Below are 288,358 nucleotides of genomic sequence, written 5' to 3' on the forward strand. Positions count from 1 at the left end.
AGCTCAACGCTGCTGCGACCAACGTTACTTGTACGCATCTATTGTGCATAAGCTTATATAAAGCTTAGAGGGTGGTGAAAGTGTGTGCGCAAGATAAGTGCCAAGCACACAAATACAACGTCATAATCATACAATGTCGGAAATACTGGTAAGATCATGAATCATACGATATTAGAGTAAGCGAAAATACTGATAAGTCCACGAGTCAAATAATATCAGAGTACGCAATACAGATCAGCTATACAAATGAGGAGTTATAAAGAGCCAAATATCAGATGCCGAGGATGTAATCTAATATATAATTTCCGATGCGTTCACGAATACCGTCAGCCGTATCTAGACCATATAAATGCAAAAACACAGTAACCCAAAATGTCATATGCCGCGGATGTAATGCAATATGCGGTGCGAATAGAATGACCATGTTGGAGTGTGAAGTCGGAATGATAGTACATAGTATCGCAGGCTATGGGGTCCATCACAAGGGACTTCTATCTAAGCCAGTCACATACCTAATTTGGATAGTCAGACTCAATGTGGTAAACTCCTAATCTCAGGTTAGTCGCATGCCCCAAACGAAATCCTGGCCATTGCGAAGGTACACATAATAAATAGTTACGTACTACTAGCCCGAGTGGATAGTGAATGAATAAATGAATGAGTATGTAACTCATACTCAATAAGTCCACATATCAGTACTGTTCATCTCTTGGATCATCACTGGGGTCTATTACACTCTATGCCAGCTTGCCGCCCCTATCCGAGCACACAACTGGGTAAGTGAAAGAGACCTCACTATCCACCTGCCAATATCGGGCCCGACTCGTCGATAGTGGACCCATTCCTCAAGCTGGTCAGACTCAACCTAGATATTGCCCCCTCACTCAGGCGGGTAAGGTCACACCACCTCCCAACCGACCACAACACAGTGGAAGACGCGACCTACTGGTATACGACCCTCATGCACTCATATACATCCACTCTGTCTTAACGTTAGGGTGTCCTCTGGTACCAAGAGGGTTTAGGGATTAGGGTCATCTATGGCGGTCCGATGTTAATAACATATTTCTGGTGTCCCATTTGACCATCCGTGATATACTTGTAGAGGCTACGACCCTGATATCGCTAGGGCGTACAGTAATCACAGCACATAATGCAAGATGCATGAGTCGTATAATCCAGTCATGCATCAATCCTGCGCATGTCGTGCGCTCATGTGAGATAACCTTCGCCTATCTGGGAGTCTCATATCAACCTGCCCAATGACATATGCAATGGTCAATCACGTCTCATAACAAACATGCAGATGATGCGTATGAGCATGTATTATGATGCTATACTGTCACATACTCATATTTGGTATCGAATGATATACTTGTAATCGGTATCGATAACCAGCACTGATAATTGACCTTGACAATGTGGACATTTAACCAACATTGTCCCCAAGGAATGGCCCACATAGAGCCTAACATATAGTGGACCCATGATCTCACATAAGGGCCAAATATATAACACCATGGGCCTCACTCAAGAACTTAATACATATCACAATGGGCCTTTCACATGGGCCTAACATACATCATAATGGGCTCCATCGCCTGACCCTCAAATGCATCACAATGAGCCTCATCACATAGGCCTTATATATATCACATTGGGCCTTAAACACGGGCTGAATACACATCACAACGGGCCTCAAATATGGGCCGCATTTACATCACATTGGGTCTTAAACACGGGCTGAACGCACATCACAATGGGCCTCAAATACGGGCCGTATATACATCACATTGGGCCTCGTTAATCAGCCTTGATATCCAGCCTCGACAATTGGCCTCGACAATTAGAATCAGCCTTGATAATTGACCTCGATAATTGGCCTATACAATCGGCCTCAACAATCGGAATCAGCCTTGACAATCGCCCTCAACAATCAGAATCGAAATCGACCTCAACAATCAGCCTCGACAATCGGCCTCAATACTCGACCTTGACAATCAGAATCGGAATCGAAATTGAAATCGGCTTCGACAATCGGAATCGGCCTTAATAATCAAAATTGGCCTCGATAATCGGCCTTGACAATCGGAATCGACACTGACAATTAGAATCAGTATTGACAATTGACCTCAATAATTGGAATCAGTGAGAATAGGCCTAACAAGGCCTAAGGAAAGGTCACAATGTGGACATCCAGCCATCATTGCCCATCAATGTAGACATTCAACCAACATCGCTCCCAAGCAGTGGCCCACATAGAGCCAAACATAAAGTGGGCTCATGGCCTCACACAAAGGTGTAATATACATCACAATGGACCTCATACAAGGGCTACATACACAACAGGTGGGCCCTGCACATGGGCCTTAGATACATCGCACGGGCCACAACCCTTGGGCCTAATGCACATCATAATGGGCCTCATTAAATGGGTTACAAAAATATCACAATGGCCACGCCATATGGGCCGGAATACATCTCATTGGGCCTTACCAAATGGGCTGAAAATACATCTCATTGGGCCTTACCAAATGGGCCGCACCAATGGCCTCTTATACATCAAGTGAACTGCATCATGAGCCACACTAATGGGCCTCATAGATGGGCTGCAAATACATCACAAAGGGCCTCTCATATGGGCCCAACATACATTACATCAAGATGGGGCCCACACTTCAATTAGAGGTCATTTTAGAGCATTTCCAAAAATGCTTCCCATCGAAAGATCACCTGGACTATGCCACAAATAAAAGTGGACATAATGATTTTCACCATTTAAATTTATGGGGCTCACCATTTTATTTTCCGTCCAACTTAATCATAAGGTCACAAAGACCTGGATTAAGGGGAAAAATAAATTTCATATTGATCCAAACTTCCGTGACCCCCAAAAGGGTTTCAATGGTGGACATTCACTCTACACTGTTTTCTGCGGTGTGGTCCACCTCATCATCAAATCTACTTCATTTTTAGTCTCAAGCTTTAAAATGAGCTTGCCAAAAAGGATGGATGGTTTGGATGGAACACATCCATCAGGGGTGGGGTCCACGTACGTGGCCCACCAGATATTTGAATCTGCCCCATTTGTCCAGCAAGTGGGTCCCACATGGGGCCCACCACCTACATATACGTATATATATGCATATATATAATATAATATAATGTATTATATTATTATTTTGTTATTATATATATATATATATATATATATATATATATATATGAAAATCAACCAGCATCCAGATAGATGGACCGCTGGATAAAATACAAACATTGGTGTGGCCTACCATCCAAGCAATGGACGGTGAGGATCCACACGCACTTCATGGTGGGCTACATCTGCACGGACAGTTTCGATATAATGCATACCTCGTGATCAGCCCACCATCCATAGGTCTGGACGGTGTGGATTATAGACACATACATCACGTTGGAGCCCACTTCACCGTCCAGACATCTCTGGACATGGGAACTTAGAATGCATGCATCAAGGTGGGTCCCACAATCGGACGGTGTGGATAAAACTCATCATGGTGGGCCACACACACAAACACATGTCCAGTGGGCCACACACCTCATCATCATCATCACCATACAAAAAGGGAAAAGAGAGAGAGAGAGAAAGGAGAGATCGGATGGTGATGGAGGGACCCTGCCATTATGACCCCCTCTTTGATACAATGTATACATCAAGTGGGTCCCACAACAAGTGGGCCCTCTAATCATCAAAATCATACAAAAATCACCCACCTTTAATCATAGACTTTACCTTCCATCAACGCATTCTAGAGCTCCAATGGATGAGATTCAATGGTCGAGATTGGTTTTGGAGGGTAAGGATGAGAGATAGGAAGGTGGGCCACACTAGCTTCTCTATGGAAGCCATAGATGTTGGGTGCTTGGGTTGTTTGAGAAAATGAGAGAGAGAGAGAGAGAGAGAGAGAGAGAGAGAGAGAGAGAGGGATGGGTGAGTGATGGGTTGTGATGGGTGAGAGATGGGTGATGGGTGATAGATGTGTACTTGGTTGTAGAAGAGAGTTGACTTTTGGAGGAGGGGGGTGGTTGTACTTGGGGATAGGTGTTGTACTTGACATTTGATTGATGGATTGATGTGATGTATCGTAGAGATTCACTCGGTATTTGTAATGCACGACATTTTTCTCGAACTGAACGCGGGCCCACATCTCCTAGCTCAGGTATCGCCTTGGCGCGTAATACACGGCGTTGGAACCGCGGTGATAGTGTGGTCGCAAGGGTACAAGTTTTGAGTCTAGTCGACTCAGATATATGGGACACGACTTAGGATCGGGTGTAAATACCGATAACAGATCGCGGTTTACCAGATTCGACCGGGAGGACCGCGGGGCATAAGGAACAGTATGGGCTAGGATACGGTTCTCACAACCACACTTACTCCACTCCCAAAATTACTACGCTTGTAATTTTGGCTTTCACTATAATAAGGTTTTCACAGGTTCACCTTAATAACCTAATAAAGTTCCCTGTGATTTTCGTGGGCTATCAAAATAAAAACCACTTTTGTAATTTTTACAGGCTATCATAAATAAAAACACCACTGAGATTTTCACAGGCATCTTTGTTGAGGGTCAAATATTGCATATTATCCCCCAATTATATCTTAGTTTTATGAACATGATACTGCTTAATATCCTATTTTACTCATGTTTATATTGCAAGGTGAATTTAAGAGCTTGGATTGGAAAAGGTGCTAAAAGCATAAATTTGATGCTCAAAGATCACCAAGGCAAGGGATAGATCTTAGGAGACCGAGATTGAAGAATTCACATGCCAAAGATCCAAGGAAACCAAGTGAAGAAGGAAGAGAATCGAAGACTTGAAGTGAAGAAAAGGAATCTTGAAAATTGTCCTGAATGCAGATTTCGGGACCAGAAAAGTCTAATTCTGGAAAACTGCCAAAATCACCTTCGATCATATCGAAGGTACTTAGCTGCATTGAAAATCATATTGAAAGTACTTAGATGTATCGAAGGTGGAATAAAAAATTGCAGGATTTTAAAGCCAAACTCGCTAGATAGTTCCAGACCAGTTTCGATGATATCGAAAGACCTTCGATGCATTGAAGCTTATATCGAAGATCGTATTGAAAGACCTTCAAGGCAACGAAGCTGTTATGCTGATTTTATACGGACTGTGTAAATTTGAGGCAGTTTTTAGATTCTTCCAAGTCGGTGCGAAAGGAGGTGTTGCTCAACTATAAATAAGAGTCCCCAAGGCATCCCTAGGTATCATCTAGGCTTTGGAGGAGCAAAGAAAAAAATTGGAGAGCTGTCGCCAAGCGTTTTTCTTCCTTCCTTTCTTAGTTTTCATATTTTCTTCTTCTAGGGTTTTAGATCCAATCATGTCTATGGTTGGCTAAACCTCTTAGCTAGGGCGAAGAGGTGAAGTTTGTAGCGTGATGGGATGTTTTATTGCTTTGATTCATGTTTATGTTGAACTTACCTTTTTTCTAGTTTGATATTTAAGGAATACTTTCAGTTTTTAATGATTTATTGTGACTTAAGTTACAGTAGATCTGCAATAGCTTTAAGTATCTTCTTTTCCTATTTTGAGATTATGGGATTGGTAAATCCTGTTGTTTGTCATCGTCTCATGGGCATGGTTTGGTGATGGAATCCCTACCAATTATCATAATTCTCCTCTTTTGAGAATTAGGTCAAAAGAAGTTAAGATTTGATCTTAATTGCTATATCTTCCAATTAGAGAGGATAGGACTCCAATTCCAATTGTGATACTTGAATCAAGTAAGGAATCACCCTGATTGCTATAAGTGGATCCTTGGAAACCCTAGTTCCCACCTTTGAATTCTTAAGTTTCTAACTAAACACTTCACAATTACTTCCTTTTTATTTCTAATTTAAATTTAGATCTTCTTCTAGTTTTGATTCTAGTTACTTTTAAAATATATACGAGATTAGTCCCTGTGGATTCGACCTCGGTCTTATTGAGATTATTACTACATCGTGACCCTACACTTAGGGTTGTGAACAAGTTTTTGGCACTATTGCCGAAGACTAACGGTTACATTTTTCTAAATTTAATTTGCGCTATTGACGTATGCATTATATATCCACGCTATCCAGCTAGTGGGCCCACGGCCTGGACGGTCAACACCATCCAACGCACTTGGGCCCATGATGCTGTAGCAAAAAATAAAAGAAAAAAATATATTAAAATAATATATATGTGGTGGGCCACACGTGGGACTCACCTAATATGGAAGTTGTTGTAAGTGCTATGGTTTCTTACTCCTTCGATTGTCAAATTTTGTAGTGCCAAAACCACAATCTGTGTCTTGTGTAGCCCATTGATATATCTATTCAAGGCAATGAATTACATGTACAAGGACAATGCTTCAAGTCAAGAATAAAGATCTACTTCAAGAAATGTAAGATCAAGTACATTGTTTACTACTTTAAACTTCAAAGTTCAATGTTTTAAAGCAACATCGAAAGACAAGTGAACTGTTCATACTCAAGACTCAAGGTGAAGTACAACTCATGTACTACAAATTCAAGCTTTAAAAGATCTCAAGTTCAAGCTTCATTATGTATCGAGATCTCAAGCTTCATGAACTTCAAAGATCGTCTATCATCTGAAGAAAAGAAGGTTCAATGTTCATACATCATGTCCAAGATATGAAAGACCATAGATTGACCTTAGGGTAGGTCATTTTGAATAAATAATTTAAATTAAATCATTTTATAAGTGTTTGGTCTATTCTTCAACTAGTCCTGGACTCTGTTCTACTAGTCCGAGCATTGGCTTGACTAGTCCAAGAAATTCCAAGACAAGTCCTAAGTTTGTTACAAATTTTCAGAATTTTTTGTTAAGCCACGACCAGTCCTGGAGATTGCTCGACCGGTCGTGTGAATAGTGCTCGACTCGTTCACGACCAGTCCTGCAGCTACGACTCAAACTCCAACAATTGTTTCTAGTTTCACACGACCAGTCGTGGACAGGTCACGACTAGTCGTGGAGGTCCCTCGACCAGTCTTGGATGGCCTAGGACCAGTCGTGGAATGCTTTATCCGATCGCACTCAAAATTTCAAAAATCCGTCGGTCCTATGACCAATCGTGGTGTACACCGGACCAGTCGTGAACGTAGTTTCTTCACCTATAAATAGACGACGAATTTCAGAATTTTTCATTCAATACAAGTATAATCAAGACATCATTCTGAGAGATAAGATAGTCATTTATTTAAGCTATATTGTGCTCATTTAATATTCTCTTTTAGTAGCTTTGTTTGTATTTGATTTTGAATTTCTACATTCCAATTATATTTGAAAGAGGAATTGAAGTATTCCCATTTCTTGGAATCAAAATCAAATTAAGCTAGCCCAAGGTGCTTTAACTCTAAAATCAGTTTAGAACCTAGAACCATTTCATAAGTGAGTGTGGACATTGAACTTCTATATTCGAACTACTACTCTGATTTGGTTCTTCCGGGCTACAACAAGGAGAATATCCAAGTATTTTATAGTTTTTATAAATTCCTTTGTTTCGGTTTTCGAGATTGTGCTAGCAAAATCTCTATTTTTGGTTTGTCTGAGGTGATCTAGAAAACTCAAAGTGTGGGGTTTTTTGAATTGTGTAAGCCCACTTGAAATACACAATTGTGAGGGTTTTAGGTGAACCTGGAAAAACCTATTTTCATAGTGAACACTAATATCCATTATGTGAGGTTATTAGGAGTGGAGTAGCTATGTGGCTATTGTTTAACAGTTGGTGTACACACAGGCGAACTACTATAATTCTTTGTGTTTTATGGATGAGTGGTTTATTTTCTATATCTTTTATCATTCAAGATTGTGGGATGTATTTATGAATGTGAATATTATAATCTTTTACATTTCAAGCATTGTGGGGAATGTTATAATAGCTTAGATTTCCTTTCTTGCTATTTCCTTTTTATTCCTCTGTCTCAAGTTTGAGTTTTTGATACACAGACCATTCTAGGAATTAGGTTGTCCTACCATAAACCTTTGATTTTTGGTGTAAGGTTGTCCTTAGAATAACATTTATATCAATCTCTCAATACTCATACATTTGAGGTTGTAATTACATTTCCGTATAGTGGATTGTTTATAGTGCTATCTTTCCATTAATTGTTTTATTCCGCTATTATTATTTTAATTTGGCATAGTCCTATTCACCCTGTCACGCCCCAAACCCAGAAATAGGATTCACAGGAATCTCGATCGCTGAATCTGGTGCCGACAGCCTCCGTAGTACTCCATTCTCGGTTCCTAGCGTCTATATGCTAGATTCCAATTCTGAGATCCTATAAGGAGTATTTATTTTTTCATTTAACTCATAATAAGCATAACTACAAGATTACCCAATTCACAAAGGCAACATCATCATCACATATCCACTAATATAATCATTTCAGTACAATGCTAAAAGGAAATATATAAATCGAAAATCAAGCTCCAGAAGACCATTGTACGCTCCAAGCTCAACACTGCTGCAATCTAACATCACCTGCACGCATCTATCGTGCACAAGCTTATAGAAAGCTTAGAGGGTGGTGTAAGTATGTGCACAAGGTAAGTGCCAAGTATTCAATATAATGTCATAGTCATATAATACCGAAAATACTGGTAATCCATAAATCATACAATGTTGGAATAAGCAGAAATACCGACAAGATCATGAATTATCGGAGTAAGCAAAAATACTGACAAGATCAGGAATTATCAGAGTAAACAGAAATACCGACAAGATCACAAATCATAAGATAATAGAGTAAGCGGAAATACTGACAAGTCCATAGGTCATACAATATTAGAATACGCAATACGAATCAACTATGCAAATGAGGAGTCATAGAGCGCTAAATATCAGATGTAGAGGATGCAATGTAATATACATTCCTGATGAGTAACACAAATAACATTAGTCGTACCTAGACCATATAAATGTAGAAACACAATAACCCAAATTACCATATGCTGCAGATATAATGCAATATGCGGTGCGAATGGAGTAACCATGCTAGAGTGTGAAGTCGGGATGATAGTACGTAGTATTGCAGGCTATGGGGCCCATCACAAGGGACTTCTATCTAAACTAGTCCCATACTTAATTCGGATAGTCAGTCTCAATGTGGTAAACTCTTAATCTCAGGTTAGTCGCGCGCCCCAACCGAAATCCTGGCCATTTCGAATGTACACGTAACAAATAGTATCACACCACCAGCACAAGTGGATAGTGAATGAATGAATAAATGAGTATACAACTCCTGCTTAATAAGTCCACGTATCAGTACAGTTCATCTTTGGGATCATCACCAGGGTTTAGTACACTCCAAATGACACTACCGCTCTCCCAGCTACACAGTCCAAGTGAGCGTAAGAAACCTCACTATTCGCCTGGCCAATAGTCTGCCAATAGCTATTCGGCATGTCGATAGTGGACCCATTCACAAGCTGGTTAAACTCAGCCAAGCAATGCCCCCTACTCTTAGGCGGGTAAGGCCACACTCCCTCCCAACCGACCATGACACAGTGGGAGACGCGACCTCCTGATATTCGACACTCAAGCGCTCATTTATCCACTCGGTCTCGACGTTGGGGCGTCTTCTGGTACCAAGAGGGTTTAGGGATTTTCACCCAGGGCCATTTATGGCAGCCCGATGCTAGAACAAATTTTCAGTTTCCCGTCTGCCCATCCACAATATGCCTATAGAGGCTACGGCCCTGATGTCGCTAGGGCATACGGTAATCATAATGCAAGATGCATGTGTTATATAATCCAGTCATGAATCAATCCTGCGCATATCGTGCGCTCATGTGAGATAACCTCCGCCTATCAAGGAGTCTCATAACAACACGCTCAATGACATATGCAATGATCAACCACATCTCATAACAAACATGCAGATGATACGTATGGGCATGTATCATGATGCTATGCTGTCACATACTCATAATCGGTATCAATAACCGACATCGACAATCGACCTCGATAATGTGGACATTTAACCAACATTGCCCCCGAGGAATGACCCTCATAGAGCCAAATATATAGTAGACTCATGGCCTCACACAAGGACCTAATATACAACACCATGAGCCTTACTCAAGGGCCACATATACACAACAGGTGGGCCCTGCCCATGGGCTTCAAATTCATGACATGTGGGCCCTACACATGGGTCATGAATACATCAAATGCGTCATGCATCATGGGCCTAATACATATGACAGTGGCCTTGCCTATAGGCCACGAATACACCACAATGGGCCTTGCCCATGGGAGATGAATACATTACAGTAGACCTCAACTACGGTTCGCATATGCATCATATAGGTCTCGACAATTGGAATCGACACTCAGAATCGGCCTCGACAATCGGAGTTGGCCTATATAATCGACCTCGACAATCGGAATCGGCTTCGATACTCGGCCAGCACAATCAGGACTGATCGATAATCAGAATCGGCAAATCGGTCACGACAATCGGATCAATCGATAATCAGAATTGGCAAATCGGTCACGACAATCGGATCGATCGATAATCAGAATTGGCAAATTGGTCACGATAATTAGAATCGGCAAATCAGTCACGACAATCGGATCGATCGATAATCAGAATCGGCAAATCGGTCACGACAATCGGATCGATCGATAATCAGAATCGGCAAATCGGTCACGACAATTGGATCGATCGATAATTAGAATCGGCAAATCGGTCACGACAATCGGATCGATTGATAATCAGAATCGACAAATCGGTCACGACAATCGGGATCGATCGATAATCAGAATCGGCAAATCAGTCACAACAATTGGAATCAATCAATAATCGGCCTCGATGATTGGAATCGGCAACCTGCATTAATGAGATGGCCTAACAAGGCCTAAGGGAAAGTCATAATGTGGACATTTAACCAACATTGCTCCCAAGGAGTGGCCCACATAAACATTATTACATATATCATGGCAAAATCACATATCTCAACGGGCCTTGATTATATAATAAGTGGGCCCTGCACCTGGGCCTCAAATACATCACATTGGCCCCAACCTATGGGCCTAATGCACATCATAATGGGCCTCATTAAATGGGCTACAAAAACATTACAATGGCCATGCCATATGGGCCAGAAATACTTCTCATTAGGCCTTACTAAATGGGCTGAAAATATGTCACAATGGGCTACGTCATATGAGACGAAAATACATCTCAATGGGCCTCATCATATGGGCCATAAACACACTACTATGGCCTTGCCCATGGGTCTCGAATACATCACAATGGGCCACAACCCATGGGCTTCGATTACACAATAGGTAGGCCCTACACATGGGCCTAATATACATCACAGGTGGGCCCTGTACATGGGCCTCATACACATCAAATGGGCTGCATCAATGGGCCGCACTAATGGGCCTCAAGTGGGCTTGGATCACACCAAAACTCATTTCAATGGTTGTAGGTGTAACATGTATATCACTGTACACTATCATTTCATGGGGCACATGGCCCACTAATGATGATTAACACTGTCCAAACATTGTTCAGCACCGTCTAGCACAATCTGGACGATGTGGATGTATAATACATTCATCAAAGGTGGGCCCTAAATAGCACCATCCAGGAATGGACGGTTCAAATATACAACTCTTCAAGGTGGACCCCAACAAAATAGATGGACAACATGGCTGTACAATACATGCATCCAAGGTGGTTGGACAGTTTGGATTAACACTTACCGCATGATTGGGCCCACACAGCTGCTGTCCAAGCAAATGAGCGGTTTGGATTAACACATACAATCATACGGGACCCACAGAACTTGCTGACATCGATGCAGCAACTGCTGCTGCTGATGTGGCTTACTGGCCCACTGTCTAGATGATGGACAGTGTGGCAATTGAATACAAAAAAATATCAAGGTGGACCTCACCTTATTTGAAAAAAAAGGACGGACGACGTGAGTTTGCACATCAATCAAGGTGGAGGCCACACGTGGACGGTGTGGATCACAATGCAACACTGTCTGCCCCACATAGCCGTTAGATGGATGGCATGGAATAACACATCCATCATCAGGGCCCAGCGTCCCTGGACGGTGTGGAATACAAAACATACATCACATTAGGTCCACGCAGCACCTTCCAGAGATGGACAGTGCGGGTACAGAATACATATATCAAGGTGGACCCCACCCCTCACACGTACAACATGTGTGGGGTGGGTCCCATGCCCTGTCTAAAACAGGTGGATGGCATGGACGTGCAGATATATCACGGTAGGTCCCACAACACTGTCCAAAGATCTCTGGACGGTGGTTTATAGAATACACTCATCAAGGTGGGTCCCACCACCTGCACATGTGACACGTGCAGGGTTGGCCGCACATGGATGAACGGTTTTGATATAACAAGTACCTCATGATCAGAACCACTGATCTTGCTGATGTAAAATACAGCAGTTAGATGGCTGGTGTACACCATGCCATCCAACGTCCAAGTAGGTGGGTCCCATGTGGGGCCCACCATAACATTAATTTTCCATCCAAACTATTTATAACGTTACAAAGACTTGCATAAAGAGGAAAAATAAATTTCATATCGATCCAAAACTTCTGTGCCCAAAAATAGAGGTTTCAATGGTAGACTTTTAATCCCCTGCTGGTAAGTGGTGTGGACCACTTGAATGCCATGAATGGCTGATTTTTGGGGTGACCCGCTGATTAAAGGGAACCCATCAAATGCACAGAGTAGATTTTCAACATACATCATGGTGGGGCCTGTGGGGGCCCACCGTCCCTGTCTACCTCCAGTAGCAGCAGGACGCTGACAGCAAGTGGCGTCCAACCTCTCTTGCTTTTTTTTTTATTTTTTCGTTTTTCAGAGGTTTTTCTAGGTGGGGCCTGCATCGGGAGGATCCACTCCACCCATTGCATTCCATAGCTCAAGACCAACCAAACAAGCCCAATATTGAAGGTGTTTCGGTGCATAGAAACGTCAGAGTGGGTCCTAACAGCCTTTAACAGTCATATCACTGTTTTCTATGGTATGGCCCACTTAAGTATCGGATTGGCCTCATTTTTTGGATCAATGCTTAAAATGAGCTGGGGAGCGGAATGGACGGCGTGGATCAGATTTATACATCAAGGTGGGGCCTGCATGAGTGGTCCTTGAGTCAAGCCAATTTATTTTTGTGTTGGTAACTCACCGGTACACTAACTGTCAATTCACACTTCTATGCATAACAATGTCTAGCGTCCAGGGACGCTGGACGGTTTGCATACAACACAATTTCAAGGTGGGCCTTGCTCAGGTGGGCCACCAAATGCACGGATAGTGTGGATAAGACATACACCAAGGTGGGGTTCATCTGAGTGGGCCACACATTACACAAAAATGAAAGAGAGAGAGAAGCACCCACCGTTAGATCTTCCCTTCTTCCGCCAATGCATGCTAGAACCCCAATGGACAGACTTTAATGGTTGAGATGGATCATGGATGGTGAAGATGAGAGTTAGGAAGGTGGGCCACACTAGCTTCTCCCCTTGGAAGCCATGGACGTGGGTTGCTTGGAGAGAGATAGAGTTTGAAGAATGAGAGAGAGATGAGAGAGAGAGGTGTAAGAGAAGTGATGGGAGAGAGGATGGTGAGGTGATGGGAAAGTGGACTTTTGAAATTGCTTTTGTACTTAGGAATGGGGAGAGTAATGGGTTGAGTGATGGGTGTACTTTTGACAAGTGAGATGATTGATGTGATGGATTCTCTCGGGATTTGCAACGCTCGGCGTTTTCCTCGAACTGAACGCGGGCCCACATCTCCTGGCCAGGGTACCGCATCGACGTGCAAGACGTGGCATCGGAACCGCGGTGACGACGCAGTCGCACTGGTAAAAGTCTCGGGTTTAGCTGACTCAGATATACAGGACACATCTCAAGGTCACGTGCAAACGCTAATAACAGATCGCGGGTCACCGGAATTCGACCGGGATGACCGCGGAAGCCTACGGAACAGTACGGGCTAGGATACGTGTCTTACAAATCTCCCCACCAAATAAAAATTTCATCCTCAAAATTTACAGAACAGACAAGGGAAGAGAAAACATCATCAAGTATATATGTGAAGGCACAATCAATTTGCAAAGGGATAAAGATAGCGGTCTCTAATCTCAATCTCGCACCCCTAAGACGCATCATTGACCTTATGGTGACCCTACTAATCTCCGGATTATGCAGTCTCACAATCTCAACGGTAGGGGGCTATGTCAGAAAATCTCTAAGTTATTCGAACTTGGGGACCTAACCATTCTAAGTTTTCAACAATCATACAGTGCAGGGCAGCTATCAGCAGATATGTGATGTTTTCTTTAGGTATTCCTAAGTTATGCTCTGATACCAACTTTTGTCACGCCCCAAATCCGAAAATCGGATTCACAGAAATCCCGATCCTTGAATCCGGTGCCGACAGCCTCTATAGTACCTAATTCTCGGTTCATAGTATCCATATGCTCAAATCCAATTCTGGGATCCTACAAGGAGGATTTTTTTTATTTTTTACATTTAACTCATAATAAGCATAACCACAAGATTACCCAATTTACAAAGGCAACATCATCATCACATATCCACTAATATAATCATTTCAGTACAATGCTAAAAAGGAAATACATAAATCGAAAATCAAGCTCCAGAAGACCACTGTACGCTCCAAGCTCAACACTGCTGCAACCTAACATCACCTGCACACTATCATGCATAAGCTTATAGAAAGCTTAGAGGGTGGTGTAAGTGTGTGCACAAGGTAAGTGCCAAGTATTCAATACAATGCCATAGTCATACAATACTGAAAATACTGGTAATCCATAAATCGTACAATGTTGAAATAAGCAGAAATACTGACAAGATCATGAATTATCAGAGTAAGCAGAAATACTAATAAGATCAGGAATTATCAGAGTAAACAGAAATACTGACAAGATCACAAATCATAAGATAACAGAGTAAGCAGAAATACTGACAAGTCCATAAGTCATACAATATTAGAATACGCAATACGAATCAACTATGCAAATGAGGAGTCATAGAGTGCCAAATATCAGATGCAAAGGATGCAATGTAATATACATACCTGATGAATAACACAAATAGCATCAGCCGTACCTAGACCATATAAATGTAGAAACACAATAACCCAAATTGCCATATGCCGTAGATATAATGCAATATGCGGTGTGAATGGAGTGACCATGTTAGAGTGTGAAGTCGGGATGATAGTACGTAGTATCGCAAGCTATGGAGCCCATCGCAAGGGACTTCTATCCAAACTAGTCCCATACTTAATTTGGATAGTCAGTCTCAATGTGGTAAACTCCTGATCTCAGGTTAGTCGCGCGCCCCAACCAAAATCCTGGCCATTGCGAATGTACACGTAACAAATAGTTGTGCACCACCAGCCCGAGTGGATAGTGAATGAATGAATGAATGAATGAGTAAGCAACTCCTGCTCAATAAGTCCACGTATCAGTACAGTTCATCTTTGGGATCATCACTAGGGTTTAGTACACTCTAAATGGCACCGCCGCTCTCCCAGCCGCACAGTCCAAGTGAGCGTAAGAAACCTCACTATCCGCCTGGCTAATAGTTTGCCAATACCTATTCGGCACGTCGATAGTGGACCCATTCACGAGCTGGTCAAACTCAGCCTAGCAATGCCCCCTGCTCTCAGGCAGGTAAGGCTACACCCCCTCCCAACCGACCATGACACAGTGGGAGACGCGGCCTCCTAGTATTTGGCACTCGGGCGCTCATTTATCCACTTGGTCTCAACGTTGGGGCATCCTCTGGTACCAAGAGAGTTTAAGAATTTTCACCCAGTGCCATCTATGGCAGCCCGATACTAGAATAAATTTCCGGTGTCCCATCTGGCCATCCACGATATGCTTGTGGAGGCTACGGCCCTGATGTCGCTAGGGCGTACAGTAATCATAATGCAAGATGCATGAGTCATACAATCTAGTCATGTATCAATCCTGCGCATACCGTGTGCTCATGTGAGATAACCTCCGCCTATCAGGGAGTCTCATAACAACACGCTTAATGACATATGCAATGATCAACCACATCTCATAACAAACATGCAGATGATACGTATGGGCATGTATCATGATGCTATGCTGTCATATGCTCATAATCAGTATCAATAACCGGCATCGACAATCGACCTCGACAATGTGGACATTTAACCAACATTGCCCTCGAGGAATGACCCTCATAGAGCCTAATATATAGTAGACTCATGGCCTCACACAAGGACCTAATATACAATGGGCCTTACTCAAGGGCCACATATACACAATAGGTGGGCCCTATTCATGGGCTTCAAATACATGACATGTGGGCCCTACACATGGGTCACGAATACATCAAATGCGTCATGCATCATGGCCTAATACATATCACAATGGCCTTGCCCATAGGCCACGAATACACTACAATGGGCCTTGCCCATGGCCATGAATACGTCACAGTAGGCCTCAACTACGGTTTGCATATACATCATATAGGTCTCGACAATCAGAATCGATACTCGGAATCGGCCTCGACAATCGGAGTCGGCCTATACAATCAACCTCGACAATCGGAATCGGCTTCGATACTCGGCCTCGACAATCAGGATTGATCGATAATCAGAATCGGTAAATCGGTCACGACAATCGGATTAATTGATAATCAGAATCGGCAAATCGGTTACGACAATCGGATCGATCGATAATCAAAATCGACAAATCAGTCACGACAATCGGATCAATCGATAATCAGAATTGGTAAATCAGTCACGACAATCGGGATCTATCAATAATCTGAGTCGGCAAGTCGGTTATGACAATCAGATCCGGTTATGACAATCAGATCGATCGATAATCAAACTCGGCAAATCGGTCACGACAATTGGATCGATCGATAATCAGAATCGGCAAATCGGCCACGACAATCGGGATCGATCGATAATCAGAGTCGGTAAATCAGTAACGACAATCAGAATTGATCAATAATCAGCCTCGATGATTGGAATCGGTAACCGACATTAATGAGATGGCTTAACAAGGCCTAAGGGAAAGTCATAATGTGGACATTTAACCGACAATGCTCCCATGGAGTGGCCCACATAAACATCATTTCATACATCATGGAAAAATCACATATCTCAACAGGCCTAGAATATATAATAGGTGAGCCCTACCCCTGGGCCTCAAATACATCACATTGGCCCCAACCCATGGGCCTAATGCACATCATAATGGGCCTCATTAAATGGGCTACAAAAACATCACAATGGCCATGCCATATGGGCCAGAAATACATCTCATTAGGCCTTACCAAATGGGCCGAAAATACGTCACAATGGGCTACGTCATATGAGACGAAAATACATCTCAATGGGCCTCATCATATAGGCCATAAACACACTACTATGGCCTTGCCCATGGGTCTCGAATACATCACAATGGACCACAACCCATGGGCTTCGATTACACAATAGGTAGACCCTACACATGGGCCTAATATACATCACAGGTAGGCCCTGTACATGGGCCTCATACACATCAAATGGGCTGCATCAATGGGCCGCACTAATGGGCCTCAAGTGGTCTTGGATCACACCAAAACTCATTTCAATGGTTGTAGGTGTAACATGTATATCACTGTACACTATCATTTCATGGGGCACATGGCCCACTAATGATGATTAGCACTGTCCAAACATTGTTCAGCACCGTCTAGCACAATCTGGACGATGTGGATGTATAATACATTCATCAAAGGTGGGCCCTAAATAGCACCATCCAGGAATGGACGGTTCAAATATACAACTCTTCAAGGTGGACCCCAACAAAATAGATGGACAACATGGCTGTACAATACATGCATCCAAGGTGGTTGGACGGTTTGGATTAACACTTACCATATGATTGGGCACACATAGCTGCTGTCCAAGTAGATGGGCGGTTTGGATTAACACATACAATCATACGGGACCCACAAAACTTGCTGACGTCGATGCAGCAACTGCTGCTGCTGATGTGGCTTGCTAGCCCACTGTCTAGATGATGGACGGTGCGACAATAGAATACAAAAAAATCAAGGTGGACCACACCTTATTTGAAAAAAAGGACGGACGACGTGAGTTTGCACATCAATCAAGGTGGAGGCCACACGTGGACGGTGTGGATCACAAATGTAACACTGTCCGCCCCATATAACTGTTAGATGGATGGCATGGAATAACACATCCATCATCAGGGCCCAGCGTCCCTGGATGGTGGAATATAAAACATACATCACATTGGGTCCGCGCAGCACCTTCCAGAGATGGACGATGCGGGTACAGAATACATATATCAAGGTGGACCCCACCCCTCACACGTACAGCATGTGTGGGGTGGGTCCCATGCCCTGTCCAAAACAGGTGGACGGCATGGACGTGCAGATATATTACGGTAGGTCCTATAGAACCGTCCAGAGATCTCTGGACGGTGGTTTATAGAATACACTCATTAAGGTGGGTCCCACCACCTGCGCATGTGACACGTGCAGGGTTGACCGCACATGGATGGATGGTTTTGATATAACAAGTACCTCATGATCAGAACCACTGATCTTGCTGATGTAAAATACAACAGTTAGATGGCTGGTGTACACCATGCCATCCAATGTCCAAGTAGGTGGGTCCCATGTGGGGCTCACCATATCGTTAATTTTCCATCCAAACTGTTTATAAGGTTACAAAGACCTGCATAAAGAGGAAAAATAAATTTCATATCGATCCAAAACTTCTGTGACCCAAAAACAAAGTTTCAATGGTAGACGTTCAATCCCCTGCTGGTAAGTGGTGTGGACCACTTGAATGCTATGAACGGCTGATTTTGGGGTGACCCACTGATTAAAGGGAACCCATCAAATGCATGGAGTAGATTTTCAACATACATCATGGTGGGGCCCACCGTCCCCGTCTACCTCTAGGAGCAGCAGGACGCTGACAGCAAGTGGCGTCCAGCCTCTCTTGCTTATTTTTAAAAAATTTTTTTTTGAAGGTTTTTCCTAGGTGGGGCCCGCATCGGGAGGATCCACTCCACCCATTGCATTCCATGGCTTAAGACCGACCAAACAAGCCCAATATTCAAGGTGTTTCGGTGCATAGAAACATCAGAGTGGGTCCTAATAGCCTTTAACAGTCATATCGCTGTTTTCTATGGTATGGCAGACTTGAGTATCGGATTGGCCTCATTTTTAGGATCAACGCCTAAAATGAGCTGGGGAACGGAATGGACGACATGGATCAGATTTATACATTAAGGTGGGGCCTGCATGAGTGGTCCTTGAGTTAAGCCAATTTATTTTTGTATTGGTAGCTCACCAGTACACTAACTGTCAGTTCACACTTCTATGCATAACAACGTCCAGCATCCAGGGACGTTGGACGGTTTGCATACAACACAATTTCAAGGTGGGCCTTGCTCAGGTGGGCCACCAAATGCACGGATAGTGTGGATAAGACATACACCAAGGTGGGGTCCATCTGAGTGGGCTAAACATTACACAAAAATGAAAGAGAGAGAGAGAAGCACCCACCGTTAGATCTTCCCTTCTTCCGCCAATGCATGTTAGAACCCCAATGGACGGACTTCGATAGTTGAGATGGATCATGGATGGTGGAGATGAGAGTTAGGAAGGTGGGCCACACTAGCTTCTCCCCTTGGAAGCCATGGACGTGGGTTGCTTGGAGAGAGATGGAGTTTGAAAAATGAGAGAGAGAGAGAGGTGTAAGAGAAGTGATGGGAGAGAGGATGGTGAGGTGATGGGAAAGTCAACTTTTGAGATTGCTTTTGTACTTAGGAATGGGGAGAGTAATGGGTTGAGTGATGGGTGTACTTTTGACAAGTGAGATGATTGATGTGATGGATTCTCTCGGGATTTGCAACTCGTGGCGTTTTCCTCGAACTGAACGCGGGCCCACATCTCCTGGCTAGGGTACCGCATCAGCGTGCAAGACGCGGCATCAGAACCGCGGTGACGACACAGTCGCACTGTTACAAGTCTCGGGTCTAGTCGACTCAGATATATGGGACACATCTTAGGGTCGTGCACAAACACCGATAACCGATCGCGGGTCACCGAAATTCTACCGGGATGACCGCAGAAGCCTACAGAACAGTACGAGCTAGGATACAAGTCTTACACACCCCCTCTAGGACATATAGCTTCGCCTTTTCAAGTGGTATCAAAGCCTTATAGCTTGTTTTAATTGTTATTTCTTTTGGATTAATTTTCCGAGTTAATCGATCTGAGCTATTTATAAGATGTCAAATTTTGATAGTCTATTAGTCACTAGGCCTCCACCATTTGATGGCTCCAATTATGCCTATTGGAAAGCTAGAATAAGGATTTTCTTAAAATCCATGGATGAGAGCGTATAGCTAGTCACAGTGACTGAATAGACCCCTCCTACCACTGAAGTAACTGGTATCGATGAGTCCAAATCTATGAGAGTAACACCTTATTTTTCTTGGACCACTCTTCAGAAAAGTGAGTGCAGTGCTAATACAAAAGCACTAAATGCAATCACTTGCGCACTTTCACCAGATGAATTCAAAAGAATTATATCCTGTGATTCTGCAAAGCAAGCCTGGGATATTTTAGAAATGACACATGAGGGAACATCAATTGTCAAGAAATCTAAAGTCCAAATCTTCACAACCAAATTTGAGAAAATACATATGGAAGAAAATGAAATGTTCATGGAATTCTATACAAGATTAAATGACATTGTGAACTTTATGTGGGTCTTGGTGATAAAATCCCAGAAAGTAAAGTGTGTGCAAAGATACTATGCTCACTACCTGAATGGTTCAACTCAAAGGTGACCGCGATCCAGGAACTTCGTGATACAGACAATATGAGGGTAGAAGAACTAGTTGGTTCTTTACAGACTTTTGAGTTAACTTTTAAAGCTCTTAAAGGAAAATCAATTGCCCTTAAATCTTCTAAATGTTTTTTTTAAGAAAATTGTAGTAATTCTGATTTAGAAAATTTCGAAGATGATATGACCCTTTTAGCTAAAAAGTTTTATAAAATTTTCAAAAGTAAAAAGAGAGTTGATTTTCAAAAATCAAATGATAAGAATAGATCTAATTCTAAAACTCAAAAATTTTTAAAAGACCGTCAATGTTATAACTGCCATGAATATGGGCATTTAGCAAACAAGTGTCCTAAAAAGGACAAACCTAAAAAGAAAGGAATGTTGGCTACTTGGGATGAATCTTCTGGCTCTGAAGCTTCTTCTGAATCAGAAGATTATGAAACCGAGTCGGGTAATGAAGTCAAAGACCTTATGACTCTAGCTAAGTTCACTTTTTCAGATTATGATGATTCAACTAGCGAAGAAAATCTGAATAGTGATCATGAAAATGAAGATGATCTTCAAGATGCTCATAATGCATTTTATAAGGAAGGTTATAAAATTGTTGTTAAATTAAAATTTTAGAAAGAAAAGTTTTTGAAACTTAAAGAAAATTTTGATTCTCTTGTTTTAGAAAAATCCCACATTTCAGATTGTTTTGAAAAATCTAAATGCAATTTAGATTTCAAAACTTCCCTTATTGAAAATCTTAAATCTGAAAATGAAAAACTTAAACTTGAAGTCTCTTCACTTTTGAGTTTAAAGGATACATGGAGGTATGCCCAAGGTGATCTAAAGTTAGAAAAGCTTTTGTTTAGATCAATAAAATGTGGCGACCGATTCGGTTTAGGCTACGACAAAAATATTCCTCCTAAACAGAAGAATACTTCTCCTAAGTTTGTGAAAGGAGAGTCTTCAAACTCAAAAAGGAATAGTTTAAATCAAAATTTTTCTAAAAATGCTAAAACTTTTCAATCTTTAAAACCTAAATACAACCATATCAACTATAAAAATCAGAACCGAAATCTTTTAGCTAAGAAAATAGTTGATTTACTTAAGGAGCTCCTAAAATCTAACTCAGTAGGTCATTCTTACAACAACTATAAACAAAAGAAGACCAACTATACTCCTAAACCCAAAACTGTAATGAAATAGGTTCCTAAGGTTACTTGCTTGGTTGCCTACACGACTTTCAAAGCATCAAGCTATTCAAAGTGGTACCTAGACAGTGGATGCTCCAGGCACATGACTGGTGACAAAGGTCTGTTCACTACTCTTAAAGACATGACTGATGGATCAGTCACATTTGGTGATGGTAGCAACTGCAGGATTATTGGCCAAGGTACAGTTCAACTTTCTAACCTCCCTCTATTTGAGAATGTCTTATATGTAGAAGGTTTAAAACATAACTTATTAAGCATTTCTCAAATATGCGATAAAAATCATAGCATAAAATTTTCTAATATAGGGTGTGAAATTTTAAATAAAAATGGTTCTGTAATATTAACTGGTTGCAGAACTTCTGAAAACTGCTACATTGTGAGTGACTCTAGCTCGTCTAATCAATCGTGTTACATGGTCCATACCAATGAGACTGTGTTATGGCATAAACACCTTGGACATGTACACTACCGCAATTTGTATAGATTGAGCAAAGGAGAACTGGTAAGAGGTCTACCTAAATTACAAAAAGTAGATAAAATATGTGGCGAATACCAGATTGGCAGGCAAACTAAGAGTGCTCACAAAAAGATAGACTCCAATGCCACATCCAAACCACTCGAACTTCTCCACATGGATCTTATAGGTCCAACCAGGACGGAGAGTCGAGGTGGCAAAAAATATATACTGGTAATCGTGGATGATTTTACCAGATTCACTTGGGTAGCCTTCTTAAGGGATAAATCAGAAACCCTTGATGAAGTAAAAAGGATTCTCAAACGGATCTAAACGGAAAAAGGTTCTCAAGTCTGTAAGATCCGTAGTGATCATGGATCAGAATTTGAGAATAGCAGTTTTGAGAAATTCTGTAGCAATTAGGGAATATCACATGAATTCTCTACGCCCAAAACACCACAACAAAATGGTACTTACCTTGCGCACACACTTACACCACCCTCTAAGCTTTCTACAAGCTTATGCATGATAGATGCGTGCAGGTGGCGTTAGGTCATAACAGCATTGAGCTTGGAGCTTGTAGCTGTCTTCTGGAGCTTTGATTATCAATGTATATATTTCCCTTTCAGCACTGTATTAAATTGTTTATATTAGTGGATATGTGATGATGATTTTGCCTTTGTGATTTGTGTAAACTTGTGGTTATGCTTCTTGCGACATAAATGTACATTGGAAAATCCTCCTTGTATGATCCCAGGATTGGAATCTGGCGTATGGGCACTAGGAGCCAAGAATAGGGTACTATAGAGGCTGTCGACATTGGATTTGGCAATCAAAAATTTTGTGAGCCCAATTTCTGAGTTTGGGGTGTGACATATAGTGCTCCACCAGTTAAAAAGTCCTACGGTGATCATAGGCGATAGAATAATTACACTCCACAGATTAAGAAAATAGTACGTGTTTATTAGAGTGAGAACGATTATCACCCATCAGGCAATAAGAAAACATTCAATGATTATATTATGGGTGATAATGTGCACCAACAACCATCAAACTTTTTAGCCTATGACCCGTATGACTATGATCAGTGGAAACATCAACATTTGAGAGATGAACCAATAATCGATCATAGTGACTATTCTCTTGGATCTCCTACCTTTAAAATTCAAACGAAAATAATTCAAGAGAATTCACTTCAGAATTCCATACAAAATTTAGAGCTCATCCAGCAAAACACACTCTAAGCATTACAAGAACTTATAAAAGATATGCAAAAGATAGGTTCATGTGTGGAACATACTGAAATTGAGAATGAAGAGTTGGATTTTATTAATGAGCATACTTTTCAATTTTTCGAAGAGTTAATCTTGATGATTGTCCAAAGGGATGATCAGGAGACATGGGTATCTTTCAAAAATAATGATACTGATACACTTCACCCACATGACACACTTGGCTTCAATGAGGAAGACAATGCTAGTTTATTCAAGCCTCAACCCAACCTAGAAATAAAATGTGAGGAAAGCGATCTCATCCCACTTATGTATTGCACTAAATTGGAAAATGATGAGGAATGGGATGACATTCATGAGTTTATAGCCCAAATTTCCCTGGAATCGATCTCAAGTTTGGTCCAGGTCAATGATCAAGAGGTATAGGAAGTTGTCGACCATAATGATCTACTCCACCCATTTGACATGACTGATTTAAATGTGGAGGATGAGCCCCTTTCAATTGACCCTTCCAACTCTTGTGAGGCATATTTAGACCACTCCCCTTATTTAAATTATAATATGGTTAGGGAGATGGATGACTTGCTTGATAGGACTCTGGAATTTGAAACCACCCAGTGGAGGCAACCATCTGAGTTGTCAACCGTTGATGATACAATGCCTTTACTGAGTAGTACTAATGAATAGAGTCTTCACATCAATTCTTCATCTATTGATCCTCAATTTACCTATGCAGGGTAAGACAAGATATATTCGATGATGATTTATTCTCACCAAGATGAAGAGTAAGAGATCATGCTTCCATCAACTTCCAGAGACGATGAAATCCTTGGGTAGATCATCATAGACTTCAATGCGGAGACTGAGTCCCTTTCAACTGAATTTCTCAACTCTCTTAAAGAATGCTTGGTACACTTTATAGATTCAAATGATCCTATGATACAAGACATAATGGATGCCTTGCAAAACAATATCTCGGTAGTTGTTACTGACTAAGAGAACCCTTATTTTGAAGCCCCTCCTTCCATAGATCTTGAAAATTTATCATCAAAGGAGGGAGAGCTGAAAATTGAATTGAAGTCTGAAACTTTAAAATGTGTTGAGACTACACTACCTACTGAGAATTTTTCTGAATTTCATATATTTGTAGTCTCTGATTCACCATGTTAAGCTAACATTGAAACTTTTTTTGTCATAGGTGAATCATATAGACTTTGGACACCTCAGGGGATTAAAAAGAAACCTTATGCTGAGGTCCATAAATTTCTTTGGAAATTCATGCTCTAGGGCATCTGAGCCTATTGTAAAATGGGCTTTTGGATGATCTTGTTAAGAAACCTACTGAGGAATTTATCAAGATACTGGCCAGAGGAGGAACCTTGTGTAAGTGCTATGGTTGAAAGCCTCTTTATGTTGTCAAATTTGTGGTGCCAAAAACACTGCTTGTACTTTGTGAAATTATATAAATGCAAATGTTCGAGATACAGTATGGATGAAGCGAGTCTCAGTATATGGATGTTGACTACATTAGTGAAGCACAATGCTCAACTCAAGATATGTCAAGCCACGACATTGTTTCGCAAGATCGACTTCGAAAGACAAGACATGTTTACAAGTCAAGACTCGAGAATGTTCAATTGAATTTACAAGTTACAAGTCAAGATTTAAGATTGTGTAATTAAAGCTTTTAAGCAAAAGTTACATCAAGATTTCAAGTTTCACTTTCTTTAAAGGTTACATATCTTAAGGGTTCAATGTCCTTCACTATTAAGGCATGTTTGACCTTAGGTTGACCTTTAGAGTAGGTCATTTCGGATACATAATGCAAATGTTTTATATTTGAGAATTTGGTCTGCTCTAAGACTAGTCCTGGATCTTTCTCGACTAGTCCTAGCACTACTTCGACCTGTCTAAGATTTTCCTGGACCAGTCGTAAGTTTGTTGAAAAAATTTGAAATTCTTTATTAAGCTTCAACTAGTCCTGGGGTCTGTTCGACCAGTCGTATGAACAGTGTCGACTGTTCCTTCGACCAGTCGTGAACCTACGACTCAAACTACAACAATGTATCGACTAGTCGTGATCAACCTAAGACCAGTCGAAGGTGTCCTTCGACCAGTCGTAGACTACCTATGACCAGTCGTGAAACTGCCTTATTTTATCACGCTCAAATTTTCAAATATCCATTGTTCTAAGACCAGTCGTAGCAATCTCTAGACCAGTCAAAGATGCGATTTGCTCACCTATAAATAGAGCACGAATCTCTGAATATTGAATATATTTGAAGTAATTGTAATCCGGCCTTCTGAGAGATAAGTCTGTGCTCCATTTTAAGCTAAGTGTGCATATTTAATATTTTCTTTCTTTAGCTTTTTAAATTGATTTTGTTTCTTGTATTCCAATCTAATCTGAAAAGATGAAGTGTTATTTTTCTTTTTCTGGAATCAAAATCAATTAAAGCTAGCCCATTTTGGTTTAATTTAAAATCTATTAGAACCTAGAACCATTATAAAGTGAGTATTGGACATTGAACTTTGACATTCGAACCTCTACTCAGACTTGGTTCTTCCAGGCTGCTACAAAGGAGAAATCCAGGTATTTTACATTATTGTAATTTACATTATGTTTTCGATTTTTTTTTAGATTAAGCCAGAAAAATTTCATTGTGTTTGGTTATCTGAGGAGAGCCAGAAAACTCAGAAAGTGTGGGTTTTTGGATTGTGTAAGCCCAAGTTAAAAAGACACAATTTTGAAGGTTTTAGGTGAACATGTGAAACCTATTTTGATAGTGAACGCTAATATCCCCTGTGTGAGGATATTAGGTGTGGAGTAGCATTCTGTGTGGCTGTTGTTTAACAGTTGGTGAACACACAGGTGAACTACTATAACTCCTTGTGTATTGTAGTTTGAATGTTTGCTTAATTTCCTATCTTTTATCATTCAAGTTGTGGAATGTATGTGTGGATGTGAATGTTGTAATATTTACATTTCAAGCACAGTGGGGAATGTTGTAATAATTTAGATTTAAATTCTTACAAATTTTTAATTATTTGCTATTTATTTATTCCTCTTTAGTTTGAGTTTTTGATACAAAGAACGTTCTAGAAATAAGGTTGTCCTACCATAAACCCTTGGTTTTTATGGTGTAAGGTTGTCCTTAGAACTGCATTTGTTTCAATCTCTCAATACTTGATTATTGAGGCTGCTTTTCATTTTAAGCATTGTGAATTGATTTATTTTATTTGGTTATCATTTTTCCACTGTTATAGTCTAAATTTGGCACAATCCTATTCACCCCCCTCTAAGACATATAGCTTGGCCATTTCAAGTGGTATTAAAGCTTAATAGCTCTTTTTAATTCTTTATTCTTGGATTCATTTCCTGAGCTAACGATCTAAGCTATATATATAAAATGTTAAATTTTGATAGTCTTTAAGTCACTAGGCCTCCACCATTTGATGGCTCCAACTATGTTTATTGGAAAGCCAAGATGAGGATTTTCCTTAAATCAATGGATGAGAGTGTGTGGCAAGCTACCGTGACTGAATGGAACCCACCTACCACTAAAGTGATTGAGATTGATGGCTTAAAATCAATGAGAGTAACACCGTATTTCTCATGGACCACTCTTTAGAAAAATGAGAGTAGTGCTAATGCAAAAGCACTAAATGCAATCACTTGCGCACTATCACCGGATGAGTTCAAAAGAATTTATCCTATGATACTACAAAGCAAGCTTGGGATATTTTAGAAATGACACACGAGTGTACTTTAATTGTCAAGAAATTTAAAGTCCAACTCCTCACAACCAAGTTTGAAGAAATTCATATGGAGGAAAATGAAATGTTTATGGACTTTTATACAAGATTAAATGATATTGTAAACTCTATGTGGGGTTTTGGCGATAAAATCCTAGAAAGTAAAGTGTGTGCAAAGATACTATGCTCACTTCCTGAACAGTTCAACTCTAAGGTAACCGCGATTTAGGAACTTCATGATACGGACAATATGAGGGTAGAAGAACTAGTTGGGTCTTTACAAACCTATGAATTAAATTTTAAAGCTCCTAAAGGCAAATCTATCGCTCTTAAATCTTCTAAATGTATTACTCAAGAAAATTCTAATTTAGAAAATTCTGAAGATGATATGACACTTTTAGCAAAAAAGTTTTACAAGATCTTCAAAAGTAAAAAGAGAGTTGATTTTCAAAAATCAAATGATAAGAAACGACTTAAATCTAAATAAAAAACTTGAAAATCTTTGAAAGATAGTCAATTTACAACTGCCAAGAATATGGGCATTTAGCAAACAAATGTCCTAAAAAGGAAAAACCCAAAAAGAAGGGAATGTTGGCTACTTGGGATGAATCTTCTGATTCTGAAGCCTCTTCTGAATCGGGCAATGAAGTTAAAGCTCTTATGACTCTAGCCAAGTTCACTTTTTCAGATCATGATGATTCAACTAGTGAAGAAAATCTGAATAGTGAACATGAAAATGAAGAAGATCTTCAAGATGCTTACAATGCCCTATACAAGGAGAGTTGTAAAATTGCTGTAAAACTAAAAATTCAAAAAGAAAAGTTTTTAGAACTTAAAAAATTTTTTGAGTCTCTTGTTTTAGAAAAATCCCATATTTCAGAGTGTTTTGAAAAGATTAAATGCGATTTAGAATTCAAAACCTCCCTGATTAATAATCTGAAATCTGAAAATGAGAAAGTTAAAAATGAATTATCTTCTCTTCTGAGTTTGAAGAATACATGGAGGTATGCTCAATGTGATCTGAAGTTAGAAAAACTTCTATCCGGATCTAGAAAATATGGTGACAGATGTGGGTTGGGCTATGATAAGAATATACCTTCTAAATAAAAGAATACTCCTAAGTTTGTAACAGAGAAACCTCAAACTCAAAAGGGAAAAGTACTAATCAAAGTTTTTCTAAAAATGTTAAATCTTTTCAAAAATCTAAAAGCAACTATGTTAACTATAAAAATCAGAACCGAAATCCTTTAGCTGAAAAGATAGTTAATTTACTTAAGGAGCTCTTAAAATCTAACTCAGTGGGTCATTAGAAATACAAGAAGACCAACTATACTTCTAAACCCAAAATAGTTATGAAATGGGTTCCTAAGGTTACTTGCTTGGTTGCCCACACTGCTTTCAAAGCTACAAGTCATTCGAAGTGGTACCTTGATAGTGGATGCTCCAGGCATATGACAGGCGACAAGGCTCTATTCACCGATCTTAAAGATATGACTGATGGATCAGTCACATTTGGTGATGGTAACAACTGTAAGATTATTGGTCAAGGTATGGTTCAACTCTATAACCTCCCCTTATTTAAAAATATTTTATATGTTGAAGGACTAAAACACAACCTGTTAAGCATATCTCAAATATGTGATAACAATCATAGAGTGAAATTTTCTAATAAAGGTTGTGAAATTTTAAACAAAAAGGTTTCTGTAATATTAACTGGTCGCAGGACTTCTGAAAACTGCTATATTGTAAGCGATGGTATCTCATCTAAACAATTGTGTTACATGGTCCATACTGATGAGACTGAATTATGGCATAAACGCCTTGGACATGTACACTATCATAATTTATACAGATTGAGTAAAAGAGAACTAATAAGAGGTCTACCAAAATTACAAAAAGTAGACAAAATATGTGGTGAATGCCAGTATGGCAAGCAAACAAGGAGCTCTCACAAAAAGGTGAACTCCAATGCCATATCAAGACCACTCGAGCTTCTCCATATAGACCTTATACGACCTACCAAGAAGGAGAGTCGAGGAGGCAAAAAATACATACTGGTAATTGTGGATGATTTTACTAGATTCACTTGGGTAGCCTTCTTAAGAGATAAATCAGAAACCCTTGATGAAGTAAAAAAGATTCTCAAACGGATCTAAACTGAAAAAGACTCTCAAGTCTGTAAGATCCATAGTGATCATGGATTTGAGTTCGAGAATTGCAGTTTTGAGAAATTCTGTAATGATCAGGGAATATTGCATGAATTCTTTGCGCCCAAAACACTACAACAAAGTGGAATTGTGGAAAGGAAAAATAAAGTGCTTCAAGAAATGGGAAACGTAATGTTGAATAGTATGAAGCTCCCTAGAAATCTTTGGGCTGAAGCCATAAATACTGCATGCTATATTATGAACCGAGTTTATACATGTAAGTCTGATAATAAACCTACTTATGAACTTTGGTTTGATAAAAAGTCTACTGTTAAATACTTTCGAATTTTTGGCAGCAAGTGCTATATTTTATGTGACCGTGAAAATTTGGAAAATTTGATATAAAGAGTGATGAAGGTATCTTCTTAGGATACTCTTTAAATAGTCGGGCATATCGTGTTCTGAACAACAGGACTGGTGTGATTCAAGAGTCCATCAATGTAGTCATTGATGATCACTTGAATACACTGCCCCAAGTTCAGATAAGGATGAAGTTCTTTTAATTGACAAACTAGATACTTCATTAAATCAAGTTAATTCTGAACTAAGGACTGTCAAAGATCATCCAACCAATCAGATACTTGGAAACCCTCTCACTGGTGTGCGCACTCGTAGACAGTTAGAAGACATGTAACTACGTGTGTTTTACATCCCAGATTGAACCGATAAATGTAAAAGAAGCGCTTTCTGATGAAAATTGGATAGTAGCTATGTAGGAAGAACTTAATCAATTTATTTGAAATGATATCTGGTATCTTGTTCCTAGACCTAAAGATAAACATATTATTGGAACAAAGCAGATTTTCAAAAATAAGTCTAATGAACTTGGTAATATTATTCGAAATAAGGTAAGACTGGTTGTTCAAGGGTACACTCAAATAGAAGGCATTGATTATGATGAAACCTTTGCCCCAGTTGCTCGCATTGAATCAATAAGACTTTTTATATCTATTGCATGCTTTAAAAAATTAAAAATTTATCAAATGGATGTAAAGAGTGCCTTTTTGAATGACGATTTACATGAAGAAGTATATGTTGAACAACCTACAGGGTTTGAAGACCCTAAGCTTAATGGTCATGTATACTATCTTAAAAAGGCTCTATATGGTAAAAAATAAGCTCCCAGGGCAAGGTACGAAAAATTGACCAAGTTTTTACTAAGTCATAATTTTCAAATGGGGAGTGTCGATAAGACGCTCTTTGTTAAGAAACATAACGATGATATCTTAATGGTTCAAATCTATGTTGATGATATTATTTATGGATCAACATGTACTAACATGACTGTTGAGTTTGCAAATTTAATGAAATGTAAATTTGAAATGAGCATGGTTGGGGAATTAAATTATTTCATAGGATCGCAAGTAAAACAACAATCTGATGGTATTTTTATTTCTCAAACCAAGTATGCCTTGAACCTGATTAAAAGGTTCGGATTTGAAAATGGTAAGAATTTTGATACTCCTATGAGTACAACTTTGAAACTCTCAAAAGATTCTGCAGGTAAAAATGTGGATCCGAAATCATATCAGAGAATGATTGGTTGTTTACTGTATTTAACTGCTAGTAGACCTGATATCGCTCTAAGTGTTGGTATTTGTGCTAGATATCAGTCTGATCCTAAAGAATCACACTTGATTGCTGTCAAGTGAATTATGAGATATCTCGAGACTAGTGTTCAATTAGCTGGGTACTCGGCTGCTGACTGGGCTGGTATTCTTGATGATAGAAAATCAACCAGTAATGGTTGCTTTTATATCAAAAATTGTTTAGTTTCTTGGTTTAGCAAAAAACAAAGTTCTATATCACTTTCAACTGCTGAATCTGAATATATCGCAGTTGGTAATGCATGTACGCAGCTTGTTTGGATGAAACGTATGCTAAGTGATTATGGAATTAAACGGGATTCTATGTTATTATATTGTGATAATTATAGTGCCATAAATATTTAAAAAAATCTAATTCAGCATTCTCGTACCAAGCACATTGACATTAGATTTCATTATATTTATGAATTAGTAGAAGAAAAGGTTATATCTTTGGAATATATCCCTACCGAGAATCAACGTGCTGACATTTTCACTAAGCCGCTTGACAAAAGTAGCTTTAACAAATTGAAATTTGATCTTGGTATGTGCATTTTAAAATAATTATTTATGCCTATTTGTATCATATTGTATATATTTCGTTTAGATTTCAAATTTTGTAAAATATGCTGAAAATCAGATTTTTCATGGTACTTGACTAGTCGAGGATTTCCTCGACCTGTCGTGACACGACTGATCGAAGAAAGCCCACGACCGGTCGTAAATCACGCTGTTTGACTTAAATTGGAGAAAAATTCATTTCTTCCTTATTTCAACTTCCTTCTCCAACAAGCCGTCGCTCGACTAGTCGAACTCACCTTCTAAATCCGTCGAGGTTAGTATTCCATTTGCTTATTTCTTATGGATTTGTGCCAAGTTTGCTTCTATCTCTTACTTGAAGTTGTCTATTTCTAATTTTGTTGAGATTTAGGGTTTTTCTTCACCCAAATCTGATTTGAGAAAATCCATTTCTCAATCCATTGTAACATTTTGTTTCCTTCATATCTTTGTTGCATATGGCATCTAGAGGTAGAAAGACAACATCATGTAGTCCATCTTCTTCCAAATCTACTCCTATTACCAAGCGTCATCTTCAGTTCTACGAAGAAGATCCATCTTATGTACAGGACATTAGATTGAGGAATGTTATTGTAGAACGTCCTATTTCTGTAGATCATGTTGCACCATATGATATCCTTCTTATTCTTCAAACTGTAGGTTGGGATAACTTATTGCTTTGGGGTGGGCCAGCATACCAGTCCATTGCCTAGTCCATGTTCGCTTGCATAAGTGAGTTTTCATTGGAAAATTTAACTTTTAAAATAGCCACAAGAGAAGGACCATTTGACATTGATCATCATTTGATTTCATCTCTTATGGAAATTCCTGTGAATGATGAGGGCATTCCCATCCATATCTTATATGAAAAACCCTCAGAAACTAAAAAACGTATGCTCACAAGAGCCTTATGCAATTTGGACGTACATTGGACGCATAAAGGGAATGCGCTCCCCTCAAAGTTTTTGTTACCCAAATACAGAGTTCTTCACAAAATCTTTGTATCTAACTTGTATCCTCGATCGGGTAATAAATCTGAATTGTTGTCCTTCATGGTTCGTGTTCTTCATTCTGTTGCTAGAGGTGTTCATATTTGTTTACCATCCTTGATTTGTCACTCCATTATTCAGTTTCGACTCCATCCAGGTCACAGTGACATCCCTTTTGCTTATTTGATGACTGTGTTGGCTACACATATGTTGGTCGACATGCCTGTTGGAGAGGCCCTGATCCATCATCTGATATTTAACAATGCTAACCTTAATAAGAAGAAGCTGGATTTGCTTCCTGGCCAAGGTGATGGTAATGGTGGTGCTGAAGCTGGAAATGAGGAGGATGATGGTGATCTTCCTCATGATGAAATAAACATGGATGATATTTTTGAAGAACTTGAATTTGATTCTGCTAATGATCTAGATTATGAGCCTTCTGAGTTTGATGCGCGTTTACGTGCATTGGAGGAGAAGGTTGAGAATATGCATGCTTTTAATGTCACGCAGTTCAAATATATGCACAAATATCTTAGGCATTTGAACAAGGGCATGCATCAACTTGATCCTTCCATCCTCGCTCCTTCATCTAGCTCATATTAGTTCTTTTTATTCTACTGGACTGTAATAACATTATTACTCTTCTGCTCTCTCTGTTTGTGAGATTGTTACTGCTTTTGACTTATCTCTGTTTATGGATTTTTTTTAAACTCTCTCTTTCATTTTATCTCCTCCGCCATTTGATCATTGCTTCCTTTGTCCTATTGTGACAAAAAGGGGGAGAATGGATGTCTAATGGATATCTATGGTATTGGATTTATGTGATGTACGTTACTCAAGGGGAGTATGTGCAGGTATGTGCAGAGGTGGACTATATATTGAATTGATTATGAATGTGGGCCAGTTAATAATAACTGGTGCATGACGCTTTAACCATATATTTTGCTTTATGTAATATATCTTGAAAGTATGTTTTGTCACTAATTTGACAAAGGGGGAGATTGTAAGTGCTATGGTTGAAAGCCCCTTTATGTTGTCAAATTTGTGGTGCTAAAAACACTGCTTGTACTATATAAAATTACATAAATGTAAATGTTCGAGACATAGTATGGATGAAGCATGTATGGATGAAGCGAGTCTCAGTGTATGGATGTTGACTATATTAGTAAAGCACAATGCTCAACTCAAGATATGTCAAGCCACGACATTGTCTTGCAAGATCGACTTCGAAAGACAAGCCATGTTTACAAGTCAAGACTCGAGAATGTTCAACTGAATTTACAAGTTATAAGTCAAGATTCAAGATTGGTTAATTGAAGCTTTTAAGGAAAAGCTACATCAAGATTTCAAGCTTCACTTTCTTTAAAGGTTACATATCTTAAGGGTTCAATGTCCTTCACTATTAAGGTATGTTTGACCTTAGGTTGACCTTTAGAGTAGGTCATTTCGGATACATAATGCAAACATTTTATATTTGGGAATCTGATATGCTCTAAGACTAGTCCTGGATCTTTCTCGACTAGTCCTCGCACTGCTTCGACTTGTCTAAGATTTTTCTGGACCAGTCGTAAGTTTGTTGTAAAAATTCAGAATTCTTTGTTAAGCTTTGACCAGTCCTGGGGTCTGTTCGACCAGTCGTATGAACAGTGTCGACTGTTCCTTCAACCAGTCATGAACCTACGACTCAAACTACAACGATGTATTTTGCTTGGCTTTGACTAGTCATGATCAACCTAAGACCAGTCGAAGGTGTCCTTCAACCAGTCGTAGACTACCTGCGACCAGTCGTGAAACTGCCTTATCTTATCGCGCTCAAATTTTCAAATATCCGTTGGTTGTAAGACCAGTCGTAGCAATCTCTGGACTAGTTGAAGATACGATTTGTTCACCTATAAATAGAGCATGAATCTCTGAATATTGAATATATCTGAAGTAATTGTAATCCGGCCTTCTGAGAGATAAGTCTGTGCTCCATTTTAAGCTAAGTGTGCATATTTAATATTTTCTTTCTTTAGCTTTTTAAATTGATTTTGTTTCTTGTATTCCAATCTGATCTGAAAAGATGAAGTGTTATTTTCCTTTTTCTAGAATCAAAATCAATTAAAGCTAGCCCATTTTGGTTTAATTTAAAATCTATTAGAACCAAGAACCATTATAAAGTGAGTATTGGACATTGAACTTTGACATTCGAACCTCTACTCCGACTTGGTTCTTCCAGGCCGCTACAAAGGAGAAATCTAGGTATTTTACATTATTGTAATTTACATTCTGTTTTCGGTTTCTTTTGAGATTAAGCCAGAAAAATCTCATTGTGTTTGGTTATTTGAGGAGAGCCAGAAAACTCAGAAAGTGTGGGTTTTTGGATTGTGTAAGCCCAAGTTAAAAAGACACAATTGTGAAGGTTTTAGGTGAACCTGTGAAACTTATTTTGATCATGAACGCTAATATCCCCTGTGTGAGGATATTAGGAGTGGAGTAGCATTCTGTGTGGCTATTGTTTAACAGTTGGTGAACACACAGGCGAACCACTATAATTCCTTGTGTATTGTAGTTTGAATGTTTGCTTAATTTCCTATCTTTTATCATTCAAGTTGTGGAATGTATGTGTGGATGTGAATGTTGTAATATTTACATTTCAAGCACAGTGGGGAATGTTGTAATAATTTTGATTTAAATTCTTACAAATTTTTAATTCTTTGCTATTTATTTATTCCTCTTTAGTTTAAATTTTTAATACAAAGAACGTTCTAGAAATAAGGTTGTCCTACTATAAACCCTTGGTTTTTATGGTGTAAGGTTATTCTTAGAACTGCATTTGTTTCAATCTCTCAATACTTGATTATTGAGGCTGCTTTTCATTTTAAGCATTGTGGATTGATTTATTTTATTTGGTTATCATTTTTCCGTTGTTATAGTCTAAATTTGGCATAGTCCTATTCACCCCCCCCCTCTTGGATATATAGCTTGTCCTTTTCACCTTGCTGCATGACTGAGTAGCTTTCCCTTGCTTTCCTAGTTTAGGTTTATTACTTTCATATGATTTAGGACTAGGATAGTTTGCTTTTAATTGTTTTGTTTTTGTGTTAATCCATCTTCACACTAAGATCATTGGAAAAGCCTCAAAATTCATTCTTTAGGTATTATCTTTTCATCACTTCCCTTTCCTTTTCAATGCCTTTTTTGCATTACATGCTTATTTCTTTTATATTGAGAACAATGTAGATTTTATGTTGGGGATGAGAGATTAGGTAAACTAATCAGTGTTTTTTTAGTTTTGAGTAAATTTTTTAAAATTTTCAATGTTTCAAGTTGAAATCTGTTTGGGAAGCGATGAATTGTGTAATTAAGAATGCTTTGAGTATGATAAGACAAAGATTGAATTTTGGATTGTTTAAGTTAGATCAACTAAGTAATCTATCACCTAAGTTGTAACGTCTCGGAAAAATCCTTACAAAGACCCGAGTACCACCTCAGGTAGAAATCGCTAAGGATCAAATAATGTAGAAATTAGACGAAAATTAATTAAGTACTAAACTGAATTTATTAGTAGATTAGCTTGAACTACTTTCTATATGAACTGCAAGACCCAAAACTAGTATAATCGCTAACTCTACACTACCTAAAAACCTAGGATCAATCTCAAAACCCAGTTGCTCTTGGGAGCATCTTGAAACTCCATATCGGACCAGGACCGCGCATTGAAAGTCCAATTACTGCGAAACTATATGGTTATGGCTACCTTACTGGGCTCAACTACTATCTCAGGAATCAAGTCCAAATAGTATCCAAAAACACACAACTTGAGCCTGGAGCGAAGTGTGTGAGATACACGAATATCTTTAGAAAATAGACTCAAACTTAAGTAAATTGGGCCATTTGCTTGCAGGCTAAATTTAAGGTTTCAGACCATCAGATTCTGACCCAACTACACCCTTGGATCAGAGAAATTTTCCAACACATGTCAGTGTACTTGTGGCCCTGATCGAGTGTCAATGGCCGTTGAACTGAAACTGGTCCTCTATGGTCGATCCACAAATCCGATCGGATCGAAATCTTAACCTAAAATAGATCCATTGTCAGAGAACTTTCTCCGGACCATATGCAGGAAATGGACCTCCATATGAGCTCCGTTGGCCTAAAACAGATGACTTTTGACTATAACCTAAGTATACCATGGCCCTAGGGCCATTGACATCAGTTCTGGGCCTATATAAGGGCCTTAACCCACCCCTCTCGCATTCCATACGAATTTCCTCCAAACCCTAGGAGAGAGAAGAAAGAAAAGAAGAGAAAAGTGTGAGGAGAAGAGTGAATGTTAGGGAGATCGAGGCAGTGGTTCTCTCATACAACTACACGCCCTAGATCTCCTCTTTGCTATGCTACTCAACTCATTTTGACTATGATTTGGGTAAGGAATCCTAACCCTAATTTCATTTTAGGAATTTAAATAGAAGAATCTATGAAATAGCTAACCTATGTCAATATATAGGTACCCGTTATTCCATATTTGGGAACATAGGATTCAAACTGAGTTCGATACAAGTGTACCGACGAAAGGTGCAGACTATAAATGTTTAGGTTATGGTTTTCAAGGCTTTCAATGTCAATTAATGATTTATGATTTACTTGATTACTGTCACATGTATTTAGATACGGTGTTTCCTGTATATTACACACACACACACACACACACACACACACACACACACATATATATATATATATATATGAACTATGTTGAATATAATGAATTCCATGTATTTGTTGTAATGTTTGAGTGAATATGAAATCATGATTTGTGCTTGCCATGATTATTAATTGAGAATACATGATTATTGTATGGGTGACAACTCCTTGTGAAAGGATTTGTTATAATATATGTTATAACAAATTTATTACATGTATGTTGATATGTGTAGTCTAAATGTTTGATAAAATGCCTGAATGAGAAAATGCTTATTGAAATGTATTTACTGAGGGTGTTGAGATAGGATTCTCAATTACCTTATCTGTAGCTACAGTTTCCTTCATGTAACCTATCTGACTACTACGTGATTTATGGATGAAATGCCTATGTATGACAACATGTGTACTATATGTTTGTTAAAATGCTCAAATGAGATTTATATTTGAATTGGTTGTTACATGCTGTTTGACTATCACATATGAATGCCTATTGTGTTTGAGTATGATTGAGACTAATACGTAGTCCAGGCAATCAGTAACGGTATATGATCAGTGGCCGAACTAGTTTGCTACAATGGATACGTTCGATGAATCCGAGTCATACGTTGATTATCGACAGTAGTTAGGCCACGAGGAGTACGTATGCACTCCATGTTGATTAATGTAACGTGCACTCGTACTAGTCGAGCTTGTTAAGTAACCCGATTGACCTAATGTATGTTCACCATGTATGGACGCTACTGCTTGAATCTAAGGTACCACTTACCAGTGAACAGCCCACTTAACCTTGGTACCACGATTTGCTAAGACTCATGAGTTGGACATGGTGGTATGGGACACCGTGGTCGACCTGTCAGCCTATGCTGGGGTGACGAGCCTCCCCGTAGTGACCAATGAGCAACCCATACTCGTGAGCCGAATATGGTGGTATGGGACAATGTATTCGAGCTGTCGGCCTATACTAAGGTGACGAGCCTTTTCTGTAGTGACCTCGAGTATAAACTAGGCCTTCGACATGGTGACGAGCCTCTCATAGTGACCTGAACTTGCCTGTCCACTGTTTTTAAATCAGGGGTGATGTTGCCCTATAACTTGCCTATCGTATGTGATTAACTAGGATTGACAACCTTATATGGATCATCGTTTGGGTAAATGATACAAAGGGAGGTACCTTAGCTTCCCGAACCTGCTGTATGAATAAACCTAACTAAGTATTGGCTAACATGACCATGCACCGCATTACATGTGCTTTGGCGAGGAAGTGCACGTGTCCGGAGTGGTGCCTGCCGCGATCGTGAGATGATATCGCTGAGGGAGTGCAGGTGATGGCATGCATCATTACAGCTTATTATTCTTGTATTAATAAGAGTACTTAGGATATGAGTGTTGTACTGCTTTATCATTACTACTTGATTGAATTGATAACATGTTAACCTTTGTCTTATAGTACCATTGAGTTGATCACTCACTCCCACTCTGGGACAGTATTTTAAAACACCCACCAGGCTCTGTTGTAGCTACAGGTGATGACGATGCTTACGAGGCAGAGCCTGACTTTTATGATGACGAGGAGGAGTTCTTCAACATGTTACTCTCTGACGGGTCTATGTAGACCTGGAGTTGCATCGACGGGGTCACAGGGATACGAGTTAGATGCCATTATATTGTATCATTTTGTAAATTTTAGAACTATACATGTAATTATTCAACTTGGTAACATGTTCATACTCTGGGGACTTATAACCACTTATATGCTTTATATATTTATCACAGTCTTCCGTTTGCGTAATCTAATTGTCTTTGGAGTATGATATGCTGATTTAGTGTAATCCCACTCATGTTTAATGCACTAATATGGACAACATTTAATCATCATTATATATGTTGCATAAGTAATGCATTGGAACTCGGGAGTTGAGCTTCTGCTCGACCCTCGATTTTCAGGGCGTTACAAGTTGACATCAAAGCATGATTTGATTAAACTGGACCTGGGTTATGGACACACAATGCACACTGACGTACTTTGACTTAGGAGGGGGCAATAAAATGTAGAAATGAACGTAAGATTCCAAGTTTCATCGATAGGCAAAACTGACCATCGAAAATGACCCGTATGCATCTGTGATCATGTGAGATGATTCCAATTCCTTTCTAGACCGTCAATTGATGAGTTTAGATGATAATTCAGTATATTCCACACTCAAATGACCGAAAGGCATGAATATGCAAGAGATAGACACCAAAAACACCTCAAACAGACTTGGGGGCCCAAACGACACAAATCGGTGGGACCCAAGGTGGGCCATGAGCATTTCTGGCACACCGGGAGGGGGATGCCATCGGCCCTGGGGCGAACCATTGCCCACATGTCCAGTGGACCACGATGGCATTGCCCCTACCGTGAGGCCTCGCGGTCCACGCTCAGCGGGCCTATCTAGCCATAGCGGGCCAGGCGGGTCGATCAATATACACGCACGTGGGGCCCATGAAATCATGTGGGACCACTCTATATGTTCCCTTTTAGCTTCATTCTTCCATTTTCAAGTTTCCAAACCCCTCCAAGCTCTCAAAAATCTAATTTTTCACCTCAAATTCACCCCTTCATTCTCATATGTTCTTCTTCTTCTTCACTACATACCCACCTCCCATCATTTCTCTCAAATCCATCTTCTATTACCTTCAATATCCTTCCTTCCTTCTCATTTGAGTGCACAAACCCACCTTGTGTCTCATAAATCTCAAAATCTCCTAACCCATCTTATCTTGCAAATCTCACTCCACTCTCATGGCTCTTTTTGAGTTAGTGGCGGCCATATTTTCACTTTCCACACTTCTTTCCCTCATGGGAAAGAAGAGGGCTCTCATAGATGAAGCTGGGCCTAGCCGCCCAACCTGTCCAAGAAGGCAGAAATCGGGTGCCAAAGCAAGTTCAAGGGCCGCACGAGAGCTGAGGATGAAGTGGGATCTCGATCCCTTGATCCCTCTCAAAAGAGCTCTATCGGTAGATATGGGACATGACAGGTTTTAAGGCCATAGAATTATCTTTGAAGCACACATTGACGAGAGACCATTTAGGCTTTATCCGGTGATGGACCTTTTGTTGGACGCCGGGTGGGGTCCCATATTTGAGGGCAAGTCACTCGCAAATGAGAGCACTGTCCGAGATTTTTACGGCCACATAGGAGATCCCCTGCTGGAGCCTCTACAGTTCTCTATACCCATGGGAAGACGGGAAGCCATTGTCAATGTAGATTTGATAGCCTGAATCATGGGGATTCCGCGTGGAGAGGTACATGCTAGCGAGAGGAATCTCAGGAGTATACGGAAAAGAGATCGTCGTACGTGATTTCTTTGCGGCTGACTGATCTACTGGAATCGAGGCAACTGCCTCCCAGCAACCAAGATGACTCATGACTTCCGCCTACTCCACTACATATTCATATGCAATGTGTTTCCTAGGGGGAGCAATCACAGCGAATGCACGCGTTTGATGGTGGACTTCTTATATAGAGCTGGGCAAGGAGACAAGCTGTGTCTGCCTGCGTACATACTACTGCAGATAGTCCAAACCGCATGCTCTCTTAGGACAGACATTTCACTTCTGAGATAGTCCAAACTTATATGTAAGCTTGCTCATGAATTCGGCTACAGACTTAGCTCAGAAAATCTTGCGCCGATCCATTTCATTAATGACGCTACGCTTAACAACATGGGTATTAGGCCACGACAATGTCAAGCCCAACCCAATGAGAGTGAGGATGAGACGGGAAGTGAAGAGGAAGAAAGTGATGAAGAAGAGGATGAAAATGAAATAGAGGAAGGAAGCGAAGAAGAGGGAGAGCAGGAAGAGGAAGAGGAGGAGGCCCAAGACTCTGATGAGGGCTCTCCACCTGCTACACATGAGCGCCACCCTGATCGGGCTGCTTTAGAAGCCTATTGGCTCAAATTGAGGAGGGTCAAGCCGCCCTATGACAGGAAGTCAAAGAGACCCGGGCTGAACTTGAAGAGAATAAGGCCTTCATGAAATAAAAATTTAAGAAGTTGTCTCACACCTTGAAGGCTCTCCTGTGGTGTCTGCAGGATAAGGGTGCTCCTCCATCATCACCAGATTCAGACGACTAGTCCTATGGGTAGTCGTCATTGGGTCTTTTCTCTCTTTGTTTTCTTGCTTTCTACGTCATAACCTTGATAGGCTTAGTAGTATGGTAGAGTGGTTGGTATGTTGTAGTGTTCAAAAACCTTGTTTAGATTTAGCTCACATGCATCTTCTATCATGATCCATGTAAAACTACATCCCATGTATTATGCATGTATTATGACAATTTTAGTTTAATGAAATGCATGGAGCTCCTTTGTTATGAAATGTGTAGAATGCTTGAGAAACTAAGTGTTGTTATGCTGAATCTCACACACCTTTGCACCCTATGTTATATATAGGAAATGCCACCTAAGGCCACTCAGAGTACGACACGTCTTACACTTGGCGAATCAAGTGACGGGGCACCTCCCCTAAGCGATAGCTATACGGACCCCAGTTTGGGCCCGAATCATGAGACTGCCGGATTTTCAGCCGCCCACAGGCCCCACAAATGGGCTGACACCTTTTGCACCACTGGTTCCAGAGTAGAACTGTGTGTTTATCTCGATGCCACACGTGCCTCAGGCGGCTCCTCCTCCAGATAGGCTGGAGCAGATGATGCTCCTTATGCAGCAGCAGCAGCAGATTTGGACCACCATCGCTGGGGCCCTTGACCAGAACATGAATGTGGTTCTGCCTGCACCACTTGTGCACCATGCTGGAAACCAGAATGCTAGGGGCTTATTCGAGCGATTCCAGCACTTTTGACCTCCCACTTTGCGGGTACTCACAGACCCAAGGAGGTTGAATATTGGCTTGACCGCATGTCTAAGATGCTGAAGCCGCTGTAATGCACTGAGGCAGAACATGTTAAATTGGTCATGTATATGTTTGAGAAGGAAGCTAGTCTCTGGTGGGACAGCATCCTACGGACAATGGCTGTTGAGTATGTATGGATATGAGAAGCTTTTGAGGCCCGCTTCCATGAGAAGTACTTTCCCCTCACCTACCGTAACGAGAAGGAGAGTGACTTCCTTTATCTCTATTAGGAAGGAATGACTGTGGCTGAATATAAGAATTGATTCATGGAGCTGGCCAGATATGCACCCTTGATATTGGCAGACGAGCCGATGCGAATGCTGTGATTTTCTAAGGGTCTGCGACCTGAGATACCTACAAAGATGTGTTACGCTAGCATTCCTAATTATGCTGAGCTAGTGAACATGTCTCCACGAGCTAAGCAGGATGGGAACAGACTATCCCATTCACGCATACCCGTGGGTCTGAGGCTGACCAGATTTGTCGAGCAGATCGTTCCTTGGCAAGAGGCCACGTGTAGATTTGCCTCCCAGACTTACGGCTCTATCGGCTCAATTGAGGTGAGCAGACTTGTGGTGCACTTACTGTAAGAGGTCGGGCCACATCGACACTTACTGCTTCACCAAGATGAGGGACAATGGCTTTGCGCTTCCACAGAAGATCAACCGTCAGTTACCTCAGGCCATCTCAGCCTCACCTCTACGATCAGCACCACCTGCACCTCGATTTAGGCTGCCTCAATGGCCTATGACATCGCAGCCGAACCGTTCTCAACAGGTGTGAGTACATGCGCTTGTAGCTGAAGCGTCTGAGTCTGCAGCTACAGTGCCTCTAGCCTTCGAGGTCACTATCCACATTCAAGGTACACCCGTATTTCTGTTAGTGGACACTGGGTCCACTATTTCGATGATATTATGCTCTACGGTCAAGTGCTTAAGGTTGAATACAACCCCTATGGTTGGGGTGAGAGTTATCGTAGCAACAAAAACTTTTACAGATGCCACCAAGTTGTGTGAGGGTTACTTGATAGATTTAGGGAGCAGAACCATATGCATTGACCTGATTGTCACCACAATATACCATTATACATTATCCTCGGCATGGATTGACTTACTGAAATGAGGGCCGAGATCGACTACGAAACCCTACTGGTGACGGTACACGGGCCTGAAAATACAACCTTCACTTTCCCCGTTCAGGTCAGTTGCCCCTTTCAGGTTCTTTGTTATTCTGCCCTATTAAAAGATCATAATGGTCCGATACTTGGAAACACGCCCGTGGTTCAGGACTTCTGGGAAGTGTTTAAGATGATATCTGGATTACCTCCCCAGAGCGAGATCGACTTTACTATCGACCTTGTGCCTGGTGCGACGCCCATTTCCTTACCCACGTATCGCATGCCTCCATGTGAAATGGAGAAATTGAGGAGACAGATTGATGACCTGTTGGATTCAAGTTTCGTACGACCGAGTATATCTCTTTGGGGAACACCTATGTTAATCGTGAAGAAGAAGGATTGGTCACTGCGGTTGTGTATTGATTATCGTAGATTGAACCAAGTGACAGTGAAGAACAAATATCCTCTACCTAGGATAGATGATCTGTTTGATCAGTTGAAAGGGGCACAATATTTTTTAAAGATCGACTTACAGTCAAGGTATCGCCAGTTACGCGTCAGGGATGAGGATGTGTAGAAGATAACGTTCAGAACCAACTTTGGGCACTACGAGTTCCTTGTGATGTCTTTTGGACTCACAAACGCACCCGCCGTGTTCATGGATTTAATGAAACGGGTGTTTCGGCTGTATCTATACCAATTCATCATCGTATTTATAGATGACATACTGATATACTCTAAGAGTCGGGAAGATTACGAGGAGCACCTGCGAGCAGTCTTTGATACTCTCAGGAAGAACCAGTTGTTTGCTCAGTACAAGAAGTGTGACTTCTGGAAAGAAGAGGTCAAGTTCCCAGGACATGTGGTGTCTAAGGAAGAAATAGTGGTGGACCTTGCTAAGGTAGCTGCAGTTCAGGACTGGGAGCAGCCCAGTTCGGTTACTGAAGTGAAGAGTTTCCATGGCCTAGCAGGTTACTATTGTCGATTCATTAAAGATTTTTCCAAGATAGCCAGACTGTTGTATCAGCTCACTCAGAAGGATCTCAAGTTTGTTTGGAATGAGAAGGCAGAAGCGGCCTTTCAGGAACTGAAGGACAAGTTGACATCCGCACCCGTGCTAGTATTGCCAGAGCACGAGGTCAAATATACCATTTATACCAATGCCTCTCTTGTTGGTTTGGGTTGTGTTCTTATGCGGAAGGACAGAGTGATTGCCTACGCATCACGCTAGTTAAGAAAACACGAGGAAAACTACCCTGCACACGACCTAGATCTAGCGGCCATCATCTTTGCATTAAAGCTTTGGAGACATTACCTCTACGGAGAGGAGTTCGAGCTCTTTTGCAACCACAAGAGCCTCAGATACATATTCACGCAGAGAGACTTGAATATGAGGCAGCGACAATGGATGGAAACCTTGAAGGACTTCAAGTTCGAGGTCTCCTACCATCCTGGCAAGGCCAACCTTGTGGCAGACGCATTGAGCCACAAGAAGACGATAGTGTTTGTAGCTCCGCTGATGATAGAGGAATGGAACATGATCGAATTTGTGCGAGACTTTGAGCAGAAACTTGTGGTAGAGGAGCTGTTCGAGAGCATTGCACATATTCGTGTACAACCACTTATCGACGACCGAATCATAGTGGCTCAGGGGGAAGATGAATGGTTAGTAGAGTTGAGAAAGCGGGCCAGTGATGATGAAGACGCGGAATGGAGAGTTGGTTCAGATGGGGGTTTACGTTATCATGGCTGCCTATGTGTCCTAAATCTTCATGACTTGAGAAGGGAAGTTCTCGAAGCTGCTCACAATTTGAAGATGGCGATGCATCATGATAGTGAGAAGATGTATTGAGATATGAAGCGATCGTATTGGTGGGACAACGTGAAGGCCCACATTGCAGACTATGTAACCCATGGTCTCACATGCCAGCAGGTCAATGCTGAACATCGCCGACCTCCTAGATTACTTCAGCCCATGCCCATAGTTGAATGGAAATGGGATTTCATCTCTATGGATTTCATTTCAGGGTTACCGAAGACGTGGAAGAGACATGACTCCATTTGGGTGATTGTGGACCGATTGACGAAATCGGCTCATTTTCTCTCTATTAGAGTTTCAAACTCAGCAGATGATTTGGCCAAGTTGTACATCAAGGAGATAGTGCGTCTGCATGGAGTTCCTATGGAGATCGTGTCGGACCGAGACACACGATTCACATCTATCTTCTAGACTCGTATCCAGAAAGCAATGGGTGTGAAACTGAAGTTCAATACCGTGTTTCACCCACAGACTGACGGGTAGACGGAACGGGTAAATCAAGTGTTGGAAGACATGTTGCAGGCATGTGTACTTGATTTTAAAGATAGTTGGGATGACTATCTTCCCTATGCTGAGTTCGCTTACAACAACGGTTTTCAAGTGAGTATTGGCATGACTCCCTATGAGGCCTTGTATGGGCGCCCATGTCGAGCACCGCATTGCTGGGCAGAGGTTGGCGAGAAGAGTTTGATTGGCCCAGAGTTAGTGCAGGCGACCTCAAAGAAGATCGACATTATCAGGCGTCGACTTCTGGCAGCACAGAGCAGATAGAAGAGTTACGCCGTTACGAGGCGGTGATCACTAGAGTTTGAGATTGGGGACCATGTGGTCTTGAAGATTTCTCCAATGAAGGGAGTCCTCCGGTTTGGAAAGAAAGGGAAACTCACGCCATGATTCATTGGCCCATTGTAGATACTAGACCGAGTGGGTGTGGTAGCGTACTGCCTTACTTTGCCCACACCACTCGCAGGCGTGCACAACGTATTTCATATATCGATGTTGAAGAAATACATTCCTGACCCTTCCCACATTATCAAATGGGAGCAGGTACAGTTAAGTGAAGATGCTACTTATGTACCGCGACCGACGCGTATCCTAGACAGGAAGGAACAGGTGTTGCGTAATAAGGTTATCCAGCTTGTGAAAGTACCGTGGACGCATCACATTGAGGAAGAGGCTACTTGGGAAACAGAATCCAAGGTTCGTAAGAACTACCCTCAGGTTCTCGAGGAGTACGAAAAGGTACTAATTTCGAGGATGAAATTTTTCTTTAAGGGGGATAGATTGTAACGTCTCAAAAAAATCCGTACAAATACCCGACTACCACCTCAGGCAGAAATCGCTAAGGATCAAATTATGTAAAAATTAGACAAAAATTAAATAAGTACTAAACTGAATTAATTAGTAGATTAGCTTGAATCACTTTATATACGAACTGCAAGACCTAAAACTAGTAGAATCGCTAACTCTACATTACCTAAAAACCTAGGATCAATCTCAAAACCCAGTTGCTCTCGGGAGCATCTTGAAACTCCGTATTAGACCTGGACTGCGCATTGAAAGTCCGATTGCCGCTAAACTATATGGTTATGACCGCCTTACTGGGCTCGGCTACCATCTCGGGAGTCAAGTCCAAATAGTATCCAGAAATGCACAACTTGAGCCTGGAGCGAAGTGTGTGAGATACGCGAATATCTTTAGAAAATATACTCAAACTTAAGTGAATTGGGCTGCTTGCAGGCCAAATTTAAGGTTTTCGACCGTCAGATTCTGACCTAACTACATCCTTAGATCAGGAAAATTTTCCAACACATATCAGTGTACTTGTGGCCCTGATCGAGTGTCGATGGCCGTTAAACTGAAACTGGTCCTCCACAGTTAATCCACAAATCTGATCGGACCGAAATCTTAACATGATATAGATCCATTGTCAAGGAACTTTCTCCAGACTGTATGCAGGAAATGGACCTCCAAATAAGCTCCGTTGGCCCAAAACAGACGACTTTTGGCTATAACCTAGGTATACCATGGCCCTGGGGCCATTGACATCAGTTCTGGGCCTATATAAGAGCCTTAACCCACCCCTCCCTCATTCCATACGAATTTCCTCCAAACCCTAGGAGAGAGAAGAGAGAAAAGAAGAGAAAAGTGTGAGGAGAAGAGTGAAGGTTAGGGAGATCGAGGCGGTGGTTCTCTCATACTACTACACGCCCTAGATCGCCTCTTTGCTATGCTATTCAACTCGTTTCGACTATGATTTGGGTAAGGAATCCTAACCCTAATTTCGTTTTAGAAATCCAAATAGAAAAATCTATGAAATAACTAATCTATCTTAATGTATAGGTACCTGTTATTCCATATTTGGGAACATAGGATTCAAACTGAGTTCGATACAAGTGTACCGACAAAAGGTGCGGACTATAAACGTTTAGGTTATAGTTTTCAAGGCTTTCAATGTCAGTTAATAATTTATAACTAACTTGATTACTGTCACATGTATTTAGATGCAATGTTTCCCGTATATTACACATATATATGAACTATGTTGAATATAATGCATTCCATGTGTTTGTTCAAATGTTTGAGTGAATATGGAATCATGATTTGTGCTTGCCATGATTATTGATTGAGAATACATGATTGTTGTATGGGTGGTAATTCCTTGTAAAAGGATTTGCTATAATATATGTTATAACAAATTTATTACACGTATGTTGATATGTGTAGTCTAAGTGTTTGATAAAATGCCTGAATGAGAAAATGCTTGTTGAAATGTATTTAATGAGGGTGTTGAGATATAATTCTCAATTACCTTATCTATAGCTACAGTTTTGCTTCATGTAACCTATCTGACTACTACGTGATTTGTGGATGAAATGCCTATGTATGACAACATGTGTACTATGTGTTTGTTAAAATACTCAAATGAGATTTATATTTGAATTTATCACATATGAATGCCTATTGTGTTTGAGTATGATTGGGATTAATATGTAGTCCAGGCAATCAGTAACGGTTTACGATCAGTGTCCGAATTAGTTCGCCACAACGGATACGTTCGATGAATCCGAGTCGTACTATGATTATCGACAGTGGTTAGGCTACAATGAGTGCATATGTGCTCCATGTCAATTAATGCAACGTGAACTCGTACCAGTCGAGTTTGTCAAGTAACTCGATTGGCCTAATGTATGTTCATCATTTATGGACGCTACTGCTTGAATCTAAGGTACCACTTACCAGTGAAAAACCCGTTTAACCTTGGTACCATGATCCGCTAAGACTCATGAGCTAGGCACGGTGGTATGGGACACTGTGGTCGAGCTGTCAGCCTACGCTGGGGTGACGAGCCTCCCTGTAGTGACCAGTGAGCAACCCAAACTCATGAGCCAAATACGGTGGTATGGGACACTGTATTCGAGCTTTCGGCCTACACTAAGGTGACGAGCCTTTCCTATAGTGACCTCGAGTATAAACTAGGCCTACGCCGAGGTGACGAGCCTCTTGTAGAGACCTGAACTTGCCTGTCCACTGTTTTTAAATCAGGGGTGACGTTGCCCTATAACTTTCCTATCGTATGTGATTAACTAGGATTGACGACCCTATATGGATCATCGTTTGGATAAATGATATAAAGGGAGGTAGCCTGCTGTATGAATAAACCTAACTAAGTATTGGCTAACACGACCATGCACTGCATTGCATGTGCTTTAGCGAGGAAGTGCAGGTGTCCGGAGTGGTGCATACCGCGATCATCAGATGATGTCGCTGAGGGAGTGCAGGCGAGGGTATGCATCATTACAGGATATCATTCTTGCATTAATAAGAGTACTTAGGATATGAGTGTTGTACTCTTTATCATTACTGCTTGATTGAATTGATAACATGTTAACCTTTGTCTTATAGTACCACTGAGTTGATCACTCACTCCCACTCTGGGATGGTGTTTTAAAACACCAACTAGAATCTGTTGTAGCTACAGGTGATGGCGATGCTTATGAGGCAGAGCCTGACTTTTATGATGATGAGGAGGAGTTCTCCCACATGCAACTCTCTGGCGGGTCTATGTAGACCTAGAGTTGCGTCGACGGGGTCACAGGGATACAGATTAGATGCCATTACATTGTATAATTTTGTAAATTTTGGAACTATACATGTAATTATTCAACTTGGTAACATGTTCATACTCTGGGGACTTACAACCACTTATATGCTTTATATATTTATCACAGTCTTCCGCTTGCATAATCTAATAGTCTCTAGAGTATGATTTGCTGATTTAGTGTAATCCCACTCATGTTTAATGCACTAATATGGACAACATTTAATCATCATTATCTATGTTGCATAGTGATGCATTGGAATTCGGGAGTTGAGCTTCTGCTCGACCCCCAATTTTCGGGGCATTACATAAGTTCTTGCACTCAAGTGATTAAGAAGAAGTTTAAATATCATGTCAATCTAAATCACAAGACACATTCAATTTATTTTTTGTAAGACATACTAGAATTTCTGATTGTTAGTATGTGAATCATTGATAGGTGGTGAGAATCAAGTCTATTGAATTTTATCCACCTTAAAAGAAGAAAAGAACCAGTGGAAAAATAAGAGATCGATAAAAAGGTCATGTATGATGAAAAAAACTGCAAAAGACTGAAAAAGTTTGTAAAAATAAAGAATGAATAAAAATTGACCATCGATATAAAATCAAAAACTGGAAAAAGAAGGAGAATGGGATAAGTTCAAAATCAGTACTTAATTTTCAAACCAATCTTGAAGTGATGAGCATGGCTAGCTTGATGAGAAGATAGTATTTTTATAGGAAGTAAGATCATTTTCACTGAGCACACTGAAAAACATGATATATAGACTTATACTCCAATTTGAATGATAAATACTCTACTTGATAGATCCCTTATGTGATTCAACTCTGGGTTTTCAAAATCTCACTTTCATATCTTAATTCTACCCATTCATACTTGAGTGTACAAAAAATTATTTTCTTAAAGAGGTTTTGGACATTGAGCATTGAGGTTTATTTCACACATACTTTGCTCGGGACTAGCAAAATGCTAGTTGGGGATTGTGTTAAGGGTCAAATATTGCATATTATCCCCCATTTATATCTTGGTTTTATGAACATAATATTGCTTAATGTCCTACTTTACTCATGTTTGTGTTACAAGGCTAATTTAAGAGCTTGGATTGGAAAAGGTGCTAAAAGTATGAATTTGATGCTCAAAGATCACTAAGGTAGGATGAATCTTAAAAGACCAAGATTGAAGAATTCACATGCCAAATATCCAAGGAAACCAAGTGCTGAAGGAAGAGAATTGAAGACTTGAAGTGAAGAAAATGAATCTTGAAAATTATCCTGAAAATAGTTTCTAGGACCAGAAAAGTCTAATTCTGAAAAATTACCAAAATCACCTTTGATCATATCGAAGGTACTTAGAAGCATCAAAGATCATATCGAAGGTACTTAGATGTATCAAAAGTGAAATAAAAAATTATAGGATTTTAAAGCCAAACTCACTGGCCAGTTCTGGACCAGTTTTGATGATATCGAAAGACCTTCGATGCATCGAAGCTGTTATTCAGATTTTACACGGACTGTGTAAATTTGAGGCAGTTTCTAGATTCTTCCAAGTCAGTGCAAAATGAGGTGTTGCTCAACTATAAATAAGAGTCCCCAGGGCATCCCTGGGTATCATCTATGCTTTGGAGGAGTAAAGCAAAAGGGTGGAGAGCCATCGCCAAGTGTTTTTCTTCCTTTCTTTCTTAGTTTTCATATTTTCTTTTAGGGTTTTAGATCCAATCATGTCTATGGTTGGCTAAACCTCTTAGCTAGGGCTAAGAGGTGAAGCTTGTAGCGTGATAGGATGTTTTATTGCTTTGATTCATGTTTATGTTGAACTTACTTTGATTCTAGTTTGATATTTAAGGAATACTTTCAGTTTTTAATGATTTATTGTGACTTAAGTTACAGTAGATCTGCAATAGCTTTGAGTATCTTCTTTTTCTGTTTTGAGATTATGGGATTGGTAAATCCTGTTGTTTGTCATTGTCTCATGGGCATGATTTGGTGATGAAATCCCTGCCAATTATCATAATTCTCCTCTTTTGAGAATTAGGTTAAAGGAAGTTAAGATTTGATCTTAATTGCTATATCTTCCAATTAGATAGGATAGGACTCTAATTCCAATTGTGTTACTTGAATCAAGTAAGGAATCACCCTGATTGCCACAAGTGGGTCCTTGGAAACCCTAGTTCCCACCTTTGAATTCTTAAGTTTCTAATTAAACACTTTACAATTACTTCCTTTCTATTTCTAATTTAGATTTAGATCTTCTTCTGGTTTTGATTCTAGTTACTTTTAGAATACATACGAGATTAGTCCCGATGGATTTGACCACGGTCTTAATGAGATTATTACTACATCGCTATCCTACACTTGGGTTGTGAACAATCTCTAACAAACTTAAAATGAAATATAGTAAAATAATGCACTTATCTTCAAATGGAGATTCAAAAACGTGCCAGAAGCTTGTAGTAGAAGAACTTCTTTCTTAAATATAGATAGCGCAATGTTCAATCAGATAGAAAGAGTCTACGGTTCTATATATTTTATAAATGGAAAACCCAAATGCCGCTTGATTCAATTCTCTTAGATCTTAAAGAAGAGTATAAATTACTCTCTTAGAATAAGATTAAAAAGATTTTGAGATAAGGGAATTAAATAAGCTATAAATTAAATTATAAATACCACACAGATAGCTTACTGAGGACTTAAGCTTCTCTCTGTCTTGCATAAGGATTATAACAAAATTTCATTGTACTTTAGAACGAGGGAAAGCCTCAATTCATAGGCAAAGAGGTTGGAAATTCAGGTAGCCTAAGATTGTCTTCGGCTGGCTCGATTCCACCAGATTCATTCTAATAGCTATCGAATCGTGTGAGAGAAGATCTATTCAAAATTTGGCTAGCCCGAGGTCAAATTCGGGTGGCCGAATTCACCCATTGTCTAGCCGAATTTACCAATTGTCTAGCCGAATTTCCACAAAAATTAAAGATTTACATTGTTTGAATTTGACTCGAAATTTCTCGGGTTAGCTGAATTTCAAGCTTAGGTTAGCCGAACCAAAACTTAAGCTGGACGAATTTTCAACAGAATTTGTTATGGTCAAATTCCAAAGAAAAAACACTTATTAAAACCCAAGTTAATGAATTTTTGAAAGTACCTAAACCTAAGGTCTTTCTAGGGTTATATCACCTGTGTTTTAGCAAATATATGAGAGACATTGTTTTGAACATTGACTTGATCTTGTCTTAAATTCGGGCGTCAATTTTATGAGAAGATGTGCCGATGTTAAGTTGATCATCAAGCATATAAAGTAGTTGTGATTTCATATGACCTTGAAGTACTTTTGTCTTACGAAATTTTCCAATTTATGTGTGCTTAACATAACAATACTTACAATATACTCTACCAACTTTGTCCCTGTCTTCTCAAAAGTTAAGACATAGTCTTTTATACCTCAAATGTATCGAAGTAGGCATTTCACTGCTTCCTAATGTTACTTGTCGGGGTTTGTCATGTATCTGCTCATAACATTAACTGCTTGTGAAATATTTGATCTTGTGCAGACTATGGCATACGTTAAACTGCCAAAGGCATTCGAATAGGGTACATGAGACATATCCTGCTTTTTCTTATTTGTTTTGGGAAATTGTTATGAGGAAAGATTAAAATGAGCCATGTGGGAAACGCTCACTGGCTTTGCCTTGTCCATCCCGTACTTGATTAACACATTTTTAAGGTATTCTACCTATGATAACCAAAACTTGCTTCTCTTCCCATCTCTGAGAATATCTATACTGAGAACCCTCTTTGCAGTCCCCAGATCTTTCATCTCGAATATCCCTGATAACCGAGTCTTCAGTACATCAATATCAGACATGTCATGATTGACGATCAACATATCATCAACATATAGCATAAGGATGATGAACTTACCATCACTCAGTGCCTTGTAATAGATAAAGTGATCATATTCACTCCTAGTAAATTTATGACTCAACATGAAAGAATCAATTTTTTTATACCATTGGGTAGGCGACTGTTTCAGGCCATACAATGACCTCATTAACCTGCAAACCTTGTTCTCTGCCCCTTTAACTTTGTAGTCCTTTGGTTGCTTCATGTAGATCTACTCTTCCAACTCCCCATGCAGGAATGCAGTCTTTACATCCATCTGTTCTAACTCCAGATCGTATTAGGCAACCAGCGCTAATATGAATCTGATAGACATCAGCTTAACCACCGGCGTGAATATCTCTGTGAAGTCAATTCCTTCTCTCTGAGCATAACCCTTCGTTACCAACCTTGCTTTGTATCTATCATGTCCTTTTAAATAACTACTTGCATTCGATCGCTTTTTGACCCACTGGAAGCTCCACCAACTCCTATGTGTTATTCTTATGCAAGGAGTTCATCTCATCATCCATTGCCGCCTTTCACTTTTTTACATCTGTCTCATCAAGAATAGTAGACGGGTCCCCCTCTTCTGTAATGAGGGCATATGCGATATTAAAATCATTCATGTATCTTGCCGGTAACCTGTGATCTCGCGACAGATTTCTTCTCACAAGTGGCTGCTCCACCTGGTCCTGTACTTATGTTTGCGCATCCGTCTCCTGAGTAACATTTGTGTCAACCTGAACATCTATAATCAGTTTTTTCGGTTCCTCCTGCTCATTCTTACGGAATAGGGAGCCTTCATCAAATTTGACATCGAGACTAGTGATGACCTTGCGTGCGAATTTGTTGTACAACTTGTAGCCCTTTGCACCAACACCATAGCCAACAAATATGTACTTTTTAGCTCTTTGGTCAAACTTATCTCTCTCAGCTGACGGCACATGAGAGTAAGTCTCACAACCAAATATGCGCAAATATGATTAGTCAACTGTATGTCCACTCCATACTTCCTCTGGGATCTTACAATCAAATTGCCTTAGAAGGGGACAGGTTCACCAAATAACAAGCCGTGTGAATGGCCTTAGTCCATAGGTCATTACCCAATGCAGCTTTACTTAACATGCTTCGGACCTTCTCTAAGAGTGTCTGATTCATCCACTCAGCCACAATATTTTGTTCGGGTGTGTAGCGCATTGTGTTATGCCTAATGATCCATTCATCTTTGCAATATTCATTAAACTCAGTGGAAGTAAATTCAGCACCATTATCATCAGTCTTAAAACTTTTATTTTTCACTCTGACTGTTTTTCCACCATGGCCTTCCATTGTTTGAATTTGGTGAAAACTCTGGATTTATGTTTCATGAAATAAACCCAAACTTTCCGGGAGTAATCGTTAATGAATGTGACAAACTATGATAACCTTCTAATGGAAACCACGGGAGATGACCCCCATACGTCAAAGTACACATAATCAAACACTCCCTTATATATTTACCAGTTTTAAATCTTAGCCTAGATTGTTTACCATATATACAATGCTCATATATATTTAAATCAAAATTCTTAAAAACTAGAATAAAACAATGATAAGAAAGTACCTTCATGCCCCGCTCGCTCATGTGGCCTAGCCAAGCATGCCACATACATGCAGACATGAAGTCCGCAACAACCACTATCACTCTACCTATTGAAGTGCTCTCAATCAACCTGTAAAGGTTACCGTGCCTCTGCGCTCTCATAACCATGAGTGCCCCTTTCGATACTTTAAGAACACCATTAAAACCGGTGAACTTGCACCTTATTGTTTCTTCTTCATGTTAAGAACGTACCTAACCTCAGTCAAGGTACACTTCATCCCATCAAACATCTTGATGCACATCGTACCAACAGCCACAACGTTATAGGCATTGTCATTGCCCATAAACACCTATCCACAATCACACTCCTTATAACTAGTGAACCAACTTCGATGAGGAGTCATGTGATAGGATGCCCCTATTTCAAGGATCCACTTATCTCTACGATCATCGTACAAGTGTCCGATCATAGACAATGACAACACATCACCTTCACTTGTCTCCTTATTAGATGCAACAATGTTGGCTTCCCAGGAAGAAGCCTTAGAATTCTTTTTCTTTACTTTAGGATTTATACAATCCTTTATCATGTGCCCAACCATCCCACAGTTCCAGAACTTTAACTTGCCCTTGTCCTTGCCTTTGGATTTGGATCTCGACCGAGAAGATCTGGTATCTTGCTTGATATTCCTGCCTCTTGTAAGCAATGCATCAGAAGAAGCCCCAATGTTACCATTTTTCTTTCTCATGGCCTTTCCCTGAAGGGCTAAGATAATGGTGTCCACACTCAGTGACGTATTATCGTTACACAAAGCGTCCCTAAAAGACTCGTATGATGTCGGTAGAGAATTCAATAAAATACACGCCCGATCTTCATCTTTGATCACTTCTTCCATGTTTAACATCTTGCAAAAGACTTATTAAAATTACTTATGTGGGCCTCCACATCTCCACCATCTGCCATCTTGAAGTTGAACGACTATAACTTGAAGTGTAGGCGATTTTCCAGGGACTTTTTAGCATAAACGTCATCTAATTTCACCCACAACTCCGCTGCGGTTTTCTCCCTCATGATGTTGTAAAGAACCTCATCTGTTAGACACAATTGAATTGAGGATTTGGCTTTCTTATCTGGAGTCTTCCAATCACAATCATTCATAAACTTACGTCGCTCCTCAAGAGCCTCATCTAGCCCTTGCTTAGTTAATAGACTAATCATCTTAATCTTTCATAAATCAAAGTTACTTTTTCCCGAGTACTTCTCAATGTCATACTTTGGATTTCCTGCCATTGATACTTCTCCTTACATATTCAAGCCTGCGCCCCAATGTTAGCTTTGATACCACTTGTTGGGGGACCACAGAAGCATATAGAGTATAAATAAGAGGAGTAATCTAATCGCACAAACCAAGCACTACAAGAAAAACGGTGATTTAACGTGGAAAAACCCTTTCGAGAAAAAACCACAGCATAAAGCGACAGATGATCACTATAAAAGTAGAAATTAAAAAGAGAGAGAGAGAGCTTCCTTGATTCGAACAACTTCGAATCTAACCCTTCCTACACCCTTTAAAACCCTTGGACAAATTAGAAACCCTAGAAGTACATCCCAATCTCACTTACACCTATATATATAGCCTATAGAAGGATCTTAAGTAAAATTAGAAACAAATCCCGCAAAATTGCAATTCTGGGTAAAATTGTGCGGAAACTGTTGATGGCATCGAATAGTCTTCGATGCCATATGAGGCTAAAAGTTTATTTTTTGCCATCAACAGTTTATTTTTCGCCTTAGTCTCTAAGGAACTGAGGCTAAAAGTATACTTTTTAGCCTCAGTTGCATAGGAACTGAGGCAAAAAGTCTACTTTTTAGCCTTAGTTGCATAGGAACCGAGGCAAAAGGTCTACTTTTTAGCCTCATTTATATAGGAACTGAGGCCAAAAGTCTACTTTTTAGCCTCGGTTGCATAGGAATCGAGGCGAAAAGTCTACTTTTTAGCCTCAGTTGTATAGGAACCGATGCCAAAGTGTACTTTTTAGCCTCAGTTGTATAGGAACCGAGGACAAAAGTCTACTTTTTAGCCTCAGTTGCATAGGAACTAGGCCAAAAGTCTACCTTTTAGCCTCAGTTGCATAGGAACAGAGGCTAAAAGTTAGTTACATAGGAACAGAGGCCAAAAGTCTACCTTTTGGCCTCAGTTGCATAGGAATCGAGACTAAAAGTCTACTTTTTAGCCTCAGTTGCATACGAACTGAGGATAAAAGTCTACTATTTTGCTTCATTTTATAAGAAATAGAGGTTAAAAGTTCAATTTTTAGCCTCAGTTGCTTAGAAAGTGAAGCTATAAGTCAACTCTTTAGCCTTAGTTGCATAAAAACTGAGGCTAAAAGTTTACTATTTTACCTCTAACTGAAATTGCGGGGAGGACAGCTTTAGTTGAAGTAGAAATATGCCAATATGTCCTAGAGGGGGGTGAATAGGACTTTTTAAAGTTTTTATGATTTATTAAAAATCTTATTACACTAATCGTAACAGACGATACTTATCAGGATTACTCAAAAGTAACTCTACTGGCTTCTAAGCCCGGTAGAGGATCCAATCACAAATTATTTAAGAAATGAACAATATGCAAACTAATTTATGATGGATATGACTGTGTATGTGTGTGAGGTGTGATCTTAGATATGAAAGTATTAAAGTAAATCACACAATCAAAAGAATAACAATCTCAAACACAGTTATTTTTATAGTGGTTCGACTACTTGTCTACTCCACTCTCGGTAATCGCACTCAACCCTTGAGTGTACCGAATTTTACTAAGGAGGTTTCACAGCGGTTCACCTCAAACCTAAAGTTTTAAATCAAGTTCACTTTTAACCTTTACAACCTATACTAAGGCAGACTGTTTATGCTCCCTGAGCAAGGGTCAACATATAGCACCCAGGTTTTAGGCACACTAGCCAAGGATCCACACAAGGAACTCTGTTTATGCTCTCACGAGCAAGGGTCAACACATAGCACCCACTTTTAGGCACACTTGCCAAGGATCTTCCATAAGACCCTAACTGTTTATGCTCTCCATAGAGCAAGGGTCAACACAACGCACCCACCACGTACACTCCCGCCGGAAGCCTCTTATGAGGGCTTGCAAGGGTGAGAAACACCTTAAACCCAATCCTAAAAAGGAATGATCACAAGTGTCCTCAGACTCTATTAACTTACAAATAAGTGGATGAGTCCCATTCAGCACGTTGATGAAGTTCTCCTCCTTGTTGATGAAGAATCTTTGACTTCCTTAATCCACAACTTAGATGATGTACCAATACAAGGCTTCGGGTTGGGTCAAGGTTAAGACGGAATCCTACTTTATTAAATGTTTTCCTATAAGGAAGATAGAGTGATTCCGATTATGCATTTAAGGCATCCTAGCTTAATGATTTGCCATTAAGGTAGTAGCTGGAGGATCCTTGAATGTGGAAGTTCATTCCCCAATCCACTCTATTAAATATCAATGATGAGGGTAGATTGGAGGATGAACATCCCTAGGAGAAAGGGCTTTGGGTATATGATCTAAGGTAAAACACTCAAAAGCACTCTCTTCTTTCTCTCCCAGCAACAATAGACAAGCTCTCTTTATATAGGTCAAAGGTTTCAACGGATATAAAACGGTCACATTTATGACAGAGTTCGATATCATCGAGTAGGATCGATATCATTGAGCGTATACTCTCGATAGCATCGACGGTCCACTCGATGACATAAACTCAAATGTCATACGCTTTTGAAACCAATTACTAGCTGGTTGAGGGAATCAAAACACGTATCGATGTCATTGGATTTCGAACTTCGATTCCATCGATGCGAGGTTCGATTCCTCGACATTTGAAAATGAGAGAGACTTGCTTTGAAATATTTCAGGTTTACAAGAATGATTGAGGGACCTTCGAGATCATCGGAATTTGAATGTTGATGATATCGATAGCTGTGTCGAGGCATCGATAAATTCAAGGGATTTTCATTTAAGCTTGCTGGACAGTTTTTGTCCCTGTTCGATGCCATCGAAACGGTACCGATATCATCGATATTTGAATATCAATTCTATCGAGTGACCCTCAATCACAAATAAACAACCCTGAAATAATTGCTGGAAGACTAGGTGCCCATGACTGATAATATCAAGAGCCCTCCGATGTCATCGAGATTTGAACTTCGATGGTATTGAGAACGGCTTCGATATATCGATGCACATGTGCTTTTCTTAGGTAAAAACAGGGACGCCAAATATCTGTCTGTCGATATTATCAAGTCACCTTCGATGGACTTGAGATTCAAATATCGATGATATCGATAGGTATATCGATATATCGATAAATCCGCCTAGAGATATATGTGTGTGCTGGACATATTTTGTCCTCATTTCGATGATATGATTTAAGCATCGAGGTCATCGACAGTACAGGTTGATTCTATCAAGATGTGTATTGATAAAATTGATAAAACAAGAAAACTTAGAGAATTTTCTGATTTTGAAAATATTTTCTTAACTTAAAAACCCTATGATATTCTAGTTTGTTTTAAGGGTTTTATATACATGGTGTTTTAGGACATGGGATGTGAGGCTTAGATTTACCTGTGGCGAGCTTGCACACATCGGTTGAGACTGACGCTTTGATTTGATCTTCCTATGAGGCTCTGCAGTCTAACTGACTCAACACTCATGCTAATTGACAAACCGGGGCACTTTCAATCTCCCCCTTTGTCAATTACGTGAGAAAATACCAAAACACCCTAGACCTGCTTCTATACTGACATCCTAAATTGTGTGTACATGTTCTTTACACAATTATACAATACTAATAATGACATATACACAACACATCCAGAAGCTGCTCCCCCTAACTGCAAAACTCCCCCTTGCTTGGTGCAGCTGCTCCCCCTAACACCTGTAGCACCATTCAAGTAGATATATAATTTTCCATTGTGCTGGGTGTTTGAATCGTTCTCCCCCTTTTTGTCAGTCATTGACAAAGATATAATAGTTGATATTGACTAAAGTTTGAAGTATTTGGGACAACCACTCATCCAGTAAGAATACATACATAGAGTATTGATGTATAATGATTGAAACAGTTTAAGCAGATAACATTTCCAGAAACTACATAGCAGATTAGATAGAGCAGTTAGGATAATCATGAGAAGAACATCACATGCCTTCCATTTGTCAGAAACTGAATAAACCAGGGGACAGATGAGACATAATCATAGCAGTAAAAATATTGAATTATAACAGCCATATCCAAATATCCAAAACACATACTTCCATAGACAGCAGTAAATTAACAGTTATCCCAACAAAAATCACGAAGCCCATTTAAGGGCAGAAATATCCATCAGTATTTAGCCCAACCGTGGGCATATACCAAAAAACATCAGCCTATGCAAGTTAGAGAGCTATCACATACACCTATGAGAGCATAGAACATCCAAAAAGATACTAATGTTCATACGCTGAAATAGGAGTGAGGTGTGTGTGACAGCATTCAAGGACCAGCATTATGGAGCAAAGTAGGATGACGCCGTGTTGTCTCGACGGTAGGTCATCAGATCAACCAATTGTTGGACAGTTTGCTACATTCCTTGGACCAGCCGTTCCAAGACGGTGAGCCTCTCATGCACCGAGTGGACGTCCCTTTAAATTACCCCAATCCTGTCCAGCTTGAACTATTTGGCATACCCGGGCATTGACGTTGACGGTGCTGGATCCGGTCCAGGGAGTTCATCTCTGGCCATTTCAGTTCCTTCAGTGGGAGCGTCGCCTGCACCTCCTACTCCTTCTGCTTGAGTGCCTTCCTCAGACTGATCCTCAGGATATTTATGAAACTTCAAATCCATTCTTCGAATATTACTTTTGTTGAAGGTTTGGAGAAGAACTACAGGATCATTGGTAGTTGGAAAGGCAATGACATTGCATATTGTATGTATGATCCAGGGATATGGTAAGTAAACATCCCTAGCCGTATGAAAGGCATAAATCAACTGATGCATGATGAGGGTAGGTAGACAGATCTTGATTCCAGAGGCAATCGAGTAAATTATCAAAGTCATGAAGCCCTTGAGATCTGCCCTGTTGGAACTCCTAGAGTAGATATTTGAAGCAAGGATACCATGCAATACCCGATAGCGTGGTTCCATAAATGTGGCTTTTACGGCATTCCCTTGGTGCCATTGGACATCATGGTCATGACATAGGAATTTGGTAACCTTGGATCGAACCTCAATATTTTCCATGTCCATATCTGGGAGTCCTATAGGTGATAGAGTAAGATTGAAAATTCCTGCGATAGACTCAGGAGTGATTTGCAAATCATCACCATCGACAGTCACTGTGATGGACGGAGGGTCAGAAACTGGAGAGTGACAGGCGCCAAAGAAATTATATGTTCTTTCAAGATGGCACGACCTACTGAAATCAAGAATGGACAACCAATCTATGGCTACAAGAAGTGGTTCCATGTTATATGGAATTAAACAACTCCCATCGACTTTTCTTTCTTGAATAACCTTTCTTTTAGTGAACTTTTCAAAGACCAGATTTGCTTTTACTGTGAAGGTGCTGGTGCCTCAGACTGGGACCTACCATGTGATCTAGTGCGCTGCCTTGTAGGGGTCCCACGTTCCGGACCTCTTTCTTTTGCTTTAGAGGCAAGCACTTTTTGTCGAGAGGATTTTGAAGATTCCCCTTGTCTGGATGCTTTTCCTTTATTTTTTCCCATGTGGACAAAAAGATGGTTTGAAGGATTTGGGAAAGAGGACAAAAACCCAACAGAAATGGAAATAACAAAAAATGGACTTTGATGTATAAAAAGGTATTACCAGATTTGTTGAACAATTTGGGTAGTCCTTCAAGGGTCCGAGTGGTCCGGTCGAGTGAATCGAGCAGGGAAGAAGAACAGAAACCCTTGAAAAAAATCTTTTTCGTGCTCCACCAACTTATATCGGGCGGCACCTGTCGATATCATCGATCCTTGTTTCGATGATATCGAGAAACTCTTGATCGATTTTATCGAGCCTGTCTTCGATATCATCCTTACTCGTGTGCCTTTTCAAATTCTAAAGAGATATCGATGATATCGATTGTTTATCGACTTTATCAAAAATGCACATAACAGTCATATCGAAGTTGAGTATTTTCAATACTTAGAATTCAGACATCCTTTCATGTATACCTATAATGTATTTATGAATCAACAGTATACACGAAAAAATTATGTACAGATGTTGTACAAATAAAAAATTATAAACATTTCAAAATGTATCCAGATCTAGATGCATGATCTGGACTTGTCTTTTCACGTTTGATATTTTAGGGTATAGAGTTTAGACAATTCAAATTTTCTTTTACTATCCATTTTGAGACAAAATTCTTAACTATGGTAGATTTAATTTTCATGGTTATCTCGCCCACTTGATCCACTGATCCCTTCATCCTGTCTTTCATTTTGGGAGGTGATGGATGAGTGTTTCTCCAAGGTGGACTTTTGACATTCTGTATTTCTCTGGTTGGTTTGAATTTTCCAATATGATTTTGACCAGAGTTATTTGAAGTCCTTCTAGGTGTCAAGCATTCAAACTTATAATGACCCAAATCACCATATAAATGACAAACTGGAGTAGTTTTTATATTACTACCTGAAGCAGCCAAATTTTCAATTTTTAAGGCTACATTTCTAGTTCTTGTTTTAGTTTTATCATACCCTAGGCCACTCTTATCTCTTCCTTGTTTTCTCATCCCTAACAATTTTTTGAGTTTTTCACCACTCTGGGAGAATTTATAGTTTATTTCAGCAAATTTTTTGAATTTTTCTAAGTCAAACCGGAGTGTGTGATTCTTATTCTGGAGATGCCTATTTTCATCTTCTAATAATTCAATTTGTTTGATAAGCTTTGATAAGTCAGTTTTTAGGGATAGGTTGATTCTTTCCAACTTATCATTATTTGAATAATATTGCTATAGATAATTAAGTAGATGTGAATTGATTTCCAATGTTTTGTTAAGATCTTTTTCCAGCAGTTCCTTCTTGTTTTCAGTCATTCCAAGACTTTTAAGAATGTTGATGCTATGAATATAGAGTTGATTGTAAGTATCTTGTAGCTTGTTTTGTACTTCTTCTTCTTCCTTTTCAGTTTCCTCATTATCTGATGGAAATGATTCAGTGGCTTGCCATTCTTTTTCATTCTCAGATTCACTGGGAATGATTGGAGTAGTGGAGACCATAAGAATTTTCAAGGATTTCTGATCTCCATCACTCTCAGAGTCATTAGATTCTGAGTTTGACTCTTCTGTATCATCCCATGTGGCAACCATAGCCTTGCCCTTAGTTTTTCTGTTTGGGCATTCAGTAGATAGGTGTCCATACTTCTGACAGGCATAACATTGTGGTTCTTTGGTCTTTTTACTAAATTTGCCTGCAGAGGGTTTGTTGTCCACCTTTCTACCTTTGGAGGGACGACCATGATTCTTTTGAAAGAATTTCCTGAATCGTTGTGCCAGCAAAGCCACTTCCTTATCTTCATCATCTTTTTCACTTCCATTGTCCTCATTTGTTATTTTCTTTAAGGTTTTTAGGATAGTAGTTTTGGATTTTTGGGTTTGTTTGAAGTGTAGTTCAAAAGTTTATAGTGAACCTACCAGTTCTTCCACTTTCATTTCATCAATATTCCTATACTCTTCAATGGTTGTTACTTTGGGATTAAACCGTTCCGACAGTGATCTCAGTATTTTTCTACAGATTTTAGAAACCAGAAATTTTCTCCCAAACCACCCATGGAGTTGCAAATGATATTCAGCTTAGTAAAAAACTCCATAAAGGTCTCATGCTCTTCCATTCTAAGACTTTCAAACAGTGAAGTTAGGAGTTGCAGTTTAGATCTCTTCATAGTGCTTGTGCCTTCATGGGTTGTTTCCAATAGCTCACATGCTTCTTTGGATGTCCCATACATACTTATTTGATTGAATATATCTTGGGACACGGCATAGTAGATGACGTTCATAGCTTTAGCTTCAGCAGTCTGTTTTTCTTTATCGAACGTCGTCCACTTTTCTTTCAGTTTGGGTTTTGTGATGGTTATGCCACTGTCAAGTACAACTTGTTCAGATGGTGACACATATCCACTTTCAACTATATCCCAAACATCATGATCCAAAGATCTCAGAAAGTAGGGCATCCTACCCTTCCAGTATGCATAATTTGATCCATCAAACACTAGAGGTCTAGTGACCGATGAGCCCTCTCCTTTGGCCATATTCCCAACTTCAGTCAAGATCACTCTCTAGGCGGTGAAGCCCTTAAAGAGAGACCCACTTTCATACTGGCTTCCAAGCCCGGTAGAGGATCCAATCACAAATTATTTAAGAAATGAACAATATGCAAACTAATTTATGATGGATATGACTGTGTATGTGTGTGAGGTGTGATCTCATATATGAAAGTATTAAAGTAAATCACACAATCAAAAGAATAACAATCTCAAACACAGTCATTTTTATAGTGGTTCGACTACTTGTCTACTCCACTCCCGGTAATCGCACTCAACTCTTGAGTGTACCGGATTTCATTAAGGAGGTTTCACAGCGGTTCACCTCAAACCTAAAGTTTTAAATCAAGTTCACCTTTAACCTTTACAACCTATACTAAGGCAGACTGTTTATGCTCCCTGAGCAAGGGTCAACATATAGCACCCAGGTTTTAGGCACACTAGCCAAGGATCCACACAAGGAACTCTGTTTATGCTCTCACGAGCAAGGGTCAACACATAGCACCCACTTTTAGGCACACTCACCAAGGATCATCCACAAGACCCTAACTGTTTATGCTCTCCATAGAGCAAGGGTCAACACAACGCATCCATCACGTACACTCCCGCCGAAGGCCTCCTATGAGGGCTTGCAAGGGTGGGAAACACCTTAGACCCAATCATAAAAAGGAATGATCACAAGTGTCCTTTAGACTCTAATAACTTACAAATAAGTGGATGAGTCCCATTCAGTATGTTGACGAAGTTCTCCTCCTTGTTGATGAAGAATCTTCAACTTCCTTAATCTGTAACTCAGAGGATGTACAATACAAGGCTTCAGGTTGGGTCAAGGTTAAGACGGAATCCTACTCTATAAAATGTTTTCCTACAAGGAAGATAGAGTGATTCTGATTATGCATTCAAGGCATCCCAGCTTAATGATTTGCTATTAAGGTAGTAGCTGGAGGATCCTTGAATGTGGAAGTTCATTCCCCAATCCACTCTATTGAATATCAATGATGAGGGTGGATTGGAGGATGAACTTCCCTGAGAGAAAGGGATTTGGGTATATGATCTAAGGTAAAATACTCAAAAGCACTCTCTTCTTTCTCTCTTAGCAACAATAGACAAGCTCTCTTTATATCGGCAAAAGGTTTCAACGGATATAAAACGGTCACATTTATGACAGAGTTCGATATCATCGAGCGGGATCGATATCATCGAGCGTATACTCACGATAGCATCGACAGTTCGCTCGATGACACAGACTCAAATGTCATACGCTTTTGAAACCAATTGTCAGCTGGTCGAGGGAATCGAAACACGTTTCGATGTCATCGGATTTTGAACTCCGATTCCATTAATAGGAGGTTCGATTCCTCGACATTTGAAAATGAGAGAGACTTGCTTTGAAATATTTTAGGTTTACAAGAATGATCGAGGGACCTTCGAGATCATCGAAATTTGAATGTCAATGATATCGATAGCTGTGTCGAGGCATTGATAAATTTAAGGGATTTTCGTTTAAGCTTGCTGGACAGTTTCTGTCCCTGTTCGATGCCATCGAAACTGTACTGATATTATTGATATTTGAATATCAATTCTATTGAGTGACCCTCGATCACAGATAAACAACCCTGAAATAATTGCTGGAAGACTAGGAGCCCATGACCGATAATATCGAGAGCCCTCCCATGTCATCGAGATTTGAACTTCGATGGTATCGAGAACGGCTTCGATATATCGATGCACACGTGATTTTCTTAAGTAAAAACAGGGACGCCGGATATCTGTCTGTCGATATTATCGAGTAACCTTCGATGGACTCGAGATTCAAATATTGATGATATCGATAGGTATATCGATACATCGATAAATCCGTCCAGAGATATATGTGTTTGCTAGACATATTTTATCCTCATTTCGATGATATCATTTAAGCATCGAGGTCATCGACAACACAGGTCGATTCTATCGAGAAGTCTATCGATAAAATCGACAAAGGAAGAAAACTTAGAGAATTTTCTGATTTTGAAAAAGTTTTCTTAACTTAAAAACCCTATGATATTCTAGTTTGTTTTAAGGGTTTTATATACCTGGTGTTTTGAGACATGGGATGTGAGGCTTAGATTTACTTGTGGTGCACTTGGACACATCCAGTTGAGACTGACCCTTTGATTTGTTCTTCCTATGAGGCTCTGCAGTCAAACTGACTCAACACTCACGCTAATTGACAAACTAGGGCACTTTCACTAACGAGCTATAAGTCAACTTTTTAATCTCTGTTTCCTATGGTATGGTCCACTTGATTATTGGATCTACTTCATTTTTGGCATAATACGCTCCTATTTGGTATGTGTGCAATTTTTTAATGCATGCGTATCATGCACTATTGAAGTAAGAAATTCACTCCTGAAAGATTCTAGAAGGAATCATAAGATACCACACAAGATTGCTGGCCCATTTTGGATTGAGAATATCTCGTAAGTCACACTGATTGGATGATCTTAACCATCCGATGGGTGGTGATTAAAAGGATGGTTAGCGTTCTAAATTCAGTGGCCATTATCAGATAATAAAAATCTCCTATTAGTGTCATTTTTTAGCCTATGGACTTATGCTCCATCCCCCTGCAGCGAAACCCACAATATAACCGGTTTGGATCAATGAATGTGCATGTCATGTATACGGTGGATGGTTGATATTGTTTAGCCATGGATGCCAAACTCACTTTCACCTCATCTCTCTTTTTCGTCCACATGCATTAAATTCAGTTTGCTGACGAGTTGAAATTGGTGCATGTTAAGCCATTTTTTGATAATCCAAACCATTGATGTGATGGGCCTCACCATGGATGTATGTTGCCCCATAGATCTCCAGAATTTGAAGATCTTCTCTTTGGTATTGTTGCCCACGGAGACAAAGTGAAGAATAAAAACTGAACCAATGGTCTACATTCAATGTAGTTATTGAAGTACACGTATCAAAGGGTTATAAGATTTCAATATCAGGGATACATTTTCTAAGATGTTATTGATAGGACTTAATCTAGTACAAGAACATTTTCTTAATTGATCTATTTATGTATACATGTGCAACATTTTTGTACTTTAGCATGTATGCACATCTCCGGTAGATATTCATATTTATACATATCAAATCTTAGTTCTGTTAGAAAAAAATAGGCCAAAGAATATAACTTAGGTTTTAGCTTTTAGCTTAGGTTTGTTAATTATAGAAGGTACACATCTAGTAGATGTTTTCTCAAGATGAGCAGAAGTACACCATTTTTTCCATACTTACTAGTTCTTCTCTAGTATTTACAAATGAATTTCTTATTATAAAATAAATAAAAACCTTCGTTTGGTAGTATTTTAAATTCTATTATTTAATTTACATTTCTTCAGAACAACAACCCGTTTGGTAAAAGAGGTAACACCTCTAGTCGTGCTCCTTGAGTAGTAGCTCCTTTGGAGCCTGCTTTCACGTCGACCCAAGGGTCCTAGCGTGGAACTACCAGATCTACCTATTAAGTCTGAAAGAGAGACACATTCAACATGAGCCATTATCTAGTGTATGATGGTTTTATTTTCCTTCCGAATTGTCTTTGTGGTTTTATTTCATCAGAAACTTTGTGTGGTGTCAATTTTTCACAATGGTTTCATTGGCCGACTTTAGTTATCCATACACATCACTGAATTTTGTCATCTCTAGTGAAACTTTCATTTCACAAAAAAAAATAAAAATTGTTTGTGAAAGGGAATGATTGCCATAACTGCATTTCATTATAGAATAAAAGCTCTCTTTGTGCCATTTCTATTTTCCTCTTCCACTAGTCTAGTTGAAGGGATGTGTTGGTATCTCTAGAGGAGTCCTGAAGCCTTGGCGACCAATTTATACTAGAATATAAGATAGTAGTAGGACCAATGTTGAGTAGAGTAATAACCACAGTGGATTGGCATGAATTTTGGGCAGAGTATTGCATTGTTCAAAGTTGGATGCAAAATTCAAGGTAATGTGTTGAGCAATAATTTCTCCTTCAAATTTGGATTCCTTGTAAAGTTATATTGTTTTAAGAGTTCCCTTTGTTTCCTTGAACAATATAGGGTGAGCTTGGAATATGTTAAGGGCATGAAGGAATTCATTAAGCTTGCATTCAACAATGCTGCTAGAGAGGGGAAGATCCTATGTCTATGTGTAAAGTGCGTTAACCTCTCTTAATTTCATTTCAACATAATTTGAAGGTGGAGCATTCCAAACATCATTGATAGTTTGGTTTTGTAGTGTCTTAGGAAATTCATGGTCTGCATGGCCAAGGTGTTTCTGTTGATAATATTTCTGCGCATCTGTCACCCTGGGCGTCAACCTTGTTTGAATTTTTGCCACCCTTCATCAAGCAATAGGTTACACTAATCTTCCATATTAATGTCGATTGAGAGTAACGGTGATTACTTTCTTTTTCCTATTTTCTATTGATTTATTCTTAGATGTTAAAAGACACATGTCTTAAAAGAAAGTTTTTCATGATATAGTTACTCCTTCACCCTGAATAAGATGACTCTGCCCAGTTATCGCAGGTAAGAATACTTGATATTTATCAACCATGACCCAAGCCAATAGGCAATAACAAGTGTTTTAGCTTTTAGCTTAGGTTGTTTTAGCAATGATTTGTTTTGTAGTTCTTCTTTGTTTTTGCAATGGTATGCTGATTTCTCTTAAGTTGACATCTTGATGGTTTAAGTGTTTGGAACTATGGCTGGTGTTTTCTCTCGGGTTCTCATCATGTTTAGGAATTGGGCTCCTTGTGCTGGTCATGTTGGGGGTCTTACTATCCGTGGCTCCTTTGAAATTGCGGTAATGACAACTTTAGTTGAAGTGGGAATATGCCAATATGTCCTAGAGGGGGGTGAATAGGACTTTTTAATTTATTATTATTGTTATTTAAAATCCTATTAATCTTATCCTGCATAAATATGCATGCATCAAGATTACTTCAAAGTAACTCTAATGGCTTCCAATCCAAATAGAAGATCCAGTCATTAAACTATTTGAAGGATAAATAAGATACAAATCAGTTTATGATGGATGTGACTGTGTGTGGGATGTGATCTCAGATAATCAAATATGAAAACAGTTAGGGAAATCACATAAGCAATAGAAGACAATAGCAATCTCATACACAATCATTTTTATAGTGGTTCGACTACTTGTCTACTCCACTTCCGGCGGACGCACTTAACCCTTGCGTGTACCGGATCTCACTAAAGGAGGTTTCACAACAGTTTCAGCTCAAATCAGAGGTTTTAAATTAGGTTCACCTCTAAGCAGTACAACCTACACCTAGGCTGACACAGCGTGTCTACACAACACAGTTTATGCTCCCATGAGCAAGGGTCAACACACGGCACCTAACTTTTAGGCCACACAGGCCAAGGATCCACATAAGGAACCTCACCAGTTTATGCTCCCATGAGCAAGGGTCAACATAAAGCACCCAAGTTTTAGACCACACAAGTTAAGGACCTACACAAGGACCTAAGAGTTTATACTCTCCACAAGCAAGGGTCAACACAAAGCACCCCTACGTACACTCCCACCGGAGGCCTCCTATGAGGACTTGCAAGGGATGAGAAACACCTTAGACCCAATCCTATTGAAGGAATCATCACAAGGGTCCTTTGGACTCTTATAACTTACAGATAAGTAGATGAGTGCCATTCAGTGCGTTGATGAAGATCTCCTCCTTTAATGACGAAGAATCTTTAGCTCCCTTGAACCGCAACTCAGAAGATGTACCAATACATGATGACGGATTGGGTCAAGGTTATGATGGAATCCTACTCTATTAAATATTTTTCTATAAGGGAGATAGAGCGATTCTAATCATCTATGCATTCAAGGCATCCCAGCTTAATGATTTTCCATTAAGGTAGTAGCTGCAAGATCCTTGAATGCGGAAGTTCATTGCCCAATCCACTCTATTGAATGTCAATGATGAAGGTGGATTGGAGGATGAACTTCCATGAGAGAAAAGGCTTAGGGTATATGATTTAGGGTTAAACACACAAAAGCACTCTTTATTTTCTCTGCCAACAACCAAGGGCAAGCTCTCATTAAATAGGCAAAAGGTTCCAATGGATATAAAATGGTCACATTTATGACAGAGTTCGATATCATCGAGCAGGGTCGATATCATCGAGCGTATACTCTCGATAGCATCGACTGGCCGCTCGATGACATGAACTCAACTATCAAACGCTTTTGAAACTTTTTGCTAACTGGTCGAGGAAATCGAACATGCGTCGATGTCATCGGATTTTGAACTCTTATTTCATCGACACGAGGTTCGATTCCTCGACATTTGAAAATGTGTGAGCATTTGCCTTTGAAATATTTCAGGTATATGATATGATTGAGAATCACTCGATATCATTGGAAGTTGAATATTGATGATATCGAGGGCAGTGTCGATTCATTGATAATTCCAAGGAATTTTTCCTATAAGCTTGCAGGATAGTTTTTGTCTATTTTCGATGACATCGACCATGCTCGATATGATCGATATTTGAATATCAATTTTATCGAGTAACCTTCGATCAAAGAAAAACAACTTGAAAAACTTGCTGGATAGATATGTGTCCCAATCTGATATCATCGAAGGGCTTCCGATATCATCGAGATTTGAATTTTGAGGATATCGAGGAGCTATTCGATATATCGAGGATTACATGATTTGCCTTAGTAGTACTTTGGACATAACAGACCAAATGTTAATTTTATTGAGTCGGCTCAATGGACTCGAGATTCAAACTTCGATGATATCGATGAGTCCATCGATCCATCGATAATTCAGTCTAGATATCTTTGTGGTTGTTGGACATCTTAGGTCCTCATTTCGATAAGATCGAGTGAGCTTCGAGGACATCGACAACAGGGTTCGATTTCATCGAACCACTTGTCGATAAATCGACAAAGGTAGAAAACTTAAGAATTTTCCTAAAGTTTTGAAAAAGTTTTCTAACCAAAAACCTTAGGGTGTTCTATTCAATTTGAAGGGTTTTAATTACCTAGTGTTTTGGGACATGGGATTTGAGGCTAAGATTTACCTGTGGGGAGTTCGGGCACACATCCAGTTGAGGGAGACGCTTGATCAATCTTCCTATGGGGCTCCTTTGTCTAGCTAACTCAACACTCACACTAATTAACAAACCAGGGCACTTTCAATCTCCCCCTTTGTCAATTATGTGACAAAACACCAAAACACCCTAGAACAACGTCTAGAACAACACCCTAAATTGTGTGTACATGCAATTTACACAATTTTATAAAGCTAACTAGTTCATACACACAGATGACCCTATCATTCAGTAGCTGCTCCCCCTAACAGCAATCTCCCCCTTTCTTCTTGTAGCTGCTCCCCTAACACAGATACACACAATTTTCCTTCGAGGTGTGGATTTTTTCTCCCTCTTTTTGTCAGTCATTGGCAAAGGATAACATAACAGTTGATATTAACTGAAGTTAAAGCATATGGGAGAACCAAAAGTCAGATAGCATAGGTATAATAGATAGATGTAAAAGAATATTGCAGTACAGAAACCATGTATGCATATTAGATCAAGAGAGAGCTTGGGATTTTAACAGAGCCTATCAGCATGGATATAATGATCAAACAACACAATCTAAGCAACAAATATGGACATAGGTTATCCGAATATAATATGGTAGCAGATAGATAGATATATATAAGAATCACCACGCAACCATAATAAAAAAGATCCAAAACAAGAATTGCCCAAGCTTGGCAGACTTATACCAACCAAAAAACCAGCAAAACCAAATATCTAGCCCAACCATGGGCTTCTAAAATAAAAAATAACCAATCAGAAACCAAAATATGCCAGATTAGAGAAAAGTGATGGTATTGCAAAAAGTGATCACAGTGTCCATGCTCGGACACATCTATGTGCCGACGCCACTACCTTCTAGAGCGCACTGGATCCGCCAGTCATCAGCAATTCAAGAATCAGTTGAATAGAGTGCTGAAGAGCCTTTATCCTGTCCTCTAACCCCAACAATCGCCATTTGCAGTTGTGGAGCCGCTCATCAATTTCACCTAGGCCATTTAGCAGGTGACGTTCAAGTACATGACATTGGCAATTTGTGACTAACTCAGGACTGCGGAGGGGTGTCCGATTGGATCCCCAAGGAGTTTCTACATGAGGTGCTGGCTGCTTGCTCCAACAGGTGGAGGACTATCTGCATGAGAATAGGCTAAGACGTATACCTGTTGAACTGCATCATGGTCGAACCATACTTCAGGATATACTTTATCTGATGTTTCTAGTAGTCCTACCTAGTGTGCGAGTTTGTAGATGAGGGATGAAAATGGAAGTGTATCAATATGATCCCCCTTGACTATCTTAATCAGTTGCTCTAGTATAAGAGTTGGCAGATACACAGGAACCTCTTAATATACATCATACAAGACATTGAGTACAAAGGGATTCAGGCTGGTGTCTTTGACGTCACATGTGTACACATTTGTACTAAAGATATTATGGAGGATTTTGAACAGAGTTCCTAGATGTTTCACAGGAAGTATATTTTCATCAGTTCTAGGAATTGTAGCACCCTGGCACAGTGCTCGTGTGATTTCCCCCCACATTCCTAATTCATTTAGACTTCGAATAGTGACTGGGATCCGAGTCACGCCAATATCTAGGACACGTCCAAGAGCTATTGGAGTAATAAGTTTGGTCTGTTGCACAAATTCCAGACGAATACATGGCGGATGATCCTGAACAATGTGGCAGCAGTTTAGGAATTGCTGAATCATTTCATGTTGGTACGGTCCACCCATGTTAAGTATATTCTGCTAGCCAATAGTTTCTAATAAAAGATCTACCCCATAAGGCTCAATGGCATTGTTGAGAACAATACGATCTACGATTGTGACTTGTTCCCAAATCGATTGGTTTGGAGGTGATCTAACATTTTTCACTCTCTTGGCTTTGGAAGATTTTGAAGAAGATAGATCCTTACCTTTCCCTTTAACCATCTTTTTCTCTCTGCTTGATGTTTGGGAGGCAGCAAGGTGATAAAAGAAACTAGAGGAAATGAAGGTAGGTGTGAGTGCCTTTCTTATTTTCGTTTACCTTTTATAACAGGCTTGTCGATGTCATTGAAGTGGTTTTGATGATATCGAATCACATGCTCATAAATGCATTGAAGACCGTGTCGATGACTATTGGGAAAACCCAACAGTAGTTTGAAAGTTCCAACGGACACAAGCTTACTTTTCTGAGAGACGTTGATCACATTGATGGTGAACTTCGATATCTTCGATATTTGAATCTCGATGTTATCGAAGGCGATTGGATATCATCAAGTACATTAAGATTCAGTCCGACAATTGACATTGAAGATTTGAATCTTTTGTTTTTAATTTCTCAGTTGATAAGGATTTTCTTATGGAGATTATTTTAGCTCAGTCTATCATCAATTTGCACATATTCCGATTGATTTCTAAAGATCACTAAACCTGTTTGTATCAACAGGCTTAGTTAGGATATTAACAAGTTATTTTTCTGTAGACACATATTCTAATACAATAATCTTGTCTTCATCAAGATCTCGAATAAAATGATGACGGATGCCAATATGTTTGGTCCGAGAATGTTGAACAGGATTTTTGGAGATATTGATGGCTCTTGTGTTGTCACAGAAAAGACTCATTATGGGTTGCTCAATCCCATAATCCAATAGCATTTGTTTCATCCAAAGGAGTTGTGCACAACAACTACCTGCAGCCATATATTTGGCCTTGGCAGTGGACAGGGATATTGAATTTTGCTTCTTGCTCTGCCAGGAGACCAGACAATTTCCAATATAAAAACATCCTCCACTCATTGATTTTATATCATCTAAATTTCCAGCCCAATCTGCATCAAAATATTCAGCAATGGTGGTGGATGTTTCAAATGGATACCATAGAACGAAAGAGGTAGTTCCTGCTATGTATTTGATGATCCTTTTAACAGCCGTTAGGTGAGATTCCTTGGGATTTGCCTGATACCGAGCACATACTCCCACACTAAAAGATATATCTGGATGATTGGTTGTGAGATACAGTAGGCTTCCTATCATACTTTGATAGATATGTTGATCCACACTTTTGCCATTAATATCTTTGGAGAGTTTAAGTGTGGCGCTCATAAGAGTATGATAAGTACGACCAGATTCGAGCCCAAATCTTTTTACCAAGTCGTTAGCATATTTAGTTTGACATACGAAAATTCCATCATTTAGCTGCTTCACTTGTAAGCCTAAAAAGAAGTTCAATTTGCCGACCATACTCATTTCAAATTCTGATTTCATGAGATTGGCGAATTTGTATGCAGTATCTTCACATGTTGAACCAAAGACTATATCATCCACAGATCTGTGCAATGAACAATGAATCCTTTGCCTTTTGAGTGAATAGTGTTTCATCTACACTTTTCCTGCAAAATTTATGGTCTAAAAGAAATTTTGTCAATCGTTCATGCCAAGCACGTGGTGCTTGTTTGAGACCATAAAGTTCTTTGTTCAGACGATAAACATAATGAGGATACTTATGATCTGAAAATCCCTTAGGTTGTTCTACATAGACTTCTTCATCAAGATCCCCATTAAGAAATGCACTTTTTACATCCATTTGAAATAGTTTAAATTTCAATGCACATGCAACAGACATGAGTATTCTAATAGACTCAAGACAAGCTACAGGAGCAAATGTTTCATCAAAATCAATGCCTTCTATTTGTGAATACCCTTGAGCTACTAGCCTTGCTTTATTCCTGATCACATTATCAGATTCATCAGATTTGTTCTTGAAGACCCATTTGGTTCCAATGACATTTGTATTGAGTAGCCTAGAAGCCAATTGCCATACCTCGTTTCTCTGGAATTGTTGAAGTTCTTCCTGTATAACATTTATCTAGTGTTCATCTTGAAGAGCTTCCACAATATTCTTGGGTTCAATCTTTGAGGTAAAGAAGAAATGACTATAGATATTTTCTATCTAACGTCAAGTTCTTACACCATCATTAGGATCTCTAATGATTTGATCTCGAGGATGATCCTTAATAATGGGTATGTTGGATGACGGTTGTGGTTCATTAGATGATGGAGATTTGTTATCTGATTTATCCAGAATGCATGAATCTACATCATCTTCTAATTCATTCAAGGGGCAGACTTCTTCATGGGACTGATCATTAATCACCACATTGATTGATTCTTGAATAGTGAGGGTCCTTAGATTGTATACTCTATAGGCACGGCTATTCAAGGCATACCCCAGAAAGATACCATCATCACTTTTAGACTTAAATTTCCCTAGGTGATCTCTGTCTCTCAAGATATGACATTTACTTCCAAAAACATGAAAATATTTCACACTAGGTTATTTTCCATACCATAGTTTGTATGGAGTTTTGTTCAAACCTGCTCTAAGATAAACTTTATTAATGATGTAGCAGGTGGTGTTGACAGTGTCAGCCTAGAAAATTTTTGCCATATCTTTTCCATTTAGCATAACTGACCCCATTTCCTGCAGTACACGATTTTTCCTTTCAACAACTCCATTTTGCTGTGTGGTTTTTGGGGCTGAGAATTCATGACGGATTCCTTTCTCATCACGGTACCTTTCAAATTGCTCATTTTCAAATTCACCACCATGATCACTCTTGATGTAATTTATGCAGTATCCTTTTTCATTTTGGAGTCGTTTTGCCAAAATTGCAAATTCATCAAAGGCATCCGATTTCTCCCGAAGAAATGTGACCCAAGTAAATTTGGTGTAATCATCTACTACCACCAAGAAGTACCTTTTCTTGCCATGACTTTCCACTTTGGTTAGTCCAACTAGGTCCATATGTAACAGATCTAAAGGTTTTGTTGTTGCATTGGTGGTTGTCTTTTTGTAACTGACTTTTATCTGTTTTCCTTTAAGACAATCACCACATACAACTTTTTCTTCCTTTCTAATCCTGGGGAGTCCTCAAACCAAATTTTTTGAACTTAGCTTGGCTAAATTTCGGTAGTGAACATGTCCCAACCTTTGGTGCCATAATTTGGATTCACTTTTTACAGCCATATTACATTTTGTGGACAATACTCTTTCATTCGTACTTTCAATAACGTAATAGTTATCACTAGTGCATAAACCTTTTATGATAGATTTTCCTGTATGATCTAAGATCCTACACACATCCTTTGAGAAGGTCACCAAGTGTTCTTTGTCACAGATTTGGGAGATACTGAGGAGATTATGTTTCAGACCTTTTACACAGAGAACATGTTGGATTTTTAGAAGGCTTAGTACAGCTATCGTTCCTTGTCTAACAATTCTGGCAGAGCTACCCTCTCCAAATGTGACTGATCCATCATTAAAGTCTGAATACTCACAAAAATAAGTTTGATCACCAGTCATGTGTCTGGAGCATCCACTGTCAAGGTACCATTTTAAACTATTGCCAACTTTCAGAGTAGTATGGATTACTAGGCAATTGTTCTGATCTTTCACACCCTCTAATATACTTTTGGACATGGTTCTAGCTTCAGTAAAGATCACTCTCTAGGTGGTGAAGCCCTTAAGAGAGACCCGCTCTGATACCAATTGAAATTACGGTAATGATCGCTTTAGTTGAAGTGGGAATATGCCAATATGTCCTAGAGGGGGGTGAATAGGACTTTTTAATTTTTTATGATTATTTAAAATCCTATTAATCTTATCCTACGTAAATATGCATGCATCAAGATTACTTTAAAGTAACTCTAATGGCTTCCAAGCCAAATAGAGGATCCAGTCATAAAACTATTTGAAGGATAAATAAGATGCATATCAGTTTATGATGGATGTGACTGTGTGTGGGATGTGATCTCAGATAATCAAATATGAAAACATTTAGGGAAATGACATAAGCAATAGAAGACAATAGCAATCTCAAACACAGTTATTTTTATAGTGGTTCGATTACTTGTCTACTCCACTTTTGGTGGAAGCACTCAACCGTTGAGTGTACTGAATCTCACTAAAAGAGGTTTCACAGCAGGTTCACCTCAAACCAGAGGTTTTAAATCAGGTTCACCTCTAACTAGTACAACCTACACCTAGGTTGACATAGTGTGTCTACACAACACATTTATGCTCCCATGAGCAAGAGTCAACACTCAACACCCGACTTTTAGGCCATACAGGCCAAGGATCCACATAAGGAACCTCACCAATTTATACTCCCATAAGCAAGGGTCAACACAAAGCACCCAAGTTTTAGACCACACAGGTTAAGGAGCTATACAAGGACCTAAGAGTTTATGCTCTCCACAGAGCAAGGGTCAACACAAAGTACCCCTATGTACACTCCCACCAGAGGCCTCCTATGAGGACTTGCAAGGGGTGAAAAACACCTTAAACCCAATCCTATAGAAGGAATGATCATAAGGGTCCTCTGGACTCTAATGACTTACAGATAAGTAGATGAGCCCCATTCAGCGCGTTGATGAAGATCTCCTTCTTTGATGACGAAGAATCTTCAGCTCCCTTGAACCACAACTCAGAAGATGTACCAATACATGGTGACGGGTTGGGTCAAGGTTATGATAAAATCCTACTCTATTAAATATTTTCCTATAAGGGAGATAGAGCGATTCCAATCATCTATGCATTCAAGGCATCCCAACTTAATGATTTTCCATTAAGGTAGTAGCTGCAGGATCCTTGAATGCGGAAGTTCATTCTCCAATCCACTCTATTGAATGTCAACGATGAGGGTGGATTGGAGGATAAACTTCCATGAGTGAAAAGGCTTAGGGTATATGATCTAGGGTTAAACACACAAAAGCACTCTCTATTTGCTCTGCCAATAACCAAGGGTAGGCTTTTTGTAAGTACTATGGTCTCATGCTCCTTTGGTTGTCAAATTCTATTGTGCCAAAACCTCTATATGTGTCTTGTATAGTTTGTTGTTATATGAATGTTCAAGACACTGCATCAATGCTTCAATTCAAGTACGGTGATCTACTTCAAGAAATGCAAGGTCATGTACTTGGTCTTCTTCTGTAAGCTTCAATATTCAGAACTACATCGATAAGAAGAGTGCTTATTCAAGTCTAAATAAGATGTTCAACTCAAAATGAAGTACAACCTAAGAAGACAAATCCAAGCTTTAAAAGATCTCAAGATCACGCTACATCAAGTAAAGATCTCAAGCTTTATATGGTTCAAAGGTCAACCATCTTCTTGTTGAATGAAGTTTCAATGTTCATACTTCATGTCCCAGGTATGATAGACCGTAGTTTGACCTTAGAGTAGGCCATTTTGTATACATAATTCAAGTTGAATCTTTTTATATAATTTTGGTCTATTCTAAGACTAGTTCTGGACCTTGTTCGACTAGTCCTAGCACTAGTTCGACCAGTCCAAGAAATTCCATGACCAGTCCTAAGTTGTTGTAATTTTTCAGAATTTTTGGTTATGCTACGACCTATCCTGAGACCTGGTCGACCGGTTGTGTGAACAGTGCACGACTTGTCCCACGACCAGTCCTGGTTCTATGACTCGAACTGCAACAACCAATCCTGGTTTCCTACGACCAGTCCTAGGTCTGCTACGACCAGTCGTGGACATCCTAAGACTAGTCGTGGAACAATTTTTTCAGATAGCACTTAAAATTTCAAAATGCTGTTGGTTCTACGACTAGTCGAAGTGTTTTCAAGACCAGTCGTAGACGAGGTTTTTGCATTTATAAATAGAGCACGAATTTCAGAGAATGCTAACTCAATTCAAGAAAATTCAAGGCTTCACTCAGAGATAAGTTTGTGTTCATTTTAAGCTACTTTTTGCATATTTAATATTCTCTTTTTATTAGCTTATGCATTTGATTTTGTTTCTACATTCCAATCTGATTTGAAAGAGGAATTTCTGTATTCCGTCTTCTTAGAATCAAAATCAAATAAAGCTAAGCCCAACTGGTTTAATTTAAAATCAATTAGAATCTAGAACCATTTTAAAGTGAGTATTGGACATTGAACTTCTATATTCGAACTTCTACTCCGATTGGTTCTTTCGGGCTGCTTCAAAGAAAAGGAGAAATTCAGGTATTTTACATTATCGTAATTTACATTATTTTTGGTTTCTTTTGGGATTCGCCAAAAAAATCTCATTGTACTGGTTATCTGAGGAAAGTCAAAAAACTTAGAAAGAGGGATTTTTGAATTGTGTAAGCCCATTTAAAAGACACAATTGTGAAGGTTTTAGGTGAACTTGTGAAACCTATTTTGATAGTGAATGCCGATATTCCCTGTGTGAGGATATTAGGAGTGGAGTAGCTGTGTGGCAATTGATTAACAGTTAGTGTACACACAGGCGAACCACTATAATTTCTTGTGTCGTGTGATTTGAATGTTTGTTTAATTTCTATATCTTTTATCATTTAGATTTGAGGGATGTATGTGTGGATGTGAATGTTGTAATATTTACATTTCAAGCATTGTGGGAATGTTGTGATAGTTTAGAATTTATTTCTTGCTATTTCTTTTATTTCCTTTTCAGTTTGAGTTTTTGATACAAAGAACGTTGTAGAAATAAGGTTGTCTTGCCATAAACCCTTGGTTTTTATGGTGTAAGGTTGTCCTTAGAACAACATTTGTATCAACGTCTCAATACTTGATTATTAAGGCTGCTTTTTATTTCAGCATTGTGAATTGATTTCCTTTATTTGGCTATCATACTCTTTTACTCCATTGTTATTATTTTAACTTGGCATATACCATTTCAATTTAATATTCAGTTTTTACTAAGTCATAATTTTCAAATGAATTGAAATTTGATCTTGGTATGTGCAATTTAAATTGAATATTCTTGCATACTTGTATCATAGTGTATATATATATATATATTTGATAATTTAATGGCTTAAGTTTCAAATTTTTATGAAAAATGCTTATTTTTATCAGTACATGACCAGTCGTGTGACACGAGCGGTCGAGCACATCCACGACCCGTCGTAAAACTCAGTGGATCTTTTAAAATTGGAGAAAACCTTTTCTTCTTCATTTCCACTTTTCTCTCCAACAAGCTGACTCCCGGCCAGTCGTACGCACCTTCCTTGTTCTTCAAGGTTAGTGGGTTTTATGCATTTTTCTTATAGATTCTAGTTAATATTACTTCATTTTCACTCTTGGAGTAATCTATTTGATCTTTCATTGCAATTTTGGGGTTTTCTTTTGAAAAATCTGATCTATCAAAACCCCACTTCAAATCTTTTGTATCTATTTGTTTCTTTGAGCTTATATTACAAATGGATGCTAGGAGGAAAAAGAAAACTTCCCGTGGTCCATCATCTTCTAGATCAACTTCTATCAATCAACGCCATCTTCGGTCACCCGAAAATGATCCCTCCGATGTACGGGATTTGTGTTTGCGCAAAGTCATTGTTGAACGTCCTATTGATCTTAACCATATTGCTCATTTTGGTATCCTACCTCTACTCCAATCTGTAGGATGGGATAACATCTTACATTGGGGTGGGCCTGCATACCAATCTATTGCTCAATCCATGTTTGCATGAATTTCTTATTTTTCTAGTGAGAATTTATCATTTAAAATTGATGCTAGAGAAGGTCCATTTGATGAGATCGTCATCTAATTGCTGGCCTTATGGACATTCCTGTTAATGATGAGGGTATTCTCATTCATACTTTAATTGAAAAACCCTTAGAATCAGAAAAGCGCATGCTCACTATAGAACTGTGTAATATGGATGTGCAATGGACTCATAAAGAGAAGGCACTCCCCTCAAAGTATTTATTACCCAGATAGAGGGTTCTTCACAGAATCTTTATTTCAAATCTGTACCCGCGTTCTGGTAACAAAATAGAACTAATTGCTTTTATGGTTCATGTTTTGCATTCTGTCATCTTTGGTGTAAACATCTGTCTGCCTTCTTTAAATTGTCATTCCATCATTCAGTTTCATCTCCATTTAGGTCATAGTGATATTCCATTTGCCTATCTTATGACTGTTTTAGCCACTCACATGCTCGCAACTATGCCTGTTGGAGAGGCACCTATCCATCATCTTATATTCAACAATATAAATATTAACAAGATGAAATTAGAATTGGCTCCTAGCCAAGTGGATGTTGGTGGTAGTGGTGTTGAAGCAGAGAATGAAGCAGAAGCTGGGAATCTTCCTCCTGACGATGTTGATATGGATGATTTTTTGATGAACTGGGATTAGACTCTGGAAATGATCCAGATTCTCAGCCTTCTGATGTTGATGAGAGGTTGAATTCTCTTAAGGAAGAGATAGCTCAATTACGTGTAACACAATCATCTCAATTTGCATATCTGCGTAAGTATATGAGGCGCATTATTAAGGGTTTACACAAAATTGATCCATCTATTCCTGCTCCCTCTTCTGGATCTGACTAAATGTTTTTCTCTGATGGTCTGTATTAACTTCAATACTACTTTGCTCTCTCTCAATTTGTAAGACTGTTTTTATCTATCTTTAGATTGAACTGGATTATGATATGTGGATTTTACTTGTGCTTATCATTTTCTCATATCTTGCCTAGTTATTTCATCTATTACTCTCTTATTTATTATTCTTGTCCATTTATTTTTCCTTTGTCATTTTGTGATAAAAAGGGGGAGAAGCTTTTAGTTTGATTGCTTATGGTTATGAAATGGAGATGGATATGGATTAGTAGCAGCATTAATAGATTTATAATTTTTTATGTATGCTACTCAGGGGGAGTAAGTATATAGGAGAGCCTCTAGATGAATGTTGTGTTAGTTTATGACAACTGGTGCATGATTCTTTAACTAGTCTGTAACTGGTTTTCTGCTATAACTAGTGCATGATTCTTTGTTAAGTATGTGTTGTGCTTCTCTTATTTTTATTTGAGTGTGTTTAGTCATAAATTTGAGAAAGGGGGAGATTGTAAGTGCTATGGTCTCATGCTCCTTTGGTTGTCAAATTCGGTTGTGCCAAAACCTCTATATGTGTCTTGTATAGTTTGTTGTTATATGAATGTTCAAGACACTGCATCAATGCTTCAAGTCAAGTACGGTGATCTACTTCAAGAAATGCAAGGTCATGTACTTGGTCCTCTTCTGTAAGCTTCAATATTCAGAACTACATTGATAAGAAGAGTGCTTGTTCAAGTCTAAAGAAGATGTTCAACTCAAAATAAAGTACAACCTAAGAAGGCAAATCCAAGCTTTCGAAGATCTTAAGATCACGCTACATCAAGTAAAGATCTCAAGCTTCATAAGGTTCAAAGGTCAACCATCTTCTGATTGAATGAAGTTTCAATGTTCATACTTCATGTCCCAGGTATGATAGACCTTAGTTTGACCTTAGGGTAGGCCATTTTATATACATAATTCAAGTTGAATCTTTTTATATAATTTTGGTCTGTTCTAAGACTAGTCCTGGACCTTGTTTGACTAGTCCTAGCACTAATTCGACCAGTCTAAGAAATTCCACGACTAGTCCTAAGTTGTTGTAGTTTTTCAGAATTTTTTGGTTATGCTACGACTTGTCCTGAGACCTGGTCGACCGGTCGTGTGAACAGTGCACGACTTGTCCCACGACCAGTCCTGGTTCTACAACTCGAACTACAACAACCAATCCTAGTTTCCTACGACCAGTCCTGGGTCTGCTACGACCAGTCGTGGATGGTCTAAGACCAGTCGTGGACATCCTAAGACTAGTCGTAGAACGGTTTTTTCAGATAGCGCTCAAAATTACAAAATGTCATTGGTTCTACGACTAGTCGAAGTGTTTTCAAGACCAGTCGTAGACGAGATTTTTGCATCTATAAATAGAGCACGAATTTCAAAGAATGATAACTCAATTCAATAAAATTCAAAGCTTCACTCAGAGATAAGTTTGTGTTCATTTTAAACTACTTTGTGCATATTTAATATTCTCTTTTTCTTAGCTTATGCATTTGATTTTGTTTCTACATTCCAATCTGATTTGAAAGAGGAATTTCTGTATTCCGTCTTCTTGGAATCAAAATCAAATAAAGCTAAGCCCAACTGGTTTAATTTAAAATCAATTACAACCTAGAACCATTTTAAAGTGAGTATTGGACATTGAACTTCTATATTCAAACTTTTATTCCGATTGGTTCTCCCGGGCTGCACAAAGAAAATGAGAAATCCAGGTATTTTACATTATCGTAATTTACATTATTTTTGGTTTCTTTTGGGATTCGCCAGAAAAATCTCATTGTACTGGTTATCTGAGGAAAGCCAGAAAACTCAGAAAGAGGGGTTTTTGAATTGTGTAAGCCCATTTAAAAGACACAATTGTGAAGGTTTTAGGTGAACATGTGAAACCTATTTTGCTAGTGAACGCTGATATCCCCTGTGTGAGGATATTAGAGTGGAGTAGTTGTGTGGCTATTATTTAACAGTTGGTGTACACATAGGTGAACCACTATAATTTCTTGTGTCATGTGATTTGAATGTTTGTTTAATTTCTATATCTTTTATCATTCAGATTTAGGGGATGTATGTGTGGATGTGAATGTTGTAATATTTACATTTCAAGCATTGTGGGAATGTTGTAATAGTTTAGAATTTATTTCTTGCAATTTCTTTTATTTCCTTTTCAGTTTGAGTTTTTGATACAAAGAACGTTCTAAAAATAAGGTTGCCTTGCCATAAACCCTTAGTTTTTATGGTGTAAGGTTGTCCTTAGAACAACATTTGTATTAACGTCTCAATACTTGATTATTAAAGCTGCCTTTTATTTCAGCATTGTGAATTGATTTCCTTTATTTGGCTATCATACTCTTTTACTCCACTGTTATTATTTTAACTTGACATACTCCTATTCACCCCTCCCCCCTCTAGGACATATAGCTAGGCCGTTTCACTCACATTAAATAGACAAAAGTTTCCAATGGATATAAAATGGTCACATTTATGACAGAGTTCGATATCATCGAGCGGGGTCGATAGCATCGACTGACCACTTGATGACACGAACTCAACTCTCAAACACTTTTGAAACTTTTTGTCAACTGGTCGAGGAAATCGAACGTGCGTCGATGTCATCAGATTTTGAACTCCGAATTCATCGACACGAGGTTTGATTCCTCGACATTTGAAAATGTGTGAGCATTTACCTTTGAAATATTTCAGGTATATGATATGATCGAGCATCACTCGATATCATCAGAATTTGAATATCGATGATATCGAGGGTAGTGTCAATTCATGGATAATTCCAAGGAATTTTTCCTATAAGCTTGCTGGACAGTTTTTGTCCACTTTGGATGACATTGACCATGCCTCATATGATCGATATTTGAATATCGATTTTTATCGAGTGACCTTCGAACTAAGAAAAACAACCTGAAAAACTTGCTGGATAGATATGTGTCCCAATCCGATATCATCGAAGTGCTTCTAATATCATCGAGATTTGAATTCCAAGGATATCGAGGAGTTATTCGATATATCGAGGATTACATGATTTGCCTTAGCAGTACTTTGGACACAACAGACTAGATGTCTATTTTATCGAGTTGGCTCGATGGACTCGAGGTTCAAACTTCGATAATATCGATGTGTCCATTGATCCATTGATAATTTAGTCCAGATTTCTTTGTGGTTGCTGGACATCTTAGGTCCTCATTTCGAGAAGATCGAGTGAGCTTCGAGGACATCGACAACAAGGTTCGATTTCATGGAACTACTTGTCGATAAATCGACAAAGGTAGAAAACTTAAGGATTTTCCTGAAGTTTTGAAAAAGTTTTCTAACAAAAAACCTTAGGGTGTTTTATTCAATTTGAAGGGTTTTAATTACCTAGTGTTTTGGGACATGGGATGTGAGCCTAAGATTTACCTGTGGCGAGTTTGGTCACACATCCAGTTGGGGCAGACGCTTGATCAATCTTCCTATGGGGCTCCTTTATCTAGCTGACTCAACACTCACGCTAATTGACAAACCAGGGCACTTTCATCCTTAATGCCTTCAATTGCTGACAAGAAGCCCAGTCCCAAAGCATAATTCAAAGTGGGAGCGACACCTAGTTATAAGGTTTGTACAAATATTGGTGCCAATACAAGTAGATGTACCATTTTCTAAGTCGTTGCTTTGTTAAGTAGCAATTTTAAAAAAATTAATTGAGAGCAACAATTTAGCAATTTGTAAGATAAATATTATCAAGAAATAGTTAATAACACAATAGGAAATTAACTCATTGATATTATTACTGACTCATATTTTCTTTTTTTACAAACATCATGTCAGACTTCTTTTTTACACTGTTCCAATTTTCTGTTTAATTTTTTATGTCCAGCGATACAGGTTCATCAACGAAAGAGTTCCAAATAGGCCGTCCTTGCACCCCAAATGAGAACCAAGGTGAAAGGCCTGAGATATATTTCACAAATATTCAGTATGTGATTTGCACTAATCATGGCCCACCAATTCGTATATGTAATGGTTGCCATATTTCATAAATAATTGTTGTTTTTTTTTTTTAATAATGTATTTTATAAGTAGGGACTAATTCTATTTGATTTCATCACAAATTCAAACATTAAAGAACTTGAGATGCAGATTGGTTTACCCACCAAAGTAAAACATGTGGCCCACATAGGGTGGGATGGCCCCTCTACAAATGCCCCAATTTGGGTAAGTTCTTAAGATTTTTATTCAAATGCATTAAGGCTTTTTGATGAAAAATGAATGCTTCTATGTGGCCCACTAGCAAGTTGTTTTCCTATTGTCTTCTATGAATAAAATGCACTTTTTGCTTAATTACTCACTTTTTTTAATAGAAATAAAGGGAGGTGTTGAACGGGGTTTCTGAATGTAATCCTTGTGGCTGTTGTGAACCGTTTGGGCTTTTAGTTCCAGGTTACTGAGAGAAAATGCAATGAAGTTTTTGATGGCTGACATGTACAGAAACCCTGCGCCTCTTCAATTTGATGACCCGGGCTCAGATGTCAAGTATGTCACCCTATGTGTTGAAGATCAGGACTGCCTAGGCCAGATAAAGAAGCTGCAGGAGTATTTCGAAAAGGTCCTTTATTGTTCTTATCGCTGTTGTTTAGTTACACGCATTGTTTTCTTAATTTTATTTCATTTGGATACAAAAGGGGGAAATAAAATCCCATAGCGGATGACAAGTGGCATGCCTAAATGCATGTGATTTGTGACAGTTATAATGTATCTCCTAAATGCATGTGAGTTGTGACAGTTATCTCAATGTCACAACAATCAAATCTGTAACTACATTGGAACTTTAGCAAACTAGAGTTTAAAGATGTTATTTTTCACTGCTATAATATTAGAATTGTGTGCACTATTGTAACGCCCTTGATTTTCAGGGGCCGAGTAGGAACTTGACTCCCGAATTCCTAGTGCCACGTATGCCCTAATGGGCTTCAGATTTCAATGCATTTGGGTTTATTTATAAGCAATGACGGGTTTAGCAAACCATAATCATGAGAATATCATAAAATGTAAATACGGGCCGCTAAATAGGTAAGATATCCGGAATACAACACCAAGAAAATCCAACCGGGAACTAGACCCACCCAGATAAATATCCCAAAATGACTAGGGCCCTTGCCCATGTCCCGCGACCATCCAACCATGAACTAGAAGAAACTACTGAAGTCTGGGATTGTGTCCGCTCCTCCTTGTGTCATCTGCACTGACATCATCTAGCGCGTCCCGCTCCAAGGTACCTGTATCAATACCGGATTCTGGTTGGTGTTTTAGAACACCGTCCCAAAGTGGGAGTGAGTAGCTAACTCAGTAGTACCATTAGCAATAGGCCACAAAAATTATCATGTATAGAGTACATTTAATGAACAACATACATCATAGAACCCTAAATACTATTGTTAATGCAAATGCATGGTTTAATGATATGATTCATGCCCCTCACCACAAACACTCCCTTAAGCGACGACATCTAATGGTCGCAATGATCAACACTCCCTCAATTGCGACTTTGACTACCTAATCGCCACAATAATAATGTAATGTCATGAAATATGTTAACCAGGTTGGTTAATTAGGTTCATTCGTCTAGCAGATTAGGGAAACTGGAATACCCTTAGTGGAGTTGTTGCCCTAATCCGATCGCATGGCTCAAGGGCCGTGGTCATATGACTCTTGCGATCCTTAGCCTTATATGGGGTAGTCAATCCCAGAAACCATAATCTCAGAAGAAAATAATTAGGACTTAAATGTCCAACTCGCCGTCACTATGGGGAGGACATCGCCCCAGCACTGGCCGACAACACGGGCATAGTGTCCCATTCCACCGTCCCCGGCTCACGAGTTTAAGTGCTCACTGGACACTACGGGGAGGCTCGTCACCCCAGTGCATGCTAAAAGTATAGGCATAATGTCCCATACCACCATCCCCGGCTCATGAGTCTTGTGAGTCGTAAATTATAGTTAATAGTAGGCGCAATGGTCTTAGGGTACTTCGGGTTCATACAGGCGTGATCAAACATGATTAACTTATAAGGTGTAAGTGATATGTTTTCTAGCTCCTATGATTGTCAAATTTTGTAGTGCCAAAACCTCTTGGAATCTATATCTTGTGTAGCTCATCTTCATGTTCAAGATCATGCAATTCTTGTACAAGTTCAAGATGTTCCAATTCAAGATTCAAGCATCACAAGTATAAGCGATATACAAGTTCAAGAACTATATCAACTGATAGATCAAGCTTTCAAGCTTCGACATATGTCAAGACAAAATGCTTTACTTTGGTACTTAAAGCTCAAGGTGAATTTCAACTCAAGTAATTCAAGTTCAAGCTTCAAAGTGTTTCAAATTCAAGATTCAAAGTGTTACAAGTTCAAGCTTCAACATATGTCAAGATATTAAGCTTCGTGAACTTCAAAGATCAACCATCAACCGAAACAAAAGATGTTTCAATTACACTTATAAGGTATGAATGACCCTAGATTGACCATAGGTTAGGTCATTTTGATTGCATACTTTAATTGGGTCACTATATAAGTGTATAAATTGTTTCTTGACTAGTCTTAGCTTATGTTCGACTAGTCCTAGTACTGGCTTGGCCAGTCTAAGAAAATCCCTGACCAATCCTAGGTTTATTACTAATTTTTAGAATTTTCTGTTATAGCTTCGACCAGTCCTGGAGACTGCTCAACCAGTCGATTCAACAGTGCTCGACCAGTTGAGCAGGCTTGACTCAAAGTCCAACAACCAAATTAGGTTCCACACGACCAGTCGTGGGCATGGCTCGACCGGTCGTGGAGGCCACTTGACAGGTCGTGCAGGCCATTCGACCAGTCGTGGAACGACCTTATCTTATCGCGCTCGAAATTTTAAAAATTTGTTGGTCATTCGACCAGTCGAGCTAACCTTTGGGCCAGTCGAGCGAACAGTTTCTATACTTATAAATAGAGCACGATTTTCAAAGTTTTATATTCAATTCACGCAAAATTAAGACACCACTCTGAGAGATAAGTTTGTGATATTCTTAAGCTATTTAGTGCTCATTTAATATTATCTTTAATGTAGCTTTCTGCATTTGATTTTGAGATTCTACATTTCAATCCTATTTTAAAAAAGGGATTTAAGGTTTCCCCTTTCTTGGAATCAAAATCAAATCAAGCTAGCCCAGGTGATTTAATTTAAAAATCATTTAGAACATAGAACCTTTTTCATAAGTGAGTGTGAACATTGAACATCTACGTTAAACTTCTACTCCGAATTGGTTCTACCGGGCTGCATCAAAGGAGAATATCTAGATAAGTATTTTACATTTCTGTAAATCTATTCTTTTAGTTTCTTTGAGATTGTGCCAGGAAAAATCTCTTTCTTTTTGGTTTGTCTGAGGTGATCTAGAAAACTCAGAGTGTGGGGTTTTTGAATTGTGTAATTCCACTTGAAAGACACAATTGTGAAGGTTTTAGGTGAACCTTGAAAAACCTATTTCATAGTGAACGCTAATATCCACTATGTGAGGATATTGGGAGTGGAGTAGTTGTGTGGCTGTTTTTCTAAATAGTTAGTGTACACACAAGCGAACCACTATAATTTCTGGTCTTGTAGAGAATGATTGATTGTGGCATTGTGTGAATGTTGTAATTTTCTTTTTAAGCATTTGTGGAGAATGTTGTAATCTCTTTTATGCAAGTGTGAGAATGCCGTAATAGCTTAGTTATTTTCTTTACTATTTTATTCTTTATTCCTCTGTATCAGTTTGGGATTTTGATACACAAACCATTCTAGAAATCAGGTTGTCCTACCATAAGCTATTGGTTTTTGGTGTAAGGTTGTCCTTAGAACAACATTTGTATCAACCTCTCAATACTTGCACATTTGAGGTTGTTATTCATTTCTACTTTGTAGGATTGTTTAAGTGTTATCTCTATTTATATTTGTTTAAATTCTGCATTTAATTTTTAATTTGGCATATTTCTATTTACCCCCCCTTTAAGACTCTTAGCTCGGCCTTTTCAAGTGGTATCAAAGCCTAATAGCTCGCTTTAATTATTTTTTGGATTAATTTCCTGAGCTAATCAATCTGAGCTTTTTGAGATGTCAAATTTTGATAGCTTTTCAGTCACTAGGCCTCCACCATTTGATGGCTTCAACTATGCCTATTGGAAAGCCAGAATGAGGATTTTCTTAAAATCCATGGATAAGAGTGTGTGTGGTAAGCCACAGTGACTAATTGGACCCCTGCTACCACTGAAGTGACTGGTACAGATGGATCTGTAACTGTAAAAGTTACACCTTATTTTACTTAGACCAATCTTCAGAAATGTGAGAGTAGTGTCAATGTAAAGGCTCTAAATGCTATTACTTGCACACTATCACCGGATGAATTCAAGAGAATTATATCCTGTGATACTACAAAGCAAGCCTGGGATGTTTTGGAAATGATACATGAGGGAACAACAATTGTCAAGAGATCTAAAGTCCAAATCTTTCATGGACTTCTATACAAGATTGAATGACATTGTCAACTCTATGTGGGGTCTTGGTGATAGAATCTCAGAAAGTAAAGTCTGTGCAAAGATACTACGCTCACTACCTAAACGGTTCAATTCAAAGGTGATTGCGATCCGGGAACTTCGGGATACGGATAATATGACGGTAGAAGAATTAGTTGGTTTCTTACAAACTTATAAGTCAAACTTTAAAGCTCCTAAAGGTAAATCCATCGCCCTTAAATCTTCTAAAAATATTTCTCAAGAAAATAGTAATAATTCTGATTTAGAAAATTCTGAAGATGATATGGCCCATCTAGCTAAAACGTTTTAGAAGATTTTCAAAAGTAAAAAGAGGGTTGATTTGTAAAAACCTAATAAAAAGAAAAAATCTAAATCTAAAACCTGAAAATCTTTAAAAGACAGTCAATGTTACAACTGCCATGAATATGGGCATCTAGTGAACAAATGTCCTAAAAAGGACAAACCTAAAAAGAAAGGTATGTTGGTTACTTAGGATGAATCTTCCTGCTTTGAAGCCTCTTCTGAGTCAGAAGATTCTAAAACCAAGTCAGGTAATGAAGTTATAGCCCTTATAACTCTAGCCAAGTTCACTTTTTCAGATAATGATGATTCAACCAGTGAAGAAAATTTGAATAGTGACCATGAAAATGAAGAAGATCTTCAAGATACTTATAATGCCCTATACAAGGAAAGTTGCAAAATTGCTGTAAAACTAAAACTTCAGAAAGAAAAGTTTTGAAAACTAAAAGAAAATTTTGATAATCTAGTCTTAGAAAAATCACATATTTTAGATTGTTTTGAAAAAACTAAGTGCGACATAGATTTCAAAACCTCCCAAGTTGAAAACTTAAAATCTGAAAATGAAAAGCTAAAAATTGAAGTCTCTTCACTTTTGAGTTTAAAAGACACATGGAGGTATGCCCAAGGTGATCCTAAGTTAGAAAAACTCTTATCCGGATCTAAAAAATGTGGCGATCAATCTGGATTGGGCTACGACAAAAGTATTCCTCCCAAACATAAGAATACTCCACTCAAATTTGTGAAAGGGGAGTCTTCTTACTCAAAAGGGAAAAGTCAGAATCAAAATTATTCTAAAAATGCTAAGACTTTTCAAAACTTAAAACCTAAAAGCAATCATATCAACTATAAAAATCAGAATAGTAATCCATTAGCTAAGAAAATTGTTGATTTACTTAAGGAGCTCTTAAAATCTAACTTAGTGGGTCGGTCTTATAACAACTACAAACATAAGAAGACCAACTATACTCCTAAACCCAAAACTGTAATGAAATGGGTCCCTAAGGTTACGTGTTTGGTTACCCACACCGCTTTCAAAGCTTTGAGCCATTCAAAGTGGTACCTAGACAGTGGTTGCTCCAGACACATGACAGGTGACAAAGTTCTGTTCACCAATCTTAAAGACATGACTAATGGTTCAGTCACATTCGGTGATGGTAGCAACTGCAAAATTATTGTCCAAGGTACGGTTCAACTCTTTAACCTCCCTTTATTTGAGAATGTTTTATATGTTGAAGGGTTAAAACATAATTTACTAAGCATCTCTTAAATATGCGATAATAATCATAGTGTAAAATTCACTAACCAAGGGTGTGAAATTTTAAATAAAAAAGGTTCTGTAATATTAACTGGTCACAGAACTTCTGAAAACTGCTACATTGTGAGTTATTCAAGCTCATCTAATCTATCATGTTACATGGTCCATACTAATGAAACTGAAATATGACATAAACACCTCAGACATGTACACTACCGCAACTTGTATAGATTGAGCAAAAGAGAGTTGGTAATAGGTCTACCTAAAATACATAAATTAGACAAAATATGTGGCGAATGCCAGATTGGTAAACAAACCAGGAGTACTCACAAAAAGGTGAACTCTAATGCCATATCTAAACCACTTGAACTTCTCCACATGGATCTCATGGACCAACTAGAACAGAGAGTCGAGGTGGCAAGAAGTATATTCTAGTAATTGTTGATGACTTTACTAGGTACACCTGGGTAGTCTTCTTGAGAGAGAAATCAGAAACTCTCGATGAAGTAAAAAGGGTACTTAAACGTATTCAAACGGAAAAAGAATCACAAGTATCTAAGATCCATAGTGATCATGGTTCAGAATTTGAAAATAGCAGTTTTGAGAAATTTTGTAATGATTAGGGAATATCACATGAATTTTTTGCGCCCAAAACACCACAATAAAATGGTGTAGTGGAAAGGAAAAATAGAGTGCTTCAAGAAATGACAAATGTTATGCTAAATAATATGAAGCTTCCTAAAAACCTTTAGGTCGAAGCTGTAAATACTACTTGTTATATAATTAACCGTGTTTATACTAGAAAATCAAATGGTAAAATGACTTATGAAATGTGGTTTGATAAGAAGCCTCCTGTCAAATACTTTCAAGTTTTCGACAGCAAGTGCTACATTTTACGTGACCGTAAAAATCTGGGTAAATTTGACACCAAAAGTGATGAAGGGATATTTTTAGGGTATGCTCTGAATAGTCAAGCGTATCAGGTTCTTAATAAGAGGACTGGTGTAATTCAAGAGTCCATTAATGTGGTTATAGACGATCACTTGAATACATCTGCTTCAAGTTCAGAAAATGATGAAGTTCTTTTAATTGATAAATCAGACTCTTCATCAAGTCAAAATAACACTGAACTGAGGATAGTTAAAGACCATCTATCTAATCAAATCCTTGGAAACCCTCTCACTGGTGTGCGCACTCGTAAACAACTTGAAGATATGTGTAACTACGTGTGCTTTACATCTCAGATAGAACTGGCTAACGTAAAAGAAGCTCTTACTGATGAAAACTGGATTGTAGCGATGCAAGAAGAGCTCAATCAATTTGTTAGAAATGATGTTTGGTATTTAGTTCCAAGACTGAAAGATAAACACATTATCAGAACAAAATGGATTTTCAAAAATAAGTGTGATGAACTTGGTAATATTATTAAAAAAAAGCTAGGCTGGTTGTACAAGGGTACACTCAAATTGAAGGCATCAATTATGATGAGACCTTTGTCCCAGTAGCTCGTCTTGAATCAATCAGACTATTTATATCCATTGCGTACTTTAGAAAGTTCAAAATATACTAAATGGATGTAAAGAGTGCATTCTTAAACGACGATTTACATGAAGAAGTCTATGTTGAACAACCAACGAGTTTTGAAGACCCTAAACATGCTAATCATGTCTACAGCCTAAAAAAGGCACTTTACGGTTTGAAACAAGCTCCTAGGGCATGGTATGAAATGTTGACTAAGTTTCTAATAAGTCATACCTTTATAATGGGAAGTGTTGATAAGACATTGTTTGCAAAGAAACTTAATGATCACATACTATTAGTGCAAATCTATGTTGATGATATTATCTATGGATCTACCTGTGCTAAATGACTATTGAGTTTGCAGATCTTATGAAGTCTAAATTTGAAATGAGCATGGTTGGAGAAGTAAACTATTTCCTAGGGTTGCATGTCAAACAGCTACCTGATGGTTTCTTTATTTCTCAAACCAAATATGCTCTGAACTTAGTTTAAAAGTTCAGATTTGAGAGTGGAAAAATTTTGATACTCCAATGAGTACTACTCTAAAACTCACTAAGGATTCAATAGGTAAGAGTGTGGATCCTAAGTTGTATCGCAGTATGATAGGTAGTTTGCTTTATTTAACTGTGAGCCAACTTGATATTGCATTTAGCATAGGAATTTGCATTAGATATCAATCTAACCCTAAAGAGTCACATCTAATTATTGTTAAGCAGATTACGCGATATGTCGCCAGTTCAGCTAATCTTAGTCTCTGGTATCCACATGATACTAGTGTGCAATTAGCTAGTTACACGAATGCTGAGTGGGCTAGTAATATTGATGATTGTAAATCAACCAGTGATGGTTGTTTTTATGTCAGGATCTGTTTGGTTTTGAGGCTAAGTAAGAAACAAAGTTTCGTATCTCTCTCAACAGCTGAGGCTTGAATATATTGCTGCTGGTAATGCATGTACTCAGCTTATATGGATGAAAAGAATGCTAAGCGATTACGGAATTGCGCAAGATACTGTGGTTTTATATTGTGATAATTCAAGCACAATTAATATCTCAAAAAATCTAATCTAGCATTCACGAACCAAGTATATTGACATTAGATATCACTATATTCCTGAATTAGTGGAAGACAAGACAATTTCTTTGGATTATATTCCGACCAAGACTCAACTTGCTGACATATTCACAAAATCGCTTGACAAAAGTAGGTTTGCTAAATTGAAATTTGATCTTGGTATGTGTAATATGAATTGATGTTTCATGTCTTTCTGTATCATAATGTATATATTAGTTATTTTGAATTTTTAAAATTCAAATTTTATGAAAATTTGCACATTTTGTGTTGTGCATGACCAGTCGAGTACATACTCGACTAGTTGTGGCACGACCGGTCAAGCATGTACCTGACCTGTCGTGAAACATGGGTTTGCCCTTTTATTTAGAGAAAAATCACTTTTTCTTCATTTGGGTCTTCTTCTCCAACGAGCCCTAAATCGACCAGTCGAACCCATCTTCGATTCCTCCATGGTTAGTGCGTTATTTTCAATTTTCTTGTAGATTCAAGTCCTTTACACTTCCTTTTCTTCATTTATGTTGTTTATTTCATGCTTTATGTTGTTTTTTGAGGTTATCTATCAAAAAATCTATTCTACTAGAAACCCATTTTACCTCTTTTAAAATCTTATTATTCTTGATTTCTTTATTGTAAATGGAGGGTAGAACCAAGAAGAAAGGATCTCGTGGTCCCTCTTCATCTTGTTCAGCTCCTATCACAGTGCGCTACCTTCGGTTACCCGAGGATGATCTCCATTATGTGTGGGATATTTGTTTACATAATGTGATATTAGAACGGCCTGTTAATGTTGATCATTTAGCTCTGTTTGATATCCTTTCCTCCTTCAGTCTGTAGGATGGGATAACATACTTCATTGGAGTGGGCCAGTTTGCCGCTACATTGCGCAGGCTATGTATGCATGCATTACTGATTTTTCTACTAAAAATCTAACATTTACTATTGTGACCAGAGAAGGTCCAATTGATGTGGATCATCATCTTATTTCTGGATTAATAGACCTTTCGGTTAATGATGAAGGTATTCACATTAGTTCTCTAGTGGTAAAAGCTTTTGAAACTGAGAAGCGAATGCTCACTAGGGATTTATGTAATATGGATGCGAAATGGATTACTAGGAATGCACTTGCTTCCAAGTTTATGTTACCCAGATACAAAATTCTTTATAGGATTTTCATTTCAAATGTCTATCCTCGATCTGGTAACAAAACCGAACTTATTACATTCATGGTTCGTATTTTTCATTCTATCATTTTTGGAATCTCTGTATGTCTTCCATCTCTGATTTGTCATTGCATGATTCAGTTCCGTCTCCACCCAGGTCACAGTGACATACTCTTTGCTTATCTTATGACCGTGTTAACCACCCATAGTTTAGTGGTTATGCCTGTTGGAGAAGCTCTCATTCAACATCTACCCTCCAACAACTCTAACATTAACAAGATGAATTTGAAGTTGGCCCCGGCCAAGTTGATGTGGGTGTTAGTGGAGCTTCTGCCGCGAATGAAGAGGAGGGTGATTTGCCTCCAGATGATATCAATACAGATGACCTTTTTGATGAAATTGAATCTGATTTTGTTGCTGATCCTGATTATCAGCCATCTGACTTTGATGTGCGTTTGCACTCACTTCAGGAGAAGGTTGAAAGTATGAATGTGTCCCATAAAATGCAATTTAAATATATGCGCAAGTATCTGAAGCGCGTTAACAAGGGACTTCATCAAATTAATCCTTCCACACTTGCTCCTTCATCGAGTTCAGATTAGTATTTGAATATGTGTTATGTAATATCTTTTGAACTATTTGAATTTCTCTTGTTTTATGTTCTTGGACATGCTTGCTTATGGACCTGATAATCTTGGTAATCTTATTCCTCATTACTCTTCTATTTACTTCCTTATTTATCTACTTCCATTATCATTTCTTGGTTCTTTCCTTTATCATATTATGACAAAAAGGGGAGAATTTTATCATGCTTGCGAAATATGGAATTGTGAATTGGTACTTTTTTTTACTGTATGATATTAAGGGGGAGTATTGTTGAGTATTAATGAGAGTATTAGTGCGTATTGATTTAATCAGGTTGTTGTAACTGGTGCATGATTCTTTAACCATGTTGTTGTAACCGGTGCATGATTCTTTGTTCTGCATATATGGTGCATGATTCTTTTTTGTGCGTGTTATGCTTATCTTATTTTAATGAAGTGTGTTTTGTCACAAATTTGACAAAGGGGGAGATTGTAAGTGATATGTTTTCTAGCTCCTATGATTGTCAAATTTTGTAGTGCCAAAACCTCTTGGAATCTGTATCTTGTGTAGCTCATCTTCATGTTCAAGATCATGCAATTCTTGTACAAGTTCAAGATATTCCAATTCAAGATTCAAGCATTACAAGTATAAGCGATATACAAGTTCAAGAACTATATCAACTGATAGATCAAGCTTTCAAGCTTCGACCTATGTCAAGACAAAATGCTTTACTTTGATATTTAAAGCTCAAGGTGAATTTCAACTCAAGTAATTCAAGTTCAAGCTTCAAAGTGTTTCAAATTCAAGATTCAAAGTGTTACAAGTTCAAGCTTCAACATACGTCAAGATATCAAGCTTTTTGAACTTCAAAGATCAACCATCAATCGAAACAAAAGATGTTTCAATAGCACTTATAAGGTATGAATGACCCTAGATTGACTATAGGTTAGGTCATTTTGATTGCATACTTTAATTGGGTCACTATATAAGTGAATAGACTGTTTCTTGACTAGTCTTAGCCTATGTTCAACTAATCCTAGTACTGGCTCGACTAGTCCAAGAAAATCCTCGACCAGTCCTAGGTTTGTTACTAATTTTTAGGATTTTCTGTTATAGCTTTGACTAGTCCTGGAGACTGCTCGACCAGTCGATTGAACAGTACTCGACCAGTCGAGCAGGCTCAACTCAAAGTCCAGCAACCAAATTAGGTTCCACACGACCAGTCGTGGGCATGGCTCGACCGGTCGTGGAGGCTACTCGACCGATCGTGCAGGCCATTCGACCAGTTGTGGAACGCCTTATCTTATCGCGCTCAAAATTTTAAAAATTTGTTGGTCCTTCGACCAGTCGAGCTAACCTCTGGGCCAGTTGAGCGAACAGTTTCTATACTTATAAATAGAGCACGATTTTCAGAGTTTTATATTCAATTCACGCAAAATTAAGACACCACTCTGAGAGATAAGTTTGTGATATTCTTAAGCTATTTAGTGCTCATTTAATATTATCTTTAATTTAGCTTTCTGCATTTGATTTTGAGATTCTACATTTCAATCCTATTTAAAAAAGGGATTTAAGGTTTCCCCTTTTGTCATGCCCCAAACTCGGAAACCGGGCACACAAAATTCTTGATCGCCGAATTCGGTGCTGACAGCCTTCGTAATATCCCATTCTCGGCTCCCAGCACCCATACACTAGGTTCCGATCTTGGGATTCTACAAGGGAGATTTCTAACATGATTTTGACTTGTAATGAGCATAACCATAAGCATAACCCATGAACAATAACCACAAGAACACCATCACAAAATCCACTATGATAAAAAAACTTTGAGTACAATGCGTATGAAGGAAAATACAAGATAATGATAATAACGAAAACTCTAGAAGCTCGATTGTACACTCTTACTGCAGCGAGGCTACGGCTGCATCCTGGTGTCACCTGCACGCATCAATCGTGCATAAGCTTATAGAAAGCTTAGAGGGTGGTGTAAGTATGTGCGTAATGTGAACGTGCTCAGAATGCAATGTCAAAGTAATGCGAAATCATGTTGATGGGTACATGAATGCAATCAGCCGTACTAAGGCTATGCGACGTAAGATATGAATACTATCGGCCATATCAAGACTATGCAATATGAGATGTAACTCAAGCATGCCAATCCTTATCCAAATCCACATATCAATGCAGCTCATCACTAGAGCATCAAATATCAGTATAATTCTCATTCTGGATAATCATCAGGGTTTATTACACTCCAAATGGCATTGCCCCTTTCCCTAGCCCGCGGCCCGAGTGAGAGTAAGAAACCTCACTATTCGCCTGGCCAATAGTCTGCCAATACCTATCCCGTATGTCAATAGCGGACCCATTCACGAGCTGGTTAAACTCAGCCTATTAATGCCCCCTATGCTTGGATGGGTAAGGCCACACCCTTTTCCAACCGACCATGACACAGTGGGAGACGCGGCCTCCTGGTATTTGCCCGTCGTGCGCTTATGTATCCACTCAGTCTCAATGTTGGAGTCATCCTCTGGTACCATCGAGTTTAGAAATTTTCACCCAGGGACATCTATAGTACCCCGATGCTAGAAATAGTATTTTCGGTATCCAATCTGGCCACCCACAATGTGTCTATGGAAGCCACAGTCCTGATGTTGCTACCGCACACAATAATCATAATCACACAAATGACAATGTGCATGAGTCACGCAGTCCAATCATGCATCAATCCTGCGCATACAGTGCGCTCATGTGGGGTGACTCAGCTTATCAGGGAGTCTCATAGACTGCTTGCACTATGGCATATGCAATGGCCAAGCACATCTCATAACAAACATGCAGATGATGCGTATGGGCATGTATCATGATGTTATGCTATCACAAACTCGTATTCGGCATCAATAGCTAGTATCGGCAATGGGCACGATAATCGACATTGATAATCAACCTCGACGGTCGATGATTATCAAGCAATATCAATGGGGCCCAAGCGTTTGGGTTAACCCACTAGAGAATGGTGAGGAAAGGCCTAACAAGGCCTATGGGAAGGTCATAATGTGGACATTCAACTATCATTGCCCATAAATGTGGACCTTTAACCAACATTGCTCCCAAGAAATGACGCTCATAAGGCCAATCGTATAATGGGCCCACGGCCTCATATAAGGGCCTAATATACATCATCATGGGCCTCGCTTAAGGGGCATATACGCATCACATTGGGCCTCACTCATGGGCCAATATATATATATATATATATATATATATATATATATATATATATATATATATATATATATATATATATATATATATATAACATCGGGCCGAATCAAATGGGCGAAATCAATGAGCCAGATCAAATGGGCCGAATCAATGAGCCGGATCAAATGGGCCGAATCAATGGGCCAAATCAAATGGGCCGAACCAAATGGACCAAATCAATGGGCCAAATCAAATGAGCCGAATCAAATGGGCTAAATCAATGGGCCGAATCAAATGGGCCGAATCAAATGGGCCAATTCAAATAGGCCAAATTAAATGGGCCGATTCTAAAACTATTCATCCATTGTTAGAAATCATTTTAAAGCATTTTCTAAACAAATGAATAATGTCAAAAGACCATCTGGACCATACCAAAAACCACAATGGTGATGAGGATTTCCACTGTAAAAATTTAAAGGGGGCCCACCATAGCGTTTATTTTCCATCCAGACTGTTCATAAGGTCACAAGGACTTGAACAGGGAGAGAAAAATAAATATTATATTGATTCAAAACTTCTGTAACCAAAGGGGTTTCAATGATAGACGTTCAGCACCACTGTTTTCTGCAGTGTGGTCCACTTGACAACTAGATCTGTCTCATTTCCAGTCTCAAGCTTGAGACGAGCTAGCCAAATGGATGGACGGCTGGATGTGGCACATCCATCATGCAGTGGGTCCCACATAATGGATGGTAGCCAAATGGATGGACGGCTGGATGTAGCACATCCATCATGGTGAGGACACTGATGGCACTGTCCATATGGACGGTGCAGATGTAGCGCGTCCAGCGATGGTGGGTCCCACTAGATAGATGGATGGCATGGATTATCCCCACGTACCAGCAGACCAACGGCTGGATGATGGGTGGGTCCCACGTGGTGGCCACCCTATTGCCCTCCCTCTCTCTATATATAATATATTATACTATATTATATTAATTATTATATTATTATATATATTTTTTGTTGTAAGCCAGTCATCCAGCGTCCTGGACAGATGGCTGGATGTAGGACCAAGGCATCAAGGGCCCACCGTCCTTATCATATGAACAGTGAGGGAAGATCACATGCCTCATGGTGGTGCCACGTGGGTGGGCCACCATTATTTGAATCAAGATGATATTCATGCTTTCCCTCTGTCCAAACCCAGTGTCTGGACGGTCTGGTTGACATAAACATCACGTGGGCCCCACATTTTCTCCAAGCAGATTTCTAGTTTTCCCTTTAACTGGCACCGTCCAGATCCACCATCCAGATCCATCTGGACAGTGCCGATTCACATGGGTCCCACGTGGGAATGGCTCACCATAATGTATTTTTATATATAATATATTATACAATATTATATATAATCTAAATATATATATATATATATATATATATATATATATATATATATATATATATATACACGTGTGTGTGTGTGTGAGAGTGAGGGCTACCAGCGTCCAGCCACCATCCAGCAAGTTGGACGGTGCTGGATGATGTACATACATCGGTGGTCCATGTGGTGTGGCCCTACCCATTAAAGATCAAGCTGAAATTTGCATTTTCCTACATCCGGGCCTGTCCAGACGGACGGGTAGCAATCCCATTCGCTGGACAATCCAGCAAGGTGGGCCCACTGCATGGATGTCATTGATATGATACATACTTCAAGATGGGTCATAAAATCAGGGAGAGAGAGAGAGAGAGAGAGAGAGAGAGAGAGAGAGAGAGAGAGACGGTGTGTAGGGAGGGACCCTACCACTATGGGCCCCTCAAGATTACAATACATATATCGAAATGGGTCCCAACACAAGTGGGTCCCCCTAATATAAAATCAATGGTGGATCACCCACCTATCGGCCTTCTTCCTTAGCTCCTTGGACTCGTATGCTCTGTGCCTTCAATTTTGATGGAGGTTAATGGATATTGGAAGGTTGAGATGAGATGAGAGGGTAGGAAAGTGGGTCACACATGTTTTTAGGAGAGAGAGCTTGGAGGTTGAAAGCTCTCATGGGAGTTGGGAGATTACTTGGAGAATGAGAGAGAAAGAGAGGTGATGGATTGATATAGGATGGGTGGAATGGGTGTTGCAAAGAAAGGGATGGAGAGTGTAAGTGTTATAGTTTATAGCCCTATTTGTTGTCAAATTTGTGGTGCCAAAGACACTGTTATGAACCTTGCATCTGTGAAGAACAATACTCTACTCAAGATCAACTTAGGTTGACAAGCACTGTTCACAAGTTAAGAATCTCAAGAAGCTTTCAAGTTCAATCTCAAGATCTCCAAAAGCTCTCAAGTTTAAACGACAGCAAGACTTCAAGCTCCATTACTTTCAAAGGACACTCGTCTCTAAAGTTTCAATGTCCTTACTTCACTTTTGACGTATGACTGACCTTAGGTTGACCTTTAGAGTAGGCCATTTTGGATACATAATTCATATGTTTTATATAAGTGAGTTTGGTCTGTTCTAAGACTAGTCTTGGACTTTGTTCGACTAGTCCTAGCACTGCTTCGACTTGTCTAAACATTTCCTGAATCAGTCGTAGGTTTGTTATAAAAATTGAAAAATTTCTGTTAGGCTTTGACTAGTCCTGGGGACTGTTCGACCAGTCGTAGGAACAGTGTCGACTGCATCTTCGACCAGTCGTAAACCTACGACTTAAAGAACAACTTTGAAATTCGGCCACCTACGACTAGTCGAAGGGATCCTACCACCAGTCGAAGGAGACCTACGACCAGTCGTGAAACTGCCAAATCTTATCATGCCCAAATTTTCAAATATCTATTGGTTCTACGACCAGTCGTAGAGGTCCTTAGACCATTCGAAGGCGTGATTTGCTCACCTATAAATAGAGCACGAATCTCAGAATAAATTAAGCAATTCAAGTTAATTTAATTCGGTCTTTTGAGAGATAAGTCGGTGCTCCATATAAGCTAAGTGTGCATATTTAATATTCTCTTTCTTTAGCTTTGTTAATTGATTTTGTTTCTTGCATTCCAATCTAATCTGAAAAGAGGAATTGTTGTTTTCCTTTTTCTGGAATCAAAATCAATTAGAGCTAGCCCTTTTGTTTTAATTTAAAATCTATTAGAACCTAGAACATTTATAAAGTGAGTATTGGACATTGAACTTTGACATTCAAATCTTTACTCCGACTTAGTTCTTCTGGGCTACTACAACGAAGGAGAAAATCAGGTATTTTACAATATGTGTAATTTACATTGTTTGGTTTTATTTGAAGTTAAGCCAAAAAAATCTCAAAGTTGTTGGTTATCTGAGGAGAGCCAGAAAACTCAGAAGTGAAGGTTTTTGAATTGTGTAAGCCCTTTGAAAAAGACACAATTGTGAAGGTTTTGGGTGAACCTGTGAAAACCTATTTGATAGTGAACGCTAATATCCCCTGTGTGAGGATATTAGGAGTGGAGTAGCATTCTATGTGGCTGTTATTTAACAGTTGGTGAACACACAGGCGAACCACTATAATTCTTTGTGTTGTGGATGTGTGATTTATATTTCCTATCTTTTATCATTCAGAATTGTGGAATGTATGTGTGGATGTGAATGTTGTAAAATTTACATTTCAAGCACAGTGGGGAATGTTGTAATAATTTAGATTTACATTTCAGCATTATATTTTTGCTATCTCTTTATTACGTTGTACTTTAGTTTCTCTATTTGTTCTAGAAATAAGGTTGTCCAACCATAAACTTTGGTTTTTAGTGTAAGGTTATCCTTAGAACAATTTTTGTTTCTATTTCTCTATTTTAGGTTGCTTTCCATTCCTATACTGTGATTGGTGTATAGTGCTATCTATTCTTTATTTCATATTCCGCAGTATTTAAATTTAATTTGGCATAGTCCTATTCACCCCCCTCTAGGACATATAGCTTGGCCATTTCAAGTGGTATCAGAGCCTAATAGCTCGCACTTATTGCTTTTTATTTGGATATAATTCCCGAATTAACGATCTAAGCTATATAAAAGATGTCAAATTTTGATAGCCTATCAGTCACTAGGCCTCCGCCCTTTGATGGCTCCAACTATGCCTATTAGAAAGCCAGGATGAGGATCTTCCTCAAATCCATGGATGAAAGTGTGTGGCTATCCACAGTGAATGAATAGACCCCTCCTACCACTGAAGTAATCGGGATTGATGGTTCAAAATCTATGAAAATTATACCGTATTTCTCTTGGACCACACTTCAGAAAACTGAGAGTAGTGCAAATGCTAAAGCACTAAATGCAATTACTTGTGCACTGTCACCGGATGAATTCAAAAGAATTATATCCTGTGATTCTGTAAAACATGATTGGGATATATTGGAAATGACACACGAGGGTACTTCAATTGTCAAGAAATCTAAGATACAAATCCTCACAACTAAATTTGAGGAAATACGTATGGAAGAAAATGAAATGTTTATGGACTTCTATACCAGATTAAATGACATTATAAACTCTATGTGGGGTCTAGGCGATAAAATTCCTGAAAGCAAGATATGTGCTAAAATACTACGCTCACTTCCTGAACGGTTCAATTCTAAAGTAACCGCAATCCAGGAACTTCGTGATACGGACAATATGATGGTTGAGGAATTAGTTGGCTCATTACAGACTTATGAGTTAACCTTTAAAGCTTCAAAAGGTAAATCTATTGCTTTAAAAACTTCTAAAAATGGTTTTCATGAAAATGATTTAAACTCTGATTTAGAAAACTCTGAGGATGATATGGCACTTTTGGCAAAGAGATTTTTAAAAATTTTTAAAAGTAAAAAGAGGGTTGATTTTTAAAAAGCATTTGATAAAAAGAAACCTAAACCTAAAACTAGAAAATCATTAAAAGACAGTCAATGTTACAATTACCATGACTATGGGCATTTGGCTAACAAATGTCCTAATAAGGGCAAGTCAAAAAAGAAAAGTATGATGGCTACTTGGGATGAGTCCTCTGATTCTGAAGTCTCTTCTGAATCAAAAGTTTTTGAAACTGAGTCAGGGTGTAATGTTAAGGCCCTTATGACTCTAGCTAAATTCACTTTTTCAGATAATGATGATTTAACTAATGAAGAAAATCTGAATAGTGAATATGAAAATGAAGATGATCTTCAAGATGCTTACAATGCCCTATATAAGGAAAGTTGTAAAATTGCTGTGAAATTAAAACTTTAAAAAGAGAAATTTTCTAAACTCAAAGAAATTTATGAATCTCTTGTTTTAGAAAAGTCCCATATTTCAGACTATTTTGAAAAGACAAAATGCAATTTAGATTTTAAAACCTCCCAGTTTGAAAATCTTAAATCTGAAAATGAACAACTAAAACACGAAGTCTCTTCTCTCTTGAGTTTAAAGGAAACCTGGAAATATGCCCAAGGTGATCCTAAATTAGAAAAACTCTTATCTGGATCGAGAAAATGTGGCGATCGATCTGGTCCGGGCTATGACAAGAGTGTTCCTCCTAAACCGAAGAATACTTCTCCCATGTTTGTAAAGGGAGAGATCTTAAACTCAAAAGGGAAAGATCAAATATTTTCTAAAAACTTTAAATCTTTTCAAAAACCTAAAAGACATATCAACTACAAAAAGCAAAACCAAAGTCCTTTGGTAGAAAAGATAGTTGATTTACTTAAGGAGCTTCTAAAGTCTAACTCACTAGGTCATACTTATAACTCTTACAATCGAAAGAAGACCTGTTATCCTCCTAAACCTAAAATGGTTATGAAATCGGTTCCAAAGGTCACTTGCTTGGTTGCCCACACTGCTTTCAAACCAATAAGCCATTCTAAGTGGTACCTAGATAGTAGATGCTCCAGGCATATGACAAGCAACAAGGCTTTATTCACTGATCTCAAAGACATGACTGACGATTCAGTCACATTTGGAGATGGCAGCAACTGCAAGATTATGGGCCAAGGTACAGTTCAACTCTATAACCTTCCTTTGATTAAAAATGTGTTGTATGTTGAAGGACTGAAACATAATCTTCTAATCATATCTTAGATTTGTGATAATAACCATAGTGTACAGTTTTCTAATCAAAGCTGTGAGATTCTAAACAACAAGGGTTTAGTAATACTAACTGGATGTAGAACGTCTGAAAACTACTATATTATTAGTGAATCCAGCTCATCTAATTAATCATGTTACATGGTCCAAACAGACGAGACTGATTTGTGGCACAAACGTGTTAGACATGTACACTACCAAAATTTATATAGATTGAGCAAATGGGAACTTATAAGAGGTCTACCCAAACTACAAAAATTAGATAAAATATGTGGTGAATGCCAGATTGGCAAACAAACAAGGAACTCACACAAAAAGGTGAATTCCAATACCACATCAAGACCACTCGAGCTTCTTCATATGGATCTAGTAGGACCTACCAGGATGGAAAGTCGAGGTGGCAAAAGATATATTTTGGTAATAGTAGATAACTTTACCAGATATACATGGGTTGTCTTCTTAAGGGACAAATCAGAAACCCTTGAAGAAGTAAAAAAGGTTCTCAAAAGTATTCAAACTGAAAAAGGTTCTCAAGTTAGTAAGATTCGTAGTGATCATGGATCTGAATTTGAGAATAGCGGTTTTGAGAAGTTCTGTAGCGACCAGGGAATATTACATGAATTCTCAGCACCCAAAACTCCACAACAAAATGGTATAGTTAAAAGAAAAAATAGAGTGCTTCAAGAAATGGCTAATGTCATGTTGAATAGTATGAAGCTCTTTAAGAATCTTTGGGCTGAAGCAGTCAATACAACCTGCTATATTATTAACCGGGTTTACACTAGTAAAGGTAATAATAAAACAGCTTACGAAATGTGGTTCGATAAAAAGCTTACTGTCAAATACTTTCGAGTTTTTGGCAGCAAGTGCTATATTTTACGAGATCGTGAACATTTGGGAAAGTTTGATACGAAGAGTGATGAAGGGATCTTTTTAGGATACTCTTTAAATAGTCGAGCTTATAGGGTTCTGAACAAAAAGACCGGTGTGATTCAAGAATCCATCAATGTGGTTATTGATGATCACTTAAACACACCAGTCTTAAATTCAGATAATGATGAAGTACTAGTAATTGATAAATCTGATATTTCATCTAATCAGATTGATTCTAAACTGAGGACTGTTAAAGATCATCCAACCACATAGATTCTTAGAAACCCTCTCACTGATGTTCGTACCCGTAGACAACTTGAGAATATATGCAATTACGTATGTTTTACATCCTAGATAGAACCATCTAACATAAAAGAAGCTCTTGCTAATGAAAACTGGATTGTTGCGATGCAAGAAGAACTTAACCAATTTGTGAGAAATGATGTTTGGCATCTCGTACCTAGACCTAAAGATAAACACATCATTGGAACCAAATGGATTTTCAAAAATAAGTCTGATGAACTTGGCAATATAATTAGAAATAAGGCTAAACTAGTGGTACAAGGTTACACTTAGATTGAAGGTATTGACTATGATGAAACCTTTGCACCAGTAGCACGTCTTGAATCAATCAGACTCTTTATATCCATTGCATATTTTAGAAAGTTTAAGATTTACCAAATGGATGTGAAAAGTGCAATTTTTAAATGGCGATCTGCATGAGGAAGTTTATGTTGAACAACCAATGGGTTTTACAGACCCCAAAAATACTGATCATGTTTATCGTCTTAAAAGGGCACTTTACGGTTTAAAACAAGCTTCTAGGGCATGGTACGAGAAACTAACAAAGTTTCTATTAAGCCATAATTTTCAAATGGGATGTGTTGATAAAACTCTATTTATTAAAAAACATATGGATCACATCTTATTAGTACAAATCTATGTTGATGATATCATTTATGGATCTACCTGTACTAACATGACTATTGAGTTTGCAGATTTGATGAAATCTCAGTTTGAAATGAGCTTAATTGGGGAATTGAATTATTTTCTCAGGTTACAAGTAAAATAAAAACCTGATGGAATGTTCATTTCTCAATCTAAATATGCTATGAACTTGATTAAGAGATTTGGATTTGAGAATGGTAAGAACTTTGATACTCCTATGAGTACAACCTTGAAACTCTCAAAAGATTCTGCAGGTAAAAATGTGGATTCGAAACTATATCGAAGTATGATTGGTAGTCTATTATATTTAACTGCTAGTAGACCCGATATCGCTCTAAGTGTTGGTATTTGCACTAGATATCAGTCTGAACCTAAAGAGTCACACTTCACTGCTGTCAATCGGATTATAAGATATGTCGCAAGTACTGTTAATCTCGGTCTCTGGTATCCACATGAGACTAGTGTTCAATTAGCTGGGTACTCGGATGCTGACTGGGCTGGTAATCTTGATGATCGAAAATCAACCAGTGGTGGTTGTTTTTATATTGGAAACTGTTTAGTTTCTTGGTTTAGCAAGAAACAAAGTTCTATAGCACTTTCAACAGCTGAAGCTGAATATATCGCAGCTGGCAATGCGTGTACACAACTTGTTTGGATGAAACGTATGCTAAGTGATTATGGAATTAAACAGGATTCTATGTTATTATATTGTTATAATTCTAGTGCTATAAATATTTCAAAAAATCCAATTCAGCATTCTCTTATTAAGCACATTGATATTAGATTTCATTATATTCAGGAATTAGTTGAAGAAAAGGTTATATCTTGGGAATATATCCCTACCGAGAATTAACGTGCTGATATTTTTACTAAAGCGCTCGATAAAAGCAGGTTTAACAAAATGAAATCAGATCTCGGCATGTGCATTTTAAAATGATTAATTATGCCTATTTATATCATAGTGTATATATTTGCTAGTTTAGTTTTCAAATCTTGAAAAATATGCAAAAATTAGATTTTTTTGGCTTGTACTTAACCAGTCGTGAGTATCCATGACCAGTCGTGCAACGACCGGTCATGTATATCCACGACCAGTCGTGAATTGTGTGGATTCACTTAAAATTTAGAGGAAATCATCTTCTTCTTCATTTCAACTTCACTCTCCAACGAGCCAACACACGACTAGTCGAATCCATCTTCCAAAATCTTCAAGGTTAGTGCTCTATTTACATTTTGCTTGTAGATTTATTTCTAGATTGCTTCTATTTCTCTCTTGGAGTTGTCTATTTTGAATTTAGTTGAGATTTGGGGTTTTTCTTTTGAAAAATCTGATTTGAGAAAACCCTTTTCTCAATCCTTTGCAACTCTTTATATTCTTGAAATCCTTGTTGCATATGGCTTCTAGAGGAAGAAAATCAACGTCCCGTGGTCCGTCTTCTTCTTCCAGATCGGCCCCTATCACTAAGCGTTATCTTAAGGCTCCTGAGGACGATCCATCTTATGTTCGGGACATAAGATTGCGTAATGTTATTGTTGAGCATCTAGTAGATATTAATCATGTTGCTCCTTTTGATATTTTTCCTATGCTCCAATCTGTAGGTTGGAATAACTTATTGCTTTGGGGTGGGCTAGCATACCAGTCCATTGCCCAATCCATGTTTGCTTGCATATGTGCTTTCTCACTAGAAAATTAAAATTTTTCTATCTCCACAAGAGAAGGGCCATTTGAAGTTGATCGTCATTTGATTTTAGCCCTTATGGATATTCCAGTGAATGATGAGGGTATTCACATTCATACTTTATCTGATAAACCCTCTGTCACTGAAAAATGTATGCTGACTAAGGACTTATGCAATTTGGATATACAATGAACGCATAAAGGGAATGCGCTTCCCTTAAGGTATTTGTTACCCAATAAAGAGTTCTTCACAAAATCTTTGTGTCTAATTTGTATCCTCGGTCGGATAATAAATTTGAATTGACATCCTTCATGGTTCGTATTCTTCATTCTGTTGTCAGAGGTGTTAACATTTATTTACCATCCTTGATTTGTCACTTCATCATTCAGTTTCGACTCCATCCTGGTCACAGTGACATTCCTTTTGGATATTTGATGACTGTGTTGGCTACACATATGTCAGTCGACATGCCGGTTGGAGAGGCCCCTATCTATCATCTGATATTTAACAATTCCAATATCAATAAGATGAAGCTGGATTTCCTTCCTGGCCAAGGTGATGGTGTTGGTAGTGCTGAAGCTGAACATGAGGAAGAAGCTGGTGATCTTCTTCCTGATGATATTAACATGGATGATATTTTTGAAGAACTTGAGTCCGATTATGGAAATGATCCAGATTATGAGCCTTCTCCATTTAATGCACGTCTGAGTGCATTGGAAGATAAAGTTGCGAATATAAATGTTAAGATGGAAAACATGTCTGTTGCCCATGATTTACAGTTCAAATATATGCGCAAATATCTTAGGCGCTTGAATAAAGGCATGCATCAACTTGATCCTTCCATTCCTGCTCCTTCATTTGGGTCAGATTAGTATTTTTATGATTACTGGTCTGTAATAACTTTATTACTCCTAACTAGTTTTGAGTTTGTCACTCTCTTTAACTAAGCTTAGTCTATGAATTATGTGTGTTGCTTATGCTATGTTCTCATATCTTGACTAGTTACCTCTCATATTTCTCATTGATTATTTCTCCTCAGTCATCTGTTCTGTGCTTCCTTTGTCTATTGTGACAAAAAGGGGGAGTATGAATATGTTATAGATATGTATATGGATATGGATGTTGTCATGAGGAGGGAGTAGCATTGTATTATATGGTGTTTTATGAGTATGTTACTCAGGGGGAGTATGTGAAGAGGTGTGAACAGAGGTGTGCAGAGGTGGTGAGAGCAGAGGTGTGCAGAGGTGGACTGTATGTTGAATAATATTGATTTACAAGTCTGCAGGATGTCGATTGATAACAATTGGTGCATAATTCTTTGTGTTGTGGATGTGTGATGTATATTTCCTATCTTTTATCATTTTGAATTGTGGAATGTATGTGTGAATGTGAATGTTGTAAATTTTACATTTCAAGCACAGTGGGGAATGTTATAATAATTTAGATTTACATTTTAGCATTATATTTTTGCTATCTATTTATTACATTGTACTTCAATTTCTCTATTTGTTCTAGAAATAAGGTTGTCTTACCATACACTTTGGTTTTTGGTGTAAGGTTGTCCTTAGAACAATTTTGTTTCTATTTCTCTATTTTAGGTTGCTTTTCATTCCTATATGTGATTGGTGTATAGTGCTATCTATTCTTTGTTTTATATTCCGCAGTATTTAAATTTAATTTGGCATAGTCCTATTCACCCCCCCTCTAGGACATATAGCTTGGCCATTTCAAACAGGTATGGGTTTGTTTGAAATTTTGGTAAAAGAGGGATGGGTGGGGAGAGAGAGAGAGAGAGAGTTGACATGGGGAATGGGAATGGGATGGGTTACTTGTACTTGTGGCATGGAGTGTACTTGACTTGATTAATGGGACATGTTGTAGAGATTCTCTCGTAATTCGCAATGCATGGCGTTTCTTCAGAATGAACTCAAGCCCACATCTCCCGGCCCGGGTATTGGATCGGTGCGCGAGTCACGGCATTGGAACCGTGGCGACGACATGGTTGCTAGAGTACAAGTTTCAGGTCGAACCGACTTTGGTATGTAGGACTCGGCTTAGGATCGCCCGCAAACATCAGATACATGTCAAGGGTTGCCGAAATTCTACCGAGAGGACCGCGGAAGCATATGGAACGGTATGGACTAGGATACGATCCTTACACCTTTCTTGGAATCAAAATCAAATCAAGCTAACCCAAGGTGATTTAATTTAAAAGTCATTTAGAACCTAGAACCTTTTTCATAAGTGAGTGTGAACATTGAACATCTACATTGAACTTCTACTCTGAATTGGTTCTACCGGGCTGCATCAAAGGAGAATATCCAGATAAGTATTTTACATTTCTGTAAATCTATTCTTTTGTTTTATTTGAGATTGTGCCAGGAAAAATCTCTTTCTTTTTAGTTTGTCTGAGGTGATCCAGAAAACTCAGAATGTGGGGTTTTTGAATTTTATAAGCCCACTTGAAAGACACAATTGTGAAGGTTTTAGGTGAACCTTGAAAAACCTATTTCATAGTGAACGCTAATATCCACTGTGTGAGGATATTGGGAGTGGAATAATTGTGTGGCTATTTTTCTAAACAGTTGGTGTACACATAAGTGAACCACTATAATTTCTGATCTTGTGGTGAATGATTGATTGTGGCATTGTGTGAATGTTGTAATTTTCTTTTTAAGCATTTGTGGAGAATGTTGTAATCTCTTTTATGCAAGTGTGGGAATGCTGTAATAGCTTAGTTATTTTCTTTACTATTTTATTCTTTATTCCTTTATATCAGTTTGGGATTTTGATACACAAACTGTTCTAGAAATCAGGTTGTCCTTAGAACAACATTTGTCCTTAGAACAACATTTTGTATCAACCTCTCAATACTTGCACATTTGAGGTTGTTATTCATTTCTGCTTTGTGGGATTGTTTAACTGCTATCTTTATTTATATTTATTTAAATTCAGCATTTAATTTTTAATTTGGCATAGTCCTATTCACCCCCCCTCTAGGACTCTTAGCTCGACCTTTTCATAAAGATGGTCGACTTAAGAGTCAATATGCCCCGACCGGTTGAACTGTAGCTAATCGGCCTGAGAATACTGTCTTGTGTAGTCCAACTATGGCCAACAACCTACAGTTTAGTTATTCAGGCCAGATTCACTTGCGGACATGCTTAATAAAGACCGCCTAAGAAATTTCAGATAGTTGGCTGATCCATAGGGGAATATGCGTCAATACACAACAAGCAGGGTCATCATTGGATATAATTCATTGTAGGACAGACACCATTTTAGTATAAATAGCACATGGACAACAACATATTAAATTCCACCCAATTTTACAGATTATACTTAACATATTCCAGCCTATACAATCATATGGACGGTCATATAACAATACACCGCACTTAATCTTCCATGGACCAACATAAATCACATAATTCAGCCATACATTAAAAATCGAGGCAAGTAACTCAATTAGTCAGTCAATTTACAACATCTCTGTAACGCCCTGAAATTCGGGGGTCGAGCATAACTCAGCTCCCGAGTTCCAAAACATCACTTATGCAACATATTTAATGATGGATGTATGTTGTCTGTATTAGTGCATAAACATAGAATAGATTAAGCCAAATAGCAAATATAATTCAGGGATAAGTGAAGAAAGCAAGCAGAAGACTTATAGAAATATGTGAATACATGTGCAAATCCCTGAAGTACATATACATACCAGGTCGTATTTTAAGTGTTGCTATCAAAATTACAAGTATCAAATTATATCATTTAATTCCCAAAAGAAATCCCAGCATCCCTCGCATCAGAACAAGGCTCACTAGAACCCATCTGAAAACTGCATAAAAGAGAAAGCAGCCTCATCATCATTAATCTCCCGCTCTGCCTCGGAAGTCGCCTCAACATCTGCAACATCAGCAACTAAGACAGTCTGGTGGGTGTTTAACACCGCCCCAGAACGTGAGAGTGAGTGATCAACTCAGTGGAACAATAAAGCAAAGGTTAACATGTTATCAGTTCAATCAAGCAGTAATAATAAAGTAGAACAATTAAACATGTCCTAAGTACTCTTGTTAACGCAAGGATGTATGAAGAATGATGCGTGCCCTCACGCGTACACCCTCAGCGTCTTCATCTTACGTTACGCATGACATCGCCTCAAAGTGCGCCACATCTACAAAGCACTTGCAAATGCGGTGCATGAACATGATTTCCAAGTTGTTATTAGTCCTTTTCATACAGTAGGATTGGGAAGCTAAGGTACCTTCCTCATATCACCATCCAAACAGTGATCCATTCTAGGGTCGTCAGTCCTAGACATCTCATACGATCATATGGTTTGAGGTCGTTGCAAAGGGCTCGTCACCAATCAATGCATGCCTATCATACATTCATTACTACACTAAGGCTTGTCACCTCAATGTGGTATCTAGGCATGCTCGAGGTCACTACAAAGGGCTCGTCACCAATCAATGTAGGCCGACAGCATGAATATAGTATCCCATACCACCATAATCGGCTCATTAGTCTTAGCGGATCAAGGTACCATGGTTAATAGGATTTCATCGAAAAGTTCGGTACCCTAGATTCAAATAGTAGCGTCCATACATGGTGAACATACATCGGACAATCGGGTTACTTGACGAACTCGACTAGCACGAGCACACGTTGGGTTGAACGACATAGAGTGCGTAAACACTCCGCGTGGCCAAACCACTGCCGACAACTCTAATACGACTCGGGTTCGTCTAATCACGTCCTACGTGACGAAAGCAACCTCAGCCACGAACTTAAGACTGATTACTGATTTCCTGGACTATTCATAGTCCCGAACACATTCTACTATAATAGATATTGATATCAACAATTTAAAATAGTAATGGAACAACAACTCAAATCATATGGTGTGTGAGCATTTAAAGAATATTAACTTAACATGGATTTAAGCATAAGTAATACTTGAATTTAAACAACAAGGAATGTAACTTGCATGAAGGAAATCACACACACTAGTGGGAGAGTTGAGAATCGCTTGTTAACGCCCGCAAATAGTATAATATATTACACTTTAGATCATTCAGGCATTTCTACAAACACTTAGAATACATAATACAACATACATGACGTATGTTGAAATACACGCATTTGGACAATTCCTTTTACCGAGGAGTTGCCACACATACAATAAGCATAAGTACACGACAAATAATCATGGCAATCACAGGTTCATATTTTATACGCATACGGTACTTTATACATACACATAGAATACATAAATCTCAATGTAACACATGCATATCAGGAACGCAAAATAAACATAACATTTGGCACGTGAAATCTCATCCATAACAAGAATAAACCATTCACTGGCATTGAAAGCCTTGAAAACCATAACCTATACGATTAAAGTCCGCACCTTAACCAGAAATGGAACACCGAACTGATTTCAGACGATATGTCTTCGTCAACGGCGACAAGACAACCTAAAGCAAGAATAGAAATGAGCTACAATACACAAAGACTATTCTAAGCTCTAACATAGATTAGGGTTAGGTTAACTTACCCAAAGATGAACTCAGATCGTCGGAATAACGATTCAAAAGTGAAGGTTTAAGGATGAAGAAGAACAAGAAAGAATCTAAGATGATTCACCAACTTCTCTCTCACTTTCTCTCTCATTTCCTCTCTCTTTCTTAGCTAGGGTTAGGAAATTCGTATGGAAAAGAGAGCTAGGGTTTTAAGGTCTATAAATAGGCCTGACATTGATGAAAATAACTCCAGGGCCAAGGTATACTTAGGGTATAACCAAAACAAGCCTCTCTCGATCCAACGGAGCACTTCCGGTGGGCCTAATACCACGAAAGGTCGGACTTAAGCTCACTGACCATGGATCTAGGTCTACCGATCGGATCTTTAGATCAGCCATGGCGGACCACACTCAAAACAACGGTCACTGAATCAAGATCAGGTCCACAAGCATTAAGACATGCCTGGACCACCTTCCCTGATCAGAGGGTGAAATTGGGTCAGAATCCAATGGTCAGATTGCTTAAAAACATCGCGCAAGCGACACGACTTAGATTTCACAAAATCTTATTAAATTTCCAACCGTTCTCACACTCTTCACTCCGAACTCAATCAAATCGACTCAGGACATCATCTGGACTTGATTTTTGAGGTGATGGTCAAGCCCAACATGGTGACCGCAACAGCCTAAGATCATCGCTATCGGACTTTTGACGCGCGGTCCAGGTCCTATTCAGAACTTCTAAAAATTTCCAAGAATAACTGGCTTTAGCGATGAATCCCAGATTTCAGAGTAACCTAGCGCTAACTATTCTACAGATTTTGAGTCATGCAGATACAATTTAAAGTGATTGATGTAAATTTCACAAGCAATCGAGTTAAGCACTAATTACCCTAAAAAGCTTCTAAGGAAAACAGAGGTAGTACTCGGGTCTTGGCACAAAATTTTTCGGGTCATTACAATCTCATGCCTTCACCCAGCATAGTTAATCACGAAATCAGGGAATCAACCAGCAATTAACAATTTAGAGCAATTCATGTCTTCATTCTAATCAAAATTAACAACTAATTAGGAAATCAACAACCAACCAGCAACAATTTGGGGAAATTCAAACATTTGTATCCTACATGTCATGCAATTCAACAAGTCACATGTTTGGGGTATTGAGGTCTAATCCCTTTCAATGTTTGACTAACACGGAGAGACGGTTGTAGTGGGCTTGAACCCGATACATCGATCATCTACCTGACCAGGGTAGAAGGCTCATTGTATCCCTTCTTAGTCTTGGTGGATCCTGGTCTTCTGCTCCGTCCAAGCAGTAAGTCCATTGGTAGTCGCCCAGGATTGAGAATTGGGTCAAGCCGTGAATGCTTCAAAGGTGTATACTTTTGTAACTCCGTAGTCTGATCAACCTAAATGTTTAGGGCATGTCGATCATTGAAAAGTTTAAGCATTATATTTAGAAGGTTATCATCCGGGTCTTGGTCAAGGAGAGTTCTCATTTTAATTCTTGTCTAAATTAATAATTAATCAATCTTTCACTATGCTTATGGTTAAACGGTTATCATGGAGAGGTTTTTAGGAGCCTAAGGTTTTCTCTCGACATTGCTGTTTCGATCTTATGGCCAGTGAGTTATAAGCAATCCATGTTTCAGTTTTGTTAACTTCGAGCGAGAAGGAAGGATCGAGAGTTCTAAGATATTTCGGAGGTTTGGAGTGCTAGCGACATAAGGAAGGCTGCAGAAAAGGAAAGAGGAGGGTCATCTCATCAATGTGGTATGAACCTTGAATTCACAAAAGAATAAGAAACTCATAACATTTTACTATAGTCTGCCTCTACCATGAGCTTACAGAGTATTAAACTATGAAACTCAATCCTACTCAAGGGTCCTAATTTAATTGCACAAAAACAACTTAAACCATATATATATATATATATATATATATCAAATTAATCACGGGATGATTCTTAGTATGATTATAAATAATTCCTAAATAGGCACCAAATGCTAAACTTTAACATGAAAAGACATGACTAGACTATTGGCAATCTCAAAGCTGTAGAAATTTTTGGCTTCAACCCTTCTATTATTTGTAACATATTTGTCACCTTTAGTTACTATATTATTATTAGGTTTTTTTTTCTAGTAATCCATCAATAAGCTTACTTTTATTTTATAAAATTTCATTTTATTTGAAGTTCCATAAAAATTATAAAAATTCAGGAAGTACTAGTTGTCCAAAACCAACGATTTTCTGTTCGTTTCACAAATACCTCTACTACTTGTAATGTTTTTCATACTTAAAGTAACTAAAATATTTTAATTTTTTTTGGTAAGTCATCAGTAAGTTTATTCCCATATTACAAAATTTCTTCTCATTTTGAGTTGTAGAAAAATTATTAAAATTCTAGAAGTGACAGTTGTTTGAAACTAATGAATTCTTATGTGATTGTGAAATGTCTCTATTTCTTGTAACGTTATTATACTTTTAGTACTTTAATTATTTTTATTTTTATTTTTATTATGATTTATCATTAAGTTTAACTCCATTATACAAAATTTAATCTCATTTGGAGTTGTAGATAAGTTATTAAAATTCTAGAAGTAACCACTGTCTGAAACTGATGATTTCTGTATAGTTGTCAAATTACCCTAAATTTAAATATATTAAAATTTTATTTTATTTTTTATTTATTTTTATATGAAATTAGACTTATAAAGCTTCAATCTGGCTTTAAATCACCCCAATCAGAGTTATATTGAGGGAGATATGACTTTTTGAAGTTGGCTTAAAAAGACAGAAAATCGCAGAAAATCCAACGGACTGGTGCCACTAGTGGCGAGCCGCCTCTTTGGCAGTGGCGCCGCCACTCTCTAGTGGTTTTGGTAGTGGCGCTGCCGGTTCTGGTGGTGGCTCTGCCACTCTATATTTAAAATTGGTGTATCTCTCAATCAAGAATGAGTTATTCGACATGCCATATATGATTTTGGGGTAGGAGAAGCTAATCTATCCGAATAACTTGGTTATTTTGTAAGATTCTGCAAGGTTAATGTTCAAAAACCCATTTTATTTACATTGTTACTATTTATAGTAAATTTTTGTTTAATTATAGCTCTTCATCCTTTGAGCTTTAGGATTTGTGTTCAACATGAATAGTACTAGAAAAATTAGAAGAATAAAGTGGTGGAAGGTGAGATTTTTAAAGGATATGGGTTGAAAGGGGGGAGTTGAGACTTAGGGATTTAGTTTTGAGAGCTTGGGAAGAGAATGGGGTGATGATTTGAAATTGAAAAGGTAGAAAAGATTATAAATGGGGTATAAATGAAGTAGAAGTGGCCTCACACACATTTTTGGGTCGTATTGTCTCTAATCTTCGAATTCCTAACTACAAGTGATTTAGATCACTTCTTATGGCCTAAGTCCCTTCTATACCTGAACAATAGGCTAAGACTTCAGTGTTCAGATTAGCTGGATGGCTTGCTCCTAGGGTCTTTTAACATCGCTAAGTTCGATCACTCCCTCCTAAGTCGATAAGGCGTTATGATAGACCCATTGCCCAAGGCCCAGCTTAACCTGAACCATGCTCTAACACCATTTGTAATGGCCCGAATTTTCAGGGGCCGAGTAGGAACTTGGCTCCCAAATTCCTGGGTGCCATGTATGCCCTAATGGGCTCCAGATTTCAATGCATTTGGGTTTATTTATAAGCAATGATGGGTTTAGCAAACCATAAGCATGGGAATATCATAAAATGTAAATACGAGCCGCTACACAGGTAAGATATCCAGAATATAGTACCAAGAAAATCCAACTGGGAACTAGACCCACCCAGATAAATAGTCCAAAATGACTAGGGCCTTGGCCCATGTCCCGGACCATCTAACCATAAACTAGAAGAAACCGTCGAAGTTTGGGATTGCGTCTGCTCCTCCTTGTCGTTGTCTACACCGACATCATCTAGCGCGTCCCGCTCCAAGGTACCTCCATCTTTATCGGATTCTGATTGGTGTTTTAGAACATCGTCTCTACGTGGGAGTGAGTAGATAACTCAGTACCATTAGTAATAGGTCACAAAAATTATCATACATAGAGTACATTTAATGAATAACATACATCATAGAACCCTAAATACTGTTGTTAATTCAAGTGTATGATTCAATGATATGATGCATGCCCCTCACCACCAACACTCCCTCAAGCGACGACATTTAACGTTCGCAATGACCAACACTCCCTCAATTGTGACTTCGACTGCCTAATCGCCACAATAATAATGCAGTGTCATGAAATATGTTAGTCAGGTTGGTTAATTAGGTTCATTCATCCAGTAGATTGGGGAAACCGGAATACTATTAGTGGAGTTGTTGCCCTAACCCGATCGCGCGACTCAAGGGCCATGGTCATATGACTCTCGTGATCCTTAGCCCTATATGGGGTCGTCAATCCCAGAAACCATAATCTCAGACAAAAATAATTGGGACTTAAATGTCCTACTCGTGGTCATTATGGGGAGGTCGTCACCCTAGCACATGCTGATAGCACGGGCACAGTGTCCCAACCACCGTCCCTGGCTCAAGAGTCTAAGTGCTCACTGGACACAACGGAGAGGCTCGTCACCCCAGCATAGGCTGACTGCACGGGCAGTGTCCCATACCACCATCCCTGACTCATGAGTCTTGTGGGCCGTTAATTACAGTTAATAGTGGGCGCAATGGTCTTAGGGTACTTCAGGTTCATACGGGTGTGATCAAACATGGTTAACGTACAAGGATGGTCGACTTAAGAGTTAATATGCCTCGACGGGCTGAACTTTAGCTAATCGGCTTGAGAACACTATCTCATGTAGTCCAATTATGGCCAACAACCTACAGTTTAGCTATTCGGGCCAGATTCACTTGCGGATAGGCCCAACAAAGACTGCCCAAGAAATTCCAGGTAGTCGGTCGATCCATAGGGGAATATGCGTCTTTACACAACAAGCATGGTCATCATTGGATACAATTCATTGTAGGACAGACACCATTTTAGTATAAACAATACATGGACAATAACATATTAAATTCCACCCAATTTTACAGATTATACTTAATATATTCTAGCCTATACAATCACATGGACGGTCATATAACAATACACTGCACTTAATCTTTCATTGACCAACATAAATAACATAATTCAGCCATATAATGAAAATCAAGGAAAGTAACTGTAACGCCCTGAAATTCGGGGGTCGAGCATAACTCAGCTCCTGAGTTTCAAAACATCACTTATGCAACATATGTAATGATGGATGTATGTTGTATATATGAGTGCGTAAAACATGGAGTAGATTAAGCCAAACTGCAAATATAATCCAGGGATAGGTGAAATCTGCAAGTAGAAGACTTAAAGAAATATACATGTATATCTATATAAGTCCCTGAGATATGTATGCTCTGCCAAGTCATAATTACAAGTGTTTATTTTCAAAATATAAGTATTAAAATGAAATCATCTATTACAAAATAAATCCAGAATCCCCGTATATCAGGACACGACTCACATGAACCTGCCTGAGAACTGCATAAAAGAAAACGCGTCCTCGTCATCCTCATACTCTTGCTCTGCCTCAGGGGTCGCATCATCATCTGCATCTAAGACAAAGTCTGGTTGGTGTTGAAACACCGTCCCAGAATGTGGGAGTGAGTGATCAAGTCAGTGGAACTATACAGTAAAAGTTAACATGTTATCAAATTAATCAAGCAGTAATGATAAGGCAATACAATCAAACACGTCTTAATTACTCTTGTTAATGCAAGGATGTATGTAGAAATGATGCATGCTCTTGCCTGCACTCCCTCAGCGTCTTCATCTTACGGTATGCATGACAACCTCCCGTAGTGCCCACGACGCCAAAACACATGCAATGCGGTGCATGAACATGATTAGCAAGTTGTTATTAGTCCTTTTCATACAGCAGGATTGGGAAGCTAAGGTACCTTCCTCATATTAATTTCCAAATGGTGATCCATTCTAGGGTCGTCAGTCCTAGACAATCTCATACGACCATATGGTTCTAGGTCGTTGCAAAGGGCTCGCCACCAATCAATGCATGCCTATCATACCTTAGTTACTACCCTAAGGCTGGTCGCCTCAATGCAATATCAAGGTATGCTCGAGGTCACTACAAAGGGCTCGTCACCAATCAATGTAGGCCTATAGCACGAATATAGTGTCCCATACCACCATAATCGGCTCACAAGTCTGGTGTGCTCACTGGTCACTACGGGGAGGCTCGTCACCCCAGCGTAGGCCGACAGCTCGACGACGGTGTCCCATACTACCATGCCCAGCTCATGAGTCTTAGCGGATCAAGGTACAATGGTTAACAGGATTGCATTGATAAGTTTGGTACCCTAGATTCAAACAATAGCGTCCATACATGGTGCACATCCACCGGGACAATCGGGTTACTTGACGAGCTCGACTAGCACGAGCGCACGTTGAGTTGAACGACATAAAGTGTGCAAACACCCCGTGTGGCCAAACCACTGCCGACAACCCTAATACGACTCGGGTTCGTCAAACACGTCCTACGTGGCGAAAACAAACTCGGCCACGAACTCAAGGTTTATTACCGATTCCCTGGACTATTTCATAGCCCCAAACTCAGTCAAGTATAACAGATATTCATACCAGCAATTCAGAACAGTAATGGATCAACAATTCTAATCATACAGTATGTGAGCATTTGATGAATATCAACTTAACATGGATATATACATAAGTAGTGCCTGAATTTAAACAACAAAGAATGTAAATTGCATGTAGGAAATCATACACACCGATAAGATAGTTGAGAATCTCTTCTCAACCCCCGTAAATAGGATAATATATTACACACTAGATCATTCAGACATTTCTACAAACACTTAGAATACATATTCTAACATACATGATGTATGTTGGTGATAACATACATTTGGACAATTCCTTTCGCCAAGGAGTTGACACACATACAACTAGCACAAATACACGACAATTAATCATGGCGAACACATGTTCGTATTTCATACATATACGATACTTTCTACATATACAAGGAATACACAAATCTCAATATAGCTCATATATATCAGGAACGCAATGTAAACATCGCATTTCGCATGTGAAATTGCACCCATAACAATAATAAACCATTAACCGACATTGAAAGCCTTGAAAACCATAACCTATACGAATATAGTCCGCACCTTAAACCAGGAAGTGCGCAACAGATCTGATGTAGATGATAAGTCTTCGTCAACGGCGATTAGATAACCTAAGGCATGAATAAAATGAGCTACATCAACACTTAAACTATTCTAAGCTCCAAAACAGGCTAGGGTTTGATTGACTTACCCAAGAATGAACTTAGAATTGCCGAAATAACGATTCAGAAGTGATGGTTTAGGGACACAGAATAACAGGGAAGAATCTCAAGATGATTCACTAACTTCTCTCTCACTTTCTCTCTCTTTTCCTCTCTCTCTAGCTAAGGTTTAGAAAATTCGTATGGAATTTGAGAGTGAGGGTTTAAGGTCTTTATATAGGCCTAAAATTGATGAAAATAGCCCCAGGGCCAAAGTATACTTTGGTTATAACCAAATTGGGTCTATTTCGATCCAACGGAGTGCTTCTGGTGGTCCCTTTTCCACGTGCGGTCGGACTTAAGCTCACTGACCATGGATTTAGGTCAGGCCGAGTTTTTATACCGATCGGATTTACAGATCACTCATGGCGGACCAATCTCAATTCAACGGTACCGAAACTCGATCAGGTCCAACTGTCCTTGAAATCCAAAACATAAGCTCGCAACATGTCTTCCAGAACCTGATTCACACGTTCCGTCTGCCCGTCTGTCTGCGGATGAAACGCGGTGCTGAACTTCAATTTCACACCCATCGCTTCCTGGATACGAGTTCAGAAGATAGATGTGAATCGCGTGTCTCTATCAGACACAATCTCCAAGGGAACTCTGTGCAGACGTACAATCTCCTTGATGTACAACCTAGCCAACTCGTCTGCAGAGTTTGTGACTCCGATCGGTAAGAAATGAGCCGACTTTGTCAATCGGTCGATGATCACCCAAATAAAGTCACGTCCCTTCCTCGTTCTCGGTAGCCCTGAAATAAAATTCATAGAGATGAAGTCCCACTTCCATTCTGCTATGGGCATGGGCTGCACCAGTCCAGGAGGTCGGCAATGCTCTACCTTAACCTGCTGGCACGTGAGACAACGAGATAGGAACTCAGCAATGTGAACCTTCATGTTGTCCCACCAATCGGATCTTCTCATATCTTGATACATCTTCGTGCTACCTGGATGCATCGCAAGCTTAAAATTATGGACTGACTCGAGAACCTCCCATCTCAAGTTAGGAATGTCTAGGACACATAGCCAGCCACAATATCATAGACCCCCATTTGAACCAACACTCCACTCGGAGTCCTCATCCGTACTAACCCGCTCTCTCATCTTTGCTAATAGCTCATCATCTGCCTGAGCTGCAATGATCCTCTCGTCAATGAAAGGCTATACTCGAATGTGTGCGATAACCTCATACGACTCTTCCACCGTGAGTTTCTGCTCAAAGTCTCGCACAAACTCCATCATGTCCCATTCTGCTATCATTAGCGGAGCTACGAACTCTACAGCCTTCTTGCGACTTAACGCGTCTGCCACAAGGTTTACCTTGCCCGGATGGTAAGAGACATCGAACTTAAAGTCTTTCAATGTTTCCATCCATTAGCATTGCCTCAAATTTAAGTCTCGCTGCGTGAAGATAAACTTAAGGCTCTTATGGTCGCAAAAGAGCTCGAACTCCTCTCCGTAGAGGTAATGTCTCCAGAGCTTTAATGCGAAAATGACAGCTGCTAACTCCAGGTCATGTGTAGGGTAATTCTCTTCGTGTTTCCTCAATTGTCTCGAGGCATATGCAATCACCCTGTCCTTCTGCATAAGGACACAACCCAGACCAGCGCGAGAGGCGTCAGTATATATCGTATACTTAACCCCTTGCTCTGGCAATACTAGCACAAGGGCGGACGTCAACTTATCCTTCAGCACCTGAAAAGCTATTTCCGCCTTTTCATTCTAAGAAAACTTCAAGTCTTTCCGTGTCAATTGAGACAACGGTCTCGCTATCTTCGAGAAGTCTCGTATGAAGCGTCGATAATAGCTTACTAGACCCAGAAAGCTTCTCACCTCAGTAACCGAACCAGGCTGCTTCCAGTCCTGAACTGCAGCTACCTTAGCGAGGTCGACAGCTATCCCTTCCTTGGACATCACATGTCCTAGGAACTTGACTTCCTCCTTCTAGAAGTCGCATTTCTTGTACTGCGCAAAAAGTTAATTCTTCCTGAGAGTATCCAAGACCGCTCTTAAGTGCTCCTCGTGCTCTTCCCGACTCGTAGAGTATATCAAAATGTCATCGACAAAGACAATGACGAATCAGAACAAAAATGGCTGAAACACCCTATTCATCAGATCCATGAACATGGCCGGTGCGTTCATAAGACCGAACGACATCACAAGGAACTCATAATGGCCGAAACTAGTCCTAAATGCGGTCTTCTACACGTCCTCATCCTTGACGCGTAACTGATGATACCCTGACTATAGATCAATCTTCGAAAAGTACCGTGCCCCCTTCAACTGATCAAATAGATCATTGATCCTGGGCAAGGGATACTTGTTCTTCACTGTCACCTGATTTAACCTGCGATAATCTATACATAATCACAAGGAACCATCCTTCTTCTTGGCAAACAGAATAGGTGCTCCCCAAGGGGACACACTAGGTCGAATAAAGCCCAACTTCAATAAGCCATCTATCTTCTTCCTCAATTCCTCCATTTCACTCGGAGGCATGTTATAGGTGGGCAAAGAAATAGGTGTCGCACCAGGCATGAGATCGATAGTAAAATCAATCTCGCGCCGAGGAGGTAATCTAGGAATCGACTCGAATACATCTTCAAAATTCTGAACTACTAACGTGCTTTCAAGTGCCGAACCAGCAATACTCTCCAACAGAGAAGTATAATAACCAAAACAGAAAGGGTAACTGACCTGAACAGGGAAAGTAAATGTCTCGCCTTCAGGTCCATAGATTGTCACCAGCCTAGCTTCACAATCAATCTCCATTAGCATCATCGTGAGCCAATCCATACACAAAATGACATCGTAATGATATAGAGATGCGACAAACAGGTCAACAAGAATCGATCTGCTCCCTAGATCAATCAAACAACCCATACAAATCTTGGTAATATCAGAGGAGGTCCCTGTAGCGGTAGTGAGTGTCACTCCCTTCATAGTAACAGTGCCCAAACTTAGGCGCTTAACTACCGCATACGATATAATAGAGGTAGTGGACTGGTATCCACCAACAGATAGGAATACCTTGAATGTGAGCCGTAATCTCAAAAGATCTCAGTGCCAAGTCAACCCCAGGCGCTTCAGCTGTAAGCGCGTGAACTCGAGCCTACTGTGGACGATTCGGCGGTGGAACCATGGGTCACTGAGGTGGCCTGAAGCGAGGTACAGAAGGTTTGAAGGATGGGTGAGCTGGCACTGAACGAAGGGGTGGAGTTTATATGACTTGAGGCATCAGACGACTGATCCTCTATGGCGAAGTAAATCCACTGTCCCGCATTCACGTAAAGCAATTACGATCCAAATGCCTAATCTTCCCACAGTACGAACAGCGTAAGTCAGAATGCATCGGCTGAGCCGGCGACGCTACATGTCTCGGAGGAGAATCTGCCCGCGGCCTCTTGCCGAGAAATGGTGTACTCGGAAAGTCAGGTCGCGGTCTAGGAACTATAGATGCTCGCATACGGGACGACCTATCCTCGTCCTGCTCAGCTCGCAGGGACATGCTCACCAACTCAGCATAAGAAGATATGCTAGCACAACACATCTTCGATCGAATCTCAGGCCTCAACCCCTTAGAAAAATGCCACATCCGCATCGGCTGATCACTCAGAAGCAATGGAGCATATTGACCCAGCTTAGTAAACTGGTTCTCATACTTAGTCACCGAATCCCTCCCTGATGGAGGCGAAGGAACTCACTCTCCTTCTCATGTCGGTAAGTGACCGGGAAATACTTCTCGTGGAAGCGAGCCACAAATGCCTGCCACGTCCACTCAAAACCCTCCGCAACTGTGCAGAGAACACTGTCTCACCATAAACTGACCTCCTTCTCAAACATGAAGGAGGCAAGCTCGACCTGTTCAGCCTCAGAATAGTGAAGCGGTCTCAGCATCTTAGAGATGCGATCAATCCAGTACTCGGCCTCCTCGGGTCTATGAGAACCCAAAAATGTGGGAGGTCATAAGCGTTGGAATCGCCCAAATGTGCCGCTAGCACTAGTATTCCCAGATGGGTGCATAGGTGAAGCAGGTGGAGTCGCCCACATCGACTGAGCAAAGATGCCAGCCATGGAAGACAAAAACTGTTGTTGTTGCTGCTACTGCTGCTGTTGGTGCTGCTGCTGCTGGATCTACTACTGCCACATCAATAGCATTATCTGCTCAAGCCTATCAGGAGGTGGAGCGGACGAAGATGCATAAGGCGTCAACGTAGATGCACGGTTCAGCTTAGGAACCGAAGGCATGACTGGTGGAGCCATGGGTGGTATCACAGGAGTCAGCCCAACAGCGGGGCCAGTAACTGGCTGAGAGTCCAGCCCAGGACCAAAATGAGACGGGCCCGACTGTGGATCCGTCTGGCTATCACCTAGGGGGAAAATCCCGGCAAGCGACTTGCCCAAAGAGATAGGGGCCGAAGTCTTCGAGCCCTTAGGAGGCATACCCTACATTCAAGGATGCAACCTGTGAGATTCAACATCCACATAATCCACCCACACAGCATTTACATCACAACTCATGGAAAAACAACATGCATTTCATTTAACAAAATTGTCGCAATATAAGAAGTGCAACATTACATGGATCGCGACAGAGAAAGCATGCAAGCTAATACATCTTAAGATTCAAGTAACAAAATAACTTCCAAACTACTATGTCTATAATGACTACACACAATAACAAACAATAAAATAGAGTAAGGGATGACTACATCTGCAGCTACTTGTCGAAATCAGGAGATGGAGGAGGGCCCCCCTTATACTGTAGACAACATAGGATAAACTTCAGAGTTTGAGACATCTTCTTGAACTTATGTTTCACGAGGCCTCGAAGATCCATAATATCCTGGCGTAGGACAGCTTGACCCTCCTCAAGCTGAGCTATACGGGCATCCCTGGCGGCTTGATTTGTGCCCTGCTCCGGTGCCACAGGAGGAGAACTCTCACTCGTGTCCTGGGCCTCCACTTCTTCCTCGTCCTGCTCTTCTTCTTCTTCTATCTTAGCTCTCTTCCTCATCGCTCTCAGTCTCATTCTCACTTTCTTAAGTAAGGCTTGTCGTCGATGAGGCCCGATATCCATCTGATTGAGAGTCGTCACATTAATGTAACGGACAGGTATCAGCTTTTTCGCCCCGAGTCTTTAGCCAAACTCATGTGCAAGCTTACAGATGAGTCGGCCAAATGGGAGCGATTCGGTCCTCTTATTCAAACGAGAGATAAGGACAATTTGATGCAAGATGTACGTTGGCACACACAGCTTCTCTCCTTGCCTCACTTGATACAAGAAATCTACCATCAGGCGCGTACACTCGCTGCGGTTGCTCCACCTTGGATAAACATTAAATGTGTAAATGTGGTGAAGCAAGCGGAAGTCGTCCGTCATGTTGGTTGCTAAAAGGCTTCTGTTAAGCTGCCATTCGACCAGACGACCACACAGGAATCACGTGCATTGATCCCTCTCGCGCGCACTACTCAGATTCTTCTCATTTGCATGAACTTCGCTAAGGGCACGTTCAGAAGTCGGGATATCAAGGCGACGTTGTTCGTGGCCTCCCGATCTCTTTCGTAAGGAATCTTGAACTGCAATGGCTCCAGCGAAGGTTTCTGAATGTGGGCATAGAAAGCTCGGACAGTACCCACATTGGCGCGGTATTCGCCCTCGAATAGCGGACACCAACTGGCCCCTTCCAGGCGCTCCAATAAGAGATATTTCCCAAATAGCTGTGAATCTACATGAGCTTCAAAAAGGACCCTACGGCCCTCATAAACTCCATGAGATAGATCTACCAATAAGGTTCTTCTAACGGGAGACTGAGGATCGAGATCCCGCTTTGTCTGAAACTCTTGAGTGGCGGTCGTGCTCGTGGCGGTACCTCTCGGCCTCCATGCACGGGTTGGGCGGCTAGGCCCAGCTTCATCAACGGGAGCTCTCTTCTTCCCCATCAAAGAGAGAATGGAGGAAATAGAAAATATGGCCGTAACAAGCTCGAATAGGGCCATAGAAAATGAGAGAAAAGAGGGAAATGGGAAGAATGGTGGGGCTCCCACGAATTTGAGACTCAAAGGAAGGATTTGAGTACTCAAATGGAAAGAAAAGAGAGGGAAAATAGCAATGGAGATGGGTAGAATGGGGATGCACGAAAATGGAAGAAGAAAGGGTTTGGGGAGGGATTTTTGTGGGGTTTTGAGAAAAAATTCAAGAAAAGGGAAGCTTGGAGGGTGGCTTTGTGAAGGAAGGAGGGTTTTGGGGGGGTTAAAACCATGCAACCATGGACGAGTGGGCCACACTAGTCCCCACATGCGTCGGCCCGAGTCGGCCCGCCCGGCCTGGCTCGTTGGGCAGCGAGGGCTCGCTGAACCGGCGAGGTCATCGCTGGTCTCTGGACATTCCAACGATGACTCGCTATTTGGATGAGGTCCTCCTGTCCCCTAAGCTAGCCTGTCCCCTAAGCTAGCAATTGATGTGGGTCCCACCCTGGGTCCCCCTATAAATGCCCCGATTAGGCCCTTAGTCCGATTCGACGCTTATCGGGTCACTTAAAATAGAATCTGATACATATACACTATTACCGGCTTTCTATTGGCTAGAAAGGGATGATACACCGTCTAAACCCGTTAATGGATGGTCTAGAAGAGATTTGGGGTCCCTGTGTGTGATCAGGAGTGTGCACGGACTCGATCTTGGCGATTATTTTCAGTAAACTTTCGCCGATAGGAGCAATGGGAAAACTTACACAAATTCTAGATTAAGCTCGCACCCTCCTACACTAAGGTGGCGTCAGCGTGCGTTGTGTGACCATAACTCAGGTCCGGTTTAATCCAAATCATGCTCTGATACTAACTTGTAATGCCCTGAAATTCGGGGGTCGAGCATAACTCAGATCCCGAGTTTCAAAACATCACTTATGCAACATATGTAATGATGGATGTATGTTGTCTGTATGAGTGCATAAAACATGGAGTAGATTAAGCCAAACTGCAAACATAATCCAGGGATAGGTGAAATCTACAAGCGGAAGACTTAAAGAAATAAATATATATATATATATATATATATATATATATCTATGTAAGTCCCTGAGATATGTATGCTCTACCAAGTCATAATTACAAGTGTTTGTTTTCAAAATATAAGTATCAAAATGAAATCATCTATTACAAAAGAAACCCAGAATCCCGGTAGATCAAGACACGGCTCACATGAACCCGCCTGAGAACTGTAAAAAATAAAACACGTCCTTGTCATCCTCATACTCCTGCTCTGCCTCAGGGGTCGCATCATCATCTGCATCTAAGACAGAGTCTGGTTGGTGTTGAAACACCATCCCAGAATGTGAGAGTGAGTGATCAACTCAGTGGAACTATATAGTAAAAGTTAACATGTTATCAAATCAATCAAGCAGTAATGATAAGGAAATACAATCAAACACGTCCTAATTACACTTGTTAATGCAAGGATGTATGTAGAAATGATGCATGCTCTCGCCTGCACTCCCTCAACATCTTCATCTTACGGTACGCATGACAACCTCCCGTAATGCCCACGACGCCAAAGCACATGCAATGCGGTGCATGAACATGATTAGCAAGTTGTTATTAGTCCTTTACATACAGCAGGATTGAGAAGCTAAGGTACCTTCCTCATATCAATTTCCAAACGGTGATCCATTATAGGGTCGTCAGTCCTAGACAATCTCATACGACCATATGGTTTTAGGTCGCTGCAAAGGGCTCGCCACCAATCAATGCATGCCTATCATACCTTAGTTACTACCTTAAGGCTGGTCACCTCAATGCAGTATCAAGGTATGCTCGAGATCACTACAAAGGGCTCATCACCAATCAATGTAGGCCGATAGCACGAATATAGTATCCCATACCACCATAATCGGCTCACGAGTCCGGTGTGCTCACTGGTCACTACGGGGAGGCTCGTCACCCCAGCGTAGGCCGACAGCTCGACCACGGTGTCCCATACCACCATGCCCGGCTCATGAGTCTTAGCGGATCAAGGTATAATGGTTAACGAGATTGCATTGGTAAGTTTGGTACCCTAGATTCAAACAATAGCGTCCATACATGGTGCACATCCACCGGGATAATCGGGTTACTTGACGAGCTTGACTAGCACAAGCGCACGTTGAGTTGAATGACATAGAGTGTGCAAACACCCCATGTGGCCAAACCACTCGACTCGGGTTCGTCAAACACGTCCTATGTGGCAAAAACAACCTCGGCCACGAACTCAAGGTTTATTGCTAATTCCCTGGACTATTTCATAGCCCCAAACTCAGTCAAGTATAACAGATATTCATACCAGCAATTCAGAACAATAATGGATTAACAATTCTAATCATACAGTATGTGAGCATTTGATGAATATCAACTTAACATGGATATACACATAAGTAGTGCCTGAATTTAAACAACAAAGAATGTAAATTGCATATAGGAAATCATACACACCGATAAGATAGTTGAGAATCTCTTCTCAACCCCCATAAATAGGATAATATATTACACACTGGATCATTTAGACATTTCTACAAACACTTATACTACATATTCCAACATACATGACGTATGTTAGTGATAACACACATTTGGACAATTCCTTTCGTCAAGGAGTTGACACACATACAACTAGCACAAATACACGACAATTAATCATGGCGAACACATGTTCGTATTTCATACGTATACGATACTTTCTACATATACAAGGAATACACAAATCTCAATATAGCTCATATATATCAAGAACGCAATATAAACATCGCATTTCGCATATGAAATTGCACTCACAACAATAATAAACCATTAACCGACATTGAAAGCCTTAAAAACCATAACCTATACGAATATAGTCCGCACCTTAAACCAGGAAGTGCGCAATAGATTTGATTCAGACGATAAGTCTTCGTCAACGGCGACTAGATAACCGAAGACATGAATAAAATGAGCTACATCAACACTTAGACTATTCTAAGCTCCAAAACAGGCTAGGGTTTGATTGACTTACCCAAGAATGAACTTAGAATCGCTGGAATAACGATTCAGAAGTGATAGTTTAGGGACGCAGAATAACAGGGAAGAATCTCAAGATGATTCACCAACTTCTCTCTCACTTTCTCTTTTCCTCTCTCTCTTTCTCTAGCTAGGGTTTAGAAAATTCGTATGGAATTTGAGAGTGAGGGTTTAAGGTCTTTATATAGGCCTAAAATTGATGAAAATAGCCCCAGGGCCAAGGTATACTTAGGTTATAACCAAATCGGGTCTATTTCGATCCAACGAAGCGCTTCTGGTGGTCCCTTTTCCACGTGCAGTCAAACTTAAGCTCACTGACCATGGATCTAGGTCAGGCTGAGTTTTTGTACCGATCGAATTTACAAATCGCTCATGGCGGACCAATCTCAATTCAACGGTCACCGACACTCGATCAGGTCCACTGGCACTATGACATGCCTGAGCCATCTTCCCTGATCCGAGGGTAAATTTGGTTTAGAATCCAATGGTCAGATTGCTTAAAATCGGCACGCAGGCGACACAACTCAGATTTCATAAATTCATATTTAATTTCTCACCTTTCTCACACTCTTTACTCCGGACTCAAGCAAATCGACTCAGGACATCATCTGGACTTGATTTTTTGACGTGATTGTCAAGCCCAGCAAGGTGATCATAATTATTTAAGATCATCGCTATTGGACTTTCGACGCGCGGTCCAAATCTGATACAAAGTTTCTAAGTACTCCCGAGAGCAACTGAATTTAGCGTTGAATCCTAGATTTCAGGGTAACATAGTGCTAACGATTCTACAGGTTTTGAGTCTTGCAGATCAAATTTAAAGTGATTGGTGCTAATTTCACAAGTAATTGAGTTTAGCGCTAATTAACCCATATTAACTTCTAAAGAATTTGAGGTAGTACTTGGGTCTTTGCACGAAAATTTTCGGGTCATTACAGTAACTCAGCTAGTCAGTCAATTTGTAACATCTCATGCCTTCACCCAAGCATAGTTAATTAAGAAATCAGGGAATCAACCACCAATCAACAATTTACAGCAATTTATGTCTTCATTCTAAGCAAAATTAACAACTAATAAGGAAATCAACATCCAACTAGCAACAATATGGGGAAATTCAAACATTTGTATCCTACATGACATGCAAATCAACAAGTCACATGTTTGGGGTATTGGGTCGTATCCCTTTCAATGTTCGACTAACACAGAGAAACGATTGTAGTGGGCTAGAACCTGATACATCGATCTTCTACCTGACCAGGGTATAAGGCTCATTGTATCCCTCCTTAGTCCTGGTGGATCCTGGTCTTCTTCTTAGTTCAAGTAGTGAGTCCATTGGTAGTCGCTCAGGATTGAGAATTGGGTCAAGCCGTGAATGCTTCACAGGTGTATACTTCCATAACTCCGTAGTCTGATCAACCTAAATGTGTAGGGTATGCCCATCATTGAAAAGTTTAAGCATTATATTTAGAAGGTGATCATCTGGGCCTTGGTCAAGGAGAGTTCTTATTTTAATTCTTGTCTAAATTAACAATTAATAAATCTTTCACTATGCCTATGGTTAAACGATTATCATGAAGAGGTTTTTAGGAGCCTAAGGTTTTCTCTTGACGTTACTGTTTTGATCTTATGGCTAGTGAGTTATAAGCAATCTGTGTTTCCGTTTCGTTAACTTCGAGAGGGAAGGAAGGATCGAGAGTTCTAAGATATTTCGGAGGTTTGGAGTGTTAGCGACATAAGGAAGGCTATGAAAAAGGAAAGAGGAAGGTCATCTCCTCAACATGGTACAAACCTTGAATTCACAAGAGAATAAGAAACTCATAACATTTTACTGTAGTCCGCTTTTACCATGAGCTTACAGAGTATTAAACTATGAAACTCAATCCTACTCAAGGGTCCTAATTTAACTGCACTTAAACTATATATATATATATATCAAATTAATCACGGGATGATTCTTAGTATGATTTTAAATAATTCTTAAATAGGCACCAAATGCTAAACTTTAACATAAAAAGACATGACTAGACTATTGGCAATATCGAAGTTGTAGAAATTTTTGGCTTCAACCCTTCTATTATTTGTAACATTTTTGTCACCTTTAGTTACTATATTATTATTATTATTATTATTTTAGTAATCCATCATTAAGTTTACATTTATTTCAAAAAATTTTGTTTCATTTGAAGTTCCATAAAAATTATAAAAATTCAAGAAGTACTAGTTATCCAAAACCAATGATTTTCTATTCGTTTCACAAATACCTCTACTACTTTTAACATTTTTCATACTTAAAGTAACTAAATTATTTTTTAATTTTTTTATAGTAAGTCATCAAAAATTTTATTTCCATATTACAAAATTTTGTCTCATTTTGAGTTGTAAAAAAATTATTAAAATTCTAGAAGTGACAGTTGTTTGAAACTAACGAATTCTTATATGATTGTGAAATGTCTCTATTTCTTGTAACGTTTCTTATACTTTTAGTACTTTAATTATTTTAAAAATTTTTTATCATGATTTATCATTAAGATTAACTTTATCCTATAAAATTTTATCTCATTTGGAGTTGTAAATAAATCATTAAAATTCTCGAAGTAACCACTGTCTGAAACTGATGATTTCTGGATAGTTGTCAAATTACCTTAAATTTAACTATATTAAAATTTTTATTTTATTTTATTTATTTATTTTTATATGAAACTAGACTTATCAAGCTTTAATCTGGCTTTTGAATCACCCCAATCGGAGTTATATTGAGGGAGATATGACTTTTTGAATTTGGCCTAAAAAAATAGAAAATCGCAGAAAATCCAGCGGACTGGTGCCAGCCGTGGCGCGCTGCCTCTTCAGCAGTGACGCCACCACTCTCTAGTAGTGTTGGCGGCGGCACTGCCAGGTCTGGTGATGGCTCTATCACTCTATATTTAAAATTGGTGTATCTCTCAATCAAGAATGAGTTATTCGACGTGCCACATATGATTTTGGGGTAGGAGAAGCTAATCTATCCAAATAACTTGGTTATTTTATGAAATTCCACAAGGTTAATGGTCAAAAACCCAATTTATTTACATTTTTACTATTTATAGTAAATTTTTATTTAATTATAACTCTTCATCCTTTGAGCTTTAGGATTTGTGTTTAACATGAATAGTATTAGAAAAATTAGAAGAATAAAGTGGTGGAAGGTGAGATTTTTAAAGGATATGGGTTGAAAGGGGGAGTTGAGACTTAGGGATTTATCTTTGAGAGCTTGGGAAGAGAATGGGGTGATGATTTGAAAGTGAAGAGGGTAGAAAAGAGTATAAATGTGGTATAAATGAAGTATAAATGGCCCCATACACATTTTTAGGTCGTATTGTCTCCAATCTTCGAATTCCCAACTACAAGTGATTTAGATCACTTCTTACGTTATACGTCCCTTCTATACCTAAACCCTTGGCTAAGACTTTAGTGTTCAGATTAGCCGAATGGCTTGCTCCTTGGGTCTTTTAACATCGCGAAGTTCGATCGCTCCCTCCTAAGTCGATAAGGTGTTATGATAGACCCATTGCCCAAGGCCCAGCTTAATTCGAACCATGCTCTGATACCATCTGTAACGCCTCAGATTTTCAGCGGCCGAGTAGGAACTCTGCTCCTGAATTCCTAAGTGCCACGTAGGCCCTAATGGGCTCTAGATTTCAATCCATTTGGGTTTATTTATAAGTAATGATGGGTTTAGCAAACCATAAGCATGAGAATATCATAAAATGTAAACATGGGCCGCTAAACAGGTAAGATATCCAAAATACAGTACCAAGAAAATCCAACCGAGAATTAGACCCACCCAAATAAATATCCTAAAATGACTCGGGCCTTGGCCCATGTCCCGCGACCATCCAACCATAAACTAAAAGAAACCGCCGAAGTCTGGGATTGCGTCTGCTCCTCCTTGTCATCGTATGTACCGACATCGTCCAGTGCATCCCGCTCCAAGGTACCTGCATGTATTTCGAATTCTGGTTGGTGTTTTAGAACACCGTCCCAGAGTGGGAGTGATTAGTTAACTCAGTGGTACCATTAGCAGTAGGCCACAAAAATTATCATGCATAGAGTACGTTTAATGAACAACATACAGCATAGAACCCTAAATACTATTGTTAATGCAAATGCATGGTTCATTGATATGATGCATGCCCCTCACCACCAACACTCCCTCAAGTGATGACATCTAACGTTCGCAATGACCAACACTCCCTCAATTGCGACCTCGATTGCCTAATCGCCACAACAATAATGCAATGTCATGACATATGTTAGCTAGGTTGGTTAATTAGGTTCATTTGTCCAATAGATTGGGGAAACCGGAATACCCTTAGTGGAGTTGTTGCCCTAACTCGATCACGCGGCTCAAGGGCCATGGTCATATGACTCTCACGATCCTTAACCCTATATGAGGTCGTCAATCCTGGAAACCATAATCTCAGACGAAAAGAATTGAGACTTAAATGTCCTACTCGCGGTCACTATGGGGAGGTCGTCACCCCAGCACAGGCCGACACCATGGGCACAATGTCCCATACCATTGTCCCTAGCTCAGGAGTCTAAGTGCTCCCTGGACACTACGGGGAGGTTCCTCACCCCAGCGTAGGCCGACAGCATGGGAATAGTGTCCCATACCACCATCCCCAGCTCATGAGTCTTGTGGGCCGTAAATTACAGTTAATAGTGGGCGTAATGGTCTTAGGGTACTTCGGGTTCATACAGGCGTGATCAAACATGATTAACGTACAAGAATGGTCGACTTAAGAGTCAATATACCCTGACGGGCTGAACCATAGCTAATCAGCTTGAGAACACTGTCTCGTGTAGTCCAACTACGACCAACAACCTACAGTTTAGCTATTTAGGTCAGATTCACTTGCGGACAGGCCCAACAAAGACCGCCCAAGAAATTCCAGGTAGTCGGCCGATCCATAGGGGAATATGTGTCAATACACAACAAGCAGGGTCATCATTGGAGACAATTCATTTTAGGACAGACACCATTTTAGTATAAACAGGACATAGACAGCAACATATTAAATTCCACCCAATTTTACAGATTATACTTAACATATTCCAGCCTATACAATCACATGGACGGTCATATAACAATACACCGCACTTAATCTTTCATGGACCAACATAAATCACATAATTCAGCCATACATTGAAAATCGAGGCAAGTAACTCAACTAGTCAGTCAATTTATAACATCTCATGCCTTCACCCAAGCATAGTTAATCACGAAATCAGGGAATCAACCACCAATCAACAATTTAGAGCAATTCATGTCTTCATTCTAAGCAAAATTAACAACTAATCTGGAAATCAACAACCAACTAGCAACAATTTAGAGAAATTCAAACATTTGTATCCTACATGACATGCAAATCAACAAGTCACATGTTTGGGGTATTGAGGTCTAATCCCTTTCCATAATTTTATCAATTCCTAATCCATTATCCTATTTATGTAATCCAAATGAAAATTCAGCCACATGCACTAACAGTTCACCAATCACATTCATGAAACCTACGCAAGGTGCGATAATCAGCCACCTAAAGGTAATGGTCTGCACCTATTGTTGACCAGAAGCCTTTGTAAGTGTCCTAACGTCGTCGGGCCTGCAAACTCGACGTGACGGGGCCCTGCGTTGTAAGAAAAGGGCGGTAAGATGCATGCATGTGGCTGATCATTAGGAAAAAATAGGCTAGCATCCGATTCTTACCTTAGATCGGGCGTAGCTCGGTTCTACGACGGTAGGATCGAAATTTTTGGAGTTGCAAGGGCGATGGGTGCAAGCACCAAGGTGCAATCCTTCACCCTCACTCCTCACTCTCTCTTTCTCTCTCTCTCTCTCAGAATTTTAGCTGCTAATATTTCAACAAATGAGGGAGAGAGGGGTGGACTTTTATATGTCCAGAATTATATCAGTTGACCCTACAGTTTGGTAATTGGCTCCAATAGCCCTGTGGGGCCCATTCTGGTTATTGGGGCTGCCCTAATGGCCCCATAGGCCATCTAATTCATGGAACACGTGCCTCATGGCCCGATGAAGGGTTGGGTAAAGTTTGATCGCAAAGGAATGCGGGGTTTTGCGAAATAGCTTAATTTATGATCAATGGTCACCGATCCTCGACCAATGGTCAGATTTTGCAGGCAAGTGCATGAAAATATTTCTAACCTATGGTGCAAATTTAGGTGAAATCCGACGGCTGAAATGTGCTAATTTATTGTCGTAAGTGGCAGGGCCATTCGCTTTAAAATTCAGATTTTTGGCCAATACTAGGGAGAGTTGCATTTTACAAGTGCCGACAGGACGACGCAAATCGGTTCTTTCAAGCGCCGTTTGAGTCCATCATCTGCGATGGACCACAGCCCAGTGAGAAGGGCATTACTCTATAATTTTTGGAACTAGTGGCCCATTAACGAGCGGTCTAGAGCTTGTTCAGGTAATCGGGGCACTTTTGTAATAAATTGGGTAGAGAGACTTCTTGGGCACAGTGGTTAAGGCATGGATAAATTAAGTTCATGGTATGGCCTATTCGAAATTAGAGAAATGGTAATTCAGTCATGATCATTCTAAACCTTTGGTTTTAGGCTAAAAGAGTATCTAGGTTGATTCGGTCCATTAATTAAGGTTCGACCCATAGTTGGCTCGGGTTTGGGTAGATCTCTAATTAAGTTATGGTAGTTTGATTAGTCGGTGGCAGGTCAGTTAGATTTAGGCCCTATATGAATAGATCATAAGGCTGAACTCGATGTTTAAGTGATCGGTTGAATTTATTAGTCTTCTATGGTCGATCAATCCTATTTGTACGGTTCTTATCGGTACCAGCCGTGAATAAGCCCATCTCGAGTGTCAAGGGTCAGTAAGTGATGACATAGCTAATTATAAAAATTTTTTAAAAGGATTTTTGGTAATTTAAAATAGCCAAAATTTGGGGTGTTACAACTATGCACACTTCCAAACCTATGTACATTATATGTGCTACTAGATCTCTTGTCAATACTAATTTCTTCCAGGATTCTATTTTTCTTATAAGCCTATACTATGCATAATGGTGCCACTGCTCATGATACTACATGGGTTGCAGATGCACATTACCTCTGAACGTCTTCACAAACAGTCGGTGGTAATAAAACAGATCTGCAACTTGTTTCTGCAGTGCCGGGTAAGCACTTTGCATCCCTTGCATATATACACTGGATGAATAGTCAGATCACCACCGGAAGAGTGTACCCAGCTTCTGCTGTTGCTGGCTATGCTAAAAAAGCATGCGTGATTCTGTTTCTTGATTTTTAGTATGAAATTGATGCATTTTTAACGATTTCTCTTAGCCGACTTTCCCTGGTTTATGGCTTTCCAACATAACGCCCGATTCATACAACGTTCCTGAAGTTCATGAGTCTCGAAAGGTAACTCCTTTTCCTTTTTTTTAAAAATTATTTATTTATTTATTTATTTTTGCAACTAGTCTCTCAGGCGACTTTCCCTGGTAATCTATGATGTTTGATGCAACAAAACAGGAAGTGTGCTAGAGTACACTCTCGCCTTTACTAGTGCAGCATTGGATAGATGCCATAGCAAATGGAGTGCAGTTCCAAGGACAGGGTTCATTGACATTACAACTTCAAAGGACTTCTATCATGTTTTTAGTGGCCTTCAATTTGTAAGTTGCAACCTTGACCGATCTCTTAAATTGTGATAGAAAGGCCTTGTACGAATATTTTTCAGCTCTTATGGAGCCATGGGATGGACTTGCACTTATATCATGTAAAGTTAGTGCTGGAACTGCTTCATACTTTAATGATTTTACATGTGACATGAGTATTTTGAACTTATATTTATTGTATAAATGCAGTTACTGATGGCTGCTATCTTGGAGCGACATTGGACCAGAATGGATTGTGCCCCTGTCGCTTTTACATTGCACATAGTGGACATGTGATCATGGCCAGTGAGGTTGGTGTTGTAGGCATCTGCCAGAAGATGTCGTTAGGAAAGGAAGACATCTGATTGGTCCAGAAGGGGACCTTACTGAAACAGTTCATGTGGAAGGCTAGGAAAGGAAGACATTTGTAGTTTGATTTGAAAACTTTAAATAGAGCATTAATTGTTTTATTGATATTGTGCTGATTGTTGTCTTGATGAATGTTCAATGGGTGAAATATGCACAGGTTCAATCATTTGTTGATTATGATATTGTTAGCTTTGGTTGATAGAGAAACGAGGTTAAAAACCAAATTTAGCCTCAATTGATGCCAAAAGAGGCTAAATCCATCTTTAGTAGCTAAAGGCTTTAGCCTTGATTGTTGAGAATCAAGGTTAAAAATAGTTTTAGCTTTGGTTGGAGGCAATTGAGGCTAAATTCGGATTTAGTCTTAGTTGGAAACAATGGAAGCTAAAATTTTGATTTAGCCTCATTTTGAGAAAACTGAAGCTAAAAAGGTTCTTTTAGCTTCACTTAAAGAAATGAGGCTACAAAAATCATTTTAGCCTCGGTTGCTAAAACTGAGGCTAAAGCCTTTAGCCACGGGGGTTTCGACCTCGGTTTGGATAACTGAGGTAAAACTGAGACTAAAGGCATTAGCCTCAATTTTTTTACATTTTTAGCCACTGTTTTGAACCGAGGCTAAAGCCTCCTTTTCTTGTAGTGTATTTGACTAGATTTAAGACATCAAATACAATGGAAGCTTCTTTCGAAATTCCCTCCCAAATTCAAAATTGACATTTGGGTTTCGATACAAAGTCCGGGAGGCCCTACTAAGGTGTGTTGGGTCATCGTTTGTGCTAAGGTGTGTTGGGTCATCGTTTGTGGGGCCACCATAAGGTATGTATCCTATCCATGCCATCCATCCATGTTACCTAATAAAGTCAGGGCATAAGCTACAAAATGAGGCTTATCCAAGCACATATGAACTATATCATATGAAAGAATGTTGAAGGAGCTACAAAAGGTTTGGATGAAGCTCCAATATGTTTCGTCCCTTTATCGACATTTGTGTGACCTTGTGAACAGTATGGATAGCTCCAAAAGTGGATCCACAAGTAACATTTTAATAGTCCACATCATGCATGACCGTGGGCCCCACAAATTATTCGGGCACCCAACACCTTTACGGTCCAAAAAAATTGTTGATGTAAATATCCAGTTCCAAGCTGTTGATGTAAATATCCAGTTCGTCCTCTTTGACCTTCATATACCTGCACAGAGAGAGAGAAGACAAAGGAGACCCTGGCTTGAGCAGGGGACCCTCCGATGCCAAAGTCAGGCCTGGATTCTGGGTCTAAGTATATTGATGAGTTTTTAGAGAGAAATCTTTTCGTACCTCTCAAGGTGACAGGGGTCCCTCTTTTATAGCTGCGGGGGCATTTAATCGTACGCGGATTCTCTTCCTGATATTGTGCACGGGATCTTCTCCTGGGATCACGGAGATAGGATCGTGCCCCTCTCGGGCCTTCATCCGATCCCGTGAGCTTCGGGGTCGGAGACCTTATCCCAAGATATCCGGGACGAGGCTTGATCTTGCGATGGTCGATCTGGTAAGGAGGTCCGCCCGACGCATGCCCGGAATGCTGATGAGTCGTCCGATCCGACTCAACCTTTGTCTCGGTTTAGCGAATCATGCCTCGGATTTGGTGCATCCTTTGGTGATCCGAGGCATTAAGTCCGAGTCTGCGGACTTGTACTTTTTATCCCCAACAGTAAGCCCCCCCTACTCCGTGTGTTTCATATGACACTTAGGAGTAGTGAGCTTCGAGTCGGTCCACAACCCAGTCCGAGACAGTAGGTAGTCGTTCAATGCATTCCGTGTCGCCTTTGACGGGAGGCGGTTCGGTTCCTGACATCGCACGCGCCGTCAGCCGTCAAATCGCACATCCCGCCAATGAGGGTTGGACACGTAGCAAGGGCATTATTGTCGTCAGTCGACGAGCGCCACGTGTCGAGCGGGGGAATCGATGCAGGCGTCGAATCATTTCCCCATTAATTACTTCCGCCGCATGGCCATCTTATAAATTAGTGGGGGTCCCGCATTTTGAACTTCTATTGCCATTCCTACTTTTCATTCCCTTAGGAGCCTTCTCAGTCTTTCATCTTCTTCCTTTCCTTTCTCTTAACCGTCAGCGCTTCCTTCCGCCATTTTCGTTCTCCTTTCTCCCTCCGGTGAGTTTCTCCTTCCTCTTTATTAGATAATAATGGCGGATAGGGGTTCTCGAAGTCCCCAGGGGGGAGCTTCCGGAGACGAAGGCGAAGCGCAACGTTTTTGGACTGTTGCGGAATCGCCTTCCTTACTGACGGAGATAGCAGTGGATGCCAACGCTGCTTTTCTATCTGAGAGAGTCACTGAAGCTCCGGCGGAGCGCCCTGCTTCCGTAGCCCCGTCTCGTGGTGGGTCGTCTTTATTAACCCGCCCGGGAAGGCCTAACTTTCTAAAGGGCATGGAGGAAGATGAGGAGGAAGAAGATGAAATGTTGATTGTCGAGGGAACCTCTGATCCAGTTCCTGTCGATGAATCGGCGCACGCTGAGTCAGAAGGAGAAGGATCGGGGGAAGATTTAAGCGGTCCGGTTCCCTCAGTTTTAACTGAGGCGGACTTAGACAGAATCCGAATCGGGTATCACATCCCCGAGTCGGTCATCACCTATCTCCCCCGTCCGAATGACTTGCCGGATCACCCTCCTGCTGGGGCGGTCGCGATTTACCAAGTGTCAATGCAATGCGGCCTGCTTCTGCCCCTTCAGGCCATCGTCCGGGGAGTTTTGTCTCGCATTCAGATTGCCCCGGGGCAGATAGTCCCGAATGGGTGGAGGAACTTATTCGGGTGTGCGGTGTTGTGGGCTGAGATGGAACAGCCACCGCTTACAGTCGACGAATTTCTCCACCTGTACCAAGTGCGAGTGAATCCGAACTACCCTGGCTTCTACGTCTTCGCTGCTTGGCGAGGCGGAGGCGGTTCCCTGATCACTGACCCTCCCACTTCCAACAAACATTGGAGAGAGCGTTGGTTTTGAGCATGTGGTCGCTGGGAGATGGATGAGTCCGAGTCTTGCGAGGCTCGTGTTCCTCGGACATTTCAGAGAGCAGGTGACTTTGGGTCTTCTTTCTCTCGCCCTTTTTCATTTTTTGCAATATTCTGAGTCTGACGGGCTTGTGTCTGGTAGACATTCCGAAGAAGCGACCGAAGCTCGGCTCCAGTGCCTCGGCTCGGATCAAAGAGTTGAGGACGTTGGATCCGGCGGATAGGTCTTGGAAGGTGCTTTTACAGCCGGAACGCCTTCACCTTGCAGGTCTAGACTCGGAAGTCACAGGTAATTGAAAATGTATCTTCTGAATTTTCTGAATTTTTCCTGACTTACTTCGTTTTTTTTTTTTTTTATAGATCTGCCCGAGGCCCGTCCCAATCTCAGGATTGTTCACGAACCGGCTCCCTCAGAAATGACTGGAGCTCGTCCTCCCCTTAGGGCAGTCACGAAGTTGAAGGCTCCGCCGCGGTCAGTTCTGTCGAAGCCTCGGCCGCCGAAGAGGCAAAGGGTCGTGCGGAAGGAGAAAGAGCCGGCGAGTTCTTCTGCCCCTTCCGTCGTCGTAATTCCCGACCGGAAGAAAGGGCGGAGGAGACGGCGGCCCAGCCTCGGAACCTCGGGCGGCACCCGACTCGGTACACATTGAGACGGATGTTCCGAGACGGGAGGAAGAGACCGGCCGCGTCTTCCAGAGGGGAAGGTGAGACGAGGACCGCGTCCTCCAGAGGGGAGGAGACGAACCAGGAAGGGCCGTCTGTCCTGCAGCAGGTGGTATCGGGGATGGTTCCCTGGGCCTTAGCCCACGGGGGCGAAAGAGAGTTCGTGAGGCTCTACAACGCTCCGTCATCGCAAACCGTCAGCCATGCAGCAAGGGTGCTTTTTGAACTTGCTCCCTGCTTGATTAAGGCCAGCAACGAGCTATCCTCGACTCATAGGCTGCAGACTCTTCTGTCGGAAGCCGAAGGGCGGCGCGAGGAGGCCGAAATCCAGGTCGGCGTCTTGACAGGCGAGGCGTCCCTTGCCTGGAAGGCTGCCGAAGATGCGAGAGCAGAAGCGGCTTCCTCCAGAAGAGCCTTGGATGAAGCGCAAGCAGAGGTTGCTCGGGTAGTGGCTCTTCTCTCTGAAGCTGAAGAAGAGAACTGACGAGTTCTCGCAGTTCATGCTTCGTGCGCAGATGACTTAGCTCGGGCTAAGCTTGAGGCGGCGGAGCATATTCAGCAGGCCGACGAGAAGACTCGGGAGGCTGAGAAGGCCAGGGACCAAGCCGTCCAAGCTTTCCTTGAGTCGGCGGAGTTCGAGGACGAGAGGGACCGCTTGTTCCAAAGCGGATATCTGGAATGCGTCAAGGATATAAAGAAATCTTTTCCTGACCTTGACCTTTCAGAAATCGAGGGCGGAGCAGCCTCGGAATCCGAGAATCCGGACGCCGCTGCTGAAGACACTGCTGCTGGGGACGAGGCCGGTGCATGAGGACAGTTACTAGGGCCCTTCGATTTTATTTTTTTTTTGCTTTGATGTATTCACACGTTGTATTTGTATGTGTTTTGACAAATGAAAGAAAAATGCTTAGCTTTATTCATTTGACTTGGCTTTAATCCTTCTTAGTTCAGAATCTTTAAACGTTGAGTACCGAGCTAAGGATAGTAGACCTTGAGGTGTTCAGCGTTCCAAGGGTGAGGCAATGGTTGTCCGTTTAGGTCTTCTAGCCGATACGTTCCTGGTCGGATGGTGCCCGAGACGATATAGGGTCCTTCCCAATTGGGTCCCAGCGTACCCGACCCAAATTCCTTGGTGTTGGAAAATACTTTCCGGAGAACCATATCTCCCATTCGAAACCTTCTAATCTTAATTCGGGTATTGTAGAACCGAGCCACTTGTCGTTGCCGCGCCTCCGTGCGCAGCCGCGCCACTTCCCTTTGTTCGTCCAGAAGGTCGAGTCCGAGTGCAAGGAGTTCTTCATTCTCTTCTGCATTGAATGAGGTGATTCGAGCCGAAGGTAATCCGATTTCAACGGGAGTGACGGCTTCCGAGCCATAAGCTAATGAAAACGGAGTCTCTCCTGTGGCTGTTCGAGCTGTAGTTTGGTAAGCCCAAAGAATTTTTGGGAGCTCTTCGGCCCATGCTCCTTTGGCTCGGCCAAGCTTGGTCCGAAGATTTTGCTTGATAACCTTGTTAACCGCCTCAACTTGTCCGTTGGTTTGAGGATGATGAGGTGAAGAATAAACGTTTCTGATTCCGAGGTTGTCGCACATCTCGCGAAAGCTCCTATTATCAAATTGCCTTCCATTGTCTGTAACAATGGTACGGGGTACTCCGAATCGGCAGATAATGTTTTTCCATACAAACTCGGTGATCTTCTGCTCGGTTATTTTAGCTAATGGTTCTGCCTCGGCCCACTTCGTGAAATAGTCCACTGCTACCACAGCCAACTTGGTCTGACCTTTTTCCATAGGGAGCGGTCCTATAATGTCGACCCCCCACTGTGCAAAAGGCCAGGGGCCAGTCATCGGTGTCAGTGCCTCGGGTGCTTGCCTCGGAATTGCAGCGAACCGTTGACATTTATCGCATTTTTGAACGAGCTTGCGAGCGTCATGTTGGATAGTAGGCCAGTAGTATCCCTGTCGTAGGACCTTATGGGCGAGAGATCGCCCTCCAGAGTGGTTTCCACAGATTCCTTCATGGATTTCCCGTAATACATAGTTTGCCTCGCTGGGTTTGAGGCACCGCAGCAACGGGGCGTAGTAACCTTTCTTATAGAGGGTTCCGTCGTGTATGGTGTAACGGGAGGCTCGGATCTTAATTCGTCGAGCCTCGGCGCGATCCTCAGGCAACTTTCCTTCGTCAAGGTATTGGCGGATTGGATCGATCCAGGATGGTCCCGAGTCGATTGTGTTGACGGCCTCGCCAATTGGTTCATTTACACTCGGCTTGTCAACGTATTCGATAGGGACGGACCTGGGTATATCATCTTCATCGGCGGAGGCGAGCTTTGCTAATAAGTCGGCTTTGCTGTTTTCTGTGCGAGGGATCCGAGTGACACGACAGAGCTGAAATCCATTGACAAGTTCTTTCGCTTTCTCCATGTATGCTCTTAATTGGTCTTTCCGTGTTTGGTATACACCGGTAACTTGATTAACAACCAACTGAGAGTCGATGAAAACGCTTAGGTGGGTAACTCCCATACTAGCGGCGAGTCGGAGGCCGAGTAACAATGCTTCGTATTCTGCCGTATTGTTCGACGCCTGGAATCCGAGTCGTAAGGCATACTGTATATAGGTATTATCGGGAGTTTCCAGCACAACCCCCGCCCCACTGGCCTTCGCGTTGGAAGAACCGTCGACATACAGTTTCCATGGAATAGGGCAAGGGGGAGCGGTTGATGTCGGAACTGCACCGTCCTTCGGCGCATTATTTACTGAGAGTTCGGTTGGAAGCGTCCCCTCGGCGATAAAATCAGCTACGGCTTGCCCTTTGATTGCTGCCTTTGGTCTGTATTGAATATCAAACTCACTCAGCTCGATAGCCCATTTAGTGAGTCGGCCGGAAGCCTCTGGCTTCTGCAATACCTGGCGAAGCGGAAGATCGGTCATCACGATGATAGTATGGGCATGGAAATACGGCCTGAGCCTGCGAGAGGAAATTATTAAAGCCAAGGCGACTTTTTCCAAGCTTGGGTATCTCGTTTCTGCAGGCAGTAACGCTTTGCTGACGTAATAGACCGGCAGTTGCTTTCCTTCGGATTCTCGTATCAAAGCCGAGCTAACCGCTGCCTCGGATACTGCTAGGTAAAGGAGCAGGGACTCCCCTGATTCGGGTTTTGATAAGAGAGGCGGAGAACCGAGATATGACTTTAATTGTTGGAATGCCGCTTCACATTCTTCCGTCCAACCCGTCGTTTGCCTTCCTTTCAATTGTTTGAAGAAAGGGAGACATTTATCCGTGGCTCTGGACAGGAACCGATTAAGTGCTGCGACTCGCCCGGTCAACCTTTGGATGTCCTTAATAGTTTTGGGGGATTCCATATCAATCAAAGCCTTTATCTTCTCAGGGTTTGCCTCTATTCCTCGCTGACTGACCAAGAAACCGAGGAATTTTCCGGAGCCTACTCCAAAAGCACATTTACTCGGATTTAGCTTCATCCGGAACTTCCGTAGGATTAGAAACATTTCTTCCAAATCATTCACATGATCTGCCGCATGTATGCTTTTGACAAGCATGTCGTCGATGTATACTTCCATGGTTTGGCCTATAAGCCGGGCAAAGATTTTATTAACTAACCTTTGATAAGTTACGCCGGCATTCTTCAAACCAAATGGCATCACTCGGTAACAATAAAGGCCTTGGTCGGTGACAAAGGTAGTTTTTGATTTATCTGTTTGATGCATTACAATTTGATTATACCCTGAATATGCATCCATGAAGCTAAGGAGCTCATGTCCGGCTCTATCTACTAGTGGTCTATCCTCGGAAGCGGAAAGCTATCCTTGGGGCAAGCTTTATTTAAGTCGGTATAGTCAATACACAGACTCGCCACTTCCGTTGGATTTCTTTACAAGCACGACATTCACGACCCACTTTGGATAGTGTATTTCTTCTATGAAATTGGCCGGAGGAGTTTGTTGACTTCTTTCTCGATGATGGCGTATCGTTCGGGGCGGCGATCGCCGTCGGATCGGTCGTCTGACGGATCGGCCGAGTCGGTGAGTCACCACGAGAGGGTCGATCCGGGCATATCTTCATGACTCCGGCAAATACGTCGGCATACCTACGGAGTAGGGCTATCGACTTTTCTTTCAAAGGGGAACGTAGAGACGAGCAATTCGTACCGTCTTGGATCCATCCGTCTCGACCAAGGGGACCGAGACAAGATCTTCGACCAGCTGTCCTCGCTCATAATTCTCGCCCAGGGTCCAATGATTCGATTGTTAATATGTTGGTCGGACTTTTGTCGGCGGCTCCTTTACGGCTATCATGTAGCATCGCCTCGCATCTTGCTGGTCTCCTTTGACTTTCGACTCCCGACTCCGTCGGGAATTTCATTGAAAGGTGGTATGTGGATACCACGGCTGGAGGAGACTCAATGAAGGTCGGCCGAGTATTGCGTTGTATCCTGAGGGTTCGACGACCAAGAAGTCAACCATCATCGTCGTCTGATGCGGGCACTACCAGCGGTGAGTGGTAATGAGACAATTCCTTCGGGCAGTACTTGTAAACTGATTAACGGGGTCCGAATCGGGCGTAGCATGGACCGTTCGATCCCCATTTTGTCGAACGCCTGAGTAAACAACACGTCTGCAGATGACCCCGTATCGACGAGTATCCGGAATACTTTTCGGTTAGCGATCGCCAGGGTGACGATCAACGCATCATCATGGGGGTGATGGATACCTCGGGCGTCTTCCTCAGTGAACGATATGCAATATCTTTCCCTTTTCTTCTCTTTTGGTGGCCGATCTATAATCATGAGCTCGGACTGAGGCTGACTAAGTTTTCTTGCATGATTCCTTCGTGCATTGTTTGAGTCGCCCCCACCTTGTGGACCGCCGATAATCATCCGGATTTCTTCCATCGGCTGATTCTCGGTCTGGCGTGCCTCAGCTACTCCAGCTTTAACCATATGTTCTCTGAGTCGACCGTCTTTGATGAGTCGTTCGATCTCTTCTTTTAGGTGACGGCAATCACTTGTGCTATGCCCGTGATCACGGTGATAATGGCAGTATTTATCCTTGTCTCGCCGATTAGGATTACTCCTGAGCTTACTGGGCCAGTTAACAAAGCCTTCGCTTTTTTATTTCCATCAATACCTCTTCCCGAGTCTTGTTCAGGGGAGTATATGTGGAAAATCTTTGATCCGGCCGTTTCCCTGACCTTCGCTCATCACGCGCCTGATCATCCTTGCGTTTCCTTCCTCCGGCCGAGTCGGCTTCCTTTTTGGCCGACTCTTTGGCCAAAGTTTTAGTTTCACGCAGGATTCGCGCTTCCTCAGCATTCGCATACTTGTCCGACCGTGCCATAAATTCTGCCAGAGTATCGGGGGGAGTTTTGTCTAGAGATGCCAAGAATGGTTTATCTCTAACTCCTTGCATGAGCGCATTGAGGGCCGTTTCTTCTGAATGTTTTCGAACCTGAAGGGATTCGAAATTAAAACGCTTGATATAATCTTTCAGTAGCTCTCCCTGCTTTTGAACTACGTTGTTCAGATGTGCAGGGGGCTTCAATTTCTTCTTTCCGCCGATGAAGTTGGTGAGGAAGGCGTCGCTCAGCTCAGCGAATGAACTGATGGACTTTGGTTTCAACTGTTTGAACCATAGTCGAGCTACATCGGTCAATGTAAGAGAAAAGGCCCGACACATTACTGCATCCGAGGCATCGTGGAGCTCCATGTAGGTTCTGAAGCATTCAATATGCTCGGTCGGGTCGGTCTTGCCGGTGAAAGGAGTGATTTGAGGTAATCGAAACCTCTCGGGCAACCGGGCCTTCAATACCGAGTCCACAAAGGGGGACGCCTTCGCTTCGGACCCGGTTGAATATCCATTCCGGCCGTGCTTCATGTCCGCCATTTCTTTCGCCATCTCTTCCCGCACTTCTCTTTTAAAATTTTGAATATCGACTTTCCAAGGTTCACTGCTCTCTGCCGTGCCTTCGATGGATGGGCGATTACGCCTTCTTCGCTCTATCTCGTGCCGAAGATCAGTCGGGGGTAGGGAAGCGTTGGCTGACTGCTCTGGAGATGGTTCTGATCCGCCTTGGGGTTGACTCGGCCGGAGAGACTGTGGCGCGGAAGGTTGAGGATCAACCGCCGTAGTTGGTACGTGCGCCTGGGGTTGTGTTGTCTCCCCTTGAGGATGCGGGAGCGGCTGCATTTGTTGCTGATACATTCGTTCCAGCATCTGCTTCATCACATTCATATCAGACCGGATTTCTTGAACCTCCTTATCCAACCGTCCATCGTCGCGACCTTGCTTATTGTTGCTTGTCCTGGTCGCTCCTCGTTGGCAGTTGTTAGGTGGGTTCTGGGCTGCGGGGACCGCGACTGGACCCACCGGCCCTCCAATCTCATTCAAATCTTCCTCTGGGACCGTCCTTCTAGTCATTACCATTGAAATCAATATAGAGATATGAGATGGCTTTTTTGTACGGTTCCCACAGACGGCGCCAAGCTGTTGATGTAAATATCCGGTTCCAAGCTGTTGATGTAAATATCCAGTTCGTCCTCTTTGACCTTCGTATACCTGCACAGAGAGAGAGAAGACAAAGGAGACCCTGGCTTGAGCAGGGGACCCTCCGATGCCAAAGTCAGGCCTGGATTCTGGGTCTAAGTATATTGATGAGTTTTTAGAGAGAAATCTTTTCGTACCTCTCAAGGTGACAGGGGTCCCTCTTTTATAGCTGCGGGGGCATTTAATCGTACGCGGATTCTCTTCCTGATATTGTGCGCGGGATCTTCTCCTGGGATCACGGAGATAGGATCGTGCCCCTCTCGGGCCTTCATCCGATCCCGTGAGCTTCGGGGTCGGAGACCTTATCCCAAGATATCCGGGACGAGGCTTGATCTTGCGATGGTCGATCTGGTAAGGAGGTCCGCCCGACGCATGCCCGGAATGCTGATGAGTCGTCCGATCCGACTCAACCTTTGTCTCGGTTTAGCGAATCATGCCTCGGATTTGGCGCATCCTTTGGTGATCCGAGGCATTAAGTCCGAGTCTGCGGACTTGTACTTTTTGTCCCCAACAAAAATCTTAAAAAAAACAGAGAAAGTGTCCAAGTGTTAAAAGGTTCGAGAGCGTACAAAAGTTAGGGGAAAAAAAAACGCCTTACTCTTTTATGATAAGAAGCGAGTCACCTTTGTTGACTGGTCGTAATTGCAGTGGTTGGACCAAAGACGAAGGGCATTTTTGTGGTCTGATTTCCTGTTAAAAAAGCAAGTGGTGGGTGGATAGAGCGAGAGAGAGATGAGAGAGAAAGTAGCAGTGGTTCTTCTCTTATTTTTCTTGGCATCTCAAATGGGTAGAGGGGAGGCCTCTGCTGCTGATTGCAATGACGCCTGCAGTACCGCCTGCGTTCAGAAAGACAGTAAGTTCCCTCTTTCCTCCCTATCGTGTATGCTGCACCATTTTGAGTCGTTTGATCCTTCTCCTTCTCTCCTCTGCTATTGGGATTGTTTTGGGATTTCAATGTTTGCACGATTTATTCACATAAACTCCTCTTGCACATAAGATTACCTGTCGTGAAAAGTACGCGGTGCAAATCCAGTAATTTGGAAAGGAACACCTTGTCGGATGAGGTAAACTATTGTTGGCCCTCCACCGAGTAGACCACCTTGTTTGTCCTCCTGTTGAAAAAAAAAAAAAACCTAAGCTAAAGCCCCGATACATCATCCCATTTGAATTACCCCAACCCAATGTATTATATTCTAATTCTTTCCTTCTGATTTTCCAGCGAGGCTAATGGCACGCTGCGAACTCAAGTGCCAAATAAAATGCGAGCCAGGTAAGTCGCTCATATCATAACCTCCCGCTCAGCTTCTATTGTTAGATTTGCCCTCTTTTTCTCGCCCCCACATGGGTTTCACCATCGATGCTGATTTGACAAAGATCTGACCATAGTGACTATTGGGGGAAAATTTGACAAGTCCATAAGTTGGCTTATGTAATGGACCAACTCTACTTGACCAACACGGGCCCAGTAAAACCCGAGCCTGATAAGGCGTCTACGTCCAAATAGGCCGACCTTTAAGGAAGTCAATGCAATTGTAAGGACACTCTAAGAACATGGCTACGAGCCCATTCGAATAAGCTGTGTCCCAATCTAATAGGTCGATTACAAATCGACCACAGAACGGTCATAGGTCAGATAAAGCTCGACCATAGATCAACCACAGATCGCCTACTACCCGATTATAGCTTAGTCATAGCTCGGCCATTGATCAGCCAAAGTCCAGTTACAGGCGGGCGATGTCCCATGACAAGGTCAAAGATCATTAGCGCCCAGCTAAAAGGAACACAAATCCTATGACCCAACCATTGGTCGAAGATGGTGAATGGTGATCTGTCAAGAAGATCGGAGTCGTTTATTCCCGAGCTGACACCTGCCTATGGGAGCCGACCCAAATCCGAGCTGGAGATTTGATGGATCTCCTATCATCCCGAAGATCTCCCCCTAGATCTTCGGGGGATAAGATCAGATGTCGGTAAACTCAGAAATTAGTAATCTTATAAAGATCCTAGATCCGGACGGATATCTAAGATATCGGGATGAATCCTCGTACTATTGGACTCTCTTCCCTATATATATAGAGGTATCCCCAACCTTTAAAGGTACGCAGATTCTAACCCTAGCATTCGACTGGTGTCTCTTTTCTGGAGACCCTACCCTACAAAAAGACCCTGTTCTTGATTTAGGCATCAGAGAGTCTCCTGCGCTAGCCAGGCTCTCCTTTGTTTCTCTTTTACACTTGTGTAGGTACAAGAGGGTCAACCAAGGAGGGTCTGCCGGAAAACCGCATCAACAGTGACAAATCTCCTCTGCTTTTCTCAGCCAAAATATTTGTGAAGATTTCCAAATTTTGGGTTTTTTCACATAAATTTATCAGGAATTTTTTTTACTAAAAATAAAAATATTAAAAATATTAAATTTAAAATTTATATTATAAGTATATGTATTTTGTATAACAAATTCATTAATGTTTCTATGATTTTTGAGGTCTTGTTTGGTGTATTTCTTGTCATATTATTGTTAGATTTTCAAAAATAGGGTGATATTTATCACTCTAAATTTTACAGGCAAAGATCATTGGGGGTCCATAAATATGTATTGAAACATTGACAATTGCATCTCACCTTTTTATGGACATAAGACACTTAAGGAATTGGGAGAATCTGGCTGCATCGTTTGGCCCGTGTCAAGTCCATCCCATTTAGCTTGATTATTAGGGCCCGATGAGTAGCTGAGCTAGAGATGCACATGTGTATAAGGGACCAACTAGTGGGAACCCACAAATCCTACTTATTTAATATCAGTGGGAACCCGAATATTTTCTTATGGACCTGAATAACCCTAGACTTTGCACTATGTCATAAATGATATCAGATTTTATTTATTCAGGTTAAACATTTTGTTTTACATGGTGATGCTAGTATCTAATGATGTAGCTATGGTTTTGATGGGCTTTAAGCTCCCAAATATATGGTTAATGAATCTCTTTTTTATCATTTATTTAAATAAATAATTTTTTTAATTTAAATTTTACTCCATGTTGGGCTGTGCCTGAGCTCAAGCTCTTGCTTCATAAGTTAGAGTTGGTTGGATATGTATCTTCCCAGCCGGGCTTCTTTTGCCCTCCTTATTATTGGTTGCTTAGTCTGTTTTTTGTTGTGCGGGTGTCCTCGATGTAAACCAATCAACTTTGAAGCCAAACGCCAAACGCCAAACACTAAAATAAGTACATACGTCCAATATGAACGTATATGACTAGATTAGGATAATATAGATTGCTTATTTAACCACTTGCAGAAGTTTATAATGATCAAGAGATAATTGGAGGGTGGGGTTCTTCCTCCAAAGATGGGTAACTTTGTGCCTTCCACAAGAAATTAATTTCAGCATACCAGTGCAAATCAAATAAAAGGGAAAAAAATCACAATTGGTCATTAGGAGCAACTGCAAGAATGCATCTCTTTAAAGAATTGTTTGATATTGGATAAAGAACAAATACAACGTATGGGTGTAGGCTTGGATTACAACTAAAGATTGTGGCTAAGAATCATTGCTACTCCTAGTATAAGCTGAGATAAAAGATAAACTGATAAATTTGATTGATTGTTTGTTGTGTTGAATTGGTTGGTTTTTTCTCTATTACATTCATATGCTATTTATAGATTTATGTTGTACCTTATTCTTCCAGATCATTCTTCTATTATTGCAACGATTATAATAATCCAAAAGCTATTTCAAATTCTTCTCTTCTTTAGATCATTCTTTTAGTACGTTTCTCTTTATGACAGTTCTACTTTTGTCGCCCAAGGCTTTGTTGCCCTTGGTCACCTTTTATATCTTAAACAGCTCAACCACGTTTCTTGTATATCGACTACAATAATCTGTCGACCATCCATTGATGTGTAAAACTAGATTTACACCAGCTGTAATTTTGTAAAAAGCACTCCAAATCTCTAAAGATCTTTTTATCCACTTCACTTTCCTCATGCAATGCCACATGTCGCCTTCATATTGGCTTTTTCAGAATAGCCAGAAATAGGGTACAACATCCCCTCTCCCCCCCCCCCCTAATTGCTTTGCATTTGTGAAAAAGGTGACAACGATATTGTTCCGTTGGCCAATATTATAAATGCAATTGGCCGTTAACCCATGTGTTATTTTCTCATTGATTTTACTCGATTGATGCCATATTAAAAGATATCTTTTATCCTCACTCTTCTAGGCTATACATGTGACACGTCATGTAAAATCATATCATACAAGGAGTCATATTCACCTTTCCATTAATGCGCATATATCACAACCAATACACAAGAAAATCTTAAGTCAACGCTTCTTTCCTTCCGCTTATTTTTTTTGCATCAAACTCTACATGATTTCCTCTCTTCAATTCATCATGGCTGTATCTTCTTCTTTTTCTGTTCCAGCTTTCTACTTGGAATCCTTCATTAAAGACCTTAATGTCCTATTGTCTAGAGTGATTAATGATCTCCTATTCAACACTCCAATAGAACTAGACACTGCATTATTAACACTTGGTCTTGGTTTTCATCCGATAGTCACCTATGAAAAACTTCATGAAATCAAGTACAACTTCTTGAAGTGCCCTGATGGAGTTTTGCTTGTCCAATCAAACAATCTTCTGTACCCCTCCAATGCATTTAAGTCTCCATGAGTATGGTCGAAACTGATGAATGGCTGGGTTGAATGGTTTTCTTACATTGAAGTACAATATGGAGATACATGGAAGTAGGAATTTGTGAATGCATTAACTTTTCTTTGTACGAATATCCAACTAATTCTTTCTTGCAGCACCAACTTTCTAGAGTTGATCGACCAATACATTCCATTTTAAATGTGGTCCCATGGGTCCACCGATCATAGATCTATGTGCATTCACTCACCTCTTGCCCTTTAAGGAGCTTGTCTACCCAGGCTTCACTTTAAAAAATCCACATCCCTTCACTATCCCAGACAAGACTAGTAAGGAATATTCTACATTCATGGCTATTTAACGTAAATCTCGGGATGGGCTTGATGAATAAGAATGCACGACGTTCCTGCTAATGTGGATCTGCCGATTTTCGTTATGTGTGAGTGCTCGCAAATCACCAAGGAATATATTCACCTAACAGAGGCTCTCGCTTAATGATGCCAGCTTACCCTTACCCCTTTCGTGCTCGGCCACCTTTACTATAACATGTATGAAACAACCACAAAAGGGATTCTACCACTCTGGTGGGCCTATCTGACTTGTCCAGATGTGGTTTTATGAATATTTTAGAACAAAGTTCGTTAAATCTGCTCTAATAGAGATAGACTTCACTTCCTTCAGCTACCGCAACACATCCTTTGCTTCAAGATTAACTATTATTTTCCCGAATGTATGAACTTTTTCCTTTCTTTCACTCTCAACAGGTTCATTTATACTTTTTGCCCCTTCAAAGATGAAGAGTTCAGTTCGAAATGTTTCACTAAAAAATATGAATCGATCAACACTGAATTGGCAAGCCTCATGGATGTGGCTTGGAAAAGCTATCGAATATGAAGAGACTTACCATATGGTGGCACTATAGACACATGTGTTAATACCAAGGCTGGTATTGAGCAATACTGCCCCAATTTTCTTGTGCGCTAGTTTGGTTTGGCTCAAGGTATCTATTTTTCTTTCATTCACTGCATTTGTAACCAACCCCTGACGCATCGACAAGTGTAGACTCAGTCACCATCTTTTAGATTATCCATAAAGGGTTTGAGTTCATCAGTTTTTCTTTCACACTCCCTCTCTTCATCAATCATCCACAACATCTAAAATCATTTCACTCCTGGTGAAAAAATTACTATGGGACTCTGATCAGCAGGTCTCATGAATTAATAATTGGTTGGATTTCTTCTTTATCAAAGGTGGAAAAGCCAGTGGCCGAGAAAAAGAAAACAAATAAAGAAAGTACTAAGAAGTTGACTACTTCTCAGTTGGTCATGCCTCCTGTTCAGAGAAAGACACGATCAAGGAAGGCAACCTTGACCGCATCGACCGTCCCATCTCCAACACCAATAAAGACGATCAATCCTTCTTTTTCTTTAATAAAAATGGTCGAGCTAGTTCAACCTAAAGCTGAAATTTTAGAAAACCAAAATGGTAAATCCAGCTAAGATGGTTCCAACTACTACTTTAATCATAGTGTTTACAATTCCTTCAACCACTTCGAAGATCTCTGAACTTAGACCTCTTGTAATGCCTCACCCTACCTTGCCTACAATATTTGGTTGAATTGGTTCATGTATTTTCTCTTTGGCCAAATTTATCACAAACTTTGAGAAGTATTACAAATATAAATTCTGGCCAGGTATTCCACATACTAGGTATTCTTGGAAGATGGAGAGGCGTATAAGGGACATAAAGATGCTCACTTTAATAGGGCCTTTAATAAATAGTATCATGAAAAAGAAAGATTAAATTATACTAATGTTGCTTTTGACTGATATCTCAAGCCATATCGTCCCAATTCTCCTCCTTTTCCGCACTATAACTGAGCTCTGACTTTGGTCATCGATACCAAAATTTCACCAGTGGTTGACCGATTCGTTACCATTGCTATTTGGTCAAATTTAAGTGGATGTTATTCTGACATTATGCAATTTTCTTTTACTTTCTTTTTTCCACATTAATTGCTTTATCAACTCCTCAGGCCGAGGTCTCTATTTCAGACATTCCGGTCGACGCTACCTAGTCTCTGACTGAAACACTTGAAGTTTTTGATTTAGAAAGACCACAAGTAATATTCGCCAATTAGTATATCAAATTGAAGGTCAAATCAAGAGAAGGTAATAATATGCTTGCCTCTTAAGTCCTCCAGTCTTCCTTTTTAATCAATAATCGTGTCACTCGCACCTAATCAGAATTAAGAAATTATGTAATCAGTCATGGCAACAACCGTATCTTCCATTCATCTTGCTTCTTCTTAAGAACCAACCGATTAAGTAATCACTCTTATTGATGAACATGGGATTGTTCTTCTAGATGAAGCAGAAACACTTGAATAAGAGATATCTTGACCAACTGAATTTGTCCCTGGTCAAGGTACAAAAATTCCAATGGTCGATGTCTCCACTCCTCTGGTCCCATTGGTCGATGGTTCTCATTCCTTGTCTTCTTCTTCAGAAGAACTGTTTCCTATAGAAGACAAATTATCTTCCTTCGATCATGCCTTCCCACGTGACATCTTGACAATTGAGTCTCCTTCGCCTTCATCAGAAATTCAGCAACTGTAGGAAGAATTATGAATCCTCATTCATTCTGGTATCACTGACATCATTGCATATCGATCAAGAGACTTAACTTTCTCATTCACTGATACCAAACTCTTACTCTATCGGATGAATCCTTGTGGGTCAAGCTACCTACACTTTATGAGTTTCTAAGCTTGATTTATGAACACCAGGATACAGTCACTGTGGTCAACAAACTTCAAACTGAGCATTCGGCCACCTCCCTCAAGATGACTACAATCATAGCTATTAGGGATAAACTTGTTGTAGTATACAACACCTTGAAAGAGTTAGTTGCATACTTGACCAATCTAAAGACTCAAATTTCGGTCATGAAAGATAAACTGAGATTGCTAAAAGAAGAACACAAATCTTTGACTGAGTGTAGATATGTTTAGACGGATGAAATCAATCAACTAAGTGCCTTCATGTAAGAACCTAGTCCATTGATTGGTGAGATTGCACGTTTAGAAGCCAAAATCAAAGCTAATCTCCATTGATGGGAGGTCAATTTTTTATGGTTGAAGCTTCAAGAAGCAATTGCATCTTTCTCGTCTTTCAATTTTTGATGGCTTTGTACTTGTCAACTATTAGTCTTGTAACTTCTTTTTCTTTCATACAATCGATCAGAAAACTTGCTCATCAATTGTGTTATTTGTCTTTAATATTTAGCAATTTTCTCCTATGTGCATAATTGTATGAATAACAAGTTATTCATGAGAAGTCGTGCACCCGTTTGTTTCCTCTCCTCAAGAAACGTTTCATACAATTAATGAGCCACTTCAACTAACATGACACCCCATCTTTGCGTGTGATTGTTCATCCTAAATGCTTATTTAAAGGAATCTTTCATGGGTATTCCTTTGCACACCCAAATTTCCTTTCTTCTCATCTTTAAGCATTCATTTTTTTCCAATGGTTGTTGCATCCATGCCAGTTGTAGATCAAGCTCAAAGGTTTCTGAGAGAAATCTTCGCCACAGATATCGTAACTTTTGCTCATTCCACCCTTCAATATAACATTTATCCATTCATTTGCGACCTTCGTTTCACCGATCAAGCCTAAATATTGCATATTTATCCTATTAATTGCATTAGTTTCCATATATTCAAGTACTAAATTGATATAATTAGATATGCTTTTGACACACGATGCCGTTTTGGATCCAAGGTTGAATACATACTTAAATGGATGATTTAAAGCTTCAAAGTAGATATCATCATTAAGTCTTTGGATAAACAGAGTTTTGTCAATACCTATTTGAAAGTTATGACTAAGTAAAAATTTAGTCAATTTTTCATACCATGCTCCAAGGGTTTATTTTAAACCATAAAATGCCTTTTTAAGACAGTATACAGGATCAGGAAGTTTGAAATCTTTAAAACCTTTTGGTTGTTCAACGTAAACTTCCTTATTTAGGTCACCATTTAAAAAAAAACACTTTTAACATCCATTTGATATATTTTTAAATTGTGTAACAAGCAATGGAAATAAATATCCTGATAAAGTCAAGGTGAGAAACTGACGCGAATGTTTCATCATAGGCAATACCTTCTATTTGAGTATAACCTTGCACAGCCAGTTATGCCTTATTTCTAATAATGTTTTCAAGTTCATCAGATTTATTTTTAAAAATCCATTTGGTTCCAATCACATGTTTATCAGATGGTCTGGGGACAAAATATCGTACATCATTTCTTACAAACTGGTTCAGTTCATCTTGCATAGTCATGATCCAACTTTCATCAGCTAGTGCTTCATTTACATTAGTCGGTTCTATCTAGGAAGTAAAACAAGAATGATTGCAAACATTTTCTAGATATCTTTTAGTTTGAACACCAGTATTAGGGTTACCAAATATTTGATCAGTCGGATGTTCTTTGACTAACCTTAACTCAGTAATATCTGATTTAGATGATGGTTCAGATTGATTAATCACAACAATATCAGTATCACCATCATCTTGGTCAAGTCTGGGATTGATTGGTTGATCATCAATTACAACAATTATTGATTATTGAATCACCCCAGTTCTTTTACTTAAAACACGATATGCTCGACTGTTTAAAGCATATCCTAGAAAAATTCCCTCATCTCTTTTTGCATCGAACTTACCCAAATTTTCTTGCTCATGTAAAATATAGCATTTGCTGTCAAAAGTACGAAAATATTTAACACTAGGCTTTTTTTAAAACCATAATTCATAAGCTGTTTTATTTTTTCCTGCTCTTATGTAAATATGGTTAATTATATAGCATGCAATATTTACAGCTTCAGCCCATAAATATTTAGGCAACTTCATGCTATTTATTATTACACTAGCCATTTCTTGTAGAACTCTATTTTTTCTATAAGCAACTCCATTTTACTGAGGTGTTTTTAGAGTAGAAAATTCATGTAATATGCCATGGTCGTTACAATATTTCTCAAAATTAATATTCTCAAATTTAGTTCCGTGATCACTTCTTATTCTGATCATAGATAATTCCTTTTCAGTCTGGATGCATTTTATAAGCTTTTTGACTTCGTTAAGAGCATCCAACTTTTCTATTAAAAAGGCTACCCATAAGTATATAGTTTAATCATCAATGACAACTAGAAAATATTTCTTTTCACCTCTACTATCAGTTCTAGTTGGTTCGACTAAGTCCATGTAGAGAAGTTGAAGAAGTCTTGTAGTGGCTAAGGAGTTCACTTTCTTGTGACTACTCCTAATTTACTTGCCTACTTGACAAGCACCACATATTTTGTTTTCTTTCATTTTTAGCCTGGGTAAGCCATGCAAGTGATCTCTTTTGCTCAATTTATATAGATCTCTATAGTTTACATGTCCAAGACGTTGGTGCCATAATTCAGTTTCATCTGTTTGGACTATGTAACAGGAATGATTTGTTAAGCAAGATTCATCAATGATATAACAATTTTCAGACATTCTGCGACCATTTAATATCACATGTCCTTTATTATTCATCATCTCACATCTATGATAAGAAAATTTCATATTATGATTATTGTCACAAATTTGAGATATGGTTAGGACATTATGTTTTAAACCTTCAACATATAATACATTTTCAAAGATAGGTAAGTTGGAAAGTTGTACAATACCTTTGCCGATGATCTTACAGTTGGTAACATCTCCGAATGTAACTGATCCGCCATTGATCTTGTTGATATTTGAGAGAATGGATTTATCACCTGTCATGTGTCTAGAACATCTACTATCCAAATATCATCTTGAATGACTACTTGCTTTGAAAGTTGTGTAGATAATAAGACACTTAACTTTTGGAACCCATTTCATAAGAGTTCTAGGCTTAGGAGGGTCTCTTACTTTTCGTCATGTTTGAGAGTTAGGATTTCTCCTAATTTTGTTTACTCCATTCTTACCCGAGTTGGATTTCAATAGCTCTTGAAGCATGTCCACAATATTATTAGCAAGATGAGCATTTCTATTATCACTCTTTTGATATCTGTGGTTGTTGGCGAATGTTTTTACATTAGAGGATTTTTGTAAGGGTTTTGTATTTTTCAAGTTATTATTTTTATAGTTTAACTCTTTTAGAGTTTCTGCTTTAGAGTTTGAGAATTCTCTTTTTATAAAGGTAGGAGCAAGATTCTTAGACATTGTTATATCTAATATAGCCAAGTCCAGATTTGTCACCATATCGACAAGATAAAGTTAGTAGTTTTTCAAGTTTATGGCCTCCTTGGGTATATTTCTAAGTATCCTTTGAACTCTAAAGTGAACAAACTTCATTTTTCAATTTCTCATTTTCATATTTAAGATTTTGCAATTTAGAAATTTTAAGACTTGAAAGTAATTTTGATTTTTCAAAACAATCAGAAAAATGAGAATTTTCCAAAACAACCTTTTCAAGTTCTAATTGTAATTCGGCACATTGTTCTTTTTGAATTTTTAATTTAGCCGCAATCTTACAACTTTTTCTGTATAGGACATCATATACTATTTGAAGAATGTCTTCATTTTCAGAATCACTTCCGGGAGTTTCATAATTAGATGTTTCACAATCATCTTAATAAGTAATTCTGGCTATAGTCATAAAGGCATTAATATCTTTTACATTTTCATATTCTAATTTATCAGTTTTTGAATTGCTTTTAGATTCTTATAATTCATCATAAGTGACAATTATGCATTTTCTTCTCAATTTATCCTTTTTAGGAAATTTTGAAACGAGAAGCCTAAATTCAGAACAGTTGAAGCATTAGGTGTCTTTAGATTTAGATTTCCAATAGTTTGAGTTTCCTTTTCTTTTATTAAATGGTTTTTGAAAATCACTTCTTTTCTTGTTTTTGAAAATTCTATAAAATTTCTTTGCCAACATAACTATATCGTCCTCATTTTCCTTTTCATTTAAATTAAAACTGTTTGATTTAGATTTAGAAGATTTAATGGCAATCGACTTGTTCTTAGGAGCTTTGAAATTTTTCTCATAAGTTTGAAGAGATCCAACCAAATCCTCAACCTTCAATATATTAGTATCCCTCAATTCCTATATAACATTAACTTTAAAATGAAACCTATCAGGAAATGATTGCAGTATTTTCGCACAAACCTTACTTTCAAGCATGCTTTCATCAATACCTCACATAAAATTGACTATGCCATTCAATTTTGTGTAGAAGATCATGAATGACTAATTCTTTCATATGGATTTCCTCAATTTTGGTTGTGAGGATTTGGATATTAGACTTTTTCACAGTATGGGTTCCTTCATGTGTCATTTCAAATATATCACAAGCTTGTTTCGCTGTATCACACGAAATGATTCTTTTGAATTCATTTGGTGATAGAGCACGAGTTATACTATTCAAGGCTTTAGCATTTGCACTACTTTCGCTTTTCTGAGTAGTCTTCTAAAAACCATAAGCAATTTCTTTCATGGACGTAGTTCCATTCTCAGCTACTACTTCCATCATAGGAGGGATCCATTGAGTCACATTGGCTTGCCACACTCTTTCATCAATGGATTTGAGGAAGATCCTCATCCCGACTTTCCAATATGAATAATTTGAGTCATCAAAGGGAGGTGGCTTAGAAATTATTAAACTCTCGAAATTTAACATCTTACAGCTCTGGATCTAGCTATAGGAGGTAAATCCCAAAAGGAGCAACCTTGCTTTGATACCACTTGAAAGATGAGCTACAAATGTCTTTTTTTTTTTTTTTTTTTTTTTTGGGGGTGAAAGAAATAATTCATAAGACAACCTTCACATATTATTTTAGGTAGGATAACCTTATTTCACGACATCCTTGAAATTAATATTTCAAAACAGAAAAAGGATAGAGAATCAAATAAAACAATCACCACAAATGCACAAGGGGTTATAGTGGTTCCATGTTTAACACACACTTACTCCACTCCCAAAATACTACCCTTATAATTTTGGCTTTCTAGTATATCAAGGTTTTCACAGGTTTACCTTATAAATCTTTTATAGTTCTTGTGATTTTCACGGGCTTACTATAATAAAACCCTCTTTTGTGATTTTCATGGGCCTACCACAAATCAACTCAAATGAGATTTTTGAGCTATCTTAACAAACCCAAATGAAATAAAATAATAGCAATACTTGTCTTCAGAAGACAGCGTCGCTTTGAAGATGTAGTCGAGGCTTCGAGTAGTGATCTTCTTTCTCGTGAGTCGGTGATGTAGTATATGCTTAACCAAAAACAATATAGGGATATAATGTTTCTCAAAGAATATAAACCCTAACTGCTGCAAATTCAATTCTTTATTTCCACGTAAGCACAAAATTAATGGATGGTAAGCCCACGTCAATATTCCATTTAACCCATCATTCAAGTAGCCACTAGGTGGAGGGTCCATTATAATCACAATCAATCAAATTACACCCCAAGTTTGGGTGTACATATATAAGTAGGGTTCTCCACTGATAGATGTAGCAATTTAAGTTCCATAAGCAATCTATAAGTAATCCACAAGCATGAAAAGATATACAAGTACACCATATAAATGTTCGTACAAGATAAATGTGAGCATATAATTTGACAATTAGATTCAATAACTAGAACAAGTAATCATGAATTAGATATATCATAGTTAAAATTAAAATGAAAACTATCACTTAAGCAAACAGGAAAGTGAAAAGCTCAAGGGAAAGAAATCATCACCTTACGAGTCGAATTGCCTATAATGTCGTTAAGCAGTGTGTGCGCCATTAGACCCGGATCCTCAGCGGAAGTTAGATGTGGCCCAACTCAATGTCCAGTGAGTTAACTCATGAGGATGAGTAGAGTCAACAACTTGATTCTGTTGAGTCGACTCAATAACTCAACTCTTTTCTCTGCCCTCTTTCATCCTCTCCTTCTCCCTCTTTTCTCAGGCCCACACATCCAGCAAGGTTGCTAGATTAAGCTAGATCCAACTGAGTCGAGTAAGTCAGCCACTCGACGTGAACTGCACCCCGACTAGCAGCCAGATCCACTCCCCTCACTCTCTTCTTTCATTTTGGAAGGACTCGGACCCATACACTAGTAGGGTTGCTGGCGCCTAGACCGGTCTCAACATACTGAACTCGGTTGGGTCGAGTTGGTGCAACACACACACCATCTCTCTCTCTCTCTCTCTCTCTCTCTCTCTCTCTCTCTCTTTTCTTGACCCACAAACCCTGACCCCATAAACCGCTGGACCCAACTGCCTCTAACGAAACAAGTCGACCCGACAGTGAGTTGAATCAAGCTCCCATGGCGACTCCTTAGTAACAACGTATCCCTTCAAAATGATGCTACTGGAGGGCTTTTACCTACTTCACGAAGTTAGGAGGAGAGAGGAAACAAAGATCTGTTGGCATTTTTCCAATGGGTTTGAGCTTGGAAGATGGGGGTCGGGTCCTTGTAAGAGGCGGGAAAGAGTTGTTTTCTCTCCCCCTTACTCTCTTTTCACTCTCACTTCCTCTCTTTCTCTCTGTCTACAGAGCCTCTGGGCTCATCCTAACCTAGCCCAATACAAGCCGGCTGGGTCGATTCGGTGTAGTGCGACACCGAGTTCAGCACCCGCACCCGCACTTTTCCCTCTCCCTTTCTCATTCTCTTTCCTTATGTTTCTCTCCCTGTTTTTTCAGTGGGAATCCAGAGACTAACGTGGGCCTTATAAAGGGCTAGGGCTGGTTTTAGGATCGCATCTTGTGGTCATTAATTCACGCCATAGCGCTTGGATAGGGTGGTTGCACCCACTGATTCTATTTGCACGGTGGTGACCCATCACGTGAGTGGATTCCCACCACCATGGCCCATGAGATGAGTGCCTTGGATAAAAAATTGGGGCCCACATTATCATTGTGGGTTTTCGATTGGACGGAGAAGATGACACCATCTCCCATGGAGAATTTTCATCCAGGGTTTATCAAGGAGATCTGCACCATTTGGATGGACCGAATGGGCTCATTGATTGATGTGAGGCCAACCATTCCCATCAGTAGTAGTGAACGGGCGAAACCCATCCGTAACTATTTTATCGTGCGAAGGGAGTATTTTTCAGGAAGTTAGTTACCCTAACGGCTAGCTTTAGGGTTGCCCTAACTTGTGCGGCCAAGATTGATTAGTGAAGCTTCGGTGGGAGGCTTGGATCGAGCTAGCGCATGCTTCTCGAAGAGGAAAGCATCCCACCACCTTTCGTCTAACAGGGTGTTCCTCCTTCCTCGGCACTAGACGAAGGGTTGAGATGATCCCCCAACGAGCGGCTGAGATTCGTGGAAGGAGGACCTTTGCGTGGATCGCCAACATAAAGAGTAGGAAATGGAAATGGGGCACTGCACCCCCGATTGCGCCAGAATTCGTGACTTGTCATGCGTGGTCCAGATCGTGTAACATGCAAGGGTTGGTTTAGAATCCTTGTCCGATCACAATGGATGGTTTGATTTGTTTATTGTGGTGATTGAAGTCCTAGAGTAGGTGTCTCTGAAGTTATGATGGACCATCATGAGAACAATCAAATGGATAGTTTGATATATGGGGGATTACTTTCGATGGTCGGATTTAGACTATAATAAAGGTGAATGTTCAAGTAAGCTAGGTTAGTATTCATATTAAGTTAGGTTACACGGTAACACTGGAATACTAAAAAGTACGGGGTGTTACAATCTACCCCCCTTATAGAGAATTTCGTCCTCGAAATTCTGTACTTTTACTATTAATGGGAATGACAATATATTTTATGGTGTCTCTATGCATTCACTAGTTTTCCCACTTAATTTACTTGAATGCATAACTGCTCACGATTGACTACCAGAATAGGGGGTCCTTACAATCTATCCCTCTTAAAGAAAATTTTGCCCTTGAGATTTGATAATGTATGCCCAATTATTATAGTATTTACTAGGATTACAAGTTCATTTAAGTAACAACTAATAATAATATTATATCTTTATTTTTTTTCCTTTACTTTTAATGATAGTTCCCCACCATCTAATAGTGTAAGACAATTTTCTATTGTCTGTGATCGGGCTAACACAAATAGATGGTTGTAGTAGGTTTGAGCTGATACATTGATCCTCTGCCTGTGCAAAATAATGGATTTACTAGTATCATTCTCTAATCCCGATAAATCTCGATCCATTACTTAATCAGAGCATTGAGATCATTGAGATTTGTTAGGATTTAGAATTTGAGTCAAATCGTGTATATTTCGCTTAAACATGATTCCATTAGTCCACGATCTTAATTATTCTAGAATACTGGGAATTATCATAAAATTTTATACCCTCATGGAGGATAAGTCTATGTGGCCCGTGACGCTTCCACTGCACACTCTGATTACCTAATGCATTACCTAAGATTTCATGACCAAGATTTTTACATGAAATTTGAGTTTGAAAATTTCTAAGTTCACATAGGATTTCAAATTTAGTCCCGATATGCTCAACTTAGGGTTGAAAATTTACCCAAAATTTTATAACTTCGCATTTAATTAGTTTTAATCGCTGGAATTTGTGGAAAATATTGTTCCTAACAAATGAGATGTCTTAGGTGATTCAAAGTACAATTTTCAGCATGATTCCTTAAATTTTAGGGAGTACTTATGCTTGATCTAACGTATGATATGGTGGGTAAGGAATTTCCTACGATGCCTAAGTTCATTTCATATGTTGGATATTGTGATGGTGTTATCTCTAACTAATGGAATTTAAGGAAAGTTCACATCTTAGATTTCTAAAAAATTTTCTTTTAGAAGTCATGTACAAGGAATGTCCTTGTCTAATTATTATTATTATTTTTATACATCATAGTGGGTATTTGTTCTCTCGTGGTACCCAGATTTAGTTTTTAAGTTCAAACAACTATTCTATTAGTTTACAAGAGAACCAAAGTTTTTGTTTCTAAATTTAGATGACTAAACCTAAAATGTTCAAAGGGGCCTAAGGTTTTAAGTTTCTAAGTTCTCAACCTTCCCTAATTCTAAGGAAATTTCATACACATCCGAATGGTTATCCTAATAATTTCTAGGGGAACCTAAGTTTTGTTTCTAAGTTATACTATTATCAAACAATTTGCTAGGGAACCTAAATTTGGGTCTTTATGTTTCCAACAATTTTCTAATTCTAGGGAAGATTCACTTATGTTCAAATGTCTAATTTCAAACATCCTAACTTAAGACATTTAAGGTTTGTATAAACTTCTTTCCCAATGCCTGGTTTGTCTACACTCCACTCTGATACCACCTTGTAACGCCCCAGTTTTGGAAACTGGAGTATACGACTCGTTTTCCGAAAGCCCGAGTGTTAACCTTTATAGATAGCTAAATTTCAATTATATATGTTTTTTCTTTTCTCAGAATTAGCAGCTTAGCGAAAGATTAACAAATCAAGCATAAAGGAAATCACATATACATTTAGAATATACGAGCGGCTACCCAAATAGCTTATACAAACCAATGTTTCAGTACTTACAATTACAAAATAAAATAATATAGCATATGAAACAAATTAAATTGCAACTAGTCTTGAACTGTAAAATCATGCAGTTTCTCTTGGCAAATATAGCCATGCATCCCTAACAATTGTACCCTGTTCCTCATTAATCTGATAATGAATATCATTTAAGCCACCTACACTACCTATACTGTTATATATTCGATGAATGAGTAGCCAAATCAGTATGAATTCCCCACAAGATTACACACCATCACATTAGTTAAGTATAGCTAAACAAGAAATCATACAAAACAATCCAAATGTAATCTTATTAAATGCATGAATGCGTGAATGCACATCAACTAAGGATGCTCATCTAGTTGACTTTTGAGGGACACCCATGCACGTGGCTGGCCACCAGCGAAAGTACATCTCGTACATGCAGAGTGACCAAGTTCACCAAAAGTGAGTGATAGTCAATGGTCTAGGAGCTAGCTGTAACGCCCTGAAATTCGGGGGTCGAGCATAACTCAGCTCCCGAGTTTCAGAACATTACTTATGCAACATATTTAATGATGGATGTATGTTGTCTGTATGAGTACATAAACCATGGAATAGATTAAGCCAAACTGCAAACATAATTCAGGGATAATTGATAGACGCAAGCGGAAGACTTAAAGAAATATAAGTGTACATGTGTGAGCCCCTGAAATACGTATATATACCACGTCATATTACAAGTGTTTCTATCCAAAAATACAAGCATTAAAAGACATTATCTATTCCCAAAAGAAATCTCAGAATCCCACGCATCAGGACACGGCTCACAAGAACCCGCCTGAAAACTGCATGAAAGAAAATGCAGCCTCATCATCCTCGATCTCCTGCTCTGCCTCAGAGGTCGCATCAATATCTGCATCTAAGACAGAGTCTGGTGGGTGTTTAAACATCGTCCTAGAACGTGGGAGTGAGTGATCAACTCAGTGGAACAATAAAGCAAAGGTTAACATGTTATTAATTCAATCAAGCAGTAATGATAAAGCAGAACAATCAAACATGTCCTAAGTACTCTTATTAATGCAAGGATGTATGTAGAATGATGCATGTCCTGGCTGGTACACCCTCAACGTCTTCATCTTACGTTACGCATGACATCACCTCAAGTGCTCCACCTCTTCCAGGCACATGCAATGCGGTGCATGAACATGATTACCAAGTTGTTATTAGTCATTTTCATACAACAGGATTGGGAAGCTAAGGTACCTTCCTCATATCAATTTTCAAACAGTGATCCATTATAGGGTCGTCAGTCCTAGACATCTCATACGATCATATGGTTTTAGGTCGCTGCAAAGGGCTCATCACCAATTAATGCACACCTATCATACCTTTATTACTACAATAAGGCTCGTTACCTCAATGCGGTATCCAGGTATGCTCGAGGTCACTACAAAGGGCTCGTCACCAATCAATGCAGGCCGACAGCACGAATATAGTGTCCCATACCACCATAATCGGCTCACGAGTTTGGTTGCTCACTGGTCACTACGGGGAGGCTCGTCACCCCAGCGTAGGCCGACAGCTCGACCACGGTGTCCCATACCACTATGTCCGGCTCATGAGTCTTAGCGGATCAAGGTACAACAGTTAATAGGATTTCATCGGTAAGTTTGGTACCTTAGATTCAAACAATAGCGTCCATACATGGTGAACATACATCGAACAATCGGGTTACTTAACGAACTCGACTAGCACGAGCGCACGTTGGGTTGATCGACATAGAGTGCGCAAACACTCCGTGTGGCCAACCCACTGCCGACAACTCTAATACGACTCGGGTTCATCAAATCACGTCCTTTGTGACGAAAACAACCTCCTCCACAATCTCAAGGCCGATTACCGATTTCCTGGACTATTCATAGTCCCAAACACATTCCATTACAACAGATATGCATATAGAACTTAGAACAGTAATGGAACAATAATTCAAATCATATAGTATGTGAGTATTTGCAGAATATCAACTTAACATGGGTTTACACATAAGTAATGCTTGAAGTTAAACAACAAAGGATGTGACTTGCATGTGGTAAATCATACACATCAATAGGAGTGTTGAGAATCGCTTCTCAACGTCCACAATTAGGTTAACATATCACCCTTTAGACCATTTAGACATTTCTACAAACACTTAGAATACATAGTTCAACATACATGAGGCATGTTGAAATACACGCATTTGGACAATTCCTTTTACCAAGGAGTTGTCACACATACAATTAGCATAGGTACACAACAGATAATCATGGCAAACACAGGTTCATATTTTATACATACACGGTACTTCCTACATACACATAGAATACACAAATCTCAATATATCACATGCATATCAGGAACGCAAAATAAACATAGCATTTGGCATGTGAAATCTCATCCATAACAAGAATAAACTATTCACTGGCATTGAAAGCCTTGAAAATCATAACCTATACGATTAAATTCCGCACCTTAAACCAGAAATAGAGCACCGAACTGATTCAGACGATATGTCTTCATCAACGGCGACTAGACAACCTAAGGCAAGAATAGAAATGAGCTACAACAACACATAAACCATTCTAAGCTCTAAAACAGATTAGGTTTAGGTTAACTTACCCAAGGATGAACTTAGAATCATCGAAATAACGATTCAAAAGTGATGGTTTAAGGATGTAGAGCAACAGGAAAGAATCTAAGATGATTCACCAACTTCTCTCTCACTTACTCTCTCTTTTCCTCTCTCTTTCTTAGCTAGGGTTAGGAAATTCGTATGGAAAAGAGAGTGAGGGTTTTAAGGTCTATATATAGGCCTAACATTGATGAAAACAACCCCAAGGCCAAGGTATACTTAGGTTATAACCAAAACAAGCCTCTCTCGATCCAACGGAACACTTCCGGTGGGCCTTTTTCCACATGCGGTCGGACTTAAGCTCACTGACCATGGATCTAGGTCAGGCTGAGTTTTCGTACCGGTCGGATCTTCAGATCAGCCGTGGCGGACCACACTCAATTTAACGGTCACCGAAACTCGATCAAGTCCACAAGCACTATGACATGCCTGGGCCACCTTCCCTGATCCGAGGGTGAAATTGGGTCAGAATCCAACGGTCAGATTGCTTAAAATCATCGCGCAAGCGACACGACTCAGATTTCATAAAATCATGTTTAATCGCTCACCGTTCTCACACTCTTCACTCCAGACTCAATCAAATTGACCCAGAACATCATCTGGACTTGATTTTTGAGGTGATGGTCAAGCCCAACATGGTGAGCACAACTGCCTAAGATCATCGCTATCGGACTTTCGACGCGCGGTCCAAGTCCGATCTAGAACTTTCAAAAATTTCCAAGAGCAACTGGATTTAGCGATGAATCCCAGATTTTAGAGTAACCTAACGCTAATGATTCTACAGGTTTTGAGTCATGCAGATCAAATTTAAAGTGATTGATGCTAATTTCACAAACAATCGAGTTTAGCGCTAAGCAACCCACAAATAACTTCTAAGGAAAATAGAGGTAGTACTCGGGTCTTGGCATAAAATTTTTCGGGTCATTACACTAGCGAAACAATACCACGCTAAGGGCATGTGCTATAACATCTAGAATTAGCCACCCGTCATCACCCGTATGCTATGAATGCATGATTAGCCCAACCGTTATTATTCCGATTGCAACTAGGCAATTTAAGAAAGCTCAAATGTCACTATGGGGGGCTTGTCACCCAGTAGAGGCCGATAGCTCGAGCATAGTATCCCATACCACCATCTCTGACTCATGAAACTCCAACCTTAGGATGTCTAATGGTAACCTCCTCAACTAGTGGCCAATCATAGTTCCACAAGTGGAACTTACTATCGTATGGTTAAAAAAATAATAATCCATCAAGCCACTTATGCCAAATATCAAATCGAAACCACATGCGGCAAATATCAAATCGAAGCCACAAATGGCAAGTATCAAATCGATGAGGTAAAAAGAAAGATCATCCCTAAAAGCTACATAAGCATAAAATCCGTGGATGGTAAGCCCACATCAATATTCCATTTAACCTATCATTCAAGTAGCCACTAGGTCGAGGGTCCATTGTAATCACAATTAATCAAGTTACATCTCAAGTTTGGATGTACATATATAAGTGGGGTTCTTGTGATTAATCAGAACTTTGATGAACTTTGGTTCTAACATAAAGTCAAAAATTTTCTCGGCCCGAGTAATATCAAAGGTGTATACTTTTTTAGTCTTCTAGACTATTGGGGTGGCTAACTTTGCCTTAACTAATGCTGAGCAGACTAGTGGTTTCTTAGTCACTACTTCAGCGATTGCAATTTCATAATTAGGATCATTGTAATACGTTCCAATTGACGAATTTGCTTGCCTAGCCACTTCTTGAAGTAATTCTTCATATTGAGAGACCTTCTAGGTGAGGTCACATAAATTTGCAAACTCCATGCTTATGAACTTTTTACGGAGTTTGTATTCCAAGCCGTCTTGTGCAAGTTGCACAAATTTGGCTTCGGTCATGAGCACCTTACAACGGCTCTTTGTTCGCTTTAATCACATGAGGTAGCTTTCACAGGATTTGCCGGGTAATTGCCAGAATCGTGCGAGATCAACCATGATTATGTCCCTATTCTTGGAAAAGAATTGAGCATGAAACCTTTCTTCCAATTATTGTCAGTTATGTATTGAATCTAGCAACAAATTGGAATACCATGTGAAGGCCGCGGTGGTTAGAGAGTGACCGAATAACTGCAATTTATAATAATCATTATTTGCTAATTCTGCACATTCATGGTGAATTGGCTAACATGTTCAATAGTTAATTGACCGTGCTCTCTTAAGAATAGGGCGAAATTCGGTCGGTAATTTCTCGGTAATAGGTGTTGCTAATCCACCCATTTTGGGTATGGTTTATGATATGTAGGAATAGTATTGCAACCCAACACCTGGCTTACAACCTCATGTATGAGTTGCATTATATGGTCACAATCGATTCGTGGTGGTTCCATGGCTGGCAGATGATCCAGACCAACTCTATTAAAATTCTCTTAAAACCTAGGACCTTGTGAAGGGTAAAATCCCATTGCCGGTCCTTGATTTCTATTATCATAATTCCTAGCTTCTTGCTCTGGTCGTTTGACCTCTATATGAGGTGGGAAAGGGATAACATTACCGACCAAACAACCATTATTTTGCTACGTAGGTTGTGTTCGTTCTGTCACAACGGCTAATAATGGTTGCATGGCCTTAGTCTGATTAGACATATAATGGTTGGTGCATTCAACCTATTGACGGAGCTATTCTACTTGAATTCTCGCAGTCTCCTGTACCATATGAATGCTTGTATGGACATCCCTTAGTACCATTGATACCTCGTACAGAAGAATAGGGTGAGCCGTCGACGACCTTGCTTGGTTTCCGGTCAGGTTGACATTTAAAATAATTTCACTTGGAGGTGCCTAAACCTACATGTCATCCCCTAGGGGCGGTGCGGTTAGCGTTACGGGCTCGTTCCCAACAATTCTACCACTCCTTCGTTGCATTATAGCAACAACTAAATCAGTAGTTTATAATAGAGTCTCACCAGGTGTCACGCCCCAAAATCCAGCACCTGGGTATATCCGACCCCGATTTCGTACCCGAAGGCATGACTTATGTTTTGTATGTTTACATTTCATAATCTACACATATATTGACAAAATGATCTCATTCATAAAATATAACAATCCAAAAATTGAATAATCAAACATTAATTTAAAGAAGAATAAAATGTCCATGTTCCGACTATTCAATATCATCATCAAACACATGTCATCGTCATGTTATCCTACTATACTTAATGTTCATTACACTTATTTAGAAAATGGTAAAGAAATAAAAATAAATAAAAGAAAATCTCTTTAAGCTCCTCCATGAGATTCCGATCCTGAAATTTTAAAATTCCAACAGGGTAAGCTGCGAAGCCTAGTGAGTAATCTCAACACAGGTTTCAAAATAACCTCATATAACATGAATAAAAATGTATTAAAAGATACAATACCTATTTAGGTAAAACAACAAATGAGGAGATTTAATAAATAAAATTTTTCAATGTAAATTCAAAGAAAAATGAATGAACGAAATCAACATATGCTATACTCCATAATAACATGTGTGGTTTATTCTTTTTAACACTAGGGCCAGATTACACCGGTTGGCCAACACCCGTGCCAATACAATACCTAGCCTGGTAATGAGAATCTCTCATATGACATGCTTACCCATCCAAAGGGCACTTGGTGAGGGACTCATTTGTATGTTCGCTGGTCAGACTACTACCCTATCGAACCTGACAGTGGGAACCTTTTGTAATCCTGACATGCTCACCCAGTCAAAGGGTACGATAGAGGTTCCAAAAGGTACCAGTTGGGTTTCTGGGACTTTCAACCCAAAGGTCTTGATTGCCCCACCTATTTACGCTTTAGGGATTTTCAACCCAGAGGACTTGATCGCCCCACCTATTTTTTGGTGTTTCAAAAACTATTCTGGTCGTGTATGATTTAAATATTACATGAAACAAATGTTTCTAAAAATATATAATGATTGTTATTCTTTAGTTGAATCCATGATATATGTTGTCAATAATTTATCAAACTTAAAAAAAGTTTCCGGTGAATGTAAATTGTTCGTACATGATTTAATTTCTACAAAATAAATAAATAAATAAAAATGAATAAGCATGCAATGTAATCAATTAGATCTTAGAATTTGTAAAAAATTTATATATAAACTCAAGATTCCTACAAATATATATATTTTAAAAAATCTAAATAAATAAAAAATGAATTTTCAAGGTATGATTAACAATAAGGTGATATAAAAGCCGAATTGAGGCATATTAAAATAGTGAAAACTGAAGTAAAAATAAAAATAAAATTTAAATACATTTTAGGAAGCATACTAAGCAATTACATCAAATTAAAAGAACATTTAAGATGGCAACAAAAATAATTATTATAAGTGTAAATGAATAAACAAATAAATAATTAATTAATTAACATTTTTATAATATCAAGTGAGAGAAACTCACTTTTTCTTGAAAAAGTATTTTCTTTTCTTTTCTTCCTCTCTTCCTTTTTCTCCCTCCTTTTCTTCCTTCCTTTTTCTCTCTTATTTCTCTCCCTTTTTCCAACATAAATAACCAACAACTCTACTTTTTATCTCTCTCTCTCTCTCTCTCTCTCTCTCTCTCTCTCTCTCTTCTCTATCTCTCCTCACTCTTCTCATGTCATAGCATACCCGACCTTCTGTTGCTTCCTTATTTATAAGGAACACAATAGCATGTGTGATGTTTTAATGTTAGTAAGTTTTCTTTTAAATTTCAGTTTTTCTTTGTAAAGCTTTGTGTGTCACGTTTTTTTTCTTTGTTTTGATTTACACCATGTGCACTAATCTAGTGTAAGGTTGTGCACACATGTTCCATGCATTGCACACATGCCACGTGTGTGGTGCATGCATGCGAGGTGTGGTCATGGTAGGTGTGCATAGTGTATGGTTGGTGATGCATTCAATGGTACATAAATAGTTGATGTAGATGGATGGATGGATCAACGTATAATAGATGGACGGATGGATATATGGATAGATGGATGGATAAATGTACGGTTGGATGAGTTCATGTGTGATCGAGGAATGGACTTCGTGTGTACCTGTGGATTAGTGGTGAGATAGACGGTCAGTTTAGATGGATGGACAAGTATTCTGATGATTTCAGCATATGGATGGATAAATGTATTGTTGGATTTATTAGTTAATGAACAGTTGGATTGGATATGTCCAAATCAATGGTTGAGATTGAACTAGTTGATCTTGTAGATCGATGGTCATATTAGACTAATTGGGTATGTCGATCAATGGTTAAAATTTGACGGTCAAGAATTATTTGGTTATTACATTCTACCCTCCTTAAAAGAAATTTTGTCCTTGAAATTTACATACCTATAATGAGAACAGGTGAGGGTATTTCTCTTGGATCTCGGCCTCTTGTTCCCAAGAAGCCTCTTCCTCGGTATGGTGACTCCACTGAACCTTGACTAATGGTATAACTCTGGATTGAAGCACTAGGTCTTTCCAGTCAAGAATACGTACTGGTTGTTCGATATATGAAGCATCTTCCTAGATCTCTAATGGTTGCTAGTCTATAACATGAGAAACGTCCTACTCATATTTCATTAACATCAACACATGGAAAACATCATGAATACCATGGATATGTGCTCCCACTTCCACTCGGCAATTGGCAGTGGCTGTAACATCCCTGACGACTTCCGATGCTCTGCTTTCACCTATTGAAACGTGAGACATTTGGCCATAAAATCAGTGATCTCGCTCTTCATATTATTCCACCAATATTGCCTACACTTATTGTGATACATCTTCGTACCTCTAGGGTGGATTGTGAACTTAGTGTGGTTTGCCTCATCCATAATTTCCTTATTTAATTTAATCACATTTGGTATTCATAATCTTCCTTGGAACCTTAATCCACCATCGGTACCAACTTTCCATTCCGACTTACCACCTTTTTCAACTTCTATTACCTTGGCCTGCAACCATGAATCTTGTTGTTGAGCTTCTATAACCTTACTAATTAAGGAAGGTTGAACTACTAGATTAAAGAGACGAGCTATAGACGTTTGTGGATTTAATTGGACATCAAAATCCTTCACTGTATCTAACATCTTCCATCACTGGATCATGAGGTGAGCGATAACTCCTGCGGCTTACAACTTAAAGCATCTGCTACTATATTTGCTTTACCTAGATGATATTGGAGGGTGAAGTCATAGTCTTTCAAGAATTCCATCCACCGACGTTGCCTTATATTCAATTCTTTCTATGAGAAAAGATACAAACTCTTATGGTCTGAAAATAGCTCGAACTTCTCTCCATATAGATAATGCCTCCATACTTCGAGAGCAAAAACCACAGCTGCCAACTCCAAATCATGAGTAGGGTAATTCTGCTCATGCACTTTTAGCTACCTAGAGGCATAAGCTACAACCTTACCTTGCTGCATAAGGACATAACCTAAACCTCTATGCGAAGTGTCACTGAAGATTACAAACTTTTCACCACTCGAAGGAATGGTGAGGAGATGCACTGTTGTCAACCTGATCTTTAACTCTAAAAATGCTTGATCACAAGTATCATCCCAAATGAACTTTACACCCTTCCTGGTTGATCGAGTTAATGGTGCCACAATTCGAGAGAAGTTTTCAATAAACCTTCGATAATATCCCGCCAAACCAAGAAAACTACGTATTTCGGTCACACTAGTGGGTTGTTCCCACTTCAATACTGCTTCTACCTTTGATGGGTCTACTGACACACCCTTCTTCGAAACTACATGACCCAAAAATTTCACTTCCTCCCAAAATTCACACATTTCAAATTTAGCATATAATCGGTGCTCGTGCAAGGTTTAAAGAGTAACTCTAAGATGTTTCTCATGTTCTTCTTGGGTTTTAGAATATATAAGAATATCATCTATGAATACCATGACAAACTGATCTAGGTGTGGCTTAAAAACTCTGTTCATCAGGTCCATAAATACTACTGGTGAATTTGTTAGCCCAAACGGCATCACGAGAAACTCGTAGTGGCCATAATGAGTCCTAAAGGCCGTCTTTGGTATGTCCACTTCTTTAATTCTAAGCTGGTGGTATCCTAACCCTAAATCTATTTTGGAGAAAAACTTGGCTTCTTTCAACTGGTCAAAAAGGTCATTTATCCTAGGCAGTGGATATTTGTTTTTAATGGTGACCTTGTTCAGCTGGCGATTATCAATACATAATCTCATCGAGTCATCCTTCTTCTTCACAAATAAGACTGGCGCACCCCATGGTGACGTACTCGGCCGAATGAAACCCTGCTCCAATAACTTTTGAATCTTCTCCTTCAGTTCTGTCAGCTCTACTGGTGCTATAAGGTACGACACCATGGAGATCGGTGAGACCCCGGGCATAAGATCTATACCAAAATCGATCTCTTCTTAGAAGCAACCCCGGTATGTCTTGAAATACGTTGAAAAACTCACATACGACTGGAATTTGATCGATACCCACTTCGTGTGGTTTGTCCTCCAAAAGTGCTAAGAAATCGCATAACAGTCCGTCCTTTTGCTTTCTAAGAAACTGTAGTCTTAGTCGTCCAGGAATAGAGAAAGTCGTTGTCTTCTCAAAACAATCCAACTTTGCATGGAACAAAGCCAACCAATCCATTCCCATAATAACATTGAACTCTTGCATCTCTAACACGATAAGGTTAGTTAACAAAACAAAATCTTCAACCATGACAGGGCAAGATCTACATATCTGATTTAGCACTATGGAGCTTCTTATTGGTGAAGCAATTACTAAATTTTTATCTTGGAGTTCAGTAGATAGACCTAATGTATGCATGAAAAGAGTCGAAATAAAAGAATGCGTAGCTCCTGAATCAAATAAAACTTGAGCGGGCGATGAATAGATAATTATGGTACCGTCCACCACTGCTCCATTACCATTTGCGTTTAATGCTACTATGGCAAACACATGACCCTGGGCCGGTTGTCGAGAAGCCTGACCTTCCTACCTCGGCTGGTGGTGTTGTTGTTGTGGGCGTTGTTGCTGCTGAGGGGGTCTTTATTGTGGATGTCTCTGATACTGTTCCGGTGCTTGATGATATGGAGGTCTCTAGTATTGTGGCTGAGGTCTCGAGTGTATCTGCGGGGGTGCTTGATAATGTGGTTGCCGAGGTGGTTGTTTACAAAAACGAGCATAGTGACCCTCCATTCCGCAATTATAACATTTACCCGTAAATCAGTTCGTTGGCTGAGCAGGAGTTGAGGTGCTTGTTACGGTCATCTTCAGCTTCTTGGAAGCATCGCCCTGTGCTTGAGATGTATTCAATGCAGCCCTAGCATTGCTCTTTGCTTCTCTCTTCTGGTTACGACTTTTCTAAAATTCTTCATTGTCTTGCTTTATCATTAGAGCCCGTTTACCACATTGGCATACAATCTAAGCTTAAGTGGAGTCAGCTTGTTACGAATTGACCCTCTCAGACCTTGCTCAAACTTCTTAGCTTTGCGAGCTTCATCCTAAATCATATATGGGGCAAATGGGATAATTCAATAAATTTAGACTCATATTGGCCTAGAGTCATCTCCCCTTGTTCTAAGCTCATGAATTCCTGAAACTGCCAAGCTATACGACCTTTGGGGGGGGGGGGGGGGGGTGAATAGGACGATGCCAAATTATAATTATAACAACGAAATAAAATAGATAGATATCCAAATAAAATAAATCAATTCACAATGCTGAAATAAAATCAACTTCTATAAATAAGTATTGAGAGGTTGATACGAATTCAGTTCTTAGGACAACCTTACACCATAAAAACCAAGGGTTTATGGCAGGACAACCTTATTTCTAGAACGTCCTTTGTATCAAAAACTCAATGTGAAGAGAAATAAATAAATAGTATGGAATTGAAATAAATTGCAGGAATTTTAAATCTAAATTATTACAACATTCCACACACTTGCTTGAAATGTAAATTTTACAACATTCACATGCACACATACATCCCACAAACTTGAATGATAAAAGATAAGAATTTAAGCAAACATTCAAACTACAAGACAAAGAATTATACTGGTTCGCCTGTGTGTACACCAACTGTTTAACAACAGCCACACAGAATGCTACTCCACTCCTAATATCCTCACACAGGGGATATTAGCGTTCACTAACAAAATAGGTTTCACAGGTTCACCTAAAACCTTCACAATTGTGTCTTTTTAATTTGGGCTTACACAATCCAAAAACCCACACTTTCTGAGTTTTCTGGCTCTCCTTAGATAACCACACAATGTCTGGCCAATCTCAAATAAAAACCAAAAGAATAGAAATTTTACATAAACGTAAAATACCTAGATTTCTCCTTTTTGTAGTAGCCCGGTAGAACCAATCGGAGTAGATGTTCGAATCAACGTTCAATGTCCAATACTCACTTAACAATGGTTCTAAGTTCTAATTGATTTTAAATTAAATCAAATGGGTGTTGCTCTATTTGATTTTGATTCCAAGAAGAAGGAATACAACAATTCCTCTTTTCAAATAAGATTGGAATATAGGAATAAAATCAAATAAGAAAAGCTAACAAAAAGAATATTAAATATGCACAGCGTAGCTTAAAATGAACAAACTTATCTCAGAGTGGAGGCTTGAATTTTCTTGAAATTAATCGATGAAAAACTCTGAAATTCATGTTCAATTTATAGATGAAAAGATCACGTCTACGACTGGTCATAGGAACCCTTCAACTGGTCATAGAACCAACGGCATTTTGAAATTTTTGAGCGAGATCTAAAAAACCGTTCTACGACTGGTCTTAGGGAGTCTACGATTGGTTATGGACCACCTACGACCGGTCGTAGCTGACCCAGGACCGGTCATAGACAACCAAGTTTGGTTGCTAGAGTTTGAGTCGTAGTTCTAGGACTGGTCGAAGGTCGAGTCGTGACCTCCCTATGACCGGTCGAACAATCTCCAGGACTGGTCGTAGAGTAACTAAAAAATTCTGAAAATCTTCAACAACTTAGGACTGGTCGTGGAATTTCTTGGACTGGTCGAACCAGTGCTAGGACTAGTCGAACAAAGTCCAGGACTAGTCTTAGAAAGTCCAATTCATATAAATAGATTCATTTTGAATTATGTATACAAAATGACCTACCCTAAAGTCAATCTAAGGTCTATCATACTTGGGACATGAAGTATGAACATTGAACTTCATCCTTTCAGATGTAGGTTGACCTTTGAACCTTATGAAGCTTGAGATCTCTATCTTGATGTAGCTTGATCTTGAGATCTTCGAAAGCTTGTACTTAAACTTCATCTTGAGTTGTACTTGAGTCTTGAAATGTACTTAAGTCTTGAAATGTACTTTTCTTATCGATGTAGCTCTGAACATTAATGCTTAAAGTACATGACTTTACATTTCTTGAAGCAGAGCACCGTACATATCTTGAACCATTGTGATGCAGTGTCTTGATCATATATATATCAACATATAAACACAAGACACAGATAAAGGTTTTGGCACAACAAAATTTGATAATCAAAGGAGTATGAGACCATAGCACTTACAATCTCCCCCTTTGTCAAATTTGTGACAAAATACACTCATATAAAAATAAGAGAAGCACCACATAATAAAGAATCATGCACTAGTTGTCATAAACTAGCAAGCACACAACATTCATCTATAATTACTCCCCCTAAGTAGCAGCACACATATGAAAAATATAATGATTGCTACACATATTATAGTACTACTCATATTCATAAGCAATCAAACCAAAAGCTTCCAAAAGCCTTCTCCCCCTTTTTGTCACAAAATGACAAAGGAAGAAACAATGTAAAGGATTAAAAGATGGAGTAATAGATGGATTCAATTGACTATATATAAGCAAGTAAAACGTTCACAATCTATTTACCAGTTTAACTAAAAAGTCAGCAAACCAACTAAAGTGCATAATTCAACATAAGTATGAAAGTTAATACAAACCAAGGATTAAATCACTCAATTAGATCTTAAAGATGGAGCAGGAATGGTATGATCAAGTTTATGCATCCCCTTGTTCAAGCGCGTAAGATACTTGCGCATATATTTAAACTGAAGATCATGGGCAATATTCATATTCTCTACCTTCTCCTCTAGAGCACGAAGACGAGCATCAAACTCAGATGGCTCACAGTCAAGATCATTTCTAGAATTTGAATCAAGTTCATCAAAAATATCATCCATATTCACATCATCAGAAGGAAGATCACCAGCTTCTTCATTCCCAGCTTCAGCTCCTCCACCACTAACATCCACTTGGCCACGAGCCAATTCCAATTTCATCTTGTTAATATTCGAATTGTTAAAAATAAGATGATGGATGGGAGCCTCTTTAACAGGCATAATGACTAGCATGTGATTAGCTAAAACAGTCATGAGATAGGGAAAAATAATATCACTATGACCTGGATGGAGACGAGACTGAATAATGGAATGACATATCAACGAAGGAAGGTAAATTTTAGCACCAGAAATGACAGAGTGCAAAACATGGACCATAAAGGCAGTTAATTCTGTCTTATTACCAGAACGAGGATACAAATTAGAAATAAAAATCCTATGAAGTACCATGTATTTGGGTAACAAGTACCTTGAGGGGAGAGCATTCCCTTTATGAGTCCATTGCACATTCAGGTTACATAAATCTCTGGTTAGCATACGCTTTTCAGATTTTGAGGGTTTTTTTTAGCTAAAGTATGAATAGGAATACCCTCCTCATTAATAGGTATATCCATTAACCTTGCAATCAGATAACGATCAACCTCAAATGGACCTTCTCTAGTATCAATTTTAAAAGTTAAATTCTCAAAAGAGAATTCTGAGATACATGCAAACATGGCCTGTGCAATAGATTGGTATGCAGGCCCACCCTAATGTAAAATGTTATCTCATCCTACAGCTTGGAGGAGTGAAAAGATACCAAAAGGAGCAGTGTGTTCAATGGATACTGGTCTCTCAACAATGACACTACGTATATGCAAATCCCGCACATCAGAGGGATCATCTTCGGGAGACCGAAGATGGCGCCGAGTGATTGGAGTTGATCTAGAGGACGATGGACCACAGGAAGTTTTCTTTTTCCCTCTAGCATCCATTTCCAAGAATAAACACACGGAAATAAGAATATTCAATATATTTGAAATGGGGTTTTGATAGATCAGATTTTTCAAAAGGAAACCCCAAATTTGTAATGAAAGATCAAATAGATTACTCCAAGAGTGAAAATGGAGTACTATGAATAAGAATCTTTAAGAAAAATGCAAAAGAACCACTAACCTTGAAGAACAATGAAGGTGGGTTCGACTGGTCGGGCCACGGCTCATTGGAGAGGAAAAAGGGAATGAGGAAGATGAGATTTTTTCCAAATTTTAAAAGACCCAACACGCTCCACGACAGGTCTTGAGATGTCCTCGACCGGTCGTACCACGACTGGTCGAGTACATCCTCGACTGGTCGTGTACCGACTAAAATATGCAATTTTCATAAAAATTTAAAATTTAAACACATAAAATATCAAATATAAATACACTATGATACAAGTATGCAAGAATATTCAATTTAAATTGCACATACTAAGATCAAATTTCAATTTACTAAACCTGTTTTTGTTAAGCGGTTTAGTGAAAATGTCAGCAAGTTGAGTCTCGGTCGATATATATTCCAAAGATATTATCTTTTCTTCCACTAATTCACGAATGTAATGATACCTAATGTCAATGTGCTTGGTACGTGAATGCTAGATTGGATTTTTAGAAATGTGTATAGCACTGGAATTATCATAATATAAGACCATAGAATCTTGTGCTATTCCATAATCACTTAACATACGTTTCATCTAAACAAGCTGAGTACATGCATTTCCAGCTGCAATGTATTCAGCCTCAGTAGTTGAGAGTGATACAGAACTTTGTTTCTTGCTAAACCAAGAAACTAAACAATTTCCAATATAAAAACAACCACCACTGGTTGATTTCCTATCATGGATATTTCCAGCCCAATCAGCATCAGTGTACCGAGCCAACTGAACACTAGTATCATATGGATACCAAAGACCTAATTAATTAACAGAACTTGCGACATATCGAATAATACGCTTAACAGCAGTTAGATGTGATTATTTAGGATTAGCCTGATATCTAATGCAAATACCAACACTGAAAGCAATATCAGGTATACTGGCAGTTAAATAAAGCAAACTACCAATCATACTACGATGCAATTTAGGATTCACATCTTTACCTGTAGAGTCCTTTGAGAGTCTTAGAGTTGTACTCATAGGAATCTCAAAATTCTTACCATTCTTAAATCCGAATCTCTTAATCAAGTTCAAGGCATACTTAGTTTGAGAAATAAAAATTCCATCAGGTTGTTGTTTTACTTGCAACCCTAGGAAATAGTTTAACTCCCTAACCATGCTCATTTCGAACTTAGATTTCATTAAATCTGCAAACTCAACAGTCATGTTAGTACATGTTGATCCCTAAATAATATCATCCACATAGATCTGAACCAATAAGATATCATCGTTATGTTTCTTAACAAAGAGTGTCTTATCGACACTACCCATTTGAAAATTATGACTTAGTAAAAACTTAGTCAATTTCTCATACCATGCCTTGGGAGCTTGTTTTAGACCATAGGGAGCCTTTTGAAGATGGTATACATGATCAGTTAACTTAGGGTCTTCAAACCCTGTAGGTTGTTCAACATATACCTCTTCATGTAAATCGCCATTCAAAAAGGCACTCTTTACATCCATTTGATAAATCTTAAATTTTTTATAGCATGCAATGGATATAAAACGTCTAATTGATTCAAGGCGAGCAACTGGGGCAAAGGTTTCATCGTAATCGATGCCTTCAATTTGAGTGTACCCTTGTACAACCAGTCTTGCCTTGTTTCGAATTATATTTCCAAGTTCATCAGACTCATTTTTGAAAATCCATTTTATTCCGATAATATATTTATCTTTAGGTCTAGGAACAAGATACCAGACATCATTTCGAACAAATTGATTAAGTTCTTTCTGCATAGCTACTATCCAGTTTTCGTCAGAAAGTGCTTCTTTTACGTTCACCAGTTCTATTTAGGAAGTAAAGCACACGTAATTACATATGTCTTCTAATTGTCTACGAGTGCACACACCAGTGAGAGGGTTTTCAAGAATTTGAGTGGTTGGATGATCTTTGACAGTCCTTAGTTCAGAGTTTTCTTGATTTGATGAAGTATCTGGTTTGTCAATTAAAAGAACTTCATCATTATTTGAACTTGGGGCAGGTGTATTCAAGTGATCATTAATGACCACATTAATGGACTCTTGAATCACACTAGTCCTGATGTTCAGTACACGATATGCCCGACTGTTTAAAGAGTATCCTAAAAAGATCCCTTCGTCACTGTGTCAAATTTTTTCAGATTTTTACGGTCACGCAAAATATAACACTTGCTACCAAAAACTCGAAAGTATTTGACAGTAGGCTTCTTATCAAACCAAAGTTCATAAGCCGTTTTATTATTAGATTTACATGTATAAACCCGGTTAATAATATAACAGGCGGTATTCACTGCTTCAGCCCAAGGATTTCTAGGGAGCTTTATACTATTCAACATTACGTTTCCCATTTCTTGAAGCACTCTATCTTTTCTTTCTATAATTCCATTTTGTTATGATGTTTTGGGCACAGAGAATTCATGCGATATTCCCTGCTCGCTACAGAATTTCTCAAAACTACTATTCTCGAATTCAGATCCATGATCACTACGGATCTTACTGACATGAGAACATTTTTCACTTCATCATGGGTTTCTGATTTGTCCCTTAAAAATGTAACCCAAGTGAATCTGGTATAATCATCTACGATAACCAAGATGTATTTTTTGCCACTTTAACTCTCTGTTTTAGTTAGTCCTACAAGATCCATGTGGAGCAGCTCGAGTGGTCTTGATGTGGCATTGGAGTTCACCTTTTTGTGAGAACTCCTAGTTTATTTACCATACTAGCATTCACCACATATTTTTTCTACTTTTTGCAACTTTGGTAGACCTTTAATTAGTTCTCCTTTGCTCAATCTATATAAATTCCGATAGTGTATATATCCAAGGCGTTTATGCCATAAATCTATCTCCTCGGTATGGACCATGTAGCACGATTGATTAGATGAGCTACCATTGTTTACAATATAGCAGTTTTTAGAAGTTCTGTGACCAGTTAATATAACAGAACCCTTTTTGTTTATTATTTCACAACCTTGATTAGAAAATTTCATACTATGGTTGTTATCGAATATTTGAGATCTGCTTAACAGGTTGTGTTTTAGTCCCTCAACATATAAAATGTCTTTAAATAGAGGGAGGTTATAAAGTTGGACCGTACCTTTGCTAATAATCTTACGATTGCTGCCATCACCAAATGTGACTGACCCATCAGTCATATCTTTTAAATCGGTGAATAAAGCCTTGTCGCCTTTCATATACTCGGAGCATCCACTATCTAAGTACCACTTTGAATGGCTTGTTGCTTTGAAAGCAGTGTGGGCAACCAAGCAGGCAACTTTAGGAACCCATTTCAGAACTATTTTGGGTTTAGGAGTATATTTGGTCTCCTTCTGTCTGTTGTTGTAAGAATGACCTACTGAGTTAGATTTTAAGAGCTCCTTAAGTAAATCAACTATCTTTTCAGCTAATGGGTTTCGATTCTGATTTTTAAAGTTGACATAGCTGCTTTTAGGTTTTTGAAAGGCTTTTGTATTTTTAGAAAAACCTTGATAAGTACTTTTCCCTTTTGAGTTTAAGGTCTCTCCTTTCACAAACTTAGGAGGAGTATTCTTTTGTTTAGGAGGTATATTCTTATCATAGCCCAACCCGGATCGATCACCACATTTTCTTGATCCAGATAATAGTTTTTCTAACTTTGGATCACCTTGGGCATATCTCCATGTGTCTTTTAAACTCAGAAGAGAAGATACTTCATTTTTAAGTTTCTCATTTTCAGATTTCAGATTTTCAATCAGGGAGGTTTTGAATTCTAAATAGCATTTTGATTTTACAGAACAATCTGAAATTTGGGATTTTTCTAAAACAAGTGATTCAAAACATTCTTTGAGTTTTAAAAACTTTTCTTTTTGAAGTTTTAGTTTTATGACAATTTTACAACTTTCCTTGTATAGAGCATTATAAGCATCTTGAAGATCTTCTTCAATTTCACATTCACTGTTCAGATTTTCCTCACTAGTTGAATCATCATAATCTAAAAAAGTGAACTTAGCTAGTGTCATAAGGGCTTTAACTTCATTGCCCGACTCGGTTTCAGAATCTTCTGATTCAGAAGAGGCTTCAGTGCCAGAAGATTCATCCCAAGTAGCCAACATTCCTTCCTTTTTAGATTTGTCCTTTTTAAGACATTTGTTTGCTAAATGCCCATATTCTTGGCAATTGTAACATTGACTATCTTTCAAAGATTTTCAGGTTTCAGTTTTAGATTTAGATCTTCTCTTATCATTTGATTTTTGAAAATCTATCATTTTCTTGCTTTTGAAAATATTGTAAAACCTTTTCGCTAAAAGAGCCATATCATCTTCAGAATCTTCTAAATCTGAGTTTTATTGAGAAATACCTTTAGAAGATTTAAGAGCGATGGATTTACTTTTAGGAGCTTTAAAGTTTAACTCATAGGATTGTAAACAATCAACTAGTTCTTCTACCCTCATATTGTCCGTATCACAAAGTTCCTGGATTGCGGTTACTTTAGAGTTGAACCGTTCTGGAAGAGAGCGTAGTATCTTCCCACACTTTACTTTCTGGGATTTTATCGCCAAGACCCCACATTGAGTTTACAATGTCATTTAATCTTGTATAAAAGTCCACAAACATTTCATTTTCTTCCAAATGAATTTCTTCAAATTTGGTTGTGAGAAGTTGGACTTTAGATTTTTTTACAATTGTAGTACCCTCGTGTGTCATTTCTAATATATCCTAGGCTTGCTTTGCAGTATCACAGGATATGAATGTTTTGAACTCATCCGGTGATAATGCGCAAGTGATTGCATTTAGTGCTTTTGCATTGGCACTACTCTCATTTTTCTGAAGGCTGGTCCAAGAGAAATAAGGAGTTACTCTCATAGATTTTGAACCATCGATTCCAGTCACTTCAGTAGTAGGTGGGTTCCATTCAGTCATTGTGGCTTGCCACACGCTCTCATCCATTGATTTAAGGAAGTTCCTCATCCTGGCTTTCCAATAAGCATAGTTGGAGCCATCAAATGGTGGAGGCCTAGTGACTGATAGGCTATCAAAATTTGACATCTTTTATATAGCTTAGATCGTTAGCTCAGGAAATAAATCTAAATAAAAAGCAATAAGAGCAAGCTATTAGGCTTTGATACCACTTGAAACTGGCAAGCTATACGTCCTAGAGGGGGGGGGGGGGAGTGTGAATAGGACGATGCCAAATTATAATTATAACAGCGGAATAAAATAGATAGATAGCCAAATAAAATAAATCAATTCACAATGCTAAAATAAAATCAACCTCAATAAATAAGTATTGAGAGGTTGATATGAATTTAGTTCTAAGGACAACCTTACACCATAAAAACCAAGGGTTTATGGCAGGACAACCTTATTTTTAGAACGTCCTTTGTATCAAAAACTCAATGTGAAGAGAAATAAATAAATAGTATGGAATTGAAATAAATTACAGGAATTTAAATCTAAATTATTACAACATTCCACACACTTGCTTGAAATGTAAATTTTACAACATTCACATCCACACATACATCCCACAAACTTGAATGATAAAAGATAGAAATTTAAGCAAACATTCAAACTACAAGATAAAGAATTATAGTGGTTCGCCTGTGTGTACACCAACTGTTTAACAGCAGCCACACAGAATGCTACTCCACTCCTAATATCCTCACACAGGGGATATTAGCGTTCACTAACAAAATAATTTTCACAGGTTCACCTAAAACCTTCACAATTGTATCTTTTTAATTTGGGCTTACACAATCCAAAAACCCACACTTTCTGAGTTTTTTGTCTCTCCTCAGATAACCACACAATGAGATTTTTCTGGCGAATCTCAAATAAAAACCAAAAGAATAGAAATTTTACATAAACGTAAAATACCTGGATTTCTCCTTTTTGTAGTAGCCCTATAGAACCAATCGGAGTAGATGTTCGAATCAACATTCAATATCCAATACTCACTTTACAATGGTTCTAAGTTCTAATTGATTTTAAATTAAATCAAATGGGCGTAGCTCTATTTGATTTTGATTCCAAGAAGAAGGAATACAACAATTCCTCTTTTCAAATAAGATTGGAATATAGGAATAAAATCAAATAAGAAAAGCTAACAAAAAAAATATTAAATATGCACAGCGTAGCTTAAAATGAACAAACTTATCTCAGAGTGGAGGCTTGAATTTTCTTAAAATTAATCGATGAAAAACTCTAAAATTCGTGTTCAATTTATAGATGAAAAGATCACGTCTACGACTGGTCTTAGGAACCCTTCGACTGGTTGTAGAACCAATGACATTTTGAAAATTTTGAGCGCGATCTAAAAAACCGTTCTACGACTGGTCTTAGAGAGTCTACGATTAGTCGTGCACCACCTACGACCGGTCGTAGCTGACGCAGGACTAGTCGTAGATAACTAGGTTTGGTTGCTGGAGTTTGAGTCGTAGTTCTAGGACTGGTCGAAGGTCGAGTCGTGACCTCCCTACGACCGATTGAAGAGTCTCCAGGACTGGTCGTAAGAGTAACCAAAAAATTCTGAAAATCTTCAACAACTTAGGACTGGTCGTGGAATTTCTTGGACTGGTCGAACCAGTGCTAGGACTAGTCGAACAAAGTCTAGGACTAGTCTTAGAATAGACCAATTCATATAAATAGATTCATTTTGAATTATGTATACAAAATGACCTACCCTAAGGTCAATCTAAGGTCTATCATACCCGGGACATGAAGTATAAACATTGAACTTCATCCTTTCAGATGTAGGTTGACCTTTGAACCTTATGAAGGTTGAGATCTCTATCTTGATGTAGCTTGATCTTGAGATCTTCGAAAGCTTGTACTTCAACTTCATCTTGAGTTGTACTTGAGTCTTGAAATGTACTTTTCTTATCGATGTAGCTCTGAACATTGATGCTTAAAGTACATGACTTTACATTTCTTGAAGCAGAGCACCGTACATGTCTTGAACCATTGTGATGCAGTGTCTTGATCATATATATATCAACATACAAACACAAGACACAGATAGAGGTTTTGGCACAACAAAATTTGACAATCAAAGGAGCATGAGACCATAGCACTTACAATTCCTCTGCTTTCTGTTCCCGTACACACTCAGGAAAGTATTTCTCATTGAACTTCTCACAGAACATATCCCATGTCCATGCGGTATCTTCTTCAATTGTTCTAGCAATTGTCTCCCACCAGTGGTTGCCCTCTCCCCCTAACATGAAAACCACAAGTGTAACCTTCTGCTCCTCATGCCATCCTAAAATAGTGAATATCTTCTCTATTTGCTTTTTTCACTTTTCTACCTCCATAAAGTTCGACAAACCCTCTAAAGAAGGCGACTTTAATCTCTTAAATTTCTTTATTAAGCCCCTAATGCCATCCTGCACAACTTGGGCGGCTCCTCTATTATCGCGGCGAATGTGTTGTTCAAGAATGGCCGCTATGTCGCCTAAAGCACGGAAGACCCCATCAAGTGACTGGCCAGTTTCGGTGAACCCCATCGTTTCTGCCACAGGACTAGCTCTACCTCTATCTCTATCTCTACACTGACACCCGGACATATTTTAAATCTAACAATAAGGTTTAGATGTCACATAAGGCCCGATACTAAAATACAATACAACAAGTTAAGTTTTGATCGCAACTACTCTCACAAGGGATATATCCTAATTTTTTTAAAGTGACTAAGTTTTCAAGTAAAACCCTATGTCCTCAATGATTATAAACCTAAGTTTTGATACCAATCTATCACGCCCCGAAATCCGGCGCTTGGTTATATCTGACCCCGATTCCGTACCCGAAGGCATGACTTATGTTTTGTATGTTTACATTTCATAATCCACACGTATATTGAAAAAATGATCTCATTCATAAAATATAACAATCCAAAAATTGAATAATCAAACATGTATTTAAAGAAGAATAAAATGTCCATGTTCCTACTATTCAAGATTATCATCAAACACATGTCATCGTCATGCTATCATACTATACTTAATGTTCATTACACTTATTTAGAAAATGGTAAAGAAATAAAAATAAATAAAAGAAAATCTCTTTAAACTTCTCCATGAGATCTCGATCCTGAAATTTTAAAATCCCAATAGGGTAAGTTGCAAAACCTATGAGTAATCTCAACACAGGTTTTAAAATAACCTCATATAATATGAATAAAAATGTATTAAAAGATATAATATCTATTTAGATAAAACAACAAATGAGGAGATTTAATAAATAAAAAATTTCAATTTAAATTCAAAGAAAAATAAATGAATGAAATCAACATATGCTATACTCCATAATAACATTTGTGCTTTATTCTTTTTAACACTAGGGCTAGTTTACACCGGTTGGCCAACACCCGCGCCAATACAACACCTAGCCTGGCAATGGGAACATCTCGCATGACATGCTCACCCATCCAAAGGGCACTTGGTGAGGGACTCATTTGTACGTTAGCTGGTCAGACTACTACCCTACCAAACCTGTCAGTGAGAACCTTTTGCAATCCTGACATGCTCACCCACTCAAAGGGTACGGTAGAGGTTCAAAAAGGTACTAGTTAGGTTTCTGGGACTTTCGACCCAAGGGTCTTGATCGCCCCACCTATTTACGCTTTAGGAATTTTCAACCCAGAGGACTTGATCGCCCCACCTATTTTCTGGTGTTTCAAAAACTATTCTGGTCATGTATGATTTAAATATTACATGAAACAAATGTTTCTAAAAATATACAATGATCACTATTCTTTGGTAGAATCCATGATACATGTTGTCAATAATTTATCAAACTTAAAAAAAGTTTCTGGTGAATGTAAATTGTCCGTACATGATTAAATTTCTATAAAAAAAATGAATAAGCATGCAACGTAATTAATTAGATCTTAGAATCTGTAAAAATTTATATATAAACTCAAGATTCCTACACACACACACACACACACACACACACATATATATATATATATATATATAAATCTAAATAAATAAAAAATGAATTTTCAAGGTGTGATTAACAATAAAGCGATATAAAAGCCGAATTGAGGCACATTAAAATAACGACAACCAAAGTAAAAATAAAAATAAAATTTAAACACATTTTAGGAAGCATACTAAGCAATTACATCAAATTAAAAGAACATTTAGGATGGCAACAAAAATAATTAATTAAAAGTGCAAATGAATAAACAAATAAATAATTAATTAATTAACATTTTTATAATATCAAGTGAGAGAAACTCACTTTTTCTTAAAAAAAGTATTTCTTTTCTTTTCTTTTCTTTTCTTCCTCTCTCTTCCTTTTTCTCCCTCCTTTTCTTCCTTCCTTTTTCTCTCTCTTATTTGTCTCCCTCAATGTAAATAACCAACAACTCTACTTTTTATCTCTCTCTCTCTCTCTCTCTCTCTCTCTCTCTCTCTCTCTCTCCTCTATCTCTCCTCACTCTTCTCACGTCATAGCATACCCGACCTTCCTTTGCTTCCTTATTTATAAGGAACACAACAGCACGTGTGATATTTTAATGTTAGTAAGTTTTCTTTTAAATTTCAGTTTTTCTTTTTAAAGCTTTGTGTGTCACTTTTTTTTCTTCCATGTTTTGATTTACACCACATGCACTAATCTAGTGTAAGGTCGTGCACACATGTTCCATGCATTGCACACATGCCACGTGTGTGGTACATGTATGTGAGGTGTAGTTATCGTAGGTGTGCATAGTGTATGGTTGGTGATGCATTCCATGGTACATAAATAGATGATGTAGATGGATGGATGGATCAATGTATAATAGATGGACGGATGGATGTATGGATAGATGGATGGATAAATATACGGTTGGATGAGTTCATGTGTGATCGGGGAATGGACTTCGTGATGTATCTGTGGATTAGTGGTGAGATGGATGATCAGTTTAGATGGATGGACAGGTATTATAATGATTTCAGCATATGGACAGTTTGATGGTTGTATCGTTGGATGGATGGATAAATGTGTGGTTGGATTTATTAGTTAATGAACAGTTGGATCGGATATGTCCAAATCAATGGTTGAGATTGAACCAGTTGATCTTGTAGATCGACGGTCATATCGGACTAATTGGGTGCTTCGATCAATGGTTAAAATTTGATGGTCAAGATTTATTTGGGTTATTAGACCAGGCGTGCCAAAAAATTGTTCGCCGATGTTTTGATGATCCTTTCTTCAGCACGGGTGATGAGTGTGTGGACGTGCTAGAATTAGGATTACGTTTTCAATTCAAATTGAACAACAATGACCCCGAGCGCTAAAGTAGGCAGACATTGAGTATGATCAAGATTCGAGGAGATTGATTGCCTCTTCAGCCACTCACTCAAAGTGTAAATGGATCAGGTGATGGTCAGAGGGTGGGGTTCGTCCTTTGATGATGGGCTTCTTTTTGCCTTCCGAACGAAATGACTTTTTTAATGCATGAAGAGTGAAATAGAAAACAGAAATTAAAATCGATCACTATTGGCCACTAATGGGCACTTTAATTATAGCTATAGTTATCGACTAATGTGTTTACACTATGAATTAAGCTAAAGAAAGCAAATAGTAAATGCAGTAAGTAAATGATTACTCTAAGGAAAAGGGTTTACTTGATAAAAGCATCGACTACATTAAGGAATGTAAATTCGATCGGATAACTGAAGATAATTGAAGATAATTAATTTATTGATTTGTTTGGGTTGGTGTGAGACCCTTTCTAAACTTGCTTAGTTTTCTATTTATACTGAATCTTTGCTATTCCAAATGCTTCCCACGATCTTGTGGTTATCATAACTGTTTCCTCCATCTTTCTGCTTTTATATTGTTCCCACAATCTTATGTTCTCTAAATTCTTGACATCTGACAACATTCATACAAACTTGACAACTGGCTAACTGATTGCTTAGTTGCTTGAACTCGATCACACCATAAATAACTACTTAAAATGCGCACGACATCTGACGACATTCTTTCAAAGCTCGGTCATATATTCTTAAAATAATCTTACGACCGTTAAACACATGCACGTGTGATTCACACGAGTCTAACCCTAAATAATCGAAAACTGGACTCGGTCGAATAGGGTATAAACACCAGCACTTAGGGATTTCTTGGAATACATCAGAGAAAAGTACGATCTATGTACCATGATCGATCACCTTAAGGCTGAGAATCCCAAGTAGTTATAGCTAGTGATATTGTTGAGAACATATTGGCCAGCCACACACAAAACTGAAGAATTCAGATGATGAGTTTGAGGACATGAGTGTATAGATTGTTGCTCTGTAAGCACAATTGATGATACTGAAGAGAGATTTTGAAGAGAAGAATGCTAAATGCGAATGAAAGAGGAAAACGGTCAACGACCTGACCTCATCTACTAAGGCTCAAATAGAGGGCTATCGGTTCGGTTCAACAAGTACTCTTCAAACACAAAGTCATTTTGCGCAAGATGAGGGGTTAATTAGAGAAAACAGAGACTGCAATTCAACAGTTTTCTACATTTGAATTGTAGCTCTTCTTCCTTTTGTACTGTATTTGTTGATCAATGAAATCGGCCATCAATCCTTCTTTTGTTATCGGTCGCCTTACTTTACTCTTTCCTTCTTTTTATATTCTCTAAATAACTAATTGGTGACATGGCGCCTAAAGTACGAGGAGTCATGCATGGCCCTCCAAAATAATAGCCATGACGGTTGCACACTCTACTTTTTAGAAACATGAACTATCTTTACCCGCCATAATTTCATTGGACGTGGGTTCCGTAATTGCCTATTTAAATCACCTTGGATCCCGTTTTAAACTCACACTGAAATCAGGCAACCTCCGAAGATTCCTAACTTTACAATCATGGCCTTCAACCCAAGTTCCCCCTCCTTCCTTGATGGTGCAAAGAGGTCTCTGAAAGAGATCATTGACTGGGGTCTCATTGGCTTTATCCAATCCTCGTTGCTATTTGACACCAACTTCTTCCTTAGGGAGGCTTGGGACATCGCCTAATCGGACGTTATGCATGGAGAACTTCTGAAAGTACTGAAGAACCTGTACTTTTTTAAAAATTGCCACTTCCATTTCATCTTCGAGTCCGAGCAGCTTGCTGAACACCTATGACAACAAGCTACAACATGGGAGGATTCTTTGCTAGTAAATGAAGTTTACGAACTAGCATGGAATGACTGACTATGGTGGAACTAGATTCACTGGTTCAACCATACCTTACTCTGTGTTGTAGGCTATTCACAACCCCAAGTGTAGTGTCGCGATGTATTAATAATCTCGGTGAGACCGAGGTCGAATCCACAGGGACTGAACTTGTGTGTCCTCTAAAATTAAGTAGAACTCGAACTAGAAGAAGATGTGAATATAATTCTAAAGTAATTGAGAGAGTAATTGTGATTAAGGTAATTAAAACTTATAAATTTAAAGGTGGGAACTAGGGTTTCCAAGGATCCACTTGTAGCAATCAGGGTGATACCATGCTTGATTCAAGGACATAATTGGAATCAGAGTCCTATCTTATTCAGTTGGAAGAAGAGACAGTCAGATCTTAATATAAAATCTACATTGTCCTCATTGTAAAATCTACATTGTCCTCAATGTAAAAGAAATAAGCATGTAATGCAAAAGAGGCAATGGAAAGAAAAGGGAAGTGATGAAAAGATAATATATGAAGAAGGAATTTTGAGGCTTTTCCAATAATCTCAGTGTGAAGATGGGTTAACACAAGAATTAAACCAATGGAAAATAAACTATCTTAAACAAAAAAAAAGTAAATTATCCTAAACAGCGGAAAGCAAACTATCCTAAACACAACATATATGAAAGCAATAAACCTAAACATACCTCCGTTAGACTAGGAGGTTAATCCTAGTAAACAGGATCAATCAGAGGTATGAACATGTCTTCTAAATCAAATTTCTCAACAAATGGCTTTAATTGATGTCCATTCACTTTAAAAACATTGCCATTGTTTGGATTCTGAATCTCGATGGCCCCATGAAGATAGACATTAGTAACAGTGAAAAGACCGGTCCAACGAGATCGGAGTTTATCTGGAAAAAGATGTAATCGAGAATTGTACAAAGGGACTTTTTGACCAATGAAGAATGATTTCTAAAGGATGTTCCTGTCATGGAACACTTTCATCTTGTCCTTGTAAATTCTCGAGTTATCGTATGCGTCATTCCGGATCTCTTTAAGTTCATTCAACTGAAGTTTACATAGCGAGCCAGCATTGTCCAAAATAAGGTTTGGATTTTTAATAGCCTAGTAGACCCTATATTCCAACTCCACAAGCAAGTGGTAAGCTGTGAGACCTGACCTGAGTTCTCATGTGTGCATGTGTGTGTGTGAGTATGCATTTTGTTCATTTTGGTCCCGCGATCCTACCGGTTGAATTTCGACGACCCGCGGCCTTGAGATAGTGTTTGTAGTTACCCTTGAGTTTGGTCATGTAAACTTGACTCGAGTTGACCTGAGACCTATGTCATTACGTCCGCCTCGTCGCTGCGATTCCGACGCCATGTCCCGTGCATTAATCCAATATGTACATCTCAAGTTATGATGATTAATTGATATATGATTGTTTGTATTGCCTTTCTTATATGATGATTGCTATATGATGGTGGTGTTTTGTCTTAGATTGGTCAATTTTGAGAACGAAATTTCTTTGTTGGTGGAGAGGGTTGTGAGACCCGACCTGAGTTCGCATGTATGCATGTGTGTGTGAGTATGCATTTCGTTCATTTTGGTCCCACAGTCCTACCGGTCAAATTTCGGCGACCCGCGACCTTCAGATAGTATTTTCAGTTACCCTTGAGTTCGGTCATGTAAACTCGACTCGGGTTGACCCGAGACCTATGCCATTGCGTCCGCCTCGTCGCCGTCATTCTGACGCCGCATCCTGTGCGTTAATCCGATATGAATATCTCAAGTTATGATCATTGATCGATATGGGCCATTGATTGCATGATTGGTAGACCCTACCATGGGTTGCACGTTTTCCCATGCCATCATTTCATCTTAGATTGAGATTTCTAGAAACGCTATTACCCTAAGCCTTGTTAATATCACCATAGGCCACCATCATTGCCTAGGAGAGAGAGAGAGCTCATCATTACAAGTCTTAAAAGTCTCTCTCTCTCTTTCCCTCTCATTTCTCTCTCTCTCTCTCTCTCTCTCTCTCTCTCTTCTCTTCTTCCCTAGCAACTTCCCTTCCATCTTCCTCTCTTCTCCAGCCCCTTCTCCCTCAAATCCCCTCCCATCTAACCTTTAACAATCCATCTCACCCATTGAAACATGTCCCTTGGAGCATGAAGAGTAGATTGATGTAACTTTGGAATGGGATCCATTTAGGTGGGCGCTCTTCTTGGCTTCATCTCTCTTTCTTCTTCTTTCCTTTCTTCCCTTCCTTTTTCTACATACATGGGAGCATGTAGGGCCCACCAATCCATGGTGGAGACTCTATATGGTTCCTAGGATGAAGGCCAAGGGCCTAGATTCTTCATAATCCATTCCATGGTAGGCCATTTTCCATGGACCCACTATGATGATTTCCTCTTAATCCTTGCATCACATGGGCTACCTAGGCCTTTGCATACATGTAGGGAAGGGATGCCTACCATCCAGCAACTTATTTTGATGTATCTTGGCTTGCATGTAAGTGTATGATATAGAGATGGTATGGATTTGTGTGTGGATGGTCCATTAGTGGCAGGACCTCCCACCTATGGCCGATCTTGCTCCTTTCCCTTGTCTACTTCTGTATATTTTCTAATGATATGTGGCCCACCAAAGTAGGTCAGCAACATCACGGGCCCCCAGTAAGATGGGACGTCCAAGCCCACCTTAATTAGACGTCCAGGCCCAATCATGCATGCATGGTCTGGATGGCCTCTAAAATGGATTTTTATAGAGGCTTGAGAGCTCTGATGGGTCTGAAATTTTGTGAACCTATTAAGGTAAACCCCACATGAGGAAACAGGGCTATGGACCCCTTGATTTATTTGCATGGGCTGAAATATGGATAGCCTATGTTGCTGTCCAGATTTCAGGCCCAGTTGGAGCATGTATTTTGAGTTACTGTTTAGACCTATTTGCAGGCCTTTTATCTCAAATTTATTTTGGGGTTTTGTAGTGTGTGGACCCCACTTTGATGTGGTATGGGGCCCACACCCTACCTCCCATGATTGAGGCCCATGGGTTGGGCCAAAGATGGCTAACTGCCCATAAATTTCTAGACAGTTCAGCAATACAGTATGGAGGAAAATACTATATTCACCTGACTTTTTGGAAGAAGTGGGCTACTCCAGTGGACCCCACTTATTTAACATATGTAGGTCCACCTTTTCCCCAATTTTCCAAGGGTTTGGGTGGGTCCAGGTACACCCCATGTGGTCCCAAACATAGGGACAGATACAATTCCTGCAACAATCCACCAAGGACAGGTTGGAATTCTGAAATGTATTAAAATACTTTTAGGTGTCTAAAAATTATAAAAATTTACAAGGAGGTAGTACACTCATGTTAGGACCCACCTAAAAATTTTTGAGGCTAATGGACACCTGCACACACCATGGTGCTGGCTGGACCGGCCCATTACAATATGGTGTCTAGATCAGTCCGAGTTTTAGGACAGATTGATTTCTTTAAATAAATTAAAATATTTATATATGTCTAAAAATTTTAAAATTTTGTAGAAATGTGGTCGACCCATTATAGGACCCACTTACAAAATTTCAAGGCCAATGGACCCCTATGTACACCGTGGCGAGGGCCGGACTGGCCCACCACGTTGGGACATCCAGGTCAGTCCGATTTTCTGGACAGTCTGTTTCATTTAAATAAATTAAAACATTTCTAAGTGTCCAAAAAATTTGAAATTTTGTGGGGGTGTGGATCACCTATGGAAGTATTACTCTGTAAAATTTCAGACCTAAAAGACATTTGAGTTGCCCGTGGTACGGCTGGAAGTGGTCTGCTAGGTAGGGACGCCCAGGCTGGGGCGTCCAGCCTGCTTCGTGGGCCCACCTTGAGGTGTTGTATATCCCACCACCCATCCATGTGGGGTCCTTAGGGGATTGATCATCCTTCCCCCCTTTTTATTCAATTGGGGCCCATTGGGTGGATTTTTGGGCCAGACACCCCAAGCCCATAGGGCTGCCTACACATAGGACATCCCTGCCTTAGGCTACTGCTGGGCCTGCATTCCAACGGCCTGGCCCATTTGATATATCTATTGCATCTCCTCTCTCATCTGGTGGGGCCCACAGTGATTTGTGTGAGCCATCAAGAATTAATTATACTAAGAAATACTTCTATTGTTGAACTCCAACCAAACCGGAAATTTACGTGGGCTGGAATTTGGCATTGAGCCCAATAATTGTTGCCTATAGATGTTCTTTGGGGCAATATGGCCCACTAGATTTGAGGAGGATTTAAGTCAGTATCTTACCATTTTAATTTTATATTTTTTTTAGGCTTAATTAGTGTATGATTAAAGGCCCATCCCAAATGGGATTCTTCTTGGGCTAGTCTCTTAGTTAAGTATGGGCCTTATAGTCTTGGTTAGGCTGGAACTTTTGATAAGCCCATTGAACCCTTGGGTCCTATATTTATCATGTCATTGTGATGGGCCTTTTGGACCAAATACTCAAGTAGTTGGGCCCTTGTTTGCCCACTATAATAAATCCATACTTAGGCCGAGATGTGAGGCCCAACTTGTGTTAAAAATTTAAGGATTTCCCATATGTTGGGATAATGGGCTACCCATTAGGCTCACCACAATGAGTGAACCTTTGACCCTTATGGTTGGGCCCTAACCTTGCTTAAGGGCCCACCAGGTTACCTTTGTTTTTGGGCTTAGTGTAGATGTCCTCCTTAGTGGCCCTAAGGTAGGCCTATAAAGGCCCTTATAGGTGGTTAAAGGCCCACCTTGGGCTTAGCTAGGACCGTTCCTCCTTAGGATTTTGACTCTCTTAGTTTGTGGGTCATCCCAAAGTACTGGGCTCCCACTAGAGGACTTCTCGTCTTCTTAGAATACCTGTCTATGTGTCTAGATCTTGACCCTCCTTGGGACGGATGATTCCATATTACACAGGTAGCATACTTACATCGTTGCGACCCATATGCATCATCTGTATGAATTGATTGCATTGTATGGTGGTCATTGAGGGATGGAGTTTGTCCCCTTATGCACATTGAGTGCCTGAAACTTGTGCATGATCTGTGTGTGCGACTCATGCATTGACATCGCATTTCATGATGATACCGCCCTTGCTTCACCAGGGCCTTGCCTCCACAGAGACATTTGTGGATGGCCGCATGTGTGGACACTAAAAATATTATTTGAGCATACCGGGTGCATATGATGTCATGGGTGAGATTTCCAAAACTTCTATGGTACCAAGGATCTGCTCCAACGCCGTGACCGAGTGGAAACTATGAGCGCACGAGGGCCTTATACCGTTAGGCCGCGACTTCCACTGTTGTGTAGTCGATTGGATAAGGGTGTGGCCTTACCTTCCTAGTATGAGGAGGCATTGCTAGGCTGAGTCTGACCAGCTCGTAAATGGGTCCGCTACCTTCAGGCCTTGTTGGTGATTAGCTGTCCACAGGCGGGTAGTGAGGTCTCTTTCGCTTGTTTGACTGTGCGGGGTCTGTAGAGCGGCAGTCATTCGGAAGTGTAATGGACCCCGGTGATTTTCTTATGATTGGAAATATACTTGACATATGGTTTGGTTATAAGCACTCACATTACTTGCATCACATTAGCATTGGCTGTGCAAGCCCCTTCATGCATTGCCTTTGTAACGCCCTGAAATTCGGGGGTCGAGCATAACTCATCTCCCGAGTTTCAGAACATCACTTATGCAACATAATTAATGATGGATGTATGTTGTCTGTATGAGTATATAAACCATGGAATAGATTAAGCCAAACTGCAAACATAATTCAGGGATAAGTGAAGAACGTAAGCGGAAGACTTAAAGAAATATATGTGTACATGTGCAAATCCCTGAAATACATATACATACCAGGTCATACTTCCAAATGTTACTATCAAAATTACAAGTATCAAATGACAATATCTATTCCCAAAAAGAAATCCCAGAATCTCACGCATCAGAATAAGGCTCACAAGAACCCACCTGAAAACTGCATGAAAGAAAATGCAGCCTCATCATCCTCGAACTCCTGCTCTGCCTCAGGGGTTGCATCAATATCTGCATCTAAGACAGAGTCTGGTGGGTATTTAAACACCGTCCCAGAACGTGGGAGTGAGTGATCAACTCAGTGGAACAATAAAGCAAAGGTTAACATGTTATCAATTTAATCAAGCAGTAATGATAAAGTAGAACAATGAAACATGTCCTAAGTACTCTTGTTAGTGCAAGGATGTATGTAGAATAATGCGTGCCCTCGCGCGTACACCCTCAGCGTCTTCATCTTACGTTATGCATGACACCACCTCAAGTGCTCCACCTCTTCCAGGCACATGCAATGCGATGCATGCACATGATTACCAAGTTGTTATTAGTCCTTTTCATACAGCAGGATTGGGAAGCTAAGGTACCTTCCTCATATCAATCTCCAAACAGTGATCCATTCTAGGGTCGTTAGTCCTAGACAATCTCATACGATCATATGGTTTTAGGTCACTGCAAAGGTCTCGTCACCAATCAATGCACGCCTATCATACCTTCGTTACTACAATAAGGCTCGTCACCTCAATTTGGTATCTAGGTATGGTCGAGGTCACTACAAAGGGCTCGTCACCAATTAATGTAGGCCGATAGCACGAATATAGTGTCCCATACCACCATAATCGGCTCACGAGTTTGGTTGCTCACTGGTCACTACGGGGAGGCTTGTCACCCCAGCATAGGCCGACAGCTCGACCACGATGTCCCATACCACCATGTCCGGCTCATGAGTCTTAGCGTATCAAGGTACAACGGTCAACAGGATTTCATCGGTAAGTTTGGTACCCTAGATTCAAACAATAGCGTCCATACATGGTGAACATACATTGGACAATCGAGTTACTTGACGAACTCGACTAGCACGAGCGCACGTTGGGTTGAACGCATAGAGTGCACAAACACTCCGTGTGGCCAAACCACTGCCGACAACTCTATTACGACTCGGGTTTGTCAAATCGCGTCCTACGTGGCGAAAGCAACCTCAGCCACGAACTCAAGGCCGATTACCGATTTCCTAGACTATTCATAGTCCCGAACACATTCCATTTATAACAGATATTCATATTGGCAATTTAGAATAGTAATGGAACAACAACTCGAATCATGTGGTATGTAAGCATTTGAAGAATATCAACTTAATATGGATTTTCACATAAGTAATATTTGAAATTAAACAACAAGGAATATGACTTGCATGTGGTAAATCATACACATCAATAAGAGTGTTGAGAATTGCTTCTCAACGCCCACAATTAGGTTAACATATCACCCTTTAGACCATTTATACATTTCTACAAACACTTAGAATACATAGGTCAACATACATGACGTACATTGGAATACGCACATTTGGACAATTCCTTTTGCCAAGGAGTTGTCACACATACATCTTGCATAAATACACGACAAATAATCATGGCAAACACATGTTCATATTTTATACGTATACGATACTTCCTATATATACATAGAATACACAAATCGCAATATAACACATGCATATTAGGAACACAAAATAAACATAGTATTTGGCATGCGAAATCTCATCCATAACAAGAATAAACCATTCACTGGCATTGAAAGCCTTGAAAACCATAACCTATACGATTAAAGTCTGCACCTTAAACTAGAAATAGCACACCGACTGATTCAGACGATATGTCTTCGTTAACGGCGACTAGACAACCTAAGGCAAGAATAGAAATGAGATACAACAACACATAAACCATTCTAAGCTCTAAAATAGATTAAGGTTAGGTTAACTTATCCATGGATGAACTTAGAATCATCGAAATAACAATTCAAAAGTGATGGTTTAAGGATGTATAGCAACAGGAAAGAATCTAAGATGATTCACCAACTTCTCTCTCACTTTCTCTCTCTTTTCCTCTATCTCTCTTTGCTAGGGTTAGGAAATTCGTATGGAAAAGAGAATGAGGGTTTTAAGGTCTATATATAGGCCTAACATTGATGAAAATAACCCCAGGGCCAAGGTATACTTAGGTTATAACCAAAACAGGCCTCTCTCGATCTAACGGTGCAATTCTAGTGGGGCTTTTTCCACGTGCGGTCGGACATACACCTTCCCAGCAGGCTTAGGGCAGGTTTTATGTAGCTCAGTAGGATTCTCAGTCATCAAGAGGAGTCGCCGATGATTCACACGACCAGGCATTAAGACTATCTTATTAGATTAGTTATTAGTGAGATGGTGAGGCTACAAGGTATCCTAGTTTCGATCATCTCTGATCCAGGATCTGAGGTTTAGTAGGGGTCACCATAGTGTTGATGAGGCATCTTGGGAGCACGATGTTGAGATTAGAGAGCGCTATCCCCATCCATTTGTAAACTAATTGTGCCTTACCAAATATATGTTGATGCTTCCTCTTCCCTTGTTTGTTTTATAAATTTCGAGAACGAAATTTTTATTAGGAGAAGAGAGCTATAAGGCCCATATACTAGACTGTACCATTTCGTGGACTCCCGCGGTCCTCCCAGTCGAATATCGGCAGCCAGCGACGCCCTGATAGCATTTGCACGTGACCCTAAGTCGCACCCTGTCAACCTCTATTGGCTTGACTCGAAACTTGTATCCTAGCGACCACGCCATTGCCGCGGTTCCAACGCCGCATCTCATGCGCCGATGTGATACCCAAGCTAGGAGTTGTGGGCCCATGTTCATTTTGGAGAAATGCCGTGCATTACAAATTCTGAGAGAATCTTTACAACCATCACATCAATAAATCACCTCAAGTCAAGTACATATCCTATTACTCCCCTTACGACACCCATACCCTACCCATCTCTCTCCCATTCCCAAAGTCAACTCTCTCTCTCTCTCTCTCTCTCTCTCTCTCTCTCTCTCCACCGATCTCTTTCTTATAATGCCATCCCTCTCTCCCATACATCACTCCATCCCATCCCATTCTCCACCAAATCCCAAGCCTCCATGAGAGAAAAATTCTTAGGAGAGAAAACTAGGTTGGCCCACTTCCCTACCCTAAAAACTCTCATCTCCCCCATCCAAACTTCATCATCCACCATCAAAGGTTAAACATAGGAGCTAAGGAAGCCAAGAGACCAAGAAGGAGTGCAATAGGTGTATGATTTGTAGGTTAGATTTTATTTTTGGTGATGGACCAAGTGGGGCCCACCGATTGATGGTGTGAATCCTACTTGGGACCCCCTTTGATGTATGTTTTGTAACCTAGAGGGGCCCATAGTGGCAGGGTCCCTCCATCTCACCGATCTCTCTCTCTCTCTCTTTCCATGAATGATGGCCCACCATGATGTATGATCTACGCCGTCCGATTGCGGGACCCACCTTGTTGCCCGTCTGTTTGGACAGGTCTGGATGAAGGAAAAACACAAATATCAGTTTAATCCGAACTCCAGTGGGCCACCGCGTGGACCCACCTTGATGTGTGTGTGCTGGACACACCATGACATGTGTCCCACATCCACACGCCCATCCATTTTGTCCAGACCACGAGCCCACCTGATCCTGGCCGCCCAGGCATTAAACATCCAGCAATAGCTGCTGCTAGACCGTTTGAAGAGAAAACACAAGTATCAGCTTCATCCAAGCTGGTGGGTCCCACATGTGTGGACTCACCTGATGCCTGCATTTCATCCAGTCGTTCATCAACAGGGGTCCCACCTTGCACGTGTGTCTAGCACCTTCCAGGTTATTGGACGGTGGGATCCACCATTATATATGGGTTTTATCCTACCCATCCATCTATTTTTGGACGGTGGGCCACCACCTGTTGAAGACGATAGTAAGTTCTATGGATCTAACATAAGGCATTTGTTATATCTTAACCATCCATTCGCTGGACGTGGCCCCCACCATGGCAGCGTGTGGGGCCCACCTTGATCTAATGTAGTGCATCCACACCGTCCAATCCATGGACGGTGGATGCGGATTGGCTAGAGTACCTCTCTCCAGCTAGATAGCTGAGGTATTGACGTCAGCATGTGTTGTGGGTCCCATGACATCAGAAAATTCTGGTGGGGTCCACCTTGTATGCATGTGTTAATTAATCTAGACCATCCCTTGGACGAACGTCCAACCTCCTAGATGCTGGATCTCCCTTTTTAATATATATATATATATATATATATATGATATAATATAATATAACATATATTAAATATTATATCTGGTGGGCCCCACGTGGGACCCACCTATCATGGGAAGTGGATTGGCTGGACTTCCACACCAGCTATATAGCTGTGTGGTGACATCACCAAGTTTGTGGGACCCACTTGCATGTGGATTCCATCCACACCGTCCGTCCATCTGGACAAGACCCACCTGATGTGTAGATGAAATCCATGCCGTCCGTCCATTTGAATGGAGCTCACCGTGACATATGTGTACATCTGCACCGTCCAGACAGTTGGGACGGTGGGACCACAGGGTATATGTGTTATATCAACCATCCATCCAGCAACAATATAGTTGCTGGATTAACCGTCTATCAGGTGGACCACACTACAAAAATCAGTGGAGGCTTGAATGTCTATCGTTGAAACCTTTTTAGGGGCCATAGAAGCGTTGGATCGATATGAAATTTGTTCTTCCTCTTAATTCAGGTCCATGTGACCTTATGATCAGATTGGATGGAAATTGAACGTTATGGTGGGCCGGGTGAATTGTTAATAGTGAAAATCATTATCTCCACTTTTATTTGTGGTATGGTCCAGATGATGGCTCGATGTGATTAATTTTTTTGGGTAATGTTCTAAAATGATCTGTTAAATAGATGAATGGTATAGATGGTGTGGCCCATGTGATGTAGCCCACCTTGATGTATTTTGGGGCCCATTTGTGAGGCCCACCTTTATGTATTTTGTGGCCCATCCATGAGGCCCACTTTGATGTACTTGTGGGCCATCCATGAGGCCCACTTTGATGTATTTGTGGCCCATCTGTGAGGCCCACTTTGATGTATTTTGTGGCCCATCTGTGAGGCCCACTTTGATGTATTTTGTGGGCCATCCGTGAGGCCCACTTTGATGTATTTGTGGTCCATTTGTGAGGCTCACTTTGATGTATTTTTTGGCCCATCTATGAGGCCCACCTTGATGTATTTTTCGGCCCATCCGTGAGGCCCACTTTGATGTATTTGTCGCCCATCTGTGAGGCCCACTTTAATGTATTTTGTGGCCCATCCGTGAGGCCCATTTTGATGTACTTGTGGGCCATCCGTGAGGCCCACTTTAATGTATTTGTGGCCCATCTGTGAGGCCCACCTTGATGTATTTTGTGGCCCATCTGTGAGGCCCACCTTGATGTATTTTGTGGCCCATCCATGAGGCCCACTTTGATGCATTTGTGGCCCATCTGTGAGGCCCACCTTGATGCATTTTTGGCCCATTCGAGAGGTCCAATGTTATGTATGTGTGGCCCATTCGTTGAGGCCAATGTGACATATTTATGGCCCATCCGTTAAGGCCCACCTTGACGCAATTGCAGCCCATTTGATGAGGCCCAATGTGATGCATATTGGCCCATATGATGAAGCCCAATATGATGTATATGAGGTCCATGAATGAGGCCCGATATGATATATATGTGGCCCTTGAGTAAGGCCCATGTAAAATGACCCATGATAATATATATTAGGCCCTTGTGCGAGGCCATGGGCCCACTATACATTTGGCTCTATGTGGGGCACTCCTTGGGAGCAATGTTGGTTAAATGTCCACATTAATGGGCCTCCGTGCTATAGGAATTGATATATCCACGGCCGAGGGTCGATCTTCATATTATGGTTTAAATCTGCTATTCATCTACAGACCTCACCTTACATATAGGCCGATTTTGAGGCCAATTGTTAAGGCCAATTGTCGAGGCTGATTATCGATGCTGATTATTGAGACCGGTTATTGAGGCCGTTTGTCAAGGCCGATTGTCAAGGACTATTATCGAGGCTGATTATCGATGCCAATTATCGATATCGATTATGAGTATATGATAGCATAGCATTATGATACATACCCATATGCATCATCTGCATGCTTGTTATGAGATGTGATTGACCATTGCATATGCCATAAGGCAAGTTGTTTATGGGACTCCCTGATAGGCGAAGTTGTCCCACATGAGCGCACAGTACGTGCAGGATGATATATGATTGGACTGTATGACTTATGCATCTCGCATTTGTGTGACAGGATCTCTTGACGTCCTATCGATATTAGGGTTGTGGCCTCCACAGGATCATTGTGGATAGCCGGATGGGATACCGAAAATATTTAGTTCTAGCATATGGGCACTTTGGATGTCCGTGGGTGAAAGTCCCTAAACTCCCATGGTTAGGGGATGCTCCAACGTCTAGACCAAGTGGAGGACATGAGCGTCAAGTGCCAAATACCAGGAGGTCGTGCTTCTCACTGTGTTGTGGTTAGTTAGGAGGGGGTGTGGCCTTATTCACCTAAGTGAAAGGCTGTAAGCTAAGCTGAGTTTGACTAGCTCACAAATGGGTTCGTTATCGACAAGTCGGGCCGATATTAGCAAGTGGGTAGTGAGGTCTTTTTCACTCGCTGGGCTGCGCAGCTAGTAGGGGTGGTAGCTAGCATGGAGTGTACTAGACCTCGGTGATGATCCTAGAGATGTACGGTACTGATATGTGGACTTACTGAGCAGCACTTGCGTACTCAGCATTTGATTGACTCATTTATAAACTATCCACTCGGGCTAGTGGTGCGCAACTATTTGTTGTGTACCTTCACAATGGCCAAGATTTTTGTTGGAGTGCGCGACTAACCTAAGATTAGGAGTTTACCACATGGAGTCTAGCTATCCAAATTTAGGTATGGGACTGATTTGGATAGAAGTCCCTTGTGATGAACCCCATAGCCTGCGATACTACGTACTATCATCCCAAATTCACACTCTAGCTTGGTCATTTCATTCACACCGCATATTACATTACATCCATGGCATATGACATTTTAGGTTGCTATGTTTTTACAATTATATGGCCTAGATGAGGTTGACGGTATATGTGGACCCGTCAAGATTTGCATATTGTGTTGCATCCTTAGTATATGATATTTGGCTTACTATGACTCCGCATTGCATAGCTGATCTACATTGTTTCCTCAGTATATGATATTTGGCTTACTATGACTCTGCATTGCATAGCTGATCTACATTGTTTCTTCAGTATATGATATTTGGCTTACTATGACTTCGCATTGCATAACTGATCTACATTGTTTCCTTAGTATATGATATTGACTTATTATGCCTTGCATCGCATAACATGGATAAGGCTGATGGTAATTATGGACTTACCGGCATGTTTTCGCATTTCTCTGATATTGCAAACTTGACACTTACCTTGCGCACACACTTACACCACCCTCTAAGCTTTCTATAAGCTTATGCACAATAAATACGTGCAGGTGGCGCCAGGACGCAGCCGTAACTTAGTAGGAGCAGGAGCGTGCAATCGAGCTTTAAGAGTTACCATTATTATTATCATTGTATTTCCCTTTATGCGCATCGTACCTTAAAGTTTTTATCATAGTGGATTTTGTGATGGTGTTCTTGTGCTTATTGTTCGTGGGTTATGCTTATGGTTATACTTATTACGAATCAAATTGATGTTGAAAATCCTCTTTGTAAGATCCCAGGATCGGAACCTGGTATATGGATGCCAGGAGCCGAGAATGGGGTACTACGGAGGCTGTCAGTGCTAAATTCTGTGATCAAGAATTTTGTGAGCCCGATTTTCGAGTTTGGGGCGTGACACCTAGAGGCCCATGTGATGTAGGGCCCACCTAATGTATATGAGGCCCTTATGATGAGGCCCATTGGAATGTATTTGAGGCCCAGATATGAGGCCCATTGTGATGTATTTGAGGCCCAGATATGAGGCTCATGGGTTGTGGCCCGATGTGATGTACAAGAGGCCCATTATGATGTATGTGGCCCGTGTTTGAGGCCCAATGTGATGTATGTGTGGCCTATGTAATGAGGTCCATTGTGATGTATGTGTCGCCCATGTAATGAGGCCCATTGTAATGTATATGTGGCCCATGTTTGATGCCCATTGTGATGTATATGCGGCATGTGTATGAGGCCCAAGTGATGTATATGTGGCCCTTGTGTGAGGCCTAATGTGATGTATACGAGGCCCTTATATGAGGCTCAATTATGATAAGTGATTCCACCACAATGTATGTGTTATATTCACATCGTTCATCCATTTCTCTATGGCCGTGGGCCCCATTACCTTGAGAGGCCCACCCTGATTTGTGGATTATATGCCCACCATGGGGCTGCCTTATACAGGCCCACCATGTGTGATTGATGGGCACGTGCTGTCCATCCATTTCCGAGATAATTGGAGGGTCGAGAGCCCCGTAATGATTCCAATTCCGATCCTAAATGGATCGTACCTTGGGAGTAATGGTGGTTAAATGTCCATATTGAAGGTTAAATGTCCACATTGTAGTCCTCCCTGGGGCTCATTGTTAGGTTCATTCTCATCTCCTCTTAATGGGCTAACCCAATTCGTTGGGCCTCCACTGTTATTAGTATGACCCATCTCACTTTATTGGGTTGTCACAAACCGTTGGGCCCCCATTGATGATACCCATCTCATCCCACCAGGCAAACCCAAACCTTTGGGCCCCTATTGATGCTAGTGATACCCACCTTTCCCTTAATTAGGCTATCCCAATCTGTTGGGCCCCCATTTGATGATGGTGCTTTCCACCATACCTTATAGGATTATCCAAACCTTGAAGCCCACCTTTTGTTCACATCAGGCCTTCCATAGGAAGTGTGGCCCATTTAGATACTTATGCTTGCCCAAGTTTAGTGACCATATCCATGGTCCACTGAGGTGTTGGGCGAGTTACTCAATCTGCTTGGAAGGACACAGTCCTAAATGTATGGACCCCACCAAGCCACCTTGTGTACGTATCAGGCTCCTCGTAGGAAAGCCCAACTTATTACATAATAGAGAGGGTGAGGAAGCCCACTTGTTGCATATAGATTCACCCTCTTAGCTCACCTTGTGGTACACCCACTTGACTCACCCCATGAGACATATCTTATCCTTATATCCAGTTGCTAGGACCTCGGTGTCACGTATATATCATCCAAACGATCCATTTACTTCTTTGGGACAAGTGTGAGGCTTATCCTTGACGTTAGTACACCATCACCTCTTGCCGTAGATGGAAGAATATGTAATACCAAATTTAGTATATCCACTGTGTAGAGCCTATCTCGATGTATGGGTTAGATCCGCCATCCTTCCAGTGGACCCCGTCTTGGGATATATGATATATTAGTACCTAGGAAGCTAATTTAGTCTAACGTAGGACATACCACATGGACTCCTATAGTTGTAAAAGAGGCATGTTGTTTAGCTCCTACTCTTTTTATGTGATATACTGGTTAAAGCCGATTTTTGTTTTATCTGATAATCATGCTATTGTACATAGTCTAATAGGACACATTGAGAACATGCTTGGTATTACATCATGACACATTCACATGTATCATTTGTATGCTTGTTGTAAGGAATGTTAGATCATAACATTACTGTTGGGTTGAGAAATTTAGGGAACTCTTTACGAGACGGAGTTACCCCACATAAGTGCGCGGTATGCGCACGTTTGATGCATGACTAGATGGTATGACTCATGCATCTCGCATTTTGTGATATGACCACTATTTTTCCTAGTGACATCATGGCCATGGCCTTCGCAGGTATATTGTGGATGCCCAGATGAGACACCGAAAATGTTTGGTTCGAGCATTTGGGCACATTAGTTGTCCATAGGTGAAAGTCCCTAAACCTCCGTGGCTAGGAGACGCTCCAACGTCTAGATCGAGTGGATATATGAGCGCATGAGGGCCGTATACCATTAGGCTGCGTCTCCCACTATTTTATAGTCGGTTAGAAGGGGGTGTGGCCTTATCCGCCTGAGTGAGGAGGCTGTAAGCTAGGATGAGTTTGACCAGCTCACAAATGGGTCCACTATCGACGAGCCGAGTGGGTATTGGCAGACTACTGGTCAGGTAGGTAGTGAGGTCTCTTTCACTCACTTGGTTGCGCGGATAGGGAGGTGGTGACCATTGTAGAGTATAATAGACCTCGGTGATGATCCCAGAGATGTACGGTACTAATATGTGGACTTACTGAGTAGGAGTTGTGTACTCAGTATTTCATTCATTCATTCATTCATTATCCACTCGGGATGGTGGGTACCCTCACAATGGCCATGATTTCGATTGGGTACGCAACTAACCTGAGATCAGGAGTTTACCACATTGTGTCTAGCTATCCAAATAAGGTATGGGCCAGTTTGGATAGAAGTACCTTGTGATGAACCCCACAACTTGTGATACTGCATACTATCATCCCGACTTCACATTTCTGCTTAGTCATTTCATTCGCACCGCATATTGCATCGCATCCTCAGCATATAGCATTTGGTTTACTATACTTCTATATTGCATATCTTGAATAAGGTTGATGGTATTAGAGACTCGCTAGGATCTGCATATTGTATTACATCCATGACATATGGCATTTGGGTTGCTATGTTTCTGTATTTATATGGCCTAGATGAGGCTAATGGTAATTGTGGTTTGTCAGGAATTGTATATTGAATTACATCCTTGGCATCCGATGTTTAGCTTTTTATGACTCTGCATTTGCATAGCCGATCTGCATTGCATACTCTGATATCGTATGATATATGGATTTTCCAGTATTTCCACTTACTTTGATATTTGTGTGCTTAGCACTCATCTTGTACACACACTTACACCACCCTCTAAGCTTTCTATAAGCTTATGCACGATCATTGTGTGCAGGTGATGTTAGAACGCAACAGCATTGAGGTAGGAGCTTGTGGCAGATCACTTTGGAGATTTTGTTATTTATGTATTTTTCTTTTACATTGTACTCAAATATTTATATTAGTTGATATGTGGTGTTGATGTTGTCATTTGTGACTTGGTTGTGCTTGTGGTAATGCTCCTTTACAAAACAATTCACACTGAAAATCCTCATTGTAGGATCCCATGATCGGAATCTGGCGTATGGGCACTGGAAGTTGAAAATGGGGTACTACAGAGCCTGTCAGCGCTGGATTCGGCGATCAAAAATTTTGTGAGCCCGGTTTCCAAGTTTGGGGCGTGATAAATAGGGTCTGTCACAACTTAGGGTCCAATTTCCAAACACTTAGGGATCATTCCTAACACAAAGGTGGGACATCCCATCTCACTGATATAAAAATTAAACATTCCCCATAATGGGACCCTTAACTATAGAGTGTGGGCCCTCTACAAGGTGTCAAGGAGGCCTACATGCAATACAGTTAAATACTTAGAAAATTTCAGCAAACAGAAAGCGCAAAGAAAATAAAATAGATCCAATGGCAAGTGGGGCCCACATGCTAGCAAACCATAGATAAGAGACTCACAGCAATGTACATGGGTTTCCAGATTGGATGAACTAATAAAATGCATAAATTACAAGTGATCCCACACCCAAGTGGGTCAATAAGAGGATGAATGTTATGTACAACATATATCTAACATACACATCATGTAGCACATGAAATATATTGACCAGATTCTCTTTTGAAAACTTTGATTAAATGGATGGCTTTGGAATAAGTCATTTATACTACATATATAGATCTCCAACCATACAGAGCCTTGGATTCATCTAAACCATACAAAACAATTCAAGATTTATCCTTACGGAAGTATCTATCGATTCAAAATTTTTTAAATTTTATCATGAAAGAATCTGACCATAGGGACCATACATATGGTTATTTACTATCTCAAGTAAGTTAAGAAAAAAATATCAAATACATATGACTGTTGGAATCACGGATATGGCCCATAGAAGAATGGTCATAACAAGCTCCCAAATATATCTTTCGTATAAGGCCAAGATCTCAGCTGCTGAACTCCGATTGAGGCTTATTATATACCATTGGAAAGCTAGTTTGATTTTCTACAAATCCATTTGAAAATATATTTTTAATACATTCATTAATGGAATTAAAAATGGGTCCGTTTTAGGCAAATTAGAATCCTGCATGTGCTGTTAGACGACAGCCAAGTAAACTTGATGTTGCAGATGATTGGAACATTGGATGACTACGATATTTGGCCCAGGGTTAGCTCATATTGTAATTCATATTATTCTTAAGTTTCAACTCTGATCTTAGCATAATTGATTTTATACGAATTTTACAAGTTGTTGTCCAGATACAAAAATGGGATTACATGTGAAGGCTATGGATATAATGTTCATCATGGTGAGCCATACTAATGTGGGCCACCTTGCTTACCATCATAACCATAAATACATGCACACAAGAACTGCAAACTAGTGGGGCCCACACATATCAAGAAAATAAAAAGAGGAAGAAAGAGGAGGATGAGGAAGATGGAAGGAGGGGTGTAGACTCACCTCAAATGGATGGATGGTTGGATGATGATGTGTAGTCCACTCCATCTAGGATTGATGGTGGGCCACACCTTGGCCCCACTCTCTCTCACTCTCTTTTAAAATCTCAAAAATTTCTTAGTATAGCAAAGAAATGAGTGTAAGAGAGCTCCTACTCTTATATAGGGAATTAAGGGTTGAGGTGGCAAGATGATGTGGCAAGTTTATGGGGTCTTATTGGTGTTAAAAGCGAGGTGGAAGGTGGTGTATGGTATGGGTAATAGATGGATGAGGTGGATAGTGCTAAGCATGTATTAACAAAGGTGGAAGAAATTTAGGCATGCATTGGCTAATGGATAGATACGGGTTGTGGGTTGTAGGTGATGCATGGTGGATGATGAGGTGGAGTGTTAAAATTGGTTGTTTGAAGTGATGTGGCACAAAACAAGACATGCATTGGATGCATGTATAGGATGAGGTGGACATAGACCATGATTAGTTTCTAAGGCATGGGGAGAGGGTTAATGATGGATTTTGAGATAGAATCCAATTTTGTCTTATAGTGCTTGTCTTATATGTGCTAGCTACTTATTTGTCATGTAGTGATTGTCTTATCTTGTAGTAATTTCAATGTTCTAAAAGTATCTTTAGCCCGCATGGGCTCAAGTCTAATGGGCCTAACATAATAAAGGTTGTTTGTGTTACAGGATACATAATTTTGATCGTACATTCAATGGGTCATATCTCACTAACGGAGCATCGGAATGACACACGGTTTTCACCATTGCAACCGCAATGACGACACGGTCCACATGATAGAGGTCTCAAGGTCATTCAGAAAAAATCATTTGGGTGCGGTTGTTGGGTGCACTGGGGTGCAGTGTATTGTCTATCAACGGTACGGATTGGGACACATGCGCATAAGCGATGTTATAAAATATCGGGATCCTACATTGAAGGAGGAAATGAGTGTTACATTGCTGATACTTTTGAGGAAGATGAACTATTGTTTGATTCGAAACTAGCGTATTGTGTAAGTACTAAGTTGTAAATCTAGCACCCTGAGTTGTCAAATTTTGTTGTGCCAAAATACTTCAGTATGGTTGACTTGTTTTGATAAGATGGAAAGTTCACCTTCATGTTTAAATTGATGGAAAGTTCACCTTCATTTGAAAATGAGCGTGGTGTTATCTACATTGACGTTATATGTGCTACAAGTATGCATGTTCAACTACTACAACAAGTTGAAGTTCATAAAGTCGAGGTACTCAAGCTCAAGTGCATCATTACTTCAATCCTCGAGCTTAACGTTCAAGCATATGTTAGAGCTCAAGATCAAGTCTCTAACTCAAGCTCAAGTACACTACTTCAAGCTCAAGTCACAAGAACAAGCTCAAATACTTTTGCTTAAGTCTCAAGACACAAGTTCGAGACAAGTTCAAGAATTCAAGATCAAGCTTCAAGTGCTTCAAAGTGTCCTATCTACCGAAGCGACCTATAGTTTAATTTTAATTCTCACATTTAAGGTATACATGACCCTAGAAAGACCTTAAGATTAGGTCATTAACATTGCATATTTAAGTTGGGCCATTGTACTTAATTTAGGCTTTACTTCGACTAGTCTTAGTCTTGGTTCGACTAGTCCAAGCACTGGCTCGACCAGTCCAGATTTAAATTCAAATTTTTGAATTTTTTTATTAGGTCCTCAACCAGTCGAGTACTCTGCTCAACCGGTCGTGAAGACTGGTTCGACCAGTTGAGTGTGACTCGACTCGAACTCCAGTAACGTGATTTTTTTTCACTTGACCAGTCGAGTTGGCCACTTGACCAGTCGAGCAAGCCACTCGACCAGTCGAGGGTCTATTTTATCAAATCGAGTCAGAAAATTTGAAATGTCGTTTGGCTAGAACCAGTCGAGCTGAACCCAGGACCAGTCAAAGGAACTGATTTGCAGCCTATAAATAGTGGACATTTCTCAGAATTTATCATTCATTCCAAGCCAATTCAAGCCACCACTCTGAGAGATAAGTCCCCACTATTGAGAAGCTATTGTGAGGTATTTAAAATTTATTTTAATAGCTTTTTGGTTATTTAATTTCTTGATCTCTTGATTTCATTCTATTTGAATTAAAAAGGAGATTTTGATTTAACCCTTTATGAGATCTAAGAAATTGAACCCAAGTGGCCTAAGGTTGGATTTAATTAAAAATTCATCTAGACCTAGAACTCCTTTTATAAGATTGAACATTGAACATTATCATCTACAAAGAAGCAATTCTACCGGCTACATCAAATATCTTTCTTCAGATAAGTATTGATTTTATTTTCTATATTTTTGGTTGGTGAGATTCAACCAGGAAAATCTCTATTTGTAGTTTTGACTAAGATCAGCCAGGAAAATCTCAGTGTGGGGTTTTTAATTGTGATAGCCCATTGAAAAATAATTGTAAAGGTTTTAAGGTAAACCTTAGAAAACCTTCTTTCTTAGTGAAAGCCAATATCCCGTGGTGTGGATATTAGGAGTGGAGTAGTTGTGTGGCTGTTTCTGAACAGTTGGTGTACACACACGAACCACTATAATTCATGGAGTTGTGGTGGATGGTTATATTTGTTTGTGTGTGAATGTTGTAATCTATTTTATGCTTTTGTGGTAAATGTTGTAATAGCTAGGATTGTTTCTTTTGCCTCTGTTTTAGTTTGAGTTTTTGATACTCACAAACGTTCTAGAAATCAGCTTGTCCTCCCATAAGCTATTGGTTTTTGGTGTAAGGTTGTCCTTAGAACAACATTTGTATTAACCTCTCAATACTTGTGCATTTGAGGTTGCTTTATGTTGCTGTTATTTGTGTCACACTCCAAACATAAAAATTGGGCTCACAAAATTCTCGATTACTGAATCCGGTGTGGACAACCTCCGTAGTACCCCATTCTCGGCTTCCAGCGCCCATACGCCAGATTCCGATCCTAGGATACTACAAGGAGGATTTTCCAACGTACATTTATCTCGTAAGAAGCATAACCACAAGTTTACCCAAATCACAAAGGCAAAGGCAACATCATCATCACATATCCACTAATATAAACATTTGAATACAATGTTGAAAGGGAAATACATATGTCAAAATCAAAGCTCCAGGAGTCCCCTACATGCTAAAGCTCCACGCTGCTACAACCTAACGCCACTTGAACGCATCTATCATGCATAAGCTTATAGAAAGCTTAGAGGGTGGTGAAAGTGTGTGTACAAGATAAGTGCCAAGCACACAGATACAACACCAAAATCATACAATGTCAGAAATACTGACAAGATCATGAATTATACGATATCAGAGGAAGTGGAAACATACCGGTAAATCCATGAATGCTATCAGTCATACCATGGCTATGCGATGCAAGGCATGAACGCTAACGGCCATATCGAGGCTATGTGATGCAAAAACGTAATAAGCCAATATTATATACTGAGGATGCAAAGCAATATACAAATTCTACTAAGTCCGTCTAAGCCATATAAGTGCAGAAACATAGCAACCCAAAATGCATATGTCGTGGATGTAATGCAATATGCAATGCGAACGAAATGACCAAGCTGGAGTGAAGTCGGGATGATAGTATGTAGTATCACAGGCTATGGGGTCCATCACAAGGAAATTCTATCCAAACAAGTCACATACCTAAATTTAGATAGTTAGACACAATGTAGTAAACTCCTGATCTCAGGTTGGTCGTGCGCCCCAACCGAAATCCTGGCCATTGCGAAGGTACACAACAAATTAGTTGCGCACCACCAGCCCTAGTGGATAGTGAATGAATGAGTAAAATGCTGAGTATACAACTCCTGCTCGATAAGTCCACATATCGATACCGTACATCTCTAGGATCATCACCGGGGTCTAGTACACTCCAAACTAGATTACCGCTCCATCGCACGCAATAAGGTGAGTGGAAGAGACCTCACTATCCACCTGTCAATATCGGGCCTGGCTTGTCAATAGCGAACCCATTCCTCGAGCTGGTCAAACTCAGCCTAGCTTTGCCCCCTCCTCTTGGGTAGGTAAGGCCGCACCCCATTCCAATTGACCATGACACAGTAGGAGATGAGGCCTAACGGTGTATGGCCCTCATGCACTCATGCATCCATGGAGCAACCTCTAGAACCAAGAGGGTTTAGGAAATTTCACATAGGGATATTTATAACACCCCATGTAGAACAAATTTTTGGTGTCCCATTTGGCCATCCACGATATGCTTGTTGAGGCTACGACCCTGATGTCGTTAGGGCGTACGGTGGTCATATCACAAAATGCGAGATGCATGAGTTATACCATCCAGTCATCATCAAACTTGCGCATACCGCACGTTCATGTGGATAACTCCTCTTATCAGGGAATCCCATAATAATCTTCCCAATGGCATGTGCTATGATCAATCATTCCTCATATCAAGCATACATATGATGAGCATGGGCATGGATCGTGAAGATATACTAAGTATGTTATATGATGATGGTGTACTCTCCTCATATCAAGGATGGGCCTAAACAGCCTACTCATAACAAGAATGAGCCTTACAATGGGCCCAAGGGAAGGTTACAATGTAGACATCTAACCATCATTGTCCATTAATGTGGACATTTAACCAACATCACTCCCAAGTAGTGGCTCACATAAACATCATTACATACATAATAGTGAAATCACATATCACATCGGTCCGCACATTAATCGCATTAGGCCTCACTCAAGGGCCACATATACACCACATCGGGCCTCGCCATATGGGCTATAAATACATCACAATGGGCCTTATCAAATGGGCCACATACCTGGGCCTCAAATACATCACAACGGGCCACATACCTAGGCCTAATACACATCACAATGGGCCACATAACATGGGCCTAACATATATCACAATGGGCCGCATGACATGGGCCTAATACACATCACAATGGGCCGCATGACATGGGCCTAATACACATCATAATGGGCCACATGACATGGGTCTAATACACATCACAATGGGCCACATCACATGGACCTAATATATATCACATCGGGCCTCACATACATCAAGTGGGCTTCATCAATGGGCCAATGGGCCTATATACACATCAAGTGGGTCGCATCAATAGGCCGCACCAATGGGCCATCATATACATTAAGTGGGCCACATCAATGGGCCACACCAATGGGCCATCATATACATCAAGTGGGCCACATCAATGGGCCACACCAATGGGCCATCAGATCATCAAGTGGGCCACATCAATGGGCCATCATAAACATCAAGTGGGCCTCATCAATGGGCTGCACTAATGGGCCTCATATACAAGTGGGATGCATCAATGGGCCACACCAATGGACCTATATACACATCAAGTGGGTTGCATCAATGGACCGCACCAATGGGCCATCATATACATCAAGTGGGTTGCATCAATGGGCCGCACTAGTGGGCCTCATATACAAGTGGGCCGCATTAATGGGCTTCAAATACAAAATATGTGGGCCCCATCACATGGGCCAAAAATATAAACAGGAGGACCCCACACATGGGCCAAAAATACATCATGATGGGCCTCATGGATGGGCCGCATCAATGGGCCTCAGATGGGCTTGGACCACACCAAAAATTATTTCACTAGTTGCAGGTGTAACATGTGTATCACTATACACTATCATTCTATGGGGCACATGGCCACTAATGATGATCAGCATTGTCTAACATTGGATGTGCAAATCAGCACCGTCTAACCATTGTCCATGTAAATTAGCACTGTCCAGCCATTGTCCATGTAAATCAGCATCGTCTAACATTGGACAACACCGTCCAAACACTGTCCAGCACTGTCCAACACCATTTGGATAGTATGGATGGAATAAATACATCAAGGTGGTCCACCAATGGACAAACGGTTTGGATCTAAAACATATATCATAGGAGGTGGGCCCCACCTGACCACTGACATCAGTAGTAGGAGCTGCTGCTGCTGCAAAGGGATGCACGACGTGGATGAAGACCACATCACAGTGGGCCACGTCCAGATGGACGGATGGCTGGATGGAACACACACTTCATGGTGGGGAACCATCGTCCCAACCAGGGACGGTGAGGATGAAACCATACATCATAGTGGGCTCCACCGTGGATGGACGGTGTGGATGATACACATACGTCACGGTGGGTCTCACCGTCCAAGTTGCTGGACGGTGTGGATACACCATATACACAAAGTGGGCTCCACCGTGATGGATGACGTGGATATATCACATGCATCAGGTGGGCCACACGGCATCTAAGGGGGGGGGGAGAGAGAGAGAGAGAGAGAGAGAGAGAGAGAGAGAGAGAGAGAAGGGGAGGGACCCCGCCACTATGGGCCCTCCCTATACAATGCATACATTAAGATGGGTTCCACCAATGTCGGCCCTAAATCACAAAAAGGTAAATACAAGATCACCCACCATCGATCTCCTCTTCCTTCTTCTGCCAATGAGATCTAGAGCTCCAAGGGATGCAATTCAACGGTCGAGATGGACTTTGGATGGTGGGATTGGGTGGTAGGAAGCTGGGCCACACCTAGTTCTCTCATGGAGCTTGGACGATTCTCATGGTTGCTTGGGAGATGGGTTTGAGAAATGAGAGAGAGAGAGGGTTGTAAGGGGAGAGAGGGATGGGTGATGGAGTGATGGGGAGTGATGGGTGAGTGAGTGATGGGTGTACTTGATGAGTGGAGAGAGAGAGAGAGAGAGAGAGAGAGAGAGAGAGAGAGTTGAGTCTAGGGGTTGCTTGGGGATGGGGTTGTGAGGTGATGTGCACTTGACATTTGATGGGAATGATGGGACATGATTTGAAATCTTTCTTCAGTTTGTAAATACGCGGCGTTTTTCCTCGAACTGAATGTGGGCCCACATCTCCTGGCTTGGGTATTGCCGCGGTACATAATACGCGGCGTAGGAACCGCAGCTACGATGCAGTCGCTAAGGTACAAGTCTCGGGTCGAGCTGACTCTAGAATATGGGATATAATTCAGGATCGCGCGCAACTACTATTTATGAGCTGCGGGTTACCGGAATTCGACCGGGAGGACCGCGGAAGCCTACAAAACGGTATGGGCTAGGAGACGGGTCTTACAATTTCTGTTAAATTTTCACATTTTATTTTTATTTGGCATAGTCCTATTCACCCCCCTCCCTCTAGGACTTGGAGCTCCCCCTTTTTAAGTGGTATCAAAGCCTAATAACTCATTCCTTTAGATTAATTTCCCGAGCTAAGCAATCTCGAGCTCCTAATATGTCAAAATTTGATAGCTTTTCTATTACTAGGCCAGCACCGTTTGATGACTCCAATTATGCCTATTGGAAAGCTAGGATAAGGATCTTTTTGAGGTCCATCGATGAGAGCGTGTGGCAAGCCACAATGACTAGATGGAACCCACATACGTTTGAAGTTCTAGGCACCAATGGAACTAAGACTATTAAAGAAACACCTTATTATATGTGGACCACTCTTCAGAAAAATGAAAGTAGTGCCAATGCCAAAGCTTTAAATGCAATCACTTATACACTATCACCAGATGAGTTCAAAAGAATTATATCTTGTGATACTACAAAACAAGCTTGGAATATCTTAGAAATGACACATAAGGGAATGACTATTGTCAAAAAGTCTAAGGTTCAGATCCTCACCACTAGGTTTGAGGAAATATGTATAAAAGAAAATGAATCATTCATGGACTTCTATACAAAACTGAATGACATAGTCAACTCTATGTGGGGTCTTACAGATAACATCCCAGAAAGTAAAGTTTGTGCAAAGATACTGCGCTTACTTCCTGAGAGGTTCAATTCTAAGGTGACAGCCATTTAGGAACTTCGAGACACGGATAATATGAGGGTGGAAGAGCTTGTCGATTCTCTACAAACCTACGAGTTAAATTTCAAGGCTCCTAAAGGTAAGTTAATAGCCCTTAAATCATCTAAATGTATTTCTCATGATAATAGTAATAATTCTAATTGTGAAAACTCAGAGGATGATATGGCCTTATTAGCCAAGAAGTTTTATAAGATTTTCAAAAGTAAAAAGAGAGTTGATTTTCAAAAACCCTCTGAAATGAAAAAGAGTAAAACTAAAAATTCAAAATCACTAAAAGACAGGCAATGCTTCAACTTCCATGAATACGGGCATTTGGCAAATAAGTGCGCTAAAAGGGACAAGCCAAATAGAAAAGGCATGTTGGCCACATTGGATGAATCATCCTCCTCTGAAGCTTCTTTTGAGTTGGATGATTCAGAACCTGAATCTACAAGTAACGTTAAGGCCCTAATGACTCTAGGCAGAGTCACTTCCATAGATAGTTGTGATACATCTGAATATGAAAATCTAAGGAGTGACCCTGAAAACGAAGACGATTTTAGGATGCCTACAATGCCCTATATAAGGAGAGTTGTAAGATTGCTGTCAAGCTTAAACTTAAAAAAGAAAAGTTTCTAAAATTAGAAGAGGATTTTGAAAACTTAGTTTTAGAAAAATCGCATATTTCTGATTGTTTTGAAAAAATTAAATGTGATTTAGATTGCAAAACATCTCAACTTGAAAACCTAAAATCAGAAAATGAGAAACTAAAAATGGAAATTTCTTCTCTCTTGTGTTCAAAGGATACTTGGAGGTATGCATAGGGAGACCCTAAACTTAAAAAATTACTAACCAGATCAAGAAAATGTGGAGATAGATCGGGTCTGGGTTATGATAAAAACATACCTCTAAAAAGTAAGATTACTACTCCTAAGTTTGTTAAAAGAGAGTCCTCTAACTCAAAAGGGAAAAGCTTGAATCAAAATGGTTTTAAAAATACTAAAACTTTTCAAGCTACCAATAACAACCATATCAATCTTAGAAATCAGAATTATAATCCCTTAGCTGAGAAGATTGTTGATTTACTTAAGGAGCTTCTGAAAACTAACTCGAATGGTAGAAATAATAATAACTACAAGCGTAGAAAAATCAATAGTGCTCCAAAACCCAAAATGGTGATGAAATTGGTCCCAAAGGTTACTTGTCTGGTTGCCCACATCGCTTTCAAGGCTTCGAGTCAATCAAAGTGGTACCTAAACAGTGGTTACTCTAGACACATGATAGGTGATAGAGATTTGTTCAACAACTACAAAGAAATGACTAACGGGTCAGTCACATTTAGTGATGGGAGCAACTGCAGAATAATTGGTCAAGGTACGGTTCAACTTTTCAATCTGCCTCCTTTTGAAAATGTTTTATTTGTAGAAGGTCTTAAGCATAATATTTTAAGTATTTCACAAATCTACGATAATAAACATAGTGTCAAATTCACTAATCAAGGTTATGAGATTTCTAATGAAAAAGGTTGTGTGATATTAAATGGTCGAAGAACATCTGAAAATTACTATATTGTAAGTAATACTAGCTCGCCTAAATTATCTTGGTACATGGTCCAAACCAATGACACCGAGTTATGGCACAAACACCTTGGACATGTAAACTACCAAAATCTATGTAGACTAAGCAAGGCCGATCTAATAAGAGGTCTACCCAAATTAAAGAAAATGGATAATATTTGTGGTGAATGTCAAATCGGGAAACAAACAAGGAGTAGTCACAAGAAAGTGAAGTCCTTTTCCACATTTAAACCTCTCGAACTCCTCCACATGGATCTCGTTGGACCTACTAGGACGGAGAGTCGAGGTGGAAAGAAATACTTTTTGGTAATTGTGGATGACTTTACTAGATATACATGGGTAGCTTTCATGAGAGAGAAGTCTGAAACTCTCGATGAAGTTAAAATGATATTTAAGCATATCCAAACTGAAAAGGAAACGAATATCTCTAAAATCTGAAGTGATCATGGATCAAAATTTGAGAATAGCAATTTTGAGAAGTTTTATAGTGATCACGTAATATCGCATAAATTTTCTACACCTAAGACACCTCAAGAAAATGGGGTTGTTGAAAGGAAAAATCTTGTGCTTCAAGAAATGGCCAATGTTATGTTAAATAGCATGAAGTTACCTAAAAATCTTTGGGCTAAAGCTGTGAACACTGCATGTTATATAATTAATTGTGTTTACATCAGAAAATCAAAAGATAAAATAACATATAAACTGTGGTTTAATAAAAAGACCACAGTTAAATACTTTCGAGTTTTTGACAGTAAGTGTTATATTTTGTGTGACCGTAAAAATTTAGGGAATTTTGACACTAAAAGTGACGAAGGGATCTTCCTAGGGTATGCTCTAAACAGTCGAGTGTATCGTGTTCTTAAAAAGAGGACCGGTGTCATTCAGGAATCCATAAATGTTGTTATTGATGATTACTTGAATACACCACCTCCAAGTTCAGAAGATGATGAAGTCAATTTTATAGATAAACCTGACTCTTCATCTACTTAAGTCAACACTGAACTTTGATCAGTTAAAGACCATCCCACTGATCAAATACTAGGTAACCGTCTCACTGGTGTGCGTATACGAAACAATTGGAAAACATATGCAATTATGTATGTTTTACTTCCCAAATTGAATCAGCTAATGTAAAAGAGGCTCTTACTGATGAAAACTGGATTGTATCCATGTAAGATGAACTGAATCAATTCAATATTAATGATGTGTGGTATTTGGTTCCTAGACCAGCTGATAAACATATCATTGGACCAAGTGGACCTTTAAAAATAAGTCTGATGAGTTAGGGAATATTATAAGAAATAATGCTAGACTGGTTGTACAAGGGTACACATAGATAGAAGGGATCGATTATGATGAAACCTTTGCCCCAGTAGCTCGTCTTGAATCCATCAGATTATTCATATCCATTGCTTGTTTCAAAAATTTTAAAATTTATTAAATGGATGTTAAGAGTGCTTTCTTGAACGTTGATATACATGATGAAGTTTATGTAGAACAACCAAAGGGTTTTGAAGACCCTAAACACACTGATCATGTTTATCGCTTGAAAAAGGCACTCTATGGTTTAAAACAAGCTCCCAGGGTATGGTATGAGAAGCTGACTAAGTTTTAACTAAGTCATAACTTCGTTATGGGGAGTGTAGATAAAACCTTATTTGTTAAGAAAAATAATAAACACATACTTATAGTGCGGATATATGTTGATGACATTATCTATGGCTCTACATGTTCTAACATGTCTACTGAGTTTGCAGAGTTGATGAAGTCCAAGTTCGAGATGAGCATGGTTGGAGAACTGAATTACTTCTTAGGTCTGCAAGTAAAACAACTTAAAGACAATATTTTCATTTCTCAAACCAAGTATGCTTTAAACTTGGTTTAGAAGTTTGGTTTTGAAAGTGGTAAGCATTTTGATACTCTTATGAGTACAACTCTTAAGCTATCTAAAGATGCAACAGGTAAGATCATAGGTCCTAGGTTGTACCGTAGTATGATTAGCAGTCTGTTATATTTAACTACGAGTCGACCTGATATTGCATTCAACGTAGGAATCTATGCTAGATATCAATTTGAACTTAAGGAATCCCACCTGATTGTTGTCAAGAGGATTATTAGGTATGTCGCAACTACAGTTAATTTAGGTTTATGGTATCCACTTGATACTAATGTTCAATTAGCTGGATACTCGGATGCTGACAGGGCTGGGAATGTAGATGATTAAAAATCCACTAGCGGCGGTTGCTTTTATGTTGGGAATTGTTTGGTTTCCTAGCATAGCAAGAAATAAAGTTTCGTATCTCTATCTACAGCTGAGGCTAAATATATAACAACTGGAAATGCCTGCACTCAGCTTGTGTGGATGAAAAGAATGTTGAACGATTACGGGATTGTGCAAGACATAATGATTTTATATTGCGATAACTCTAGCGCAATCAATATCTCTAAGAATCCCATCCAACATTCTCGTACCAAACATATTGACATTAGGTATCACTATATTCGAGAATTAGTGGAAGAGAAAATTATTTCTTTAGACTATGTGCAGACTAAAAACCAACTTACTAACATATTCACTAAACCACTTGACAGAAACAGGTTTTCCAAATTAAAATTGGATATTGGTATGTGTAATTCTTCTTGAAATGTTCATGATTACATGCTTGTACTATTATGTATTTTTGTATGATTTTATTTCATTTTAAAAATTGAGAAAAAATAATAATATATATGCACTTTTGTGCTCTCACGACCGGTCGAGCACATACTCGACCAGTCGTAGCACGACCGGTTGAGCATGTACTCGACCAATCGTGGTGCGCAGTTTTGAAATCTATTGGGTTTGAAACCCCTAAATCCTTTCTTGCATTTTCTTGTTTACTCTTACAATGGAAGGTGGATCGAAGAAGAAACCTACTTGATCATCTTGTTCTTGTTCCATTTCGGTGCGTACTCTTCGACCACTCGAAGAGGACCCGGAATATGTGTGAGATATCCATCTCTGCAACATTATTGTTGACCAGACCGTCAATGCTAACCAACTTATTCAATTCAATATTATTCCCCTCCTTGTTGCTATAGGATGGGATAACATTCCGAATTGAGGCGGACCGGTATATCGTTCCATTGCGCAAGTAATGTATGCATGTATAGGTGATGTTTCTATTGAAGATCTAACCTTCAATATTATGTTTAGAGAAGGTTCATATAAAGTAGATTGTCACTTAATTGCTGGGTTGATGGACATTCTAGTGAATGAGGAAGGAATTCCCATTCCAACATTGGCTGAAAAATTGAATGAGTCAGAAAGATGTTTATTAACCAGAAATTTATGTAACATGGACTCGGAACGAAATTCTGGGAATGTGCTCCGAGCCAATCAAATGTTGCCCAGATACAGAGTATTACATCGTATTTTTATTTCTAATATATACCCTAGATCTGGTAACAAGGCTGAACTGACTACCTGTAACACCCTAGTTCTCAAAACCCGAGGATAGTCGCTCCTCATTGAGAACCCGAGTATTTCGTTATGAAGTGGACTATCATACAGCTAAATAATGGCAATTCTCAAGACACAAAGTAAAGTAACTACTGCATAAATTAAGGATATGATGAGTAACAACAAAGGAAGTTTAATACATGCAAATGGGAGCAAAATGAAATCCCACAACAGGGGAAATATTTTATTACAAATCAAATAAAACACAAGATCTGAAATATGAAAGAAAGTAAATCCTAAATTATCAGTCGAGCTCCAAAGGCTCAACTAGAATGGCATAGAGGCCCTCCTTGCCTAACTCCACCTCAGTCGTCCCTAGGATCCTGTCATAGGTGTCTCCACCTGTCATCAAACCTGCGTCTATTTGGTGCAACCGCACGATTAGGTGAGTGAAAACTCAGTGGGAATTTCCCACAAGGATTCGTGCATACCATGTTATTCCAAAATAGTTTAAATCAACATATTCAAATTATAAGGAGACTAATCATGAAATTATAAACGAATGTATGGGTGTATGAATGTATGCTCAAGTCACAGATTTGGGGATGCACATCCAGCTGTCAAAATAAATGGTCGCCCAAGGCGAACTAGTCACCCGGAAAAATACCCTTAGGTACGCCCAAGGAGAACTAGCCGTCCAGAAAAGATCATGCAAACCGCCCGCAGTAGATTATCTACCTGAAAAAAACCATGTAAGTGAGTGTACCCAAGGATATCTCCTGGAAAAATACATGGAGTAAGCCTGAGGAGTGTCTAATCCCGGAAAAGCCTCATGAAAAGAAAGAGTGCCCAAAGTGGCGCAAATGCACAGGTTCTGTGAGTTAAACTAAAGTGTTGGACTTTCAGTAAATCGAACAAAATATGGCTTACATTGAGCACCCGGAAAAGCTCATATATCATGCATGAATGTCATGTACCATGATGCTCATGCCCATTCCATAGGATTAACGAGATTACTCTCACAAGCATTATCAAGACTTGTAGTCCTTTAATAGGATATCCAGCATACAAATATGAACTCAATATAAATTCATTTACTTTCCCAAGGTCCAAAGGAAGGCCCACATATGATATATCAAGTGTAATTAGATTTGAGACAAGTTCATTCAACATTTTATAAAAGGTGACATTTTACACTTAGTCTTCAATGTGCAACATGTGGAATGAGATGGATTAAGGCATCAAGATTCTTATCATTATCAAGTAGAGTTATGCCCATAATTTGGGCAATTATTAGAATAACTTAGAAGGTGCAAGATCATCTAGTTAATACATATGAGTAATAGAAATTTATATTTTAACTCATGTTCAACACAACCAAATGGGAAGAGGAGAATCATATCATTTAGTTGTATTATTCTAGGACTTTAATAGATTCAAGTTATAACGAATCTAACATATGTAAAGAATTAGTAGAGCAAACTAACTATAAGATTTCCTATCATTTAATACAACTGGTAGAAGTATACGGGTACATAGGTGATTTCAATGTGGCATAACGTGTGTAATGCATGATTTAAAAACCATTCTACATGATTATAAATTTCAATTTAGGATTCAAGGAAACGAGAGTAACATTTACGCCATCACAATGTCTTCATGCTAATAAACTAAAACTATCTTGGAATTCTATAAAATGAAGAAGCCATGTGGGATATCCCTCACCTTGGAAGAAAGTTCCCCTTGGTTTGATCCTCCTTATAAGGTGAGTTTATGATTTCCTAAATCAAAGCAAGGAAAAATCAAATATTATTCTAGTTCATGCATGGACTATGGGTGGATTAAAATCTTCTTCACTTAATTGATTCGAAACTGATAGAAGGTAATTATCCTTCAAGATTTCAGTTGTAAACAACCCTCATTAAGATGCTACAAGACTCCAGCGAGTCACGGCCGAGTTGACTCGGCTGGGCTCCTCATCTTTCAACCAGTTAGGTATGGCCTTTGATAGTTTGCTTGGTTAAAACCTAGTTGATGGAATAATTTTTCCTTGAGGGCTGCAAGTGGCTCTGAATGAGTCATTCTATGGTTCCAGCAAGGTGTTACTGAGTTGACTCAGTTGGAACTGGACGAGTCAATTCACAACCGAGTTGAGAGGATCTTACAGCTAAAAAGTTGGTGTTAGTTTTTATACCTGGGTAACGATTCCTCTTAGCCGTTGAAGGGAGGGCGTCTATTCTTTAGTATAGTTGGTTGGAGGCGTCCCTAGAGGTAATATTGCAATGCATTAGTATTGAGTTAACTCGGTCCAGTCTCTAGTTCAAGGACTGGTTGGATGAGGGAATGACTTTTGGTCTTTCCTGGTTATAACCAACCTGGTGAGGCTCTTAGAGCTCAACATAGGTAGCTCCGGGTGTTAGTCTTAAGGGGTAAAATGAACCTGACTCAATCGGATGCTTACTAAGTCAACTCATTCATGAGTCAAAATGAAAAATTAATTCAAATGGATGGAGTTTGATCGTGATACCTGGTGGTGAGTTGGCTCTATATGATAGTGCAGAGGAGGTCGTGGAAATTATGGCCCTAGGTCGAGCTGACTGCTGGAGATTACTCTGCCTCTTTGCAATACCCCCCTTCTTCCTCTCTCTGACCCCCTTCTTCTCAGCTATGGACGAGTTTGCACGACTGAGTTGCTATATGGTGTGACTAGGTCAAGTTGCAACAAAAATCTACAACCCACCCCATCAGCCGATCCATAATCCCTCACTACCACTATCTTTCTCTCAACCCACCCTTAGCCTTCTCTTAGAAATCGGACGACACGAGCTGAGTCGAGCTGTTACAAAGCTTGCAACTCGCCACAAACGGCGCCCGAAATCCCTATATCTTTCTCTTTCTATTTCCTATCTCTCTATTCTCTTTGGGATTCGCCCTAATCTCAGGCTATTTATAGCAGTTTCCGTTTCTAGAAATCTCCACAGTTAATCACAAGGATTAGTGCGGATATTGCTTAAGTTAACCCAAACGGTTTGGCACTAGGATCTCCTAATGTGTTAGATCTCATGTATGGGCCCATTTGATTGTCCCAGATGGACATTAAATGTGGTGGGCCACACGATGAACGGTCCAGATCAGTGGATGGGTCCGGTTTAGCGGAAAGTGGGTCTCACAGTCAGTTTGAGGAAGGTGACTGACGAAAATGGCAATTTGCAACCAAGTGGCTAATCTGCAGATCAGGGCCGTTTGGATAGTCCTGATAAGTTTTAACAGTAATGTGGGTCCACCTAACGGTGCAAGGTGGACCGTAGGTTAAGACATTCGTACTACAGGCGAGAACTCCCCCACCGTTCCAATTTCTCTCCAACTTCTCGTTTGATAGAAGTTCATCTGGCAAAACCTAATTTCGACGTCCCATAATGCTCGAACGAGCCTTCTAGAAACTGAGGAAGGGTGGAGATCAAAAGAGCTAAAAACAGGTAATATTCCTTCTGCTTTTTGCTACATAGGGTGATACTTCTGGTAATGGTAGGGGTGACGTGGACTTCGGCTTGCTGTGCGGACGAAGCACGATGATTCTGGATGGCTGGATCTGCTAGCAAGGTGGAGTGACGTGGGTCTATCCTCCACGCCAGCGTTCTCTCGGCACAACATCTGATCGATTATTGACCGAGCTTGTACGGGTGACTACTGACCATGGATCTCTCCATGGTTAGGGTCGGTGGCCCACTACGATCCCGATGGACTGCTCGGATCTTTAAGATGGTCCTTGATGGAGGTCCCGTGGTGATGATAGATGGACGGTTGATTTTGAATGCGTGTGAGGTGGGAGTTTGGGCGAGAATCCGTTCATTCTCTCTCACCCTCTTTTTCATTTTCTATCGGGTCAAACTCTGTTTGATCCGAAGTCGGTTCCCATGCACAGCCAGTGTACATAGTGTGGTGCACATGCATGATTTCGAAATGGGGTCCACGCGATGATCTGAGCTGATCCACACCGTCCATTTGTCTTGGAAGGTCCACTAATGGCTACGGATTAAAATTGGTAGGTTTAGGTGGCTAAGTATCTAACTTTTTTTTAGAGTTTAAGACCCTTAATTGTACATTATCGTGGATCCTGATTATTTGTGGGTGAAATCTGAGTCGTACCTTCCTCGTACTAGGTTTATTAACCGTTCTGGACTGAAGATCAATCTATCCTAATCTCAGTAAGGGGGTCCTACTTGCGAGTTTATCCTAGATGAGGGTTGATCATTTCGATTGGGCTGTTAGTTTCTATTCTCGATATTAAGTTAGTAATCCTAAGGCAAGTTTAAAGGAAGATGAAATATTTCTCAGTATTGGGACCCTATTACGGGGTTTAGGTTAGATCATAGTGTTGAAAAGTGGGGTGATTGGTCCCATCTCAAGTTGAAACATACGGTAAAATTTGAGGGTCGTTACACATGTTTAAAGTTATTTAAATATCTATAGCACCACCCGAGTAAAGAAGATACGGGGTGTTACACTACCTTCATGGTGCGTATTCTTCATTCAGTTGTATCTGGCATTCCAGTGTGTCTTCCCTCGTTAATTTGCTATTTCATTATCTAATTATGACTTCATCCAGGGCATAGTGATATTCCATTCGCTTATTTGATGACCACTCTTGCTTTACACTGTTATGTGGTCATGCCACCTGGTGAAGCTCCTACTTCTCATTTACCTTTCAACAACCTAAATATTAACAAAATGAATTTGAGGTTAGCACCTGGTCAAACTGAAAGGAATGCTGGAGAAGTTAGAGAAGAAGTTGGAGAGGAAGATGCACTACCAACTGAAGCCAATATGGAAGATATTTTTAATGAATTAGAATCTGATGATGTTAAGGCTAATCCTGATTTTCAGCCTTCTGGTTTTGATGATCGCCTTCGCTCACTCGAGGAGAAGGTGGATGGACTGAAAAATTTCCAAAATAAACAAATGAAGTATATGAGTAAGTATTTTAGACGCATAAATAAGGGATTACACTAGATTGATCTATCCATTCCACCTCCCTCTTTATGTAGTTCTGATTAGTTTGTTTACTTTTGTTAGGCTTGTAATACTTAACTCTACTATGCTTAGTGACTTTGAATTTTGGATATGTTCAAGTTAGTTTGATGTTGATACTCCTATTATTACGGTCTAATTTGCTAACTTTCACACTCCTTACTCTCTTCACTTATTAGCTACCACATTTCACTTATTTTTATCTTTTCTTCCTTTGTCATTTTGTGATAAAAAGGGGGAGAAATTAGGTATTTGATTGCTTATATCTTTATTTTTTTTTATATAATGTGGTTATTTTAATGAGACGTAGAGATGTGGATATGCATGTACTGTGTGGAAAAAGATTTTTTTTTTTTGGAAATGTATATGTATCTCTTAATATAGGTCTCTACTGAGCTTAAGTTGAAGGGGAGTTGATTGAGGGGGAGTTTTGTGATTGTTAGATTTTGTTTGAACTGAGTGAATCTGTGTATTAGAATAGGTTAATCTTTTGTAAGTTGCTTTTATCACAAATTTGACAAAGGGAGAGATTGTAAGTGCTAAGTTATAAATCTAACACCCTGAGTTGTCAAATTTTGTTGTGCCAAAACACTGCAGTATGGTTGACTTGTTTTGATAGATGGAAAGTTCACCTTCAAGTTCAAATTAATGGAAAGTCCACCTTCATTCGAAGATGATCGTGGTGTTATCTACATCGACGTTATATGTTCTACAAGTATGTATGTTCAACTACAACAACAATTTGAAGTTTATCAAGTCGAGGTACTCAAGCTCATGTAATGACCCAGAAAATTTCGTGCAAAGACCCGAGTACTACCTCAAATTCTTGAGAAGTTAATTGTGGTTAATTAGCGTTAAACTCGATTGCTTGTGAAATTATCATTAATCACTTTAAATTTGATCTGTAGGACTCAAAACCTGTAGAATCGTTAGCGCTATATGAAAAGGCCAAGCTATATGTCCTAGAGGGGGGGTGAATAGGACAATGCCAAATAAAAACTTATAACAGCGGAATAATAAAGAAAATGATAGCCAAATTAAATAATAATGCAGGAAAGAAAAACAACCTCAAAATTCAGATCTTGAGAGGTTGATACAAACGTTATTCTAAGGACAACCTTACACCAAAAACAGAGTTTATGGTAGGACAACCTTATTTCTAGAAAGGTCTTTGTATCAAGTCTCAAATCGAAGAGGAATACAAAAACAAATATGAACTGAATTGAAATAACTTGTAATTAAAGATGTATTGTTCTAGGGACAGCCATACACCATAAAAATGGCAGGGCAACCTTGCTGGAACAACTTTCAAATGAAATTGAAAAACAAGCTTATAAAGGAATAGCAGAAAGTAAATTCTAAGCTATTACAACATTCTCACAAAGCTTGAAATAATTACAACATTCACCACCATACATACATCCCACAAAAAGAATAAAAAAAATTAAAAGAATAAAATAAACAACCACAACACAAAGGATTTATAGTGGTTCGCCTGTGTGTTCACCAACTGTTAAAAAACAACCACACAAAAAGCTACTCCACTCCTAATATCCTCACACAGGGATATTAGCGTTCACTAAAGATAGGTTTTCCCGGGTTCACCCAAAACCCTTACAATTGTGTCTTTGTATGTGGGCTTACACAATTAAAAAAACCCCCACTTCCGAGTTTTCCGGCTTTCCTCGGATAACCAATATAACAAGATTTTTCGCAAATCTTGAAAGAAACCAAAATAATAGAAAGGAATTTACAATATGTAAAATACGAATATCTTCTTCGTTGTAGCCGGTAGAACCAAATCAAAGTAGATGATTGAATGTCCAAGTTCAATGTCCAAGTCTTGATTACAATGGTTCTAGATCTAATTGATTTTAAATTAAACCAAACAAGGCTTGCCTTAATTGATTTTGATTCCAAAGAAAGGGACTAACAATTCCTCTTTTCAAATCAGATTGGAATAACAGAAACAAAATCAATTAAAATAAAGCTAAGGAAAGAAGATATTAAATAAGCACACTTAGCTTAGATGGAGCACAAAATTATCTCTCGAAGTTCGACGAAGATTGGCTTGAATACTATAATTAAATCGATGATTTCTTCCGAGATTCGTGCACTATTTATAGGTGAGAAGATCGGTTCTTCGACTGGTCTAGAGTGCTCTTCGACTAGTCGAAGCCATAACAGATATTTGAAAGATTAGGCGGGATAAGCGCAGACCGTTCTATGACTGGTCGTAGCCCTCCTACGACTGGTCGTAGGTCACCTACGACTGGTCGTAGGTTTCCTTCGACTGGTCGTAGGTCCTGCAAAGGTTCGCTGGACTTCGAGTCGTAGATTCTACGACTGGTCGAAGATGCAGAAACACTGTTCCTACGACTGGTCGAACAGATTCCAGGACTAGTCGAAGGCTAACAGATTTTATCCGGAATATGTAACAAACTTACGACTGGTCGAGGATTTTCTTAGACTGGTCGAAGCAAGTCTAGGACTAGTCGAAGAAGCCCTAGGACTAGTCGAAGAACAGACCAATCACATGTAAAATAACATTCGACTTATGTATCCGAAATGACCTACTTCTAAGGTCATCCTATGGTCAAACAAACCTCAATCATGAAGTATGGACATTGAAACAAGAGACCATGAAGAATGAGCCTTGAAGTCTTGATGTAGACTAAACCTTGAAGTAGCTCAATCATGAAAGTGGCTTGAGTTTCAGCTTGAGTCTTGAGTTCAGCTTGAGTCTTGCCTTGTACTTTCTTTTTCTTTTCAGCTTGAGTCTTGTGAGCAGTTCTTGCATTCAAGAGTCTTGTCTTGTGATCAGTTCTTTCATTCAAGATCTTGAGTCTTGTACTTGAGAGCTTTGCTTGATGTGAGCTTAGCTTGTTCATGTATGTTGATCCTTGAGAGAGCTTCACTTATGCAAGTTATATATAACAGAGTATAATAGTGATTTTGGCACTACAAATTTGACAACACATAGGGATAGAAACTATAGCACTTACACTATATTATTCTGAAATCTGGGATTCAACGCTATATCCAGTTACTCTCGGGAGTGGTTAGAATCTTTGGATCGGACCTGGACCGCGCGTCGAAAGTCCGATAGCAATGATCTTAGACGGTTATGGTGACCTTATTGGGCTTGACCATCACCTCGAAAATTAAGTCCAGATGATGTCCTGGGTCGATTTATTTGAGTTCGGAGTGAAGAGTGCGAGAACGGTGAGAAATTAAATATGATTTTATGAAATCTGAGTCGTGTCGCTTGCGCGATGATTTTAAGCAATCTGATCGTTGGATTCTGACCCAATTTCACCCTCGGATCAGGGAAGATGGCCCAGGCATGTTATGGTGCTTGTGGACCTGATCGAGTTTCGGTGACCGTTGAATTGAGATTGGTCTGCCACGGCTGATCTGTAGATCCGATCGGTACTAAAACTCAGTCTGACTTAGATCCATGGTCAGTGAGCTTAAGTCCGACCGCACGTGGAAAGAGGACCACCGGAAGCGCTCTGTTGGATCAAGAGAGGCCTGTTTTGGTTATAACCTAAGTATACCTTGGCCCTGGGGCCATTTTCATCAATGTTAGGCCTATATAAAGCCCTTAAAACCCTCACTCTCTATGCCATACGAATTTCCTAAACTCTAGCTAAGAGAGAGAGAGAGAGGAGAAAAGAGAGAGAAAGTGAGAGAGAAGTTGGTGAATCATCTTGAGATTCTTTCTTGTCGCTATGCATCCCTAAACCGTCACTTCTGAATCGTTATTCCGACGATTCTAAGTTCATTCTTGGGTAAGTTAATCAAACCCTAGTCTATTTTAGAGCTTAGAATAGTTTAAGTGTTGATGTAGCTCATTTCTATTCATGCCTTAGGTTATCTAGTCGCCGTTGACGAAGACATATCGTCTGAATTAGTTCGGTGCGTTCTTTCTGGTTTAAGGTGCGGACTATATTCGTATAGGTTATGGTTTTCAAGGCTTTCAATGTTAGATAATGATTTATTATTGTTGTGGGTGTAATCTCACATGCCAAATGCGATGTTTATATTGCGTTCCTAATATATATGCATTATGTTGAGATTTGTGTATTCCTTGTGTAGGTAGAAAGTATCGTATACGATATAATACGAACATGTGTTTACCATGATTAATTGTCGTGTACTTGTGCTAGTAGTATGTGTGTCAACTCCTTGGTAAAAGGAATTGTCCAAATGTGTGTTATCACCAACATACACCATGTATGTTGGAATATGTAGTCTAAGTGTTTGTAGAAATGTCTGAATGATTAAGTGTAGTATATTATCCTATTTGCGGGCATTGAGAAGAGATTCTCAACTCTCCTATTGGTGTGTATGATTTCCTACATGCAATTTACATTCTTTGTTGTTTAACTTCAAGTACTACTTATGTGTAAATCCATGTTAAGTTGATATTCTTCAAATGCTCACATACTGTATGATTTGAATTGTTGTTCCATTACTGTTCTAAATTGTTGATATGAATATCTGTTATAGTTGTATATGTTTGGGACTATGAAATAGTCCAGGAAATAGGTAACAGACCTTAAGTTCATGGCAGAGATTGTTTTCTCCACATAGGATGTGTTTGACGAACCCAAGTCGTATTAGGGTTGTCGGCAGTGGTTTAGCCACACGGAGTGTTTGCGCACTCTATGTTGTGCAACTCAACGTGCGCTCGTGCTAGTCGAGTTCGTTAAGTAACCCGATTATCCCGATGTATGTTCACCATGTATGGACGCTATTGCTTGAATCTAGGATACCAAACTTACCGATAAAATCCCGTTAACCATTGTACCTTGATCCACTAAGACTCATGAGCCGGACATGGTGGTATGGGACATCGTGGTTGAGCTGTCGGCTTACGCTGGGGTGACGAACCTCCCCGTAGTGACCAGTGAGCACACCAGACTCGTGAGCCGATTATGGTGGTCTGGGACACTATATTTGCGCTGTCGGCCTACATTGATTGGTGACGAGCCCTTTGTAGTGACCTTGAGCATACCATGATACTGTAGTAAGGCGACGAACCTTAGAGTAGTAACTAAGGTATGATAGGCGTGCATTGATTGGTGACGAGCCCTTTGCAGCGACCTAGAACCATATGATCGTATGAGATTGCCTAGGACTGACGACCCTAGAATGGATCCCTGTTTGGGAATTGATATGAGGAAGGTACTTTAGCTTCCCAATCTTGCTGTATGAAAAGGACTAATAACAACTTGGTAATCATGTTCATGCACCGCATTGCATGTGCGTAGCAGTTGTTGGCACTGCAGGAGTTTGTCATGCGTAACGTAAGATGAAGACGCTGAGGGAGTGCAGGCGAGGGCATGCATCATTTATACATATATCATTGCATTAACAAGAGTACTTTAGACGTGTTTAATTGTATTGCCTTATCATTACTGCTTGATTGATTTGATATCATGTTAACTTTTACTGTATAGTTCCACTGAGTTGATCACTCACTCCCACATTCTGGGACGGTGTTTCAACACCAACCAAACTCTGTCTTAGATGCAGATGATGACGCGACCCTTGAGGCAGAGCAGGAGTTCGAGGATGATGAGGACGCGTTTTCCATTATGCAGTTCTCAGGCGGGTTCATGTGAGCCGTGTCCTGATCAGCAGGGATTCTGGGTTTTCTTTTGGAATAGATGAATTTCATTTTAATACTTGTATTTTGTAGCTAAACACTTGTAATTATGACCTGGCAGAGCATACATATCACAGGGACTTACACATGTACACATATATTTCTTTAAGTCTCCCGCTTGCATTTTTCACTTATCCCTGGATTATGTTTGTAGTTTGGCTTAATCTATTCTATGTTTTATGCACTCATACAGACAACATACATCCGTCATTACATATGTTGCATAAGTGATGTTTTGGAACTCGGGAACTGAGTTATGCTCGACCCCCGAATTTCAAGGCATTACAAGTTGGTATTAGAGCATGCTTTGGATTAAATCAGACAAATCAGACCTGGGTTATGGTCACACATCGCACGCTGTAGCCACCTTAGTGTAGGAGGGTGCGAGATTTATTTAGAATTTGTATAGTTTTTTTTTCCCGTTGCTTCTATCGGTGAAAGTTTACTAAAAACGATCGTCGAGATCGAGTCTTTGCATACTCCTGATCACACACAGTGACCTTAAATCTCTTCTAGACCGTCCGTTGACGAGTTTAAATGGTGTATCATCCCATCCCAACCCTTAAAATGTCTGTAAACCTGAATCTGTATCAGTTTCTTCTCCCAGTGACCCGATAAGCGTCGAACCGGACTAAGGGCCCAATCGGGGCAATTCCAAGGGGACCCAAGGGGGGCCCACATCATTTTGGACCTTGAGGGCCAGGAGGACCTCACCCAAACGGCCAGCCCTCGCCGCCCAGCGGGCCGGCTCGGGCCGACGCTCATAGGGTCTTGTGTGGCCCACTTATTCAGGGTTGCTTGATTTTAACCCTTCCTAAACCTTCATTCCTTCACAAACTCACCCTCCAAGCTTTCCTTTTCTTGGAATCTCTCTCAAAACTCCACAAAAATCTCTCCCCAAACCTTTCCCTCTTCCATTTTCATGCATCTCCATCCTACCATCTCAAAACCCCATTTTCATTGCTGTTTTCAGTCCTTTTCCTTTTCATTTGAGCACTCAAATCCTTCCTTTGAGTCTCAAGTGTGTGGAAGCCTCACCATTCTTCCCATTTCTCTCTTTTCTCTCATTTTTCATGGCCCTATTTGAGTTTGTTACGGCTATATTTTCCATCTCCTTCATTCTCTCTTTGATGGGGAAGAAGAGAGCACCCGTTGATGAAGTCAGGCCTAGCCGCCCAACCCGTGCACGGAAGCTGAGAAGTGCCACCGCGAGCACGGCCGCCACGCGAGAGTTTCAAATCAAGCGGGACCTCGATCCTCAAGCTCCCATTGGAAGAACTTTGTTGGCAGAGCTATCTCATCGAGTTTATGAAGGGCGTAGGGTCCTTTTTGAAGCTCATGTAGATCGGCGGCTATTTGATGAATTTCTCTTATTGGAGCGCCTGAAAGGGGCCGGTTGGTGTCCCTTGTTTGAGGGCGAATATCGAGCCAATGTGGGCACTGTTCGAGCTTTTTATGCCCTCATTTGTGATCCCTCACTGAAGCCTTTGCAGTTCAAGATTTCATGTGGAAGAGATTGGGAGGCCACGATCAACGTCGCCTTGATATCCCGACTTCTAAATGTGCCGCTTGGTGAGGTGCATGCTAGTGAGAAGAATTTGAGTAGTGCGCACGAGAGGGATCGCCGCACGCGGTTCCTGTGTGGTCATCTAGTCGAATGGTAGCCTAACAGAAGTCTTCTAGCTACCAACATGACAGATGACTTCCGCTTGCTTCACCACATGTGCACATTCAATGTTTATCCAAGGTGGAGCAACTGCAGTGAGTGTATGCACCTGATGGTAGATTTTCTATATCAGGTGGGGCAAGGAGAGAAGCTTTGTGTGCCAACGTACATCTTGCGTCAGATTGTCCTTATCGCTCGTTCGAATAGGAGAACCGAATCGCTCCCATTTGGCCGACTCATTTGTAAGCTTACACATGAGTTTGGCTTTAGGCTTGGGGTGGAAAAGCCGGTACTTGTTCGCTACATTAATGAGACGACCCTTAATCAGATGGACATTGGGCCTCATCGGCGACAAGCCTCAAAAAGTGAGGATGAGACTGAGAGTGATGAGGAAGAGAGCTATGGCAAGGGTGGAGCAGAGATAGAAGAAGAAGCAGAGCAGGATGAGGAAGAAGAGGAGGCCCAAGATACGAGTGAGAGTTCTCCTCCTGTGGCACCAGAGCAGGGCGCAGATCAAGCCGCCAGAGATGCTCGTATAGCTCGGCTTGAGGAGGGTCAGGCTGTCCTACGCCAAGATATTATGGATCTTCGAGGCCTCGTGAAGCATAAGTTCAAGAAGATGTTGTAAGTGCTATAGTTTATATCCCTGTTTGTTGTCAAATTTGTGGTGCCAAAATCACTGTTATATATAACTTGCATAAGTGAAGCTCTCTCAACGATCAACATTCATAAACAAGCTAAGCTCACAACAAGCAAAGCTCACAAGTACAAGGATCAATCTTGAATGCAAGAACTGCTCACAAGACAAGACTCAAGCTGCAAGACTTCAAGAAGAGTACAAGGCAGTTTGAAAAAGAACTCAAGACACTTTCAAGATTGAGCTACATCAAGATTTCAAGAGTGAACTACATCAAGACTTTAAGGCTCATACTTCAAGGTCACTAGTTCCTAATGTTTCAATGTCCTTACTTCATGGTTGAGGTTTGACTGACCTTAGGTTGACCTTAGAAGTAGGTCATTTTGGATACATAATTCGAATGTTTATTCTACATGAGTTTGGTCTGTTCTTCGACTAGTCCTAGGCCTTCTTCGACTAGTCCTAGAGTTGCTTCGACCAGTCTAAGAAATTTCTCGATCAGTCGTGAGTTTGCTACAAATTTCGGATAAAATCTGTTAGGCTTCGACTAGTCCAGGAATCTGTTCGACCAGTCGAAGGAACAGTGTCGACTGCATCTTCGACCAGTCGAAAATCTTCGACTCAAAATCCAGCGATGTTTTTCAGGTTCTTCGACCAGTCGAAGGTGACCTATGACCAGTCGAAGGAGAACCTCAACCAGTCGTAGAACGGTCAAAGCTTATCGTGCCTAATTTTTTTCAAATTTGTTATTGCTTCGACTAGTCGAAGAGCTCCCTAGACCAGTCGAAGACGCGATCTGCTCACCTATAAATAGTGCACGAATCTCAGAAGAAATGATCGAATTAATTAATCCATTCAAGCCAATCTTCGTCGAACTTCTGAGAGATAATTCTATGCTCCATCTAAGCTAAGTGTGCTTATTTAATATTCTCTTTCCTTAGCTTTATTTAATTGATTTTGTTTCTGCTATTCCAATCTAATTTGATATGAGGAATTGTTATTCCCTTTCTTTATAATCAAAATCAATTAAGGCAAGCCCTATTTGGTTTAATTTAAAATCTATTAGAATTAGAACCATTATAATTGAGTACTGGACATTGAACTTGGACATTCAATCATCTACTCTGATTTGGTTCTACCGGGCTGCTACAACGAAGGAGATGATCAGGTATTTTACATTTAATTATAAATTCCTTTCTGTTTTGGTTTCTTTCAAGATTTGCTAGAAAAATCTTATTATATTGGTTATCTGAGGAAAGCCAGCAAAACTCAAAAGTGGGGTTTTTTTAATTGTGTAAGCCCACAGACAAAGACACAATTGTAAAGGTTTTGGGTGAACTTGGGAAAACCTATTTTGTTAGTGAACGCTAATATCCCCTGTGTGAGGATATTAGGAGTGGAGTAGCATTCTGTGTGGCTGTTGTTTAACAGTTGGTGAACACACAGGCGAACCACTATAATCCCTTGTGTTGTGGTTGAATGATTTATTCTTCTGATCTTTAATTATTCTTTTGTGGGATGTATGTATGGTGGTGAATGTTGTAATCATTTAATTCAAGCATTGTGAGAATTTTGTAATAGTTTAGAATTTAATTTCTGCCATTCCTTTATCAGCTTGATATTCAATTTCCTTTAAAAGTTGTTCCAGCAAGGTTGCCCTGCCATTTTTATGGTGTATGGCTGTCCTTAGAACAATACATTTATGATTATAATTTATTTTAATTCAGTTTGTATTTATTTCTGTATTCCTCTTCGGTTTGAGATTTGATACAAAGATCTTTCTAGAAATAAGGTTGTCCTACCATAAACTCTGATTTTTGGTGAAAGGTTGTCCTTAGAACAACATTTGTATCAACCTCTCAAGATCTAAATTTTGAGGCTGTTTTACTTTCCTGCATTGTGGTTTATTTTGGCTATCATATTCTTTTTAATTCCGCTGTTATAAGTTTTATTTGGCATTGTCCTATTCACCCCCCATCTAGGACATATAGCTAGGCCTTTTCAAGTGGTATCAGAGCCTAATAGCTCTTTTTTAATTCTTGGATTTAATTCCTGAGCTAACGACTTAAGCTATTTAAGATATCAAATTTTGATAGCCTTTCAGTCACAAGGCCTCCACCCTTTGATGGCTCCAACTATGCCTATTGGAAAGCCAGAATGCGAATCTTCCTCAAATCAATGGATGAAAATGTGTGGCAAGCCACAGTGACTGAATGGAAACCTCCTATCATGGAAGTTACTGGGGTTGATGGTTCAAAATCTATGAAAGTCACACCATATTACCAATGGACCACTCTTCAGAAAAGTGAGAGTAGTGCAAATGCTAAAGCACTAAATGCAATTACTTGCGCACTATCACCGGATGAGTTCAAAAGAATCATTTCCTGTGATACTGGAAAGCAAGCTTGGGATATATTAGAAATGACACACAAGGGTACTACAATTGTCAAAAAATCTAAAGTCCAACTCCTCACAACCAGATTTGAAGAAATTCATATGGAGGAAAATGAAATGTTTATGGACTTTTACACTAGATTGAATGACATTGTAAACTCAATGTGGGGTCTTGGCGATAAAATCCCAGAAAGTAAAGTGTGTGCAAAAATATTACGCTCACTTCCTGAACGGTTCAATTCTAAAGTAACCGCGATCCAGGAACTTCGTGATACGGATAATATGAGGGTAGAAGAACTAGTTGGTTCTCTACAAACCTACGAGTTAAACTTTAAACCTCCTAAAGGTAAATCTATCGCACTAAAATCTTCTAAATGTAATTTAGAAGAAAATTCTGATTCAGAAGATGATATGACTCTTTTAGCTAAGAAATTTTACAAGATTTTCAAAAGCAAGAAAAGGGTTGATTTTCAAAAATCAAATGATAAAAAGAAGTTTAGACCCAAATCTCGAAAATCTTTGAAAGATAGTCAATGTTACAACTATCAAGAATATGGGCACTTAGCAAATAGATGTCCTAAAAGGGACAAACCCAAGAAGAAGGGTATGTTGGCTACATGGGATGAATCATCTGATTCTGAAGGTTCTTCTGAATCAGAAGATTCTGAAACTGAGTCGGGCAATGAGGTTAAAGCTCTTATGACTCTAGCCAAATTCACATTTTCAGATAATGACTCAACAAGTGAAGAAAATCTGAGTAGTGAATGTGAAAATGAAGATGATCTTCAAGACGCTTACAATGCCCTATATAAGGAAAGTTGTAAAATTGCTGTCAAACTTAAACTTCAAAAAGAAAAGTTTTCTAAACTCAAAAAATGTTTTGAATCACTTGTCTTAGAAAAATCATAAATTTCAAATTGTTTTGAAAAATCAAAATGCGATTTGGAATTCAAAAACTCCCTAATTATTGATTTAAAATCTGAAATTGAGAAACTTAAAACTGAAGTATCTTCTCTTCTGAGTCTAAAGGACACATGGAAATATGCCCAAGGTGATCCAAAGTTAGAGAAACTTTTATCCGGATCAAGAAAATGTGGCGATCGATTCGGGTTGGGCTATGATAAAAATCTACCTCCTAAACAAAAGTATACTCCTCCTATGTTTGTTAAAGGAGAGTTCTCAAACCCAAAAGGGAAAAGTTCTTATCAAGATTTTTCTAAAAATTCAAAACTTTTCAAAAACCTAGAAGCAGCCATGTTAACTTTAATCAGAAACGAAATCCACTAGCTGAAAAGATAGTTGATTTACTCAAGGAGCTCTTAAAATCTAACTTTATAGGTCATTCCTACAAATATACACAAAAGAAGACCAACTATGTTCCTAAACCCAAAACAGTTATGAAATGGGTTCCTAAAGTTACCTGCTTGGTTGCTCACACTGCTTTCAAAGCAACAAGTCATTCAAAGTGGTACCTAGACAGTGGATGCTCCAGGCATATGACAGGTGACAAAGCTTTATTCACGGATCTGAAAGATATGACTGATGGTTCAGTCACATTTGGTGATGGTAGCAACTGCAAGATTATAGGCCAAGGTACGGTTCAACTTTTTAATCTTCCTGTGTTTAAAAATGTTTTATATGTTGAAGGCTTAAAACATAACTTGCTTAGTATATCTCAAATATGTGATAATAACCATAGTGTTCGGTTTTCTAATCAAAGCTGTGAGATACTAAATAATAAGGGTTCTGTAATATTAACTGGACGTAGAACGTCTGAAAATTGCTATATTATTAGCGAATCCAGCTCATCTAATCAAACATGTTACATGGTCCATACAGACGAGACTGATTTATGGCACAAACGTCTTGGACATGTACATTATCGAAATTTATATAGATTGAGCAAACGAGAACTTATAAGAGGTTTACCCAAACTTCAGAAATTAGATAAAATATGTGGTGAGTGCCAGATAGGCAAACAAACAAGAAACTCACACAAAAAGGTGAATTCAAATACCACATCAAGACCACTCGAACTTCTCCACATGGATCTGATAGGACCTACTAGAACAGAAAGTCGTGGTGGGAAAAAGTATATCCTTGTAATAGTTGATGACTTTACCAGATTCACTTGGGTAGTCTTCTTAAGGGATAAATCTGAAACCCTTGAAGAAGTAAGAAAAGTTTTCAAAAGGATTCAAACTGAAAAATCTTCTCAAATCAGTAAAATTCGTAGTGATCATGGATCTGAATTTGAGAATAGTAATTTTGAGAAGTTCTGTACCGACCAAGGAATATTACACGAATTCTCTGCTCCCAAAACTCCACAACAAAATGGAATTGTAGAAAGAAAGAATAGGGTGCTTCAAGAAATGGCTAATGTCATATTGAATAGCATGAAGCTCTCTAAAAATCTTTGGGCTGAAGCAGTCAACACAGCTTGCTATATTATTAACCGAGTCTACACTAGCAAAAATAATAATAAAACGGCTTACGAATTGTGGTTCAATAAAAAGCCTACTGTTAAATACTTTCGAGTTTTTGGTAGCAAGTGCTATATTTTACGTGATCGTGAAAATTTGGGAAAATTCAATATGTAGAGTGATGAAGGTATTTTCTAGGATATTCCTTAAACAGTCGAACTTATAGGGTTCTGAACAAAAGGACTGGTGTGATTCAAGAATCCATTAATGTTGTCATTGATGATCACTTAAACACGCCAATTTCTAATTCAGATAATGATGAAGTATTAATCATTGATAAACCTGATACTTCATCGAATCAGACTGATTCTGAGTTGAGGACTGTTAAAGATCATCCAACCACACAAATTCTTGGAAACCCTCTCACCGGTGTTCGCACCCGTAGACAACTTGAGGATATATGTAATTATGTATGTTTTACATCCCAAATAGAACCATCTAACGTAAAAGAAGCTCTTGCTGATGAGAACTGGATTGTTGCGATGCAAGAAGAACTCAACCAGTTTGTAAGAAATGATGTTTGGTATCTCGTACCAAGACCTAAAGATAAACACATCATTGGAACAAAATGAATTTTCAAAAATAAGTCTGACGAGTGTGGAAATATAATTAGAAACAAGGCTAGACTAGTGGTACAAGGTTATACTCAAATTGAAGGGATTGATTTCGATGAAACTTTTGCACCAGTAGCATGTCTTGAATCTATCAGACTATTTATATCCATTGCATGTTTTAGAAAGATAAAGATCTTTCAGATGGATGTGAAAAGTGCTTTTCTAAATGGCGATTTACATGAAGAACTCTATGTTGAATAGCCAATGGGTTTTGAAGATTCTAAAAATACTGATTATGTATATCGGCTTAAAAAGGCACTTTATGGATTAAAACAAGCACCTAGGGCATGGTATGAGAAATTAACGAAATTTCTTTTAAGTCATAATTTTCAAATGGGATCTGTTGATAAAACTGTGTTTGTTAAAAAATATAATGATCATATCTTAATGGTGTAGATTTATGTTGATGATATCATTTATGGATCAACTTATACTGACTTGACTACCGAGTTTGCAGATTTAATGAAATCACAGTTCAAAATGAGCATGGTTGGGGAATTGACTTATTTCCTTGGATTGCAAGTAAAGCAACAACCTGAAGGAATATTCATTTCTCAATCTAAGTATGCTTTGAATCTAATCAAGAGATTTGGATTTGAGAATGACAAGAATTTCGATACTCCTATGAGTACTACCCTGAAACTCTCAAAAGACTCTAATGGTAAAAATGTTGACTCAAAACTTTATCGGAGTATGATTGGTAGTTTGTTATATTTAACTGCTAGTAGACCTGATATTTCTTTAAGTGTTGGTATTTGCGCAAGATATCAATCTGATCCAAAAGAATCTCACTTGATTGCTGTCAAGCGAATTATTAGATATGTCGCAAGTACTGTAAATCTTGGTCTCTGGTATCCTCATGAGACCAGTGTCCAATTAGCTGGGTACTCGGATGCTGACTGGGCTGGTAATCTAGATGATAAAAAATCAACCAGTGGTGGTTGTTTTTACATTGGAAATTGTCTAGTTTCCTGGTTTAGTAAGAAACAAAATTCTATATCACTTTCAACAGCTGAAGCTGAGTATATCGCAGCTGGTAATGCATGTACACAGCTTGTTTGGATGCAACGAATGCTAAGTGATTATGGAATTAAACAGGATTCTATGTTATTACATTGTGATAATTCCAGTGCGATAAATATTTCAAAAAATCCTATTCAACATTCTCGTACTAAGCACATTGACATTAGATTTCATTATATAAGGGAATTAGTAGAAGAAAAAGTTATATCTCTAAAATATATTCCTACCGAAGATCAACGAGCTGACATTTTCACAAAACCTCTCGATAAAAGCAGGTTCAAAAAGATGAAATTTAATCTTGGCATGTGCATTTTAAAATGATTATTTATGCCTACTTGTATTATAGTGTATATATTTGCTAGATTGAATTCCAATTTTTATATAATTTACAAGAAATATGAATTTTTGGTCATTCTTCAACCTGTCGTGAGTATACTCGACCAGTCGTAGATATCCACGACCAGTTGTAGAATTCAGGAATCACTTAAATTTAGAGATTTTTGCTTTCTTCCTCATTTTATTTTTCTTCTCTAAGGAGTCGTGCTTCGACTTGTCGAACCCATCTTTCATGTTCTTCAAGGTTAGTGTTCCAATTACGTTTTTCTTGCAGATTTGTGTCTGGATTATTTTCTTTTCAAGCTTTAAGCTTTCTATTTTGGATTTCATTGAGATTTGGGGTTTGGATTTTGAAAAATCTGTTTTGAGTAAACCCACTTCTCAATCCTTTGCAACTTCTTATTTCCTTGATATCCTTGTTGCAAATGGCTTCTAGAGGTAGAAAAACTACTTCCCGTGGTCCTTCTTCTTCCTCCAGACCGTCCATTATCTCTAAGCGTCATCTTCTTGTTCCCAATGATGATCCATCTTATGTTAGGGACATTAGATTACGTAATGTTATTATTGAACATCCTGTTGATGTTAATCATATTGCACCTTTTGACATCCTTCCTATGCTTGAAGCTGTAGGTTGGGTTAACTTATTACATTGGGGTGGGCCTGCATACCTATCCATTGCCCAATCCATGTTTACATGTATTAGTGCTTTCTCACAGGATAATGTAACTTTTAAAATATCTACTAGAGAAGGGCCTTTTGACATTGATCGTCATTTAATTTCAGCCCTTATGGACATTCCTGTGAATGATGAGGGTATTCCTATCCATAACTTAACTGATAAACCCTCAATGTCTGAAGAACGCATGCTCACTAGAGATTTGTGCAACATGGATGTTCAATGGACACAAAAAGGGAATGCGCTTCCCACAAGGTATTTGTTACCCAAATACAGAATTCTCCACAAAATCTTTGTGTCTAATCTGTATCCTCGTTCGGGTAATAAAACTGACTTGACTTCGTTTATGGTTCGTGTTATCCATGCTATTTTCAATAGTACTCAGATTTGTTTACCATCCTTAATCTGTCATTTCATTCTTCAGTTTAGACTCCATCCTGGTCATAATGACATTCCTTTTGCCTATTTAATGACTGTATTGGCTGCACATATGTTAGTCGATATGCCGGTTGATGAGGCACCTATCCATCATCTGATTTTCAACAATACTAATATCAATAAGATGAAGCTGGATCTACTTCCTGAACAAGGTGGTGGTAGTGGTGGTGGTGGTCATGAAGAAGCTGGTGATGACATTAATATGGATGACATTTTTGAGGAACTGGATTCTGACTCAACAAATGATCTAGATTTTGAACCATCTGATGTTGATGCTCGTCTTAGTGCTTTAGAGGATAAAGTTGAGAATATAAATGTAAAGATGGAAAACATGTCTGTTGCTCATGATTTACAATTCAAGTACATGCGCAAATATCTTATGCGATTGAACAAAGGCATGCACCAACTTGATCCCTCTATTCCTGCTCTGTCATCTGGTTCTGGTTCTGACTAGTTTATATGAGACTTCTAGTCTGTAATAACTTTATAACTTAGCACTTGGTTGACTGATTTTGAGTTGGATACTATCTATGTTTTATGCTGGATATTTATTCTATGTGAAGCTATGCTAAGTATCTCTATCACTGTTTTTCTATACTCTCATAACTCCTCATGCTTACTCTCATATATCCCTTTATTTAGTTCTCCTTTATTGTTGTTTCCTTTGTCATATTGTGACAAAAAGGGGGAGAATGGTTTGTTCTTAACGATGTGATTGTAAGAGGAGTAGCATTGGTTATGTTACTCAGGGGGAGTATGTTTGAACTAGTTGAATGAAACTGGTTGAATGTTGAATATTGAATATTGAATATTGTTTTGCAGGTAAGCCAGTTGATATGACCTGGTTTATAACTCTTTAACCAGTTGTTTTACTTTCTGTTTATCTTGGTTATATGTTTTGTCACTAATTTGACAAACGGGGAGATTGTAAGTGCTATAGTTTATATCCCTGTTTGTTGTCAAATTTGTGGTGCCAAAATCACTGTTATATATAACTTGCATAAGTGAAGCTCTTTCAAGGATCAACATTCATAAACAAGCTAAGCTCACAACAAGCAAAGCTCACAAGTACAAGGATCAATCTTGAATGCAAGAACTGCTCACAAGATAAGACTCAAGCTGCAAGACTTCAAGAAGAGTACAAGGCAGTTTGAAAAAGAACTCAAGACACTTTCAAGATTGAGCTACATTAAGATTTCAAGAGTGAACTACATCAAGACTTCAAGGCTCATACTTCAAGGTCACTAGTTCCTAATGTTTCAATGTCCTTACTTCATGGTTGTGGTTTGACTGACCTTAGGTTGACCTTAGAAGTAGGTCATTTTGGATACATAAGTCGAATGTTTATTCTACATGAGTTTGGTCTGTTCTTCGACTAGTCCTAGGCCTTCTTCGACCAGTCCTAGAGTTGCTTCGACCAGTCTAAGAAATTCCTCGATTAGTCGTGAGTTTGTTACAAATTTCGGATAAAATCTGTTAGGCTTCGACTAGTCCAGGAATCTGTTCGACCAGTCGAAGGAACAGTGTCGACTGCATCTTCGACCAGTCGAAAATCTTCGACTCAAAATCCAGCGATGTTTTTCAGGTTCTTCGACCAGTCGAAGGTGACCTACGACCAGTCGTAGAATGGTCAAAGCTTATCGCGCCTGATTTTTTTTCAAATCTGTTATTGCTTCGACTAGTTGAAGAGCTCCCTAGACCAGTCGAAGACGCGATCTGCTCACCTATAAATAGTGCACGAATCTCAGAAGAAATGATCGAATTAATTAATCCATTTAAGCCAATCTTTGTCGAACTTCTGAGAGATAATTCTGTGCTCTATCTAAGCTAAGTGTGCTTATTTAATATTCTCTTTCCTTAGCTTTATTTAATTGATTTTGTTTCTGCTATTCCAATCTAATTTGATAAGAGAAATTGTTATTCCCTTTCTTTGGAATCAAAATCAATTAAGGCAAGCCCTATTTGGTTTAATTTAAAATCTATTAGAATTAGAACCATTGTAATTGAGTACTGGACATTGAACTTGGACATTCAATCATCTACTTTGATTTGGTTCTACTGGGCTGCTACAACGAAGGAGATAATCAGGTATTTTACATTTAATTGTAAATTCCTTTCTATTTTGGTTTCTTTCAAGATTTGCCAGAAAAATCTTGTTGTATTGGTTATCTGAGGAAAGCCAGAAAAACTCAGAAGTGGGGTTTTTTTAATTGTGTAAGCCCACAGACAAAGACACAATTGTAAAGGTTTTGAGTGAACCTGGGAAAACCTATTTTGTTAGTGAACGATAATATCCCCTGTGTGAGGATATTAGGAGTGGAGTAGCATTCTGTGTGGCTGTTGTTTAACCGTTGGTGAACACACAGGTGAACCACTATAATCCCTTGTGTTGTGGTTGAATGATTTATTCTTCTGATCTTTAATTATTCTTTTGTGGGATGTATGTATGGTGGTGAATGTTGTAATCATTTAATTCAAGCATTGTGAGAATTTTGTAATAGTTTAGAATTTAATTTCTGTTATTCCTTTATCAGCTTGATATTCAATTTCCTTTAAAAGTTGTTCCAGCAAGGTTGCCCTGCCATTTTTATGGTGTATGGCTGTCCCTAGAACAATACATTTGTGATTACAATTTATTTTAATTCAGTTTGTATTTATTTCTCTATTCCTCTTCGGTTTGAGATTTGATACAAAGATCTTTCCACCAATAAGGTTGTCCTACCATAAACTCTGGTTTTTGGTGAAAGGTTGTCCTTAGAACAACATTTGTATCAACCTCTCAAGATCTAAATTTTGAGGCTGTTTTACTTTCCTGCATTGTGGTTTATTTTGGCTATCATATTCTTTTTAATTCTGCTGTTATAAGTTTTATTTGGCATTATCCTATTCACCCCCCCTCTAGGACATATAGCTAGGCCTTTTCAGATGTCTCGAACTCTGAAGTCTATCCTGCACTGTCTGCAGGATAAGGGTGCCCCGCCTCCATCTCCTGATTCTGACGAGTAGTTGCAGTTGTAGTCGTCCTTTGCTCTGTTTATTGTTTCTTTTTATGTGTTACCGTTGTTGGCATAGTAGTTGGAAGTTGTTTGTTGTTTGAAGTTTTAGATGTTTTAGCTCACATGCTTTCTCTGTCGCGATTCATGTAATGCTGCACTTCTTGTATTGCGACAATTTCGTTAAATGAAATGCATGTTGTTTATCTTTGAAGTTGTGGATGTTAGATCTCACAGGTTGCATCCTCTGTTGAATGTAGGGTATGCCTCCTAAGGGTTCGAAGACTTCGGCCCGTCTCTCTCTGGGCGAGTTGTTTGCCGGGGTTTCTCCCCTAGGCGATAGCCAGACGGATCCACAGTTGGGCCCGTCTCAGTTTAGTGCCGGGCCAGACTCTCAGCCAGCTACTGGCCCCGCTGCTGGGCCGACTCCTGTGATTCCACCTATGGCACCTCCAGTCACGCCTTCGGTTCTTAAGCCGAACCATGCATCTGTGTTGACGCCATATGCATCTTCGTCTGCTCCGCCTCCTGATAGGTTTGAGCAGATGATGCTGTTGATGCAACAGCAACAGATTCAGCAGCAGTAGCAGTACTAGCAGCAGTAGCAGCAGTTTCTGTCTTCCATGGCTGGCATCTTTGCTCAGTCGATGGGGGCGACTCCACCTGCTTCACCTATGCACCCATCTGGGACCACTAGTGCTAGCGGCACATTCGAGCGATTTCAGCGCTTACGACCTCCCACATTTGCGGGTTCTCATAGACCTGAGGAGACCGAGTACTGGATTGACCTCATCTCTAAGATGCTGAGGCCGCTTCACTGTTCTGAGGATGAGCAGGTAGAGCTTGCCTCCTTCATGTTTGAGAAGGAGGCCAGTTTATGGTGGGACAGTGTTCTCCGCACTGTTGCGAAGGGGTTTGAATGGATGTGGCAGGCGTTTGAGGCACGCTTCCACGAGAAGTATTTCTCGGTCACTTATCGACACGAGAAGGAGAGTGAGTTCCTTCGCCTCCGTCAGGGAGGGATGTCGGTGACTGAGTATGAGAACCGATTTACTGAGCTAGGTCAGTATGCTCCTTTGCTTCTGGGTGATCAGCCGATGCAGATGTGGTGTTTTTCTAAGGGGTTGAGACCTGAGATCCGATCGAAGATGTGCTGTGCTAGCATATCTTCTTATGCTGAGTTGGTGAGCATGTCCCTGCGAGCTAAGTAGGACGGGGACAGGTCGTCCCATATGCGAGCACCTATGGTTCCTAGATCGCGACCTGACTTTCAGAGTGCACCATTTCTCGATAAGAGGCCGCCGGCAGATTCTCCTCTGAGGCGTCCAGCGCTGCCCGCTCAGCAGGTGCATTCTGACTTTCACTGTTCATACTGTGGGAAGATGGGGCATTCGGATCGCGATTGCTTTTCGCGAATGCGGGACAGTGGATTTACTCCACCGCAGAGGATCAGTTGTCCAATGCCTCAGGTTATATCACCCCCGCCCCTTTGGTCAGCGCCAGCTCACCCATCCTTCAGACCTTCTGTACCTCGTTTCAGGCCACCTTAGCGGCCCATGGTTCCTCCGCCGAATCGCCAGCAGCAGGCTCGAGTTCATGCGCTTTTAGCTGAAGCACCTGTGGCTGACTTTGTACCAAGATCCTTTGAGGTTACAGCTCACATCCAAGGTATTCCCGTTTCTTTGTTGGTAGATATAAGGTCCACTACCTCTCTCATATCGTATGTGGCAGTTAGGCACCTAAGTTTGGACACAGTTACTATGAAGGGAGTGACGCTCACTACCGCTACAGGGATCTCCTCTGATATGAACAAGCGTTGTATGGGTTGTTTGATTGATCTTGGGAGTAGATCGATTCTAGTTGACCTTTTTGTCGCACCTCTATACCATTACAATGTTATTTTGGGTATGGATTGGCTCACGAAGATGCGAGCAGAGATTGATTGTGAAGCTAGGTTGGTGACAATCCATGGACCTGAAGGCGAGACATTTACTTTCCCAGTTCAGGTCAGTTACCCTTTTCGTCTTGGTTATTATACTTCTCTGTTGGAGAGTATTGTTGGTTCGGCGTTTGAAAGCACGCCTGTAGTTCGGGAGTTTGAAGAGGTGTTCAAGTCGATTCCTGGATTACCCCCTCAGCGCGAGATTGATTTTACTATCTATCTCATGCCTGGTGCGGCACCCATTTCTTTGCCCACCTATTATATGCCTCTGAGCGAAATGGAGGAATTGAGGAAGCAAATAGATGGCTTGTTGAATTTGGATTTTATTCGACCTAGTGTGTCTCCTTGGGGAGCACCTGTTCTGTTTGTGAAGAAGAAGGATGGTTCTTTGTGATTATGTATAGATTATCACAGGTTGAATCAGGTGACTGTGAAGAATAAGTATCTTTTACCCAGGATCGATGATTTATTTGATCAGTTGAAGGGGGCACGATACTTTTCGAAAGTTGATCTGCAGTCAGGGTATCATCAGTTGCGCGTCAAGAATGAGGACATGCAGAAGACCACTTTCAGGACTAGCTTCGGTCATTATGAGTTCCTTGTGATGTCATTTGGCCTTACGAACGCACCAGCCGTGTTCATGGATCTGATGAATAGGGTATTTCGGCCATTTTTGTTCTGATTCATCATTGTCTTTATCGATGACATTTTGATATACTCCGCGAGTCGGGAAGAGCACAAGGAGCACTTAAGAGCAGTTTTGGATACTCTCAGGAAGAATTAGCTATTTGTACAGTTCAAGAAATGTGATTTCTGGAAGGAGGAAGTCAAGTTCCTAGGATATGTGGTGTCCAAGGAAGGGATAGCTGTCGATCTCGCTAAGGTAGCTGCTGTTCAGGACTGGAAGCAGCCTGGTTCGGTTACTAAGGTGAGAAACTTTCTGGGTCTAGCAGGCTATTATCGACGTTTCATATGCGACTTCTCGAAGATAGCCAGACCGTTGTCTCAATTGACACGGAAGGACTTGAAGTTCGCTTGAAATGAAAAGGCAGAAATAGCTTTTCAAGAGCTGAAGGACAAGTTGACGTCCGCCCCTGTGCTAGTATTGCCAGAACAAGGGGTTAAGTATACGATATATACTGATGCCTCTCACGTTGGTCTGGGTTGTGTCCTTATGTAGAAGGACAGGGTGATTGCATATGCCTCGAGACAGTTGAGAAAACATGAAGAGAATTACCCTACACACGACCTGGAGTTAGCAGCTGTCATATTCGCATTAAAGCTCTGGAGACATTACTTCTATGAAGAGGAGTTCGAGCTCTTTTGTGACCACAAGAGCCTTAAGTATATTTTCACGCAGCATGACTTGAATATGAGGCAACACCGATGGATGAAAACATTGAAAGACTTTAAGTTCGATGTCTCTTACCATCCTGGCAAGGTGAACCTTGTGGTGGACGCGTTGAGTCGCAAGAAGGCTATAGAGTTTGCGGCTCCGCTAATGATAGCAGAATGGGACATGATGGAGTTTGTGCGAGACTTTGAGCAGAAACTTACGGTGGAAGAGCCGTATGAGGTTATCGCACACTTTCGAGTATAGCCCCTCATTGACGTGAGGATCGTCGCAGCTCAGGCAGATGATGAGCTATTGGTGAAGATGAGAAAGCGGGTTGGTACAGATGAGGACTCCGAGTGGAGTATTGGTTCAGATGGGGGCCTACGATATCGTGGCCGGTTATGTGTCCGAGACATTCCTGACTTGAGACGGGAGGTTCTCGAGTCAGCCCATAATTCTAAGCTTGCGATGCATCCAGGTAGCACGAAGATGTATCAAGATATGAGAAGATCCTATTGGTGGGACAACATGAAGGTTCACATTGTTGAGTTTGTATCTCGTTGTCTCACGTGTCAGTAGGTCAAGGCAGAGCATTGCCGACCTCCTGGACTGCTTCAGCTCATGCCCATAGCAGAATGGAAGTGAGACTTCATCTCTAAGGATTTTATTTCAGGGCTACCGAGAACGAAGAAGGGACATGACTCTATTTGAGTGATCGTCAACCGATTAACGAAGTCGGCTCATTTCTTACCGATCAGAGTTACAAACTCTGCAGACGAGTTGGCTAGGTTGTACATCAAGGAGATTGTACATCTGCACGGAGTTCCCTTGGAGATTGTGTCTGACAGAGACACGCGATTCATGTCTATCTTCTGGACTCGTATCCAGAAAGCGATGGGTGTGAAATTGAAGTTCAGTACCGCGTTTCATCCGCAGACAGATGGGCAGACAGAACGTGTGAATCAGGTTCTGGAAGACATGTTGCGAGCTTGTATTTTGAATTTCAAGGACAGTTGGGATGATTGTCTCCCTTATGCAGAGTTCGCGTATAACAACAGTTTTCAGGCGAGTATCGGCATAGCTCCCTACGAGGCATTGTATGGTCGCCCATGTAGAGCACCTCACTGCTGGGCAGAAGTTGGCGAGTGTAGCTTGATTGGCCCAGAGTTGGTGCAGGCGACTTCAGCGAAAGTTGACTTTATTCGACGTCGACTTCTGACAGCCCAGAGCAGGCAGAAGAGTTACGCTAATACGAGGCGGCGACCACTTGAGTTTGAGGTTGGAGACCATGTATTTCTTAAGGTTTCCCCTATGAAGGGAGTCCTACGGTTTGGTATGAAGGGAAAGCTCACTCCGAGATTTATTGGTCCATTTCAAATTCTGGATTGAGTGGGAGCGGTAGCATACCGCCTTGCTTTGCCCACACCACTTGCGGGCATGCATAACGTATTTCATGTTTCTATGCTGAAGAAGTACGTTCCTGATGCTTCGCATATTATCAGTTGGGAGCAAGTGCAGTTGAGCGAGGATGCCACATATGTACTGTGACCGACGCGTATCCTAGATAGGAAGGAGCAGGTATTGCGTAGCAAGGTCATCCCTCTTGTGAAAGTACTATGGACGCATGATAGTGAAGAAGAGGCTACTTGGGAGACTGAAGCTGAGGTTAAAAAGAGCTACCCTCAAATCCTTGAGGAATATGAGAAGGTACGAATTTCGAGAATGAAATTTTTCTTTAAGGGGGGTAGATTGTAATGACCTGAAAAATTTCGTGCAAAGACCCGAGTACTACCTCAAATTCTTGAGAAGTTAATTGTGGTTAATTAGCGCTAAACTCGATTGCTTGTGAAATTAGCATCAATCACTTTAAATTTGATCTACAGGACTCAAAACCTGTAGAATCATTAGCGCTATGTTACTCTGAAATCTGGGATTCAACACTATATCCAGTTGCTCTCGGGAGTGGTTGGAATCTTTGGATCGGACCTGGACCACACGTCGAAAGTCCGATAGTGATGATCTTAGACAGTTATGGTGACCTTGTTGGGCTTGACCATCACCTCGGAAATCAAGTCCAGATGATGTCCTAGGTCGATTTATTTGAGTCTGGAGTGAAGAGTGCGAGAACAGTGAGAAATTAAATATGATTTTACGAAATCTGAGTCGTGTTGCTTGCGCGACGATTTTAAGCAATCTGACCGTTGGATTCTGACCCAATTTCACCCTCGGATTAGGCAATATGACCCAGGCATGTTATGGTACTTGTGGACCTGATCGAGTTTCGGTGACCGTTGAATTGAGATTGGTCTGCCACGGCTGATCTGTAGATCTAATCGGTACTAAAACTCAGTCTGACCTAGATTCATGGTCAGTGAGCTTAAGTTCGACCGCACGTGGAAAGAGGACCACCGGAAGCGCTCCGTTGGATCGAGAGATGCCTGTTTTGGTTATAACCTAAGTATACCTTGGCCCTGGGGCCATTTTCATCAATGTTAGGCCTATATAAATCCCTTAAAACCCTCACTCTCTATGCCATACGAATTTCCTAAACCTTAGCTAAGAGAGAGAGAGGAGAAAAGAGAGAGAAAGTGAGAGAGAAGTTGGTGAATCATCTTGAGATTCTTTCTTGTCGCTCTGCATCCCTAAACAGTCACTTCTGAATCGTTATTCCGGCGATTCTAAGTTCATTCTTAGGTAAGTTAATCAAACCCTAGTCTATTTTAGAGCTTAGAATAGTCTAAGTGTTGACGTAGCTCATTTCTATTCATGCCTTAGGTTATCTAGTCGCCGTTGACGAAGACATATCGTCTGAATTAGTTCGGTGCGTTCTTTCTGGTTTAAGGTGTGGATTATATTCGTATAGGTTATGCTTTTCAAGGCTTTTAATGTTAGATAATGATTTATTATTGTTGTGGGTGTAATTTCACATGCCAAATGCGATGTTTATATTGCGTTCCTGATATATATGCATTATGTTGAGATTTGTGTATTCCTTGTGTAGGTAGAAAGTATCGTATACGTATATAATACGAACATGTGTTTGTCATGATTAATTGTCGTGTACTTGTGCTAGTAGTATGTGTGTCAACTCCTTGGCAAAAAGAATTGTCCAAATGTGTGTTATCACCAACATACACCATGTATGTTGGAATATGTAGTCTAAGTGTTTGTAGAAATGTCTGAATGATTAAGTGTAGTATATTATCCTATTTGCGGGCATTGAGAAGAGATTCTCAACTCTCCTATTGGTGTGTATGATTTCCTACATGTAATTTACATTCTTTGTTGTTTAACTTCAAGTACTACTTATGTGTAAATCCATGTTAAGTTGATATTCTTCAAATGCTCACATACTGTATGATTTGAATTGTTGTTCCATTACTGTTCTAAATTGTTGATATGAATATCTATTATAGTTGTATATGTTTGGGACTATGAAATAGTCCAGGAAATCGGTAACGGACCTTGAGTTCGTGGCCGAGATTGTTTTCGCCACGTAGGATGTGTTTGACGAACCCGAGTCGTATTAGGGTTGTCGGCAGTGGTTTGGCCACATGGAGTGTTTGCGCACTGTATGTCGTGCAGCTGAACATGCGCTCGTGCTAGTCGAGTTCGTCAAGTAACTCGATTATCCCGATGTATGTTAACCATGTATGGACGCTATTGCTTGAATCTAGGGTACTAAACTTACCGATGAAATCCCGTTAACCGTTGTACCTTGATCCACTAAGACCCATGAGCCGGACATGGTGGTATGAGACACCGTGGTCGAGCTGTCGGCCTACGCTGGCTTGATGAGCCTCCCCATAGTGACCAGTGAGCACACCAGACTCATGAGCTGATTATGGTGGTATGGGACTCTATATTCGCGCTGTCGGCCTACATTGATTGTTGACGAGCCCTTTGTAGTGACCTCGAGCATACCATGATACTGCAATAAGGCGACGAGCCTTAGAGTAGTAACTAAGGTATGATAGGCGTGCATTGATTGGTGACGAGCCCTTTGCAGTGACCTAGAATCATATGATCGTATGAGATTGCCTAGGACTGACGACCCTAGAATGGATCCCTGTTTGGGAATTGATATGAGGAAGGTACTTTAGCTTCCCAATCTTGCTGTATGAAAAGGACTAATAACAACTTGGTAATCATGTTCATGCACCGCATTGCATGTGCGTAACAGTTGTTGGCACTGCAGAAGTTTGTCATGCGTAACGTAAGATGAAGACGCTGAGGGAGTGTAGGCGAGGGCATGCATCATTTATACATATATCCTTGCATTAACAAGAGTACTTTAGACGTGTTTAATTGTATTACCTTATCATTACTGCTTGATTGATTTGATATCATGTTAACTTTTACTGTATAGTTCCACTGAGTTGATCACTCACTCCCACATTCTGGAACTGTGTTTCAACACCAACCAGACTCTGTCTTAGATGCAGATGATGACGTGACCCCTGAGGCAGAGCAGGAGTTCGAGGATGATGAGGACGCATTTTCCATTATGCAGTTCTCAGGCGGGTTCATGTGAGCTGTGTCCTGATCGACGAGGATTCTGGGTTTTCTTTTGGAATAGATGAATTTCATTTTGATACTTGTATTTTGTAGCTAAACACTTGTAATTATGACCTGGCAAAGCATACATATCACCGGGACTTACACATGTACACATATATTTCTTTAAGTCTTCCGCTTACGTTTTTCACTTATCCCTGGATTATGTTTGCAGTTTGGCTTAATCTATTCCATATTTTTTGCACTCATGTAGACAACATACATACATCATTACATATGTTGCATAAGTGATGTTTTGGAACTCGGGAGCTGAATTATGCTCGACCCTTGAATTTCAGGGCATTACAGCTCAAGTGCATTATTACTTCAATCCTCAAGCTTAAAGTTCAAGCATATGTTAGAGCTCAAGATCAAGTCTCTAACTCAAGCTCAAGTACGCTACTTCAATCTCAAGTCACAAGAACAAGCTCAAGTACTTTTGCTCAAGTCTCAAGACACAAGTTCGAGACAAGTTCAAGAATTCAAGATCAAGCTTCATGTGCTTCAAAGTGTCCTATCTACCGAAGCGACTAATAGTTCAATTTCAATTCTCACATTTAAGGTATACATGACCTTAGAAAGACCTTAGAATTAGGTCATTAACATTGCATATTTAAGTTGGCTCATTGTAATTAATTTAGGTTTTACTTCGATTAGTCCTAGTCTTGATTCGACTAGTCCAGGCACTGGCTTGACCAGTCTAGGGTTTTTCTCGACCAGTCTAGATTTAAATTCAAATTTTTGAAATTTTCTGGTAGGTCCTTGACTAGTCGAGTACCCTGCTCGACCAGTTGAGTGTGACTCGACTCGAAGTCCGGCAACGCGATTTTTATTCACTTGACCAGTCGAGCACTCTGCTCGACCAATCGAGTTGGCCACTCGACCAATTGAGAGTCTGTTTTATCTGATCGTGCCAGAAAATTTAAAATGTCATTCGGCTAGGACTAGTTGAGTCGAACCTAAGGCCAGTCGAGGGAACTGATTTACAGCCTATAAATAGTGGACATTTCTCAGAATTTATCATTCATTCCAAGCCAATTCAAGCCACCATTCTAAGAGATAACTCCCCACTATTGAGAAGCTATTCTGAGTTATTTAAAATTTATTTTAATAGCTTTTTGGTTATTAAATTTCTTGATCTCTTGATTCCATTCTATTTGATTTAAAAACGGGATTTTGATTTAACCCTTTGTGAGATCCAAGAAATTGAACCCAAGTAGCCTAAGGTTGGATTTAATTTAAAATTCATCTAGACCTAGAACCACTTCTTCTGTGAGATTGAACATTGAACATTATCATCTACAAAGAAGCAGTTCTACCAACTACATCAAAGATCTTTCTTCAGATGAGTATTGATTTTATTTTCTATATTTTTGGTTTGTGAGATTCAGCTAGGAAAATCTCTATTTGTGGTTTTGACTGAGGTCAGCCAGAAAAATCTCAACGTGGGGTTTTTAGTTATGATAGCCCATTAAAAAACAATTGTAAAGGTTTTAAGGTGAACCTTGGAAAACCTTCTTTCTTAGTGAAAGACAATATCTCGTGAGTGTGGATATTGGGAGTGAAGTAGTTGTGTGGCTGTTTTCGAACAGTTGGTATACATACATGAACCACTATAATTCCTGAAGTTGTAGTGGATGGTTGTATTTGTTTATGTGTGTGAATGTTGTAATCTATTTTATGTTTTTGTGGTGAATGTTGTAATAGCTAGGATTATTTCTTTTGCCTTTGTTTCAGTTTGAGTTTTTGATACTCACAAACGTTCTAGAAACAGGTTGTCCTACCATAAGCCATTGGTTTTTACTGTAAGCTTGTCCTTAGAACAACTTTGTATCAACCTCTCAATACTTGTGCATTTGAGGTTACTTTATATTGCTGCTATATGTGTTATCTTTCCACATTTTATTTTTATTTGGCATAGTCCTATTCAACACCCCCCCCCCCCCCCCCCAAGGACTTGGAGCTCGCCCTTTTCGTATTGTCACTTCGAAGGACTAGCTGACTCAAATCGTGGTATTCTTAATCCATAAGTTTACCTTAAATCTTTTGTATGGGGTGTTGTAAGAGAACATTCGCTTGTTGTGATGACTTTCCTTTTATTCTTCTGAATTTGTAATGATTCTACAAATGATGTCTTTACAGTTGTAGTTAGTAGTATTGAAAGACCTTTTGGAGTAATGGGCTTTTCAGTCCTTCTCGAATGAAATGATTGCGTGACTAATGTCATGCCCCAAACTCGGAAACCGGGCTCACAGAATTTCCGATCGCCGAATCCGGTGCCATCAGCCTCCGTAGTGCCCCATTCTTGGCTTTCGGCACCCATATGCCAGATTCTAGTCTTGGGATCCTACAAGGAGGATTTTCTATATGATTTTTTTCTAAAAGAGAATTACCACAAGCATAACCATGTCACAAAACAACAACACTACATATACACTATATCAAAAACTTTGAGTACAATGCGGAAAGGGAACTACGAATATAGATATCGGAACTCCAAAATCTCAATTATACACTCCTGCCTCAGTGTGGCTGCGATCCAACGTGACTTGCATGCAACGGTCGTGCATAAGCTTATGAAAAGCGTAGAGGGTAGTATAGTTGTGTGCATAAGGCAAGTGCCAAGTATGCAATATCAGAGTAATACAGAAATATGCTAGTAAGTCCATGAATACTATTAGCCATACCAAGGCTATGCAATGCAAGGCACGAATGCTATCGGTCATACCAAGGCATTGCGACGCAAGGCATGAATGCTATTGGGCATACCAAGGCTATGTGATATGAGGCCTACTGTAACACCCCAGATTTTTACCAACTTGGAGTTAGATGTACTTAGGTAATGGGTCGATCCTAACACCTTAATTACTTCTCAAAAGCTCAATCCCAAAGTCTCAAATCCCCTTTCAACCCATTTCCTTCAAAATATTCCATTTCCTTCAAAAATCTCACCTTTCACCACCTTATTCTTCAAATTTTGTTAAATACTTTCATATTACATAAGAATCCTAAAGTTTAAATGATGAAGAACAATACTTAAACTAAAACTTACTGTAAATGCTAAATACGTAAATAAAATGGGCTTTTGACTATTAACGTTTTGGAATCTTATGAAATAAATAGATTATTTAGATAGATTAGCTTCTCCTACCCCAAAATCATATATTGCACATCAAATAACTCATTCTGGTTTACAAATGAGGCCCAATAATGCCTCGACGGACTCGGGGGCCCAAACAACACAATTCGGAGGGACTCGAGGTGGGTCCCGTATGTATCCGGCACCCCCGGGGGGGGGAGGACATCACCCTTGGGGTGAGCCATCACCCTAGAGTCCAGCGACTGGTGAGAGGCTCGCCGGTTCAGCGAGGCCTCACCAAATAGCAGGCCCGGTGGGGCCGCATCTGGCCAGGCGGTCCATTTTTCACAAATTTCTACGACTTTTCTCCAACTTTGAAAAATCATATCTCCCTCATTATAACTCTGATTTAGGTGATTCAAAATTTATATTGAAGCTTGATAAGTTTAGTTTCATATAAAAATAAGTAAAAAATATAATAAAATACTTAATATAGTTAAATATAGGTCATTGTGACAACTATCCGAAAATCATTAGTTTAGACAACTGCTGCTTCTGGATTTTTTAGAATTTTTTTACAGCACAAAATCTAATGAAATTTGGTAGGGATGAAGTGGACTTAATGAAAAACTATTAAAAAAATAATTAAAATAATATACTAACTAAAAGTGCCAAAAAGGGGCGTAGAACTGCCCTAGGACCTTATTCTATCGTAATTAGGGCACGATTTAGTTAAGTGCTAAACTAAACAATCAATAGAATTAGCTCAAACTACTTTAAATATGAACTATAAGACTCAAAATGTGTAGAATCATTAACACTACATTACCTTGAAATCTAGAATCCATCCTTAAACCCGGTTGCTCTTGGGAGCACACCGAAACTCCGTATTGGACCTAGACCGTATGTCGAAAGTCCGATTACCCCGAAACTATACGGATATTGAAAAGGCCAAGCTATATGTCCTAGAGGGGGGGTGAATAGGACAATGCCAAATAAAACTAATAACAGTGGAAATAAAAAGAAAATGATAGCCAAAGTAAATCACAATGCAGTAAATTAAAGTAACCTCAAAATTCAGATCTTGAGAGGTTGATACAAACGTTGTTCTAAGGACAACCTTACACCAAAAACCAGAGTTTATGGTAGGACAACCTTATTTCTAGAAAGATCTTTGTATCAAGTCTCAAATCTAAGAGGAATACAATAATAAATATAAATTGAATTGAAATAACTTGTAATTAAAAATGTATTGTTCTAGGGACAGCCATACACCATAAAAATGGCAGGGCAACCTTGCTGGAACAACTTTCAAATGAAATTGAAAATCAAGCGATAAAGGAATAACAGAAAATAAATTCTAAGCTATTACAACATTCTCACAAAGCTTGAATTAAATAATTACAACATTCACCACCAAACATACATCCCACAAAAGAATAAAAAATTAGAAGAATAAAACAATCAACCACAAGGGTTTATAGTGGTTCGCCTGTGTGTTCACCAACTGTTAAACAACAGCCACACAAAAATCTACTCCACTCCTAATATCCTCGCACAGGGGATATTAGCGTTCACTAAAAATAGGTTTTCCCAGGTTCACCCAAAACCCTTACAATTGTGTCTTTGTCCGTGGGCTTACACAATTAAAAAAACCCCACTTCTGAGTTTTCCTGGCTTTCCTCAAATAACCAATATAACAAGATTTTTCTGGCAAATCTTGAAAGAAACCAAAATAATAGAAAGGAATTTACAATATGTAAAATACCTGAATATCTCCTTCGTTGTAGCAGCCCGGTAGAACCAAATCAAAGTAGATGATTGAATGTCCAAGTTCAATGTCCAGTACTCGATTACAATGGTTCTAATTCTAATAGATTTTAAATTAAACCAAATAGGGCTTGCCTTAATTGATTTTGATTCTAAAGAAAGGGAATAATAATTCCTCTTATCAAATCGGATTGGAATAGCAGAAACAAAATCAATTAAAATAAAGCTAAGGAAAGAGAATATTAAATAAGCACACTTAGCTTAGATGGAGCACAGAGTTATCTCTCAGAAGTTCGACGAAGATTGGCTTGAATACTTTTATTAATTCAATTATTTCTTCTGAGATTCGTGCACTATTTATAAGTGAGAAGATGGGTCTTCGACTGGTCTAGAGTGCTCTTCGACTAGTCGAAGCCATAACAGATATTTGAAAAATCCGGCGGGATATGCTTTGACCGTTCTACGACTGGTCGTGGGTCTCCTACGACTGGTCGTAGGTCATCTACGACTGGTCGTAGCTCTCCTTCGACTGGTCATAGGTCCAGAAAATCTTCGCTGGACTTCGAGTCGAAGATGGTACGACTGGTCGAAGATCAATCGACATTGTTCCTACGACTGGTCGAACAGATTCCTGGACTAGTCGAAGGCTAACAGATTTTATCCGAAATTTGTAACAAACTCAGGACTGGTCGAGGAATTCTTAGACTGGTCGAAGCAAGTCTAGGACTAGTCGAAGAAGGCCTAGGACTAGTCGAAGAACAGACCAATCACATGTAAAATAAACATTCGGTTTATGTATCCGAAATGACCTACTTCTAAGGTCAACCTATGGTCAATCAAACCTCAACCATGAAGTATGGACATTGAAACATTCGGAACTTGAGACCTTGAAGTATGAGCCTTGTAATCTTGATGTAGATCAAACCTTGATGTAGCTCAATCTTGAAAGTGTACAAACTGCCTTGAACTCTTCTTAAAGTCTTGCAGCTTGAGTCTTGTCTTGTGAGCTTTGTTTGTTGTGAGCTTAGCTTGTTCATGAATGTTGATCTTTGAGAGAGCTTCACTTAAGCAAGTTATATATAACATAACAGTGATTTTGTCATCACAAATTTGACAACAGACAGGGATAAAAACTATAGCACTTACAGATATGACCGCATTATTGGACTTGACAACCCCCTCAGAAATTAAGTCTTGATTGTGTTTAGAAATGCACAACTTAAGCCCAAATCAAAGTGTGTGAGAAGCGTGAAAATATTTAGAAATAAAAATCTGAATTTAAGTAATCTGAGTCGCGTCGCTTGCGAGCCAAATATAAGGATTCAGACCGTTAGAATCTGACCCAAATACACCCTCGGATCAGGAGAAATGTCCCACACATGTTGATGTACTTGTAGCCCTGATCGAGTAACCGTGACCGTTGAACTGAAACTGGTCCGCCACGGTAGATCTGCAAACCTGATTAGGATGAAAACTCAGTCTGACCTAGATCCATGGTCAGGGAGCTTAAGTCCGACCACATGTGGAAAAGGAGCCACCAAAAGTGCTTCGTTGGACCGGAACAGTCCATATTTGGATATAACCTAAGTATACCTTGGCCCTGGGGCCATTCCCATCAAACCTAGGCCTATATAAGGACCTTAAACACTCCCTCTCATATGTTATACGAATTTTGTAAACCCTAAGGGAAAGAAGAGAGAAAAGAGAAGAAGAAAGTGAGGAAGAGAGAGAGAGAGTGAGAGATAGATGTTGGGATCTTTCCTTGACGCTCCACGTGCTTAGCCACCACTCCTGTCTCACTATGCGGGTGATACCAATCCCGTTCTTAGGTAAGAAAACCTAACCTTAATCTGTTTTAGGGTTTCAGATAGTGTAAGTTATGAAATAGCTAACCTAATTTATGTTATAGGTTGCCAATCTGCCGTAGACAAAGACATAGCTTTAAAATTGAGTTCGTTATGAGTCAATCAGCGAAAGGTGCAGACTAAACGTATAGGTTATGGTTTTTAAGGCTTTCAATGTCGGTTAATGCTTTATTACTGATGTGGGTGCAATTTCACATGCCAAATGCGATGTTTGTATCGCATTTCTGATATATATGAACTATATTGAGATTAGTGTATTCCATGTATATGTAGAAAGTATCGTATGCGTATGAAATTTGAACGTGTGCTTGCCATGATTAATTGTCGTGTGTTTGTGCTAGTTGTATATGTAACAACTCCTTGGCGAAAGGATTTGCCCTAATACGTACTATCACCAACATACGTCGTGTATGTTGGAATATGTAGTCTAAGTGTTTGTAGAAATGTCTGAATGAACAAGTGTATAATAAATTGTACTTTATATAGGCATTGAGAAGAAATTCTCAACTACCTTAACGATGTGTATGATTTCCTCCATGTAACTTACATTCTTTGTTTGTTTTACTTAGACACTGCTTATGTGTGAATTCATGTTTAAGTTGAAATCCATCAAATGCTCACATGCTTGTATGATTGGAATTGTTGATCCATTACTGTTCTGATTTGCTTGTATGATTATCTGTTATAATTGAATGTGTTTGGGACTACGAAATAGTCCAGGCAATCGGTAACAGGTTTTGAATAGGTGGCTGAGGTTGTTTCGCCATATAGGACGTGATCGATGAATCCGAGCTGTACTTGGGATGTTGGCAGTGGTTAGGCCACACGGAGTGCTTACACACTTCATGTCGATTAACTCAACGTGCATTCGTACTAGTCGAGCTCGTCAAGTAACCTGATTGACCCGATGTATGTGTATGGATGCTACTGCTTGAATCTAAGGTACCAAACTCACCAGTGAAAACCCCTTTAACCTTGATACCTCGATCCGCTAAGACTCATGAGCCGGGCATGGTGGTATGAGACACCGTGGTCGAGCTGTCGGCCTATGCTGGGGTGACAAGCCTCCCCGTAGTGACCAGTGAGCAACCCAGACTCGTGAGCTGAATATGGTGGTATGGGACACTATATTCAAGCTGTCGGCCTACACTGATAAGGTGACGAGCCCTTTGTAGTGACCTCGAGCGTACATTAAGACTGCGTAGAGGCGATGAGCCCTTACATAGCAATAAGAGTACATTAGGCCTGCACTGATAAGGTGACGAGCCCTTTGCAGTGACCTAGAATCGTAACATCGTATGAGATTTATTAGGATTGACGACCATAGATTAGATCATTGTTTGGGAATTAATATAAGGGAGGTACCTTAGCTTCCCAATCCTGCTGTATGAAAGGGACTAATAATAACTTGGTAATCACGCTCATTCCATCGCACTGCATGTACCCCGGGTTGAAGAGCACAGAGGGAAGAAAGCATGCCGTAACCGTAAGATAGTGTCGCACGAGGGAGTGTAGGCGAAGGCATGCATCATGCTTACATTTCATCCTTGTATGAATAAGAGTATCTAGGAATGCCTAATATGTCTGTTTTATCATTACTGCTTGATTGAACTGATAACATGTTAACCTTTGCTCTATGGTTCCACTAAGTTGATCACTCACTCCCACGTTACGGGACGGTGTTTTAAACACCAACCAAACTCTGTCTTAGTTGCAGGTGATGGCGATGCATATGAGGCGGAGCCGGACTTTTATGATGATGAGGAGGGTTTCTCCTATATGCAGCTATTAAGCGGGTCTATGTAGACCATGTTCTAATCGACGAGGTTACAGGGATGCTGATTAGATGCCATTACACTTGCTATTTTTCACCTTTGGAACACCCATGTACCTTCATTTTGTTCAGTTTTGGAGTATACATGTATATGTTTAACCTGATTACATGATTATACTTCGGAGACCTACTATAGTTCATATATCTTATACATCTATTACAGTCTTCAGCTTATAAAAATTCACTTGTCTCTGAAGTATGATATGCTGTTTTGGTATAATCTCATTCATGTTTAATGCACTAATACGGACAACATTTAATCATCATTATCTATGTTACATAAGTGATGCGTTGGAACTCGGGAGTCGAGTCTATGCTCGACCCCTGATTTTCAGGGCGTTACACCTACGTAGCCAAATGTCATGTGCAAGATGCAATACAAGCATGCCAATCCTCATCAAGTACATATATCAGTACAGTTCCTCTCTGAGATATCACCGGGGTCTGGTACACTCCACACTGATTACCACCTCCCGAGCCGCATAGCTCAGCAAGTGGAAGAGACCACACTATCCGCCTGACCAGTAGTCTGCCATTACCTACCCGGCTCATCGATAACGGACCCATTTGTGAACTGGTCAAACTTAGCCTAGCTTACAACCCCCTCACTCGGGTGGAAAAGGCCACACCCCCTTCCAATCGACCACGACATAGTAAAAGATGTGGCCTACTGGTATTCGGCACTCGTGCGCTCATGTATCCACTAGGTCTAGATGTTGGAGCATCTCCTTGTTTCAAAAAGGTTCTAAGACTTTCACCCAAGGACATCCTATGTGCCCACATAGCTAAAGCTAATATTTCTGGTATCCAATCCGGCCATCCACGATGTGCCTGTGGAGGCCATGACCCTGATGTCGCTAGGGCATACAATGATCATGTAACACTAATGCGAGATGCATAAATCACACTGTCCAGTCATGTAGCAATCCTGTGCGTACCGCGCGCTTATGTGGGTAACTCCTATCAGTGATTCCCATAAACAATCTGCCCAAAGGCATATGATATGATCAGTCACTCCTCATATCAAGCATACATATGATGCGTATGGGCATGAATCATTTTTTGGAGTTATACTAAGCATGTTATATGGTGATGAACTATCTTCATAACGAAGATGAGCCTAGACGGCCTACACATAACAAGTATGGGCCTAACAATGGGCCCTAGGGAGAGTTACAATGTGGACATTTAACCATCATTGCTCTTACAATGTGGACGTCAAATATCATTTTTTCGAAGGCAGGGCCCACTATAAACATCATTACATACATCATGGTGGAAACACACATCACAATGGACCTCATATACATCACATTCGGCCCCACACAAAGGCCTCACATACATCTTATTGGGCCTCAACCCATGGGCTTCAAATACATCATAATGGGCCTCATATACATCAAGTGGGCCGCATCAATGGGCTGCACCAATGGGCCTTATATACATCAAGTCGGGCCCACCATTCTAGGTGAACTATCTACACCATACATCTATTTTTAGATATCATTTTAGAACATTACCCAAAAAAATGAATCATATCGGAAGATCATCTGGACCATACCACAAATAGCAGTAGAGATAATGATTTTCACCGTTAACAATTCATAGGCCCACCAAAACGTTTATTTCCAACCCAATCTGTTCATATGGTCACAAAGACCTCAATCAAGAGGAAAAAAAAAACCAATATCATATTGATCCAGAACTTCGGTGCTTCTAAAAGGATTTCAATGGTGGATGTTCAATCTCTCATTGGTTTTGCAGTGTGGTCCACCGATGAACGTTCATTCCAGCAGCTATACTCCTGCTGGATGGACGGTCGATATAACACATATGTCATGTGGTCCCACCGTCCCAACTGTCAGGATAGTGAGGATACACACACATAAATCATGGCAAGCCATCATAGAACTTGGTGACGTCCCTATAGTAGCTATGTTGCTCGTGCAGCCTGCTGGCCCACTATCCAGATGGATGGTCTAGATATCATATACCTTAGATCAGACCCACAGCTTTTCTGACATCAATACTTCAGCTACATAGCTGGAATGTGGGGTCCACAAAGATGGACGGTGGGATATGACACATATGATCAGACGCACAAAACATTACTGACGTCAATACATCAGCTACATAGCTAGAGTGTGGCCTTGATTGGACGGTTTGGATTACATCAAAGGTGGGTCCCACCGTGATGTACAGTATGAGTGTAAGATACATATATAGCGGTGTAAATGGATGGATGGCGTGGATGGAATCCACGCATCAGGTGGGTCTCACATAAGTTGCTGACGTCCTCAGTAGCTATATCGCTGGTGTGAGATGCACCAACCAATCTACTCCACATGGGTGGGTCCCACATAAGGCCCACCATCATATATAATATAATATAATATAATTATAATATATAGTTTTTTAAAACTGCACAGCGTCCAGGCCTGGGACGGCTTGGATGAACTCCATACATCAAGTTACGGCCTCACACGTGGGGCGGGTCCCACCGTCCAAGCAATGGACGGTGTGGATATACGACACATATGTCAGGGTGGGGGGTCCACATGTGGCCACCCCACATGGATCAAGCTAATATAAGTTATTTCCCTTCATTCAGGGTCTATCCAAAATGGGCAGCAGCAAGGTTGGCCTCACGATCGGACGGTGTGGGTCTAATCCATTTGCCAAGGTGGGCTACAAACAAGGAAAACGAGAGAGAGAGAGAGAGAGAGAGAGAGAGAGAGAGAGAGAGAGAGAGAGAGAGAGAGAGAACACATGTGATGGGGAGGGACCCCGACACTATGGGCCCTCCCTTCCGTGCATTACAACATACATCAAGTGGGTCCCATTACATGTGGGCCCACCAATCAAAATTAACGGAGGAGATCCCTTCTCTACTAAAATGCAAGGTCTAGATGACCCTTTTCATACAAGGAAATTAAACATCATGATGGGGTCCATGGAAAATGGGTCATCATGGGATGAACATATGAATCATGATGGGCCATCGGCCACACCTAAGGTCTCAAGTGAGATTCGTACCATCAATTGGTAGGCCCCACTTGTCCCATCATAAAATAAACAAAATGTAAGCCTATAAAACACCCACCGTTGGATCTTCTTGGTCCGATGGAATGCCAAACTCCTTAGCTCTCTCTTTGATGGAAGATGATAAAGTATGGATGGATAGGATGGGAGATTGGGTGGTAGGGAGTGGGCCTCGCTTAGCTTATTTTCTCTCCTTAGTTGCTTGGAAATGGTAGAGAATGAGATGGGATGGAGTGAAACAAGAGAGGAGTGATGTGTGTAAGAAGGATGTGATGAGAGGGAATGGGTAGTGTAAGAGAGGGATGGGTGTGTGTAAGAGAGAGTTGACTAATGGGGGGTGAGGTGGCATGGGGTATGGGTTGCTTGTCTTTGTTGGTAAGAAATGGATGGGAGAGGCATGGGTTATGTACGTGAGTAGTACTTGATTGATTGATGTGATGGGTTGTAGAGATTCACTCGAAATTCGTAATATGCGGTATTTTTTCAGAAAATACAGGAGCCCACAACTCTTAGCCTGGGTTTCGCATCAGTGTGCAAGACGCGTCGTTGGAACTGCGGCGACGGTGTGGTTGCGATGGTATAAGTTTCGAGTCGAATTGACTCAGAATCATAGGTGCGAGTTAGGGTCACGCACAAATGCTGATTACACGTCGAGAGTTGCCGAAATTCAATGGGGATGATCGCGGGAGTCTATGGGATGGTACAGATTAGGATACGGGCCTTACAGCTCTCCCCTCCTAATAAAAATTTTGTCTTCAAAATTTACACTATCATCGCAACTAAATATAACTCATAAAAGGAGAGAAATCATGGTATCATATATAATCAGAGATAATACAAAATACAATCAATCATCAAAGAGATGGGGATAACGCTCGTGAATCTCAGCCTCATGCTCCCAAGATGCCTCATCCATACTATGATGACCCCACTAAACTCTCACTAAGTGGATGACCTTGGTCCGGAGGACCTGCTCCTTCCGATCAAGGATACGAACTGGCTACTCAATGTAAGAAGCATCCTCACAAACCTCTAACGACTGTTAATCAATAATAGGAATGATATCTGACCCACACTTTTGCAACATAGAGACATTGAAAATGTTGTAGACACCAGACAACTGAGATGACAAGGCAAGCCGATAGGACACAGAGCCAATGCATCCAGTGATCTCGAAAGGTCTAATGAATCTTGGGGCAAGCTTGCCTTTCGCTCTAAAATGAACCACACCCTTTATAGGTGAGACCTTGAGATACACATGGTCCCTAATGACAAACTCCAAGGAAGGACACCGATGATCATCAAAACTCTTCTACCGGCTCTAAGCTGTGCACATCCTGTGCCTGATGATGTCGATGACCTCTGATGTCTATAGGACAAGCTCGGGACCTAGGAGATGCCGCTCTCTAACCTCGGTCTAACAACTTGGAGATCTGCACGGTCTGCTGTATAATGCCTCAAAAGGAGTCGTGCCAATGGTCGCCTAATAGCTGTTGTTATACGTGAACTCAGCCAATCACATGTGCTCATCCCAGCTACCCGCGAAGTCAATTACGTAAGCTCTAAGCATATCCTCAAGGATCTAGTTGGCCCTCTCGGTCTTCCCATTGGAATATGGATGATATGCGGTGTCGAGCTACAAAACAGACCCTATCACCGTCTGGAAGCTCCTCTAAAACTGAGATTTGAACCTTAGGTCTCGTTTAGAAATGATCGAAACTGGAACGCCGTGCATTCTCACAATCTCATTAATGAATAACCTCGCAAGCCGGTCCAAAGTCCAGGTTGCACGAATAGTAAGAAAATGCATCAACTTCGTTAGACGATCGACAGCAACCCAGATGGCGTTGTGACCGCGCTGAGTCCTCGGTAAACCCATGATAAAGTCGGTGGATACGTGCTCCCACTTCCACAACGGGACGCTTAACGGCTGTAAAGGACTAGGGGCTCTCTGATGATCCACCTTGACACGCTGGCATGTGTCACACTTGGCCATAAAATTGGCTATCTGGCGCTTCATCCCCTCCCAAAAATACTGACGTCTCATATCACGATACATCTTTATCGAGCCAGGGTGGATAGAGAACCGCGATCGATGTGCCTTGATCATAAGATCTCTACGTAACTCAGGAATATCTGAGACACATAATCAGCCTCTGAAGTGAAGTCCACCATCAGAACTAATCTGCCAATCCGACTAACTCTCAGATGCTACCTCTGCCTGATAACTCTGCAACGACTCATCTGCCTATTGAGCCTCGATCACCCTTACGACAAGAGAGGGTTAAATCGACAAGATCGATAACTGCACAATAGAATACTGCAAGTCAATCTCAAAGTCAAATGCTGACACATCCTTAAGCATCTTCCACTCCTAAATCATCATGTGCACCACCAAACCTCGTAACTGACTACCGAGGGCATCCGCCACCATGTTCGCCTTGTCCGGGTGGTACTGAAGGCCAAAATCATAGTCCTTTAGGAGCTCCATCCAACGCCTCTACCTCATGTTTAGCTCGGACTGAGAGAATAAATACTTCAAGCTCTTGTGGTTGGAGAAGAGCTCGAACCTAACCCCACAGAGATAATGCCTCCACACCTTCAGTGCAAAGACAACTGCTGCTAGCTCCAAATCGTGCATGGGGTAGTTCAGCTCATGGACCTTGAGTTGGTAAGATGCATAAGCCATCGACTTCCCATGTTGCATTAGGACAACACCCTAGCCAACTCACGAGACATCAGTAAATACAACAAATCCATCACTCTGAGAGGGAAGAGTGAGGATAGGAGCGGACGTGAGGTGATCCTTCAGCTCCACAAATGCATGCTCATAAGCATCACTCCAAACAAACTCGGCGCCCTTCCGGGTCAACATGGTCAGCGAGGCTGCAATACAGGAGAATCCCTCAATGAAACATCGGTAGTAGTCCACCAAACCAAGGAAACTGAGGATCTCAGATGCATTCATGAGTTGGCCCCACTGACGCACAACATCAATCTTCGAGGGGGCCATTACAACACCTTACCTTATCACCACATAACCGAGGAACTTCACCTCCTCTTGCCAGAACTCGTACTTCTCCACCTCGCGTAAAGCTGGTGTGCGTGGAGGGTCTGCAAAGTAATCTCCAGATGCCGCTCACACTCCTCACGGGTCCTCGAATATATCAAAATGTCATCGATGAACACCACAATAAACTGATCGACATATGTACGGAAGACCTCGTTCATCAACTACATAAATACTGCAGGTGCATTGGTTAGTTCGAAGGACATGTCCTGAAACTCAAAATGACCATAGCGTATCCTGAATGCTGCCTTCAGGATATCCTCCTCTCGGACCCAAACCTAATGATAACCGAACCACAAGTCTATCTTCAAAAAGAACTGTGCCTCCTCTAGCTGATTAAACAAATCATCAATCCTCGTGAGCGGGTACCTGTTCTTGATCGTGATCTTGTTGAGCTCGCGATAATCCACACAAAGCCTCAACGAGCCATCCTTCTTCTTCATGAAGAGTACCAGTGCTCCCCACAGTGAATTGCTCAGACGGATAAAGCCTAACTCGCATAACTCATCCAACTACTTTTGCAGTTCTCACAATTCCAATGGTGCTATACGATATGGGGCCTTCAAAATAGGCGTGGTACCGGGCAGGAGATCAATCTGAAACTCTGTGTGCCTGTGAGGTGGTAAACCCAGAATCTCCTGGATCACATCAGGAAAACCACAAACGACCGGTGGCTGGTCGATACTCAAAGCAACTGACTCTTCCACGGCACACGATAATAGGCAGGAAAGCTACTCTCCTCTAGGCTCGATAACAAACTGGAACTGCAGCACTCCGGGTATACAGAATGTGACTGTCCTCGCGGAGCAGTCCAATATGGCTGGTACTCGGCAAGCCAATCCATACCCAGGATGACATTAAACTCGAACATCGACATCACAAACAGAGTAGCAGGTAAAAAGATATTCGCAATCATAATGGGGTAAGATGAGCAAAATCATCCCAACACTGCAGTCTTTCCCAAGGGCGTTGATACTGACAAACCCTCACGAGCAGACTCCAACGGTAAATCGGTCAATCGGCTGAAGTCCTCAGTCACAAAGGAATGCGATGTACCAGAATCAAACAATACACGTGTTATGCATGCAGAAACAGGGAGGGTACCCTCGACAACCCCTCCTAATGACTGAGGGTCTTGCTGGGTGGCATAAAATCCACCCTGAGCCTACTGGGAAGGTTCATGTCCCCTCTGAGGCCTCTGCTATTGCTGCTGCCGCTACCGCTGTGGTAACCTGATATGCTGCCTTTGTTGCTGCAGGGGAGGTCTCGAAGGCTGGTGTTGCGGTCACTGCTACTACTGTAGGGATTGGGACACTCGTGCCTACGATGTCCTGTCCTACTGCATCCAAAGCAAGCACCTAAGAATGGTCTCAGAGGTGGTGTTGGGGGTGCTACAAGTGCACAGAATGCTGGCGGGCATGTGTCATTGCTGTGGACGATGATGCTGCTAATGGGAGCTACCGGAGGTCACCTTCCTCTCTCGGTCTCCTCTCTGGTCACGGGCCCTCTGTAAATTGACCCATTCTGCCTCGTAGGGCCCTTTGTACAATCTGCTCAAACATCGGAAGCATGTGTCCTACCACACAGCTCATGAGGGCAGGACGCAAGCCGTTATTAAAATGACGGGCCTTCCGCCCCTCATTATCAACAAAGTACATTGTGAATCTCGATAGCATGATGAAACGTGCCTCATACTGCGACACAGACATGTCCCCCTGGACTAGAGTCTCAAACTCTAATGCGCGCTGTTGTCGAACATGCTCGGGAAAGAACTTCCGGTTGAACCGATTAACAAAATCCTCCCACGTCCACTCGAAATCGGCCACTGCCGCTCGGGCGACTGATGCCCACAGTGCTGAGCCTCGCCCTGGAGAAGGAATACAGCTAACGAGACCTGCTGTTAGGTCGTACATCTTATAGTGTTGAATATCTTCTCCACCTCAGAGCATATATCTTGCTGTAGTAGGGTCTGGCTTGCCCCGAAAGCTTAGGGGATCGTGCTATTGAAAGTCTCTGAAAAGGGCGCTCACGTGCTCCTGCTCTGCCTGGGCTTTTGTGACAGCGGGCCACCTGTACTGCCCCTGAAGGATAGTGGTCATCTCCTGCAGCATCTGGTGAAGCTGATCTGCAGTTATGGGTGCTGTCAGGGCTGCGCTGGACTCAGATAGGGGATCAGGAGCGCTCGAGTCGCTTTCCTAGGTGGTATGTCCTACAGGAAGAAACAAGGGCCTATTACCCTTGAGAAATCTCGAAAGCACACACGTTAAGGGTCTATATCTGAAAATCTCTAGGTTATTCAGACTTAAAACCTATCATTCTAAGTTCATAGCAAATATGTGATGTCATTCTCAGGTATTCCCAAGTTATGCTCTAATACCAACTTCTATCACGCCCCAAACTCGAAAAATGGGCTCACAGAATTTTCAATCACCGAATCAGGTGCCAATAGCCTCTGTAGTGCCCCATTCTAGGCTTCCAGCACCCATATACCAAATTCTGATCCTGGGATCCTACAAGGAGGATTTTCAGTATGATTTTTTTTTGTAAAGGAGCATAACTACAAGCATAACCAAGTCACAAAACAACAACACCACATATCCACTATATCAAAAAATTTGAGTACAATGTGGAAAGGGAAATACCAATATAGCTATCGGAACTCCAAAAGCTCAGTTACACACTCCTGCCTCGGTGCTGGTGCGATCCAACGTCACTTGCACACAATGGTCATGCATTAGCTTACAAAAATCTTAGAGGGTGGTCTAAGTGGGTGCGCAAGGCAATTGTCAGGTATGCAATATTAGAGTAATGTAAAAATATGCTGGTAAGTCCATGAATGTTATCATCCATACTAAGGCTATACAATGCAAAGCATTAATGCTCTCGGCCATACTAAGGCCATGCGATGCAAGGCATGAATGCTATCGGCCATACCAAGGCCATGCGATGCGAGGCCTATATAGCCAAATGTCATATGCGAGATACAACGCAGGCATGTCAGTCCTCATCATACATATATCAGTACAGTTCCTCTCTGGGATATCACCGGGGTCTAGTACACTCCACACTAACCGAGTGAGTGGAAGAGACCACACTATTCGCCTGATCAGTAGTCTGCTAATTCCTACCCAGCTCATCAATAGCGGACCCATTTGTAAGCTGGTCAAACTTAGCATAGCTTACAACCCCCTCACTCAGGCGGAAAGGTCACACCTCCTTTTGACCGACCACGACACAGTGAGAGATATGACCTACTAGTATTCGGTACTCATGCACTCATGTATCCACTCGGTCTAGATGTTGGGGCATCTCTTGGTAGTAAAAAGGTTCTAGAACTTTCACCTAAGCACATCCTATGTGCACACAGTACTAGAGCTAATATTTTTGGTATCCAATCCGGTTATCCATGATGGGCCTGTGGAGGCCATGGCCCTGATGTCACTAGGGCATACAGTGATCATGTCACATAAATGCGAGATGCATGAATCACACTATCCAGTCATGTAGTAATCCTGCGCGACCGCGCACTCATGTGGGTAACTCCTATCAGTGAGTCCCATAAACAATCTACCCAAAGGCATATGCTATGATCGGTCACTCCTCATATCAAGCATACATATGATGTGTATGAGCATGAATCATGGAGTTATACTAAGCATGTTATATGGTGATGAGCTATCTTCATAACGAAGATGGGCCAAGACGGCCTACACACAAGTATGGGCTTAACAATGGGCCCTAGGGAGAGTTATAATGCGAACATTTAACCATCATTGCTCTTACAATGTGGACGTCAAACCATCATTGCTCCCAAGGCATGGCTCGCCATAAACATCATTACATAAATTATGGTGGAATCACACATCGCAATGGACCTCATATACATCACATTCGGCCCCACACAAAGGTCTCACATATATCTTATTGGGCCTCAACCCATGAGCCTCAAATACATCACAATGGGCCTCATATACATCAAGTGGGCCGTATCAATGGGCTGCACCAATGGGCCTCATATACATCAAGTTAGGCCCACCGTTTTAGGTGAACTATCTACACCATACATCTATTTTTAGAGATCATTTTAGAACATTACCCAAAAAATGAATCATATCGGAAGATCATCTGGACCATATCGTAAATAGTAGTGGAGATAATGATTTTCACCATTAACAATTCACAAGCCAACCAAAATGTTTATTTTCCATCAAATCTATTCATATGGTCACAAAGACCTGAATCAAGAGGAAAAAAATATCATATTGATCCAGAACTTCGGTGCTTCCAAAAGGATTTCAATGGTGGACGTTCAATCTCTCACTAGTTTTGCAGTGTGGTCCACTGATGAACGTTCAATCCAGCAACTATACTGTTGCTGGATGGACGGTCGATATAACACATATGTCATGTGGCCCCACTATCCCAACTGTCTAGACGGTGAGGATACACACACATAAATCATGGTAGGCCATCACAGAACTTCGTGACGTCGCTACAGTAGCTATGCTACTCGTACGGCTTGCTGGCCCACCATCCAGATGGATAGTCTAGATATCACATACCTTAGATCAGACCCATAGAGCTATGATGACATCAATACTTCAGCTACATAGCTGGAATGTGGGGTCCACAAAGATGGACGGTGGGATATGACACATATGATCAGACGGACAGAACATTACTAACGTCAATATATCAGCTACATAGCTGGAGTGTGGCCATTGATGGACGGTTTGGATTACATCAGAGGTGGGTCCCATCGTGATGAACGGTATGGGTGTAAGATACATATATCATGGTGGGCTCCATCCAAATGGATGGACGGTGTGGATGGAATCCATGCATTAGGTGGGTCCCTCATGAGTTGCTAACGTCCTCTGCAGCTATATCGCTAGTGTGAGATGCACCAACCAATCTACTCCACATGGGTGGGTCCCACGTAGGGCCCACCATCATATATAATATAATATAATTATAATATATTTTTTTAACTGCATAGTGTCCAGGCCTGGGACAGCTTGGATGAACTCCATACATCGAGTTACAACCTCACATGTGGGGTGGGTCCCACTGTCCAAGCAATGGACGGTGTGGATATATAGTGTATACGTCAGGGTGGGGGGGGGGGGGGGGGGTGGTCCACACATGGTCACCCCACATGGATCAAGCTGATATAAGTTATTTCCCTTCATTCAGGGTCTGCCCAAAATGGGCAGCACCAAGGTGGGCCTCATGATTGGACAGTGTGGGTCTAATCTGAAAGTGCCCTAGTTTGTCAATTAACATGAGTGTTGAGTCAGCAAGTCAAGTGAGCCCCATAGGAAGATCTTTCAAGCGTCTGCTTCACATAGATGTGTGGCCTGAACTCGTAAAAGGTAAACTTAGCCTTACATCCCATGTCCCAAAACACCCAAGTATGTAAAACCCTTAAAAATGGCTAGAACAATATGGGGCTAAAGTATGAAAACTATTTTGCAAAATCAGGAAAATCTCTAAGTTTTCAGCTTTCGTCGATATATCGAGATAACCTCGATGAGATCGGACACCAGTTATCGATGTCCTCGACATGCAATCGATATCATCGAATTGAGGACCACTTGTGTCCAGCAACCAACTTGATCCCTGGACAAATTATCAATGAATCGATGGAACAATCGATTTCATCGACATTCAAATTCGAAGATCATCAAGACGGCTCAATATAATCGAATTCTGGTTTGTTTGTGTCCAGTAAGCTACTAAGGAAAATCATACATTTATCGTTGACTCGAAGAGAGCCTCGATATCCATAGAATTCAATCTCCAATGATATCGATGGATCTTCGATGTAATCGAATTCGGACCAAACTGTCTAGCAAGCTTTAAGGTAAATCCTCTTTAAATGATTCGAGGAATCGAGACTCCCTTGATAATATCGATATTCAAATATCGATCATATCAAATCTAGGTTGTTATCATCGAATTCAGACAATGGAATGTCCGGTGAACTTATAGGAAAATCTTCTATAAAAGATCGATGAATCGAACTAGGTATCGATATTATCGACATTTGAAATCTGATGACATCGTGGGAGGATCAATAATATCGAAGTCAATTGTCTCATTCTTAGCCTACTCTCTTATTTTTCATTGTCGAGGAATCGGACCGTGGTTTGATGAAATTGGAGTTCGAAATCCAATGACATTGAAGCATGTTCGATATGATTGAGCTGTGTGTAAGAGATTCAACTGTGATTGACAGAAGAGTTCATATCATCGATCTGTCCCTTAATGTCTTTGAAAGTATGCGTTTGATGATATTGAAATCTGTCAAAAATTTGACTATTTTATTACCGTTGGATCTCTTTGCCTATTTAAGGAGAGCTTTCTACTAGTTGCTATAGTGAGAAAAATAGAGAGAGCCTTGATAGAGTCCTGCATACTCTTTACCCCAAGCTCTTTTTCTTCTGGGAATTCATCCTCCAATCCACCCTCATCATTGATATTCAATAGAGTGGATTGGGGAATGAACTTCCACATTCAAGGGTCATCCAGCTATCACCTTAATGCCAAATCATTGAGCTGGGATACCTTGAATGCTTGAATGCTTAGAATCACTCTATCTTCAAAATAGAAAAATATTTAATAGAGTAGGATTCCAACATAACCTTGACCCAACCCATCGCCTTACATTGGAGCATCATAAGTGTAGATAAAACACTACTCACTCAAAAGACAGAGAATTCATTACTCATTGCCCAGATCTATGTGGATGACACAGTATTTGGTTTTACATGTAAAGAGAGTGTTCATAACTTCGCTGATCTCATGAAATCTGAATTTGAAAGGAGTATGGTTGGTGAGTTGAACTTCTTCTTAGGCCTACAAGTGAAGCAATTGCACAATAGGATCTTTGTATGTTAGAGCAAGTATGCAAAAGATCTAGTAAAAAGATTTGGACTTCTGATCGTACCTATCATACTCCTATGAGCACCACACTCAAACTCTCCAAAGACATAAATGGGAAAAGTGTGGATCAACACCTGTATCGAAGTATGATAAGAAGCTTATTATATTTGATTGCAAGTCATCCAGATATATCGTTTAGCGTAGGAGCTTGTGCGTGATATCAGGCTGATCCCAAGGAATCTCATCTAACAACAGTTAAAAGAATCATCAAGTATGTGGCTGGAACAACCTCTTTCGGTCTATGATATCCATTCGAAACATCTACCATCGTTGCTGGATACTCAGACGAGGATTGGGCTAAAAATTTAGATGATCGCAAGTCAACCAGTGGTGGCTGTTTTTATATGGGAAATTGTTTAGTGTCTTGGCAGAGCAAGAAACAGAATTCGATATCCCTGTCCACTGTAGAAGCTGAATACATTGCTACTAGTAGTTGTTGTGCTCAACTCCTATGGATGAAACGTATGTTACTGAATTATGGGATTGAGCAGTCAACTATGACTCTCTTCTGTGACAACACTGGTGTTATCAATATTTCAAAGAATCCTCTTCAACATTCTCGGACCAAGCAATTGACATTAGACATAATTTTATTCAAGAGCTTGTTGAAGAAAAGATCATAGTGTTAGACTACATGTCTACAAAAAATCAACTTACTAACATGCTAACTAAACCATTTGATGCAAACAGGTTTAGCAATCTTCAAAAATCAATTGGAGTATGTGCAATTTGATGACAAGTCAAAGTCAAACATGAGTTGAATTAGCATATCTGAGGACTATGGTCTTCTTATTTTTGTATGGTTAAACATGTACTATATAGGTATATCTTTATGTCTTAACCATATTCTGCATATTAAGAGAGATATTTTTCAATTTTTCTTTCATACTCGATGAAATCGAACAAATCTTGATCTCATCGACGGATCTCGGGAATACAATGCCTTAACCGTCGGTCCCTTCCAATGTTTATAAATTTAACTTGTCTCGATATCTGTTGGGTCTTAACTGATGGTCCTTTCCAACAGTCATCGATACAGTCTTAAAAATCATTATGAGCCTGACTTCAATGACATTGAGAGGATATCGATATCATCAACTTTCTGCTATAAAAGAGAAATGAGCATCAGAATTTTCTTTTATATTGCGCTTTCTCTTCTCTAGTTGTTTTACCTTATCTATATCTATCTTCCTAGGCTCCCCTCCAAGAAGAACCATGATGAAAGACAAAGGTAAGGATCTTACTCATTGTAAATCATCAAAATCAAAGAATAAGAAACTAGAAACAAGTTAGTCTCGTCCCAAATAGTTGGCTAGGAACAAGTTACAATAGCAGAGCGCACTGTTCTTAACAGCGCAATCGAACCATTCGGAGTGGATCTCTTATTAGAAGTAATAGGGTGGCAAAATATACTCAACCTTGCTAGACCCTACCAATTCGAATCGATTCATCAGTTTTGCAACAGCTGCCATATTGTTCATGATAATCTCCCGTGTATTCGATTGGAGCTCATGCATCACACGAAACTCATTACTCCAATCATAATTGGCCGTCTCCTGAACCTGGAAGTAACTCGGATCCCAGTGACGGAACGCAATCTAAATGGGTTAGGAGTATGGGACGACATAACACAAGCATTGTGTCATGGAACCACAGTTCATAGGAATGATGAAAACACTCTTCATGTCAACCACCTTGGACCCTCCTTCACAATTCTCCACAGCATCTTTAGGACTAATGTGTATCCATGTGATGCAAAGGAAAGTTATCTTACTCCCTTTGTGCTCAATGTCCTATATGATGTCTATCAAGAGGTCCAAGTGTGCCTTCCAACCCTTATCCTAGGTCAACTAGTTCATATAATTAGAAGGGAACATCGTGATACACTTTCGTTTCCCTCGCTCATATGCAAGCTAGTTCAATATGTGGGCTTACCACCCATGTCTGATGCTGTTCATCCGGAAGTATGGTTTGATCAAGATGCAGTCCAGCAGGCACAACAGTTATGCCTAACTTCATCCCATCAATTGAGTAGTCCTCCCACATAGACTCCTGGTGTCAAGAATGATCAACTCTCATATCCGCCCACGCCTTGGGGATCCAATCGTACACCGCTGCACAAACCTGAGTCAATCACAAATCGCCGGGACCACCAACTTGAACATCATTTGCTGAATGGTCTGGCTGGTATTGACGAGCGTCTTTACAACTATGAACAATGTCTAACAACGATTGAGGATAGGATTGAAGCTCTCCAGCATACCACACAACAAGTAGTTGAGTTACTGACTGATGAAGAAACTTGAGCACCTTAAGTGGTAAAAGAAGGACTGGTATGGATATGGCCATATCTGGACATTGCGATTGACTTCTTTTTGGGGATCACATTTTTTTGTGATGGATTGAAACATTTTAGGGTTATTCATCCTCTGGAGGAGGAAAATACTTTATTTTTGATGTGCCCATAGTTGGGCTGGATATTTGGATAGTTTATTTTGTGTTGAATGTTTAAACACTGCCAAGCCTGGGCAGTTTTTATTTTGGGAATTTTAATGGCTGAATACTAATATATATATATATATATATATGTATATATATTTGCTGCCATGTCTACCTGCTCACAATTACTTGCTGATATCTATGGAATGCTGGTATAAATTGTGATTGCTGTCTATTATCTATCCATTAAGATTTTGAACTAGATTGTGATTTCTCATATTTATAGATATACTGCTATCTATTTTTGAGAAATCACCGCTCTCCTTTTCCTTGATTCTCCCATGTTTTTATGATTCAACTTCAGTCAACTACTTTTGATATATATTGCCCTTTGCCAATGATTGACAAAAAGGGGGAGAACAAATCCCACCATGGAAGAAATTGTGTGTATCTATGTATGTATGGTGGTACAGGTGTTAGTGGGAGCAGCTGCAAGAAGATAGGGGGAGCAGCTACTACTGAATGTTACAATCTTGTGTGTGAACTTAAATAGTATATTTGTAAAATTGTGTAAAGTTCATGTACACACAATTTAGGGTGTTGGTCTAGGTGTTGCTATAGGATTTCAGGTGTTTTGTCATGTAATTAACAAAGGGGGAGATTGAAAGTGCCCTGGTTTGTCAATTAGTGTGAGTGTTGAGTCATCAAGTCAAGTGAGCCCCATAGGAAGATCTTTCAAGCATCTGCCACAACTGGATGTGTGACCCGAACTCATCAAAGGTAAGCTTAGCCTCACATTCCATGTCCCAAAACACCCAGGTATGTTAAACCCTTAACAATGGCTAGAACAACATAGGGCTAAAGTATGAAAACTATTTTGCAAAATTAGGAAAATCTCTAAGTTTTCAACTTTCGTCGATATATTGAGATAACCTCGATGAGATCGAACACTAGTTATTGATGTCCTTGACATGCAATCGATATCATCGAATTGAGGACCACTTGTGTCGAGCAACCAACTTGATCTCTGGATAAAATTATCGATGAATCGATGGAACAATCAATTTCATCGACATTCAAATTTCGAGATCATCAAGAAGGCTCAATATAATCAAATTCTAGCCTGTTTGTGTCTAGCAAGCTACTAAGGCAAATCATACATTTATCAATGACTCGAAGAGAGCCTCGATATCCACAGAATTCAATCTCTGATGATATCGATGGATCTTCGATGTAATCGAATTCAGACGAAACTGTCCAGCAAGCTTTCAGGTAAATCCTCTTTAAATGATTCGAGAAATCGAGACTCCCTCGATAATATCGATATTCAAATATCGATCATATCGAATCGAGGTCGTTATCATAGAATTCGGACAATGGAATGTGCAGGGAACTTATAGGAAAATCTTCTATAAAAGATCGATGAATCGAACTAGGTATCGATATCATCGACATTTGAAATCTGATGACATCCTGAGAGGATCGATAATATTGAAGCCAACTGTCTTATTCTTAGCCGACTCTCTTGTTTTTCATTGTCGAGGAATCGAACTGTGGTTCGATGAAATCAGAGTTCTAAATCCGATGACATCGAAGCATGTTCGATATGATTGAGCTGTGTGTAAGACATTCAACTGTGCTTGTCAGAAGAGTTCATATCATCGATCTGTCCCTCGATGTATTCGAAAGTATACGTTTGATGATATCGAAGATGGCTCGATGATATCGAACTCTGTCAAAAATCTGACTATTTTATTACTATTGGATCTCTTTGCCTATTTAAGGAGAGCTTGCTACTGGTTGCTGTAGTGAGAAAAATAGAGAGAGCCTTGAGAGAGTCTTGCATACTATTTATCCTAAGCTCTTTTTCTCATGGGAGTTCATCCTCCAATCCACCCTCATCATTGACATTTAATAGAGTCAATTGGGGAATGAACTTTCGCATTCAAGGGTCATCCAGCTACCACCTTAATGGCAAATCATTGAGCTGGGATACCTTGAATACTTGGAATCACTCCGTCTCTAAAATAGAAAAACATTTAATAGAGTAGGATTCCAACATAACCTCGACCTAACCCGTCACCTTACATTGAGCATCATAAGTGTTGCGGATCAAGAGAGCTGAAGATTCTTCATCATCAAAGGTGGAGATCTTCATCAACGTGCTTAATGGGGCTCATGTTCTTATCTATAAGTCAGTAGAGTCCAGAAATCCTGCTGATCATTCCTTTGTGTAGGATTGGGTCACAGGTGATTCTCACCCCTTTCAAGTCCTCATAAGAGGCCTCTGACGGGGGAATACGTGTGGGTGTTGTGTGTTGACCATTGCTCTTGGTGAGCATAAACTTAGGTCCTTAGTGTAGGTCCTTGGCCTGTGTGGCCTCAAATCTATGTGCTGTGTGTTGACCTTTGCTCTTGTGTAGGGCATAAACTCTAGGTTCCTTATGTGAATCTTGGCCTGTGTAGCCTAAATGTCAAGCCGTATCTTAGCCCGTACCATTCCTTAGACTTTCGCGGTCCACTCGGTCGAATTCCGATAACCCGCGACGCATAGATAGCATTTACGTGCAACCCTAAGTCGTATCCCATATTCTAGAGTCAGCTCTACCCGAGACTTGTACCCTAGCGACCGCGCTATCACCGTGGTTCTCTCTATTTATTTATTTCTCTTTCCCTTTTTATTTGATGTATGGCCCACCATGATGTTGGACGGTGGAGATCCACCACACCATAATGTATGTTTTCATCCCACATCATCCATCTTGACGGGAGGTGTGGGACCACCTTGATGTATGTGGTGTATGTACACCGTTCAGTAGATATGGACGGTGGACCACACCTTGATGTTTTTATTTCATCCACATTGTCCAGGGGGTGGAGCTCACCCTGGTATATGTGTTTTACCCAAGCCATCCACCTATTTTGCTAACGTGGACACCCCCATGATGTATTTATTCCACACCGTCGAGATTGTGCTGGACGGTGTTGATTTATATGGACAACGTCTAGACGGTGCTGATTTACATGGACAACATCTAGACGGTGCTGATTTAGATGGACAATGTCTGGACGGTGCTAATTTACATGGACAATGTCTTGACGATGCTGATTTACATAGACAATGTCTGGATGGTGCTGATTTACATGGACAATGTCTGGACGGTGCTGATTTACATGGAAAATGTTTGGACAGTGTTGATTTACATGGATAATGTATGGACGGTGCTGAATAAGGGACCCACCTTCATGTGTAATTGATCTGCACCGTTCATTACTCAGGACGGTGTCGTGTGGGCCAGCGTGATGTATGTGTATATCCACATCTTCCGTCCATTTTCCTTGGATGTGGGGCCACCTCACACATGTGACTCGTGTGAGGGTGGGGCCCACCTATATGTATATATTTTATCTATGCACTGTCCATCTGGATGGTGCATGTGAAGACACCCACCAGCCGTTGATCTAGACTGTCCCCACCAGGCGTCCAGGGACTGGATTATATATATATATACACACACACACACATATATATATATATACATATATACATCTATATACATACATATATATAATATAATATAATATAATATTATATATCTGTATAACTGGTGGACCCCACGTGGATAACCCACCAGATGTATGTATTGATAATCACACCATCTGTCTAGACGGTGAGACCCACTTTAATGTGATATTCTATCCACATCGTCCATTTCTGGATGGTGAGGTCTCCTTGATGGATGTGTTATACATCCACCAACCATACATGGGACGTGGGGCCCACTTTGTTGCTGCCATGTGGGGCTGGGCCTGCTATAATGTATGTGGTGCATCCGCACCATTCACTGCTTGGGACGGTGGGAACCACACCTTGATGTATTTATTCCATGCCCACCGTCCATCTATCCAGGACAGTGGGTGACATCACAAGGTCTGTGTTTCATCCAAACCGTTTGTCCATTCTTCAGATGAGGTGGGGTCCACCTTAATTTATTTATTTTAATATCCACACCATCTAGATAGCACTGGACAGTGCTGGACAATGTTTAGACAGTGCTGATCATCATTAGTGAGCCATGTGCCCCATAGAATGATAATGTACAGTGATACACATGTTGCACCTGCAACTATTGAAATGATTTTAAGTGACCCACATCATAGTGGGACCCACCGTGATGCATATGTTATCCAGGCCATCCTTTGGCTGGACTGCTAGTAGGCCCAGCTATGATGAGCATGCCCACTTACTGCATGTGTAAGGCCCACCTATGATGTATATTTGAGGCCCACTTGCGATGTATATTTGGCCCATTGGTGTGGCCCATTGATGCGGCCCACTTGATGTATGTAAGGTCCATTGGTGTAGCCCACTTGATGTATATGAGGCTCATTAGTGCGGCCCATTGAGCGGCCCATTGTGATATGTGTATTAGGCTCATGTCATGCAGCCCATTGTGATGTGTATTAGGCCCATGCCATGCAGTCCATTGTGATATGTGTATTAGGCCCATGTCATGCAACCCATCGTGATGTGTATTAGGCCATGCCATGCAGTCCATTGTGATGTGTATTAGGCCCATGTATGTGGCCCATTATGATGTATTTGTGGCCCATTAGATGAGGCCCATTGTGATATATTTCTAGCGCATATGATGAGGCTCGACTTGATGTATACAAGGCCTGTTGTGATATACATTAGGCCCGTGAGATGCAACCCACTTGATGTATATTAGGCCCATGTGATGTGGCCCATTGTGATGTATGTGGCCCACCGTGATGCAGCCCATTGTGACGTGTATGAGGCCTGATGTGTTGTATAAGGCCCATGTGATGCGACCCACTTGATGTATAAGACCCTTGTGTAAGGCCCATTGTAATGTGTATTAGACCTATATGATGAAGCCCGATGTGATATATTTATGACCCATATTGTAAGACCCGTATCCTAAACCGTATCGTTCCATAGACTTTTGCGGTCTTCCTGGTCAAATTTCAGCAACCCTCGAGCTGTATACAATGTTTGGGTACATTCCTAAGCCAAGTCCTATATACTGAAGTCGGCTCGACTTGAAACTTATACCCTAGCGACCTCGTCGTCGCCGCGGTTCCAACGCCGCGACTCGCGCACCAATCCAATACCTGAACCAGGAGATGTGGACCCGTGTTTATTTCAAGGAAAACGCCGCGCATGCGAATTTCGAGAGAATCTCTACAACTTATCCTATCAATCGATTAATCAATCAATCATTGTCAAGTACATATCCTATCACAAGTATAAGTCAAGTACAAGCAACCCATCTCCCTCCCAGTCCCAAAGTCAACTCTCTCTCTCTCTCCACCCATCCCTTTCTTACAACTCCAACACTCCACCCATCACCCATCACCCATCATCCCATCCCTTTTCACCCATTACTTCTCTCTCCCTCTCATTTCTCTCTTCACTCCTAAGCAACCCAAGCCCCAACGTATGAGCTCCACAAGCTTTCCTAAAAACATGTGTGGCCCACTTTCCCACCCTCTTATCTCTCATCTCAACCATTCATTCTTCATCATCCTCTATCAAAATTGAAGGCAAGGAGCATAAGAGTCCAAGGAGCTAAAGAAGAAGGCCGATAGGTGGGCGATCCACTGTTGATTTTAAATTTTAAGGCCCACTTATTGTGGGATCCACGTTGATGTATGTATTGTAGAGAGAGGCCCATAGTGGCGGGGTCCCTCTATATCACCATTTCTTTCTCTCTCTCTCTCTCTCGTATGGAAGATGGTGTGTTTGTGTATGTGGCCCACCACGAAGTATATATTTTATCCATGCCATCCACCTTCGTGGGACCCACCTGATGGATGTGTTGGATGGAAAAATACAAATATCAACTCTTTCTTGAGCTGGTGGGTTCCACACGTGGGACCCATCTGATAATGGATTGGCTAGTGGTCGTTTCCATGTGGGCCCCACCTTACTTTGAGGTATGAGTTTTATCCGCACCATCCATCAGGGATGGTGGGATTTCACCATGAAAATTTGTCCAGCACGCTGGACTATCTTATTTATAAAAAAAAAAGGAAGAAAAGTGAATGTATATAAAATAATATATATATATATGCATATATTCATATACGGTGGGCCCCATGTGGGACCCACCTATTGGTGGATTGGCTGGAGCTTGTCACTAACCATGTGTGCCCCATCATGCGGTATGTGATATATTCTAATCGTCCATCCATTGATGGCAGTGGGACCCATCATCACGTGTGGGGTTTCCACCGCCCAGCTGTGGCACGTGGACCCCACCCATGATGTGTGTGTCACATCCAATCGTCCATTCATTTGACAGCTCATCCTAAGGCTGAGATAAAAAATAAGACAGATCTAACATTAAGTGGACCCCACCACAGAAAACAGTGGGATGAATGTCCACCATTAAAAACCCCCTCCGGTTACAAGTTATTGGATCATATGATATTTGTTTTTCCTCTATATCCAGGTCCTTGTGACCTTATGAACAGACTGGATGGAAATTAAATGTTATGGTGGGCCCACTGGAATTTGATAGTGGGAAATCATTATCACCATTGTTAGTTGTAGTATGGTCCAGTGATCTTTTGATTTGATTTATAATACTCTAAATTGATTAAAAAATGGATGAATGGCATAGTTAATCTGGCACATTTGATTCGGCCCCTTTGATTGGCCCAATCGATTCGGCCCATTTGCGCCGGCCTATTTGATTCGGCCCATTTGTATCGGCCCATTTCAATCAGCCCATTGATTTAGCCCATTTGAATTAGCCTTTTTGGTTCAGCCCATTTGGTTCGACCCATTTGATTCGGCCTATTTGATTCGTCCCATTTGAATCGGCCCTTTTGATTCAGCCCATTTGATCGGCCCATTTAAATTGGTCCATTTGATGGAATTGAGGGCCATGATGATGTATATTAGGCCCTGGTACGAGGCCGTGGGCCCATTATATGTTTGGCCCTATGTGGGCCGTTCCTTAGGAGCAATGTTGGTTAAAGGTCGACATTGATGGGCAATGATGGTTGGATGTCCACATTGTGACCTTCCCTTATGCCTTGTTAGGCCCATCCTCATCATTCTCTAGTGGATTAACCCAAATGCTTGGGCCCCATTGATTTTAATTGATCCATTATCGGCCGTCCATCTATAGACCTCGCCTTGCGTCGAGGTCGATTATCGATACCGATTATCGGTGCCGATTGCCGATACCAGTTACCATTGCCGATTATGAGTTTGCAACAGCATAGCATCATGATACATGCCCATACGCATCATCTGTGTGTTTGTTATGAGATGTGATTGGCCATTTCATATGCCATAATGCAGGTGGTTTATGTGACTCCCTGATAGGCTGAGTCATCCCACATGAGCGCACGATATGCGCAGGATTGATACATGATTGGACTGCATGACTTATACACTTTGCATTTGTATGATTGTGATTACTGTACGCCCTAGTGACATCAGGGCCATGGCCACCATAGACACATCGTGGGTGGCTGGATTGGATACCGAAAGTACTGTTTCTAGTATCGGGGTGCCATAGATGTTCCTCGGTGAAAATCTCGAAACCCGTTGGTACCAGAGGATCACTCTAACGTCAAGACCGAGTGGATGCATGAGTGCGTGAGGGCCATATACCAGTAGG

General features: G+C 40.1%; 2 protein-coding genes across 9 annotated transcripts; both read left to right on the plus strand.

Annotated features, from left to right (window-relative positions):
• The first annotated feature begins 86,184 nt into the window (after positions 1-86,184).
• On the plus strand, positions 86,185-139,184 carry LOC131235013 (uncharacterized). 2 transcript variants are annotated; one of them, XM_058232084.1, is made up of 4 exons: positions 86,185-86,410; positions 138,064-138,141; positions 138,308-138,385; positions 138,832-139,184. In XM_058232084.1, the coding sequence occupies exons 1-4, from the start codon at positions 86,264-86,266 to the stop codon at positions 138,916-138,918; spliced, it is 390 nt and encodes a 129-aa protein (XP_058088067.1). In that variant the 5' UTR covers positions 86,185-86,263; the 3' UTR covers positions 138,919-139,184. The 2 variants fall into 2 exon arrangements, 1 of the variants encoding a protein (XP_058088067.1); XR_009165890.1 differs by lacking the exons at positions 86,185-86,410; positions 138,064-138,141; positions 138,308-138,385 and adding an exon at positions 138,628-138,743.
• Positions 139,185-149,811: 10,627 nt separating this feature from the next.
• LOC131234877 (uncharacterized) lies at positions 149,812-207,226 on the plus strand. 7 transcript variants are annotated; one of them, XM_058231866.1, is made up of 3 exons: positions 149,812-150,065; positions 150,432-150,482; positions 155,897-155,964. In XM_058231866.1, the coding sequence occupies exons 1-3, from the start codon at positions 149,945-149,947 to the stop codon at positions 155,947-155,949; spliced, it is 225 nt and encodes a 74-aa protein (XP_058087849.1). In that variant the 5' UTR covers positions 149,812-149,944; the 3' UTR covers positions 155,950-155,964. The 7 variants fall into 7 exon arrangements, 1 of the variants encoding a protein (XP_058087849.1); XR_009165821.1 differs by lacking the exon at positions 155,897-155,964 and adding an exon at positions 159,359-159,724 and having other exon boundaries at positions 149,813-150,065; XR_009165819.1 differs by lacking the exon at positions 155,897-155,964 and adding an exon at positions 158,958-159,348 and having other exon boundaries at positions 149,813-150,065.
• Positions 207,227-288,358: the final 81,132 nt, after the last annotated feature.

The sequence above is a fragment of the Magnolia sinica genome, chromosome 19, assembly GCF_029962835.1.
Source record: "Magnolia sinica isolate HGM2019 chromosome 19, MsV1, whole genome shotgun sequence".
Classification (NCBI taxonomy): domain Eukaryota; kingdom Viridiplantae; phylum Streptophyta; class Magnoliopsida; order Magnoliales; family Magnoliaceae; genus Magnolia; species Magnolia sinica.

Bases quoted from the DNA above. Each gene is read 5' to 3' on its own strand.
- LOC131234877 (XM_058231866.1), top strand. From the start codon at position 149,945: ATGAGAGAGAAAGTAGCAGTGGTTCTTCTCTTATTTTTCTTGGCATCT. The intron at 150,066-150,431 runs GTAAGTTCCCTC...CTGATTTTCCAG, and splicing joins CGCCTGCGTTCAGAAAGACA to CGAGGCTAATGGCACGCTGC. The intron at 150,483-155,896 runs GTAAGTCGCTCA...TCAACTCCTCAG, and splicing joins CCAAATAAAATGCGAGCCAG to GCCGAGGTCTCTATTTCAGA.
- LOC131235013 (XM_058232084.1), top strand. From the start codon at position 86,264: ATGAAGTTTTTGATGGCTGACATGTACAGAAACCCTGCGCCTCTTCAA. The intron at 138,142-138,307 runs GTAAGCACTTTG...GATTTCTCTTAG, and splicing joins ACTTGTTTCTGCAGTGCCGG to CCGACTTTCCCTGGTTTATG. The intron at 138,386-138,831 runs GTAACTCCTTTT...GTATAAATGCAG, and splicing joins AAGTTCATGAGTCTCGAAAG to TTACTGATGGCTGCTATCTT.